Source organism: Strix uralensis, chromosome 11 (genome assembly GCF_047716275.1).
Source record: "Strix uralensis isolate ZFMK-TIS-50842 chromosome 11, bStrUra1, whole genome shotgun sequence".
NCBI classification, from domain to species: Eukaryota; Metazoa; Chordata; class Aves; order Strigiformes; family Strigidae; genus Strix; species Strix uralensis.
Genome location: NC_133982.1, coordinates 24,443,816 through 24,732,173, shown reverse-complemented (window position 1 = coordinate 24,732,173; position 288,358 = coordinate 24,443,816). Strand labels below are relative to the sequence as shown.

The window sequence follows — 288,358 nt, the reverse complement described above, 5'->3', positions numbered from 1 at the left end:
TTTTTTTATATTTAGAATTTGCCAGGTCATTCACTATGTTTTCTCTTTCTAAATCTTTAGGGAACAGACAAGTTCTAGACATGGCTACCTGAATGCGTCAGACATCATGGTTAGGATTTTGCTTTTACAAGAAGCGAGATAGACAACATTATAAAAAAATAAACAGACACACACAAAAGAACTGCAAAGGGATTAAATTCTGTCAAAACAGATCTCAACGGATGGGCATCTGCTGCTCTTAACAAGCCAGGAATATCACCTTGAATGCTCTTTGTTCATGAGAACTGTGACTTGGAAGTGAGTGGTGCTGTTGTCTTAAATGCTTGAGCACAGTTAATCATAGATGCAAGAAAGTGTTCATTGGTATGGAGTTTTATGAATCGCTTACCTTTTTAGAATTCTGACATCCTAAATACAGCATGCTGTTTCCATTCCCACACGTTACATGCAATAGCTGAGTGGTGAGTAGACAGCTACAAATCAGCAGACCTGAATTTTATTCCTGACTGCTTGCCTCAGTAATTTCATTTAAGTTGCTCAGCTTTTCTAAGTCCTCTCTAAAATGGTCTACCTGATCCCAAGGAGTACATTCCCTCTTTTCCAACTTTTCTATGCATAGTAAGGGACTTAGCCCAGCAATTCATTTTATCTTGGAAGCCTACAGAACATTTTTTGTGTCATTCCAATCTTACTTTCTTAGCTGTGAAACAAAGTTCATTACCTTCTTCCTTTCCATCTTTTTTTGATAGGTTTGTGTCACTGATTGGGGCCTCTAGGGCCAGGTTCAGTCATGAGACAGTTTTACTGGTTGCTGTAGAAGTCAGATGGGACTGTTAATGTGTGTGCCTGATAGAAATCAGTATAATACAAATTGGACACGGTGCCGTTCAGAAATAATTCTGTTGGTCTGACTCCAAACACCTGACTAGGAATAAAGAAGCTCCCATGCAAACAAGTAGTTGACTGTTGTTTTACTAGGTGAATGCCTAGAGTGTGGGACATCTTACTTATTTGTGCTTCTTCTGCTGAAGTTAAATAATTGGAAATTCTAGTAGTTCTTATATCTAGTAACACTGTATTCTATATGATTTTTCCCTTAGGCCATGTTTCAGAAACTCTCTCTGCTTATGTAATTTGGAAATCCTAATAGACCAGCGTAAGTCTAGTAAGCAACCAAATTTAACACTGAAATCTCTATTTATTTTCACTAGGGATACAGGACAGAAGAGCTGAAATAGTTCTAAATTATTCACTGAGGATATGTGAACATGTGTGTTTTGTGATTCCAAGGTCACAGACTTTATGATTTATAGCATGAAATGTAATCCAATATTTTAAAATGTAATTTAAAACTTTTTTCCTTAGCCCTTAAGCTTGTGAAGGATGTATCTCAGCCAAGTATAAATGCCTTAAAGAAGTGGTCTTATTCAGTCTGCAGACAAGCAAAGCAGATGAATAAAAGGTGAGACAGATTTCTGCTATTCTAAATCCAGTTTTAATTCTGAAACTTGGGTTAATCAAAATCAAAACTGGCAACTCTTTAGCTTGTTGGTCACAGCAGCATTTGATTTCATCTCACTGTCCAAAAATCACTCTTACTACCTGACAACCCTGAAGGTTTTTAAGCTGAAGTTGCTGATGATCAGAATCTTTCTGGCATATTGAAAATTCAGAGAAAGGCAAATTCAGCATTCAAATAAAGAATATATGGATTGCTCTACTAACTATATCATGTATTTTCACAAATAATTCTAAAATTCCTCATTTTCTCTTTAAAACAAAACAAAGGCCCCATTAATTGGTGTCAGAAAACATTAGACGATTATGAGGGAGAATAAAGCCCTTGGCTGAAATCAGATTTGTTTGGCCTGTGTTTTAGAAATTTGATCTGGTTGAGCCATTGCAGCCTGAAGGAAACAAGTATCTTTCTTGAAAACTTGATGATGGGATCCCAGATAATCAGTAACCTAGGGCGTACTTCTAAGGATGCAGAAAATGCAGTCGGAAAAGCTTTCATTTCTTGGACGATAAAAACTTGAAATGAGTCTCGACGTCCGGTCATTAGTATTCAGAGCCCTATCCAGTCACGGAAATGTCTTTTTGCTCTTCTTTCCTCAGTGTTATATTTATTAGATAGTAAGAATTTGATACAGAAGCCAGAACCTGAAGGTGTTCAGTGTATTGTGATTTAGCTGCCTGGCAAAAGATCTTGCTTTGGCAGTTCCCAGACTGATCTTGTGAAGTATTCCTGAGGGAAGGAGATTTCTTTCCAGAATTGTCCTCCTTTGGTGCAACCATCTGTCTCTATACAGTCATTTGGGCAAAAATATAAATTACAAACAGGAAATTGCCACATTGCCAGATTAGCTGCAGAATATGCACTGATGGTCTACTCATGAGGATTTAGTACCAGGATTGTTTGCTAGGGATAAAACACTATATCATATTTTCCCTTCCTGTTGGCATTGGATTATAAACTAAATCCTGCTCGTTTTACTTTCAGAAGTAGACCCAAAGGATTTTGGTGGGATTAATTGCATATGAAAGCAAGCAGGATTTGGCATTCTATGTTCTTTGAAAATGAAATATAGGTAAACATTATCAAAAGCTTGAACTTACTGATGCTATTTCAGCTTGTCTTGTGATCTGAATCTTTCCTGCTGAATACTTATTTAAAGATGCTCATGTAACTTTAGAAAAATCACTTAAAGTTCTGAAATGGAAAAGGAGAAAAATCTGTGTGTGTAGGACCTAAATTCAGCAAAGACTTGAAATAACTGCTCAAGTCCCTCTTCCTCCCTGAAGTTAAGCACATACTTAGGTGCTTTGTTGAATTGGGGATTTAACAAAGAACTCTTCTCCTTTGTGTCATCAGATACACGTTTATTTTTTTTCTGTAGTTTTTCCTCTGTAATATTCTAAAGCTTCTGCTGGGGAGAGGATGCCAAACACCTTTATGATACATTGGGGATAATTCCCTGAAAAAACTTTTGTTCTATGGATTTAGAGTTTAGAAATTTTAATTCTGGCGATAGTGTGGGTCGATGTAGGGATGAAGAGCTCCAAGAAGTAAAAGTCAATACCTGATGAACTTCAGATGGCTATAGCATCAACTGTCCTAGATTTTATGCAGTGGGGGAGTAGAAGAAGTTCTGTCAAAACAGACTGAAACTCTCTTTTTTTAAAATTTTTTTTTAACTCCTCTTGTGGTTTAATTCCAGCCAGCAATTAAGAACCACACAGCTGCTTCTCACTCCCCCCACCCAGTGGGATGGGGGAGGGAATCAGGAAAAAAAGGTAACTGATGGGTTACAATGAAGACAGTTTAATAAGATAGAAAAGGACGGGGGGGGGGGGGCGGAATTAGAATATACAAAATAAGTGATGCAGAATACAATTGCTCATCATCTGCTGACCGATGCCCAGCCAATCCCCGAGCCGTGGTGTCTCCTGGTCAGCTCCTCCCAGTTTATATACTGGCCATGCCATCATTTTGTATGGAATACCCCTTTGGCTTGTTTGGGTCAGCTGTCCTTGCTGTGTGCACTCCCAGCCTCTGCTGACAGGGCAGTACGAGAAGCTAAAAAGTCCTTGACTTAGTATAAATGCTGCTTAGCAACAACTGAACATCAGTGTGGTAGCAACATTATTCTCATCTTAAATCCGAAACACAGCACTATACCAGCTACTAGGAAGAAAATTAACTTTATTCCAGCCAAAACCAGGACACCCTCTAATCTTTTGTAATCCATTTTCATGGCTTTTCAGTGAGGCTATTTCACCTACCTCAGTCTTTGACCTTTTTGAGGTTGCCAATTTGTAATTAAGGATTGATTTTTGAATGCTGTGTGGAACCTGTTTCAATTACTTGCTCTGCAGTTTGAGTTTACAGTACTCTAGAAGAATCCTTTGGGGAAGGTTGGCTTTCTGGGGGAGGCAACAGAAGGAATCTGGGTGTCCAAGTGCCCTGGGAGCACAGAGCACACAGGAGCAGGGAGATCAGGGAAGATATAATGTAAATTACCCAAATCCTTCAGAGTGCATGGCCCTAAAATGAGAGCCAGAGTGGCCAGGTTAATTCCAGTACCTCAGGCTCAACCATCTGTTTTCAGAAACTAATTTAAAGATCCTGATGATCAGTAGTAATGTTGGTGGAATTAGTGGGCTTATGTGGCGGCTGAGCCATGGAGTGGGGAGGAGGCACTGTTTGATGCCTTGAGCACTGGAGCTGCTGGGTTTCTATGCAATAGGGGTTCCTTGCTGCTGTTATTTTTCTATCTGTAAAGTTAAAGCTAAATATTTTGCAAGGATGACATCCAGTTTATCTTGGATGTGTTGTGCCTTGGGCTAGAAAGAAACAAACTGTATCTGAGGGCACGCGTTATTCGAGACAGACTGCCTCTGCAGCAGCTTTCGTGTAGGCTGTGTAACAGCTAGAGCAACAGCTTTCAATAAACAAGTTTCTCTTGTAGTTTCTTTCTGCCCTGCAGCTGTTTGCTCCAGCCATCACCATTGCCCTTCACAGCTTCCCCTGCAGCTCCCTCCATACCTGTCCTCTGTCTCCTTGCATGGTGGTGTCTGATCCTTTCTTAGTCCATAGGCACTGTTATGATAAACATGTCTTGGGAAATAATAACACATAATCAATATTTCAGCTGCATTTTGAAAGCTCCATATAAGAAGTGTTCAAGTTAAACCCAAGTCCGTGATTCCTGACCTGAATTTTTTGTCCAATGAAGCATATTAACTCCCTGAATGGACTAAAATGACCTAAAATGGCATGATGTAGCTTTCCCTTAGGGCAAGGACACAGTGCTCTACTTGTCTGTATCTCTACATTTACTGTCTTCCTTGGTTACCTTGCATATATTGGCAGCCCAGAAGTCTTTATTGGGGCATAGGTAATAAATCCTACATGATAACTTTCTTACTGTTGTTGCATGATCTGCATGATTTAATGCCACTCTCAGATGGTGACAGCAGCAGAAAACACTAGGCCCCAAGAGCTAGATGTGAAATAATTGCTGTGGTGCTCTTTGCCTCTAATTCCAGACAGAGGAGGGACCTGATACATGGTCTAAGTGCTGAAATATGTAAGGTATTTTTAGTGTTTTTGTGGGAATCTTTCACATTGTGTTTAGGCATTTGTCCATCATGATATACTAGTTGTTTATCAAAAAGCTCAAGAACCAAAGGCATAATTTCATGTAGGTTGATATGAAGGAAGTACCATCAGTGTTTGTGAGATGCTTGAATTTTAAACACTTTTGACTAAAAGTTAACAAACTCATAAGAGAAGAAATTCTTGATGTTGTTTTTCACATCCATTTTTGAGCATTTCTTTTGATTTATCCTGATTTGATCTCATATATTCCCTTTGTTTCAGCCTGTTTTTCCTGAATACTGATAGTGATGAAGACAGAAGATCTTATTACTTAATCTTCTTACACATGCTTTCACTTTTAGCAAAGCATCAAGGTGCAAAATCAGAGATGTTTAAAACAGTTTCAGTTATCATTTGTAGTTGTGGTACATTACCTCTATAAGAGCCAGCTGATGAAACATACAGCATAACTACTTGAATGAAATCTATGTACACCTTTTAATTCTCAGTCCCTCACTGTTTCGTATGAAGAGCTATTTTCTGGTTAATATTGCTTTGCAGCATCATTAGTAGGGAAATGAGAAACATAAAGAGGTTCTACAGGTATTGCAACATATCACAGAAGCAAGCTTGTTATTTTTATCCTTCAACAAATTACACCCACTCCCTACTGTATGAGATGCATTTATTTTTTCATCTATGTCTTATTGATCCCACAGTCATCATGCTTTTCATTTTGTTTGTTAGCAAATCTGCCCCAGTCTGATCTTGTGGCATCACATTTAGATTTTGAACTGCGTCATTGTCTTGCCATCTGTTAAAGCCCTATGTCTACTGAGCACTGTTGTGAGAGAGCTGCCAATTGCTAGCCAAATCAGAGAAGGTAACAGATTTTTAATTATGCAGACAGGATGGGAGTGGTGGGGGATTGAACAGTGAGTGATTATTGCTCGGACAGTGGTTCTGTCTCTCAAACAGCCTGCTAACAGCATGCAGTCTACTAGAAATGGCTAATGTGCATGTGTAACTGCTCTTTGGAGATAAGCTGAGGGAAGTAGACTTCCTGGGGGGGGGGGGCTGTGATTGATGGGTGCCCAGCTGTGTGAGAAAAGTGGGCACAGAATTAATCGAATCACAAGTTTGGTAGCTGGAAGAAGCTGAAAGCTGCCTGTAATCTGCCTTCTGACTTAATGCATGCTGAACCTAGAGCTTCTTGCTTTGATAAATGAGAAGGCCCATATAAGTAATTGTTTCCTCTATTTTCCATTGATTAGTATTAGGATAGGCCACTTTGGAACTGAAAATGAAGAGATTAGGCGTACATAACCTCTGCCTGTTGGATGCATACAATCTTCAGACCATTTTGTACCAACAGGTTGCTGGGTGTTTGCTCAGCCAGTCTCCACATGCAGATCTCCATTTCATCAAAGGAGACAGGAGGGAAGAGGCCCCAGCAGCTCAAAACAGGTCTGCTATTTGGTTGGGACAAAAATCCCCTAAGCTTATAACAGGAATTTGTTCTGCTTTATTCTCCTTTCGTGGCTTTATGAGTGTACTCGGAAAGAAAAAGGGATTAAGGACCTCTATGACAGCACTAAACTGAAGATCAAAGACCAGAGCCTGTTTGCAGGGGTTGTGACTGCATAATTAAAGGCTATTCTGGAGGTGGACTATGGGGGATTTACTTAGAATTACTGTGGGCAAACTGAGTGTCGAATTAATTTATTTAGGATATAAGAAGGAGGGGATGCCATCTTTAGGCAACAAGGCTGCCTGCAAGCAGTCAACACTGGGTCTGTGTCCTCTGAGAGCACTGCTAACGCTGCCTGTTGTCAGGACCCCAGGACTGGGGGCCTTAAATTGCAAGAAGGTGATACATCCCCACCACCATACACTGCGACTGGGGAAGAGGGATTGCTCTGCTTTTGGAGCATGACTATTACTCAGTTGGGGCTGCCAGTACAGCAAGAAATTAGATGTATGGGCTGGAGCCTTTCACAAGGCCTAAACTGTCCTTGCTAGTGTTTTTCATTTCAGCCCTGGCTCCCCTAACTGGAGTGTTTTTAACCAGGGGTTTCTTTTCCTAAAGAATTTACACTTGTACCCTGATATCATGGAAGAACTTTAAAAAATGGCAAGAAAGTCTGAGTTTGTGTTTCCCTTTCATCTCAGTTCTGCCTTTCTGCCACCTCTGGTACTGTATGAAGCTGTAAATTAACTTTCTCTGCTGCCGGGGCTGTGGGATGGCTGCAGGTGCTCTCTGCACGCCTGGTGGGTGCTGTCTGCCTTGGGCCTCCCCCAAAGAGGAGGGAGAAGCCTGGTTTCTCACACATTGAGACAACTGCTGGAGGTGTGGGGATAGGCCCCGGTCCCAAAGCATGATCGATGCCCTGTTTTGTCAGTGCAACCTGAAAAGGGCTTGTATGCTGCCCACAGGTTGGCTTCTGTGTTGTGGGACTTCCAGCTCAATGGCAGTTCCTGTGTGTGCACCCAATGCAAAATACTTCATCCCAGAAGTTTTTACCAGGAATGCTGTTGACTTGCTGATCAATCAAATGACTGGTTAAAATAAGGGAAATAGTATGCTATTAACTTGATTTCCCCTCTTCTGTGTGCTTCATTAGACTACACTAATCCATGTTACGACTTCTGAGACCTTGTCTTCTGTTGATGTAAATATGGTCAGTGAAATCAAAACCTTATGGAAATTTAATTTGCTGAGTCATCAGATGTCTAATCTTGCTTGATTACAGCCCTGTTGCCAGAGGCAGGCTTCATGTGCTTCCGATTTCCAGATCATTACTGAATCATCTAGTGTGTAGCTGAGCAACGTTTTTGAGATAAAAATTTATTTGCTAATTCTCAGTGAAAGCACCATTCTTGGCTGATCCAAGGGTAGCTTGTTGGAGAAACTTCAATATAATTAGGGGGGTTGATTATTTGGGGGCGCTTTTTTTTGTTTTTGATGCAGGACAGATATGTTTTTCAGCATGGTACCACTTGGAAAGGCATTGCAAATGCAAGCTTCTGAGTCAGCAAAGAGCCATCCAGGTTAGGAATTAGAATGAACAGTACAAATTGTTTTGACAAAAACAAATGAATCTATAAATGTACCCGTTTAAGCTAATAAATCTTTTCATAAGTATTCATGCCACGTCCTGGTGTGATGCAAGTAAATACCTTTGTTGTTGAAGAAAAAATAGAGGAGAATTTGTGCAGCTACTAGTGATGCACAGTATAAACACTTTAGGTTAAATGAGGGTGATGGAGGAGAATTTAAAGGTGTTTTGAAATAATTTGTAATTCTGATGAATTGTGACTTGTAGCCAAAATCAGTGGTGTACTTGTAGAAGTGGGGAAGTATAAATGTCATGGGATAATATGCAGGTATCGACAGCCTTGTCTGTACTTTCATCTGTGTTGCTAATGTAAATAGGTTTCAAATGATCTGTCTTCAAGAGATTTCACTCTCTTGTACTGTGGCCTGTACACGATGATACTAGGGCTTAGACATTTGTGTGTTCATAACTAATTAGAACCTTCTCAGTGAGAGCTCAGGTGGGCAAGAAATTCAATTATCTCTTAAGTTCCCCAGGCCAATACTGAGGGAAGATTGTGTGCAAAGCAGAAAATGGTGCTTGTTAGTATTTGCTGACTCAAACCTGTAATGAATGTAACTTGGTTATTTTAATGTATTACTGTTATGTTCCCTTGTATATGAAAGGCCAGCATATGGTCAATGTTTTCTTGCCAGGAATCTCTGATTTAAAAATTGAAGAAAAATGCTCAATCCCCTCCCTGGATATATCCAGTATTAATATTACTGTCACAGCATACTCATCCGAGCTATGAACATACTAACGATATACTTTTATATATCAGTAAAACTTGTCTATGTTTGTATGTGTGTTCCCTATGAACCTCACTAATTCTTGCTATGGAATCTTGAGCTTTGTATCCCAAACTTCTAGAATACACACAGAATTACAGCTTTCAGCTCATGTTGGCACATTGTTAAACCACAACTGGTAGTGAGTTGCTACAAAAGCAGACCATCCACTTACATAAAGCTTTTTTCCCTGGAAGATCAGATGCCTCTGTTCATTAGGTACGTGTGTGAATAGCTGCTGGCCTGCCCGCCCCTCCGGGGCCATCCCAGTGTAGGGGCCAACCCCAGCTGGGTTCCCTGGAGGGCTGCTTTTACCTGCCCTGCTGTGTGATGCCTGGCAGGTTTGCTCAGTACCAAGCTCTTCAGAGCTGCCTTCAGATGTTAAAATGCTGAAGTGCAAAGTTTACCAAAGGGATAGGCAAACAAAGCAAGCGTGGCAGAAAGGGCATTGATGGATGGTGCTGGTGGATGGGGAGAAATGATGCATTTCTTTTGGCTGACGCAGCAGGGACAACTTGGATGAAAGTCATGGTCACTGAAAGTAATGAGGTGATTTTTTTTGTTGGGATCCTGTATATCCCCATGACAGTGACAGAAAGAAGATCACAAAATCTTTATAATCAAGAGGAGCTTGTAGGAGAAGAAAAATACAGTTTGTATAGAATTTTAATTAGTCAAGGGTAATAACAACCTTTAAGAAAAAAGCTTAAGATGTGAACACATTTCTAGAGCTAAGCCAGGATTCATTTATTTTTTTTTTTAACAACATCTTTTTAATTTGTTGAGCAGCCAGAAGCTATTTTGGAGCAAATCCAAGGAAATAAACCTTGTACAATAAATAAGTAGGTGTTATAAAACATCAGCATTCTAGTGACTGCAAAAATATCATTAGTATTGAATCATGTGACAGTGTAATAAAGGAGGTCTTTTTTAAAAAAAAAATTTCCGAACATATGGTCTCTCACTGCTTACAAACTGAATTTTAAAGTTGAAATATTTAATATATAATTGTAGAGATAATGACTATGCTTGTCCTCATTAATGTCCTTATTTGAAAAAATAAGAGTGGATAATAAGTGTAAGTAGGTATCTAGACAGCAGGGTCAGTAATAAGACTAACGATAGCCATCTGGTAATGACTGGGAGCTATACTTACAGAAGGAGAAATTAAACAGAGAAGCAATGGCTTCTAATTACACAGCTAAAAAAAGCCCTGGCTGGTTGTTTACAATACACTGCTGAAAGTATATTGTAGCTAGGGCATGAGAAGAGATAACCAGTCCTCTGATAGATAGGAACTGGGAGTGTGCAATAAAGAAATACCACTCATACTGATATTTTGTCTTTAGTGATGCCTGGTTTCATACGCTCTGTAAAATCTTCCATTGACCCTGGGAATTCTGCCCACATAAGAAGTGATTTTACCTGCCAAGGAGGCAAGCAGCTAGAGAAAAAAGCAATTTCTCCTGTGTCTTGAGAGAAAATATTGATGTAACTTGATGGTAAATATGGAAAATGTGAGCGAGTAGTCTTTGGGAGCTTAATCCTGCTGGCCAAAACTGTTCAGTGCTACCCCCTCATGACTATATTGGTGGGTGATTTGCTTGTCTAAAGGTGAGACGTAGCAAAGTTTCTTTAGTTTTAATATTGCTGCAGCTGCAAATGAGGCCTAAAAATGTTGACACCATGTCTCTGAGTTTTGAGGGGGGAAAAATAGTATTTTTAGCTTTGAGCATTATATTTCTAAGGACTAGGGAGTAGACCGTATGATTAATATTCAGAAAAGGTACTGGCTTGTGTCAAGTTGTCAGTTACAAGCATATCAGCCAAAATCAGCTGCAGGGAAAACCTTGATAAAAATAATAGAAAGAGGTTTATCAAAGAAAAGTGCAATTTCACTAGAAACACACATTGGTTGACTGGTGATTTTGATTAAAAAGGTAGTGTGATTGCTGGTGGACCTTCTCTAGGACAGAGCAATCCTTCTCATTTATCTTGCCTTAGAAAAAGATGCCAATAGTCTTGTTGAAGGAAGAGTAAAATTAAAAGCACAACCAGAAGAATATAAAGGGAGAGGAATGAGCATTTTCATGGAGGGGGTTTGAAAGTGATGGAAACTGCAGTTCTGTAGGAAATTTCATGTACAAACTGGCTTATTCTCATGTATAGCTGAGATACAGTTTTAAAGCAAGTTTGATTGCAGAGCAGAACTTAGTATTGCCATGTATTTAGGAAGATGGTTGCATCTTTTGTGCAGTGATGCAGCTCTGTTGAAGCAAATACATATTTCATCACATGCTTTTGTTTTGCTTTTCCCTGGGTTAAAGTTAAGATACTTTCTAGCAGAATTCCTTTACTGATTTGAAAATCTCATTAGAGCAAGAGGATAAATGCCAGCAGTAGGAAAAATTGAAAGATTGGCCTTGATGCCAAGAGACAGCTGCTTGTCTGCACTCAACTTGTTTGTGACAGAAAAAGTCAGGCAGGTGAAATCTCCAGTGAGGCACCTACATCTCACTTCACAAATTAATTCCTGGATATCTCCCCAAGGATTCGCACCCTAACCCTGTACAAACACCCCAACAGAAGCGAAAAAATGCACTAGACTTAATTCCACTGTCTCCAGACTATGCCTATAGACTCATACCATTCCCCATTTCTCATGTAGACTTCTACAAGATGAATGTTCCCCAAGTTTCCCTGCTTTTCATGTTCTCAGCAGTTATTAGAACAAGTGGCTCTCAATGATTAGTGTGCCTGTCGTCCGCCTTTTGATGGATCACATGCCTGGTGTTATTGTTAGCACGTTTGGTGGTGACACTCACAAGAGTTAACTGGTGTAAACTAGATTTGAAACAAAGGGACCCATACTAATCAACACCAGAAAGGATATGTTCCATTATCTCTAGATTTGTAATGATTTTGTTGTAGTTCCCCAGCTGATGTAAACTGTATTTTACGGAATGCCTTATTTCTGTTAATTGGCTCATATTATAAGCTATTAGCAGCTAGTAATTTGGAGAAAAAATTGCTTGTTTTTATTGTGAGTGAAATTTGTAGCCTTTGTTTTGAAAGTGACATTTACTGTTTCCCATGTTATCTACCACAGTGGCAACCATTCTGATATTGCCCCTTGTTATTGTGTCTTAATCCAACTCGCTGTTTCACCTGCATGTCTGTTACATCATCTGACACTAGCAAATTCTTCTCAGCCAGCACTGCAATAAGAGAGCTGGGGGCCCTGGAAAAACTTGCTCCCAAAGGTGTGTGCTGCTTTTGCAGGGCGTGCAGCTCTTACTCCTCTGTAGGGTGGCTCCTGCCATGGTTGATCACTCAGCACTTCTGATGTGTTCGGTCTTCTTTCTTCTTGTTCCTCCCTTTCTTCATCACACTCCTGGTTTCCTGCTCCAACAAAATGAAAAACCTCTCTGGTCTGTGTGCTTGGCAGTTGGATTTTTTTCATTCCTGGAATTTTTCCTTCTTCTGTTTGAAAGCTTGGTGTGCTTGTCTCTGGCTGTCATGATTAGAGTGTGAATGTCTCAAACAATCTTGAATGGGTTCTTGCAGAGCTTGTAGTGTGCAGGTGATGAATTGAGGTACAGAGGAGAGTGACAAGGTCACAGAGGATTAATTAGCAGAACTAGGAACTAAGTTGTGTGTTAGCCATGAGGCCATTTTGCTCACTACATCAAAGAATAAATTCTTAATTTTCATAGTAATATTTTTTAAAATTTTTTTGAATGATTTTTGGAGTTTGACCTGAATTCAGAGGTATGTGTCCATTTCTTTTGACAGCAGCGATGATTTTGAGGGTAGGTTTGTTCTCTGGGCCTGTTCCACAACAGGGATTTCACTGATCACTGTCACAAAAGACCAGGAGAGGGAACCTGGGATAGGGATGAGCAACAGCCAGAATGGAAATGGTGGTAGAAGCTGCTTATGCTAGAGCTGCCACTGAAAGAAATGTAATCATGTTCAGCACCTATGCAGTAACAGGACCTTCCCTTTTGTTCCTTTTAAAATAATAATTAATCTCCTAAACTCTTTGCAAAAGAAACTTTTGTTTTCTGAATTTTGAGACCTCTTAATACAGCTTTCTTCCTGAAAAAAAAATTGCCTTGTTCTCCAGCCATTGCAAAGGTTCTCTTCCCACTACACACAGGAACGAGGGAAATTTGTGTGTGTGTGTGTGTGTGTGTAACTCTGTCGAATGAAGGAGTCTCAGCTCCCATTTTGCAATTCTCCCTCAGCTTGTTTCAATAACATGCAAAGTTTCCTGTTCCCTTTGCCACCTGTGATGCCTGCAATCTTGGGCTATGAAACTGCCAAAACCAGTTCAGCTTTGTAAGCAATTATTCTGCAAATAAACTGGCTGCAAATGAAATCAGGAACCTTTTCTGACTCATCCTCCTTGCTTATAAAGTCACTTTTCTTTCTTTTCAGTCCCCTATCCTTGTCTTCCATGTTCTTTTCTTTGCTACTCTTTTATTGCTTCCCTTCCCTTAATTTTCCCCCCATTATTATTTGTACAAGTTCCAATTTTCCTGTTTCCTTTCCACATTCTTCCCCTATTTATTCACTTTTCTCCTCCATCACTGGAGTGCTATCTCCTTTCTATCCAGGATACCTTCTACTGATCTGTCCCTACCAAGTGGCAGACTGTTTGTGACTTTTGTTATGGCCAGGAACTACGTGTGGCATATAGTTAGTCTCACCTTCCTTTCTGTCTCCTCTTTTGCCTCTGATGGTTTAGTTCCTGCAGCATAGCTGTTTACTGAACACAATGTGGCTGAGAGGATGGCTCTTCTCCTAGACTGAAAGATGCATCAGGCAAATGTCACACCAGATGGCTGTTGCCAGAGGGACATATAGGTACACACCACTGTTTCAACACCCTGATGCATTATGGCATTATTGTCAATTGAAACAGCTCCTAAAGGATTTCAAAATCTGGCATGCAGACTGCAGCTTGTATAGTGTATCATCTGTATTTGTGAAAGTGCAAATGGCAGACAGTGATGGTTACAGCATAAGAACATAACAGATAACTGTGTTACACTTCCAGGGTCTAGCAGAATTGGGCTGCAGTGAGAAGGTCTCCTTCCAGCTGAGCTGTGCTGCTCTTGCATTTCCAGTGTGGAAGGGGGGACGTGGAAGATGTGCCTGCTGGCACCCACCTCAAACCTTTCTGGCTACTACCCTGTGGGGCTGGCTACTGTCCAGAGACAGCCATCTTGCAAAATCAATACTTGATTAGAAAGAAATTTATTATTGTAACCTACACCAGGTTTGGTTGTTTTTTTTTTTTTTTTTTTTTTCCTGTTGATAAACCAACAAAGAAATGAACCAATGGCCAAGTACCAGAGGAACTACAGAATAGGACTGGTTTTGATTTTGTCACTGTAGCAGCCCAGGGTGAGTATGAGACATTAGTGCGATGGAATCCTGTATACAGAGATGTTTCTGGAGGGGCATACAACTGACTCTCTGTTATTCATGGGTGAATAGCCTCAGCTGCAGGTGGATGGGGTCACGCTGTTGGAGATGCCTGGCTTAACACTGCATGGATCCAGTTTGGCTCTGGTGGGATCTGTCAGCTGTGGCCCTGCCTTGCTGGGATTTGGCTGTACAGCTCCTGTGGCAGGTTTGAGCTGAGTGAACTGGTCAGATGTGAGTGATTTAGTTTTATGCCCAGTGTCAGCCCTGCTGGATACAGGCTGGCTCAGTGCCCAGCTGGTGCTGGATGGATGCATTAGTATGGGGGGGATGCTCTAACAGCACAGAGTGCCAGCAGGGGCCGGCTGATGTCAATGCTGGGGCTGTGCTGCGGGAGGTCTGCAGAGCTAGTGGGGCCCCACGTGTGGGATGTTCACCTGCTTCTCTTGTGCTGCCCAAACATCGCACAGGCTGGTACTACACTGCTGCTGGTGCTTCTCCTCTCACCCTGGGTGAGGGCTAGCAACTCTTAGGGCCATTGCTCAAGGCCCTGTAAGTCTGTAACAGCGCAAGGGTTTATGTAACGGCCCTTTTGGTGCAGACTGGAGCAGGTGCAGAAGGAATTGCAAGGCTCATCAGGGAAGAGAGAATATATATGGTGAGGAAGCTTTCGTTGGCTCAGGAAAGCAAAGCCTGAGAACGGATGTGTTACTACATAAATATGCCTAAAGAACACACTCCAGGGAAAGAGTTTTGCAAGATAAATGTTGGCACAAGTAACGGGCATAAACTGGCAGTGAATACATTTGGATTGGAAGTAAAGTTCCTAACTGTCAGCAGAATAGAACTCTTGGACAATGTATATATAGCAGAAGCAAAAGGGGAGTTCAAGAGTAGCACTTCTAGTTTAAGAAAGGATTATCTGAAGTGGGCATGGTAGCAACAGTTGATATCAGGAACCACCTTAGTCCTGTGCACTTTATTTGCAAACTGTCCAGGTTCATTTTTGTGAGCTCAGACTGGATAAATGTAATAATACTAGAGAGAGAAGGAAGCAACAAGTAACCATGAAACAACAATTTGTACTGTTAGTGTAATGATTTTTCTTTGTGATGTAGTGAATATAGAAAAAATCCAGGGAGAATAATTAAACACCTTCTTAAAGATGAACTTCAAAATTAGAGTATCATTCAAAAATATAGAAACACTTTCAATTTTCTGTTCTGAATTTGTGATGCTTTGTGAGGCTGTGTGAAGGTCAGTTATTCAAGTCATCTGGATTATATGATGATTGTGCAGAATGTCTTGGAAAAATACAGGTGATCTGATCTGGCTGAACAGCTGAGCAATAACATAACAGAGCTGAGAAAAAGTTCTTCTTTGGATGGTGTTTGGTTATGCTGCAAACCATGACTGGCGAAAGCCTTTTCCAACCAAGGGGCACCTGTACTCCTGTGTTCCCTGGGGGTGTGTCACTGTTATGACCATTCTTAATAAAGAAGCAACATTAAAATACCGTTGCCACAGCAGCTAAAATTGCTCGAGCAAGGAGGGAAGACATTTTGCTATGATTACTTTTATAACAGCCTGCTGGTGACATTCTTGCAATTAATGGTAGAAAATAGATACTCTGTAAGTTGTCTATGGGAAAGTCTTTTGTTTTCTCATAACCAAACAATAGAATCAAGCATGTGAGGCTACTGCAGACCATTGCCACTGTACTAATACCTAACTCTTCTCACTTGTGTCACTCCTGGTTTTAGTCATTTGATGAATTCTCTATCTTGCAAATTTTAATTTTCTTGTTTCTTTGTCAAATCAAGAGTTTATTTTCCTCTCACAAATTTCTTGCTGATGTTTATTAAATACTCAGTGGATACCAGAGCTTAAGCTACTACCTACCTTTAACTTGGTATTCAGAAATTCAAGCTTCCTTAATTTCTGATAACTTTTAATATATTGTGGAAATGACTACATATGGAACTAAAGTGACAGGAATAACACAGGAACTAAAGCCATTTTCTACTGAAAGCTGAATAAAATATGCAAGAGTCCCATCAAATTCTGACTGTTGTCACCACAAGAGACAACATTATGATGCAAGACTTAGGCTCTTCAAGATTTAAGCTCTCCTATTTTGTAAAATGCAAACTTTGAAGTTGTTATTGTTGTCTGGAAGCTATTAACAATTAATATATGTCTATCCCTTCTTTCTAGTTAGTACATTAGAAATCTGCAGAGGGAATTACTTGCCTGATTAAAATATGGTGTTTTTGTTTTTTTTTTTTTAAATTTGGAGGAGAATGTGCAATTTTCATTAGCCCTTTTTCACTGGCTGGTGAGAGACCTGCTTTTTAATCTGTTGAAAGACCTTGAAGATTAACTGTGGCATTTAAAATTAAATGAAAAAAATAAAATGTTTTCAGTTAGATGTAAAGTCTTGATGTAGACTTAGGTATTTTCATCTAAGAAGTATTCAAATCTGGATTTTGTGGCTGTCTTCTGTTCAAAGAGCTAGAAGCCTGCATACTGGCTGAGCTCTGGTTTTGTTGCTTTTTTTCTCTTTGGTGTTGCAGCAGAGTTTTGTCCATGATAACACCCTAAAGAGTGTTTTATTTAAATTCTAAAAACTGTTCTCATTAAGTCAGGAGACTATGTTAATTGGTACACATTACACCAAAAATCAAGGGTTTATGAACCAACTTTTCACAAGTAGAGTATAAATTGTGTTCAACTGCCTGGGGAAGACAGGCTAGTGGCTTTTCTCTGTGCTAGTGATCTTACTCTTAAAAATAGATTTGCCTTTGCTTACAACTTGGGTTTAACTTGTAATTAGAGCTGCAGAAGGAAATCTGTTTTTTTAGATTAAATAAAGTTTTGTAAGACAATATTGGGAGTTTCTGAAAAAAGATATTTAAAGTGCTCATGACTCTACTGACCTTCAGGCCTCAGGTAGGATAAATAACACTTGACTGTAAACCATTCGTGATCCTTTAAAGCATTTCTAAAACTATAGTTAGTATGAAATTGCTACATTTGCTAAAATAATTGGAGTAAATTATTACCCTAAGTATGGCCTTTATAGGCCTGCCTATATATAAACTTGCTTTAATTTATTTCATTTAGTTGAAACTCCTTTGTTTGATACTCTCATTTTAAGTTTAGTATAAGCATATTTCTAACTGACTTCTAAAATCAAATTGCACCTGAATTAAACTCAACTCTTTTAAACCTTCTATACTGCAATAATTAACTTGGTTTAAAAATAATTACTTTAGAATAATGTGACTCATTTTGTGGAGAAGCCATTAGCCTAAATAATCAGTCATATTTAGGTTCAGAGATGGTTACTGGTGAACAGTACATGCAAAATATTACTTTGTGCCAGGGCAAAACAGATTTTTCATCAATAACTATAAAAATAGTGTTTCTCAAGAGGGCACTTGGATTTGCTTTCCTGTCAGTGGATGCTGTCAGCATCCAACTGCAAAGTCAGGCTACAAAAGCTGGTCTTTAGTGTATCCAGAAGAAAACATAAACATAGACTTCTAAGAAGAGTCCACTGGTTTTGGTTGGAAACTGCAGCAGCTGCTTTATGCTGGCATTTGTGGGATTCCTCTATTTCAAGTACTGAGTGCCTGGAGACATTCATCTCTTGGCTCCTTGAGGCACAGAAGTGTTATGAATAATTGTGGCATATGAGAGCCCAGAATGGCAGGACAGGATTCCGGGAGTGAGTTATCTATTTTCTGTCCCCTTAGAGCTGTAGACACAAGCAAGCTGTCACTTATTTCGTCTCGCTTTTCTGAGTTACTGTGATTTGCTTTTTGTATTTGCATGTCAACTGCTGCCTGACTGCCTGTTGCATTCTGGCACAGAGAAGAAACTGTGATTCAATTTGCCAAAAGTGTAATTTCAGAGATCAGCTTTTTATGGTTGTCCCTATCCACATCCAGATTCAACAGGCACATGTGAGGCACCAAATCCCCATATACACAAAAAAATTGCAAAAGTTCCAGACTTCAGCCTGGATTTTCCTTCACTTGGGAAATTGTAGAAGTGAGATCCAGCTCTGCCTTAGAGTAGTGTAGATTATAGGATCATTATTCCTGTAAATATTGAGTTTAACTAAGGTTCCATAATGTCTATGTTCACTAGTGGATAAGATGCAGCTGCCATCCTTTGCTGCTGTGCTGCTTTGTGGTCATTAGTTTGGTGGATTTTAATAACTGTGGTGCAGTTTGTGTGTCCCTGCTGTATTCCTTGCAGAGGCTGCTCACCAAAGCTCACTGTGCTCAAGCATATTGCAAGAATCTTCTCCTTCTCCCTACTTAATATTTCTATAATCTCCAGACCAAAGTCTCCATACTCCCCTTCCCTCTGATACCATAATTTCCTTTACTCTTCTTGATTTAATCTCCTCGTAATAGCTACCTCTGCCCTTCCCATTCTAGGCATGCCCCTCACTCTATCTAGTGAACATATTTGCTCCCTTCCAGCATGATACCAATTTCACTTATTAGCTGGCTTACTACCAGGGTCCTCTCCTTTTTTTTTTTTTTTTTTTTTTAATTGTAAACTATGATGGCATATTTAGTTGGATAATTTGGAGAGGGCTGGGGATGACAGGGGAAAGTGGGGGCATTTAAGTACATGGGATTGTCATAGCATGAGTATTGCTTCGACAATAATCATCTCTTAGGTAAACTCTGATTTCCAATTATGTCCATTGCATTTTCTGTATTTTTGTAACATGTATATAAAAAAAAAAAGGTTGAAATTAGTTTTTGCCCAAGTAAAAATGTGCTTGTAGCTGTGAAGGCTGCAGACTATCCATTGAAGCAGACTTGCTGCTATGATTAAAGCTTGGTGGCTTCATTCTTATGGGGGTCATTTGGGCAAACATCTGAGCTCCAGTGGAGTCCTGATGACTTCACTGAGACCTCGTGTGTATTCAGAGGACAGCTAATGGATCAGGAAATAGTTTTAAATCAGCTACAAAAGTCCGTGAAGTATTGCCTTTTATTTCCAGGTGCTTTGCGTATTTTCTGGTTTTGGACTGTTTCATATTCACAATATTCTTTTTTTACTTGAAAAGTTATTTGTTGTGATGGGGGAAAGGATCTCTGAAAATAACTATGTCATGTAAAAGATAGGCTTTATAGAAAATACTGTGATTGCACAGAACTTCAGGGTGAAAACTGGGAGAAATCTTTTTGCTTTCAATCTTTCTGATGCTTCTTGCATTACAGCAACACTGGAGTAAAAAACCTGGATATATGAGTTAGAGATGTGGGTCTCTAGCACCAAGACTAAATGGTTGGCTTCTCAAGTCCTATATAACATGTTAATTGAACTCTTTAACTAGTACATGCATGATGCATGTATGCAGGTTTTGCATAATGCACAGCTGTATGCTGTCTGTGTCCCTGTAAAGTCAAAGAATGGTGCCGTAAACAAAGCACTTCCAGCAACTGTCTGGTATGTAATTGGGTTAAGTTATAAAGCCAGTAAGGAGAATACAGGCAGCTGTAACTGAAGGCTTTTTTTAATGTGTCTTCTTTATTTTAATTTTTTAAAAAAAATTATTTTTAATGAGTTACATCTACACACAACAATGGATCAGCTCATTACGTTCTCTTTGAAAGCTGATCTTAAATTTATGATCACATTCTTGGCATGACTTATCATATACTTAATGCTGGTGGGCACTCAGAACTCATGTCAACAGGCCATATGGCTTTTCTAATGAGCACCTTTTTCATCCTAAATTTTGGAGGAAAACCATGTAATCTGTGTGCTTAAAGTTGGTGTGATATTGGGGGCGGGGTGGGGGGGTGGGGGAGAGGGGGAGAGAAGGTAAGTGGAATGGAGAAAACTTAAAACCAAAACAGACAAGAGAAACAAATAGAGCCCTAGGGAGGCTTTGAACAGAATTGTGGTGGTGTGTGTGATGCCCAGACTGTATTATTGATAGGATCACTTGTCATCATGCCCATGAGGTTTTCAGCAACTGTAGAGCAGTCCTGGGATCTCTTCCTGGCATGCTGCTATTCTCTGGGTGCTCAGTGCTGGTGGAAAGTCATCTTCTGTTTCCCTGTTACGTGGGAATGGTAATACTCATCTTGCTCTCAAGGAGACACAAGTGGATTTTTTGGTATGTCAGGATGCCTCAGTGAAAACTGGCCTTACTGTGATAAAAGAGCTTGTGTTAAACATGTGACATAGGTGTGTGAATGCTGACTGTTGTGTTCCTCTGTCAGGCCCTGCTTGTTTTGAGAAAGTGTTCAGCTCTCGTCTATTGTGAGGAGGAGAAAGGAGAAGGGCGATGCTGGGGGATACGCACAAAGTCAGCGCTATGACACACAGTGCTACGCAGCTCACCTGGCTTCACCCAGGGTCTGTGTGCAGAGCGCGGCCCACGGGAAACAGGAACATCTCTGTCATATCTGTAGCAGCAGCACGGAGGCTGTGCATCTCTGTGCTCAAGTAACAATGCACAAATCATCAAAGATGTGTACAAAAAATTATATAAATCTGCAGTTCCACCAGAATACTGGATATTTCACTGATTATCAGGGGTGAAAGTATGCGTTTCATTTCCAAATGGATTTGGGTCTGTTTTCTAACACATGGCTAATTCCTGGTCAACTTCTCTACTTGGAAACCAAATAACTGTAATTTTTTGGCTGCTGCCTGATCACCCATTTTGGAATTCCTCCTGTGACCAGGGACTTGGCTGGGAATATTAGTCGGCTGCAATGGAGTAATTGACTTCGAGAGGTTCACTTGGTACATTACAGGCTGTGCTCCTAATTATAGACACACACTTGTGGGAACATCATCATACAATTCCCTGAGGTATATCTGGATTGCTGTGGCCAGATTTTGCAAGCTAGAGGGTAAGATATTGGGTTTTCTTTAACATTAAATTATGCAGTGAAAGCCAGGGACCTGAGGCCACATGGCTCAATACATGCTGTGCCAACAAAATAATGAAAGCCTGCTTTGAAGTAAAGCAGGAAAATCTGCCTTCCCTATAAACATCAACCTGGGCATCAGAACAGTTGTTGAATTCTTGAATCTTACTCCTTGTTACAGGGCAAGAGTCCCTGGAGGATATCACCCCGGCAGTAAACTGTAACCACAGAAGACAGCTACTACCCTGAAATAACCTGGTGAAGGCTCCCATTGCCAGGAAGCAGCAATGGCAACACAGAAGGAAAGCTGAACTGTGTCAGTGTTTCCTTTATGTAATGGATAACCTGCTGCTTAATGAATATCTGAAATCAAAACATGCCATTTCATATGGATGGGTTTTGGGTGAAACATCACTCATTTTTCTACTGTAATGCAGCGTGTAAGCCTGCTCCTCAGCAGCAGCATTGCAGACATGTCACTCTGTAACCTGTTTGTTTTGCCGTTGGAGCTGAATCCTCTTCGAGCTGCAGTCAAGGAGCAGGTCTTTGCTGCAGCCCCCTCTCAAGGGGACACACCACATGACCAGTGTATCCTCTCACATGAGCTAGCGATTTGCTTCTCATTCCTTGCTTCCTGACATAATTTTATCCAGTGGGACAATGAGGCTGATTCTGCTTTTTCTCAACACATTTTCTTTTTTTTTTTTTTCCTGGCTTTGTGTAGCAGAGTGCTATTACCCCTCTGATTTAATCTTGGGGGAGATGGCAGTCATGGGCATGACTTACCCTTCTCATGCTGACACTGGCTGTGTGAGGACAGCTGTCAGAAGAGTGTTACAGTTCTCACAACCCACTCTTGAGTGGTTGTCTGTCCTCTTAAAAGACAATGAATAGTCAGATTGTAGCTTCCGTAGTAGTGATCGGGGTAACCTTCGTGTATCTCAGGGTCTTGGGGCATTGACATCTTTTAGACTCTTATGCTCAGTGCAGTTTGCAGCACCCAGCTGGTGATGAGATCTACTGGGGTAACAACAAATATCCAGTCTCTTGCCTTTAAGATTTCTTGCATGTTCTTCCCATCACATTAGCAAAGGCAAGAGAAAGAAACCATGGGTTGCTAGAGACCCAGGATTGCTGGGGGCATTAAGCATTTTGTGAAAAGGTAGAAAAATCATAAATTTTCTGTTAGGAGAAAGAACTATTGCATATTAGGAAAAAAATCTAGATGGATAAAATATTAATGGAATGTTGCTCCTATTAGTTTGAAACTGTCTAAAGGCTGCATATTAATAAAGGACAGTATTTCCTTTAATCTTGTCTGCAAAGACAGAGTCTGCTGGTATTCTTGGGAGGTTATAAACAGATTCACCGGGTTTGCTTTTGGAGCACTGCCACTTGTGTTATTAACTCCATTTTGTTCTGCGGCTTGTCAGGGTGCCTTTGTTTTGTTTGTGGTTACATCTGATGAGCTAGCAGATACTTGCTGTGCATTAGCAGACTTTTCTTGAGAATATATGCTTAAGTAGCAGTTACATATTTTCTATGCTTTCATTTAATTTCATCACTTAAGTGGCAAATAATTTAAAACTGCATATTATCTATTATAATTCCAAGGTTTTTAGATAAATTAACAGCATTATTATTACTTTTAAAAGAGACTATTTCTTTTTAGTTTATCTTCATTTCAGATTACAGTACTTACAGTGTTAGTTCAAAGATTAGCAGTCAGAACTTTACGATAAAAATTCAATTTATTTTTCAATCGTGAAGATACTGCAACACATCTACTTCCTGGAGTTGTAATATAAGATGAAAACCTGAAGAGGGCACTGTATTGTCTTAGATGAATTCGAAAGACTTCAGACTGAATAAGGATGTAGGATTTTCAGGCTTCTGCATTTTGGTAAAATCAGAAAATATTTTTTTATATATGTAGTGAAAGGTTGGACCAAGTGATACTTGAGGTCCCTTCCAATCTGGTATTATATGATTCTATGATAAATGGAGTTACAGATTGGACGTAAGGGTGACAATCTCTGTTTCTTATCTCTTTGAGATGAAAGGGCATAAACCAGAAATAGCATGCCATGTTTTCACTGTAATTCTTGCCCTCATTTTCCTTTCTTCATCAATGATTGTCTGTACATTTCAACTGTGCAAGTGCTAGGGAAATTAATATTGTAATTTAATAGGGTAAATCCTGAAACTGCAATGTGTCAGTACAGATCTGAAAAACACTAATAAAAAGTGTGCAAAATTCACTTCCATCCATCTAAAGTAGGGCTCAGATTTCAGATATGAGCTCTCCCTCCCCATCAGGAGGATAGTACAATACAGCTCTTCTGTAGAAAGTGATTTATGAATGGAAATTTCTGTTGATTGTGGTCTTCTAGAGGATAAAAATTGCTCAACTCTGTTTATACAGACTTGTCTTCCACTGTGTGCTTCCAAAGTGGATTTAAGTTAAGTTTTATTGATTTTAAAATGCAGACCACAAGTTACAGCATATCTTTTCAAGTCTTCTTGACATCTTTGTTTAGATTAAGGGTTTCTCTGTGAGCCAGCTGATGCCCCAGCATTGCAACAGTCTGTCTTGTTTTTCTTCTGTGGATAATTTTAATAGAATTTGCTTTCATTTTCACTATTGTTTAGATTTGTGTCTGAAATACAGTCATGACTTTTGGGTATTATTGCATGCTCAAACTGGTTTCAGTCCCTTCACATGCACCATTTACAAAAGGGCTTGTTGTTTTGAAATTATTTCTTTCTTGTTTTGAGAGCTGAGCTACAAAACAGACCTCAGAATTGGCCCTTGTTACAAAGTGATGCCTTATAGAGAACAGTGAACAACGACAGACTTCCACAGCTTGTGAAGTGCTCAGCTAAAAAGATACAGATGATATTTATCCTGAGTCTTCTACTTTTTCATATTTTGAACAATCTTCTAGTTCTGTAATTGGGCGATATTTTGTGACAATGTGAGATAGGTATTCCAAAGGGTCTGTATCTGGCCACCTAGTATTTCCACTGCAGTTTAGCAGTTTTTTCTACCTGTAAAATCAGGCAGAGGTAGTGCCCTACAGAAGAAAAAAAAAAAAAAGAAAAAGATACAGAGAAGAACTAAGTAATCTTGATTCAGATCTTGCTTTAGAAGAGATTACAAACGATCTTCACCTTTCAGGCTTGTGGCCAGACTTTCATCTTTCGTTTCTTAGCCCCAATCTGACAACCCCTCCTTGTGTGCAGGAGAAAAGCTACTTGCCATGTGATCAAGACCTTCCTGCAACTCAGCATTTAAAAAACACTTCTGTCCTTATGCATTTCTGTCAAGGGGACTCAAGACAGGTGAACAGATTCCTGTTCCTTGATAAAGTAGAATTATGCAGACGTCAAGGAAATTTATTTGGCAGAGGATAGCTCCTGTTTGTCTTCTGAGGTTCACTGGGCTGGCACTTCCTGGTGAAGGGTGGTTTGCTTTTCTGACTGGAGCTGCAAGTTGGTGCCTGAAAATTGTATTAGAAAACATGTTGATCAATGTATGGCAGAGATACGGGAGCCACCTGTATCTGAATGTGTTTACTGAATAGCAAGGAGACTCAATACCAAATCTGTAGTTTGGTTCTCTGCTTCCATGCCCACTGGTACTTGTATTGGGACTTTAGTGTTTTCCTTAGTACCACATGGCTAGACCTCTCAGAAGAGGGGGTAATTGTCACAGAAATCAGATTTGAAAAACTGAAAAATCAGTTTTTGCCTGTGATGTAAAATGATGTTAGCTATCTGTTCTTGATCTGTAGAATTAATTTAGAGCAGGGTAAGCTGTAAAGTCATGGAAAAGGCTAAAAGTCCTGGCAGTACCCAAACATTCTATTGGCATTGCAGAGGGAGCAGGTATGACAGCAAAGAAAATGCAAAAAATCCTGTATTTGTTTGTTCCTGCCTGTGAAGCTTGTCTCCTTGATGCCTGCCTTACGTTTCCAAGTTCCTGCTAGGTATTGTAAGAGGGAAAGGTATTAGCAGCTCTGCAGAATGGTGACTAAGAACTCTGCACAGCTTTATATTTCCCCTGCAAAAGAGCACATTTAATTCACATCCCGTAGAAGGTAAGGCAATACTAAAGCCCTTGGAGAAGATAGATTTGTTCAGATCACTCAGAAGACGACCCAGAGCTTTCAATAGCCCTTTCTTGAAAGCCACTACTGACTATTGCCTGAAAGTAATTATTCTCTGAGAGCTGAATGGCAATAATGTGTATTTGGTTTTGCCTTGTGCAAAGTCTGGAGCGTATGTCACCCTGATACTAGGGTGAGTGGGGAATTGGGGGAAAAAAAAAAAAAAAAAAAAAAAATCAGTTGCTGTGGTTTGCTATCCTGGCTGAAAAAGGTAGCACAGATATTAAAGATTAAATTAACTGGAAACTACACTGCTCTTGGCCCTCTCAAGTCAAGGTTCAGGTGTGCTCCTATTTATGAACGTTCTTTCCCTTGAACTGGGAACTGTGCATATACACTGTGATTAAAGTGGAGACACACAGGCAAGTTTTAAGAGCATCAGATTCACTTAGAAAGTACTTGCATTTTTTCTAAAACTGCTCTTGCACACTTTCTAATTAACCTTTCCTACACCAAATAAACAGGGATATAGGTAGCCTATGCCAGTGCCCCAGATCTAGCATCACTTGAGGACTCCTTTAAACCTTAGCACAAGTCTCTGCCTACCTATCTCTTCCCTGAGGCTGTACTCCAGGTGAAGGGCAGTTAGCTGCCCTGTGGTATGGACAGCCTCCATCTGCAGTGTTCTTGTCTGAATGTAGAAACAGAAAAGGACAGAGCTATTTGCCATAGGTCTTTCTAAAAATAATCACATATAAAAATAATTTAACTTGCTAATGAGCAGCTGTCTCTGGAGTCCACCACAGTGGTGTATTAATAAAGTCCAGAATACTATAGATTGGATTACATCAAGGATGAGCTCTTTGTCTAAATGAAACTGTCCAGAAAGATTGTACGAGCAGGATATAATCTCTTTGCTCAGAACTAGGGCATGTCACAGTCATGAACACCTCTTAACCATAATAAAACATGCCACAGAATCTGTAATGATCACAAATACTCTGGATTGCTGATCTTGTCTGAGACACCAAAGTTGGTAAAGTCGGAACACTCTGAGCTGTTCCCATGCTGTTTCTGTTTTGCATCTGATATGGGAATTATGAAACAAGATTATTTCCCCTTCCTCCTTTTTTTTTTTAATATTTATTTTCAGCCCCTAAAAACCACATCTGAAACTTTTTATGCTGTGTTGCAGCCTGAAAAGAATTTCTGTCATGTAGTTATAAACCTCTGTAAATAGGTTTCTCTACTGAACTAGCTGACATATTCATAACTGTAGCACTGCAAATAGTGCTCCTACTAAGTAGGAATGGGGCTGCTGTGCATTCATCGTTATGTATATGTTAAAGTAAAAAGTAAAGTTGTTGTCTGTTTGGGTGTATTGATTTATGTAGCTGACTACATGGCAATTTAAAGCAGATTAGAGGAAGGCGAACATGTTTGTGTCTGCTGATTCATGTGGGAGACTGTCTCAGCAAACAGTGATTATTATTTCACTGAAAAGGCTTTTAATATAGTAAATTTTACCTAGTGACAATATAATGTGGGTCTCTGAAATAGCAAACTGTATAGAAACCTGCTGGGAATATCGACAGCATAGCACCAAATTAGAGGTGTATGCAGTAGTCTGTCAACTATTTTTCTGCTAACTGACATATGAAGAAATGCAGAGCAACCAAATTCTTTAAGACTGGTTTTCTGCATTTCGTTTGTATCTTCCTCACATTGCCCTTAAACCAGTAACTGGGGATCACATTTTCTTCTAGCAACGGGAAAAAATATTGAGCTTGTTACAAAGTGCTTTAAATATTATTTTATCTCCCTGAGCTTTGGCTCATTGAGTCTTGTCTGAGGCCATAATCACAAATTAGAAATCTTTATCTTTAAATGCACTCTTCTGACTCCCTCCTTGTGCGTTCGCTTGTTCTGTCACTCCAAATGTTCTGACTGGTCATCATATCTGGACAGCATAGAAAGAAACTATGTTTATCGAATATTTTCATGTAGTTCAGTTAAGACTGATTCAACAAAAATATTCACAATTTTAGTGAATATTTTCAAGTTGATATGATGAAGTGTCCCTTTCAGTCCTTCCATGGATTCTGTGATTTATAGTGTGGTTTATAAAACACTGTGTGTAGGCTGATGCTGGCATGGATGGTGCTGGTATGACCGTTGAGACAAAACTAGGAGGAACTGGAACTTCACTTTCAGCTAGAAAAATAGAACCAAGAAAAACTTCATTTTCAGAAGTCACTGTTTTAAAACAAGCATTTTATTAAGGATTTTTGTTCTAGTCATGTGTCTTGGAAATTTCCTTATAACTGCAATAGCTGACATCTCAATTACCCCTTTTCATTTTTTGAGGAAAGTGCCTCAGTTTGAAGATTGGAAATCATCTCAAATAGTAAAACTATTCAAAGCCATTTACATTGTGGCTGCATTGTTTCTAGGGACTAAACTGGACACAGTCTGATCAACGATGCACAAGTATCTTGGACTATATATATAAACAAAACCCTCAATGGTGGTACTTAAACATTACCAATGTGTTGTAAATGGGGATTAAAGGAAGAAAACATTCTAGTTTTAAGTAGTTTAGTCATTTGTGCGTGTTGACAAAGAGTATCAGAAAATGACTATTTAAACTGTTCTGTTGTAATGGCCTGCATCTCTGGTCTGGTTTTCGCTCACCTCTATTTATTTCTTTCAAAGCTGACATAAGATAACCTTTGAGGCTGTGGAGGCTTGTTGGTCCTTATCTTGGGGAGGAGGGGCCTTTAGAGACTGCAGAGCAGGTGAAGTTGGCACAGTAGGGAGCTGGGTGTCTGCACCTAGTGCAAAGAACCTGTGAGGAAGAGCAGGAAGCAACCTGCCAGGTCTAGGACAAGGCCAGGCAGAACTGCCTGGGGACCAAAGGGAACTGGGCAGAGTTTGCTGGAGCTCAGAAACTGGTGAAGTGAAAAGCTTGGAAACAAACACCACTTGCCTGGGTAGGGGACAACAGCAGTCTTGTCTGTAAATCTTGTCTCTGTCTTCTCTTCAGAGCTGAGTTCCATCTGTTAGTATAAGGGTCTTCGGGGTTTTTATTTTCCTTTTTTGAAGGTCTAACGAGATCCAGAAGAAAGGTCTGTCCAGCTTGATCTCTTCTCAGACTTCTATTGCCAGATGCCCAGCACAGATTGTTACTGCTGCATTTACAAAGCAGAGACAATCTGGCAGGACTGGTAACTGGTGCATCTGACATGTTTTACTGTGGAGAAGAAGAAGTTTCTACATTCTATTTTCTAGTGTGTGACATCCTTGAGATTTTATATCCATAAAATATAGAAAAGGAAAACCTCTGTCTTGGAGTCTTGTAGCTTTGTGGTTTGTTTAATTTTATTTTTTTTAAACCCTTAAGAGGTGAAAAGCAGCAGATACTTTTGCATATAATTTTCTATCTCCTCTCAATACAAGTTCCAAATTTTTTCTTGTATCAATCTTAATGCTATTATACTGAAGTTTTCTTCAGTGTTCTGTAAAGTTCAATGTCTTTTATTCTGAAAGGTATTGAATTGAAAGTCCAATCAGCTGGACAGTGTCAGAGTCTTTGAAAGACTCAGTTGTCTAACATAATTTAATCTATGGTGGTATATGTAATTCTTAAATTTTACTGTACCTTGTGCAAAACAGTTTCTCTCAGGGTAGATAGAATCTGTGTGTAGTTTATTGCGAATATTATTACATTTCCCAATGCTTATAAGTCTTTTCATTGGAGAGGAAAGAATTTTGTCCTACATTGAAATTCATGTTGAAAAAAGAATTTACAATGGTGATCTTGGGAAGCGCACCAAGAGTAGCCTTATAAAGAGGTATTTGAGGATGGAAACAACTGTAAGAAATGATCTACCGAGAATGGACTTCTTTACTGATATCTGCTGTCCCAAATCCCATGCTAGGGAGATGTCAGCTTTTTGGAGAAGACAAAAGGGCTGGCATTTTATGCATTACAGCTATATTAATAGTTACCTAATTAGTATTTTTCTCTATATTGTAATATAAAGGAATGCATTCAGGGCTGTAGTTTGGTTTTGCACTTCTGTTGTGCAAATGAGCAACTTTTCAAAGTTTGGCTACTGTCTGGTGCAGGCTGGCTCATGTTATTAGAAGAAATCTCTTCACTGTAGACTGAGTGTGACTTGGTAGGTGTAGGAAAAAACTTCTACTCGCTCATACCAAAACTTTTCAAAACCACACAAAATGTTAGGCTATTTGCTTACCTTCCTTCTCCCCTTCCTTTCTGTGGCTGCGTTTTAAAAGATTCAAGGTGTTTCTGAGGTCTATATATTCATCACTTGGGTTTCCACAGTAAACCCAAAATTATTCAAGACTGACAGCATTCATATGCATCTCCAGTAATCTTTCCACCTCCAGGAAAGATTAAAGACGGTAACAGGCCTTCGGATTCAGGAGGAAAGCTTTTCTGAAACCATATAGGTCTTATCTGAAGAGAATAAAGCTTATATCTCTATTTTATTTTTAAAATAATATATAATGGGGAATGACTAGGGCAAACATTAAACCCCAGAGTTTTATGGACAGTGAGATCTGCCTAAATAACCTTCTGTTTTTTCAGTGTTTCTGTTATGATATTAAAAGCAAGTTCAGAGGCTGTGCTGCACATTCTTAGAAGTTCCTGACATTTTCTCAAGTGTACTTCTATTTTTTCAATTTTATGCATAGAAAAGTCATTAAATACTTTTTCCAATATCTGCTTTTTAGATCAGTTTATAATCAGAGTAAGGAAGCTAACACCATATAATCTATAATTTCTCAGTAGACACCAGCAAGTTCTCTACAGTCTGGCACTTCTTTCTAGCCCAGTGGTTGGGAAACTCTTTTTCACCTTGCTCAAAGTGCATTTGAGAAAAATTCCACATAAAACATAATACAAGCATAGAAAGTTGGCATGCCAATCACCTCAGTCTTTTTTGTTCACTTCCCAGTAAAGTACAATTGCTTTCTGTGTAACAATTTTTAGGGACAATGTTCAACTCAACTGAAGTTTTCTCTCAATTTTATGCCATGCTCCTACTTATAACCTTTGGTTCCCTCTAAATAATGTCTTCATTCCACTGTTACTCTAATGGATTGAAGTAATGAGTCATGGCAGAAAAGAGCCTAAACTGGTTCTGGAATTCATTTGGCCTATGAAAAATGGGGATTTGGCCAGTGGTGCAGTAATTATAACATCTCCTCGAGCTTTTGAATAGCTGCAGACAGACATGTTTTATATTGCCTGGAAGGCAGGCAATCAGTGAATCAGTCTTCTGATGAAGCAAGCATTGGAAATAAGTATTGACTAATACTCAGTTTTTCTTAGGTGCTTTTTCTCCAGCTGGGCATTGTATGCATGAAAGTGAGATTAGTCTGGTTGGATAAACATCCTCACTGATTGAAGTATTTTGCACTTTATGTTAGTAACAGTGTATTATAGTCTGCGCCTATGTAAATAGCTATAGCAGTCCAGCAGTCTAACTAAAGGAGAGACAGAGACACTCAAACCAGTTTATAAAATTTTTCCTTTGGTCTTCTGTAGTTTCAATGTGTTGTGACATGTTTGTTCACATTTTGTTAAATGCTGAAGTCTTAAACCTTGAGCTCTTTCTAGATCTCTCCCTCTCCATCCTCCCCCCCCCCCCCCCCCCCGCCTTTGCAAAAGAGGAAACTTTATGCTAGGCAAGGAAGTTTTATATTTTCCCTTAAAAACAGAGGTTTGGGGTGTTTTTGTTTTTTGTTTTGTTTTGTTTTGGGTTTGTTTTTTTTTTTTTTTGCGAGATGTCCTTTATTCTGTAGCTGTTCTGAGCTCCAATGAAAATAAGTTTTCTACTCCAGAAAAAGTGTTTTATCACAAACACTCTTTGCTTAATTTGCACTCCAAGGAGTTCCTAATGCTCAGTCACAATACAAATTGCACTTATTAGTTTGCAATTTTGCCAGATTACTTCAGTTACAAATAATCTGACTTTAAGCAATCTTGTGGGACTCCATAACCCAAACAAATAAAACCAGTTAGGAATTTGAAATTATTTTTCTGGTGAAGCAGAAGATAAAAGTAAATGGAACCAAAGAAGATGTTATATGTTTTGGATTAATTGGATGACAGACAAGAGAGAGCTTTTTTCCCCACCCCAAACACTTCAAATTTAAATTCTGAAACAATGCTCTACAGAATTTTTCAAGCTTATGAGTGTCTCTAGTAGGGCTAAAATGTAGCTAGTGACAGTTATTAATGCACAGTATTAATGCTGTGTACTCTGCTATGATTTGTGCTTTAAAGAAGATGAAACTCAGCTTTGGCAGGGGGGGTGATATTGAATGAAAGATTCCAGAAAGTCATAATTTAAAAAATATTAAATATCTGACGTTATTCTTGTCTCAATATACAGATCCTTGCTGACAACTGTAAGCTGATATAAAAACTCGTTCAGGGAAAAGTCAGTGTTTGTGACAGATCCCCGGTCAATATTTTAGTGTCATTTTCTGAATGCTCAGAGCAGCTGCTGTGATTGTAATTCACACAGCCCTGGTCTTCAACTCCCAAACAGCAGTAATAGGAGAAAGAGTGGGTGCTCACAGCATGTAACAATTAGCAGAGTGGCTCTGGGCCAGGCTAACTTAAACAAATCCAATAGTTTTCCGTGACCTACTGCAGCACTGAGTTCTCTTTCAGTAATTTGCCTTGTTTTCTGACTTCCATCAATATCACCTTACAGCAGTAAGGCCAATTCCTTTATGTATACCCTGTTAGTCTGACTGTCATCTTCCATCTAACTCTTTTTCTGGCTGCAAACTATTCTCACCAGTTTGTAACTGGCACACTAAAAGGCTATATTTTGGGAGAGTAAGGGTCAAGAAGAACGAACTTTGTTAGGAACAAATAACAATTAAAAATGGATATATCGACAAACTTGATCTTTGGATTCAGATATAAAGTACAGAGAAATGCAGTAAATTTCATCCTCCTTATTTGTTATAATTTAATAGCTATTAAAAACCAGAGTTTAAATTATATTTAATTACTGCAAGTGAGAGAAGCCTAATAATAAAATAGAAAAGTCTTCTTTTATGCTCAAGCAACAGTGCTTGCAAATAAACTGGTGTTTAATCAAGTGATCTGTCTTAGACCTCAACCCTTTCTGTCGTACTTCTGACATTTTTGATGAATTCGTAGTGCGTGTTTCTGAGATGATAATGAGATTTAATTTATAGAAGTATTGGGAAAATACTAAGCTTTGTAAACTGATTTCTCTCCATCAGATGAAAAACTAGCTAAGTGAAAATTTATGCCATAAAGCTTCAAGTGGCTGGATTCAGAGAATGGTTAACATGTATTTGCAATTAAGCTGGGAGTTATTTTCATGGAACTGCTATTGGGTAATTGATGGCTCTTCCATGAGAAGTAAGATGACAGCGTAGGTGCTCTATAAATCACTAAAATTAATGTTTGTCTTGCACTATTATAATAGCACTGTTCTTGATTAAATCATCTGGGCTCTGCTCTCGTTCCTAGAGAAATCTTGGTGCTGATGTTGGTGAGGCTGTCAGCATCTCATTCACAGAACAAACAACCTGGCTGCTCTCAAAGGGTTTGCAGTTCTTACAATGAAAATAGCCCTTTCAACATAAATCAATATCCCAAAGTCATGGAAAGTCTGTAGCAAGGCAAATAAATAGTTGCACTAGAATATCCTTGGGTCCTCTTTATACATTTTGCACAATCACTGAAGCACTATAAACATTAGCAGCTACAGAAATAAATGAGATAGTAAGTGGCTCAGTTAATGTAGTTATCTAATTAGGTTGGGTATAAAAGCATGCTTTAATCTCCCTAATCACCTACCTATTGGAGGAAGAACAGTTAATAAAATGGTGGTTTTTTCAGGAAGAATACCAATGCAAGACCCTCCTTTCCTGGAAAAATCTTTCTTGGGAAAGCAACTCCTCAGCTGTGTGGGTGTGGAGCAAACTTAGTATTCAAAGGGCAACTTATGCAAACTGGGATAATTGCATTTGCATGAAAGTACGCATGTTCATGCTGGAATAGCTGTTCTTTAATTATTTTTGTTTGATCTTTGTTTTTCCCCTGTTTCTGGCATTTTAGGGGGCTTCATCCTTGTTTTATGTGTCAATGTGATTTAAAGTAAGTTAGTATCTCAGAAAAAAAAAAGCACATTGATGTTAGCCCTGCTTTAAGCAAAAAAGTAAAGTAGACCTACAGAGCTTCCTTCTGAAATACATTCTTTTTTTTGTAACAAAAAAATAGATTCCCAAAGGTTTTTCCTGCTTGAATTTAACAGGAACTGAATATTATTAGGGCTTATGTTTGCAGGGAGGTATTTAAATATTCTTCAGTTTAGATTTTTTGCAAGATATACAGGAGTCCAGAATACCAGCTGTCAGTGTATCTCATCAGTGCAGGAAGACATATACTGAGTCTGAAGAACTGAATGAAAGCAACTATTTGTGCCTGTGATGAGCAGGGTAACAACGAAATCCAGTGAAAGAGGGACTCACTCTAATAGTAAATTCATTTAGAAATCTCTTCTGTTACACATTTAAAGTACTCTTCTTTTAATCAGCCAGTCACTCCTGAAAATGATTTAGGAATTCTATAAGCTGCTGCAGCCATCCTGCATACTCTCTTCTGGTTGCATTGCATCCTGATTCCCTGCTCTTACAAGAGGCACAGTCAGATTCTTAATTTCCTATAGCTAGTCAGAATCTTACTTAAAGTAGACTGAAGTTAACATATACATTGTATGTGCAGTAAACCATGCCCTAAATCTTGTGACAGTAATAAAGCATGTTTATTTATGGGGGAAAAGCTCTAATTTCTTTCTCTGAATTAAATCCTCTCCTCTCCCTTCCTCTTCTCTCAGTTGTTTTTCCCTCTCATGTTACTGGAAGAGAGTCTCTCTCCCATGAAATAAAATATTTAGAAATCACTATACGAAACATCAGCACTTCTAATTTTCTCTGGTTGCTTTTGACAGTGATTAATGAAGTCCTGACAGTAGCTAATTAGGCTGTAAACATGTATTCTAATTGTAAACATGTGTCTAGTTGAGGCCATGAATGATATTCTTGAGATGACCCCTTCCCTTGGCTGCTTATGTTGGAGCTCTGGGCTTTAACATAATGAGAGATAGAAGCATTACTGAAGACACCTGGATACTCACCATGATCTTCAGTGGCTCTTCTGAATGTATATTTCTATTAAAATAACAACAACAACAATAATAATAATAAAAGATGGGGACCCCCTGATGGCTGCCCTTCTTGCAGGGATGATTCAGGGTGGCACTTCCAGGTTGCCAGTTTTATTGCAGGAAACTGGGAAATGCTCTGAAGAGCTGGGACAGATGGGATGGCAAGGAGGCAGGCACGTGGGCAGGAAGCCAGAAAGCTTCAGTCATTAGAGCTGACTAAACTGACTTGTCCTTGCAGAATTTTGTTGGATTGACATTTTTCTGATGGAAAATTTTTGTCTATGTCTGTTGGGGAACAGTACTGCTTTTGAACAAAGAACACCTTCCTTGCCAGGCTGGATTTGTCACCTCGCTCTCCGTGCTCCTTGGAGTAAGGTTGCAGAGCCAGGGTAGGTCGCTTCAGTGGGGCAACATGGTGGTCTCTGACATGGACTCTACAGCAAAGGGTCTTTGCTGAGACCCTGGGAGTCCACTCCAGGAAACTGGAGTAGTCACAGTATTTCCTGACTATAAAATCTAGAACTACTCTCACTCAGTTCTTAGCTAGACTAGACTAGAGACAGACTAGTCTATTGGTCCGTTTTCTTGAGCTCATGTTTTCTGATTCCACTCTGAAAATGCCTGAATTAAATGACCAGATTTTAAGGAACTAAAAATTTTTTACTGAAGTCTCACAGTGCCCTGTGAGATTTCTGCAGTGTGTACATTTAAAGATCCTTAAAAACACCCATCTTGTTTTTGTTTTGCAAGTATCCAAAAGGAATTGTATCTACTGTTACTCTCTGTGACACTGTTGCCAGCATTAATGAAGCCACCTCTTGCTCTGTGGGGACTTGTATCCCATTTCTCAGAAAAGTTTCTTCTATTTATTTATCTATTTATTTATTTATTTTTAGCAGATCTAGTTATAGCAGCTGTCTTGCTTCCTTTGCCTTGCCTTTTAAGCATGGAATTTCGATTACATCCTTGTCACCTCTGAAGTATGAAAAGTCATTTACAGTATTGTTGACATGTCAGTTATAATGCCTTCCCTTCTGCTCTTCAGAAAGACTACCAAAGGGGATTGTATTTGAGGGAAACCAAGTTTTTTTGATGATCACCTTTAATATAGGCAGATGAACAGAATTTTAAAATGAACTTTACTGTTTGACCCCAGGGAAAAAAAGAACAATATATACCACAATGATTGAATGTAACCAAACTTCATATACTTTGTTGTTGATTTTGTCTCTCTCTCCTTAATTTAATAAGAGCTTTGCATATTCATGTGAGGAAACTTACTGACAATATATTGATTTCTGCAAATTTTCCAGTGAAAATTATTTTTTGTGTCATGGTTTACCTCAGGCCATTTTCCAAGTTTTCTAATTAAATTGTGTTATTAACCAGATGAAAATATTTTTATATGTTTTCTAACTTCTTTGGCAGTGCTTACTAACTGATAGATCAAACTAACAGAAAAATAAGATTTAAAGCTTTGCTTGAACAAAGCAGAAGGCAGCTAGCATGTTAGGAAAGTCTCCTCTGCTCATTTCTCAACCATTTGTGCTCCAAACACCACAACAGGCTGTACAACCCACTGGCATGCCAAAGTGGGCAGCTCATCCATATGGGCCCAGCTAGCAAACGCAGTATGTATCAGAAACATTGGATTTACTGCCCATGCACAGATCACCTGTGCCACATAGTCACAGCAGGTTCCTGGGTCAGATTCTATTCTGGGGGATATGCAAATGGCTGAGTTTGGACATGAGGTGCAACTCTGAAGTTTATAGAGTTTTAAGCCTTTTTAATAATGAAGATTTTCTGCTCCAGTCCATCTGAGATTTGATTTATAACTTAGTTATGTCTTAATCACTGGACAGAAAATCTGCAATATTTGCTTTCACATATGTTGTGACTGCTGCAGAGCCTGAAATAACGGAAAAGGAAATCTACCTAAGTAGTAAAATGGAAAACTTTGGAGAATGTTTGGTGCTAATACAAGTAGTGTTACAGTAGAATGAGGCATTTGCTGCCTTCCAAATAATAGGAAAAAGTCAAATGAACAGTGATTATCAGTAGACAATTCTCTGCTTGTTTTCATTTGGAAAGATTGGCTCTCTTCTGATGGATCAAAGAAAAAATCCAGTATCTTCACACTAACAGCTAATAGAAAACAAGGAAGCAACAGAAAATAAAGTTGCCAAACTTTATGTCCCTTTGGAATCAAGGATCATTGACTCATGCAAAGAGACATTGAAGCAGCAGAATGCAGAAGTTCTCTAGTGGAAAAATAAAACCACGGAGATTTACTTTTCTCCCATTCGCAAGGTCAACACACCACTCTCCTTTGCTGCTTCAGGATAATCTATCCATGAGAGCTGCTTGGTGAGGTACAGTGAAACAAAGCAGCATTAACTGCAGTGCTATGAAAATATTTTTGCTTATGGGAACATGCATTTGTTGTGAGTAAATGTAATGTTGTCATGATTTGAGCCCAGAGGGTAACCAAGCGCCACCTCCACACAGCTGTTCACTCATCCCTCCCCCCCCCCACCAGTGCTGGGAAGGAGAAAAATGAATCAAAAGGCTCAGGAATGGAGATAAGGATGGGGAGGGGTCATTCACCCATTAACAGTCACAGACAAAAGACAGGTTCATTAGGGGAAGGCAAAAGGATGTCACTTTAATTCAAAACACTAATGATAATGACAACAAACAGAATGGGACAGTGAAAAGCGTTACCATATCTTAAAAACACCTCCCCCCACCCCTCCCTTCTTCCTGGGCTCAATTTTGTTCCTGATATCTCTACCTCCTTCACCAGTGGCACTGGGGCAGGGGATGGGGGATGCAGTCAGTGTGCTGCTTCTTCCTCCAAGGTGGGGGGGAAGCATTCTTCTGCATTCTTTCCCCTGCTCCACGTGACATCCCTCTCACAGGAGACAGGCCTCCACAAACTCTCTCTGCCGTGAGTCCTCTCCATGGCAGGAATTCTTCTTGATATGCTCCGGCGTGGGTCCCCTCCACGTGTTGCAGTCCTCCCAGCACCCAACTGCAGCAGCGGGGGCTTCTTCCCACAGAGTCCCTGGGGTCCTCCACAGGCCACAGGTGAATCTCTGCTCCTCTGGTGACCTCCATGGGTGGCAGGGGGGTGGCCTTGCCATCTCACCACGGGATACAGGGTGGGGGTCTCTGCTCTGGTGCACCTGCCCCCCTTTCTCCTCCTTCCTTCCACTGACCTTGGTGTTTGCATAGGTGTCCTTCTTGCAACTGTCCTCAAAATCCCCCCACTCACTCTCAGGTTTCTCAAATACGTTATCGCAGAGGTGTGGCCACCATTGCCAATCGGCTCAGCCTTGGCGGGAGGTGGGTCTGACTTGGAACCAGGGGAGCTTTGAGAAGCTTCTCACAGGGGCTACCACTGTAGCCCCCTCTCCCATCACCAAAAAACCCTGCCACACAAACGCAGCACAAATGTAAATTGGCATAGCAGAATGATGACTGTTGTAATTGAGACTGGAGGCTGTATTGCTTTCCATGCAAGAATGCCTTTTATACAGCTTTTGTTAATTCTTCTATAAAAATGTGGTCTGTACAGAAATGGGTGTTGTACTCTTTCTTTTTCACTATGGCATGTTTTCATCTGGCCTTGCAGGTCTGGTCTCTTCCCTGGGCTACAGCTGTGAGAGGTGCAGAGAGTAAATTCAGCATTTCTAGTGGCATTTTAGCAGGGAGAGATGGCACCTTCACTGGGTGACTTGGGAATATGCTGGTTCACAAAGGGCTATAGAGCCAGAAATAATATTTTGTAGGTGCGAGGATGTCAGAACTGCATTTATGGTGTGGTACTTTGTTTTGCTCAGGCAGCTTCAGCCAGATGGTGGGGGGAAGGCAATCTGTCAGCCCTGTCATGGACCCTTGCTGAAGGGTGAGTGGAGACTGAGTTTATGCAGGGCAGTTGGGCAAGCAGCCTTGGTGAGAGGCACTGGAAACCTGCAGCAGGAGAGCAGCCCAAAGTCAGTCCTATGGCTGAGAGAGAGGATAGCTCCACAGGGGCTGTTTATGGGCCTGAGGAGTTAGTTGTAAATCAGGAAGAACTGAAAATTGCTGTATTAGAAAGTGATGAGCAGTGGGAAGAAGCACTATGCAAGGACATGGTAGGAAAGGAAAAAGAGCTTTGTTGTCAGGTCATTTAATTTTAATCTGTCCATCCCAGCAGGTCTGTATTTTCTTGCTTTAAAAGGTTACCTTGGTCTAGTTTTCCATATGTTTCATTTTAATGAAACCTGTCTTTGCAGATTGGCAGCCTTTGGTGCCTTTTGGCTTTGAAGTGGTGAAGCAGTTCCACCCTGAGGTACTGGCCAGTTCAGGTCTTCTAATATATAGCAATCAGAGGAGAATAATATATATTCTAACATGTCCAGCAATTTAGAAATTCACTCTTGAAAAAGGAAGGATAAAGAAGAAAAGCAGCCTCTGGTAAAAAGCCCCAAACAGCCAAAATATCTAACACCTTTCTAATTTTGTTCTTCTGGCATAAACTGGTAGGAGTATCGAAGACAGTCTTATTGATCTAGTTCAGAGAAATAAATAGTAGCACAATGTAAGAGATCTCAGGGGTGAAAAAAATCATAGAAACAGCTTTGGCATATGTGATTTTCTTTTTTGAAAGTTAAATATGTCTAAACACTATAACTGAGATAGTCAGTGAACACAGACTGTCAGATTACAGGAATGTTTTCCTGTAATCCTCCTATCCCAGGTAAAATAAGCAGGCCCAGCATACAGTTTACATGTTTCCCTCCTCCAGAGCAGATTCCTCACTTCCTTCTTGGGCTTCATAAATATGCAAGGCTGTGAATCGAAACAGAGAAGCACTGTGTCTGCAGAAAATATATGGGTTTTTTTTCAAGCTATGGCTATGATCCTCAGGGCATTGTCAGTGTCACAGGATTTGGGTTTGTGCTGAGATTACTTGGCTGTTTTGTTTTCATGTTCTCATTCCATTTCATAAGAAACTCAAATGTCTTTCAAAATAGTTCTCTTCACAGCTGTGTGATTTTAATTTGGAACTGAAAAGCAAAGTAACTGTTGGGTGTGATGCTGGCATCAGATTCACCAGATACTTCAATTCTACCTCCATGCACCCATATTTTAAACTTACAACATTTCCGCCTGGATAATACACGTTAACTTCCATGGTCTTCTGGTTAAGACCAAAGATAAATTTATCTCCTTCATATCAGAATTGTTTTGACTAGTTATGTTACCCATGGACATATATTTAACCTCTTAGTATGGCATGAAAAGGCATGCCAATTACTTTTTCTAAATACCTACTTTATTTTTCTTGAGTGCCTGTTAGAGCCTACAGCTTTGCTTTGCATTTGAATAAATGTTATAAAAGTGGGAAGAATGTTGATGACATCGAACATTTTAGCTCCAGGGTTTGACACTCTAAATCTGGCTAAAATCTAAACTCTTTAATGTTTCTTTATCCATACTGACAAAAAAAGTAGTGTGAAATTCCAAATGCTCACTGAAATGCAGCAGCACAATGATTTCCTTGCTTTAGCTATGATCCTTTGTGTTTCCCAGGCTGTTTAACTAAAAGAATTTTTGTCTCTCCTATAGCATTTTTCAGGCTAGTGATTGAGAACCTGTTGGAGAAACTGTGTAACGCAACAGGAGGTTATTCAGATCCTATCTTTACTATATTTTTTAAGTTCTATGGTTACAATTAATGACAGGTTTGGGGAAGGCTGGTAGCTGCTTTGTAGTTTTTCCTTCTAGCAAGACCTGCAGTGTCAAGCACCACATGCCACTATCCTAATCACAGGGGCGCGCTGCTGCAGAGCTGTTCTTATCATGTTTTCCTCCAGAGCTCCCATTCTAATAAGGAAAGTGCCAAGTGCCAGATTTCTCTATTGTAAACTAATGATTTCTGATTTGACAAGCAGAGATGAAAGTCAAATGTTTTTTAGGCAGCAAGGGAGTTTGATACCCTGCTTGTTTGACATTACTGGTCATGTTTCTGCATATTAACTAGTCTAATGTGAAGAGGTTTGGTGAAAATCTAGAGAAACATTTGTTTGTTTAGCCCTGGGTCTTGGGCTAGTCATGGGGGTGCCTGGCCCACCTGGGAAATGGGGATAATTATGCTCAGCCCTAGAGAAGAGAAGTGCTCCGAGTTCTTTGGGTGGAAAGTGTTGTGGTTAATACAAAGCTCAGCACTAGTCCCACCGAGGAATACTCTTGCACAAAACATATTGAGTCTTGATCAGCACATGTCTCTGCAAGCTGATAACCAGGTGTTTTGTGGTATCAATCCTTTCTTATTATTGGTCAGGTATATTGAATTTACTAGGTAAAACCAGGTGGTTTTAAACTAAAAAATGGAATTCAGAATGGTGAAATCTACATTCTTCTTTATGCAAACTGTAGCTTTTACCTGTAATAGGTATAGGGTAAAGACAGATGGATAGAGAGCACAGATTTTCATAGCATAGAGCTTGGTAGTAATAAACACTTTAAATACATTAACAGTATTACGGTGCAGGGCTTTTTAAAATGGAAGTTGTTGTCACATAAGCCTCTGGTGTTTTATGGCAACAAATTTGAAGAAAATTATAATAAACCAAGTCCTTATAAAAATTGAAAGTGCTAGCAGAACTTAATTACGGGCAGAGGGCAGCAGGAAGAAAACTGACTGTCAGATGAATAGCTCCCCTAAAGGTTTTAATTTTTAATTATAGATTAAAGAAAGCCTTTGCTGAGTTGCCTAAGATCAATATGAAATACAGATCATCCATCCACACTGCAGTGCACTAGTGGCATAGTTATAAATATTCAAAAAGAAAAAGAAAGTAATATAAACAGCCCTATTTTCCAAGGACATTTACTTCAACTTATAATACTTTTATATGCTGTGGCATACTGCAGACTGTTCAAAAACAGTGGCCATGTTTCAAAGGTCTGGAAGTATGCAACAGAAAAAATATGTAATTAGCGATTGCGTATATTCATCATGACTGAATTTTCCCCAACGGTTCCTTCTGGTGGATTTTTGCCCGGCAGGTGAGCGAGCTGCATCGTTATATAATGACGTTTTCGGAATGCAGAGTGTCTGGCGCAGCGCTGGGAGTGCAGTTCGTGTCACTGCAAGAGTCATACTCTTAGTCTGAACTATGGCACTTTATTGCTTTGCTTAATTTTTGCTCAAATTTAGTTGCTAAATTACTGACCTTTATCCCCTCTGAGACTGTTATTCTGAATTTATTAAATTAATAATTAATGTATTGAATTATGATGTTTAACATAGCCAACCACCATGCTATTCTGTATGAAAGAATGAAATCAGATTTAATGAACTGTTGATACTTTTTGTGTTCTGAATAATGCTGAAACAGATATGTTTATTTTAGTTTCATACTTAGGTAGGCGTATTGCTTTTCTTTTTTTTTTTTAGATACCCTTTGTTTTGACAAGTGAGGTAGAGTTACCTCCATTGACAATTTTCAGAAATAAACCAACTGTAATCAAGGGAGACACCCTGGTGAGCTGGCTGCATGGCTGACGTGAGCTCTGCTTACACTGTCTCCAGGAAGATTTGCTCTTAACTCCTAGTGCTGCAAGGTAGCTTGCTTTGTTATTCACATAGATGCTCACATGATAACTTTTTTTTTATGAAAGCCAGAAGGATGTAAAGTTACAGAGATGGGAATGAAGAACATGTACTGCAGGAGCTGTTTGCTGCAGATGCCAAAGATAATTAAGGGGCCTTCACTGAACCTGGTTGTGGAGGTATCTAGTTCACTATGTAATTGATTAGTTGCAATTATCTTTATAAGTCAAATTAACAAGAATACACCAATGTTCTTTTAGTTGCTCATCCCTCTGTCAGTACTGTTGGTCAGTGCCATGGAAATATTGTCTTTCATTCTCTTTTGCACAGCAGAATGCAATGTCAAAGACAGAAACAAACTGATGACTGAGGCAGACTGTACCTTTTAATAGTATTTCAGTTGAAAGAAACTCATCACCTGTGTAAGGTAGCAGAAGAAAATAGCTTCTGGTGACAAAGTCCTTGAGTGAGACTGTCTTAAAATATGCAAAAAGTCATGTTCTGATGTGTGGGAATGGGGTGGATGGTACTGTCTTCAGTTTGTGGAGTCAGCAGGGAGAACAGGACATGAAATCACGTGAACAGCACACCCAGAACTGCTGAGGTTACAGGTAGGTAATTAATTCTCTCAGGTGCTCCTTTTTGGTGACCTCCCCTCCCCCAGATCTCTTATTAAAGAAGGTAGATACTAGAAATCCAGTGAAAGATAACAGTTGTACCCCTTTCCATATGGCAGCCCAGGGAGAAATGTTGAGTAATGTTCCTTGTGTTTTACTGTGTAGCAACTTCAGGCTTCAAAAATGTGAAAGCTTCTTTGCACTCACTACCAACACATGGAGCTGTGAAGAGCGGGACTTTCTCTGCAAAAATGGTTTAAGACAGCTATTTTGACAGGTTTCTTGGTGTTGCTCTTTAGCTATTAATATTCTCTGAGAGAGAATGTCCAGAATCCTTCATCTTTCAACAATGGGAATAAAAAAACTTTGCACAATAATTCTGGTTTAGCAGCCACATGTTGTTTGTGAGCTCTTTCCCTCTTGCCTGCAGTTAGCAGAAGCAAGTATCTGGGTTGTTACGATTCTGCCTGCAGTGTTATTCACTTGATGTTGCTGTCTAAGAGCACCAAAGGTGGGGGGGCTGTGGGACATATTTAACCCAGGCAGGAAGTTTCAAGAAATCCCCAGATTATTTCAGCACTGGTTGTCATAGAAAAACTTTGTTTGAGGTTATTGGTGCAGTGAAAGAAGTGAAGTTAAAAGGTGAAAAGCTAAGATGCCAACAGTGGATGCAGCTGGCAGAAGCATCCTGGTCACCAGCCAAAGCATCAGACTGCAGTAGATACAGACTGACATTTCAAGGGAAACGTACTGTCTCTAGCATTAGATAGCCCCAAAGTGTGTATTCAAGAAGGAACATAAAAAAATTATTTAAGGATTTTTCTTTGTAACTGTTTGTAACTGTATACATCTGAGAAAATAGTAAGTCCATGAGGACACTTCAAAAATAATGTGTGACTATATAGAGACTCCTGAGCTGTGGATTGCAAACACCGTCTCTGTGAATGTGTGTGTGTTTCCCAGGCTTCTGGGAGGGTGCACAGACCCCTGCTGTATGCTGTGCAGGTCTGGAGTTCACTGCCTTTGGTCAAATGGCCTTGCCAGAACACTCTGGTATTAAAATAACTGTGACACAAAGCTACTTGTTGTTAAGCAGTATTATTGCTTCTAACTCCAGTGCCCCCTACGAATGGCCTTTCTGTCTTCTCGTTATGACTCACATTTTGTATGCATACTATTGTAGAATATACATTATCCCAAATATTTTAGAAATTAATGTACTGTATCAATATTTTAAAGAGCTCTGAAGACTTTGAATGTCATAGTGAGAAGAGGCACAGTTTGAAAATTAAGGCTTAGGAGGCAGGAGTTGGAAGAGGTTTGGGCTGTCTGCCCATTTTGGTCACAGATGTGCTGTATGACCTTGGCCAGCCGTGTAGAACCGCCTCAAGCTCAGACTTTCTTGTGCTGGGTGTAGTTCTGATGACTGCAGAGGAGAGACTACATATTGCGAGATACTGTACAAAGCAGTAGAGTGTGATCTTTATATTTTTACCATATTTTTGTCTGTAAAACCTTTATTTCCTTCACAGAGGAGCTATAGATTAACTGAACATCTCCTATTCCTAAGTGTAAGGGTGTTACAGCAAAGTGGGTTACTGCTGTGTGGAGAAGGTGACTTCCAGATCTCAGCAGAACTGTTTCAGGAGTAAAGTGTTTTTCATTAAATCTAAGCAACTCCAAATTTCCCATCTGCAAATTAAAATCTTACAGTGAAATCCAGCAGCACATGGGGATTTTCCAGGCCCCGTCTGTAGTGGGGCCAAAGGGCAAAGCAGAATTCCATGGTAAGTCCTGGAGTTCTCTTTCTGCTTGCAGGATCTTGTGTGGCAAATATTATTTTATTAAATTTAGTATTAAAAACCAATCAAAACCACAACTGTGATGAATATAATTGTGTCCAAACTTGCATGTATTTTTGTTGCAGTTATGTCTGGAAGAGTTTTGATTCCAAAGCTCTCTGTACCGGTAATGAGGACAGTCTCTGTACCTGGATTTTTAAAGCAACTGTATGGAGGCTGGAAGGATGGACAGAGCAAATACAAATCTGAAAACAGTGATAGGAAGGCATAAGACTTCAAGAAAAAACCTGCTCTGTAACTACTATATTTGCAGTTCACAGCCTATAACCAGCCTCCTTAGGTTACATTTGTAAACTGTTACTCGTAATTTGAGTTCACCTATTAACATTGATTAAAAGATTACTTTCTTATCTACGATCCCATTGAAAACATCATGGACAGGAACTGAACTGAAGCTTGATCCTTTCTCCCTCTGCTTTGGAGCCCATCTCCTCAAGTCCTTCTTCCTATGTCTTCCTGCTCTGGGAATTAAGCTTCAAAGATTTCAGATGCTTTGTTTTCCTTATGGCTTCTTTCATCAGCAATTTCAAGTCCTGCTTCCCTGGACTGAACTATTAGGAGTAAATTTAACCCATTGCTTTAATGGAGATCACTTGAGGGTGACTGAGAACACGTTTTGGTTTCACTGGCACTCCATGGGCCGTCCTTTAGTGAAAAACCAGAGCAGGTTATGCATCAACAGACATTATGGCCTTTCAACTAGTGAGAGCGATACAAAGCAATAAAGCTTATTTTTGATCTTGAAGTCAAGGTATAGAAGTCTGAACCTCCACAGAAAGCAAAGATACTGAACAAAGAAAAAGTGGTAGGGATTTTGGACAAAGAACAGGAAGATGTTTCAAAGTCAAAGGGGAATTTAAGCTGTCGGAGAGTAAGTGCAAAAATTGGAGCTGGGCCAGTGTGCAAGGACTGGTGTCCCTGGCTTTTCAAATGGCTCTATGAAATCTTAATGATGAGAAAATGTCAAGACCTCAGGCTTTACTCCTTGGGCAGAATGTCATCTCTTGTATGTATTCCCTGAGGTCTTGTTGAGCTGTTTACTCTCCCAATAAAAGGAACTTTTTCTGTGAATCACTAGCATAAACCCACGTAACACCTCTGGTTTTGTGGAAGGGCTCCCATTCAGGTTATTTCTCTACTTGAAATCAGATATTTCAAAAAATTGTACAATAAACATATGTGAATTTAAAAGCCTTGCAAAATTGAAGAAATATAGGAATTGCCTTCATTTTAAAGTAGCCTTAAAACATTTTTGCAGAAAGCTTAAATCCTTGTGGTGTTCTCTAGAGTGACTGTGGGTCTGTAAACTGCCATGCTGCTATATTTGTTCATCAGCTGAGAGAGGAAGCCAGATCTGAATTTTCTATTGTATCTTCTACTAATAGACTTGATATGCAGTCTTAGTGTAAAAAAGGTCATCATCCATCAGTCTGTATGGTCCTAGGGGGAAAAACTTGCTTTCTGAAGAATGCTAGAAACAATCTTTAAAGAATTTCAGAGTGTATAGATTTTTATTTACCTCAGGGATTTGGAGATGTAAAATTAAACTACAGAACATCTCAAACATTTGCAGTAACTTTTGTCAAGATTAAGCTGTCTGTTACAGTTTTGTCCAGAGCTTTAAGAGAAAATATAGATCTTATTTACTTTCTGTAACTTTTAAAATTTTTTTTACGAAGAAGCATGGCAAGTGTTGTAACTCCCTCAGGTATTCAACCTGCAGAGCACATACAAATTTAAATAAAAGTAATAGAGGTTAGGATGTGGCTGATGTTGTTTGAACTGCTTAATACATATTGACAGAGAATCAGGACAGTTTTACAGGCAAATTCTGATCTATCATCTCCTCACAGACTACTGTCATAATATTAATGGAAAAAGTGCAATGTTATATTTGGTGAACTGTGATCCACATCATAAGTCTTGCCTGATGTATCGGTGACTTCTAACCTTTATCCACTTTTGGACCACTTACGTTTTTAAAGTGAAAGTTTAGTTTCTTGTGTTGCAGGTTTAAACCTACTGATAACAGGCTTTCTGCTCTTACTTACATATTTCAGACCTTTTATAAGTACTGCAGAGCCCCTGCCAGGGGTCTACAGACCACAGGATTAAAACCTTAGGTTTACAGAGACCTCTGTTAGATGGATGCCATCCTTGGTTGAATGGACATGAATGTTTAACAGCTGTTTGTGTGAGTGAGTGCAGCATTAATGGATTCATAAAAGAATGAGGGAATCAGTAAATAAATCCTCACTCAACTTTTTCAAGCTAAATCCGTAAGCTTCCTCATCCTCATATCAGTTCTCTCCACCCAGTACCATCTACAGTGCATATTTCTGACTTCTGCTCCCAGACTGTTCCCAACATTTGCAATTGATGTCTCCTTCGTGCTTCAAATGTTGAATAAGCTTTCCACTAAAAAAGATGACTGCATGAGGAGTATAGTTTTATAGTAGGGATGTGTTTTGATGGTTAACTTTGCAAGAGTTACACTTTATAGCTCTGTGCATAAACATTTGGAAATAACTTTACTCCTCTGTCTTTAAGCTCTTATTCAAGAATATTGCATTGTTACTTTTTATTGTGCTGAAGTCAGAAAACAGATCAGGCAGTGCTTGCAGTAGAAAACACTGGTTATTTCAAGGTTTTATATGTACCAAATTTTTTAAAGTAGTACACTTCCAATTGTAAGCTATGGCTTCAGGTCTTTTTCTCACTCAAGATCCTCTTGCAAGAGCTGGAGGGATAGTGATTTTCACTAATTTCTCTATGCACTTCAGGATCTGTGCACTTGTATGTTTAACTCTAAAATATTTTTTTCTTAGAAAACAAAGTAGGGGATATTTTAAACAAATCTGTGTACACTAATAATCGTTAATGAATAGAAAATTTAAAATATTACAAGAGAGTCTTGAATTTCTTTCTGACCATACCAAACAGGGTCAGAAAGATAGGATATAAATTGTGTAGCAGGGTAGAAAAAGAGCAAAGAAGAACTGTATGAGGCTGTGTACAGTAGGTATATATGTAAGCTATAATTTGGAAGCTGCATGTGGAGCACTAGTTATTGATGAACAAAAGGAAGATGTAGAATTTAACTGGAAAGTTTTACTGAGATTTTTTGCATAGGTAAAAAAAAGAAGAATGTAAATGAGAGAAGAGAGTACATCCAAAAAACTACAGACAAAATTGTCATTTGGCTGCCCTGAGAGGGAACATTGGCAAGAATGAGAGACAGAAAGGTCAGAGAAAGAATAGTTGGAAATGGCTATTTATAGCCACTACTGCATGCCTCCTAGGTGTTTCAGCATATGAAAACTAAACCAGGAGATGTTAATGCAGGTAAGAAAGGTCAGGGAGATAGTAATTGCTGAATGGCATTATCTGGATCTTTGTTGAATTGTTGGGGTGGGAAAACCATTTCTATGTGTGGAGCAAATAGCTGTAGGAAACAGAAAATATTCAGTTAAAGACATTATATACTTTTAATAATATTAGTTTTGGCTCCTGCATGAAAATGTTTTGAATATGTAGGAGGAAAGTGTTGTAGGTCCATATGCTGTTTGCAGAGCAGAACTACTGAAAACTCTGCGCTCCCAATGGAGGTTGTTAATGAAAATATGGAAGTGAAAATGACTCTGACGAAATCTCAATTTTATGCTTTGGGTTAAGGGCATGAAACCTATAGTGATTATAAACGAAAGATCTTCACTGAAGGTATTACTAAAAGTTATACATTAATGAACAAAGCAAAGACAACTTCCAGTTATTCTCAGAAGAAAATAAAGTTGATTTACAAATCTCAGTAAAGCTTGGCCAGAGATCTAATACAGCCCCTCTGCGGGAAAGACTGCTGCCCTTAGCTAGCTCTAGGCCACTTGGCACAGCAATTACCTTGTCCAGGTGGGTGAGCTAAAAGAGGTTCTGAACTTTGAGAGGTTGTCTAGGCATGCTTGAATTGGACCATCTTTCTTTGTTATTGTGGTGATTCCACATTGTTTTGATCATTGCTCAGAGTCACTGAACTTTAAAATAGCATTGCTTTGCTGAGCTCTTCTGACTAATGAGCTTGTCTGTCTGTAGGAGGTACCAAACTCATTGCTATTCATTGCAACAAAAAGCTTATTTAAGCTCTCCCCTACCTGCCCGCCCCCATGATAGTACTATGGCAGTCTTAAAAGCAGAATTTGAGTCCTCACACTGGACTTTTCTGTTAGAACTGCAAGTACCATCAAAGACTCATTGTCAGGTACTTTTTGAAAGGAATAGTACTGTACCCATTATTGTGGACTTTTGATATCCTAATTACCTGCAAGCAATTTGGGTCAAAGACCTTGTGTTTGAGTTTTCTCTTTTGAATTGATCTCTTAGAGTTTAAGAACAGTAATAAGAGCTGAGCTGGAAAATCTCACTAAAACTTAGAAATAATGGTTGAAGGCATTCAATCTTTTAATGACCATTGGTTAGGATTTCCATTTGTGTCCACACTGTCTGACTGTGATCACACTACTGACAGAAATGTGAAAAAAAAAGCAGAGAAGAGACAAACATTTGTTCTTTAGCTTTCCATTTCATGGGTGTGGAGTTTGGAGAGTCAATAAACCAAACTGTTGAACTGAAAAAAGCAGTTTGTATCATTGGTGATATGGCACATAAGGAAATTTTTTAACTGATACATAGAAGCTGCAAAATAACCTTTGAACACCCCCCCATCCCCACAAATTTGCTAGAGGTAAGCATCTGAGGCAATTGCAGAGGGGCCTCTGTCTGCCCAGCACCTAGCAGTCTGGGATAACTATAATTGCAGCAGATTCTGCCCATTTGAATGTTTGTGTCTTTTTCATGGTGATTTTTTCAGGTAGATTTTTTTTTCCCTCTAAATTATGGGAGAAGAATAGATTAGTTTATATCTTCATGATCAGTCTTTGACTGAAAAAATTATTAATTTTGCTAATATCTTTTCAGTTATACTTTAAAGTTTTTCAGAATCATAACCTTACATTTTTTTTCTGTGTGAATTAATTTGAGTAATCCAAGAATTATCAGTCTGTGTAGTACTATGTGCATAAAATCTATTTTATAAATTCAGAAAATCTATGAATTCAAATGATCTTCCTTGAATTTTCTTTTGCTTTGTTTCATTGATATGCACTTTTTAAGTGAAAGAACAAAGTTATGAGCTGTCATCTGTTGGTATCACATGAATTTCTTTTTAGTATACTCCGAAGAACCCCACTGTAAGTTTATTGAATTCTCTCTTTAATAATGTTTGATTTATGAAAAAAGACAAGGCTGAAGTGATAAAGCCTTTGAGCAAATTAAGATTAGTTTAACTAATTGGCTTCGATGAAGTTAGATTAGCAGCTAATATAAGGCACTTTTAATTTCATCTATGCCACTGGCATTAGCTTCCAGTTCTGGAGACAGTAAGGAAACTAGAAGTCAAACACATAATTGCAAGTGTTTATCTGGAGTTTCCAGACTACCTTTAGTTGTTTTTCCAACTTCCTGGTTCAGGAATCTTGTGCCAATAACCAGTGAACCAGAATTTTCAGCTGCATGAAATGTTACCAATTTGTTGATTCATCAAAACCAATTCAGTACAATTTCTGTTTATCTTGCTGTGATTGGCAAATATGGACATGGATTTTTACATGCGTCTTGATATCTGACTGCTGTAATAGTTCCTGTCTGGGAATCATGAATAACAATAATGAGAACCATAGACCACATGAGAGAAATTCATGATGCATATGCATACATTTTTTGGACCATTTTCTTCTACAGTAAAACTCAGAAAGTCTAAGTAGTGTGACATAATGGTATAGGAGGTATGGCAGGGACAGGCTCTGAAATGTGCTGCTTTATACAAAGTTTCTTGTCAAGGGTGCAGTACTACTGAAATAGATGTTATTTACGTTTCATATTTATATTTTAGGTTTTTATTGTCAGGTTGTGTACAAAAAGCAGTTTTGTCTTTCCAAATAGATTTTGCTTTTTGTACTTTGCTAGTTTTTCCTTGAACTGGCTTTTGTTTCTGTGTTGGAAATGATAGAATAAAAATGTTTGCATGGAGCAAGTCATTTTAAGAGACATAAACTGTACTAAAATTAAATTTAATTCAAGCTCCGTCTGATGAACCACTGAAAGTCTAGGACGTTAGGTGATGCTGGAATATTTAGGAGAAAAACTGCAGTCCATGTGGGAACCTTTAACACTAGCAAAGAACACTGAATTACAGAACGGCAACCGAGAGGCTGGAAGACAGAGAGTTCTGCAGTGTTTTCCTATTTATATTTTTGATTTATATGGGTTGAGATGAGCAAATCTAAATGTCTTCTGGTGAATTTAATTAAATATGAGAATTGTCTCAAAACTTAGTGGCAGAAATGTCCCAAGGAAAAGATCAGATATTGAACTATGTGATCTTCCCAAAAGTATTTTGCACAGGCTCATAAGAGCTAATGAGGACACAGGAAAGCATGACTGCAAGCAACTGAAAAACTTGTCATCTCCATTTATTAGTGTGGTGATAACTTTGAGTGTCTAGTTCACACTGAGAAAATGTTGAAGTATGGCCTATTAACTATATAGAAGACATGTCTTCTAAACAACAAAGCTGTTTCTTGTGCAGAACTACATGGTATCATTGTTTATCCATTTATAAAGGAAAGTGCGTTTGGTGTCACCTTAGCCATGTCCAACACAGATTTGTTTGTCTTCTGCTATGTGAAAATTTCTGTCCTTATGTTATACTTTGTGTGCCTCCAAATTTCTTCTTCTGGCTGATGACCTCTGCTCTTATAAATGAATTTGTTGGGTAGAACAGCACCGGATGCTTTCCAGAGATTCTGCTGCTTTTCTCTTGTGGCTTTTTACTTACCACTTCAGTAGTGAAGTGGAAAAAAATTAGGCCATAATCTTCCTTCTGAGACCCAGTTTTAATCTACCTAATATATTTCAACTTTGTGATCTTTTGTTACTTTAGTGTTTCCAATATATTACTTGCTATCAGGTTTGGTCACTCAGTTGGCCATCTCAGAGTTTATTATGGTTATTCTGTGTTACTCAATTTTCTTCTTTCCCTTTCAGGATTGGCTAATGCACCAATAATGACCTGCATTCTTGATGACTTGCTGAACTTAATTATACCATACAAATAGTTTTGATCAATATGATTCTGTCATAAAACGCTTGGTGCACTGAATAACATTTAAAAATATTTTCTCACTCTCTATCATTGAATAAAACGCTCATGTCTCTCTGCCATTTAACATCTAATGACAAAGTGGATAACTAAACTCCTTTAAAGCAGAGTATATTTTGACATTGGGTGACACTGGTTATGAAAATCAAATATTAAACAGGCTCTGGAAAGCATTGAAACAAAGGCAGGAATGGCCATAATTCATTCTTCAGTGACAATATTTTGGATCTTGTTCTTCTAAAACATTGGAGATCTATTGAATTATCAAGATCTAGATAACAAAACAAATGGAACACTGTCAAATGAGTGAAAAGTATTTTCACTCTCATTCACTGGAACATGATAACTGATGTAGTTAAAAGGAGAAATTGACATTCCTACCAGTAGCTGAACATAAAGATATGTATTTTGTTCTCCTGTTCTAGCCTCTACAAATGAAGAACCCAATGGCAGGAAAAAGCCTCTTCCTTGTAGGGGCTAAATTAAAATACAGAAAATAAATTGTCTTTGAAGATGTTCTGATCATGAATCATTGAATATTTAAGTCATAGAAAGGCTAAGACAAAGCTATAGCTTTTATCTGTTGAAAAATGTCATGTTAAAGGCAAAGCAATTTGAGGAATGATTGTTGGTGTTAGTATTTTTACTTCAGGATGGACCTTCACAAGGTGAGAAATTGGAAGACAGAGAAAGAGGAGAACAAACCTAACAGCTGCATTAAACCAAATAGTATCTTCAAGGTGGTGTGATAATATACAGTGTGTTGTGATATTTTTCTCTTTGTGCAACAACGTTTTAAAGACTTTTTTTTTCAGTGTGAAATCAGCTTCTTTATTGCTATGTTCCTGACAGCACCACAGTAGAAAGGTATGTTGTCTCATTTAGCCAAATAGCCTAATTCATGAGTAATTCTCTTCAGGTTAGAATTCTGTCACTTATAGATATTGAAAACATAAAATGTTTTATTTCTTTGTATATGGAAGCTTGTGATTCCCATAACTCTGCTAAGGGCAAAGAAAGGATCACCATGTATTTGAGGTAAGATAAAATTTTTAGCAATTTACAATAGCAATTTGAAAACAATTTTTTTCTCTTTAAAGAAGACTGTCTAGACAGAAATTCTCTCTGCCCTATTCCTGCTTTTTCTATTGCTATATGTTTATGCAGTGTTAAAATCATGTGAATCATCTGCAGATAAGGTCTCCTGGCTGTGCATGGGACCCAGCGGTTCCCACACCTGTGAACTTCCCGAGAAAAAAACACCTTCCCTTTGGGGCACTCCTGTGCTCAATGGGAAAAGCACCACTTTGTGCCTTTTTGTGAGAACACCATGTGTGGGTGTTGTTGATGGTCTACCCAGTCCAGGGTTTGTTCTATGTCAGTGGTAGCAGGAGATGTGGTTTAGGGAGACATCGATGGATTTGTTACTATGGAGAGAGAAAACCAAACCCAACAATGCTGAGAGAATAGTGGATATTATGAAATGCAGTTCTTGTCAAAACTGATTTAGGAAAAGCAGACAATAATTGAGATAAATGACTATGCTCCATTGCACCTCTTCCTCTTCCCCTTCCCCCCCAGCACTACAGGAATATATGAATGTGCTTTTGCTTTTTTTAGTGTTGGCTCTTTGTCAAGGTTACCATTACTTGACTTTCTGATGCTATGTTGTAAAGCTCTAGTCAAATTCCTTTGATGTCGTGTCTTGAATACAAGGCATGGCTTCTAGGGCTTCTCTAAGAAACATGCACTAACTGACTGGAAGTAGCCACATGCATTTCAATAAATGCAGTCATCTGAGTGGTCTCAAGTTCATGTGATTATAATGAGAAATAAATATCTGCAATGTGCTGGTTTTGGCTGAAAGAGAGTTAATTTTCTTCAGAGTAGCTAGCATGGGGCTATGTTTTGGATTTGTGCTGGAAACGGTGTTGATAACCCAGGGATGTGTGAGTTCCTGCTGAGCAGGGCTTACACAGCGTCAAGGCCTTTGCTGCTGCTCACACCTCCCCACCAGCGAGGAGGCTGGGGGTGCACGAGGAGCTGGGAGGGGACACAGCCGGGACAGCTGCCCCCAGCTGACCCCAGGGATGTTCCAGACCATATGGCGTCATGCTCAGCATAGAGAGCTGGGGGAAGAAGGAGGAAGGGGGGGATGTTGGGAGTGACGGCGTTTGTCTGCCCAAGTCACCGTTACGTGTGATGGAGCCCTGCTGTCCTGGAGGTGGCTGGACACCTGCCTGCCCATAGGAAGTGCCCAATGAATTCCTTGGTTTGCTCTGCTTGTGTGTGCGGCTTTTGCTTTACCTCTTAAACTGTCTTTATCTCAACCCATGAGTTTTCTCACTTTTACTCTTCTGATTCTCTCCCCCATCCCACTGCAGGGGGGAGTGAGTGAGCAGCTGCCTGGTGCTTAGTTGCCAGCTGGGGTTAAACCATGACATGCAGGTAGCAACCAGAGACTCTCTATAGCAAGTGGGAATGCAGGGAAAGTTTGTATTGAAGAATATAACTTTTTCTTGCATAAGTTTCAAGTGGGTTTGTTTTCTATAAAGGATCTCCTTCAATGTCAGTTCATTAATGTTATGAGACTTGGCTTAGAAACGTCTGAGCAAAACCAGGAAATTATAACTGCTGGCATCAGAGGAGCCATCCCTTAATGTAGTCTTCAGGCTGGTTACAGTGGTCAGTTTGTGCCCCAGGGGTGTGAAGGCAGATGGGACTGAGCTTCCCATGATGCTGATTTCCTGGAGTGGGATGCCCTTGACAGAGATGAAGTCAGTGTTACAGGCAACTCCCTGGAGTGGGAGAGGTAGCTCTGAGATGGTTCTGTGAATATGTACCTGTTCAGAATTCTGAGCACTTGTTTGAATAGCTAAGAAACCCAAAAGTGTCTGATAGAAACACAGCTAAATTTCAGAAGAGGAACTTTTTAGATTCTTCTTCAAGGAGATGGTTGTAAAGATTTATCTACCAAAATGCAAATTCAATTGACTTCTCAACAATGCCAGATTTGGGCTCTGATTCAGCAATGCTTATGTGAGTAACTTCCATAGGGCCAGTTACTGAAGTATGTTTTAAGAACTGGACCCTTGGAAATGGAAGTCCATCACTTAAATGCAAAAATAAACGCATCATAGTCTTCTAAAATAACTTGGAAAAGCAACAGGTTGATTTTGATATGTAATACTGGCAGGGCACAAGGGGAAACTATCTGTTACTATTTCTGAGCATCCTAAAGAAGTTGAGTCAGTCCTGGAAGGAAATGCATACTTGCAGCTGGAAAATGGTCCTTGTAGCTGGGCTCCTTTGAATGTGGGATCCTGCCTACTGGTGCTTCCCTTCCCCTTTAGCTTGCAGTGTAGACCTGTGGTTTCTCCAGTTTGTGGATCCTTTGCGAAGAGAGCAGAAGAAATGTTCCTGGGTGCTGCAGAAGGCAAGTGACCAAAGGTGAAGTCTGGAGGCTGTAGGCATGTATCCTTCCTGGCTGACCATGCACTCATGATCTGTAGCTCCCGCCATACAGCCCAGCTTGGGTCCTTCCCCTGGGCACTGGGGCTGCGAGCAGAGGGCTGTTCAGTAGTGCTCGGCCTCTTTGGAGGCCGGTGTGGCTTGTGAGCTGTGCATTGGCCACTGCTGCACTGCACTTCTCCCCAGCACGTTATCCAGAGAGGGGTTTGTCCTTCAGATCTGGAAATAATACCTGGTTTCAATCCATCCTTATTGCTAAATCACTTTAGCAGCAAAGTTTATTTATATTTCATAATTACCTTAAAGTCTCCTTACAGCAGACACATGGTACTTGCAGTCACATTTAAGGTTGCAAAGCAGTTTCCATAGCAACAGCTGTCTCTGCACACCATAATTTTGTAGAGCGTTTCACTATTGGCTAAAAAATAATCCACAATTGCTTTTTGTCCAAGGTTTCATTTTTCCATCAATCAATTCTGAATTAATTTGAGGTGAAAGAATAAATTATTTCTTATTAGGAAAAAAAATCCTCCCTCTCATTTTCTTCTGGGAGAAACTGTTACAAAAATAGGCAGGCTGGGGACTACTAGCATTGTTTGGGCTGAGAAAAAAGGTTGGCTTTAATTAAAGGAAAATAATACTGTGGGTGTATGTGGCGGTGATTTGGTTTTGACCATTTAATTATAATATTGTGTGTCTGTCCTTTTACTTGACTTGTTTGCCATTTTTAAATACTTAAATATTTAAAAAAAGTAATAGTTATCGATCTTAAAGATTAGCTTTTTTTGGCACTTACTGTAGTTTGAATTTTAGCTATCGAAATAGTAAAAATGACCCAGTGTTTTAAGACTACATCCCTTTCATATTAATGTACAGTAACATCGTTAGAATCAGTCAAAGCTAAAGCCATGCTGGGAAGATCTGGAACCTCTGGCTTTGAATTTATCCATTCTGACTTGAATCTGACCCAGGACTTGCTGCTTTAAATGTTTTTATCTTAAAATTACCAAACTGATTTTCTTCAGACTTAGCCTTGTACTGACTCCTGAAGAAACCTACAAAGCAAATCTAATTTGAAGAAAAATACCATTTTAGTTCTAAAGTTATTTGCATTTAACAAAATGAATTGTAAACTGATACAATCTTAGTAATGCAGTTTCAGATCTCATTCTATCCATGTTAACCATTGCCTCTTAATTTTATCATTCTTGGATTTCTTCAGTTTCTCAAGATTTATGAAAACTCTTTGTATTTTCTTTTTGGAATGTTCTGCATGGTCTGCTTTGTTCAGTTTGGTAGATTTTACTAAATATAAATCCTTTTTAGAGCATTTGAAGGATTTCAATTGTGGGCATGTATAAAGACACAAATTTGAGGGAGACCAAAATGTATTAGGAGTCCAGAGGTATTTATGTTCCTTTTAACAATATATATTAAACTGGAAATGCATGGTCAGCTCTCAGATCTGTTGAGAGTTTCCTGTGTATCACTTTTGTGTCCACAGCAGCTGCAACAGAATTACAGGCCTCCCATTGCACTTTCTCGTTCTGTGCATGGTACTTCAAATGCACAGCTTCCAGCTTGACCCCAACTGCCCTCTCATCCAACAAATTACAGCCCAGAAATACTCTTTTTTCTTGAAAAATGGAGTGCAGGTTAATTGCACATTTACATCTTGAAAGACAAGGAAATGATGATATTAAGTTCAAATTACTTTTATTTTTTGTGTATATATGTTACAACACTCTTCAGTAATCTCTGAATATCAGTTTTATTGATACAATGAAATAATTTCCCATTCAAACTAGATATATATGTATCAGTTTTTATACTACAACACTTTTTGTGTGAGGGAATGAGTTGATGGCAATTACTTAGGTATAAGTAGAAAATTCAGTGCATTGTATTACATACTGAAAGTGTGTTATTAAAAAAACAGTGGAAAAAGTCTGAATACTAAAGCTGGTAATGTTAATGTGATGTGACCATATATTTTTCATTTAACATTAAAATTTATAGCATTGCAATTTGAATGTATTCAAAATAATAGGCTGTAGAACTTGAGCTGCAAGTCTGAGATGGATTCAATGCATTTGAAAGCTGTTAAAATAATGATAGAGGTTTTTGGAAGGAAGTATCTTTTCCAACATTCTTGTCATCTGGGAACAAATTTGCTCCTAAGAGCGCCAAAACACATACTGGCTTTTAAAAAGACAAATGGTCCATATCTTATTTGAATAAATATCAACTTGCCATTATCATGTTGTAATGAGATGAATGAATGGTATCTTTTAGACAGTTACGTTACAGAGGAAATACCTATTTTCCCTATTTGCATTAATATATGTTCTAAAGTATCACAGACATATACTTAGTTCTATTAAAATTCAATCCTTTCCACAAATTTGAACTATACCCCTTTAAATTGGTAGTTCAGCTGCAGATTAGCAGAAAAAGGCTAATTTACATCCAGTTTTTCACCCTTCTTTGCATCTTCATCCATCAAGTTCAGACCTTCTGGGTTTTTATCACAATTTTTACTGAAATGTTAATGTATAATATGAGGGTGCAAAAAGATTAAGAAAATGTGGAGGGAGAAAACTCACAGGCATCTAAAATAACATTTAGCGTAACTGAAAAGGGTACATGGATCTTTTGCTGCTTAGGTTCAGATGCTGGCTTTTAGCAGTTGATAATATTCCTAAACATCTGCTGAATGTGGTTATTTCTTGAGCCTGGTGGGTTATAATTTTTCCATTATAGCTGAGTTCCTGGCCTGCTCTATAACAGTGACATAGTCTGATGCTGCAAATTATGTGGCAATATTAAACTATCTTTACTCTTGGTGTTTGAATAACACAAGCAGGTCAATAAAACAGATGAAAGTTGAGGTTTACAAAGACAGATTGGCTAGAAAGGCAGAAAGATCTGTGTTTCATATTCAGCAATAGGCAAAGTGTTCCTTTGAATATGCATATCCAGGGATGCCTTTGTTAATGAGAGTGGATGTCAAATTAAGTGGCAAACCAACACATTTTTCCTGCAAAAGAAGTAATTTTCCTGGGTGTGTAGTCAGCTTCTGCAATTTCCTTTAGTGTTTTATCATTACTATATTTTTGTGTAGTGTGTTTCCAAATACTTTTTATAACATGATTTCTCTTGGAATGACTGTCTATTAATGTTTGGGATTTGATGTTAGTGTTTGATGTAGTGGTACCATCTTCTGACAAAAGCTTTTTGAGGAGTGAGAATGACTTCTGTATTTTTGGGGGGCCTTTTTGTTGTTGTTGGTTTTGGGTTTTTTTGTTTTTTTTTTTTTTTAAATAACATTTCTCATATGGTCAGAAAAAGAACACATTCTCTTGATTTTAAAGCCAGTCAACATGCTGACCTGAGCATTTGCTATCTACATATAGCTCACTTGAGTATTTTGGAGTCCTTGTGTGGTCCTAAAGAGCTGGATAACTGCTGGAGATAGGCAGAAGGAGTCTTCCCACTTTGGGACAGATCTGTGGCAGGGGCATAGCTAATACAGCCACCTCAATGCTACTTTCTTTTATGTTCTTGATATATTGGGTTTTGTTTTGTTTTTGAGTGCCTGCCATGGTATGGGAAGAGGAGATGTTGTGAAGTTTATTCACCTTATGTTTTGTTGGCAAAAGCCATTCAAAGACTGATGTGAAGCTAGTGCATATCTGAAACAGCCTTGGAATTGCTCTAATTTACACTTAGAGCAGGAACAAGCCAAACTGAGCTTCTCCAGGATTGAGAAGAATGAAAATGGCTGTAATAATATTATTCCTAACTCCCTTAAATCTTCTGATGAACATTTGAGGACCTTGCTTTAGGCTGCTAGAGACTGGATTACAGTAGATTACATTGTTATATTTGTTAAGTGCAATTTAGATCCACAGAAGAAAAAAAAACCCAAGAAAAAAAGTTTTCAGTCAGGGGACTGTCATTTTTTCGTCAGTAGAAAAGTGAGTTGACATACAAAGCATTTTGCCATGGAACTCACTATAGCAATTGAAGAAATATTATTTTCATTTCACACTGTCCTATGGAAAGCTTTGGATCTTTTCTTATATCTCTATTAGAAACACTGTAGAATTTTTGGCAGTGACTGCATAGAGTCACTATTCAGTCCCTGAATAGAGGTTGTCTGAAGAAAGGAGGCAGGCCACCTGCTCAATCACTATAGGATTTAGAGTTGGGTTTTATGCCAGTATGACATGCTGTGAGCTACACTGGTGGTCTGCCCTTACCTATACACTGGGAGATCTCTTAAGCAAGTTTTAAAAATATGAAATATATTCTTTTCAATACTCCACATGGAAGCTTTACAATTTAAGTCAAGTACCTTGAAGAAGCCCAAGTGGACTGTGCTGACACAGCTGTCTTTATCAAACTGCTATGCACCTTTCTAAAAAGAGAACAGATTGTTTTCACAGGACCAACTTGCTAGGAAAACATCAATCATTATATTTAGACTGTTGCCTGGCATTGATGATATTTGAATCTGTCTTGCCAGTTACAAGTTACTTGTTCTAGGCTTTGCATAAGGCTGACCAGTTTCCAGTTCCCCAGACACCACTTTTACTGCTTGCAGACACTGGGAACTTTTTCTACTTGAGGATTTCCTTAGATTTTTAGGTTTGTTAAAAAATTGTCAATAGTTCAGAGAGCTCTTCAGCTAATGACCTGGGCCTGTTGATTCAAAACTTAAATTTTTCCAGATGCTGCCTTACAGCTTTTATTACAGGTTCTGCAATTCTGTTTTGTTCACATTCAGGTAAGATGAATATATATTTTATATTTTAGTGCTCTGTTTTAAAGATAGCACAAAGAATTAAGAAACATGCCTTCCTTTTATGAATAGATATTTGGTTGTACTACCTGTATACACTGAGTGTATGCCTTGCTTAGTTCTTTTTTTCAGAATTTGTATTTAAGAGTATGTTCTTGATGTCTGTGACCCCACTAGCTCTTTGATTGATTCCTTCAGTGTCTATTATCAGCCACTTGCATTATATCTTGTAGTATGGATGTTAACCTTTTGCTTTGTACCTTTCTTTTTATACTAGTATAAGTATTTTTATACTTGTATAATTATTGATGTTTAAACTGCAATTCTGTTTTGTTACCCTTGTTTTTAAATATGCTGCATTTTTCAGGTTTGTGAAAGTGTGGGTTGCTGGTGTCCAGTAGGATTTTTGCCAGTATTTTCAATTTGAAATGTAGTATTCTTAGCAGGGATGTTTTTGCTGTTACACATGGATGCTATTACACATTTACATAGGATGTAAAAGAAGAAAAAGACTTTGGAAGATGGATACTTTATAATTCTTGTTCTCTTTTTTTTCTAAAGCAAGAAGTTACAAAGTACATTGGATATAGCATTAAATAAAAATAATACAAAGAGAGACAAAACCAAATAGAGACAACTTCCATATTAAAAAAATCTCTGAAAAATGGGCTGATTATACAAAAAAGGTTTTATTTGGAAGGAAAAGAGTAAAGTCAAGATTCTTTTTCTTTATTTTTTATTTTAAGTTTCAACTTCTAAGCTGAGCACAGAAGTCATGCAAATGAGGGAAAGGTGAAGCAATTGAGTCCTTTGAAAGTGAAACAGTATGTCTCAGAATCAGGGGGGAATTCAACGAACTATTTAATTTAGACTCTCTTTCAAGTTTATTAAATAGGGTTTCTCAGTTTCTGAACTTGCGTGTTTCATTGCTGAGAGTTGCTGTTTCAAAATATGCTTATAAAGACTCAAATGAAAATAAACCTGTTCAGTAGAAACTTTCCAAATGTAATATTCTTCAATAACTTAACAGTAATAGAATGGCATGTTTGCAATCGGCTCATGAAAATATTTTTTTTTTTTTTGAATGCTAGTGTGGGATAGCTGAAATAAGGAGAACTTGGGCTGTTTGTTTGGAGTAGATATTATCTTTGAGAAATAAAAGCATAAGGAATGCCATCTGGCCCATGAAAATATGCCACTGAAATGATTATGGTATTAAAGAAAATAGTCTACTAACATTTAGAAGTGTAATGAATATCATTGCTAGCACTTTAAATAGGATGGCAAACCTGAGGATTCTCCACTGGGAGAAGAATAAAATTCTTCGATGTCATTTATGGCCCCTGGTCACCAATTTAAATAAACTCCTCAGCTGATGCAAGACTGTTAGCAATGCAAAGCTGGTGCTGAATTACCATTCCAGCTTTCCTTGTGATGGAAATGTGTGTCTGCAGCTGCAAATGTAAAACCTCCTACAGATTTTCAGTGCTCTGTTCCTTAGATAGCTGGTGTTTCTCTTGGCACTTAAAGAACCGTGTATTCATCTCTGGAGATACCAAAATATTGACTGTGACAGCAATGCATATATCACAAGCTGTACAAAATGAATTTGTGTCACGTCACATGTAGAGCCTGATAACCATACTGATCATTTCCAGCCGTGGGAAAGCTTTTATGCTCTAATGTGAACAAGAAATGCCTGGATGCTTTGGAAGAGATTAGAAAATAGTTATTGTTTTACAATGCAAGGTTGGTAGCTTTTAACCATTCTTCTCTGCCATTTACATTACTGACAAAGTAATTTCAGCTGTGCATACAGAAAATATGGGAAACAAACAAAACTATTCTCTCTTATTAATTTAATACTGGACAGTGGGCAAATGAGTGAAGTTCCTGTTTTCAAATATGACCTTCATTTTTAGGTCCTCCACACTTTACAGGTATCTAATATTAGCCATTTGCTTTTTCTGAATTCAAGAGTATTGAACGCCTGCTTCTTCTATTAACTACTACTTAAAGGACACTCTAGATTTGTAGAAAAAAACACGCTTGGAAAATCAAGTCATGAAATTTGAGACATTTTTGAAATATGAGTTTTAATTTCTTGCACTTTAATGTCCCCATCTGTACAATGGCCATCTCAGTTGGGTGGTGAGGAAGCTTACAGCTTAGCAGTAAGCTGGAAGGAAGTCATTAGTACTTTTCTGAGATTGCACTACAGAAACTCAGGAGAGGAAAAGTCCATGGTAATTCCATTTCCCCATTGGATCTCTATCAGGGGAAAGACTGAATTTCTGTTGCCCTTCAACAGACTCGCCTCTAAATCCCACTGATACTGGGCCCTGTGCAGAAGCTCTGAATCTCCGTGGCAGTTATGTGCCACCAGTGACTATGTAAATCTTGTCAGCACAACCTTAAGGGGTCTGTACTGTCCACTAAAGGATCCAGTGGAAACGATGAATGTCTGCTCACAATGTACTTGTCTATTGGTTTATGCCCATCCATCGGCATGTCTGCAGAAAGTGAGGAATATGTTTTAGTAGAGTGGCCTCTGCTCAAATACACATAATTGGGGCTCTCTGTGGGGAGCTTTTGTAGGCCCATATCTATCCCCTACAAAATGGTTGTGATGTTAGCCACTTAATGTCTACCGAATATACAAAAAGTCCTACTGTGAACTTGCTGGGCTGGCTGTAAAATACATTAAACTCTTCTATTTGGAACGCTTGCATTGAATAGTAAAATAGTGGGTCTATATTTACCTTTGCAGTGTCTAATTAACTCCCTGTGAGGTTGGTCATTCAGGCCTCAGGTTTCTAGGACCTACGAACCAATCCTTGATTCTCTGTTAAATGCACTGAGTTCTCATTTTAAAAGTTATCTTTTGTATGTTGAAATTTAAACAATTTGAACATGAAATAGGCATTGAATTTTACATAATTTTCTCCTTGAGCTTTGATAAAGCAGTGAGCCTGCACAAAAGGTGAAATTGTTTAGCTGACCATCGTGAGCAAGCCTGTTTTTGAATAAAACTTTCTCTTTGCTCACCAGTTAAAACTTTGTGGAGATTTTGCTTATAAGTATGAAAGGCATCTTGTCTGCACACCAGAGCAGCTCACAAGCATTTGCTGGGAACTGCAGACTGAGGCAGATTGTTGTGTAATACTGGACAGCTTCCAATGCATTTCCTTCAGTGCACCTGTGCTGCAGGTAGAAGTGACCCATTCTTTTATGGAGTTGTTTTAATCTATATGAAACTCCATTTATGAAAGATTAGGTTTTCAAACCCTTGATTGATCAGTCTCAGATCTCTCAGAAGTATTATGTTCTTGGTAATGTATCTGCTCAAAGTCTCACAATAATATTTACAGCGCTTTCTGTCTTTAATAGTTTCTCATTGACAGGTTTGAATTTTTCATGGATAAAATAGTCTTGATTTCAAATTTCTGAACTTTACAAGCTATGTTAGGAAACCATGCAGGGAAAATTTTCCACTTCTAAACCAGGATTAAGTTAGAAAAGGTAAAACAAACCTAAAAACAATTTGATTTTTTTTTTCTAAGTAATGTTCCGACTAATTTATTTATCTCATTCTATTTGAAAGATGACTCTGATAAATAGAAAAAAAAATGAATTTAACAGTAAAACCAGTTGTATTCCTTTATATTGCCTGTTTGACCCTGTGTTATTGCCTGGAAAATCATAGCAATAACAGAGCAATACCAGGGGCAGTTTTGCACATGTTTACCCTCTTATGTACAGTATCAAGTACATTTATGTTTAGTATATCTATACCTTGGGCTTATGTAAGATAACCTCCCTCCTCCCCATAAAACACTTGCAGGTGACTGTGATAGTTCTTCCTCACAAAACTCCTTGCTTAGTCATCATTAGTGGGGTTGTTTATTAATTTCCTACTAAAATTCGTGAACCTAGCACTGTTGAGAACAGATGTGCTGCAACTGGGATACAAATGGAAAGATTATCTGCTTGATCCTGCTTATGCATGTTGGGGTAAATGAGCTCTAGCGGGGTGGTGGAGCTGTACTTGCCAAGTCTGACTGTATCTGGAGATGCAAACCAGATAATTAGAGACATGAGAATTAGAGATGTGTAAACCCCTCCAGCAGAGGGACACAATTAAGTGGTTGTGCCTTTGGGCTCTCAATAAGGAAACTGTGCTCGTTGAAAGAGCACTGTGTTTTAATAACATCTGATTTCATAAAACCAAAAAAAGCTATTTGCCCGTCATGGAATAGAATGCTATAATTCCTATTCTGGGGAAGACAATGCTGAACTTCAGCTATGTGTTTGGATCAGAATCTAGTACCATCTATTCCATCTTAAAGCTTGGTTAGCATACCCAGAGTACCAGCAGCAAATCTACTGATATTACAGCAGTTACTCATTTTTTATGTTTCCATGATATTAGAGTTATTTCAGGAACAATATAATGTGGAAACAGAGACACTGTAAGTGGTCCAAGGTCATAATGGTGGAACCAGTTAGTAAAAACAGTCAGATTTTTTAATATTGCATTTTATAGGCAGTTAAAGATGCTCCCAAACAGTTTCACTCATAAATATGATTCTCTTTTTTAATAACCTATGGGCCTCTGAAAAACAATGACAACAGTGTGATTGTTCTGCAAGTGTATTTCTAGGGCAAAGTATAATGACATAGTCATACAGCATTTTTGTAACACAGAAACAACAACACTATGTTCTGATTTGCTTCTGAGCTGTTCTTCCCCCAGATCAGATGTGAATGGAGGAAACAAAAACACCACCATTTTTAACGTATTATTTCTGGTTTGGATGAGCAAAAAACGTTTTTCTTTAAAATTTTAGGACTGTAGTTCAAAGGTAATGACTAATTAAAGAAATGAGTTATGACAGCTCAGTGTCTGGTTTATTCCCTCTGTGATTATCAGCATATAGAGAAGTCATTCTGAGTTCAGGCAGGAAATTTTGTATCCAGTGACATCTGCATGGAGCTTTGCATTTTATAAGTCGAAAAAAACCAAACCAAAAGCAAGTATAGACTAAGAGCATCTTCATACAAGAAATCTGTTCCAAGGAGAGATCTCTGTTGCCAAGTAAGGTGGTGAAAGTATGACACCAGTTGCAACTTAAGTAATTACTAAGAAACTATTACAAATGACAGAAACTATTGAACATGACCTTCTACTTAGACTGCCAGTCAAATTTGTCTAACAGTACCAAAAATGGGAGAAAGAAGGCCTGAATTAAAGGGATGGCATTAGCGAGCAATTGCAGTAGTCCGTTATCTTATATGAAACAGGTACTGTAGGGGGATAAAGACCTACAAAAGAGTGAATACTTGCAGGCTATTTTGATGCTTTAGAAACATCTTTTCTTTTTTCTTCTTTTGCACATCTTTCTCAACCAAATCTTAGTCAAAAAAGATATTTTCTAGATGTTTTTCTTCATTTCTGCCTGGCATGAAACTCTAAATATTTACATGAAAGATACATTGCATATAAATATTTAGATGTTAGAGGAAAGATGTTCTGAAACAGAGAGATTCCTTTGCAGTAGTAAGGTAAACCTTGTCTCTATTTTGCAGACAAAATTAACTGAAATTGTTTGCCTAGAAGATTCAGATCTGGAAAAAACTCAAAGATTCTTTCTGTGTAAATAGTGTGCTGACTGTGGTGTATCTGTTATCGTATGAATAATTTATATATATCTGGAGACCTGCTGTATGTTTTAATGTCTTTGAGGCAAATGTATTCATTTTACAAATAGACAAATCAGTCAGTTAAAAATCTGTTTTACTTTCTGGCTTAAATCACTCTGAATGGTGATAAAATCCAAGTTATGGCCCTTGACACCACTGTCTTGATGCAGAGTTTGCATTTCATCTGTGCTGCCTCATTGCCTTGAGATTTTGCCTGGCAGTTGTAACTGAAAGGTGCTGGAGACCAAACCTGGTTACTGATTGTACATGATAAGCAGGGTAGAAAGAGGCTTTCACTCTGTGTGGCACTAGGTCTGTGAGCCAGTGAGAATAAAAACTAACTATATAGTTTGAGCCACCCTTGTCTTCAGCAGTACCCTGGAGATCACTGAATATTCAAAACAATTATACTGGATTTATAGTCTTAGATTCCAAGTTTTTCTTTTAAGTACTTTTTCACAGAAATGCCACTAATAGAACACAAAAAATTCACATTTCCAAATGGGAACAGTTTACATAAGAAGGTCCTTCAGGGCACTGTCTTACATGCCTGCAAACCATTGTGGACAAAGAGGTTTCCCTGTTAATGACAACTCAGGGGAACTCTCATGGGTTAGTTCAACCCTGGAGCGGCATAGTACTTACAAACGGGGGAAATTCAAAATTGCATTGCCTGTCTTGTTGCACTCATTACTATTGGCAAACTGCATGTTTTGCATGAGAAGCAAAAAAAAAAAAGCAGAAGAAACCTGGCGGTGGTGTAAGGAAGGCAGACCAAGCCACTGGCCATACCCCCCCCCCCCCCATTTTTCCCTCTGAAGCAGCGTGGAGGATCCAAAATGCAGCCCTTAAACTTGGTGCAGTCCATCCCAGTATGACAATGCAGTGGGCTGTACTGATTTACATGACATTGTTCCCAGAGGTGCAATCTTTTGAAGTAACTACTCTTTTCCAGAATATTAAAACCACTAAATAAGTATCAAATGGCATTATTATTCAGTGTATGAAGGACAGTTAAGGAAGTGGATCCTTATGCACACAACTTTGATTTTTATATCACTATATATAAAGCTCATGAATCTTTACCAAACTGCTTCATTCACTGAAATCCATAATTGATTTTTTTTCACCATGAGACTTTGGCTGAACAAATCCAGTCTTAGCATCTGTCTGAAAGCAGAGGTCATAAATCACCTATTTTACTACAAACTCTTGGAATTTCAGTAGCAGGTTTTTAAAGCCTGTTGGACTAATTTTACATGAGCGTTGTATCTACTTACTCTGCTGTAAAATGTTCTTCTCTAGTAAAATCTATGTGTACAGCTATGAGAGGTTTTACTTGTTCCGTTATTTTGTTTTAGCTCAAGACATTTACTGACTTTTCTTAAAATGAAAAACAGTGGAAAAATACATTGAGCTTAATAGTTTATCTGGATTTTTTTTGTTTATTTTTATATAGTGTTCTGTAAAGTTCTTAATGAAATTTAGCATTTATCTTGCGTTTCTTTAATCAGTTACTTAGTTTGTATTCCATTTACTCTGAAATACCTTGCTTGGAGTCAAAGCCCTACTATCTTAGATGCTCTGGAAATGTTTTCCCTACTAACTTATTACCTCTACTGTGGCTCAAAGACCTCAGATAAAGTAAATCCAGAATATAGGAACATAACATACACAGCCAAATTTCCATAAGCTAAATCATTCCTCTGAGAAAGAATATGAGTATATGATTTGAGCAGAATCAAGACTCTAGGATAAAATCATTCTTCTCTAAAAATTGATGAAGAGATAAAATAAAGTGAGAATGCACACTTCACAACAAAATAATCTTTGCAATTTTGGAAATGTTTCAAGCACTGTTCTATATAATCACTTTACCAATTATTGTTATTTAAAACTTCTGTGCTCCCCTGTAATCTTTTTCTATAGTTCTCACTTGCAGGCTATAACCAAAAAATGCTGAAATAAATAATAAACTTTGTATTTTACTTCCTTCCAGCCAAGGAATTCTAGGAGATGAATTTTTAATGCATTACTTTAGATTCATAACAACTCTACAGTTTCTCTTTATGCAGCTTCAAATATACCAGCTAGAGATTAACAGAAATGTGAAGGAAGAGGACAATCTGGTTTTACCATCTGCTACTTGGTCTTGTGAATTCACATTTATGTGGCTCATTTTATGCAGCACATACAGTTCCTGTCATATTAAAGTAATATTTGCCATATATTAACTGAACACATGTAAGTCCTTGCCTAAAGTTTCAGGGCTACAAGTGCTGCTTGAATAGTTCTTGGTAAGAGACTGTTCTCAGTGTAAGGTGGTGTGTGGGGGTGTGTGTGTGTGTGTTTGTGTCTGTAAGAAAGAGTTTCAGGTTAAAACACATTTTGGGAATGAATAAAAGAAATGACAAGTACAGTGTCTATGAATATAGGCTAGCTTCTTGTACAGCTGGTTAGTTTCTTTTCAAAGTCATGAACTATAAAGAACAGATTGTATAAGAACTACTTACCGCAGAATTACCTAGGCCAGAATTACCTACGCCGTATTAGCTGCCTTCCCATGGGTGTTGTGGCACGAGTGTCTCTCCATACAGTTCTGCCACTGACCCAGTAAGCAACCTTCATTAGCATGCTTGCAGTTGTGTTTCAAGGTGTCAGTGCTGCACACCCTTGCTTTTTTGCTGTCTAAATTGGGATGGTAGTATCTTAATTTGATGTGTCATTTGTCAGTGAAACCGAGCAGACTTAGAGGATTTTGTATAATTGTGAAAGATGCAAGTTGCCCATGCTCTGGAATTGGAGAAGAGAGGTTTCCTTGTCTTCTGGTTCGGCTTCTGTATCCACAAATTGGAGATTATACTTAACCTTGCTTTGTGCAAGACTTGTAACTCCTCAGCTGATGTAATTCCCTAGGGTTATCTTCTTCTTTCATTTTATAGGTTGTTATTTTATTTTATCCAGGCTCCTAATAAAACAAAGTTTTACTTTTAATAGAGTTCAAGTTACACAGTGTCATTGTTTTGAGTGGGATTGAGCTAATTTTTTGTCTTAGTAGCTAGAATAGTGCTGCATTTTGGATTCAGTATGGGATATGGTATGGGAAAAATGTTGATAATACCCTGATTTTTTTAGTTGTTGCTAAGAAATCAAGGACTTTTCAACTTCCCATGTCCTGCTAGTGTGCAGGTGCACAAGAAGCTGTGAGGAAGCATAGGCAGAGCAATGGACCCAAATTGAACTATGAAATTTTCTATATCGTATAACATCATGCTCAGTATATAGATGAGAGTTAGCCGGGAAGCTGGGTCTCCTGTTCTGGGATTGTGGTTTGGGGATTTGTCTCTTCTCTGGGGTCGCTAGCTGGGAATTGGCTGGGCATTGGTCAGCAAGTGGTGAGCAATCGCGTTATGCATTGCTTGTTTGTATATTCTATTATTACTATCATTATTATTATTATTATTTTAATTTTATTTTATTTCAATTATTAAGTTGTTTTTATCTCAGCCTATGAGTCTTCTAACCTTTACCCCTCCAATTCTGTCCCCCATCCCATGGGCAGAGGAGGGTGAGTGAGTGGCTATGTGGTGTGTTTGGCTGCTGGCTGGGTTTAAACCATGACACACAGCAAATCCTTAATACGGATATCAAAAGTTAATTATGCAAATAATTCAAGTACTCCACTGAGACCTTAGGGGAGTCACACTCAATTAATCAGTAATAATTGAAACCTTTTAGTGCTTATTGTGTTTGTTTTTTTATTTGGGAAAATAATTTCTGAATGAAAATGACAATTATTTAATATTTTGTTTCTAATTCCTCTACAAACCATAATGTATCCAGCTAGGAACTTGCAGGCTGTGAATAAGCAAAACCAACTATGAACTTCACAAGTCTTAAAACTGAATGGCTTACATATTCATGAAGCTTTATGATTGTCACTGATGGATAACACTGCCCATTTTATGTATTTCCTACCTCTCTCTATGAGTCTCCAAAGTCAAATCTCTTGTGATTTGCTCTATGGGATGCAGTGAATGCTTGTCAGGCACATTGAAGAGCAGAATAATAATAACTAGCCCTTTATTTATTTGTCCCACTGCAATGTCTTTCCTGTGGGCTTATACATGTTAGTGATTTACCAGCTACGTTAACACATTTGCTTTCTGAGGATTAAGCTTAACAGTGGGAAAACATATTTTCTGAGTAGTTCACAGCGTGTAACCTAAAATTTCAGACCCTACACTGATTATAGAGAAGAATTACCTTAAACCCCTTGGAATAGACAGCATCAGCTAAAAAAAGCACCACTTTTCTGTCAGTATTAAGCATCATTGTTATTTAATGCAAACCATGTATGCTCCAGAAAGGGGTTAATGAATGAAGCTGACTACAGCCACCACTAGCTACAGTGGGCTAGGGAGGGTTCAGGTTTGAAAGTGGAACAGAGATTATTTGTAGCTGAATAGAAGGGAAAGCAACCTGTCAGCAACCTTGTGTTTCATGATGGCAGTGGGAAGAGAGGGAGGCCTGGGGATTTAGGAATGTTTGTCAGGGTGCAAGGAAGACTGGCTGATCCCTAAGGTCAGGGAGCAATTCCACAGCTGGCAGGGCAGCAGTCTCTCCAGCCTTTTTTTGGCCTACACAACTTGATTATAATATTGATTATAATGGAAATTGTGATGGCATTGAAGCCACTCAGATTTAAAACCTAATGTGATGGACATGTAAAGTTACATCTTAAAAATCTGACTCATTAGTATTTTCATATTTAGTAATTGCACTTATCACACTGGATGTATTTTATTACAGTTTTAGGTTTTCTGTAGTGATTGTGAGCTGAAAATATAATCATGGTCTTTAAGCTTAATATTATTAATTTCTATTTGCTTGGAAAAACTACTATTATAAAAAAAAAAAAAAAAGAAAGGTATGTCCTGAGGCTCTTTTTCATATTGAGGAGTGTTTGTGATAAGACATCCCTGGATATATCAAGCCTGTTTTGTACAGAGTAGCTTTTTCCTGTATAAGAAGTAGCACTAGATTAGACACGCTATCTTGGATTTATAACACAGATGTATTTAAAACCGTCCTTGATTCAAACTTCACCCAGGTAGCTACAAATAGTATCACATTTAAAACACTTTATTTCCTTCCGTGTTTTGTACCCATGCTTTCAGAAACTTGTCCTTTCAAGAAAAAGAATAAAATATTCTGTTGGGACCAAATTCTGCACTTGTGTTAATTGAACAATATAGTTCAGGGCAGTTGTGTGACTTTAACCAAAGACACAATTTGATGCAATTTTCTGAGGACAGCTGCATGTCAAGATAATAATAGAGTTACTGACATCTATAGGGTTTGAAATCATTGTTCTTATTTTATTATCCTATTCTATTTATTTAAAACACTTCCTAGCAGGTAGACACTTGAAATACCATCTCTCCCATCAGCCTTTGTGTATACAAGTGATCAAGTAAAAATGGTAATTATGTCTAATAAATAATGACCAGATAAAAATCAATCTGGACATCAAATTTCAGTGGCAGACATACCATATGGCATCAGGGCTATAGCTGACTGGATGTGTAAGTTGATTGAGAAAATAGAAGTTGTTCAAAATTCTACCGATTTTACCTAAATGTTCTTTGGGTTTTAGTTGATTTTAAAATCAATCCTATTTTCTCCTCTGTTTCCAAGCTCTTTTTTCAATCTCTCAGCAAAATGTCTGAGACTTTTCTCTGCAGGCCTCCAAACTGTCCGATACGCTTTGGATTTGGATCTGTCCCACAGGTGCATTTACAAACTTTGTCAGCATTTTCAAAAGTGGGCACCCAAGAACTGAGCACTTTAATTCTCTTGAAAGCACCCAGGTAGAACTAGCCTGAGTTTCACATTAGCTGAATTTCCTGGAATTACTCCAGCCCTTTTCAAAAGAATGTATTTTTATCTTAAGGGTTAAACTGAAGCCTTGTTATTTTTTATTGCATAACTGAAAATAAATCTTTGAAGAGTTAACTTTTAGAAGCTTTGGGCAACAAATGCTGGCCAAAATGTTGTCTATCTGGCTACTATTTGGACAGTTTAGCTGCATTCTGGGCTCATCACAAGGAACTAACACATTAATTTCAATTAACTTACTGGTGTCTTTAATTTTAGGTTTTAGTATGTTTTATTTAGGTCCAGGATTGAAATTCAGTTAGTATCAGGTTTTAAAATACCTCTCCAAACACACTCTGTAAGTAGCTACCAAAGAATGTAGAATTTGAAACATGAATTTAAGAGCAAAGCAAGGGAAAATTTAGTCTCACTTGGTGACTAAATGCTGTAAGAATTAATTGCATACCTATCTCACCTGGAACTGAACTACGTTTAAGACTGAACTCCACGTCTGAGATGCAGAAATGTCTCTGTTTTTCATTTCCCCGTGCCATTCCACAGGATAGAAAAATGCTCTGGTTTTATTCCCATTTTAGCTTCTTTAACTCTTTACATCTAATGAGCAGTTTGTATCTAGAACTCTCCCTCCTCGCTAGTTGTTTCTGAATGTAAAAGTATGTTGTGATTAATTTGACTAACTACTGACCAGCCTTCTGTCACACTGACACTTGTGCATTCAAATCACATAGAAATTGGTGCTGTTTAATTAAACAAAAGATGTGTAAGCACATGTAAGTGTAAACACATAAATTAGACTGTAATACAAGCTGCATTATGTTATGAGGCATGTTAATTTTATGTTATAAAATAACCAAACACACTTTATTACCTAAATAAAAAATGAAGGCTAAATTGCAAAAACCTGTAATGATGCTGCAAACTGTTTTTGATTTAGAACCATGTCTGAGACTTCCCCTTGTAACAGGGTGACAGTGGCTTTTCCTGGTAGCTATGTTAAAATATAAAATGTAAATGGCTGTGCAATGCTGTATGAAATCAGTAAGTATTATGATGATAATCTGCCCACCAACTCTATCTTTAAAACCTGATGTTAAGTTTCTAGATTCAGATGTAGTAATGTAGATTTTACTATTATTATTTTTATTTCTATAGTGCAAAATCTCTAGACCTAGATCTGCAAAAGGCTGATGGGTATGTTGTAATTTTGGCTTCATTGTCATTAGCTAGTTGAATCCCTGTACCTTTGCAAAAATCCTGGCCATGACAGTAAAAGTTGAAAAGCTTCATATTTGAACTATTGATAAAAAAGTATAACAAGTAGAAGACTTGTAGCTTGTAGAATGAGCTGTTTGCATCCATAATCTAACATATTTTGCTTTTGTAGTGATTTTTTCCCACTCGTTATTATAGACAATGTAATATAAGTTTTCAGTGTATAATGTCATTGATATCCATTACCTTCTAAAGTACATGTAACATATGGAGGTTCTTTAAACTGTAAAATAACATTTGTGTCCATATACTATTCTAGGTACACCTGATGGCACAGCAGAGCCCTTTTTGGTTTTTTGTGGGTTTTTTTTTTTTCCTTTCATTATTTTCCTCAAAAAGCTAAATTCCCTCTACTTATTCTTTAATATTCCAGACAGTGGCTGTTCATCTATTACAGTCTATAGCAGTAACCAGAGCAGTACTGTTGGGTTGTAGTTTTCTCTTTCATGTGTCTTCCTCAGCTCAGTGTGTGGACTTGATACTGGTGTGTGGGCTCTCACCTGTGGGATGCTCAGTGCATTCCTCCATGTTGGCTGTTCAATGGACGTAGGATCGAGCCCAGGATAAATACATGAGCTGGGCTCTTCAAAAGAAGAAATCACAATGAGTTCATGGGGGAACTGATGATTCACTGCTTTGAGAACACTAGCCTAGAGAGTTGTGGGTCTGTAGTAAATACAGTGCCCAGAATTTAAAAAATGCTCCTATTCATTTCCTTAAGTGAGAAAAACTGTATAAATTAGCAGTTCCCACTTAGGGCAAGGCTGTCCAGTCTGAGAAATTTGTATTGTGGATTCATGGTCAGACTCTGTATCAGACTAGGAGTACCATAAGTGCTCTTTGCATTAGAGCGATGGATGGAAATCTGTGGGTGAAAGAAGACAGCCTGCTTTAGGCAAGGAGAAGGGAAGATTTTCTGTTAAAAATGTAAATGTTCAGGTAAAAAGGTGAATTGGGGAGCTGAGTTTCTAACCCAGGTATAGTTTTAATGTTACAAAAGTAATAAAAACATAATGTTAACATTGATTAATACTGTAGCCATTGATCATGGTAATACGTTGCTTTGATCACAGATAGATCTGCACATCCAAACATGCTTTATTGATTTTCTTTGTTTTTTTTCTTTTTAAAGTTGTATTACTCTTTATACTGAACATTTTTTTTTAAGAAATATATATTTCTTCCTAAATCTTATCTTCATTATTATATGTGAAAAACAACAAAGAATCAAATATGTTTAAAGCACTTTTTAAAAGTCTCCTTTTAAATAATTCAAGCAATTTTACAGTGTCAGTGACTGAAAATCATAACATTAAACAGTTTTCTCTTGGAAATCATTAAGAACATGCCAGTTGCAGTCTAATCATTTTACAATCTGTTCTGCAATACATTGAGATTTAATATAATCTAATTTAGGACACTGAGATTTAATAAAATCTAAGTTACTGAATGTTTCATCTTTTGGAAAGAATTTTCAGACTTTTCTGGGACTTGCTTGAAATATTTAGTGTTCCTCAGACATAATTTTGTAATTTTGAGCAACAACATGAGATGTGAAAATAAATATATTTTCTGTAGATACAGGAACTCTATGCTCTTCTTCAAATTGTGTAAATGAAAGAGCATCTATTTGTAGTTCTACAATGAGAGTCATGCAATACTACAAGACTAGTTTATGTCCACTTCATATATCAGAAAATGCATTGTAATTTTACGATGTAATATAAAATTGAAGGACATGAAACCCTTAATATTATGGTTATGAAAGGTTTATAACATTCTTCATCAATAAAATGGGGATTAAATATATTCCTAATTATGATATGCCACGATATTTTTCAATGAAATGCTCTAATTTAAAGAAACTAATGTGCATAAAGGAAGAAATATGACCTTACATCTGAAAACTACCTTCAGTATAAGAGTTACATCATACTTAATAAAGGTCTGATTGATAGCCTAACCAATTTGAAAAGAAAGTTGGGATAAAAACATTTACTGAAATTGAAAGGGATTGCAGGAACATATAGTGAAAAGTAGCCTTTGTGATATATTGTTTTCTCGATAGAGGTTTTTTATTCTAGAAAATATTTTATACAGGGATGGATAATAAAGTACAGTATTGTAGAATTACTGTCTTACAACTTTTTAAGTAGAACTATTGTGTCCTTGGTTCTGATTTTTCAACCCATCTCAGTAGGATAGGTACACAGGTATCAAGTTCCATTAAGAAAATTGTGTTTAAAATCATGCAAATGTGTATAACTGCTGTATTTAAGCCCCAAATTGAGAAATTATATTTAAAATTTAAAAAGCATTGGACCCATGTCTGGTGTTTTAATCCTCTGTATTTCTGCCTTGGCAGGGTACATACAGAGCTCAGTATTTCATAAAGCAAGAAAAGTATTTTCTCATCTGAGCCACCTGAATACTTTAAATATAGAGAATGTAAGAGGAATTTAGTACAATTCTAGTCTTCAGCATTAAACCAAGAACATGCCCATCATTTTTAAAGTACAGATTCAAGCTGGAAAGTTGTCTCATCTCATCTCATCTCCCTCTGGCACAAAGTTGTTCCTAATCAGACATTTTTAATGCATTGTAGTGAGAAGTAGTCAATGTGACACTGTTCAAAAAAGAGTGATGGTGATATGATCTCGTTGCCTAAGAGGCTTCACTATACAAAAAAATCCAAAAATTCTTGTCATCTTTTCACCTGAATATTTCCTTATCTAAACCCTACTGTGCATATCTCAGTTTAATTTCCTCAGAATATTTCAGCTTTCAGTCCTCTACCTTACTATGTATCTGTATCATAAGTGTTGATGATCCATATCTTTTAGGTAAAATTATAGAATATTTACTGCTTCAGTTCAACTTTCCATGACCATCAGCATTAATCTATTTAGATGTTGAAAGCAATATATTGGAGCATACATTGCAAACAAAATGTAGACTATAACGAATGTGTGTATATATGTGTTGCATACAGCATAAATAATGACAGTAATTTGCAGTATCTATGAAGGGTTGACATTAATTTAGAACATTTTTATGATGCAGATGTAAAACTTGCTGCTGATGGATGTTAATGCTGTAGATAAGACCCCAAACCAATAAAGGGATTATTTGCTGCAGAAATAACACTGGATTTCATGGTTAAGTATACATACAAAGAAGATGAAGTGAATGGAATGTAAAGGGAGACTTTGTTATTTTTTTTTATTTTCAATTTTTTTTAGTGTAGAAACATGATGGTGTCCAGACATATAGGGCATGCATTTCACACGAGTATTCTGTTTGTTAACTGATACAAAGGATCTCTTCCTTCTATAGTTACGGTTAATTGTTAGAAATACTTTCTTGCTAATGGATGATTCCTGATTATTTTGAGAGTCTTTGACCAAAAAGACATCTTCTGAAGCTGAGTGTGCTCCAGAATAATTATCACATCACTTGCTGTCTCTTGGGTCAGTGTTCAGGCCTTTGAAACTTGACCTCTGGAAGACACACTGAAGTTGTTCCTAAGAAAATAATTTGAGGAAAAATTCCCTTTCCATTTCAACTGAAGTGGACTAGTTAGAAACCTTCACAGACCAGACAAAAAAATTTAGTCTGTTTTCATAGGACAGGTTAACAGAAACCAATAAAAAGAGTACAGATCTTTTGTCTTAAGAGAAATACATATTTTTGATGTACTTTAAAGTTTAAAAATACATAGGAAGCTTTTATTTTTAGGTAATCTCTTGTACAATCTGTCTTTCACAGATTTATGTGCACCATGTAAATTGATTCCTACTGAAATGAGAGGATAGGAAGAGAAAACATTTTTATTCTGACAGCTCAGTGTAACAACCAAGAGAATAACTGTTTAGTGGGCCCAGTAATTCTTCCAGGTGACATTCCAACTGACATCCTCTGTTGTGTTTTCAGACTCCAAGAAGCAGATTAAGGCCAAGGGAAAGACCTTGGTAGACTCTTCCTGATTAATTTAAAATGTTTTGGAAATGTATGATTAAGTTCAACTTGTTTTCTACTGATTAGAGAAAACAAAAAATTCAAATTATGATTTGATTTCCATGAACTTTTTTATGCAAACAAAGTGGTATTTTGTTTTTGTTTTCCTTTCCTCTGTTTGTCTTTGCCTAAAGCATTTTAGATGTGGGAGTATATATGTCACCCCATAGAAATGCAAAAGATAGATTCTCGAATGATGTGGTATACCAAAACATAGTCATAGGCAGCAGTTTAGATGAAGCTTTATTTCATTTAAAATATAAATATAATAAAGACTTGGGCAACAGTAGGAAATTGTTATTGATTTCCATGCATGATGCACCACTGGGTTCTGACAAAAAGCTGATTACAGATATCCTCTGCTCAAGAAAATATCCAAATGTTCTGCCTGGGGCAGCCTCATAGATGGTGTTCAGCTGTGTGACAGCCTTTGTGTGAGTACCCAGACGGAGCTAATGAAGGGTACATGCGCTGCCATGGCTTGGACAGTCTGTGCATTAACTAGAAGTGCTGCAGCTGCTTGCAGTCACAGAGTTGTTTTTCTTTGAATTTACCTACTGCTCGAGAAGTAATTGGCAACAAGAGTTGGTAGGAAATTTTCTGATGAAATGAAATACTCAGCAGATATTGAAAGTTAGTAATTTCCTTTGCTGGATGAGACTAGTGGGTCAGTCCCATTCATGGACAATAAAAACTCTGGGTCATGGCCCATAGGGTTTCCCATGACAAATTTGCTCCAGAGATGTGGGCCCTGAATGTGTTGAATTCATCCCTCAAGGCATGAAGTGGACAAGTGGACTCTGTCCTGAATCCTGCCACTGCACTTCAGAGTGAAATTGTGTTAAGGTTAGAGCTGTGAGGTTCCTGGCTCCTTGAAGTCCTGGGGTTCAGCTTGTGTGAGGCATGCTTGCTCTGCCATGGAGCAGTGTGGGAGACCTGCCCTGCTCTCAGGGTCTTCTGTGCTTCACTGGTCCTATGAGCAAATTGTTGAGTTAATTTGACATGACTCTAGGATATTTTGTTTCAGGAATACTCCAGTGTTTTTAGGGCAAAATTTTCTCAGAATTTCTGTTTCATTGAAAATTAAGAGAAAGACTGATGCCAAATCAGAATTAAATTGATGTTTCTATGAAACACCTATCCAGCCTTTGAAGCCAGGTCTACTGACCACAGGGAAGATTCAGCTCCTAGAATTCTATAACTCAATTGTAGATGGTTATAGTATTTGTAGTGTGAAGTACAGTTGAAAAAAAGTCAAAAGGAAAACTGATTTTTTACTGTATATATTCCTTACTAGATAGGTTTTCTTTTAATTGATTATCAGGTGAGCTGTTTTGGTGATTTCCTCTATCCTTATTTACTAGTATTAAGATGATCTATAAATGCAAGCAAATATTCATGTCAAGTCTCATAATGCATTAGACTAATTATTGTATTCCATTTTTAGTCTGAAACTCAATTAGCTGAAGATGTAGCAGGAAGACAGCAATGTATGGTATGGAAGAGAACTAGAAAGTACTTACAAAATCCCTGCCAAAGAGGATACACATTTATAGTGTGGTGGTTTGGTTTTTGTTTTTTTTTTTTTTTTTTAAAAAAAACTTGTAACTTAGTTTTGTTCACAGATATAGTTGGAGTCCTGAAACACATTTAATAAGCTTCTGAATTTGAAGCATTTTAGTGGCTTTAATAGCTAAGATTGAGGTGCTTTTGGCAGTCACAGATATGGTTGCTTGGGATGGTTTGTCAACCCAAACTGTTCATCATGCTTAGTCTGGGGAATAAGAAATGTCAAAGTTATTTGAGAAAGCTCAGCAGGAGAGTGGAAGGTCCAGCAATTGCCATTAAAATGTTATGGATGCGGTTCCAAATGACAAGGGGACAACCTTGCCAAAGAAATCCAGACAGAACAGGAAAACCTTTCCAAAAAGACTGTAATTATTTTGACAGAAGATATTATATGCCAAATTTAAAAAATAAAGGCCAGCTCTCAAATTGTCATAACTAGTGTCGAGAGATTTTAGAGTTCTTGGTTGGTGGCATTTCTCATGGTAGGGGCGACAGAAGTGATGTGGGTCTCTCTGAGACAGAGACAGAGAACAGAATACAGTAGTTGAGAAAACTTTATGGTATCTTGCTTTACACTTGCAGGTTGATCCAAAAGGATTTCAGTATCTTGCTGAACATGTTCATTATTTTGTAAAGCTGTAACAAAAATCACAAAAAGTCTAGTGAGCCAAATTCTGTAGCTTTGCACATTTATGTTTATGCCAATGTATGTACTAATTTCCTTTACTTTTAGGATGGTGCAAAAGCCATTTTAATTTTATCTTAGTTTTTCCTCCTAGAAATGAGGACATAGTAAAGAGACATTTCCTCTAAAAGATAATACTTGAAATACTTTTTCTTTAAAATACCACTACTAGCACTTCAAAATAAAACCATAGTTTATTATTCTGTGGAACTCTTCTAGCAATGAAGATGATGAACCTTCTCTTCTCTAAAAAAGCATAATTTTTTAGGCTACCTACTAACTAAGAATTTCAGTGTAGGAATATGTGCTTGAATTATGCAATATTCTGAATTTGTGAGAATAAATAAAAACTCACAAAGTAATAATGTACACTTTGTAGAGAGTTTCTTACGTTTGATTTTACTCTTTTTCTGTTGCTGACTCTTATGGACAGTATTTGTTTCCTTTTATGTTTTTTTCTACTTGTAATGGCATCAAGTTTCTCTAAGAAGTTTGGGTGGAATTGAGCCTGCCTGGAGAGGAGGTTATGAAGACTGCACTGGCAGTGAGTGAGAAGGCTTGAATTGAGAGTAGCCATCCTGGCCTTAGAGGGGGTGGAAGGAACTTCCTAAGGACCAGAGGAGACTGGGTAGATTTTTCTGCAGCTCAGAAAATTAATGAACTGTGTAAAATCAACTCTAGAATCAAATATGTGCCAGCATGGACAGTAGGCTGGGAAGAATTGTGTATATTTTTATTGTGTTCTGCTTTCATTTTCCTTTTGTGCCTTCTCTGTTTAAGAAGGCAACCTTTTTACTTTAATTCCAATGAAACTTGTCTCTTTGGACTTTAAAAGCCTTTCAGTATACTTTAGGGAGCTTGCTACAGGTGAAGGTCTCTGCTGATGCAAAGCCGTGGACACCTCAGAGCCACTGTTTCTGTTAACCTCTGAAATAATTATTCTAGACCTTGCATCCTGCATGTTCTTTTCTTCTATATGGCTTTTTTAGACTGCATGAACAGCAATGGCATTGTAGCTTACTCTACAGCGGTTTTATTGCTCATCTAGGGAAGCTTTAAACTCTATAGCTCTCTTCCAAACAACTTTTGGTATATATATATTTTTTTATATTGTAAAATATAAGCTTCATAATCAATTGTCAAACGTTGATGTGATTGTAGATCACAACAATATTTGAATTCAATTGTTTTGCTTATGGTTAATGTTGTGAACATTAACCAGTGCTCGATTTTCTAGCTATTTCTCTGAATATTAAGTCCCAAATATATGGGCTCATCCTGTGAGATCATGCTCATTCTAAGACGTTAAGCCAAATGTTTTCCAAGAACTGTATTCTTTGTAAAAACATAAACATATCCATTGTAAACAGGATGAGCTATGCAGGTGTTCAATCACAAGCCCATTTTGGAAAACAGTCGTTTTTTGCCCTGAAGGCATGATTTCCTTGCAGTGTGGTGAAACATCCCTGGGTTAGTTCAGTAGAAGCTACTTTGAAACTGAAGCTCTGCTCAAGGGAGTTAATTTAGGGTGTTCAGTTAATCTCGTTCTACTGTTTCTTGAACTTGAACTTGTGTTGTGTCTCTCTGTGATCCTATGTGGTCTCCTCCACATCTGTCTGCAGTCTCATTCACTTCTGCTAGGTCTTGCCGTACTCAGAGAAAAGAGGGATCATCAGATAGGTTTGTATTCCATTTGACCCCAGTGTTTATGTGTTTCTGTTCCTCGGGGAAGAGGAAAAAGTTCTGTGGTGCTTTTAAATGTACAAACAAAATACTTGGTCATAATGATGCTTGCCATAGTGTGAAAGTTTTTCACCCTGCAATGATAATGTCATCATTGTTGTTTTCTTTGTTGTTTGACTTATTTCACTGAGGTTTCGTGTTTCTGTAGGAAAATTCAAGGGATGTTTTCTCAGATACTAGGAACTGCTGCAGAAAATGTTTTACAGCTCTCCTGAGAGATTTCAGTGTATTCTGCAAAGTGAAGGTATGAATCTGAATGAAGTGGTATTGTTTTGAAGTTCTGAACAGGAATGTCCAGAGGACCCTGCCGTATGTTGTGGCACCTGAATTCTACTCTCCTCTACTTTCCTTACTGACAGCAGAGAAAACTCTTCAATTTTCAGTAAGATACAGCAAATTTGACAACTGTAACATCACCTTGCTTCAAGTTTTATCCAGGAAAACTCAAAATGATTGGGGTTTTATGGTGCTTAAAACACACCCTTCCACATTGAGAAAGCTCATTGTTTTCCTGTACCACCCTATATGTGTCTATCTGATGTATTTTGCTATATATTTGTATTGTAATTCCTTTAATGGAAGGAATGTCTTATTATTATAAATACTAGTACTTATTTGTTAGATCAACATGCATAGCTAGGTATGTGAGGAGGGAAGAAACAATTTTTAAATATTCCCAAAATATTTCCTACACATTTTTGTTATCAAGAATTCGTTCCCTATCTTTAAGACAACATTACTCAATTGGAGAATAAAAATTGTCATTTATATAACTGAGTAGCAAATCATAAGCACAAATAGTGATCAGTTCTCAATGGTTCATAAACTGCAAGTAGTTACCAGGAAATAATTCATAGTACCATTGAAGAGTGGGGAAAAAATAAATTTCCAATTTTTTTTTTTTTACAGTAATGGAGATGGAAGCAGGGATGTTTTTCTACAAAGGTATTCATTGTGCATTGTTAGCCTAATTCTCAATTCTTCAGTGTTTTGAAGGCAGATAAACTTCTGGCTAATGTTGTGTTCAGGAGCGAAATTTTAATAGGTGAGAATGAATGCTCACTAGATGTGAGGTTGACATGTAATATCAATTTTTGCTCTGTTTGAAAAAACTCCAGATTTTTGAACATTGATTTTTTTCCACTGTTTAAAGTAATGGAAAATAAAGAGTTTTTAAGGAAACTAATCTCCCACCTTCAGAGCAAGGTAGAGGCTGGGTAATGGTTAAATAGCTGTAAGCTGCATTAGTCTTGGGCAGTATTTCTAATGCTGATGTTGTCAAAGACTACTTTTTTGTTAATCTACATGTTACCCATATTAAAGAGAAAGTTATTTTTTCTACTAAGAAAATGGTCATTGCTGGCAGAAATAGCTGTATTATTTGGGATGCTGTTCTCATTACTTCTAAGAGCAATAGATGCATATTCACACAAAACTGGCAAACTTCCAAGGGTTTCCCCGAGCAGGAGGACTAATGCAGTCTTTTAGAATTATTTTTTATTTATGTTGATTTCTTTTTCACAAACATAACACAAAGCTTCTAGTAGATTATCAGCACATAATATGACTTCCCAGTACAATAATTAGAGGACCTTCTCATCACCCCAGAGCTTAATGCACCTGCTTAATATGTCCCTGGTATCCTTCAGTTTGCCTTTAGCCTCCTCCCATGTCACTTACACGTCTGACTGGCCAAGAGACAGAATATTTGCTGTGGCAGATATAGAGCTGTGCACATGCTGTTTGCCCAACTGGCTGTCCTTGCTTCACACAATACTGACTTCTACTTTCCTTTCCTACAGTGGGAAACTGGCTCTTTATTGGTCACTGCTTCTCATAAAAAACTGTCTTTGAAATATACACAGGTTAATAGAGTTTAATGGCTTAATGTGCTTTTTTTTTTTTTTTTTTTTAAGGAAATCAAGGTAGTGGGTATGAACTTCTTTTTAGGGTAATTGCTGTCCATAGCAAGTGAAAAAAGAACATCTTAATTTTCACATAATGATTAGTGGAAGCAGAGCTCATACTGAATAGACTAGATCCTTCTCATTTCTGTTAATCTCTAGCTGGTATATTTGAAGCTGCATAAAGATACACTGTAGAGTTGTTATGAATCTAAAGTAATGCATTAATAATTCATCTCCTAGAATTCCTTGGCTGGAAGGAAGTGAAATACAAAGTTTATTATTTATTTCAGCATTTTTTGGTTATAGCCTGCAAGTGAGAACTATAGAAAAAGATTACAGGGGAGCACAGAAGTTTTAAATAACAATAATTAGTAAAGTGATTATATAGAACAGTGCTTGAAACATTTCCAAAATTGCAAAGATTATTTTGTTGTGAAGTGTGCATTCTCACTTTATTTTATCTCTTCATCAATTTTTAGAGAAGAATGATTTTATCCTAGAGTCTTGATTCTGCTCAAATCATATACTCATATTCTTTCTCAGAGGAATGATTTAGCTTATGGAAATTTGGCTGTGTATATTATGTTCCTATATTCTGGATTTACTTTATCTGAGGTCTTTGAGCCACAGTAGAGGTAATAATTTAGTAGGAAAAACATAAACACTGAAAATAATGTCTCTGCACTAGAAGAGATATCACCGTGTTGGGGGTTAATCAAGCAAGATATTGTAAATAACGTTTTCTGAGTGGTTTTAATAACCAGTTGTATGAATTCACTTTACTATACAAAACCATGGTAATAGTATTATGTTATATTAAGTATATTACTATATATATAACCAATTACATAACAATATAATTATACATGATGTATTATGTATTATGTTACTCATAATTGTATATTTATTGACAACTACTAGTTAAAATAATATAGTAATTATTATTAATATAATATCTGCAGAAATGCAGATTATATAGTTATTAGAACTGTGGTAGTACTAGCCTTCCTCATTTTTAGTAAAATCATATGAGTACCAACATTAAAAAAAAAAGTCCTCAAATGTGCTGGGCAATTTGTTTCAGAAGCTGTGAAAAACTATTGGAGCAGCCATTTTAGACTGGCTTCTGATTAATAGGGGGGAACTACAAAGCTAAGTTGAAAGCACAAGGTAAAAAAAAATCATAAAAGATAGAACTCACTTTTCAATGAAAAGAAGATATTGGAGCAGCAGAATAATACATTTCAGCGAAACAGACTTCCACAAATTCAGGGAATTGATTTGTAGGATTTCTTGGGAAGATAAGCTAAAGGATAAAAAAGTGCAGCTGCTGAGGGAGATTGAGAGTTTGCTTTTGTACATGTTATACACTGTGGAGGTGAAATAGGAGTGATAGAAACAGACCCTAATGCCTGTATAAGGAGCTCTTCACTGACTTGAAGATCAAATAGAAATCATACAAAATGGGGAAGAAGAACATATAACTAAGGGTAAATACAAAGGAATAGAACAAATCTGAAGGGATAAAATTGGATAGGAATTCCAATTAAGACAGGACATGCAAGGTAGCTGGCAACAAGGCTAGAATCAAGAGGAAACAAAGTATATTTTCACTTCTAAACATAAAAAGCATAAATTCTCTGATTCAGAGAAGGCTAAAGTGTCCTATAACTTTTCTCCAAAAATGCTTAGTGTCTCAGTATTTACAAAGATTCATGTTAACAAAGAAATAGAAGTTTAGGTCCATTTACCTAAACCAAATATTTTGGGATACTTCAGGGACAAATGTACAAGTTGGCAGGATCTGACTAAATTCTCCTTCCAATACTTTGCAAAACGGAGCTGAAGTCACTTTTGAACTTTATCTTTTTGAACGAACGCAGCCAGCTGCTCTGCAGGGGTGTCAGTACAACTATGCTGGTTGATCTGGCCTATTCATCCTGGGGAACAATCACCTTCCCTAGCTCCAAGGGAAGTCCTAATTCAATGATCTTTCATATTGGGGGTTTTCAAATACACAGTTCCAGTCTTGCTTTGGACTTTCCTCTAGTTTAAATGTGGTTCACGGAGTTTTGATTAAGGCCTAAATCTGTTTATGAGGGACAGTGGTTGATTTGCAGCAAATAACAGAGAGCCCTTGCTTCCCTCATACTTTCTAGCTAATGATGTTTGCTATGCTACTTTTGATAGTATGGCTATTAGCCAACTTTATCTCTTTATCATTCTCTCTCTTTATTTTGTTTGTGGTTTGGTGGGGGTTTTTTTAAGAAGTGGAAATATTTCTTCTAGCAATGAGCAATATTGCAAGTGTGTTAAGATTTTTACATTAAGATGAACTGGGGGATAAGTAAAATGAAGTGTCCAGGTTTATAATAAGGGCAGATGCAGGAATCTTTGCGTGCTCCTGAAGATGAATAAATTCACTGGCTCCTAAAACAATAAAGTACCAACTAGAGCAGAATCTTAGTTTCATGTAAAAGTGTCCTTTTACACAGTAAAGGTGAAGTCAAATTGGAAATTAAATATAAAGCTCAAGAGTGAGATGGAAAGTGGAACATAGTCCAGCAGATGTTTTTAAGGTATATATTTGAGATTAGAAACAGAGGAGGATCCAATGACCAAGGATAGGGACCGAGAGAGAAAGCAGCAGGAGTTGGAGTAGAGTAGTGGTACAACTAAGCATGCACTCAGTTTCTGCTGATGCCTGTTTTTGTAAATTGAATGCACCATGAGTTTCTAACTGCATCACAGCACAACCTCATCTTGATCTCAGCACAATTGAAGGACTGTGTGTTAAGTAAATCTTAAGAGAGAAGGAATTGAGCTAAAAAGGGCCAAAACAAGACTGCCTTGCAGCTTATGGAGAACCTGATCTTACAGTGAGCTATTATCCCTCTGTAACAATTTAGCACTAATTGACATACTTTTCTGTGTATTTCTGCCACATGTGTGTATGCTTATTATTTCTCTTTCACATAAATGTTAACTGACATATAGCTAGTGTACTGAGCTGTGGAAATGGTTGGATCAAAGCATTGATTTTTTTTCTTTTGTATTGAGTGTTAACTCTTATTAAATTACTTTAAAGCAATTGAATAACTCACTTGAAGTTGTTCTGATTGATTTTTCAGGCAAGGCTAAGGTTAAAGAAGGAACATATCACTGTCCACTTTTTCCAGTACAATCTTACTATATAGATAATGTATAAACTTTTTCCCTGGACTAAAACATAAACACATAGTGATTTTTTTTTTTTTCATTTTGTTGCTAAGAGTTTACATGCTTCTCAGGATGGAAAGTCATGTAAGTCCTACAAGTGGAGAAGGATGTAAATAGCCAGGAAAATACTGATACACTTCTGTTACCAGAATGAGCTTATTAGAACTTGACTGGATAGTTCTGCATGCCACTTGTCCAGTCATCCAGTTTTTCTTCTGAGACCTCTCTGACATTTGCTCTAGTACGGCTGCTTCTGGCTCTGTAAAGTGTAATGGCTAGCTTTAGATTTTTCTGTTTTCTTCTGACAATACAATATATGGTGGTAGAACTGCTGTTTATTAACCTCTTCCTCTTCTGAGAGGTGGTGATGGTGACAGATTACCATTAATCACATACACTTGTAAACATTTCAACTAGAAGTAACCAGAAGAGTAGAACAATTATTCCTGCTAACTTTCTCCATATGATTCTTTGACATTATAGGCAGGTCAGCATGAAAATACTTTCATTCTTCATTTGAGCAAAAGTTGATGCAGTTCTGTGTTAGGACTCCATCATGACCGATTTCCTTTGCAGTCAGTTTATACATCTTTTCTTTTTCATTTATTTCTTAGTGTTCTATGTAAAATACGAATGTTCTTCCAATGCTGCACATAGTGTGAAATCCTCTTTGTTTTTACAAAGTGTCAAGTTTTTGTGCCCTGCATTTGCACTTATTAAAGTGAATGTCAGTCGTCACATTCCAAACTTGTTATCTTTCTCTTTCACAAAATGTGTGTGGAATTTTCCCATGAGAGAGTGACTGTTGTTAACTGGGCTCTTTGGCAAGTATTTTTATGCTGAGGAACCAGATGGATGGGCATCAGAGTATTATACCTTCTTGTTTAAAATTGCATGAACTGGAGACCATTTCTTGTTAATTGAATTAGTGAGGTCAGTGAGATCTTTCTATTAAGAGTAATTTTGGCCTTTGCATAATTTTGCATTCTTATAAGCATTTATTCTGAATTTAAGAGCAGTGTAATAATTCCTGGCTAAGAACTTCAGAGATTTAAATGTTGAAATGAGTATTTGCGATGATACAGCAAGTCTTTCTAGAATTCACAGTTTTTGCAAAAACTTAATTATTTTAGATTCACAGGCGAACTATATCCTGGATTTTAACTTTGTGTTTCACAGGTGTTATTTCATAAAAAATAAACAAATACCCCAACTCCTTTCCTCAAACCAAACCCCAATTTCTCTCTCTCCTCATTCTGACATCCCAAAAAGCTAGTATAGTACTAAGAAGTTTGGCTGGTATTTATCCCATGAACAGGGATTTGGAAAAAATGCATGGGATGCTTTTTTCTCTTCTCATTTTGTATAGTATGTTGTTTTGTTCTCCTCTCAGACCTAACTTCTATTTTATGTGTTTACCTTATATCTTACTTGTGGTAAGGGTTTTAGCATTATATGTGCTTAAGTAATGGCATTTGCCCCCCAAAGATGATTGTTTTCAGGACAGACCAAAAAAGCAAACCAAAACTAAATTGACAATGTCTTTAATGAAACAACTTTTGAGGTAGAAGATAAATTATGGTGAGATCTTGGAAATGCTACTTGATGTGGAGAGAACCTGACCAGAAGTAGACATGTAATAGATTTTTAACTGTTTTCTATTGAGGTAGCCTATGAAATGGGGAATTATGGAGTAATGCAGTGCATCTATAAGAATAGTTCTCATTTTTAAGGGTGCTGTTACAAGAAGAGTTATTTTATCTCTTGGAGAAATCACTGTAATTGCTTAATGAGCCTGACAGAGGTTTTCCACACAAGCTGCATTTCTGCTATGTTTCTAAGATGGACCTGTGAGAATTCAGTGCTGTTCAGTCTGTTGCCACTGAGCCGCAGGGTCACCTTCAGGCAGTGCAAATGTAAAGCTGGAAAAAACCGCTACGATTCGGAAAGAAAACCAAAGCCCTTTATAATTATCTGCTTTAAATTGTCCAGACTTTGCAGGAAAACTCATAGGGTGTGGGTATGATGACTCCATAAAGGTCACCTAGTGGGATTTCAATGTAAATTATTTCGTAGAGGAATTTGCTCCAATCCTCCAGTGCGAAAAAGAATGTGTAGAATCCAGGCTCTAGAGTACTTACTGTTCTTTCATAGCACAATTCAAACTGAAAGAGTTCCGCAGAGTGAGTGGGAAACCACACCGTTTCTGGGTACTACACCATTCTGTTACTACAGAATACCATGCAAAAAGCTTGGTGGTTGTTTCAGATAACCTAAATTTTTTATCTGATCAACAGCTGCAATTTTAACATTATTTGACATGCTGCGCATATATTACCTTAGCTGCTGTTTAGAAGCAGCCCATGAAGACAGCTTACTGTGAATTTTGAATACTTTTTTTTTTAAATGTTGATTATTATTCTTTCCTTGGTTATTTCTGGCTTCCTTAAGAGCTAGAAGCAACCTGAGAATTGGTGTTTCTTGGCATGTCAAAACCTTTGTGTCAGACTAATCCCAAAGTAGAAATTAAAAAGAGATATTTGAATGGACATTCATATCCTTTGATTCCTAAGGCAGGCTGCTTAGGGTGAAGGCACCGGAAATGAGAAGGTCATTTTTAGATTAAAACAGTCTGTTCTGTTTCTGCCAACAATAGGAGTTATTTTTCATAGCTGCTGAAAGTCAAGAACCCTTGCAAAGTGGTTTACTTTGGGAATTCTATTGAAATCAAACCTGCAGGGGAAACTGTAAGCTGAGAAGAAGTAAGTGAAACCATCTCCTGCACATCCAGGTGCAGAACAGAATGCATTTGCCTTACTTTTAACAAGTGGCATGTTGTAAGTCTTCCCTGTGGGTGGTGAGAACAGCTCAAAACGAACCTGAACCTAGGTGCAGGTCAGTAAATACTAGCAATGTAATTTGCATTTTGGATGTAGTCTATAAATTTTCTCACTCTAGAGCCTGTTGCTCCCTCAACACTGCTGGGTCTTTGATTATTAAAGGGTTATTTGCTGGTGGAAAAAACCTGACAGGCAATTACTTGCTTATAGTGACTATCATGTAGGTGCCTGAATGGTCCATAGGGTTTTTAAAACTGATTTTAAAGTTCCCAGGTGCCAAAAATGCTTTTGTTTTTAAAAGCTGTGCTTTCTAATTCTAGAATATAAACAATATAATCTTGCAAGTTACATAATAAGATCAGTGTTATTTGATAATATGCATATATATTCTTCATATAAATTTCTGTATTATCTGAGGGCCTTTGTTTTCAGTGTTTTGTTTGTCTTCATATACTGAGCTTTTACAATTGCATTGTATTATCTTTCCTTTCCTTATCATTTCCAGACTTAAAAAAAAAAGGTAAAAAAAGAGTAATCCCCCAAATGATGTGGCTAACTAGAAATGATCTTTTTCACATGCCAGGGGAGAAAATATGAATCAGAACAAGGAGACATAGTTTATATTGGAAACAAGATCTATTATTTTAGGCTAAAGAAATACAAGTGATTAATTATCTTTGTGATATTCATACAGCATAATTACATCATAACAAAGCAGTAAAGAGTATTATTGAGCTTGCTAATTCTGAGTGAAAAAACCCAAACCCCATAATTCTCTGCTCCAAACCAAATATATCTGGATTCTCTCCCTTCAACTCTGAACATGAAGTTGTGATAAATATGTGCAGGTCAGACAGTGAGGGTGGATAGTCTAATTACTGTCCACAGCTGGGCAAAAATTAGGGAAAAGATGGGAAACAGCTGTGCCCACAGGGCTGGGGAGGGGCACTGGGGTGAGCCCTGTGCTACCAGTCAGAGGCTGCAGCTGCTGTGGGGAGCCCCGCCGAGGGGTGCAGAGGTGAGGGGAGATCCACCAAGGGGTGGCAGGTGAGAGTGGGTGGAGGGCTGAGGGGAGCCTCCCTGGGCAGGGCAGCACCTGAGAGAAGGTTCTGGAGCCAGCAGGGTGCAGCTGGGGACAGGTGGTTGTGGTGGCAGCAGCTGGAACTTCAGGGTTGCAGGTCAGTTCCTGGGCTGCTGTTAGTAAAACTTAGGAGTCCTCTCTCTAGTTCCTCTGAGTCTTCTCAGCTTAAAATATGAAATATTTTCTGACTTATTAGGGACTTGATGCAGGAGAAGGTGTCAGCAGGTCTACCACCAAACTCGGCCTGGCTTGGGGTGTCCAATAAAACAGGGATGTATCCAGCAGAACTGGGACTTGCCCTGAGAGGGGCAGAAAATGGCGTCGGGGAGGAACTGCCAGCAGGAATATGGCGGTCAGCTGAGGAAGATGGTGCCAGAGGGGAAAAGGCAACTGTCTGCTCTGTATCTTTTGGACTATGGTAAGCCAAAGATTTCCATGTTTCCATTTTCCATGCAGAAGAGGAGAGGAGAGTTCTAGGAGATAAAGGAAATGGGACCTGATTTTGTGGTGTGAGTCATCCTCTGCTGTGTTAAACTGGTGGGAGTGAGCCCCCTTATCCCCAGGGAGAGGGGGTGCCATGAAACAAAATGAATCCCATACCCACCAAAATGTATGTGTTACTGTACAAATTAAACCTCTTGAGGGAATTGGTTGAGATTCTGTAGTTTATTTATGGAATTACTTATCTAGAGAGCTACATTTTCTAGCTCAAGTCCCAGCTTGTGACACAAAATACCATAAGCGCTTGTGAACTGAGGGATGTCAAGGAATAGAAGTCTCACCAGACTCATCAGAGTAACTTTTTTAGTTCTGAATTCTGATCTAGAAATAAATTTGGCAAAGATAGTGATAAATCCTTAAGTTCATTATAATGTCTAACCATTGTGATTAGTCTGGGACAAGCATTTATGAAATATTTTTCTGTTATCAAAAGTAGACATTTGTTTTGGCACCTGTTGATTGAATCAACTATTTTCTTGAAATTTCCTGGACATATTTGAAAATGTGGAATTATTTAACCTAAACAAGATGAGATGTAACTTTGTAAGCAGAAACAGCTAACAGTAGAAAAATGTAACTGTCGGCTTAATTTTTCAGATAATGTGCTAATTTATTCATTTCAGTGGAAAACTAAAGCCACCACTTCTCACTCTAATGGCTCTGTTCAGCAGTAAACATTCAGTACTCATAATATAATTTGGAAATATCACCACTTTCCAACTTTTTCTTCCCAAAAGAAGTAAAACTTAGCTTCTACCCTCTCGACCTTTCTCATCTGAATTCTTTCAATGAGGCTTTTAATAGGATTTCTTTATTATAATTTATGCTGGGTTCATGCCTGCTTTGTGCTGCATGCTGGCTATATTTTCCATTTGCCAAGGAAAGAAATGAAAGGATACTGAAAGAATGAAGGTTGTTATGGTCTATTGGGAGAGCATCAACCTTAGATGCTTGTGATGAGAATCATCCCCCCCTTAGTTCTTAGCAGATCTTAACTTTCATTTCTAAAAAATGAATTTTCTTTTTTTTTCCCTGGAAGTCTCAAGTGGCTTCTGGGATTGAAAACTATTATTATCTTCCTCACCTTCTGCTCCTAAGATGCTCTCCCTCATTGATGTCACTCTGATGAGTAACTGAAATACTAAGTATGTAATTCCTATGTTAGGTTCCAGTTGTATGGCTGTGCTGTATGGTTAATGGTATTGCAAGAGTGTCAGGGTGAAAGAATAATGTGAAACAGCATTTGATCAAAAAAACCAAACCCCAAAACAGTAATGATGGGAAATTTTGGTTGCTTTTTTGATTCTGTAAGTGGCAACTACAAAAAATCCATTTGCATCCACCTCTGACAGTTTTAAAAGTTATTTATGAGTTGTTGTCTGTCAGTGCAGTCAGGCAAACATCATGGAATCTGTGCAGAGTGTATTTACAGATTCATACAATTCAAATCAGTAGTTAGGCTGTCAAGTGTCTGGCAAGATAGAGAGGTGTTATCTTGCAGGCATTAACATTATGTGAATGACAGCTTGTACTGTCATTCTTAAAAGGAATGTGTGCTTCTCAAATTAAGGAAAGGTGGGGGGGCTCAGCATGCCTGTGTTGAAGGATGAAGAATGTGATGTACTAACTCTTTCTTTCACTCAGGGCAGCCTACATTAAAAAAAACCCCAAACTTGTGCAAGGCCAAGACACAAAACTTGCACTCAAATACTGCATCTGCACTTAAGCTGTATTTAGGTTCTTGGGTAGTTAGATCCTAGTGCAGCCATCATCTGGTATGTAACTTGCAACTAGTCAGATCAATACATTTTCACTTCTGAGATGGATCATATGCTTCTTAATTTGAGGTTGTATTTTCACTCCTCAGAAATCTCTTGCTTCAATATTTCTTGATTTTGTTGTGACAAATCACTCTTAGGAGTAGAAATGATGATCTTGTCTGGTAGGTTTCAAATATATTTGAAGATAAAATAAATTGAGCATTAAATATAAATAATTTGTATTCTTAAAAGTACAGAAGATAGATGTTTATATTTTAATCACATCATTTTACATCCTTTATATTATAGTAGTTTTATTTATTATAGATATACATCATGCCGGTTCAACATGTTTTTTATTCTGCAAGTAAGCTTAATTAGTCTGTCAACAAAATTATAGGAGAATGAATGATGGCTTTAAATATGACTTTATGCTTAGTTTTGTTTCTGTCATCTTCTAGCTTTCTTTTCTCTTTGGACTGCTTAAAGTAATGCTGTCTAGAGGCAGAATTACTTTCTAACATCCAGTTTTAGAAGTGAGCTATATTTTTATTGCTCTGAGCTAACAGAAAAGCACGATTTCCCTAGAGGCTGTTCCAAACAACTTTGTAAGAAAAGAGACAGAAATATTTCAGGAAACAGATTATCCCTGACAAATATATACAGCTGTCTAATAGAGCAACCTCCTCAGACCCCATCCATGTCATAGGATTTTTTTTTTCGGTCTCGGTAATCTTCTTACTTTTACAGAATCCAGTTTTTTATTCCATTAGTATGCATGTGTATATTCTAATAGACTATAAAAATGCTGCATGACCTACTTACTGAGAACCTGGTTTTACATCCCATTAGCGGGCATGTATTTTCACAGTAATAGACTTTTAAAAACACTGTGTGACCCATTTATTCTGCTTCATCAGTAACTCCCTATATAGTGTGTATCTATATATGTGTGTATATATATATATTTCCTTTTTCGTTGTTTGAGAAAATATGAGAAAACCTTCCAGTGCTGAACAAGAGTTCTGTGCTGTTTGAACTACTTAGACACTAATACGATACTTATTCTGCATAAAATAATTTGTGATACTTCAAGGCATTTGCAATAGAAGAAACTAGAATGTAGATAAAGCAATCTGTACTTGTAGGAGGATTAATATTGCAATGTAACCTGACCTATTTGAAAAGGAATCCTTCTTATTTTACTCATTTTTGATTCCCAGTTGAACTCACTCACACCTTATTTGACTCGGTTTTCTCTGATATTTACTCAAGACATTGAACAAAAAGGAATTCCTATAAATGAAGAAAGCACCTGTTTTTTCTTCCTTAGTGTAATTCTTGAAAATTGTGAAGGACCACATCTTTGGTTTAGAACCTGTCATCTATCTGTGTCATTTGGTGTGCTTTATTTTCCATGACACCCTCGATTTTTATAGACTTCTATCAAAATTCTCCTTTGTTCTTAAAGACTGAGGAGTCCATGTTGATTCTGATACAAAGCTATTTGATAGCTTTGCTCATCTTTGTCAGTCCTCTTTGTACTTTGCATTGTTCTATTTTATTCTCTTTGAGGACTGGGAGACCAAAAGTTGATGGTGTTTAAGATATCAATCCACCATGAACTGCATAATGATGTTTTTGGTCTTTGTTTCTTTCTTAATACTGCTTAAGATTCAATTTACTTTTTTGACTGCCATTGAACAGTACTCTGGTAGCTTCATGAAATCAACTATTATAACGCCAGGTCTGAAATCCAAGTGAAGGAACCCTCAGCTGAGAATTTATTGTATATACAAAGTGACCACTTCCCTGTTTGTATCATGGAATGTTATTTAAATTTAGCCTGATCTGCCATGGAGGGTACTTTGGCGGATCTTTAGTTCTTTTACCCAATATGTTTTCAAGGAGATAGTGTGTTGTGGCATAGTGCCATCCTTGGAGTGTCCCCAGTGCGCTATGGGTTTATATAATCTGTGCAGAGGTCCATCTGCTTTCAGGCATACCCTAGAGCATTTTATATCCTGAATCAGAAGAGTATGGTAGTGGTTTTATAATATCACTCTCTTTGTATCACCCATACTGGTGAGGAGCCTATGCACTGTATGAGGTAGGAGACTTGAAAACTTAAGGTTATACCTTGGGGTTCTCATCTGCTTGTGGGATAGAGTTATCCTAGGAACAGCTGTGCCACTTAAACCTATAGAGTTGGTCTGGCCCTGGATTGACTGACTTATTGTCCTTCCCTACATGCACCCGATAGTCACTGGTTTATAGCCACAATGCAACTCAGAGATGAGTCCCAGAATTCAAACAGAAGATACAGATATTCTAGTGCCAAGAATAAATGGGCATAGCACAGAGGAGGACAGAGTGATCGAGTTCAAAGGATTTTTAAAACTATGTGAACACTAGTAAGAGAGGGTATTGTAGTGTCTGGGAGTATTAATGTGTCATTGGTGTGAAGTTAATCCACTGAATTAATCGTATTTAATTTGGGGGGTTTTAATTTGTACTTCTGAGGCAGAAGCAACTGCATGGAGGAATTAAACAAATGCATATGAGCAGGTTGCTTTATTGTACTACATCAGCACATAAATGTTTCCCCTTCTGTTTTATTACCGGGGCTTATCTCTTTATTTATTTTAAACATTATATCTAGGTTTATTAATTGCAGTATTGGTTTTCTTAGTGTAACAGGAGAAGTTCTTCTATTGAGTGGCATTATAAGATCAATGTTGTAGCTAACTCCTGATGCAGTTAACATAATTGATCTGCAGTTAATCACCACATACTAGTAGGGAATATTACCATATTAAATAGTTTTTCTACCAACAATATGTGACCTACAAGCTAATGTTTAGAAGATGGCCATTTTATTTTGGCTTTTCCGTTTGGGAACTTGGAGTGTGAAGAACTCAAAATAATTGATTTCATTTGGAAGCTTTACATTAAAGTCTTGATGAAGCCTGACCTTAATGCCAGGAAAGTTAATGGAGCAGATCATCTTCAGTGCCATCACATGACATGTACAGGACAACCAGGTGATCAGGCCCAGTCAGCATGGGTTTATGAAAGGCGGGTCCTGCTTGACTAACCTGATCTCCTTCTATGACAAGGTGATCCTCTTAGTGGATGAAGGAAAGGCTGTGAATGTTTACCTAGACTTTAGTAAAGCATTTGACACCACTTTTTGAACCAACTTTTTGTTGGGTAAAAAACTGGCCAGATAGTTGAGCCCAAAGAGTGGCGGTGAATGGAGCTAAATCCAGTTGGTGGCCGGCCACAGGTGGTGTTCTGCAGGGCTCAGTACTGGGGCCAGTTCTCTTTAATATCAATGATTTGGATGAGGGGATTGAGAGCACTCAGTAAGTTTGCAGATGACACTAGGTTGGGCAGGACTGTTGATCTGCTTGAGGGTAGGAAGGCCCTACAGAGGGATCTGAGCAGACTGGATTGATGGGCTGAGGCCACCTGTATGAGATTCAGCAAGGCTCAGTGCTGGGTCCTACACTTGGGTCACAACAACCCCATGTGACACTACAGGCTTGGGGCAGAGTGACTGGAAAGCTGCCCAGTGGAAAAGGACCTGGCAGTGTTGGTCAGATGGCTGAATGTCAGCAGTGTGCCCAGGTGGCTAAGAAGGCTAACAGCATCCTGGCTTGTATCAGAAATAGTGTGGCCAGCAGGACTAGGGAAGTGATTGCCCCCCTGTACTTGGCGCTGGTGAGGCTGCACCTTGAATACTGCATTCAGTTTTGGTCCTCTCACTATAAGAAAGTCATTGAGGGGCTGGAACATGTCCAAAGAAGGGCAACGAAACTGGTGAACAGTCTAGAGCACTGGTTCTCAAGCTGTGGTCTGTGGACCCGTGGGGGGCTGCAATGTCATCACAGGGGGTCTGCAAAGGCTTAAAGCAGGGCTGGGGAATATCCAGCCCAGAAACTTTTGGTCTAGCCTGTGGCAAGCACTGTGCCTCCTTTTCCTACAGCCTCCTCCCCTCACTGCTCCTCTCATACTCAAGCCCATCTTCCCCCCTGCCTGCCCTGACACGCTAGTGTATTTGGTGCTAGTGTTGTTGGTGGGACACACTTTAACTAGGCAGTTTTTCTCTTAAATACATTTTCTTAACCCAATGGCCCTCTTAGGGCCACAACAGGACAGGAGTCTGTTCCTCCAAGTGGTGGCCCTGGACCTGTAAACAAGAATATATGGTGACTGAACACAGACAAACAAGGGGGGAGGTGAGAAGAATTGTAAAAACTTTTCATCAAATTTTAATGTAAAAATTGACATCAAATTTGGAATTAGCGAGTTAAAATACCCTTTCCCAGTAAATACCTCAGACATGGTTAGTAATATGACATAGAAAAATATTACATTAAAATCTACCACTAGTTTTGTTTTGTAGCTGAGCTAAATTGATTTACTGCTTTGATTTGTCTCATGTGGGATCACATGATCTCTTCATTTTAAGTAGTAAATCTTTGTTTATATAACTTCTTGAGAATGTCCATCTGATTATTTGGCCAGTACTGTCGACATTCCTCCATTTGAGAGCAATCAGATTAGAGAATTGATAGGAATCTATCACTGATTCATCTGGCATTGGTTTAGATTAAGCTACTGTACCCAGTAGTTACTGAAACCGATTTCTTGGAAGTGAAGAATGAGGGGATTTCAGAAATTAAAACTTTAAGGTGAAGTGTTACAAGTATAGCATGCTAACATAGTTTTGCAAATACGAACTTCTGTTGCTTCTAGCAACAACAGTGATAGCCTTTTGGTATCGTATTTCATTGTTTACTCAAAATACAGTGGTGTAAAATATCCTGAGTACATCATTTACAATCTCCTCCATCTGTGAGTACACTGAAACAGTCTTGTTCTCCATCTGTCCCTTTTTTCCATCATATGGTTGATTCAGTAAAACCTATGGTTGTTTTCTTTGGAAGAGTCTCAAACAGAAAGTGAGTGAACACAACTAAGTGAAATCTTTAAGCATATTGCTATTTTAATAAACTGTATTCCTAATTTTAGCACTAGTGCTTTAGATTTTAGTAGTTCTGAATCAAATCCTGAGTATAAATTGACATGAGTTCTTTTTTCAGGGCTTTTAAAAATTTTTTATTTCATATGCTATAAAAAGACATTGGATCATGCTGTATTTATATGTCTGAGTGCTTTGAATCTAAAGCAGCTGCACAGGTACTGGGGATGCCAGTTAATTCTTTTAGCAATAGTGGGGATGATGTGTTCTATAGAGAAGTAAGAAAAGAGAAAACAGCTCAGTTTAAGATGTAATCATTTTAAAAAAAAAAATTAATGTGGTTTGTCTGTAGACAACTGATTTTTGTCTGTGAAGGGAACTTACTCCTACACTACACGTGTCTAGAAAACACTGCAAACCTTGGGGTCACTTATTCATGTAGAATTCTTTGTGTGATTCTAGCTTATCTCTTTATTTGTCCTTTGTCCTTGTTTTTTGTGTGTGTATTTCTACTGAAATAAGGCATGACTGATAACTCTGGAGGCTCATGTAACATTCAAGTTAGTGCCAGATGTAAGTCCTGTGAATGAAATTAGAAAATGAGATTCTAGGTTTTTTGGCTATTTATCTGGCATTACTTGTTTTAGTGCAGACAGTTCTAATTATCAATGGAATGACTGGGAAGATAATTTTTCCCACATCCCTCTTCTTTGTAATGTTTTCATGTGTAACTTTTTTTTAAACAACAGTACGTTCAAAGGCAGGTCTTTAAAGATGTATAGGTTAGCATCCTGCTATTCCTTTTAGTGCAATGCTACTTCTCTGCTGGTTCCATACTAATACAAGATGTTAAACATTGTTTAACACCTGAGGAAATAGGGTTGTATTATGCTGGAAAATGTAGCACTTAAAAGCATAAATACATTAACTGATCACTTTTCATGAACCACATTTAGTCTACAGATTATTTTGGTATACTAAATATAATAATTGCATTTAAAATTTGAAATCCAATTCTCCAATTCAAAGCTTTTTAGTCTTTCCTTTGGTTGTCTCTAGTCTGTCTCTACATTTTACCTAATATGAATTGGAAACACCATCTTTATTGAACATGTTGTCAGAATTATATAAGATATGCCAAAACTGCATTATTGTCTTGTACATTTGCATTAATACATCAGTATGTCTCCTAGAGATGGTTGACCTCTCCTTTCTAATCTTCCTGCTGTGCAGATGTCATCTGTTTTCTCTTATCACCTTACAATCGTCCTCTTAAGAGCTGGTTTAGGCTTTTCAAAACTGAATTTTGCTGTCTCAGGGTGCTGAGCCATTTTTGGTATACAAAGAGAGTGAATTGAACTGGGAAAAAATGTGGGGGAAGCAACTGGAGAGTCAGATGAGGACAGCAAGTGCTGTGTTGTTGAGGGAGGAGAGGAAAAACTGAGCGTTTTCATAGAAACGTAGAATATCCTGAGTCAGAAGGGACTATGAGGATCAATGCTTCCAACTCCTGACTCCACACAGGGCAATCTAAGAGTTAAACCATATATTGTCCCTCCATTAGCAGTTGCTCCCAATAATCCAGCCCCTACTGTGTCACCAGTGGAGTCTATTTTATCAGGCAGTGCGTTTAGACACTTGCCTGGGCAGGTGTCTATATTGCTATCTTTGACTTCATAGTCATTCAGTGACTACTACTCCTTCTATGCTGCTTTGCCAGTCACTTTTTTCTTCTGCCTCTTTGATTATCTAGTGTTATCAGAATTGTTTCTCAACTGTATTTCTGCTTCTGTTGTTGCTTCTTTTCCCTGTGCTCTGTCCTTGTTGACATCACTGTCATCTTCAATGGATGCCTGCCAAGGTTTCAGCTCAGCTACTTGCTGGTAATTTTGGCTATAAATATACCCCCCCCTCTTTTGACAAGCTCATAATAACTGAGAGAAACTATTATTCACACAAATCTGAAATTTTAACATGGGTGTTGTACAGTAGGGGTTTAGAAACATAAAATCCCACTTTGAAAAATACATCTGAAGAGCTGCTCCATGCAAAAACTGTAGAAGTGCCTTTATTTTGCTAGTCATTGGTAAGTAATGGCTGGTGCTTCTGTGTTCTATATAAATCTTTAGAGACGCTGTCTGTCATGTTTGTTGTATTTGCAGGAAGTCTAGCACAGCAAAGCCTCAAACTTGTTGACCTCTAGGTGCTGTCTCTGTAAATGGTAAATAACAGGGGTATGGTAGGTGTCAACAGATGGTACTATTACATGCAGTCTTTCAAGTAGGTTTTTTCCTTAGCCTATGAGCATATGTTCAGTCTTGGGAAGACATGCTGTGTTGCTGTTAGCTTTGGTTATGCAAGTTTCAGTATAGTGACAGGTCTTTTGGAGAGGGCATGTGAGAGCAGCAGGAGAATTTGCTCTCTACCCAGGTTTCTGATTAAATTCAGTTCTTGAGGTAGAGCTGCTCTTTGAGAACTACCCACTGCTGTTGGGCTTATTATTGAAAGAAGAGATCGCCTAGAGGCAATCTGATAACTTCTGTTGCAAGCCTTGAACAGAGGTCCTGCATAAATAGAACAAGTTACACTTAAATTATACCCAGATTTGATCTCACTTGTTTCTCCACCATTAGAAAGCTAACCCACAAACCCCCAAACATCTGCCATCATTTGAAGAGCAGTGTCAGAATGAATGCTGCTGCAGGAAGAAAGAGAAACAAGGAAAAAATATTTCACAATATCATATACATTGTGTATGGTATTTCATTTAAGTGATCTGTTTGACAAATTCCATGGACTCTATCAAGGGAGAAAGGGAAGGAAAAATAAGCAACTGAATATACGTGTGTTCTGGCAAGCAAATTTAATTTCATCATCAGCCATAGATGTAGGACGTCTTGGCAATACAGATAATTACATTCTTTGGTTAAGAGATGTAGATATTAGTGAAGGAAGAAAATGTGTTTTGATGTTTAAAGTACATGGAAATCGTGCTCCGTCTTCACCTGTACTTGTGCAGCCTAACAATGGTCCTTTTGTTAGTCATAGCCGTAGTTCTGTCATGCCCGTTGTTCTGCTATTAGAAATTAAAGATGAAAATTAAATTTTTTTGGTAAGAAATACTGTTATTCCACAGGTTTTATTTGGGGAAAGCCTGATAAGTGTATATATCTGTTAATATATGAATTTCAGTTTAATTTATGATGTTGTTATTGTCTTTCTCTTTGTAACATACCACAACTGTTGGAGAGAGAAAAACTTGGTCTTTGATAGTCTTTTCCTGGATAAGAAAAGGGTATTAAGAATGATCACCAGTTGACCAACTGGAGCGGCTGTGAAAAGTGCTGATGTCCTCATGTCTCACACTGGCTGCTACTCTGTGCATGAGTCACCCCCCCAGCTCTCCTTATGAAAAACAAGAGTTCTGCGTGTGGATGCCACATGATCTTTCACTTTGGTGGACTTGATGGGTAAAACCATGCTCACAAATGTAAGACATGCTAAGAACATAAAGCCTGAGCCAGGGGCTGGATTGGAAAATCAGCCTGGGAAGAAGGGAAGGTAATGCGGGAGGATGCTGAGACAAGTGGATGAAACATATATATATATATGCCCCCTTTTTTTAAAAATATTTTTTATTTTGAGCAATGCTAGTATATGAATTTTCCCTGCACTTGGTTCTTTCTTCAACCTTATGCCATCTCCTTGTTTATGCTAATACAGCAAACTAATTGAGGTTACAAACAACCTTTATCTGGAGCACATACAGGCTGAAAACCACTGAGAAAAGAGTGAGAGTGTATCGAAGTTTGCCTAGCTCCTCAGGCTAAATTCCAAAGTTTGCAGGAGAATAAAACTCAGGAAGGAAAGCTTGCAGGGTTGGTAACAGGTCTCTGGGGAGATTAGATGAATGTTAACAGGTGCTGTGAGGGAAAAGTTTGAACAGCACCATCTTATAATTCAGAATTGTGTGAAGTGAGAGAAAAATACTCGTTCATCTATTATGCTGAAAACAAGAGAAAAGCTTTTTTGAAAAAAACAATGTTCCTTTCAGCTCTGCAGTTCTCTTTTTGGTGATGGATTCTAGGGAGCCCCAGAACAGGCAGCCATCAGTAGCAAATACTTTCATCATCACATTCTGATGAAGGAGGCTTTACTAAAGCCGGTAGAGATAATTACTTCTTAGGGATATATTTTTTTTTTTTTTTTAAACTATAGTCTTGGAAGTTCTATTCAGATTTTTAAAGTGTAAATTATCCTGTTGTATAGTTTAGGTGTATGAACAAATGAAATAATTTTGGATGTGCTTGTTTACACAAAGTTACATGTACAGCAATGATTAAATCTGCCTCTGCTGAGTTACTACACTCAACATTGCAAGGGTTTTCTTGAGAGGATGTTGGCAAATCGCAAAGCAAATCAGAGAGAATAAAAAGAGATGAATAGGTATGTATGGAAATGGAAGTAGAAAGAAGAGGGTTTCAAATGCCACCTTTTGTGGAGAAAGTGTATACAAATATGCCTGAATGATACAGATGCCACCAGATACACAAGTGGTTCCTGGGATGTTATCTTATATGTACAATGATGCAAATCTTGTATGTGTCTGGCTCACACAGATGAAATCTCCACACATTTGTGTGTGTGTGCAGAGAAATAGGCCTTTTAAGAATATTTAATACTCAGCTTTATGTTGTCTGTATCTACAGCAGATGTTAGTAGCATTAAATTGAATAGATTGCCTCATCATCAATATGTAGGGCTCTGTTTATCAGAAATACTTACTTTCATTATTCCCTCTGCACCCCTGGAACAGGCTTTGAACTTGGAGTCAATAGGTTCCAGAGTATTAAAGTTGCCTCTTCTATTTCTGTAACTATTTATGGTGAATTTTCACATCTTTCCAGGCAGTATTTAAAGTCTGTTTGCACACATCTAATCTTTTGAAATGTACATTGATCAGATGAACTTTAATATGTATAGGTGAATGGAAGTTCAAATGAAGGTATATTTTGGAAAAAAAAAAAGAAAAAACACTTCTGCTGCTTCTGGTATAGATACGTTTTCAGGCTATACACTGTATTACAATAGTTATGTATCATCCTCTTCATATTTCAACTCTTGTTTATCTATATCAACATATTTGGATGCTCAAAAACTTGTTCATTTTTATAATAGCCAATCAGCCTGCAGGAGGACTAAACCGTGCAATTTGGGAGTTGCTCATCAGCTGTATAATGAAGACAAATGGCATGTTAAATCTTGTTATCTAATTATGCAAAAAAAGCTTTTTATGACAGCAATGGCTTTGCTTTGCAGTCTGTAGAAAGCCATGCACTGTGCATGGTTAATCACACAAAATAAGGTTGAAAGAAAGGAGCTGGGGCGGCGGGGGGGAGGTGCTGTGTATTCTGTGTCTCTTCCAAGAAGGTGGCTTAACCTGGTTCTAAAAATCTTGTTCTTTGTGGACAGACTTCAAGGCTTAAAGAATATCAAGTGAGAGTGAAGTTCTCAAATTGTAGTGAGTCTAATTAAGAACTGGTTCTATTACTGTAATTTTTAAGAACACCTAATATAATCTCTAATGGCAAATATTTGCCAGGATTGGTTAGATCATAAATCAAATAACAAAAAAGACAAGCAGAGACAATCCTAAACTCCTGATCCTTTGGCTTCCCTGTGGGATCTCATTATAAAGCAAATTTGTTAATGATATCTTTGTTAATATGTTTCTGCATCCAAATGAATCCAGCTTTTATTTGTCTTGGCTGGGAGGTGTATGGCTTGGGACTGTTTCTACCAGAAGCCAGGGCTTTTTTTTTGTGTGTGTGTGTTTGTTTTGTTTTGTTTTGTTTTGTTTTTTTTTAGTTGGAGAATGCACAATAAAACTTCTTGCATAAGTTTCCATTGACATCTACAAATACTGTAATGAGAAATCTTGAATGGCACAAGATGGCTGATTTTGCTGTTCCTGACCCGCTGTTTAAACAAGGAGAATCACAAATCTCGGAAGACTTGCAGGTGTCTTCTCAGGAGATTTTCAGATTGATGCAGTTCAGAACTCCTCCTTCTGAAAATGAATGTTCTCTTATCACAGCACATTGGGTCTGTGGAGGATAAGGTTTGTTTATTGTCACAGCAGTAAGTGACAGATTGTCTATACTGTCTGTATAGTAAATGGCGGAGCTGTTTTTTAGGGCACAGAGTACTGTATCAGAAAGCAAGGAGTCAGATAATATGAGTCTGTCTTCCACTCATCCTCAGATTTTCTGTGAACATCGGGGCAATTATACACCAATGAATGGTGATGAAAGCAGACTGTTATCATGCAGCAGCATAAAAACCCAAACCCAAGCACTTGATGTGAAAGCCAGAAGATAGCTTGCTTTTTGCAGGGATTTTTGTGTCTCAAAGCAGTATTTTCTGGATATTACTTTTGTTACTAACATTGCAGCTATTCTCATCAGTGATGTCCATCAGCTCTGCATTATTCCTTGTGTGTAACTCCACAGTATTTCTAGTGTGCTACAGGAGAAATGTGACCTAATTTTCTAGAAATAGGGCCTGGTTGAGGTTAGGAAGCTAAGGTAATGACTGCACGTTCATTTTAAGGTGGTTGATTGAACCTAGAAGCATTGTGCAGCATTTCAGGGCTGCTCTGTAGTGATATGGTAGGGACTGATCATGAAAAGACAAGATGGGACTAAATGGGCTCACAATGTATACAAGTGGCTTCTTGAAAGACAGACACCCATGCTTTCTCTCCTTATTCACACAGCCTCTTCCTTTCCCGACTAAGAACTCCACAACAGCGTTAACAGTGAAGAATTTGTAATGTGAAATTGTGGTGTCAGAATGTGTTTTAATCTCAGGGCTGAGATTCAGTGTTTCCTAATGGGAACTTCAGCAACACACAGGGAGAGATTCAAGGAGAGATAGCTGAAAAATGTCTTAGAATTAATTCAATAAAACAAAGATCACTGCTTTCAAACCTATATGAGATCCTTTCATCTTCATACGGTTTAATTACTTGCACTCAGGTTTCTATTCTCTTTCTAACTATGTTGTTGTAGACAGAATGTGACGTTGATTTCTGGCAGTATTTAGACTATGCCATGTTTTCATCTGAAGGATGCACCCAGTTTGCAGGATGATCAAGGGTACTGTAACCATGCTCTTTTTGGCTTAGCCTATGTCATTGTTCCCCGATGAATGCATTTGCCTTCCAGGGTCATGGGAATGAAGCAGTACCAGTGCAAGTTGCAATAAGGAAGCAACAGTGCTGGGTAAGAAATTTACTTGTTCAAAATGCAATAAACAGGACATGTCTTTGGCAGATTTGCTGACAGCTGGCTGCTGAAGTTAAAGTTGGAAAAGCACCTTTGCCTTATGACAACAGTGTGGTGTGGATATAATTCTCTGTTGCTTTGCACTGTATACTGCAAAAGAGATGTAAAAATTTGTTAAAGATTCTCTTATATGTCCTTCATACTGGTGTTAGAGTTCAGAATGGGGAAGAATCAGCTCTTGATAAGTGTTGGATGTCTAGACACAGACTGACAATGTCAGTGATCCAGCAGACAGGAGAGAACATGTGATGACAAGGATCATAATTTTGTTTTAGAGTGTCTGAATGGAAGAGTTGGTTTCTTATGTGCCCTAAAACTCAGTGCAAGATGCTGATGCACCTTTTGGATCAGTTTTTCTCTGTAAATAGCTGTTCTCTCTGAGGGCTCCACTATGCAGAGATTGCCTTTATAGAAGTGCTAAAAGCATTGAGGAGAAGTACTGAGAACTCATTCTCCATCGTGTGGTTTTAATTGAATACCATTCACTGCATCCTCAGTCAGGAAATAGGAGAAAGAGAAAGGTGACAGTCTCTGTATTTTTTATCTTATCTGTATCATCTTTCCCTCTTCTGCTTGATGAAAAAATCATCTGTCTTTATAATTTAAACAAATTCCCTTAATTTCATAAATGTTTAGTTTTTTCCCTTGGGAAATGTTTATCTGGGTAACTGTTTTTCCTGGAGTGGAGACGTTAAAGGCAAACAAATAAAATATAAATGAAAAAAATCTTCCTGAAAAAGATTGTTATGTGTTACTAGCAACAGGTAAGGCTCTGTATATTTAAAAAATTCTATCTGTATGGTCTTCTTCCTAACCAGATGGAGACGGTAACATCCAGTCAACCTTCACTAAGCAATTGCCATGAACATTTAGTATCTGAGAACGAGAGCTTTTCTGCGCTCCTCAGAGATTTGGCATGCAGTTTCAGAACAACCTCTCAATGGTGTATAAATATTTCTTCCTCAGGTGATTTTTTTTTTTTTATCTGAACTTGATTGTGACCTGTAAACTTCATACATAGGTGTTTCTTTTCATGTTTACTTGCTACAGGTGTAAAAACTCAAATTAAGTGTCTTGATTCTGAATATGTTTGCATTTTGTATGCACATTTTTCAGTGAAATCTGTTCTGGAAAGTGTGAATTCAGAACATAACTGCATAATAGCACTTCATATATGCCTGCTGTATACTTGGAAATACAAAATCTGCCTATTGATATCAAAGTCATCAGAGGTGAAAGTGTGTCAGGAGTAGTGAGATAATTATGAATGTGTTTCCTAGTGTAGATGGGGTCTTGGTTAGCACTGCTAAGCTCCATAGATTCCAACTGTTAACAGAATGACATGCACAATTACTTATGAGACTGACAGTCTGTATTGACTCATTTATAGTTTTTAAGTGTATATAAAGTGCTTTTGTGCAGCTGAGCCAGAATTAAAAACCCTTGTGAAAACATGGAAATGCTCTGTTGTTCTGATTAAAGGAAACTGATGCATGACATAATGGAAGCTTAGCTAATAAGAAGAAATGATGAACCATTTCTTTTACTAAGCTAAAATCCAACAAAAGGAGAACTTCATGGCTAGAGGCTATAGTGGTTGATGTGTGGTTTAGGTATTTTCTAAACAATGAGGAAGTAAATGTCTGTATTGCTGGATATTTTGAAAGGATCAGGGAGATTAAAACATGGTTTTCCATAGTAAAATTAATTAAATGTAATATTTGCTGAAGAAAAATATATCACCTTATATTTAGAGCATCTTTCATTTTATAAGTAATTTGAAGAAGAGTTGCTCATTTGAACATTATAGGCTAATAGAGATTTTTTGTTGTTTTTTTTGTTTTCCCTTTGAATTAGTATTATTAAAATCGGGTAGCATACTTAGCAAATATCTATCTCTATATTGATATGTAATATATATAAAAATATAAAAATAAGAATTATTAAATGCCCATCAAGGCAGTGAGAGTGTTGGTTGGGTTTTTTTGAACTTTTTCATGTGTTTCTGACAACTTTGTTGTTGCTTTTTGTTGTTTGTTTCCTAAAATGTTTGCATGAATTCATTTTATCTGATCTTAGTTTTCAGAATGTGTATTTCTGTGTGCATATGATGGTGGCCTTGATTTTCCAAGTCCGATAGCTGTGTTCAGGAATGCATGCAATTATATACTCTTAATTACTTTGGTTTTATATGTAACAGTACTGTAGGCTCAACTGTTAGGAATGTTCACCAGTGTTGTCTGCCAGATTGCACGAGCAATTGTGAATGGACGTATGAGACGGGCTTTATCAAACAATGGAACCTAGCACTTGTGATCCTCATTCCAATCAGATGAGATCTGTTAGATTTACGATTTGTGTGATAATGTCGCATGCATGATCTGGTAGGAGCACTTTTCCATGTGTTTCTGACTCTTGATAAGTTTGTGAAGGAGAGGTATAATTTGTACACGTTCAAAACAAAGCACTCATTTCAGACTACTAACTTCCAGAGGAAAAACTCTTATTTGTGGAGGTGGAGAGTTCCTTAAGGTATATTCTTGAGCATGTTTTGAAACAGTATCCCTAAGTAATTGTTCTGAATTATCATTTAGAAAAAATTGAGGTGTAGTTAAGACTTAAAAGCTTACTATACACTAAATAATTAAGCATCTTTGGAAATAAGGTATCTTTAATGAATGTGTTCTGTATAGTAACTTTGCTAACAAGCTTCACATTGAACTTTCTTTGTTTCTAGCTCTTTTTTTCTTTATCAAGTCCTTGGATTGACATTTACTTAAAACTTATTTCTGGTCCGAGTTTTTAATCTAAAAGAACTGTACATGGACACTACATTATACATGCATTCTTCTTGAAATGGACTTGATCCACTCTGTGTAAAGACTGACAAATTATACTTCAAATATAATTAGCGAGAAAAGCCAAACTACTTAAATAGTAGTTGTGTCAGTTTTTCAAGTGTAGAAGTTTACTTCTTAGTTTTTGTTAAAAGGAAGTTAAAGGTCAAATACACCTCTTTTTAAAAAGGTGTGTTTTTTGTGCTGTGTAACTCTTGCCAGCTGATGGAATAACCTTGACATTGTGTAGGTGTTAGCCTTTGCTTCTTTCTCATACATATTTATTCTGCTATCCTAGGACCATCCAATGGGAATTAATTACTTCAGCAATGACTGAAGAAATCTTTTTTTTAAATCTAAGCTATTTTCTGTGAGGTTTAATTCATAACATAAAAGCAGCTCCTGGCTAATAACTAAAAATGATATATTTTTAATGAAACAGAATTGCCTTGAATCCTCAGTGTCCAGCAGACATGCCTGCCTCTCTCCAACAATCCTAGCAGATCTTTGCCATATAATGTTTAATACTTCCTTATCTTTTAATTACTGGGCAAATTCAAGATTAATAATAAAAATTGTCTTGACTGAACTAAGGGGGTTTAGAGATATAGGGGAGACTGGTTTCCAGTTTGGTTCTCTTACATCAAGAAATATGAAATCGGTTTGGGAAGAGCTCAGACTAGTAAGACTTATAGTCCCTATTTTTCCAGCTTGAGCGCAGTCACAAATTTATCAAATAGCTATATGATTGTTTGTGTGGGCTGGTAGAAATGTTCATAGTGATATTTCCAAATGGCCCTCAGTTCTCTGCCTTTTTATGTTTCTGATTAATTATTAGCAGCATCATAGTTACAGTTCACAGATAGTATGGTCGCATGCCGATGAAGCAAAAACCGTAATCTCTTGAGTTCCTGAGTTAGTCAGAATAATGCTGCAGAATAACTAACTGTGAAGTGCATAACCTGCAGAGAGATGGCCGAATTGGCATTCAGAAGCCTGGCTCTGGTCCTTGTTCTGGCATGGATTTACTGTATGACCATAGGCACCTGGGTCTGCTTCTGTTTCCCTTTATTCTAGTGTGCCTTAGCTATTTTGAGAATCCCTTTGCAGCAAAAATATCTACTTCTGCTTGCATTTTTACAGCTAATAGGTGGCGTATATAAAGTGTATCTGTACCAGATATGCTATAAAACATGTTCTACTAAAACACAAATGTAAGCAGATAAATCTTCCTTCACTGCTTTTTCCTAGAGGAAAGTATTTTACATAGCTGTCTAACTTAATTTAAAGTTCAGTATAATCATAGATCAGACAACATGGTAAGTTTGAATTCAAAACTTGATGGCTTTGAATTTTAAATTTGGATCTAATTTGCCCTTGTAGCTTAATGAATTTAAGTAGTTCCTTAAATTTGAAGAATACTCAGCCTTTTGGGATATATGAATTTTTTCTTTGTACTTGCCTTTTTGATACATAGTGATAGCAAATATATAAGTATTAGAATTTTGCCAAATGAAGTAATATCTGAAAATGACCTAAAACCCTGTAGGTTTTTTTGGTATTATTCCATATTTTATTTGTGAACTATTTTGCTTCTGGGAACAACTCCCAGTTCCTATGGTGTCATGAGATTTTGTTTTTGCTGTACTGTTTCAGCTAAGCACCTTTAAAATAGCTAGGGAAATCACTGTAGAACTATGTGACTCTATAACTTCTAGGTGAAGTGTACAGCAAAAACTTAAAAAATACTGTGGCATGTGTATAGATTTACTTCTTTTTTTAATAGGGGAATTTTTAAATGTATTAGTGGGGCTGTGAATTAAGTACTTGTGTAATCTTGTTATTTGCAGTTTAGCAGAAAAATTGCTAATTGTCTTGTGGGAATTATTGATGGCTGTTGGTGCCTGCAACTTCTTTTAGTTCCTAGCAGTAACTCCTGCATTTCTAGCTGGGAAAGGGCATTAAATTATTGAATAACCTCTTTCAAAAAAAAGTTATCTCTCTTTGAGTTGTGTGAGAGAAATTAAAATAATTGCAGATGATGTGATGTATTTTTCATACGGAATAAAAATTTAGTATTTGAGAAGACATAAAGGATGTCTGCTTTTAGTGGTGAAAACTCAAGTTTTTGTATTACGGTCAAATCTCAGGCAGCTCTACCAACTGATAAGAAAGAAAATTTCAATAATGATAATTGTCTGTGGGTATATGGCATCCTAGCTTTAGTTTTTAAGTGAAACCTACTAGCTTTCTCTTAGCAAAGGTATGTGGTAGTTGTAGAAGGCTCTGAACTGAAACAGAGAGGTTCAGATTTTACTTCTCTAATTCATCTGCCTGTTCAGTTGCGTGGTTTCCCCAGATTTTTCTTTTCCATTAAGAGCCCCTAGGTTGAGCTGCGTATTTATGTTCCATTTCAATAGTCTGTGTAAACAGTGTTCTCAAGTGCTTCGTGCTTTTGCTCCCATAATTAGCATCCAATAAGTTATATTTATTACATTTACCATTTGTCCATATCACACAGAAAGGGTTAATAGAAATTTGTCTTAAGGTGTTTGTTAGTTGTACAGTATAGCTGTAGCTGATTGTGATCTCTTTAGCTCTTCAAACTTTTTTTAAAAGCAAATATTGAATATATAGGTAAAGAAGCATTATGAAGTATTCTCCAGTGATGACTTTTAAATTGTGAATTAATGATTTCTTTGCCTCTGAATATTGCTACACTCACCACAGTGAAAATGGACTTACTTCTCATATTGAGATCTCTCTCTAGAAATTTCAAGGAGTTGGGTTATTTGTGGGCTTTTTTTTTTACTTACTACCTACAATTACCCAGAGGGCAGGTTTACTTTTCAAGCAAAAAGTTGAAGTCTTCCTACTTGGTCTAATAAAATAATTGAAGCATATCAAACAGTAAACACCCATAATTATAAGCAGAGATAGTGACATACCCCATATCGTGCCTCAGACAAAAAACAAGGTGCGATGGTTAGAGAGTAAATTTGGAAGCTAAGGCTGCCTGAATTTCAATTCAGATTCTGTCACTGGCCCTCTATAGCTTAAACAAAGAATTTAATCCTCGGTTTCTCTGTGTGTGAATAATTATGATGGGACATTGCTTCCCTCAGAAGGATATGATTGTGGATAGGTTAGCAGCACAGGATGAATGCTGAGAGCTGCTCACTGTTCTTGAAATCCTGACTCGTGACCTTTGGCTCACTGATGGCCTAATCAGAAGTCTGTTCTTATAATACCACCAAGAATATGAATTAAAAAATGAGGCTGCATGTTAGAGCAATGTATATATCTGTAGCGGAGACTCTAAGTCAATTAATCTACACATGGGACAGCACATGATCTTGTTTTCTGAATACACCTGCTTTTATACAAACATAATTGCACATCATGTTTGGCACATCTCTTTCTTAGTGAGAATTCATTGAATTCAACAGGAAAAGCTTGTTTTCAGTGGGATATGAATCAGGCCTCAGGGAAAAAAAAAGTTAAGTTCTGAAATCTGGTGGCTTTCAAAGGAGAAAATTATTTCACTGAAGTTGTATTACCTTCTATGTACTGAGTCTGTTGGGTATCAATGTAATTTTACTCAATGTAAAAAAATTTCTAATGATATTTCTTTAAAAAAATCAGAATAGCTTTAATTTTCATAACTATAATGTTCCTTCTTTGGCAAAATAAAATAGAATTTACTTTTAAATAAAAAGTTGACACAAAAATGTGTTACAAAAATGATTTAAAACAGTCTGGTAGGATAGTGGCCAAAGGTGACTTTGACCCTTCAAGTTTTATGGATTCTGATTCCTCCTTTTGAATCTTTTAGCATCCAGTCATGCCCTTATCTTAATAATGGTTTCACAGAGCTCATTCCTCTATTGTACAGGTTATAAATCTCAATGAGAATCCTTTCTTCCTGTAAATCATATCTGTGAATGAAATTATTCTGGTGACAAAGACCATATTCATACTTTATTTCATCAAGCTTTTTTTTTTTTTCTTTTGTTTTAATGGTTCTGATTTTGCAGAATGTAAATCTGCTGTTACTAGACTGGTTTGAAAAACGTTTGTAGTCAGGTTTTGGTACAAGGTCAATATTACTACTATTAAGATATGCCTTTTTTGATGGTGTTTTAAATAATATAGAATTACTTACATGGTAACTTTCAGCTGTAATGACAAAAAATGGACAAATAACATTACTAGAGGTGTAATCCTGAACAACTTCCCTAGATTTCTTTTAAATGTTGTAGTATTGAGATGATTGTCTTTCTGAGTGTGAGTTTATGCATCCATTTAGATGTTCCTTTGGAATACAAGTTCTGGTTCAGGTAGTTTTTTTGTTCACAGTGCTTATGGAAGTGGTTACCTGATCATGATTGCTCCATGGGTACTACTGAAGTATTGTGGATATTATCATAAACTGTTGAAGTTTTGACATCGGAGAGAAATTGCACTCCCTTAACTTGCCTTTCTCTAATGTAGATGGATGGGCTAAATACAAAGAGTTAATTTTGGGTTTGAGACAAAGTATCCACCAGTAAGCTCCTGGACTGCCATACTACACTGGTTACTACTCAGATCTTTGGGCCCCTACAAAGCCCTGCTGTGCAGTGAATTGTTGCTAGCCTCAACAGCTAGACCATTTTCTGTGTTTTAATATGGGAAAGATAACATAAATTAAGAACTCTGCCTCAAGCAGGCCCAGAAGCAGGGGCATAATCATTTGGATTCCCAGGTTGAATAGTCACATAAACTCAAAACTTTGCAGCAGCACTGGGTCACTAATTATGTAGTCTTTAACAGGTCTCTTCACTCACACTGTATGATTTTAGCTCTGACTGGACAGTCCAACTCCTATTAATGTTTTTTTATGGTCTCCCACCCTCCGCAATTTAGCTTATTTTTCTGATATTATGGCACTGACTATAATTTTACATAGTAAAAGATGCTGTGCCATTCTGTGTTTGTTACCACTGAGTTCAATAGCCATTTTAAATTTCTATTCAAATAGCGTTCTAAAAACAAACTTTTCATGGCAGAAAGAATGGGAAAACCCTTTTGTACCACTTCCCTACCTTATATTAACCAAAGAAACACTGGAAGTATATACGGTACTTGATATAAATCTAATAAATTTTGTTCTTATTATGGAATCTCAAATGGTATCTGGAACTTTATTCCTCCTGCTAGACCTCCTTCACAATATGGTCTGAAGAGTTTTTGGTTTCTTTTTCTTATGGTTTGTCACAGTCATGTTGGTATGTAGATACCTGCTACTTATCCTCTGTCAATCAGTTGTCTAATAATTTACAGTGTAAAAGTCTCAAAGGACTCTAGCTGATAGGTCTGATCTAGAATTGTGCAGTCTTTGTTGTGCGGAAGGGCTCTTCTCTTTTAATTCTGCCCGCCCTTCTCTGTTTTATTGCAATGTATCTTGTTTTGGGCGTAATCTTTTTTTTTTTTTTTTTCAGTGATATTTTATTTGATACTGTCACCCAGATGCAAACTGCTACTGTAAATAATGATCTTCCAAGCTTTCCTCCTCTGGCAAGTTATGTTTTCTAATGTGCTCACTTTGCTCTCTGCATAAAGACAGATGTTATTCTCTCTAAGTATTCTGATTAGTTGCATTTGCTAATAGAAGCGATGCATGAAGCGCTGGATTTTGCACCAGTTCTGTGTTTCAATAAGCTGATTCTAGCCATTGCATTCAGCCAAATAGGACTCTCTTAGTTGGCCCTAGCCTCAATAGCTGACTTGGAGAATTCAACAAAGATTTAACCCCTTCTCACAGATTTAGCCACCCAGTCTAAATAATAGCATTTGCCAAAATTCCCAGCTGTTTATAAACACTTTATAAATAGAAAAGAGTGTCAATTCATGCAATAAATTTTGCGTATAGCCTTTTCTTACTGTCTGTGTGACAGTGAAGGGTACACATTCAGAGTTATATTCTTCATTGTTTTCATCTAACAAAATTTGCAGTAAGCAAATGTTAAATGTAAACAGTATTCCTGGTTTCTATTTTTTTTTTTTGCCGTGGAATTTCTACCTGATCAGAAATTAAATTCTCTACAGTAGAGAGATGTGCTGCAATTGAATATTATAAAGCATATTTGATAGGAGGGAAGTTCACTGCTGCTACTGACTCCAGCTCACTTTAGGGGCTTCTGCAATGTTTTGTCTCTAATGTCAAGCTGAGTAGGGGAGAATGAGGAACTTGACCTAATTTCATAGTGGTCATTGTGCTGAGGAAGCTCAGTCTGGCTTCTTTGAGTTTCTCACAAATTACAGAGGAAAAGAGGATAGCATTTTAAGCGCTGAGTGATTTAATATTGTCACCTAGGTGCAAATTAGCATGTTGATACATTGATGTTCATTAGATTGCTATTGTTTCTCAAGCTCCTTAAGAGAATATTCCACCTAGTTAATGCTGTTGTGTCTTGGGTACATATTATTCAGGGAAATAATCTCTGCAGACTTTTTAGCTTGAATTTATTTGTGATAGCCTCCAGGCTGGGAATATGTTTATCTTTTTGTAACATAAGATAGTTAAATGCAGAACCCATGTATTCAGACTCCACTTAGTACAAAAGGAGTGGGGAGACCCTCTTGGGGATTGAATTGTGTCTCGTACTTGCACTGAAGTCACAATTAACAGAAGTAACTCTTGGACTAGACTAGAACATGACAAAAATACAGAGACAGATCTAACTTTCTGTGTCTGTTCTATCGGTCACACCTAGTATCTTCTGGTTCTGCTATGAGTTAAGGAATGCAATCGGAGGCCGGACTGCCTGCCAGCCCCGCTCCATGTCCATCCCTCTCCATCTTTTTCTCTGAGTGTCTCCCCATACCATTGGAAAAAATACAGTGAAGGAGACTATATAATAAAGTTACTTCACTGGCTATGTTATGAAGATGATGATTTTTCCCTTATCTCTTAAAATATCCCAATACTCATGCCATTTTACTCTTCACCTGTGATGCAGTCTTCTCTTCCTGCCACCCCTGCTGAGATTCCTCTCTCTTAGCAACTACCTCCATGTCTTCCAGGGTCTTTTCTTCTACCCCAAGAGCAACGATCGCAGCGATTCATTCAAAGCTCCTGTACTTTGTCACTTCAATTGTAAAAGCAAGGCAAGGTCACGGTTTGCTTTTCTGTTTCTTTTTGTATATATGGTTCTAATACTAAAATTTTGCTCACTAAGAATTTTGAAACATAACAGTGCAGCAATTTTGTGTACCCAGTTTAGTTGTGTGTAGTGCTTTTTATGTATGACTGCTCTGTAATGCATATAAACTCTCTGTGGTTTTTATGGACAAAGCCCTACCATGTGCTGTAAACTAAAATCAAGCTAGCAGGCATTGTGTTATGTACAGTGCCCTCTCTACTCAAAGAAGTCTTGGAGATTGATATCTAGGGGAGGGGAGTGCATTCACTACGCTGGTTTTCCATTAGTGTTCTACTGTTCAGTGCATATTTTGGCAATTCTTTTCATTTTTTTGATTCTGCTCGTCAGTAATTGACATTTGTTTTCTTAGTGGTGTGACCTGGCCTGGGGGCTTAACTGACATTGTAGTCAACTGCCATCACTCAGCAACAAAAAACTTCCTGCTTAAATGGGGAAACATTATTGAACAAAATGTGTGAGGCCTCTTAGGCTTCAAAGGAATTAAAGTTAGAGCTGCCTCAGTAACTATCAGAGGAACTGCAGTGAACCAAGAGCAGTAATTGTCAGCAAGCTCTTGTATATCTAGGGCAAGTGAAGATGGATGTCTCTGTTTTCTGCCTGGGTATGCTCTGTTACAGGTCTAGTAAAAGCAATATTTTATCCATTATGTAGATAGTTAAACAACAGTATATGTCTGGTTTGCAGACCAGAGCTGTGAACCACTTGGTAAACTGATTCTGTGACCCATAGTGCTCTCTGGGTGGTCCACCTAATACTGTTCTGAAAAACTTCAGAAATAGGGGGTAACTTACGTGAGACCTTAAGTCAATGCAGATTGGATCCTGGGACTGTGCTGTAGTGTACTACTGTACTGTCAGTACTGTAGTAGAAATAACAAAAATATTAAAGAGCAGGCTTCTCTTTCTTCCTTGGATTAACTTTTCTGTTTGTCTTTTATTTAGTAGAAGATTAATCTATGACAATTCAATGGCTTTTGCTACAAAGTCGACAGTATGCTTATTTGTTATTTCATATTCTGCAGTGATTAATTTATTTAGCTAAATTCATAGGGAAGGCTTTCAGCTTTGATTGCTGCAGTCTTTGAAATCTGAACCTGAATTCTCATAGCAAAATGGTCATGGGGCATGAGTCTTAGGAGCAGTTTGTTCAGGTAAGCTGATTTTCAGCTATAGATTCTGTTTGAAAAGATCCTTTTGTTCATTTTCTTCTCAATTGAGTTTGTCTCCAAATTAGGTTTTGTAGATTCATCATTTACAAATTGATTTATACTCTGTAGTGTGTATAGGCGTTCACTCAGAGTAGCACACACAAGAGAAGCAGATATTCTCCAGATACGTGCTTTAATTTTTCTTTATTTCAACAAATACTTATAGTAACACATTTTTGTACTATCCCAGCTCTGCTCATCAGTCACAGTCTAATGTTTGTCTCCCGTTTCTTGATTATAATTTCTAAAATAATTCAGAATTTGTTTCCTGAAAATTCATTTCTATGAATTTTTGATAGTACAAGTCAATCACGTAAATGTGATGCCAAAAGGCAAACACAAATGATATGAAAATACCATCAAAATAAGCATGTGTAAACAACTGAATACTTTCCAACACTTTCCCAGCTGTATTTTAGAAATAATACTGAATCCATTTATGTAAATTTTATGTCTGCTAGCTGAATTTAATTTAATACAATAATTTAATATTTTCTGCTTATTTGTTCAACTCTTTTCTTTAGTTTTCAAGGGATTTGTAAGAAATGGGTATTTAATTCAGACTAATGCGGTAATGGTAAATTATTCTTCTGTTTTCAGTATTTGCCTACAAATTTGATTTCTACAGTCCCTAGCATGAGAATATCACTGAAAACTAGTAAAATAGATTAAACAATTAAACTTATTTTCTGTTTGTAAGCTTCTCAAGTAATTCTGTGGATAATCCGTTGGAGTTACTCTTTCCTGGTTGACACTAGTAGGCGTGTTTTCCACACTAATTGACAGGATGGTTTTTCATATGAAGTTGTCCTGTATGTACAGTGTATATGTGGTCCAGAGACTCTTGTTGATGTTGACTATACATTTCAAGTCAGATTTCTCTTGCTCGGGGAAAATATGTCTTTTCTTGGTTTAAATATACTGGATTATCATCTACCAAAATCTGCAGTTTCAAATATCCAGATTTTATTCTCCTATTGTGCACATTTGAGATGTAACTTTTTTTTCTCAATTTGGATGAGACAAGAACTTAGACATAGGTCTTTCTTTTAAATACATTAATGCAATAACTTTCCAGTTGATTACATCTTGCAAATCAGCATGCATTTAATCAGAGTGCAAAGGGTATGCAGAAAGGATGAAATGTCTCTACAAGCAAATTCTGTGCAGTCTCTTTCTTACCATAAAATAGTAAGTGTTAGAAATTAGATGTACCATTTACAGCTGCCTTTGGACAGCTGTGAATTAATAGAGAGCTTAAAACCAAAATAATAATTATATTCTTGATTAGCATTAACTGTAGTGATTAAACCCATAAACTCAGCCATGTTCTAATTTTGTTACATCTTGTTTTCATAATGAAAGACCTTTATATAGAGACCCTGTACGGATTTTGTAATTATCACTATTAAAAGGCAGTGATGATAGTTTTGTTAGAGGCCCACTCAACTTCAAGTTAGCCATGGAAGATCCTGTTTATAAGTAGTTTGCTACATGTCACAGCTCTGATTGAGCTATTAGACTTGTCTTAGTCTATCATCCTAATGGCATCTATCTCAAGGTGCGAAACCTGAAGGTACATCTCGTTTTGCAGTTCTCCACGGTAACAGCCTGTTTTTGTTGGTCCAGCTTTGAGAGTGAGGTGGACCAGATGCTGTCCAGAGGTCCCTTCCAACCTAAGTCATTCTGTGATTCTAGGGTACGCATTTGGCACCTTAATCCCTTCTCTTGTGTAAACCTGTACTAGTGATGGAAACAGTCTTTGACAAGGCAACATGTTTATTGAAACGCATCCAGCACTCAAGAGGAGTTTAACTCTCCTCCGACGCGTATTTCTGATTAAGCCTGTTGTAACTATTAATGAGTTTCAAAGTTCCATTCAGCCTATGAACTGGAAAACCATATCCTGAGCAATTACAGTAACTCAAGATAAACTGCTCAGCTTGAATGAAGCAACTGAAGAGCAGCCATTGGACAAAACTCCCACTGACTTCACAGAACAGATTCCCATCCTCCAGTGTGTCCTCTTCTGGAAATAACAGTGATAGTAAAATAAAGCAATTTACCTTCTCCTTCAAACATGAGATTTATAGTGGCCAACAATTCCTTATTAACAACTCACATAAATAAGTTGTGTAAATAACTTCTTTAAATTCATAGGGGAAACAAATAGAACTTATGAAGCTTCTTGGAATTAACTCTCCTTTCAAGTGTGGAATACTTGTATTAAGTAAGCTTGTATAAATGATCTCTTTTTAAATGAAAATGCCTGTGAAGAAGTTGCACAAAGAAAATAGTAGTTATGAATGTGCTAAAACGTGTATGGGGAATATCGCTAGAGTGATAACTAAGCCAAATGGTGGCATTTACAGATGCACACACATTTCTTGAATGCTTTATAAAGGATCTTTTGATTATTCCAGGGTAGAGACAAACTTTTTACAATTACTTACAATCCAGTAAAATGTGATTTAGGGGGATTTTCAGTGATGGAACATACGTGACATAAGAGGAGATTGAAATCTTACTGAAGTCTAGATTTACTTGTTTAGAAAAATTTATGGATATCAGCCAATAAGGATGAAATAAATTGAAAAATGTTTTCTTAGTTTGTTGCTGGGACTTGTTGACTCTCTTGGTGATGGCCCAACACCTGTGTATTTATTATTTTGATGCAAATTTAACTCCTCAAAATAGATAAAGTGTATGAAGAACCATGCAGATCTAGTTCCATCTCACAGATGTTTCCACTGGTATTTTAGCAGTTTCCTGGGTAAAGAGTCCCATATGAAAAGACTAAAGGCCAGTTCCAGTGCTGTGTTCTTAATGCAGGTGTCATTTAAATATGGCATTAGACAAAATAAAATTATTTTATGAGGTGGTTTAGATTTCAGAATCTCTGCTAGAAATAGCTTCTTATATTTATGTATTTAATTCACACTTTACTAATTCCTTTTTTTGTCAGATAGCAGCTATGAAGCACATAAAGGAAAATTTAATTCAATTCCCTGTATTTGGTTATTACATTTCCATCCTAGAAAACAAATATAAAGGACGAAAATCTGGCTCTTAACCCTTGTTGAATGAGTTATATAAAAGTGTCAGTTCTAAGTATACTGGTTAATTTGAAGTGCTGTCATGTCATAAATGTATTTGGTTTCTCCACATCAAATTGTTTCCATGTAGTTAACTGTTCCTTGGAGAATGGAAAATTTGTTCTCAAGTTAATTTTGCTATTCTCCTCTTTCTTCTGTGTTATTTCCCTAAGTGTATGTATTTATATTCGCTATCTTAACAAACCAATACAAATGGAATTCCAACTGGAATTTTGATTACATCAGTTGTCACTGAGAAGTGAAACTGCAGAAACAGCTGTCAGTTCACTAAGGTTAGCTCAGCTGAATTAAGAAAACTTTCTCATAAATTGAAATTCAGTATTTTAATGGAATATTTACTTTCCTAAAAGCTAATATAACCGCTTTTAAAATAGCACTGAAACCTTTTCCATATCAATCATGTTTGCTACATGAAACGTTTGAGTTCAACCTGCTTGTGCTACACAATTGCATATACTTGCATTTTGATTCACAACAATGTTTAAAACAGCCCATGATGTAGAGTTCACATATTTTCCTCTTGTCTTCCACATGACAATTTTGATGCAGAAAGTAAATATTTTTCTGTTAAAAATAGTGAAACATTGAAGTGTACTGTTTAAAGCTGTAGATTATAAGGCTTTGCTTTACCAGATTGTCTGATTACTTCTAGTTTGTGCAACTGAGGGAGACCACTAAGAGCAGTAGTTGGCTGCCTTGACAAGTTCAGTTGTTATTCCTTTATAGGTGAATCTCAGGGATAAATAGTTAAAAGGGTGGTGAATATATTATGCACCAAAATGCATGCCATTTTACAGTAGAATAAACAGCTACAGAAAAATATGATTGAAGTACTCCAGGTAAAAAACCAAAAGCTGTCTACCCCAGCCTTTCTGTTTTAATTTACAGAGCCACAAATGATTTATTGTAGAATTGTCTTTGCATTTTATCCACAATAATCTATATTGCAGGAACCACCTCATCTCTTGATTATTCCCCTTTTTCATTTGAGACTGAGTTTGCTGATGTTTTTCTTACATTAAATCTTGTAACTGATAATAGAGTCTGTGTTTTAAGTGTCATCCACTGTAGACACTTTGGGCTATACCTTGCAGAAATACAGTGAGGAAGCAGTATGACTTTCACATACAAATGGAAATTTCTCTGGAGGCAGTATTATACAGACTCAGATAAAATCCTCTTTAATTGTGTTAAAGTTACTGGACCTACACCTGGATTTTACTTTTAAGTATATCACAACACACAAAATACATCTGAAAGATAAAAGGTTTCAAGACTGATTTTCTGTCTCTAAATACTTGGGAGAGTTTTGCAAGTATTTGCAATTACATGCAACCGCTATTTAGTAGGTATTATTAAGGTTACATTCTCAGAATTGTTTAAGGAGTCACTTAATGTCTAAATTTTGAAATGTGTCTTTAGAATTAACGTCTAAATTGAAATGTGAAATTTTCAGCATAAATTTTCACATGGAGAAAGGACTTTCTGAAGTGATGAGTTAAAAAATGTACCCATCAAAATCTCCCTCTGCCATAATGTATTCTGCAATGCATAACTATCAGCAGGATATATACTAATAACTCAGGCCCCATCCCCCCTGCTGTGATCTTAGTGAAGTATTGTTAACTCTCTAAAGACGATGCAGATCTTCTTTAATTGTCTAAATATACTTATGGCAAATCTACTTTTTAGTATTCAAGCAAGAGGATTGATGGTGTTGAAAGACATCCTTAAAATCTCATCTAAATATAGAATTACAGAATCATAGAATGGTTTGGGGTTTGGGTTGGAAGGGACCTTAAAGATATCTCACAAAAGGATATCCTGGAAAGAATCTGGTTTACCTGTGTGGAATCACGTACTAGATTTTTAAGACTGGCATCAACATACTAGCTATATGTCCTCCCTTCCTCTTATTTATTTTTTCCCCAAGCAAACTGAAAACTTCAGCCTGTGTTATTAGAAACACTTGTAACCAAAACCAATGACAAATGTGTATTATTACAGAATGTTACATTACATATATGTCTACTGCATTTATTATAGTTTTTTAGAACACTGACATATCAAACCTTACACTTACCAAAGAGCCAGATGCTAGACACTGAAAATCATATTTTGATACATTCTAAAGCTGTATTGTAAGCCCACTGCATGGGCTTCATGTGACATAAAATCTTTGGGTACATAAATAATATCAAATGACAAAACTAGAAAGCAGTTTCTTCATACTTTATTTTACAATTTCTCACTAAATATATTTACAGGACACAGAGTTTGCTTTAGTGCAATACATAGTAATGTTGCATAAGTACAAACTGTTGAACTTTTCTAAAAAAAATAAAGAAATAAAGCACTTAACTGATGTTACAGCTAAGTATGTAAAGCAACATTAGTAACTCTGAGTGAAAATGCTAACAGCATCTTTTCTTTTCATAAACAATTTCTAGAAACAAACCACAAACCAGCATTACGTAGTCCAAACTACTAACCCTTGTACAGTACCATATCATTTAAAAAATGATTTTTTTTAAAAGCACATATACTGTACTGTATGGCAGTCTTTTTCTACAGATACTGACTTACTCTTTTAATACAAATATGATATTACCTTGGCAGTTTTGAAGAACAAAGTTATCTCAAGATATCAAACATCAGTAACAAACTCTGATAAGCACAGCTTCTTGAGAACTTGCTTTAACAGCATTTCTTCACAGTGATATTTATGAAAGGTTGGAAAAAGATTAGCATAAAATATTTCCATCCTTTTTCAGTTTTTATGCAAAAATCATTACTTTATATTGGTAATTATAAAATTACAAACACTTTCTATAAGTAACTGCATCTGTAGTAATGATAGAAAAAGTTATCAGTAAGGTACCTAAAATGAAGCTTGCATAAAATGATAGTTTGACGAAAACTAGGTACATCTTTTTTAAAGTAATAATAAGGGAGGTAACTTAATTTAGAATAAGCAACACACCAGTTTAACAGAGACAACCTATTAATAAATTAAAAATGCTAATTATTTATTAATAAATGTTAAAAAATAAAGGAATTGTGATGAGGTGAAATCAACATTTAAAAAGATATGATGAAACATTTACTCTTAATCTTAGTTTTGGCACTTCATTGGAACAATTACTTTACCAAAGACCAAAATATGTATAAAAGATAAACAGCTCCTTGACATACCTTGCAAATATAGTACATAAGTACTGGCAAACACTGAAAACATAGTTAGTTAAACATTCCCACAGATTTGCACATGCATGCAGTATTCGGACAACAGCATTGTATCTATGTTCTTGGCGAGGACAATCTTGCATTACTTGGCTGTTTTAGGCCATTTCTTCAGCAGATCTTGTTTCTGATTTAAGTCTTACAAATTCTTTAGCAACTTCATCGTTGGTCCTCTGAGAAAGTATTCTGAGAATTGTTAACCCAGTTTCATCTACAGAGATGTTTCTCAACAAGGGGTACCAAGATGCACAGCTACCTTTCTCTGCTATGTTTTGCAGCTGAATAACTGCCATTCCTATAATGCGATCTTCCCTAGCAAAGCAGTAATCTTTCACTGAGAGGTGAAGTTCGTAGGCTCCTGGCTTATCTTCATTACTCAAAATGCTGCATGGATTAAAAATATGAATTTAGAACAAAAAGTTCAGTTTATTTCCCCTAAGAAATGAACATCCTCTAGAAATCTTGTAAAAATTGAAGTGATAGTGATAGTTTAATTTTTGTAGTTCCATTTTGTTGCAACAGAGTATCATTTGGTTACAAACCTACGCAGTTAACCTTTCAGATGCTACTGATGACGTAGCCTCTGTTCCCACTGATCTGAACAGAAACAGAGAATTCATCATTCCCTCAATATCTGAAATAAACAGTTACCTTTCCCTAGAAAGTACCTAAAATGTTCAACTAGTTCCACAACTCTTATAACCACATCTTTAAATCAACTGCAAAAAATGCAGAAAATCGCTGGCAGCAAGCCTCAAAAGGAGCTTTGTGATCAGGCACTGACAAAGTAAACTCTGTCCTAGTCAGGGTTGGGGGGCTAAGGGGAGGAAAATGCCTTGTTCTCGGTTATGAAAGGGGAGGAGGAGTAAACAGGTGAGAGGTGCTGTGAGAAGTACTAAATTTAAAACTCCATGTTAGGTGAAGTTTCTTATTGCTTTAAGGATTAAATAATAGAGATAAGTAATACAACTAACACATGCACAACCCATTACATGTTTAGATATCTTAACAGTCATAAAGGTCCAGATATCCAGCAGTAATAATTAATGCTTCAGTTCAGATAACTACCTAGGCAAATGGATTCCTAGGTATATAAATAGTTATTCCTCTGTAGGAATGAATTGTACATTTTAACCAGCTTTTGTGAGCCTGAAAGCTTAGTGTTTGTCATTCATCTTCCTATAAAACAAAGATACAAGTTACTAAATAATTTTGAAGTGGTGTCTATTTCTATGGACTTTGATGTATACAGCAGCCTTAGGATGGTTTTCTATGTTCTTACCGGTTTAACTGCAAGAAATTCTAACAAAATTTGCACAAAATATGCAATTAACAGACAGAAAAAACTTACAATTGGAAAGTTTCATTGTATTTTGGTGACCACGTGTTGCTCTTTGTCTTCGTTCCATGTTTTCTTTTCTTGTCACTTAGGTTAGGTCCTAATATGCAAACTTCCACAAATGGTCGGAACATAGCTGTTGTTTGCCAGTTTAGATTATTAATTGCTACAACTATAAAGAAAGAAAATAAGTCAAATAAAATTCCCTTGGAAGAGCTCCAACTAATTACCTAGTATGACTGTATAGCCAATGAAAGGTGATCTGAGAGTTTTCCTATAGGATACCAAAACCTGGCAAGCCTAGGAGGAGCTTCGTCTATTCTTTGCCAAGTCTGACCACTTTCAGTTACAACAGTAGCAAATAGAAACATATATTTTACAAATGCTTTATATTAACAGCTCTTTTGTCTGCTACCTTCACTGTAATTAAAAAATCAGCTTATACTAATCTAAATGATACTGGGTTTCCTCTGGAATTCAGGCTGTGCAGAACAAAGGCATTTTGTTAAAAATGAACTTTTAATCTTGGTGCAGTCATTCACCACCCAGCTTTGCTTCAACTTTTGGAAAAATATATGCAAGAAAATCAGAAGTGTGATTTGGCACTTTTGAATTTATAATTCCCTATCTTCATGTAATAAATTTTACCTGTCTACACAGAGAAGCATAGACAGTGCTTACCTGCATAATCTTTACTTCTGCTGATGTTGAGGAAGGGAAAAGTACAATCCTAATCACCTGAAGCATACTTATAGCTTTACAAGTACTGTAATACTTAACATTTGTTATTTCATTATTGGTATGTTTTACTTAGGATGTGGTGCTTGGGGTTTTTGGACTTTGTTATTGGTTTTTTTTTTAAAAGAAAATTTGAAACTTACCTTTTACAGTGACTTTATGCTCACCAGTTCCAGGATGTGTAGAGATATTCACCTGTATAGATATCTCACCCACTGAATTGTTAGTGGTTTGATCTGAAACAATAATAGTAGGTCTCAATACATCAAGAGAAATAGACAGTGAAAAAAGGTGAACGGTATTTTCTGTGAGAAACACTTAGAAATTTCTGACATATATTTTACATTTAAGTGGGAATCAGTTACAGATTCATAAGTGATTTTGCCACAGAAGTAGCTAGCACTTGCAAAACGTCTATGTAAAATGACTCAGTAAAAAAGATGTATTTGCATCTTGAAATGCAAAAGTTGGTGGTTTTGTCAAACTTTGTTTGCATGTGCACCCCAAAAATCTTATTGCAAGTATGCATTTGGAAAGTTATTTCTGTATGGTTATTGATGAATCCTTTGCTAGGGGTTATGTCTAAGCACATTAGACATAATTTATTAGACATAAATTACAAGTTCTGCACTAGCACAGACACAGGGGCTTAAAGAAAAAAGGGAAGGTTGTAAGGATGGTAGAGGAGCCAGCAACTTCATTTTGAAAGGTTTTTACTTTTGAGCACCAGCGCAGGTTCAAAGACAATTTGCACGTAATGATTCCTTAAAAGGACTCTCAGTATGTATTGAAAGGTCCTTTCATCTATCAGATTATAATAGTACAATATAAACAAAATTGGATATGTTTACTTGTTCTTTAATAGGATGATTGTGAATGTTGAACTCTGAACAGTGCCCTTGCTCCCCAGTTTAATCTCTGTGAACCATATATTAAAGCAAATTATTACCCCTTTATAACTGGCTACTATTTCTGTGGGTTAGCAGAGCAAAGTTCCTATCTTCTTTCTATTTATAAAGGAAATCCTTACTGGTTCCCCATCCATCTATATGTGAGGAGAAGCAAACATTCCTTTACTTTAGCACTGCAGAGGATGATTGCACTTTTCTTCCTTTGGTAATGTAATATAACTCATTAGAAGCTTAACAAATTTACAGATAATTCTACTTTATGTTTGAAAACCTTATGGTTGCTTAACTGTTTCCACTCTAAACTCTGCTTTAGATTTTATTTGTTAGCTTATTTATACGAATCAAAATACAGAATTCTCTCATAGGTGGGTTTTAAAGTGATCACCTGCATTTAAACTGCAGCCATTCTACTGCAGTAAACAAACTGTAAAGGAGAAAAAAAAATTCCTCTGGCCAAAGATGCTTGCTCCTCAGTGGACAAAAAGTCCAAAAACTCAAGCTTTGATTCCTTCCTTATTTAGCACCTGGAATGTCATTAATGCGATAGATGTTATAGCCCTAATGATCTTGACAGAAGACAGCCATTTGGACTGAGGACCTAGTCAAATGTTTCTTAGTCATGAAGTAATATTGGCTACATATGCACACAGGAACTAATTCTTCTGCCTTCTATTCCTTAGTAGGTACCTTTGGAGAAGTGTGAACTTGTGGACTCTACTAAAGAAAATAGCAAAAAATACAAGTGCAAAAATGAGTCATGTATATTTTGTAAAAATAAAACAGAAACTCCCTATATTCTCTAGAATAATATTCCTGATAAAGGCAAGAAACTCCTACAGAATCAGTCTGTGATTGTGCACAAAAGTACATTCTGTGAAAGGTCTTTTGTCCTGCTTGATGCTTTAGCAGCAAAAAGTTTTAAAAAAGTTTGGTAACACTTCTAGGTTTGCACGAAAAAGGAGCCCAGCAGAAATAAATTAGATTCACAGAAAATGAGCTAGCATAAAATTTAAGAATAGAATTTAAGACCTTGAAACAGCAGGAGCAGTACCTCTGATGGAGTGTACTTTTCAGCTGCTCTGGAAGTTGGGGCATGGAAACTGAGATGCTTTCATAGTTTCTTGAAGGAAAAAAAAAAAAAGGAAAACATTGAATAGTTTGTTTTGGGGGCTACTAGGAGCATTGGTATGCAGCATGGACCTCAATGAGAGTGGCAAAACACATCTGAGAAGCTGAGCTAATCATTTGACTGTTCATAGGTCTTGGCTCTGACTCTTCAACTACCACAGTTATGCTGCTATGAGTATTTAAGATAGCAGAGTTTGTGTACATCATTACTAAAACAAGCACTGTAGCTATGCCTAAAGCTTGCACTACTTATATATTCTAATATAAACATAAGAAAGTTTACATAATTATGCAAATTCTCATACAGACACATTTATGGAAGATAAAATTGCTCTGTCTGAAAAGGTATTGCCTGACCTGTCTGTTAACAAAGTTAGTTTTTATCTAGTATTGTATTTAGACAAGTATTATTATCAATCTTGCAATCTCTTCTATTCACAGTTCTGTATTGCAAAATTTGGTAGCTATAAGAAAGTGAAACAAGGCAGCCTTGAAAACTGAGCAGTGAAAAAAAAACAATAACGTGATGGTGTTTTTTTACACTATTCTGTTGGACAGAAATACATAGTACTGAACCCTAAGAGAAAAATCTGTCCCACACTCACCTATATGAGCTTTCTCTTATCTGCTCTGTGCCTGTAGTACAGAGTTTGAAAATGGTTGTATAATCCTAGGTTAACAGATCATTTCATGACATGGAACATCAACTATCTTATAGTCTACCTTACAACAGCAATTCTTTGTTTTGAAACTGCTTTAAGATCTTTTGGTATTCATCATATCTTCCTGCTGATAGTTTCATGTAAAATCCTTAAATCTGGAAGAGGCTTTGTTTGTGTTTCTCACAACATAAAGAATAAAAGATAATAGCAAATTGTGTGTCAGAGAGAGAGAGATATTAAGGGCATGCTTGTAAACAAGGGTTCATTTTATGCTGCAAAGTCATCTAGTAGCAAAAGAGAAGAATAATGGAATGTTTTTATTGTCATGTTTTTATTGTTTATATTCTTCAGCTAGGGATGTATTTTTCTAGTTTCATCCAGTAACAATTACAGCTTTCAATAACAACAGATTTGATTATTTTCTCTTGTCTTTTTAATTTTTTTTACTGTTGAAATCCAGAAGCATTATTTCCAGAGAGAAACACATTTCTCTTCTTCCAGTTGGCATGGTTCTACAATCAACTTTAGATTATTCACATTGTTCCTTTCTGCTCTATTTGAGCTCTCCGATTTTGCCAACTTCCATACCAAATGGAAGTCATTCTTTCTTACCAAGTTTTTTCAGCCTTTCCCTTTACTTTATACTTACTTGATTGAGTCTCTCTCTCTGTATGTCTACACTGCCTCCTTCTAATATCTAAGGTTCTTACATTTTTATAGTTCTGGGACTAGATGCTCTTTTAAAGACTGTCTTCTTCCTGGACTTTTGTAGCTTCTTGGCTTTCTCCTCCTCTCATCCAGGCATTCATAAAGTTGTTGCAAGTGGTGACTTTTGCAGTATTTTTGCCCCAAAGTAGTCAAAGATAATAAGCTAAGCTCTGAATCTTTATAGCTGCATTAAATCTAAATCTATTGAGGTTTATATTTTTTTTACTCTTTTTTTTTTTTTTTTACTCTGGCTTTTAGGATTCAGGATTTCAAGACCTTGTCTACCTCTCTAAGGATTAGAAATCTAGTTTAAAAGCAAAACAACTGCCTGCAAACTAATCATCATGCATGACATGATTTTAGTACCTGAGACTTAGAAAAGCTCACTAAGCACTGTGAGCCAGGCAATAAAACCAGCTGAACTGGCAATGTTGCCCTGTGGTAACCCTATTCTATCCCATTTGCTAGCTAGCTGCTTCAGCATAAATCTGACCATTTATTTAAATACTGGACTGATGCTTTGACCTTATTTTCTATATAGGACATAAGAATGAAAAAGTTGAAGAAATATTTAAGCTTTCACAGCGCCCAATGCTCCAGGAATTACACAAGCTATGAAATCAACATTTTATTTCAGAGAAATGTGTCATTTTCTGATTAATGATACCAATAAAATACATATAATTGTCCGAGGTTCAACTGCTAATTTATTAGAAGACAAAAGATCAGGGTGACCAATCAAGTTTTTACAGGATTCTGAGGCTCTATAATTTAGAGGAAAATCCCGAGTGCATGTTTTAACATTTTCATTTATGCAAAGAGTAAGTTAAAGCTGAATTGTTAAGACCTGGATGTAGTAAGCTAAATGATCTCTTCTGTATGTGCGTTAGAGAAAAGGAAGGCAAGCCCATAAATCTACTTCTAGTAGTGATAACCACGCTAACTGCAATGCATGCTTTGCTTTAAGAAGTTGCTACACAAACTGTTGATAATTGTTTGTTCTGGAGGATTCTGAGAACCAAGTTCAGTTACTTGATGTCTGACTTTCAGCAACTGCCAGGCTGCCATGAAAAGATTGAAAAGATTTAGGTTTGTATTTGATTAGCAAATATAAATCGTTTATCTTAAGGATCTCTTGGTGTGAAGATACTAAGGTTGACAGAAGATTCTGCAGCATCTGTAAGCCTCTCAGTTGTACAAAGCCACACTATCAAAACACATTCTCTCCTTTTGAATTTCTGTAATGTCAGACAGTGATGTGAGGAATTCAGACAGCATAATATAAAAGCAGAGTTTTTAAAAGCTATGGTTTGAGTAGAAAGTACTGGTTTGAGTGTCAGGGTGAAATTCCCAGTCAAGGCCTTCCCCTTTGTCTCTGCTCAGTGTAAGCCATGCTTCAAGTGTCGAGGGCTGGCAGTTGAACAACCCCATTGTGACCCTCCGCTATCTGTAGCCGCTTGTATGTCTGTGTGGTGAGAAACCAGGGATAAGCCAGCTTTGATCTGGGAGGGGAGTATCCAGTTAGCATCATCCATTCATATATATGTCCAGCATTTTAACCAGGCAACATATATAGGCAAGTATAGCCTCTCAAGAGGTTTATATATATAGTGAATGCTCCACTGATACCATTAAGAAGTTGTTATTTTTTAAAACTGATACATAACTGATGGGTACCAGTAGCTTGTATTCATTTTCTTGAAGAGTTAAGAGAAACTGTAATATACAACTCATTTCTAATTTAGGTGTTTTACTGTTTCATTTGAGGAGTAACCAAGGAAATTTTCTACTGTGACAGCCTCTTAAGTGAATGTTCTGTAAAAATCTTATGCTTCACCAGCAGTCTGGTTTCTTTGTATGTGAACTTTTAAAATATTATTTTTCAGTTACTATTCTAAATGAATTTATTTTGATATTAGCATATGCTAGAATACTTCTATTGTAATTCTGCAAGTTTCTTCACTGTTCTTAAGTTTTCTGTTGTTCATTACTATACATTCCTTGCAATTGTATGCTGATTTCTGCAGCTTATAATGCAGGTCTGTTTCTTTTTCTTTCATGAAATAAAGTTGTGCAACACGCGATTGTGACCTCAGTTTGAAACTGCAGTGGATGAAGCAGGGATTATTTCTTGAGTTAAATTCTGTCTGAAGTACAGGTTATGAGAGAACTAGAAATGCTCTGTGAGACTTAAAGTTCATGATAGAATACAGGTATAGCTTTCAAAATATGACAGTTAATAATACAACAATTTTGACATGCAAGAGAGCAGAAAAAGATCTTTCTTTTTTGACTTAGAAGAGCTGCTAAACGATTTTTATTTTCTGTAGTCTGATGCAAACTAAAAAATATACTGCAGTCCTGCCACTCTGGATTGTTATGTTGTATACCTTACAATAACAGTAGTGTTCTTTAATAAGGTTATATAAAACTAAGCTGCTGTAAATTTATAAGAAAAAATATTTCTCTATTTCCAGTAAGTAACCATTTTAGATGCAACAGTGGCTTTTACTTTGGAGAAATTACCTGTAATGAGAGCAAATTCGGGACACTGTAATGTTTGAGGTGCTGTCTTTTTATGTAGTTTGCTAAAAATGAAATCATATTTGTCCAAATGTGATTAGAGTTGATGCTAACCAAATGTAAACATTTACAACACAGGCTATAGTTTATGAAATTACTGAACATTTAAGACTGTTGCTAAACTGAACTACAGTCATAAATCTCCTTTAAATTTTGATACACTTTAAATTAAGTAGTCTAAAAGGTGGAGGTATAACTTAATTCAATAAAAAGGTGACTGCCAGGCTGAAAACTCTCTCTTTTTTTTTTTTTTAGGAACAAATTTTGAGAAGCGTTACCAGGACTGGTCTGAGCTTTGAGTAAGTCAAATATACCATAGAGTAGGAAAGTTTGTACAGTAGGCCAATAGATATGGATGTGGTTTTACTTCAGTGTTCTGAGTCTGTTCCTTCTCTTCTGAAATACAGAAATACAGTGAGAGTTTGTCCTTTGGTTTTTATAGTTTTGACTTGATTGTGAAAATGTGGTTGAATTTAGCTCAAGTTCAGTTAAAATTAGCTTGTCCTGCCTGAACTGCAACTTGACCGTTTTGTCCAGAGTTGGAGGTTGACAACTAGTATAAATACATCAATGTACAAATACACGGTCTTTTGCAGGAACTTCTGAGCTTTCCTTGATGATATTCTGTGCTGGCTTGCTGGCTGCCATCCAGCTGTTAGCCAGCCATGGTGTGTTTTAGCCATACAACACCAAACCCCTGAGTCCCTGCAACTGAGCTGGGTTTTATAGGTCAGGCTTGGCACTGTGCTACTATTTTACAACTGATTCATGCTTGGCATGTTTGATCACAAAAGATGTTGAAAACAATCCATACTGTAGTTTGAATTTATGCAAAAATGTTATCATGGAGCTGAATTTAGAGGAGAAAAAAAAATAACTTTTACAGTATGAGCTCATGTATAGTATTACTAGTGCCCAATCTAAAAGTGACAATTTGTAGCTGACAAAAGTCTAAAGGAAACAGAATCAGAGATCTGAACCTCAGGGGATCTGCTTGGTAATGGTGTACTGATGCTACGAGATTCTCACTTGGCTGCGTTTTATATGAGTCTTTGCAGAGGTACCAATAACCATATAGTGTGTAAGATACTAGTCAGGCTTTGAAAAGCAGTTCTCTACTAAACTGCCTTCAGGTTTTTCAAAATCCTTTAGGTCTTTATCAAAGTCCATTTTAGAGACTCTAAAAGTGACCTGCTCCACAAAATGGTTCTTGGTAGTGCCTCTCTTCTCCTGGGCCAAGCAGAAAGACAGGTGTTTAATATGGTAGCATATGACAGAATTTAAGCTATGTCACTATGTATGCTAATCTGATATTCGTATTATCTAATAAATAAAGTTGATACAGAAACACTTTTATCTTTCATTTTCATAGTATGGTTACAGATTTGTTTTCACAACGCTGAGTAAGAATTGAATTTACAACTTTCATCATCATATTCCTTTTAAATGGCAAATTGTTATATGGAGAAAAAAAAGCAGCAATGTTGTCAGTTACTCAAAAAGTTACTGCTGTTTTATGCTCAGCATTGTCATTTACTTATTCAAACAGTTGTTTGTTTTGAAAACAGTCTTGAGAGTCTGTAGCCGTGCTTTGAAAAAGAAAAATCATCAGAGTAACATTATGGCAATTAACTTCATTAGTACTGACTGTGTAATTTGCTTTTAAAGCATACGTCCATAACAGTAACCTCTCCCAGTGTATTTGCAAATGGCGGTAAGAGTTTAGCTTTCAAGTGTTTAGTGTATTGAAATCACCACATGAAAAACTATGAATCCCTGAGATTAAGTCATAATTTTAAAAGTTAGGAATGTTTTTATTAATATTGCCTATGCAAATTTGTTTGTTTCCAGGAAGCTCTTTAGGAATGTGTAGGCACTGTGCTGGGTTTGTGTGTGTGGCAGGGTTCTGGTAGCAGGGGAGGGACTGCAGCAGTGGCCCTTGAAGCTCCCCCAGATCCAAATCGGACCCGCCTCTGGCCAAGGCCGAGCTATTAGTGATGGTGGCTGCACCTCTGTGATGATGTATTTAAGAAGGGGAACCTGGAAGGAGGAGATGGAGTGGTGAGCAGGAGTTGCAAGGAGGACATCTATGCAAACATTGAGGTCAGTGTAAGAAAGGAGGAGGGGCAAGTGAACCAGAGCAGAGACCCCCTGCAGCCCGTGGGGAGAGGGCAGCTGTCCCCTGCAGCCCAGGGAGGTCACTGGGGGAGCAGATGCCCACCTGCAGCCCGTGGAAGACCCTGTACTGGAGCAGGGGGCTGAGCCTGGAGGAGGTCTGGAGTCTGTGGGAAGAAGCCCCTCCTATTGTAGTTTAGTGTTGGGAGGATTGCAACATATGGGATGGATCCATGCCAGGGCACCTCAGGAAGGGCTGTGGCCTGTGGGGAGGACTCACATCGGAGAAAATTTCTGGAGGGCTGTCTCCCATGAGAGGGACACCATGCTGGAGCAGGGGAAGAATGCTAGGAGTCCTCCCTCCAGTGAGGAAGGAGTGGCAGAGATAACGGGTGAAGAACTGACCATAACCCCATTCCCTGCCCCTTGCGCTGCTGCGGAAAGGTGGTAGAGATATCAGGAGCAAAGCTGAGCCTGGGAAGATGGGAGGGGTGGGGGGAAGGTGTTTTTAAGATGTGGTAATGCTTCTCACAGTCCTACTCTGTTAAGTGTTGTTGTTAGTGTCTGAATTAAACTGATGGTCTTTTTCTTACCCTCCTAAGTCATGTCTTTTGCCTGTGACCACAATGGGTGCATCATCCCTCCCTGACCTTACCTCGATTCCTGAGCCTTGCTTTATTTCTCCTTCCTGTTCCTGAGGGGGAAGGGGCGAGTGAGCGGCTTCATGGTGCTCAGTTTCCCTCTGGGCTTAAACCATGACAGGCACAAAGGCTGGGAATCTAAACTCTGGTTTAAGCAATCATCCTTGTTTAGAAATGGTGCAAAAGCATGTTCTTGGATAATCTGGTTATCCCTACTGAACTTGACTCTGCCTGTACATGAATACAGGAAGTATCAAGGTCCATAACACACACTTTTACATAGCTACTACACTTTCTAGGGGGAAAAAGTGACTCTGCCTCCTCACACCAATCAAACAAATTTTTTCCTTTCAGTTTCTTAGAAAGACTGCAGTTTCACTGTGGCAAATGAAAAAGCATCTTCACCTGTGGTTAAAAGTAAGCCTGATTATTGTCTGATTCTACTAGTCATTACAGGAAAACTGAGCATCCACTGCTACCTACAGTCATAGTTATTATTCAATACACTATTTTATTTAGATTTAAAGTACTTTTTTTTTTTTTTTTTTTTTCCCCTATCGCTTTGAGTTTATTAAATCCAACTGTATAGTGATTATGGATTGCTTATGTGCACAAATATGAAGGCAGGCAGATATAAACCTAATTATACTTTAGAGAAAGTTTCTGATTTGCAAACAGGACCATTTTAACTAAATACTAATGATACATCTACAGTTGTGAGGCTGGAGGTTGTAATAGATGAGTTTTTGAGTTCTTTTAAATGAGACATTAAAGGATGATGAAAAGCTATGAGTCACTTTTCCTTAAGTTTCCTTCCCAGTGGCTAGACTTCTGATAATACTGGTGTGCAAATACAGGCATGCTAATCTGTGCACAGAAATGAACACAGACCTCAGGCTGAAATCATGATGAAAATCAGAAAATTCAAGTTTGTGTTTCAGGCTTTATAAAAGATCTCTGCTTATGGCTACAACGTGGATAATTTTTTCTGCTGAAGTTCGATGAAAGTATGCATGAGGAAAAGCAAAATACACTAGTAATTAATATTTTTTTGCCTAAATCCATATTGTTAATTTTTTTTGAGGGGGGGAAAAAAGAATCTATGCCTTATATTTTAGAGTTCTATAGCAATTTTCTCACTTGTAATGTATGAAATATTAACAGAGATCCTTAGTCTAATATGGAAGCTGCTTAGAAAATAATTTCTTAAAATTAATTTTGGGGCAAGCTGCAAAACTAATGTTTCATGCTTTTTATGCTGTAAGTAACATATTGGACTTCAGAGGTAAAAGCAATTGATTTTCAGCTTAACTGTCCAATTAAAACTTTTCTGATTCTCGTGAGTGGGAGCAGGGTAATTCTTTACAGACAAGCAAATTGTGTTCCTTCCAAAGATATCAAGTGGCAGACAGGCCATTTTGATAAATGCCCATTACATTCAAAAGACATTTAGTAAAGATTACTATTATGCAAAAATTTGCACTTTCTAGAATGAAGAAACCATTCAGCTTTGAACATTACCTATATAAAAGCAGCTCCTGTATGTACTGTGGAAGTATGAAAACACTGCCCTAGACTGATAAGAAAAATGGTAAGAAATAGCTTTTTTTTGAAAATAAAAGGAATCTTTGCCTAAAAGTATAACCATGAACTCTTGCCCTCTTACTGAAACCACAGAAAGTCCTCTTCTGAAATACACCAATAATGAACGGTATATACATTTTAAATGAAGAGGACTTTGTGTTTCAATTTTTTGGTGCACTACACCAAAATTCTAGAGCAGGAAAAAGTGGCTGCAGTGTTGCTGATGTTCAAAGTACCCATAATATCATATTCTTGCGTGTTCTCTGCCATGGTTTGCTTTTGGGAAAGTATCAACATTTTGAATTTTGATAAGCAGGCATAAAAAATGTGACATTTTCAGCAGGATGGTTTTGAACCTGAATTTTGAAATGCACAAATGAAAAAAATAATGCTGTATTTTAGCCTACAGAAACCTTCTATTCCTTTTGAATTCACAGACAACTGGCTAGGAGAAGTGTGGGTTCTGTAATGTGGAGTCACTGTGCTACATTTAAGCACACGTTGCTCACAATTTATTGTTCTTAATCTGAAAAGGAAACCTTACGGGATATGTCATGCTTTTTGCAGTTATTTGTGATTAGTAATTAATATCCCCCATCTCCGAAAGTATCTACTGCTGCCAATGTACTCTACGAATTTACTTAGTTTCTGCAATTATAATATGCATTCTGGTACGGCCTCTACAACCCTGTTTGTTTGTGGAGTGCTCCTATAAAGAACCCCGATATTCAGTGTTCATAGAGAGCTGTGGGACCATCCAACATGTAAAGTGACAAGCTGATAAACGCACTGCCCTCAGATAAGCTCCATTGACTGACCATTGCAGCTGATAGAGGATAACATCACACGGGCAAATCTGTGACAATAAACTCAAAAATACCACGGTGTTTGTGGAATGTGATTTAAAACATTTAAAATATTATTTGATGTACTTATATCTCTCTTACAGATCACTTACTTTGAGACGTTTGACTGTCTATAAACTTCTTTATCAAGGTGTCAGTAGTTTGTGTGTAAAGGCTAAGAGCGTATCTCAGGGACTGTAGGTCTGGGCTCTTCTCCAGGAAATTCTTTTTCAGCCCACTTCCTCCAGCATGGAAGTATTGCTAAAATGAAAAAACAAATATGGTTGTTCAGAGAGGCAAATTGTCTGAGAGAGACATCAGTTACAGACATACAAATTTAAGCAAAATTCTTACACAAACTTTTAAAAATAACACATGGCATGTGTATTATGATTATAGCAGTTGAGATAACTGTCATCATCTCTACTACAGAGCTCCTTCCAAAGGTAAAAATTTAAGCCTTGGGGAGAAAAAAAATATACAAAATTTTAATTTTGGTCTTCATGATCTCAAGTATTTATATGTCAAAACTGGAGATATATTTTTGCAGGGTTCTTTCAGGTTGTGGAGAGTGGTATAGTTTTTAATTCTTGATCTAAACAAAACCTTTAAAATCAAGGCAGGGTTTACAGCGTAAGTAAAGAATGTATTCTTTCTGAGGGAAACGGGAATTTTGTTAAAATTTTAGAAGATCCTAGAATATGAAGTTTTGGATTAGCATTGCATTGGAATTGTGCCTGAAATTATGATTATATTTTGGGAAATTATTAGAAATTCCATGGAAACTTCCATGGTGATCATCTTTTTGGATTCCAATTTTGACCTGTTTTACTGTAGATATGCAGAAAATGTGTGTGTCATCCTTGAGTGACCGGATTAGGGTTTCCTGGACTGTGAAAGGAAGAGAATGGAAGAGAAAAGGAGCTCAATGGTTGATACTGCCCTTGAAGATGGGAAGTAAATTTCATCCTCCAAAAGAGGATTTCCTTTGGGGCAGAACAGCTGTACCCACAGCTCTCTTTATGCACTCCTATGAATGATGCAGCAGTAAACCCCTACACCAGCTGCGCTTCCTGCAAACCCAGATGGGGCAGATCCTCACTCCGCAAGCAGTTGTGCCAGTGGAGAGATTACTGCCAGCTGGGCATCAAGGCCTGCTTACAAGACAGCACCCCTCCACTCGCTGTCTGTTTTACACTGATAATTTGAGTGTTCCCTTCCTTCTTTCATTTAAAAAAAAAAAATTAAAAAGCTAAATTAGCATAAATACCTTAAACAAAAGATGACTTCTCATCTACTGGCACAGCTATATGTGGAACAAATCCCCTTTGATGCTACATGCTGACTGTGTAAACTATTGCAAGTATTATGTTTCAAATCCCAAAGCTGAGTTCAGAAAAACTAGAACAGATTCTTTCCTTCTTCCTCCCCAAATGAAGACTTTTCACTAGAAGACTTTTCACTAAAATTTTAGAGAAGACAGTGGTTGATGAACTAATGCTATAACTTAAACTATAAAGAAAAGATATATTTGCTATACAAGTTTACAACCAGTGCTTTGTTCAAACACTTTGCAAAGCATTTTGCAATCTACATTATAGTTCTAGATCTCAAGATTGATGTATAAAGCTCTTGTTAATGGCTAATTAGTAAAAGCAAACAATATTTTTCAGGAAAACACCATGACTTCTTGATAACACACAATATTCGTCCACTCAATACAGTGAGTGTTGGAAACTCTAAGTAGAAGCTATTCTCTCTGCATTTTTGGAGTGTTGCCAAAGGGATATATGCAATATGTACATTTCAATTCACATATATAGATATATAATAAATGCTTTGCCCTAAGCATATCTCTGACAAAGCAGACCTACAGTCCATGCATGTCCATTGCTTGTTAGTCTACACATTTCACCTTCCAGTTTCAAGATTTTTGCAGGAGATGAAACATAAGTGTACTTTTTTTAACAAAGTAATTATTTACGTTTCTGTGTGGATGGCTACTGGTTGTTATAGGGGAGAAATATCTGTAGGAGCAAAACAAAGGATCTGAAATCATCAGGTCAAAAAGTTTTATATTGTTTTAATCCTATGTGGGCAGTTAATGCCAATTTAAGAGGTTCTGACTAAATCACCTTTATCTTCTCATCATTGCATACTTACAGGAACTTTGTATCTTTCCAAGTGAATTATTTCATACTATATATTCCAAAGAAATCTCTATTGTCTTAATTGTTTAAAAGTGTATTCATGATTTCACCAAGGATCTTAATCAATTTATAAGCAAGTGCTAAAATCTGTTAATATTTCCTGCTAGTATGATTAATGGGATTTTTTTTTTTGTGGGTGGTTTTTTTTTTAGTTGTGTCTCCCAGTACAATACTATCTGCAGCAGCAGCTACAAAGGACTAAAAGCTCCACGAAAGCTAACAAACTTTTAAGAAGCAAGGACACCTGTCCCTAATTGTTCTGAATTTTTAAATTTATTTTGCTTTTGCCTATAAATGGTGACTTTTGCATGCAAAACCACTAATATGAAGATATTATTATTGTATGATACCATTCAATACAGGTACCAATGCCATTTTTACCATTCTTCTATTTTTATTTGGGCAGCCAAATTTTTTGCTTTTAAAAAAACCATATTTACCTAGTATTACAAAAAAATTGCACATTTTGATCGTTAAACTTATGAACTGCATTTCTAAATCAACATGGCAGGTTTTTTTCCTTGAGTTAACTCACAAGCTTTGTATTTGTTCACTTCCTAATAGCGTAAGACTGTATGATCAAGGCTATTTACTTAATATTTTGGAAAAAAAAAAGATTTTGCCGATATCATGTACCAAGTACAGTAAGCAGGTTACAATGCCATGTCATTGCCTTACAATTTGAAAATAGGTTTTTCAGAGAGCATTGCTTTGCTCAGTTCATGAATGTAGTACACAGAGATAAGAATGCTGAATTAATAAAGGATTTTCCCTATTTCTAGCCCTTTTCCTCCAGTTCTAGACTTTTGTTTAGTAAAATGATTAATATCTATGACTTTTAAGAGTTTAAGCTCCAGAAATTCAGGCAAGGCTAGAATTTACTTTTTCCCCAACTTTTATTTATTTAGAACAAATGCTTTGAAAGGAAAACAATTAGATTCACATGCTGAACTGAGGACTCCACAGGACTCAATTTGGGAGCACACAGTATTTCAGCATTTTGTTCCATTTCTGTTTCCACAATATCAGTAATCCCCAAATATTATTTTTATTTCTGAAAGAAATGCCAATTCCATTACAAAAAACGACAAAAAAAGAAAATTGGGAGCCCTCTCTGATACTTCTTTCTTGTCTTTTGAGACTGTTTTGTTGCATAAGACTTGATCATGAATATGTCCTCTTATTTATATCCAATTTTTACTTAAGTAGGTGCCTCCTTACTTTCCTGATGTGCTGTCTCTTCAACAGCAGACATGAAAATATGCTGTTATTCTATAAACTGATGGCTTTCAAGTTATTTACACCAAGTAAAGATCCAGGCCAATGTGAAAAAAACTGGTAAGTACATTAAATAGTATTCTGTAATGGTTTCTTTTGACTTCAGAAACTTTGTTAATCTCTTTACTTTTACATTTAGGAGCATAATGCAATAACTGTAAATAAGTGGAAGTGCAAACAAAGTTTTCAGAACATTTCATCTGGCCTATGGCCTGATCCTTTCATTCTTTCAGAGAGGCCAAATCCTAGAGTTACTTTATCAATTAAATTTGTATTTCTAGTAATGAAATTAGCACCAGGTAAGGTCAGATGGCTTGTGTCTAATATGGCTCCTTAAAAATCTAATGTAAACCATTTACTGCAATGCTAAGATTTTTCGAAAGTAGGTTTATGCATTACCAACAGCTGCATCAACAAGATGTTGGTAGTGCATGAATATTAATTTATTCAGAAGTGTTTTCAACAGGTGTGTGATGAATATGATTTTTTGTTTTCACTGAAAAGGGACCAAGGCATAGAATAATTAAATGTCATCTTTAAATTATATCAAATTATTTAGGAGTGACAGTATATTAGGTGGTGAATTCCAAACTATAAAAAGTTGAAAAATTCAACTGGTCATTGAATTTAAAATAGTGCACAGTAATGCATGGTATTACAAGCCTTGTTTTCTGATGTGCTATAAAAAACATGTGTCATACATGTTTGCAGGAGAGTGCAGCTCGGAATAACCACACTTTTCAGGCTCAGTGCCTCCTTTGTGGGAGAAGAGGCGGCTATGCTGCAACATAATAAGGATTTAGCTCGGCTGCTTCAGCTGCACTAACTCTAAAGGAAGACAAGAATCAGATAAGCTTTGGCCACCAGTTCCTTTAAGGGAATATGTTCTGTCTGCAACTGGTAATTTTTATAACTTTTCTGCAAGCAGACTATTAGACGTTTGCTTTCAAGTCAATACAAGGAGTTTAGGATCAAATGGTTCTTGACATATTAAAGGGAGCTTTATGATTCTAAGGGACCATTCTATACTAGAATCTGTTGTTTATGTCAATCATGTTCTTGGTCATTCCAGAACAGAACAAAAAAACCAAGTAAAGCTGTACCTTTATAGTAGCTAGTGCTACTTCCATTATTGCACACTGCCTCAGGGTCAGGCTTCTGGCTTCCTCTCGAATCACATGGTCCTGCAAAACAAGTTAAGCCTGCAGTTGATTTTGAAAGCAAGACAGTATTTTGGCCTGTCTATTCTTGAAAAAACAAACAAACCTGCCAAATGCCCCCAAGCCCCTATGATTAACAGGGATTAAATCAACTTCAGACTTTTACAACAAATTATAACCTAGAGCAATCATGTTGTTTCTTGAAAACAGATTGTAGGGAAGAAGAACCAATGTTTAATACTGAGCATCTGTGTACCTTTATTTCTTTACAAACAGTTTAACTGTTTGTTAATGTCCCATGTTTAAAAAAAAAGATGTTTCTTATTAGAACAAAAGTTAAATACAGTCATAAAGTGAACTATACACTTGTAAAATCTGAAATAAGCATCCTGTGATTTACTTAGGCAACATTTTAACTCCTCTAGCAAATTGTGGAATTATTCATAGAAGCACAAATTACCACATTTCTGTGAAAATCTGAAACCCCAAAATTGGCAAAATTGATTGGTAAACAACTGACATCAGTATCAGATGTCTGAGGTCTCCATCAAGTGTATTATGGACTTCAGTAATGTAGTGCTGATGTAGAGGTATTGTAGAGGTGCATGCTGTGTTTCAATACCTACCATAAATAATATGCAGAAAATAATTACGGGTATTCCCCCCTTAGAGTTTTTTCAGAACTGGTTCCAGAAAGGAACACAAAGATCTCAGAATTTATTTTTTTATGATGTTTTATGCTTATAAGACCTAGTTGTGCAGTGTGGTAATAATATCTTGATCCATCTAGTGATCACTTCACCATATAAGCATGCAGTCTTTTATTCTTAATTTGGTTTTGATGAGACTGTAAAATCATTACTCATCTATGAATAGTTACTGCCATATTCAGTCTTACTATAGTAAATAAGCACAAGAACATGGCAGGAGGCTTGGCCTCACAGTCACTAAATATTTCATCTATTTCTTTCATTAGAGCAAGCCATTCACAGCTTCATTTGGCTCCATTACCTTGAGTTTTGACAGTTGTCCAAGATCTTTGGCTGCGCTGAATATCATCTGGGGCCCCTGTAATCACATTGAAAATTCAGGAAACAGACACTACAGAGTGTTTGGTTTTTATGTCAACATGATCTTATTTTTTGCTAGGATATTAGCCAAAGTCACTGTTTTGCAAAGCTAAATAAAAATTTCAGTTACACACGAGACACATTTTCATTCAGTTGATAAGGCCAAGTAGTTGAATGCCTGCAGCATGATTCCCTCCAGTATCCCATACTTGATACAAATATTGCATATTCTGTTGAGAGTGGTTTCATGTGCTCCTGTCTGCTATCTCATTTTGTATTTAATATTTTTAAGCTAAGGCTGGGATTGTTCTTATACAGTGTGTCAATGAGATATTTGTCCATAATCACAGCTGTCAGGTGCTATGCTAATATTATCATCATAGGAAGTGAGCAGCCCTAAGCAAAAGTTTAGCTGTCTGCAGTGAAATCCTCCGTTGAGTAACACACAGCATAATGGCATACTGTTAAGCTGAAGCCATTTTTTTTTGAGAAAAGATACCAAAGTGTTATGAAGTTAAACCAGTATTTTACAATAGCCAAATCTGGCATGATACCAAAGGCCAATGCCTACATGTTTGTCTTAGACAAATGGAATCCTACTATAATTCCATGCTCACATTTTTTTATCACAGTTACTCCAAGAAATATAATTACTAGTACAGTTACTTGACAGTGCAGCAAGACATAGTTCTGAATATCAGGGAAAAAAAAAAAGTCAGTCCAACTTACATAGCACAATACAGAACAATCTTTCATTAGTCTTTCTGTTCCAAAAGGTTTTAGTTTCCAGAAATAATTTTGCTTCTGTATGGTTCAATTGCAGAAGATGTTATAGAGAACTGCAGCTTAAGTTTTCATTATTCATTAGTAGTGAGAAAGGAAAAATTAATATAACAATTAAAAAAATAAACCCTGTTTCCAAATGTCTGTGCCTCTCACCCTCAGAGACAAATATTCAAGGGTACAAAAGGGAAACACCTCTCTTACAGTATCCTACTTTTCATTGATTTTGTTTAACTGTGTGTTCAGTAGTAAATAGAAGTAGCAAAATAAATGCAACTAGCTATACACCTTTCACCATGCCTGCCAAATGGGACACTTTATATAGAGGCTACCACTGGTAAAACCCAAGAGCTGGTGCCGTGTAGCATACACATGTGATACTGCAAGCACTCTGAAAGCCTAATCCTGTAATCTTTGTTTTTCATGTTCCCTAGTCATTACAGACAATATATTGTAAGATATTGTATCTTCTACTATACAAATGTTGAGCAAAATTTGGAAAAAATATGCTACAGACAATTTTCTAGTCAGAGGCTCATGTTTCTTAAGAGTGTGTGGACAAGCAAGGGTCCTTTCAGTTTTATGAAGAATGGGGGCTAAGGACTTGTGGACATCCCAGCTGACCATTTAAAATGATCTTGAAAAGTCTTGAATGATAGGCGCAGTCTCTGCCTTTAATCAGTAACTGGCTGATAAACAGAAGCTTTCCTACCTTTGGCCACTAACTAATCTAATGTCTATCCAGAAGACTCTTCATTTGAGGTGAGGGGGGAGGAGGGCTCCTTGTCTCTGCTTCTTCACCACCCTTTTTGTGTTCTGCCTGAAATGCGGAAGTTTTGCATTCCAGGTGTACACCCATAACTTAATGAAGTATCAATGAAGTGCTAAACTAATGACTGGAATAAGCTTTTTTGAAATGGGCTATAACATCAGTGTCACAGCCTATTGCTTGGTGTGATTTCTGAGCATCAGTAAGGGGCACAGAGGTGCTTGCAGATTCAGGCAGATGAACTGAAATCTGTGTTCCGTTGGCAGGCAAAGGTTATTTTCACTGTGGTTGAAAGACTAAAATAATTGTATTGTTTTTAAAATAAAGGTCTACATTTAAACTCTTGGGGGGAAATGTTTGAAATGATGTTTTACTAGTCTACCTAACTGAAACGTGCTATTGTCCAAGTGGGCTTACTAAATCTTTGACAGGTAATTCTGTATTCTTGGCAACCAATTAAAAAAAGCAATAGAGAACCCACTTAATTTTGAATCATGCTGTTCTAGGAATCAGAGTGTAACAACAGATCCTGCATGAAGCTAATAAATGCTCGTAACGCCTGATGGGAAATGCAGTTATCCAATTTAAATGCTACTTATGTATTTGCAGATAAAATTTGCACCAAAATGTTTGAAAAGCAAATTAAAAATTTCGGACATATAAGTGACACAGTCACTCACTGAAAGAGAGGCTGTTCCTAATTATGCATAGTAAACAAGAGCATTATAGTAAATATTAACAAATTCAGTGAATTCAGGAGTTCTGGCTACGATCTTGTGATTAGTCTAGAATTTTCAGTAGCTCAGGTTATTTCATTCGTACCTTACCAACCATTCATACATGTTCTATTAGATTTCCTCTTACCTTTCCAGCAATATTCTTTCATATATCTTTACTATATTATAGTATGATTTAATGATATGTCTTTAACATATGGATACTGACCAATAGATTTTTAGCAGCTTAACTGATATCATAGGATGTATACAGTAAAGTTGCCCAGAGGCACACTATGGCATTGTCATCATTAGCTTGTCATAAAATGGTGAATTTACGCTACACAAGATTGAAAATGAGAAGAATTAACATTTCTGTTATGTTATCTCTCAAAAAAGCAAAAAGCAACTGAAAAAAGGCACTGCAAGCCAGGCTCTTTCATCCTTAGACAGAATCAGATTTCACTGGTGCCCTCAGCTCTGTCACCACTCAGGGTTCATGTCAGGCCATCACCCACACTCCTCTTGCGTGTAGCAGCACTACCTTCTGTGTTTACTTACAGCTTCTTTCCCTCTTCTTGTCAGGCTCTAAATGCAGTCCTGCCCAAAGAGGACCTCCTATCAAGTCTGCTATTAAAATACCCCAAAAATTTAGAGCTAAATTTGGCTTAAGCTTCCTGATGGTACCTGCTGCCTCAAGATGAGGAATGGCACAGCAGGCAGGACTGGAGAATGGAATGTGGCATTCCTGGTTTTCTGGGAGCTGCAAAAATGGAAGCGATTGAATTTCTGGTGCAACTGGGAAGGGCAAGGAACACTCTTGGTGTTACTGTGCATGATGAAGGCAAGAGAAACCAAACTTAAAAGCCCTTATATGAAAGCACGCTACAAAGCCAGTGATTCGGCTTCTTTTATGCTGCATTCATAAAAACTGCTCCAAGCTGGGGCAGGCAGTATATGAAAGAGCAAGGTCTTCCTCACCAGCTATGTAAGAGCAACCTAGCTACACTACACTTTGAAACATTAGAGAGCAACACACTGCATACAGTCAATATATTACACCGTCTGGTCAAGGTACAACAAAAGATAGTATCAGACCTCTTGGCAAACACCTGATTACACATTATTACAATCCTTTATAACGTGTGTGAACTACTCCTGGGACACTTACGGTTTGATCCGTCAGTGGTGGAAGCACAATTTTTTTTTCTATTTTGTTCAAGACTAACTTCCATAGCTCTTTCAAAACCCGTTTCAGAACTGTCTTCTCACAGATTTTCGCAGAGACAGTTAAACTGGAATAAAACAAAACACAAACCAGTCTCCAAAACTAGCATTAAGACTTCAGAAGTGCTGTATCACTCTATGCTCAGATTAATGGCCATTATGGTTTAGCTTTTCTCTACCAATAAGGATTTCTCAATGGCTTACTTATTTTGCAATATTATCAGTAAATCTTTTTGGTAGAAAGAAAGACTTGCAGATTATAAAATCATGTAAATCTTCACTATCCAATTTATTGCTTAATATATTACTGATACATATTTATCAAAAATGCCAAATGACGATCAGCTATAAAGTGTGATGGATGATACAATTTAGCACTCCCAAGCCCCTAATTTAAAGTTTGGGTATATAATTTGTTTGTGTCTTAAAAATAAACCCCAAACATTTCCCTTGTTTTATATTTCTATTGTGATGTAGAACTAGGTGTTGATAGCTAATGCAAATTCAGGGCTCCCATTTGGAAGCATTCATTTCTGTATACTGGCATGTCTGTGCAATCATACTATCTCTTACCAATGGTAAAATTACATTTTTGGAGGATCTATATACTTAGATTTTTTTAAAATTTAAGAGTATATTCATAAACCATCTTGTACGTATTGCATGAATAAGTAGCGTCATGAATAAAGTGCTGTGGTTCTCAGGCACAGGAAAAAATATTTTAAAATGATATCATGTGGGGAATTTTACAGAATTATGTCTAGTCTATTAATGTAAAAAAAGATTACTGTAAAGTCATTATACATATCACATCATAAATATGACAATTCATATTTCTAGCATCTTACTACTCTTAGTAAGCACATAAATAAAAGCATAATTAAGAAATAACCAAAACCCAACCCATATTAATATGATACATTTATAATCCTAATACATTTGTAAGAAAGGTGACATTCCCTAGCAGGTTTGTTTGTTTTTTTTTCTTCTTTTAAATTTCACATCTTTGTTTTCTGTGCATGGGTTTAGCATCTGTTAAAATTCCATTTAACATTCCTGTGGTGAGGAATATTTTTTATTCATACAGTAGTTTTAAACCCATTTTTGTTTCCACTACGTCATTATTCAATTAAATTTCTAAGAAACTGTGAAGACGGCTTGGAGAAATGGCAACTTGAAATTGAACCTGACAGGCAAAAGTCAGCTTACCCAGTTTTTTAAACAATGAGCTTAGGATAGGCACATTGAAGTGTATAAAGGGCTATTCTTGAAGACTTGTGCTAGGTCTTAACTCAAAGATAATAAAATTTAAAACCACATTGCTTGAAAGCAACACATACCCCTCTTGTAGCTTAATATATAGGACTAGGCAGATTGCTAAAAATAGAAGGCTGACATATAGATAAAGCAGCTAAAATTTTTTTCCAGTCGGAGTCCAGGCACTGCACTTGACAGTGTTGCAAAAACAGTCAAATCTTATCAAGCACATTAAATAAGCATTTGCCCATTGCCAGCTGTCATTCATGTAATTGTCAAAGCCCTCAAAAAATGAATCCTAGAAAAATCAACCCCCCAAAGAAAAACCAAAACCTCCTTCAATTCCCTCACCCACCCTTTATGCCAGTGACTTTAGGCTTTGACTATGCATATGTACAGTTGGGACATGTGATTCTAGTTGTGTTTCTAATATAGCAAGCCCATCAGTCCCCTTTTGAGAAACAATATGAATGTGAAGTAATGCTCTGGAGAAAGGAAAGTCAGTTATAAATCAATTCTTTAAATCAGCCTTTGACTTGGCTCTTACTAGTCCCAACATCAGAAGCCCAGAGAAGTATTCTGCACCTCTAGTCACTAACTTCAAAATAGAGTCTTACTGATCATAGATGCACAGCACTTTGTCAAAATCATAAAACCAAACCTTCATGGGGATCCATGACTCTGAAGAAGTTTCATTTGGGACCGCAGGCCACCACCAGTAACACCAGATAACCATATAGTGAAGTGTGGAGTAATGTGATTTGTACTTTACAATGCAGAAGGCAAAGAAAAGCTCCTTGGCACTCCCCAGAGTATGTTCTGTTTAATGGGAAAATAATCTGTGGGGGTTGGTCAGGGCTGAAAATATTTGTCCAGGGATGAGAAAGAGGGCAGAGCTGGGAGGAAACAGACCCCAGAGGTTGCTGAAAAAACTGAACCTATTCTGCTGCCTCTTAAACTCTCCAGACAGATGCTTTTCAAGACAGGCACAGCAGGCATCCTGCAAAGGCTCTGCATCAAACATACTGGCTTCTGGAAGCTACAGGCTTCCCTGAGCCTGCTCTCTGCCCAGCTCAGTCCCTTCCTCATATCTTCTCAGCACAGTTCCAGCCTTCACCCCAGTCCTGCCCAGCCACTTCCTCCTGGTTATGCTTCTTGTTCTGCTTCAAGCCAGATTCTCCCTCAGCACACCTTTTCCACCTTCACTTTGAAAATGTCTGGCTAGGAGAAATATGCATAAGGAACCAAAAGGTTTAAGGGTATGTAACTCATGTATGCGTGACTGGGGACCTGTAGTGCGGGATCAGTGTCATGCTGCTTGTTCTCACAGTCACTTCCAGCAAAAAGTGTTTCACAAGTACCAGTAATGACGTGACGAAGGACAGTGAGGTGGTGCTTGTAGACGTGCCTGTGCTGCACGTGGCCTTTCAGAACAGCTGATCCTGTCACTGCTGGATGATGAGAAGATAAGATACCCTTACTTTCAGGGCCCAGAGTGAGATTGCAGGACTATTTAAAAATTTAGCTTTTTAACAACTGATAAAAATCAAGCTACTCTGTAAATCTTTAAATGATTTAAATGACCAGGTTTTTGGGGACACTGGCTGCCAGCCTAGAACAAATGCCAGACAATTTCAGTATAGGGAATTTACTTTTGTTCAGTATGATCTTCTTTATACGACGGCTTGTGGAGGAGAGACTGTACACTAGCTCCTTTGTAATGACTCAAAATGACAAGAACTAGAAAGGCAAATACGTAGAAATAGCTTAGTATAAGTAAAGAGATTAAGCATAGTATTCTGCACATACGTGAATGCTACAAATATTAAAAATACTGCAGAGTGTTTCTAGGTATTAACAATGCTTCAGGGTAAAACCAAGCCTGTCTGTAGCATCCAGCTCCTAACCTGCCACACAAACCACTCTGCCACACTTACGTTTTGTCCAGGAAATCCATGAGAGGCCGAAGCACAATCTCAGCATCAATGGCCGCACTGTTCTTATTGGCTGCCGCATTCCCATTTCCTCTCATTTGATTCAGTTCATTGCTCATTTGTCTTACACAATCTTCAATAATAAATTGGAAACTACAGGATGGAAAAAAAAAAAAGCGAATGAAAGAATTCTGGGATAGAAAACAACATTTACCATTTTGCATCAGGTTCTTCAACAAGTTTTAAATCTTTTCTGCGATGATGGAAAGTTCACAAACACAAGATACTGCAGGTGCTACAGACTGAAAATAACTCCTCCTAAGGATTATGGGTCACATAACTAATTCATGTACTGTTTTGAGTTTTTTGCCCCCTTGTTTCTGTTCTGTCATTATGCTTTTCATGCCCTTGTAGGGGTGCCAAGTAATTATTTTCTGAAAGCAACAGATGTATCAGAATCTATAATTTAGGGTATGATTGACTACCAGCCAGCAACAACTTCTCAAGATTTTATTTTTGGTGTGAAAGGACAACAGAAACAGGCGACTATAAATTATTTTTCTCTTGATGATTAATGTGAGCCAAGCTTTGATATTCTTCTTGAGGACAACTAGAAAATTTCTACTGATTTTGCCCAGTTTGGCTCAGTTTGACTTTTTCCTGGGTTTCAGACAGAGTCAGTGCCATCAGAAGCTTTGCTTACTTCTTTGCAATTAGACAGAGCTAAAACATTTGGACTGTTTAAAATATTCTTTCGCAAAAAAACCCCACTGAGAAGTAGTTAGACTCTTCCTCCTGGAAGGAATCTTTTCCACTTCAAGGTGAGTGTGAACAAATTCTTGCTCCTCAAGTTGTATTTGTTCATCTTTTCTGAAAACTGTTCTGTTTCCTAATTGATGTGGTCAAGCAACGTGTCTGACAGTCTTCTAGTGTCATTGAAGTGATACTGTCTTTGGTCAATATATTTAAACAATGCAGAACAGCAGTTAATCAGAGTCAACAGTTCAGAGGCAGAGTAAGGCTCTGCACACACGGTAATTTGGTTTATGAATTGATTTATGATGAATTGAATTGGTTTAGGATTAGTTTATGAACAGAAATGCAAAACAGAGGCCATAAATATACCAGGTCTATTGATGTGAAAAGATAAATGGCAAAGATCAACTTGAGGAAAGTGAAAGAGAATTTACTGTGAGAGAAAAGAAGCATTATAATTAGAGAGTAAACTGTTCCAGCTACATGGCTAACCATAAAAAGAGAACGCAAATCTCCATGTGAAAACACTGGAAAAACTGGAAACTTTTCCAGGTACACTTGGATGTGTACTTACCTACACACTGCAAAGCCGTAGATAAAATCAACATGAAGCTGCTATTGAAGCTGCTCATGTAAATCCTTGGGACTGGTCCCTCCAATAAAAGCCAAAATAATGCATTGCCTTGTCTTGACATTAGCCATCTTTCTAACATTGTTAACCTCACACATCCCAGCAATGAACTGACACATGAGGAATGTCCTAACTATCTGGAGCATATCCTAGATTGAGCTACTCCTCTGCAGAAACCTAGTTGGCTCATTCAGGAAGAAGCCCTGGAAAGAAACAATATTTGTGCACTGCCAATGATTGGAGAACTAAGGCCTGGGAGCAAAAATAAAGCAAAACAATATGACAAACTAAGCACACTCAGAAAAAGTGAACACTGTCCACCCAGATGGTTCATCAATGGATTAAATAAGCAACTAGAGACTTTACTTAATGAATATCACTACAGCACTAATCCTTCTTTCTTAGATTCCTTTCTAATTTGAAGCAAAAATAACTTGCAGCTTCTTATAGCACAGGCACTGCTGGCACAGCACCATATTCATTCAAGACTGCAGTGTGCACTCTGATTAAGAAAAGATTTTGAGGGGAAGGCTCAGTAGACAATTTTTGCAGAGCCACAAGCAAGCAAATGACCCAAGAAGGCCATTCACAGTGACCATTTGAAGCAGGCTAAACATAGGCAGACATCCCTGGTTGAATCAGGCCACTTGGAAAAAGCTGTCAGTCCAGGAACTAACATAAACATGGTCAGAGAAAAAAGTTTAACATAACATCAGGCAAGAAGAAACCAGCAATTTTTGATTTCCAAAAAGCAGAACAGAAGTCATCAGTCTCACTTCTGTAACACATTCATGCCCACAGACGATTTTCAGTTTTCTTTACAGTGAGGTTACTGCTGCATGTTTCAGAGTCTAAATGCACACACACACATCACTTCATCAGGGCAGAAGCAAGCTGTACCTCAGGCCATCCAAACCACCACCCAGACTTAAGCCGAGGTAGGTTTTTGAACAGGAATATTTCTCTAAGGTTTGCAGTAAAATGGGTTTGTTACCTTGTAGTGTATGTTATGCTGAGTTCATCCAATACATTGCTAAGTTTCACCTGAAGTTCTTTTAGAACAACACTAGCTTCAGGATCCAACTGCAGAGAGATAAGTAATGTTATATTTTACATATACATTATGTTTTGGGGTTTTCCATTACAATTAATGAATTAGTGAATTAGGAATTATATGCAACGATACACTGCACTGTGGAAAACCCAAATGTGGAAACACCTGTTACAACACAGGATTGCTTTAGTAGGCCTAAAAATCCAATTACCATTTAAAGGAAAATAGTTAATCGTAATAGTGAAGAATTATATTGTTAGAAATCAAAACTGTGCCATTCAACAACTTTCTATGGGATGGTAGAAATTGTGTTGGCAGTCACAAGGCTAGAACTACCATTATTCAGGCAAATGGTATTCACAAGGCATACCAAGAGAAGGATGCATGACAAGTTAGTGCTGGTGTTCATAATACTGCAGATGTTTTTATCTTTTAATTATTTTTGTACATTTCACCAATGTTGGTAATTTTTTTGTGATTTGTGTAGAAGATGTTTCCATATTTCGATTAATGCAGTGTAAAAGTAGAACAGCCAACACTGGAAAAGATGGCTTGAAGTCTATCCATGCTGCTTCTACCGATACAGTATGAGGGAAGTGAATCTACTGAATTTCAGTACTTCTGTTTCTAAAAGCAATTAAGACATACATAATTCAAGCACAGAGCAACACATTCTGATGCACAGGGAGAACAACTCCTGTACCTCTGGTACAGGTTTTCTAAACATAGGAGAAAGAGAATGCAGGGGAGAAATAGAGATTTACATTTACAGGGATAGTGATCCATGCATAGATATTTAATCAAAAAGGTCCTCAGTTGATATTGATCAGCAGCTTGTTTATTTGCTATGCATTCTTTTTCAAATTAAAAAAAAATTGACCTTTTGTCTCCTTGAGCTTTAGCATTTAGGAAAAACAGTTACAGTTCATTGTGGGGTATGATTGATGATCATCAGGATCAACAGCTGAACGTGCATTAATAGCTGATATTCCAGGTCTTTCAGCTATCTACATCGCAACGTTAAGGGATTATTTTCAATGACAATCCTCAATTTCTGGGTTCTGTTCTGCAGTAAGGTCAGATACAGATATTCTGAGAATTTCAAATGAAATTGTGCGTTTAGAATACATAATCAGGCCTGTCTATTTGCATTTTCATACCTTTCAACGGCATGAATAGTGTTTCATGTTTATTCTTTCTCTGATGCTTCGGAGTATTATGACGCAGTAGGTCAGGTCTTTTAATCATACTTTAGAGACAAGGGGAAGCTGTGTCACAGCACATTGGGTAACTTACATGAGACTAGACAGGAATTCTAAGGCAAAGTAAAGAAAAAACAAACTCTGAAACACCCCCAAAGATCTACTGTGTTCTAATCTTAGACCATCCTTTCTCTCCTTAGAGGTTATATGTGGTGCAAAAGCATAGAAAATCCAAAATTTTCATTACAGTTTTTGACAAAAAACTGAAATACGTGACAAGGGGGATTGTCACACATCCTTTAGAAGATACTCAGTGATGTGTAGCACTTTTCTAATCTGAGAAGCTCGTATTTTAACACCGTGACTACTTACTGATTTAGTTTTTAATTAGTTTGCATTGGGAGAAGTTCTGTTGCTTCTCCACTTCATGTCTTAATAGTTACCCTGGCAGATACGCTCTGACAGTTCATATACTTAAGGTGATTGTTTTCCTTCATATGAAAAGCAGAGATAAAAAAGCTAATTTTACTAAAAAAAGCAGCTAGAGTTTACTAACAAAGGCAAAGATTTTTCCAGGAAATGCATTTCACTAGGGAATTATATTGCCTTCTTTGGTGGGATACATACAGAACACAAATTTAAGACAAGTAGAATATTACCTTTTAACAAATACCGAACACACAAGCATTCACGCCGAACATGGTACACATCAGAGAAAGCACAAAATACCAGGCAGGCAGAAGACTCAAAATTTCTTACCAGATCATGCACAAGCTACAGAATCATCTTGTTACTGGGACTACAAAGGCCAGTGTAGTTACTTTCTATCAGAGGTGGTTGTGATAACCAGAAAACACAGTATGTTTGCTCAATTCACCCGGAATTGGACTTAGTCTGGCCAAAATTGGATTAAATACTAAGATCAGATTGTGGACATAACACACATTATAGAAAGGTGCATGCAAGTGCTAGATGTTTTAGAGGGCTTTGTGCTCACAAATTGCATGAACAAGTTTGTGTGTGCACAGCTGGAGGCATCTGGCAGGACATCCAGCCTTGTGTATACACATGCTCATGCTCATTAATGCAGTGTCATAGGGAGGAGTGGAATGTAAAGAGGTATGCGGGCTGAAGACCCAGGTGCTAGACACCTGGTGATCTTGTGATGACTAAGAATATGTTAGCAAGACTTTTCAATGCTATTGTTATTTTTGTTTAACTACTGGAAAATATGGTAATTTGAGTGTCTCACCAGGAGTAAAATGTGCACTTTTCATTTATTTTACCATGTGCCCTCTATGTGCCAGCAAGTTCCCAGGGCAGATCAGAGGATCCTCAGGCATCAGTGCTTGACTGGCATCATCTAAATACACCATAGCCATGACCCGCTTTTTCTTTCTGATATGGTAGAGCTCAGATGGGAACTATTATGATGGTTCTATACTGTGAAGTTCTGGGGGGACTTCACAACTGGTAAAGATGTTTTTAGGATGGCCTTGTGCAGTGGAGATAGGTGAGGCAGCTTTAGGTACCTCTGCACATCATACACACTATTGTGGATTATCTTCTGTACATCTTATCTTTCATGCATAAATAAATCAATTGATTTTTTAGTATGAAAAATATGTTCCGCTATGATGCCTTACTTAAAAAACAAAATATTTGGGGGAAAAAAAATTCAGTGGAAGCAGGAAGGGTTATTCTCTCCCTCTTAGATATTCTAAAAGGCTGTAGTTCACAACATGACGACACTGTGCAAAAACATTACAGTTTTGCAAGAACAAGCTCAAAAAGGGATCTTATTTGTGCTTTAGAAGGATCTATTATTTCAGCAATGGTTTGAACAACTGCTGCTAACACATTTTATACCAGGTTTTCTTATTCTCAGGAAAGCAGTGTGGGAAATGCACTATAGCACTGTGCAAATGGTTTGGCTTAACAAAGTTGACAAGCTGCAAGACTTATGCAGGTTGACATCACAACACTCACTGCCTGAGACAGTGACACATAGCTCTCAAAACCACTACGTAAAAGAGGTAAGTTTGATCCATATCAGTGATGAAAAGACTAATTCATTTATCTAAGACTTTCCAGTGACCAAGAGAAGTCCTCAGCGTCCTTGACTTGGCTGACATTGCTTACTAGCAAGGGAGTAACGACAAAAACAACCATCTCTGTTTCATGAGCCAATCTGTTTCTGGATAGTGCAGAGTTATCATAGAAGGGAAGTGTATAAGAACTCAGGTAAATGCAATCTGTAATTCTTCATACTAGTTGCTACTAGTATCAGTTTAAGTAAATAGATACAAACATGCTCAGCTGCAGAAATCTCATCCACCAAGATGTGGTTAAATGATGAATTATAGGGCTAATCTAGCCCTAATGTTACCCTACTCCACAATCAACCAGAAGGAAAGGATGAAAGTGAGACAAAAGGCAATGTTGATCAGCATCAGTGAAGATGTCATATAGGGATATACAGAAATTAAAATGAAATATCTACAGTATTGGGGACTTCTCTTTTTCTCCTCAAGTCTCATCTGCTCCATAGAGTTTGATGAAGAAGGAAAAAAACCCCATGCCTGAATAATTCTTCAGGAAAATAAAAGAAAAAAAGCCCTAACTGAGCAGATTATTATTGGGGGAAAAAAGATGAGTGCCATAATGTGCTGTATCTAATTTAAGCATCGAAAGAGAGAAAAGACTATTTATCCTTTAGCTTCTTGGGTTCTATTGACATATTTAAGAAGGGGAACCTGGGAGCAGTGGTGTGAATTGTGAGAACATCCATGTGAACACCAAGGGCAGTGGAAGAACAGAGGAGGAAGTGGGAGAGGTGTGCCAGAGCAGAGACTCCCCTATACCCCGTGGTGAGATGGCAGGGCTGCCCCCTCTGCCACCTGTGGAGCAGATACCAATTTGTGGCGGGGGGGGGGGGGGGGGGGGGGCGGGGCCACACCAGGACAGGTGACCGCACCCGAAGAAGGCCGGGACCCTGTGGGAAGAAGGCCCCGCTGCTGTAGTTCAGCACTGTGAGGATCGCAACACATGGGGGTGACCCACACACCTGTGGGAGTGACTCATGTCGGGGTTGGTTTGTGGAGTTCTGCCTCCTGTGAGAGGGGGCTGCGCTGGGACAGGGGAGGAATGCCAGGTGTTCCCCCACCGAGGTGGAAGAAGCATCAGGACTGACTGCACCCCCATTCCCTGCCCCCTGCACTGCTGGGGGGAAGGAGGTAGAGATATCAGGAGCAAAGCTGAGCCTGGGAAGAGGGGAGGGGTGGGAGAAGGTGTTTTGAGGATGTAGTAATGCTTCTCACAGTCCTACTCTGTCTGTTAACTGTTGTTGTTAGTGTCTGTATTAAATTTATGTTTTTCTTGCCCTAACAAGTCTGTCTTTTGCTTGTGCCATAACGGATGAGATCATCCTCCCTGTCCTTATTCTCAGTTTCCTGGTTCTTTTGCTTTATTTTCTCCTTCCAAGGGCTGGGGAAAAGGGGGGAGCGAGTAGTGCCTTTGCTTTATTTCCTCCTTCTCAGCACTGGGGAGAAGGGGGGAGTGAGCAGCTGCGTGGTGCTTAGTTGCCCTCTGAGCTCAAACCACAACAGTTGCTCAGGCATCAAAATCTGAATTTTTTTGAACAGAAAACTTATTTCGGTAGTGGAAATGTTATTAACCTGTTAACATGTAAATCATACTTTTCTACCAATTCTTATTTTGCTTGACTTAGGTTTGTAAATATTTGTTATTTTACCATCTTAAATAATAGAGTTAATTTTTACTCACAGCAGAACATACTCATAAATTTGTTGGCACACTTCATAAGATCTGTTAATTATAGATTATTAAACAGATAATCAGAAGTTTGACTTTTTCTGAATGCTAAATAAAAGCAGAGAATAAGAAATATTTGAACATCACTGATTCCAAATGCTGCCTGTCTAAAACTGTGAAATTTTTTATACATACAAGACTTGGAAAAGAATTAAAGATCTGATGAATTTCGCTGCTTTTGACTTAATATGTTAGATTCATCTTTTCCATGCTGTAATTAATGTGTGCTAGCAGGGACATAATCTTGTTAATTGCAAATTTGGTAATGTTTCTATAGGAAACTACAGAGATGTAAATTACTTTTGCATGAGCTAAATGGAACCTCTCTAATCTGAATTCCATTTATCTGCAATTTCACAGGTCTAATTGCTTATAGTTTCCTAATGGGACCACCTGGTTACTTCCATTCAGAAAATAGTTTTACATATTGTATGTACATCTAGTGAAGATACAGGTATTTATCAGGTCTGTCACTTTAATGGTTCTTTTTGTCTCTGATAGATATCACCCTTTCTCCACCCCCTCACCCAACTCTCTAGGTGCAGGGAATTCCATTTTGAGATATTTGGCTGCCACTTCTACAAATACTTAGGCCTCTGACTTTACAGATTTAAAGATGGATACTTCAGAATTATTCTGCTTAAGTCTGGGCCTCTGTCATCCCATCAAAGTCTTTAGGACCACATGTAGATTCTTATAGGAATTCCTAAGCATTACACATAAAGTTGGAACTGAGCTTACCGGAGTGGAAATATGGTTTACCCACAGTCAATGTAATACTGTTGTACATAAACAATCATCTTTTGCTTTCCACCTTTTTTTTGATCCTAATTGCTGTAACTCATTTGTGCCGTGTTCTGCCATCTGGTGAACAGCAACACAAGCATTAACTTTTTTTCTTTCCCTTTTATCAGTTTCCAACTTGTCAGACATCAGAAAATGATTTAGTGCAAACATATGCACTCCTTTTGGACAAAAACAAACGGGAGCTAAATCAGAATTCTACATTAAGATGATCTGTTCCCATGATTTTGGACTTAATTTTTGAAAAAAAATATGCTGGGTTGGATCCCACTTTACTACTTTCACTTTATTATGACAGACTGGTCTCATTTATATAATTTTTTAAGTACCCTTCCTGCTTGGCTACAGCAGAAAAGAAGAGTTAATAAAGAAACTCATATTGTTCAGACTATTTTATTTTAATGGCAGGGGAGCCAAGAGCCCAGGTTTTTCTCTATTTATAGAGCTCCCTGCCTGGCAATATGCAATAGGCCTGCTCGGAGCACAGGGACTGCTGCTTGATTGTGGTGTTTTGACTGCATAGTTTGAAAGACATACTGCTCACAACGTGACACCGAGGAGATTAACAGCATTTAATTTTTCTTAGAATTAGTTTTGCTTCAACTGGAATAGGTCTCATTATTCTGCTGAAAATCATCTGACTTTTTATGCCCTCCACTAGCAAAATATTAAACTATTTTCTCCCTGCAAAGAAACTGCTTACAGATTTTATTGCTGGCTTTGTTTCTTATAATTACCAGTTCAATAAGGCAAATTGGCCATTAGCGTTTATGCTCTTGAAATAGCTAGGGCAATAAGTATTCCAATCTGCGGACAAACATTTTAGGGGCACTTAGATATATGGGTGACAAGAAATTGAGCATGAATGTCCTTTTCTTCAAGAAATTCCCCTAATAATAAACAAACAAAACTTTGAATGTTATTTTTTAGATCTTTTTTCTTAGACCATGAATCAGAGATGCACTTAAGGTACCTAACATAGGGATTTTAGAAAACTATCTCTGAAATCTCTCCAACGGTTGCATGTTGCACCATGGTTGTAGGAAATGTTGCTTTGATATTGTAACACCCTTAATAATCCATCCTCATTAACATCAAAAGGGAAAGCAGAAAGGATGAGAAGCGATGAGAGATTTTGAAAGAAAACTGCTATGAAAAACCCTAATTATTTTTTGACTATATTTTTTATTATATAAGCTATTGGGAGCAAAAGAAAAACCAATATTTTCTTGAGGAAAATGGAACATTTTGGAGATTTAAGAAAATATTCTGATTTGAAAGTAATTTGATAGATAGAGACGTAAAGTGTTACTCAGCTTTCCTCTGCCCTTGTCTTCATCAGGATTTATCGACACTTAGCTGGTTTTATGATTCATGACATTCAACGTGTAGGATTGGATCCAAAACTTAATACAAAAAGTACTTTGCACAGAACATAACAGCAAGGAAGACAAGATTATTTGTAATATTCGGAGAGTGAAAGGGGATTAATAAGAATCACAAAAAACATAGCTACGTCTGGATGATAAATATCTATTTTCAAAGTTTGATACAAAAATTTTAATGATGACAGGGCTACAGAATTTTATTTCATGTTCTCTGGGGTAGGAAGTATTTTTGCCATGGCAGCTTCAAGAAGCTATTGCTAGCTCAACAAAACCTCCACACCATGGAGTTAATCTGTAGGTTCATCTGAAAGGTGATATTCATTGCGTGACACAGGGGACTATCTTACCCCTGCAATGTCCCACTGAGGATGTGAAAATATGAAGTAATGTATTGTCCAAGTCTCTCTATAATGTGCTCACATTAGATCAAAGTTTTGTGAAACTATCAAACGACAGTCTCAACAAGAAAAAGCTGATGTACGTGTAACTTCGTTTTTAAAGCCAGCTACTGATAATAAGGATATTATATTCATGATCTAAACATTGCTTTTAATAAGAAGACAGGATACTATATCTTGAAAAGATGTTAATTTCTTCATTAGCTTTCAAAACAGTCAAAGACTACAGTCAAAAAAGTATTGAAGCACATGTTTGTGTCCTTTTACTGTTGACAGGAATTCAAGCATTTTTAAGTCTTCTGAAATATAAAAAGAGATAAAGCTAAGCATGTTCTGGACTGTTGAGTAGCAGCTCTTGGTGAAATGGTGCCAAATCTTGAATGCAGGCCCTCAGATACTGAAAAGTGCACTTAAAAAATGTTTTATAGATTTTTTAGAAACTCTGAAAGTCTTTACACTATCTGCCTAGTCAAACCTTTAAATTTAGAGTGTCAACTGAATGCCCAAGCATAGCTCTTTTTGATTTTTAGATCATAGGGAATTACACAAATGCATCAATGGAAATTAGTAGGAAATGTGACTGTTCTTAGCCTTAGAAAATGTGGTCAGGAATAATAAAAGATGCTTACTATCACAAACCTCATAAGAGAATCTCTCTCCTTCTTTCTTCTGTTTAGTGGATTGCAAGTCAAAGGCATTAGACAAAGACATGACACATTACAGACAAAGCACAAAGCACATATTCTACAAAATTTTCAGATACAGGCAAAACGTACCAATACATAAAAAAGCAAAGTATAGTCCAATACAAACATTAAAATAAAGCTGGCGCTACAGATTGCAACACAAAACACCCAGTGCTCGTTGAACTTTACAGATCATTAGCATGTTAATGTGAAATAGTGTTAGGTCTTTCTAGTATTGTCAGGACATTAAATAGTTCTTGTACACTTTTTTTTCTTTTTTTTAAACATTTTGATTTTCTTGAAAACATGGTGCTAATGATCTCTAAGGAACTTTGAATGCACCAGGAAACAAATATGACTCACCTCCTTTCCTCCCATCGACTCAAACATTTTCTCAAGCTGGACTCTTAATTGTTGAATGTTGTTCATCAAGATACAGGGCTATAAAGAGAACACTAAATGTGAGAATGTGCATGTTGTGTTCCTTTTATGTATGAATATGTGTATTCACAGCCTCTGGGCTGAAGACCAGTTCTTCAGCAGCCCTACATTCACGCTATTGTGTTTTTTAGAGGAGGATCTCAGGATCCTAACCACTGCTGCCTTCCCTTCCTTCTTTCATTCACACTCCTCTTTGCCCAGGCAGCAAACCCACTCAGCCAGTGCCTGCCCATTATGCCCTTAAGACCGTGTTGCCCCACAGGAAACTGAACACCTTCTTCCAACCAGCTGGGCAGTTTTCAGATCCCAGTATTTCACGTCCTGGACCTTACATCCCGTGTAGTTGCTAGTCATACTTAATACAATTACATTGGGTGGATTAATGCAAGTAGTACATTATCATCTCTTGGCGAGTAGACACAATAATGATCAAAGTACTTTAGGAGTGAAGATAGACTGAGGGAAAGGGATTGACAAATTGCTTTTTATACCCAGTCCTTGCAGAAAACTGACAGCACTGTAACCCAGATAATGGCTGATGCTTAAGTGTTTGAATCACAGAATCATCTACGTTGGAAAAGACCTTGAAGATCATCCAGTCCAACTGTTAACGTAACACTGACCGTTCTCAACTCCACCAGATCGCTAAGAGCTATGTCAACCTGACTGTTAAACACCTCCAGGGTAACTGGCCGCCAACTGCATTTAACTCAGTGAATAAATCACCAGGCAGTTTTGTTAATAGCAAGATAATATTTCAGAAATGTAGATTTTGCATTGCTTGAAAAATTGGTGAATTAATTAGGCAATAGAATTTTGTAAACATACTATTTTAGTCTAAAAAATTGATGTTTAAGCTCATTGTTTTTAAGGCAGAATACAGAGCCACACTGTAAAAAACAGCAATTGCTGGATAAACGTAAGGTAAAAAGTAAAACATGGATAAAATTAAGCAGCTTATGACAAAATTATGGAAGAAAGGATCTATTACTAGAACTTTGTGTACTCAGATGACATTATATGCTAGTTTGGTATGGTGCAGGGGAAGCAATAAACAATACTTGCTAGAAGAGTTCTGGTTGGCCAAGGTCAGTGTGTTCTAGTGCATGATTAGATTAATTTAGACACTGAAATAATGCATTTCAATAAAACACATATACTTTTATCAGACAGCAAAAAGGTGATGGAATGATTACAGTGATTGACACTCATTTGTACCTTTCTACCTAATAGCATGTTCCAATGTAGTGCTGAAACATGGTGTGATTAGACTTTGGTATTCAGAAGGTCAATAATATGATTTAGTTTTAATTCTACATTACTCTCAAAGGAATTTGGTGTCAGAGTCCTTCTCAACTGAAGGAAAAAAAAGAAATTTGATCTAACTTCTTAATACTTACATTACTGCTCCCCAGTAAAGCCTGCTATTTGTCCTCCTGCAAAAGACAGCTGGCTCTGTATAATGGTTGAAATATCACCTGTCTTCCTGTTTCCTGAAAAATCCACAAACCCCACTTCTATTTGTTTATCTACCTTCTATTAATTTATGATCGCTAAGACTGTCCTCCTCTCCTGTGCTATGTCTTCTCTTCTGACATATTCATTATTCTGGAAACTATCTGCAGTATCACAGATCAATGATTATGATTTCTGATGGGGCAATAAGTAGCTGAATATAACATCTTGGTTCTTTTGTTCAAAACAAGTGCAAATGCCTTAGGCAATATACTGAATCTATGAGGTAAGTACTTCATACGGAGGCAATTTTCAGAGTTTCCTCTGAGGCTAGCTAAGGTTGCTCTTTCAGAGCCTAAGCCTACCTTGGCTCAATGGAAAATTTTCTGTTGCTGTCAGTAAATAACAGAACCAGAACTTAAAAACATTCTCATCTTACTGTTTCATTCTTATCCTGCCCTTCAGAATACTTTTTGCAGCAATTTACAGGAATCAGACAGCCAGACACAACAACAGGTAAAAGTGAGTGGCAAGTACAATACATAAAACCAGGTTTGTTTGTAAACTCTGACAGGAGGTGGAAGATAAGAGGATGTTTTTACATTAGATACATGTCTTTCTGAAAAGCACCTTTGGTATGCTTTTATTGGAACAGTTTATATGCACATTTTATAGTGTTTAATAAAAATAGTATAAGTATTGACTTGAAAAAGACTGCCAAAATCTAACTTTAATCATAAAAAGTATTTGTTTTAATCTTTTCTATCAATTCTAATTCAGGAGATGGACTTTTAATATAGTTGAGATCACCAGATCAAATGGTCTTTATAAAACTAAACATATGTATTTCAAGAAGGTAGCTTCTGTTAGAAATGTTATGTCCCCCAAAGGCATTTGATATAACACTTTATACCAGATGAATTCTATCTAAAGCCTTAGTAGAGATTGGCATACCAGCGTGACTTCAGAAATTCCAACAATCAAAACAATCCATTGGACAGGCCAAAAGACTACACAAACAGTTTGACTCAATGACTCAACACTATGTAACAAAACTAATTTCTTCTAGAAAGCAGTAAGCTTTATTTAATATTAGCATTGAAATGAATAGAGAAAAATATTTCATTCTTTTTTACATTAATTTTTGAGAACAGTTATGGCTTATATTGGGTCAAATACAGAGACAGATTATTTTAGATAAAACTTGTTTTGGACTGATTAACATTAAAGTAGAAGACATGCAATGTATTTACTTCTCCATACCGGAGAGAGAGTGTTGTGTTCTTTTCAGATCTGTATTTGCCCTGGAGATTTGTAAAGTTAAACTTTGTTAAGTTAAAAATGCTTGGAGATTTACATCCTGCTAGATTACAGGGAAAAAAACTGGCAAGATGTGTGCTGGTCTATCGTACATCAACTGGTAACCAGTGACAGGACGTGTAGGAATGGTTCATAGTTACATCAGGGGAAGTTCAGGCTTGACATTAGGAAGCATTTCTTTCCTGAGAGGAGGGTCAAACACTAGAACAGGCTTCCTAGAGCACTGGTCAATGCCCCAAGCCTGTCAGTGTTTAAGGGGCATTTGGACAATGCCCTTAATAACATGCTTTAACTTGGTCAGCCCTGAATTGGTAGGACAGTAGGACTAGATGATCATTGAAGGTCCCTTCCAACTGAACTATTCTATTCTATTTCTATTCTATTCTATTTCTATTCTATTTCTATTCTATTTCTATTCTATTTCTATTCTATTCTATTCTATTCTATTCTATTCTATTCTATTCTATTCTATTCTATTCTATTCTATTCTATTCTATTCTATTCTATTCCATCCCATTCCATTCCATCCCATCCCATCCCATCCCATCCCATCCCATTCCATTCCATCCCATCCCATTCCATTCCATTCCATTCCATCCCATTCCATTCCTGGCATATTTCCTAGTGTTTCTACACCTATAAAACTGATTCTCTTTACATAATGATTGCCAAACTTGGTCTGGTGCTTTTACGCTTCTCAAATGCTGAAAAGATTCAGTACCACCAGAAGAAAGATATGTGGTTATCTACTGAAGTGAGTTTTTTCAATGTGTTTACTGCAGAGGGATTCAAGGTTGAAAATACCTGAAGTGGGAAGTTAACTCTGAGACATGACATGTCTATATACATAGAAGTCACTCCTCTGCAAAAAATTGTATACAAAACTTCTACTTAAAGTTACAAGAACAATTTTCCTTTGTCATGTTAAGCTACTGATAATGATTTGCTTAACCACATCTTTAGTGTGCATATCTCTTTCATTTCTGAGTCCATGGCAATCTGGTCCTTCACTAAGGAGTCCCTTGTAAGCAGTGAGGCACAAAATAGCAGATGATTTTCATCTCACTGCTGCATGGATAAAGATGCAGAGAGTGAGTGGCAGTAGCAGAAAAGTCTGCACACACTCCTTGCATTATAAGAATGATCTTATAAATTCTTTAGTGAATAAATTGATAAAAAGAAGCAAGCCAATGCAAAATGAAAACTCAAACAAAAATACTTTCTTCTGTTTGGAAAAAAGGATGAAGATACATTCACCATTGTATAAGGCTGTTATCCAGGGAGAATTTCTGACCGTCTTGTAATTTTTTTTTCTACTTTAATACTGAAATTATTAACTAGGATTCTTAACTAATTCCACCTATTCCAGCTTTTCACAGCAATGTAAACAGCTATGAAAACATGCTGACGTATGAAAACATGCTGACCTTATTAAAAAATAAAGCAAAACAAAAATCCCTTCCTCCATTCATGCTTTTTCTCAAACACAAAAGTGATTACATTTTCAAAAAGTACAGTAAATCATTTAAACGTAGTCTCTGAGGCAGAAATAAAACACAGCTTTTTTACTCACCACATTTTCTTTATCACAATATGAGCTGAAGTAATTTGAAATAATTACAGCATACTGAAGAAGCACTTTGTTGATAGTCTAGGAGAGGAGAATAATATTTTAAATGGTAAATTTAATCATGTAAAACAAAAATAATAAAAAAACAAAAAAGGTTTATATAAGTTATAGATTTTACAGGTGCTTACATGTTTAGTATGTAGTATTTTTTCAGATATAAGCAATCCTGTGTGCATATTTTCAAATCCCTGCACAACAGATGGTGGTTTATTCTTAATGGAATGTAATCTTCAATAGCAGAGATACTTTAATTTTAGTCATACTGGTTTTGAGAAGCATTGAGAGCTCTACTCCTTTCAACGTGCTACATACTTCATGAAATAGTAGCAAGCTCAAAAAATCCTCTAGGGTGACAATGCACAGATTAAAATATAATGGAAAAACAAGACCAAGGGAGCACTATTCAAAGCCTGGCAATATGAGCTTACCTTACAATAATCATGTAAATAGGAAATTTGTTTGCAAATGGAAAAGTGTTGCAATGGAAGAACAGGAATAAATGTAAATGCAAACTTTTCTAAAGCCAACAGGACTGTAATGGAAATCTAAAACTTGTGAGGAAATATAATCCAAATGGAAAGCTGGCCTGACAAATTTGAGTTTATCAAACAGCAGATGAATAAGAACTACCATCTCAGGGCTTCAACCAACAATACTTTATTGCCATACCTTGGATTTTTCCTTCCCTCGCATTGACTAATTAGATAATTGCATTTCACTGAATTGCTCCATTAATGGAATTGTAATCAGTGCTTATCAAGAATAATAATTGATTCCATAACATATATGTATATGAAATCTCAGAGAGGATATAACTTCTCAAACTGGTAAATGATTTTGACAAAGTAGATGAAAAACAGTCTTAAGGCACAGACAGCATGTCTTTCTAAGGATCCCAGTCAGAGATAGAAGAGATTGATTCTAAACAACATTGGAATTACTTTAGTTTTTAAGTACATGGTAAAACAATGTCACTCTCTCTGAAGCTTAGTTGAGATGCACTGGTTTTAATTTACCTTTGCAAATCTTCTCATTAAATGAGATAGTGCTTCTGGATTAGGACACTCCAGTTTCCTAATAATCTCAAAGCTTTGATTGAGCTGTGTGAAGACATCAACCACAGAACAAGAGAAGAGGGCATGATCTGATGTTTGCTGAAACTAAGAACATTCAAACAAGTTAATGTTTGTTCAGAGATCAAAACTGTATTAAATGATTTTCTTACACTTGAAATTCTTCCTAGAGTCATAAAAAGTAATAAATAAAAACAAATTTTAAAGCAAGTCTCACTGATAATACTGAGAAATGTTGCTTTCACATTTCTATTATTTTCAAACCTCTTATAAACAAAATTCTCTTTCATGAAATCAGTATCACATCAGGGTTTAGTGAAACCATAAATTGAAGTCTATGGGGAATTCAGGCAGATGAAATTAGGGCAGGAATTTTTCCATAGGGTTGTCTTCCAAGAACCATTACTGACTGAGGTGTAACAAGGATACTGTGGGACCAAATGTACTTCTGGTTTTGCAGCACTAAATAACCGTCTTTAATACTTTCTCTATTATTTTATTTGAAAAATAAAGGCTCACCCCATCTTTTTTGTCTCTTTCTAGTGCTCCGTGAAGAAATTCCATTGAGACATCCTCATTTTCATCCAGCCACTGAATGACAAATGGTTCAAACCACCTGAAACCAATTTTGTAAAGTAAAGTAAGTATATTTCATAAAGATCCTGAAAGGAAGGATGCTGTACCACCCAGCAGTTTGGCATCTTCTGTCATCACATCTGTTCTAGTTGCTAAGTCTATCATCCTAGAAAAATTTTTGTCACCAAAGACATTGTGGCTACCAAAAGGTCTTTCAGGCTTCAGTTTCACAATACTCTAACTGGTCTACCTTACTGATGGAAAATTAGCAGTAGCCACCAGAGAAACATGTCCATGTTTTGCAGAGGATCATATCCTGTACATTTTCTAAAATTTTAGAATGTATCTTTTATCAGTATTGGTTCTTTGTTAACATTTATTTTTTAATTGTATGTGAAATAACTTGGATAAAACTTTGCTTTAATAAAACATCAACTGTGTTTTATTTTTCTTTAGTTTATTTTTAAAAATTTTAATGCAATAACAGACCTGAAACCATCTTGGCAAATCAGCAGACTTGCAGAAGATTAAGGAATGACATTATGGATAGCTCATGTAAAAGGACAGGACTGAATGCATTGCAGGAGGAAAGGCGAAAATGAAAGCAGCAGCTGAATACTAACTCAATGCAGTAAGAATAATTTCAGTGGTATATCCCATTAGCATTGTATCTTTATCCAAATTTGGGTATGAAACAAATGCAGGGGCCTATAACTAATACTGCTGCTGTTCCCACATTTCATACCTTCCTCAGGCATTTTCTGGCCAATATATTTTGTCATCTATGCAGACCTGCAGTTACAACAGTTGGATGAAGTGTTCTATGAAATAGCTAATCACGCTTCTAACGCTTGGGCTATTTAATGTGATAGAATGAAGAATTTTGTCAGTGCTAGGCACCTTGAGATCTTGCACAAACTTGAGCATAAATATTTGACCAAAATAAACCTTGCACCAAACCCAAACCCATGGGACACTTCCCTATACACTACTTACAGAGAGTATTCAGGCACTGCATCCTTGAAAGCAGAGAGTTCTCGCACATACTCATTATAAAACCATTTCACTTTGAAGTGCAAATTCATATAGTCTGTGCTTTTGCATAACCGCTGCGTTTCATGTTCTGTAAATAGGAGTTGAAATAAAAGCATTTAACGGCATTCTAACAGTAAATAATATTTTTGTGTTTCAGTGCGCTAGAGACGTAATAATACAGTACTTGCATTTTAGAGCACAATTGGTTTGATTTTTTTAGAAGTAGTAGTACCCACAGTTTCAATCTTCAGGTTCTGAGTACCCTCAGGAAAAACAAACTAAAACGAAGACCAGACCACACCACAAGTTAGGCTTTTCAACTGTCTTCACTGCAGTGAGGAAAACCCACAAATTAGCTGACTTCCTGTTCTTTAGATTCTTCTTTGTTTGTTACAAAATGGTTAAGAAGCTGTGTCAGGTGTCAAGTTAGAAGACAACTATAGCTGTGTAGTAGCCAAATGAAGTAACAACTATAAATGCCAGTCCTATATGAATCGATGAAACCTGCATTAGTAAACAGGCTGCATTTATCACATACAGTTAAGAAAAAGAAAGAGCAGGCAGCTCTACAGCCATCTGATTTATACATGGCACAAGTAGAAAGCTGGTTTAGTAAAGTGTTTTTGAAGTTTTTCAAATGGGCTTCACCTTCTTCATGTCCTCCTGTTTTCAACATACTGGATATGCAGATGTTCATGGATGGCAGGAGTCATGGAGCCACCTGTAACCACTTTCTGCGTTTTTAAAGTCTGATTTAATTGCTTTGAACAAATGTCTATCTTTCTTCCAGGATTATGATTCTTATTTTATCTTATCCACTGTGCTCTGCAGTCTTTCCCGTCCCGCCACTTTGGAGCCAGGACAGCTCCATTCTCTCCACTGACTAACGGGCACTTGAACGTTGCTCAAATCTTTCATTTCCTTCTCCCACAGCAGGAAACCATGGATCCACAAATCTTGGACAGAGTAATCCTTCCTTCACTTACTGCTCACAGCTTCCTAAAATCTCCACAGATGTCATCTGTGTCATGTCGCCTGCACATTCTTCCTTAAGCAAAAGACTAATCTCTTCCCAGCTCCCTTAAAAAGTGATCTAATACAGATGCTTGGCAGGAATGACATTCTTGTGTAAATAGTATGCATTAAGAACTTACCTCTTTCAAACCTCCTTTTTGCTCCTTACTTTTGCTTGCATCACAACATAGTATTACATAAATTTTTCACATGTATTTGGACGTGAACTGATTTTATATAACAATGAGAGCATGCCATCCTCTGTCATACACACACCTGAAAATACCACTCAGTTCTCTGTCAGTGCAAACGCACTGTGAAATACACATTCTGTGTTCCTCAGGTCTGACTAGGTACAGTAACAGGAAATTTTTAGTTTTATTATTGTGCCAAATCAGCACTCCAGTAATATCACCGTGCCGTACAAGAAATAAGTGTTTCTGAAGCATATTAGTATGCAGTGAATTACTAAGTTTTGTGGGAATCAGCTTATGAAGTGCCCCCGTGGGCTCTTATTGCCTTTTTAGCATTGTGTTAGCATTTTCACCTTCAGTGCCTTTTCATCACACTCCAGGATAAATCAGTAAATCAGTTTCGGTCTAAATATTGCATTTGTTCATGCCCAATCACTACTTGAGAGTATTACAAATTCGCCCTAGCATAACATCATTGGTTACTAGCCTTAAACAAAGCCACAGCAAGAGAGATATATGCCTACTGTCATGGTTCTTACTTTCTACAAACCTGAAGAATGTTATTTTTTTATTCTGGTAGGAGTTTTTCCACAATCTGTTATTGAGACCAGCCTTTGACTGAGAACAATTATCTTATTGCTATCAAATTCACTGCACATCTACTGCTTAAAATCTGTCTTATACTGCATGCCAAAAGAGTAGAAATGTGAAATGAATAGCATTTTTTCATTCAAGCATGGATGGAATATTAGGTTATACAATGCAACTTAAGAATGTTTGCTATAGTATCACAAGCCAAGCAAATGCTTATTTCAATTTGAGAAATGAGCTGCTGCCGATGATGGGCAAACTTGTCCAGGAGAGTATGACTTCTACAATACCATTCATTGATATTTTCTTTTTAAAGTGAAGGTCTAAATTATTACACATTAGAAACGAGCACAAAAGTCATTCATGAATAATTGAGGTTTTTTCTCCAGGCTGTTATACCTTGAAAAGAATATTTAAAAAGAGTCTCCTAGGATATTACTTGTAGCTACATGTAAGTGAAAATCATCCTCAATTCCTAATATCAACCTATGAGAACATCAGAAAATACTTCAACATGATCTACAAAGTCATTTTGTATCCATGCATAGTACCTCTTCAGTTTATATAAACCAAAGAACAGAGAAAGCAGGTGCCCATATGAGTCAGCTCACGACAAATTTAACTGGATAATATTAGATGTGTTTATCCACATGGATTTCAGTTAGAAAGCACAGGAACATGACTGTAGGCATTCTGAATTTAGATTAGGACCCGCAGATTGCTTTCCTAATTTCTGAAAAACTTGCACAATTTAATGTAAATGTGTGACAACACAGGATATAAGTATGCAGTTTGGAGATCTGTGTCTTTTTTCCTGGAAGGAAAGCTGGTTTCCTATATGGATATATCCATTTTGGACTTTCTGGAAGACAGATGTAGTAGCTGCACAATACAACTCTTTCTAAAAAAGTTCACTCTTGCTTTGCAAAATTATTGTAATACTGAGTCAGTCTTGAACTAAACCTGCCAATTGTATGCTGTGCAAATGTGCTCAGCAGAGATTATGATAGAAATACCAGACCCTTCTCATAATTGATTCTAGATAAATGGAATCTCCACTATAGAAAATTTGGTATTATTAATCTTTTTTTTGGTGTTGCTACTTTTATGAAAAGTTCCTTGTAGTGCTGCATATTTTTATAAGCATCTATTAATCTACTGAGTTTCATAACAAGGATATCTGCAGTTCCCATTAGTGATAATGGCACATTATTCTATATTACTGTCTCATGAATCAATGAAAAAACCACTAATAAGATTTCTGTAAACTGTAAAATCTGTAAACTGTAATCTGTGTGTATGGGGCACTTTAGCTGCTTTTATCTATCGCAGTTCCAGCAAGACTATCGTTTTTACAGTATTGATTACACAGTGGGGTTTTTTTATTATCTCCCCAGGGGTAATGCTGTGATGCACATCTGCTTTCCACAGGTTTGCAGTAATTGACATTGTAACTGCAACTACAACGAAAACGGTATCAACAGTTTCATCTGAGCTGTTCAAATTACAATTACAGCAACAACTTCAAGAAGACTTTCAGTAAGCAACAGGACTGAGACAAAAGAAATAAAATCTGCTGTTCAGGTGCTGTTTGTGTAACCAAGAAAGAGACTTTTTTTAAAAAAATGTATGGCATTAATATAGGCAAATGTGTTTGGTGCGTGATGAAATCAGCCATGGACCTGGTGACACTGTATCTAGCAAATAATCTAACTGCAGGCAATTGTTCTTTTACAGAAAAATGTATAAAGAGACATTGTAGGAAGGATTATAACCTAAGGTACTTTCCTCACAGGCCTGTGACCAAACAGCAATACTTTGGAATCATGTTTTATTTCTTGCTCATTTTTCCAGCAATTGCTAAAGAAAGCCAAGGAGATTTTCATAAGGCAGCAAACAAAGAGAAAGTGCAATACAACTAGTGAGTTTTGGTCTGATTTGTAGTCTGGTTTGTAGCATCATAGTATTTCGTCAATAAAGTCATAATGATGACTTATTAAGCAGAAACATCTCCATGATGCTAAGGATGTAATGCCATTTAACAAACTGGAATAGAACCTCCTTCACTGTAGAATCCTTTTTCCTTTTTAACCTTGAGGTAATAACATCGCTCTGAGTATCCATGTAATTTTTGATACGCATTAGTTGCTAAAAAGGGAAAAAAGGGTAGTCTACCAACCTTCATAAAAGATGAACATTTTGAATATTCAGGTAATCAAGTCTAATTGTCCCTTATTTGGATACAAAAGCTAAGAGCAATTTTTTTTTTTTTCTACAGCAGTTTCCTAGCCACTGTTCTTTGTAACAACATCCAGTTAAACTGCTTGAAGGATTCTAATGAGGTAGTTTTACAGTGTGTTTCAAATCCTTATGAACAAGAACTGCAAGAAGGAAATTTGTCTGTAAAAACTAGATGTACATAAATATATAGGAATATCTAACAAAAAAGCTCGTCCAGTTTCCAGGCTTTAAAGATAATGTTTCAGAGATTAATAACTACTACAAAGAATATTTATGTGTAGCAAATTAATTATATCACAATCAGTTGGCTTGACTGTTACATACATGCTATTGCACCACTGTTTATTAAAACAAATGATTGAGACTAAACATAATGGAATTGTGTTTGGATTAACTGCAAAATTTCCCATCAAAAATCAGATGCTATTTTCAACCATTGTGACATAACTCCATATTATTTGCAATAATTACTTACCAGTCATTCTAGAGACTACCAGCTGCATATTTTATCTATTTCTTTCAGAACTGCTGTTTCAGAAAACCTGCTATTTACAAACTTTCAGTCATAGAATTGGGAAGTATATGCATGGCACAAGCTGAGTATGGCTAATGGAAGAAGAGCTCTTAAGGAAGTCCTACGAGGAATGATATTGACTGAGCAAGAACTGGTATTACTCCCTCTGAACCACTGTGGAAACATCACGTCAGTGTGATGCACCTATGTTTTGGATAAAAGTAGAAGTTAATGTTTTCGGTACTTGATCCCAATGCAATTTCCCTACACTACAAGAGTTGCTGTGCCACTGCCTCTTTTAATGTGGGTCTTATGCTTATAGTGCTCTAGACTTAATCCCTGTGCTGCTGAAATGAACTGGAAGACTCTCTTTGAATGTAACATAGTGGATCAGGCCACAAATGAAGAAAAATAGAAACTCAAAGTTTGTTACTGATTTAGAAGGAAACATTAGATTCTACTAGACATCTCATCCCAGAGTTCTTGTACTTAGCTCAAAGGCAATGGAAGTCACTGGTTTTTAGCTGAAATACAGAGCAGGATGCAACTAATTGATAATTATATATAATTTACATTGATTTTGATAACATGAAATACTACTGGCCTTTCTGAAAGCTCTCTTTGTGTCAAGATAAATATAATAAACCAAAAACTGAAAAACTTGTGTCATTACCTCCTTTTTTGGATTGCACTTACAACTGATTTACAACTAAAAGTACCCTCTAATTCTCCTTTAAAAAATATATTGTCTTTCATAAGAGACTTCTACATATTCAATCTTTTCTCTGCATTTACTTGGAAATTTTCATTAAAATATCTTTGACCTCTTCACAGACATAATGGTTTACACCTTGAACATCTCTATGAGGTGATTAAGCTGTGCTATTACATTTTACAAATTAGAAACTGAGCTATAGGGAGACCAAGTGAATTTACTAAGGGAACATGCATAAATTATGAAAGGCAGTGTAGATCTTCTTCAAAGATTTCTTAACCACAGAGTCATATTTCCTCGCTGAACAGAGCCCAGGGAGGGAAGGCAGACTGTCTCTTTCTGAATTGTGAGAAAAAATGGATTTACTGTTCTTTTTTGTCTTCTCGCCTGCAGTGGAAGTGGGCTAATCAATCCTTGACTTAATGCAGTGCACTTTAAAAGCTGATATGACATTGCCTTTTAGATTCAAGGAGGAGCTCTCAAAGCGAGAGGCCATTTGCTCAGAGTGCTCTGCTTTGCTTCACATTTCACAGCAGGTACAATGACTTCAGGGACACCTGCTTAACATCTGAAAAGGCAGAGCTGTGCATTGCTTTCTGGAAGAGGTAAACTGCTTATGGGAACTTCAAGGACATCAAATACCAATGTTACATACTATCTGAGAGATGCAACATGCAACACCATGAAGGATGTGTGAATCTGCTGCAAACAGCCCTATTTTCTACACAAAACATTGCATTTGCCATTTTTTAGCTACTGTCTTATTCTGCCTAATCATTTCAAATTACTTTAGGCAAATTAACTTTGATATCTTCTTAGCATTACTTAGTTGGGTTTTTTTACTCCTTATTGAAAATTTAGCCAGAAAAGTTCCAGAAAAGTGGATGGATATATCACCGACAGGGCAACTCAAGATGCAAGATACGTAGCTTGATTAAGCACAAACTTGCTCTGTCCTGCTTGCAACTAAGTGTTGCAGATGAGTGACTTAAATCACTTAAGGTAGGGGGCGGGTGGGGAGGGCTGAGTGCATCCATCACACTAAGACAAAGAAAAATGCCAGTACAGCAAATAATTTAATAACATCAACATCAGTATAACTTTTATCCTTCAATATCACATCAGAGTGAAATTTGTACAATGAAAGCTGAACAGATCAATAATATTCAAAGAACAAACACTCAGAGACAACATTCTGTCTTTGGATATACACGGCTACTATTGATTATAGAAGGAAATAAGCAGTTGCTTCCAAGGACTGAAATCATCTAAATTGTGCTTTTTTGCTGTTAGTGGAATTCTTGCTTTGTGCATGAATTGCCCATGGAAAGCCTAAGGAAATGCAAGCTATGAATGGAGCAGAAGAAGTGGTCCATCCTATCTGATACAAGAACTATGATGAAGATTAAAGCCCTGGTACTGAAGAACATGATGGAAGTTTCAAATACTTTGTACGGAAGTTTCAGCATTTATTCCAAGTAATCACATAATCAGAAATTAATAAAAGAGGAAAAGTAATGCTGGTGTAGGAATCCAATTTACATTGATTAGGCTTTCATAAACTTCTAATATGTATAAAAATTGCAAAATAAAGAGAGAATATACATGCTTCTTGGAAACCACTGCTTCTCGGGAAATGTTATCACATAATTTAATGCTACATTATAATGCTTGAATCTGGGAGGAAAAAAGAGAATAAATGTAATAAAGGCAGCCTTAATTGTATTGGGTCTTAACTCTGAATACACAGCTGCATCTTCATTGTAACTTTTATGACAGGCTACTTTCATTTATTTCTTATTTCATTTTAGAAAAATGTATCTTTCCACAAAGGAAACATTTAGACTTGATTCTCTGCTCTTTGGCTCGTCACAAGAGTGCAAAGTGAGCATAAAATATTACCAAATAGGCATGGTAGCATTTTATAAGTGATTAACAGAATGAAGTACAAACCAGTAAGAATCAGGCAGCAGGATAAATGTGAGGTTGAGCTTTAATAAGTACCCGTGTTGTATCCAGCTCTGCCTGTAAAGCAGAAGCAAAGGCAACACAGAGGTGTTCTCTAATTGTTACCCAGCAAATTGCACTTAAGACTTATTAAAAGATAATGTGGAAAAAAGCAGTTTTAATGGATTTATCCTATTCTTGTAGGGGTGCTGGAACCAGTATCAAATATTTAATTTAGAACTAATGCACTTGCCTGTAAGAGGAACATTGCCTGTGCACATATAGGAGAAAAAAGGCACCAGTGAATCTCCATTTGTGGAAAAGTCCTGAAAGTAAAAGACTGAGTCTTCAACTTAACAACACAGAGGCTGGGAGAAGAACAGTTGTTTGCTGTATGAGCAAAGCTTTTACAAAGTGTCCTAATAGACAGGATTAAAAATAGCATTGAGGTTGCTTGTTATTTTAAATTCTCTTTTACTCAAATGTTTTATTCGAGTTGATAAAGAAAAATATTTTGTATTAAGCAAGCTGTCATTGGTTACTGTTTCTAAATGGAAAGAAGTCCAAAACGTGAATGGATTCACAGGGTGAATCCACAGAACTCAAGCAGAGGTGCAGCAGCTAGGTTCTACTCCCCCTGTGGAAATAGAGCCGGGAAGTTTAAGCCCTAGCTGCTGGACTGCCCGACTGCATTAGGGGCACGTCCTGTAGGAGGAAAAGGATGAACGCTTTCTCCATCCAGCAGATGCAGAACTGCACTAAACAGCGCAGGTCCTTTAAGTGAATTTCTGTGGGGACAAAGTCACAATTTTGCTTGATTTTTCTTTTCTTCCCCCCAGTCATAAAATTATATCAGGCAAAAGACATAACTCTAGTTTTTGTAAAAATGTGAGTTGCAATGAAGTTGTATCATCTTACTGGTGAAGAACAGTAATTAAGGACAAGAGGAAAGAAGAGGCAAATTATTCTTCTGGGCTGAGATACCTAATAAACTACAGAGGAGTTCTTGACTGACCCTTGGTATAAGACAGAACTCTCCTCCTGATCCTATAGGTGATGTACAGCCCCTTCAGCTGAACAGAATCCTTCTCCCTTACTTGCTTACTGAACTCATTGGTTTGTGGCAAGGACAGAACCATGTGAGCTATAAATAACCCACAATTATTCATCAATGCAGGGTTCATTTAAAGCATCATTCACAGTCTAACCTATCTAGCATGGTAGTACTAGTATATGTTGACTAGCAAAATTGTCTTTCTCACAATTAGGCAACACTCAGGAAAAGTTTATACACAAATATTTGACAATCAGTGGCTGCCTGAGTAAGAGCTAATAACAATGTTTCAGAATGAGATTTAATATTCAGTGGTTAAAAGAAGATTAAATAAGGACAGAGCTTTCATTATTAAATATATGGGGCAATATACACTGCTGTTATTGGGTGACAACTTTAAATAATGAAGTCAGGCATTCACTGATGCACTACATTTTTTTTTCTAGTAACATCTGGCACCATGAATACACCTACAATCAGACATAAAGAAGCTTTAACTTATTAAGATTACTGTAGACTTGTACCGCAGTATAAACACTCACTAGTACTTATTATTCTGATTATGGTTCAGTATGTAAAATCAAAGAAAATGGGTTAGGGAATAACCAAATGATATAGTGGGCATGTCCCCAAGTACAAGGTTGCGCCATACTGGAGATGTCTGAGGTAGTTCCAAGTAAGAAGACACACTGATACAGCACAACACAATGCCATGAAGAAATATTAATTTAGCTCCTGGGAAAAGTTCTGTCCACTTTATCTGTCTTAATTAGTGGGTCTAATTAACTTCAATGAAATAGTGCCATTTGGTATGGCTACAGTGCTTTTTAGGCAAGCCTGGGGATCTGTCTTGCACATGATGGGTACTTAACTGTATTCTCATACTCACTAAGCTCAGCCCTCCAGTACCTACAGTATGTAGCTGTTAACATTGTCTGATGTGCTGACCAAAGAACATTTCTAACCCCCTCTTCCTCCAATCATGTCACATTCAATCTTATTGACTATCTGCCAAAGTTTATTACGAACCCCAACTGGAATCTCCTTGTCTTTGTCTTTATAGTCTCTGAATTCCCCATGAGACTACATATGACTCTTTATTCCTCAGGTCTCTGGAAAAACAAGGATGTAATACATTTGTTGAAATGTGTGAATGCAGAATGAGATTCATTAGAATAAAAAGGTTTCATATTTTGATACCCTGATGAAACCCTGCATTCTGGTGGATGCTGCCCTGTTCTCCCTTCCGTAACCTCAGCCCCACCTTCCCAAATCTGCTCTGTGGTTTCTTTCTAAGCCAAGACTACATTCTGTCTTAAGGGAAACATTTGTAAATTGTAAGGTTGGAGTGAAAATAGACTTGAAATCTGCCACCAAATGGTGTGACCTTTCTCTGGGCAGCATTAGCCTTTTTTTTTTTTTTTTTCTTTCTATGCTCTTTGTGGTCAGCATCACTCACAGACCTGCCTCTTTGAAATCACTTTATCAGTTACTGTCATGAAAGAGGAATCTGTCAGAGAAACAGGAAGATATTATCTGCTTATACATTGAGGATAACAGCAAACTTAAAAAGCAAACTTACATTAAATGCATAAAATGGTATAATGACTTTTTTGTTCTTCTCCTGTTTTTATAAGGCCTGACACTTCAGAACGTTAGCTTTGCAGGATTGAGACTGTCTACTGCTGTATTTACACAGCAGCTAATTCATTTCTGGCATGATCCTGGTCTTGACTTCTGGCCACTACCAGAATTAGATTATCATAATAACAACAATTAGAATGTTCTCTTTTTAACAGACTGGATAGCCCCAGACATTTGATCTGACCTATTCAAAAGTTAAGAGATACGAAAGATCTGAAAAAGACATTTCTGAGGACATAGAATAAAAACACTTTTGTAATTGCACATCTAATTTCAGCTCATTCCTCTCTCGTCATCTTTTAACCTTCGCATCTTCATACTTGGCAAGAAAAAGATTTCTTACCACATGAAATCAGTAACAAATCACTTGCACTGCTGGTGAAATTCTCTCTCTGTTCTCATTTACAGAATAATTTGAGGACCAGACAGTACAAAAATATTACATCCTGTAAGCTCAGATATGCTTGTGTAAACTAAATGTCAAACAACAATATATAATCTATCATGCAAATCACTGTTAATCTATGAATAACCTGCAAAGAAGTAAAAAAAAAATAATCTACTGAAGTCAGTTCTCAAAGAGAAAAATCACAGAATCATCAAGGTTGGAAAAGACCTTGAAGATCACCTAGTCCAACCATTAACCTAACATTGACAGTTCCCAACTACACCAGATCCCTCAAATATCATACCTTCTCCATGAAAAAATCTATACATAAAAGTAATCCCAAGCTCCTTAGGTCAGAAAAAAATTAAAACTGGTATGGAGTTGAATTGTTAAAGTTTGCATAAAACTTTTAATACTACGCAAAGGCTGAACATTGTTACTAATTTAAAATGGAAGAAAATCTAGAATGAAATGATGAACTCAATACCAGATTTTAGTACAGTTTTGTCTGCAAGGCATGTCAGCTTGGCACGGTGTAGCCCTGATCCCAGCAGCTGTGGAGACCTGAACGGTGCTTTGGGATGCCCTTTCCTCCCTCAGCCCAAAAGCGAGCTGTGTCCCCTGGCCGCAGCCATCCACCCTGTCACGTGCAAATGCGCTGCCTTGGTATTCAGAGACATGCAGCTGCTATACGCTTCTCTAGCAAGAAGCCACTCCTATGGAAGCTGCTGTTCCTTCTGTCTTCTCCATGCGACAACAGGAGCCTCCTAGCTAGACTGTCCTGGGCAAGAATCAAGGGAGAACACAAGGCAGAGAGGTGTAATGGCTGCTGGTGCCCGGCTCAGGGGGCTGTCGGCTCCTACTGCCAAGGAGGTAGGGGCAGTCCTGCTGAGAAGCAGCAATTCTGCCCAGCAGCAGCTGCAGCTCCATCCATCCCCCGAGCAGGAACAGGAGGCATTCATCTCTACAGCAAGAGGACGTAGCCTCAACAGCCATTCTGATCTGCTCTCAGGAAAAAGGAATGTAAACTGGATGCTCCAATACTGGGCTTCTGTTAGAGAATGGAGTTACGACACACTCATTTCCTGAATTTAAGCTGATGGGAGTGTCTGGATATATCTGGGAATATATAAGGTGGGAGAAATCAGAAACAGGATCTTGGATGGGCTAGTTTAATCTTTTTGATCACATCATCAATCCTTTTGCAAACAATGTTGGACTATTTCATTGCTTCTTAATTGGATGCAGAAAGGAATCAACTTGATAACACAAAATATGCTGCTTCAGGAGATTAATACTAAATTGAATCAGGCAAAGATTGCAATCACAGCCCTGGACACTACATATGAACAGATGGTAGCCTATGTCAATAACTTGGAAGGCAAGACTGACATAGCAGAATGCAAAGCATTTTAACAAACTCCATTAAATCCATGAGGATCGAGTGTGACCATATTTAAAGGCTCGCTCGTTATCTTGTAGAATTTGGAGAAAAAAAAATTTATTGCCATTAACAACTGGAAAATCAAATTCAGTCTGTAGAATATCCATGGAAATAATTAGTGATTTAAAAAACTGCAAAGCTGGAGAGAGAAACAGCATGCTGATTATATTTTGTGACTAGATTTACTGAGGTTCCTGTTTAGGAATGAAACCATAGAAACTATCAGTTTTTATTCTGCAAAAATAAATACTAGTTAAGGAGAGTTTGATGAACTTAATTTCAAGAGTCATGATTATAATAGTGATCTAAAAGTTCATGTGAATACACGTACATGAGCTGGCAATATTTCTATCACTAATCAAGACTATTTCCTTCATTCCTTCTCTTCAGTATTTTTAAAAAAGTTTCATGCAGGTATTTTTCCTTGGTTTTCTGCAATGGCCATATATTAACGAGTGGGTTTGAAACCATTAGTTGGAGATTATCTGCTATAGAAAAGAGAAAGTATGTTTTATTTATGGTTAACCACAGTACTATCTTAAAGGATAAGAGAAAACTGCATTTGATTCTGTTGGAAATACAATGAGTACAACCTGCCTTTTGAACACAAAAAGTTTAATTGTCTGTGTGTTTTTTCTCCATAACTTCATTCTGTAAATGTTTCTTACCGGCAAAGTGAGCCATTTTCAGCTAGTAACAAAATATGGAATGCTTATAATGCTCTCTAGCAAGCATATTTGCGGTTCTTTGGACATTGATGATTTTGTCACTTTTAGGTAATAAGTAGCAGCATTTCCAGTTTCAGTTCTTTTGTCTCCTCCTTCCACAGACAACTTCATACAGTCACAGCGCAATGATTTTCTTCCTTTACAACACTTCATTTTCACTAACCTATGAAACATCTTAAACAAGTATGCCAGAAAGCTCTTACCACACACAGAAATCTGATGCCAGGTGTCATTTGCAGTGGAAATCAGTCTTGGTGAACTCTCTAGTGTAACTAATAGTTTGTTCTAATTACCTTCCAGAGCATATTTCATGTCCTGGGCAAACAGAGTCCACATGATTTCAGCGCTGATTTTTCCCATGTTCAGCTCTTGAGGAAACCTGCAATCAATCACATCACACCAGTTCACCTGCTGCTAGAAATTATGCTTACAGCTGCACAGCAGAAAAGCAAATATTTCCACAAAATAATTCCCCTAGTATGCACTTACTATATTTTGTGTTTTCTACAATTATATAAACCATCCAATCTTCAAATAAAAACTTCCCTTAGTCTAATGTCAGGGGCCCAAGTAATTTGTTGAACATTGCACAAATTCCCTCACATGACCTTTCAAATCAAGAAACATCTATGTTGCAGATAACTCCTCAACTTTAGATAAATCAGATGGCTTACGAAAAACCTGAAACAGTTGGCTCAGGTGTTTAGCAGCTACAGGTTTGTCTCTTCTTAAGGTCCTTAAATTGCTAAAATGGTAGCTGAGCTTTTCACAGTACCATGTTTTGATTAACATTCCTCCGCTGCATGAAATTTGTTTTAGTAACAAATGTCATGGTTATGAGAGCTACTTTATCAAAGCCTGAAAAGAGGCTATTTAAAACACCCCTGGAATTAAAAAAAGAATATTTGAGATATTCATAGATTAAAAAAAAAAAAGAAATCCAAATGACCTCCTAATTCCTTACTCAAATCAAACAATCTCTTGAATATTTTAAATATAAACCCAAGGGAAATCCATTGAAACAAGCATGTTAAAACATGTCATATTATCCACAAAAGTCTCAATTATCCACTTCATTTCCATTTGACAGAGTTCTTATGGAAGTGTGGGCATACTAAAATAGATCTCAAGAAAATAAGTTAAAGCCTTGTAGAATTTCAAATAGGCATAAAGGTAGCATATCAGAAACAGAAGCTTCCTTCCACGCTTCTCCCCAATGTGTCAGAAGGGAGGTTCTTCATCCAGTTAAAACCCACAGTATCTATCAGTGAAGTTTGTTCAACTTCACTAATTGTAGCAGAGGTGGCACCTTTCAAGCAGACAGTGTTTTAGGTATTTCTTCTGCCACATCCCAGACCTCGTGTTGATGGGCATGGAACAAAAGTGCATTGACCTCCAAGCTGCTGTTAACGCAAGATATCTTGCTTTTTCAGCTACATTTAGTTAGAACTTAACGCGCATGCCAGTGATAGTAAATCTCATTAGACACCATGATCTGCATCTTCTGCACTGTGTCACACAGATAATGACTTTGCAGATCTCGTTTAGAGGAGAAGAGTTACTGATTCCAACACAGGTGTGATGAGAGCAGGCTGACTTAGACTGTGCTTGAAATCTAAGGTCAAATATACCCCAGCATCTCTGTGGTAAGTATAAATGCCGATACAAATCAGTCCTACCAAAGCAAGCAGAGAAACCAACTGAAAAATTATAAGCTTGAAAGGAATGTTCCATTTAACTCCAACCAGCAGGACTGTTCGTGTGAACAACATGGGAAATGTCTGTATTATTTCAATGAATATTATGTTCATTTTTGTTGATTTGATTGTTATGAAGCAATCTGTCACAGTGACAAGCTGGTTAACACCTGCAGGACTTTTTTCCAGTCTTTATTCTTCTAGGAGAGAATCAAGAATACCTCTAGTGGCTTACCATCTGCCAGGAGCTACTGGACAATACTGGCAATTTTCACAGTATACTTTTAGTCTCTAGAACTTGCTGTGTGGTTTGTACCTTATCTAAGGGAAGGGCTAAAATTGTGTCATGTCTACTTCACAATTTATACTAACATGTCTGTTTTTAATCTCCCTAACTGTTACTATGTATTTTAAACGATCTACCCCATTGTTATAATACCGTTGTACATTCGATTAAGAATATAAAGGCATATGCACTACTTGAGATGGTAGAATACTGATGAAGGCTTAATGTGAATGTGTATATGTGCTATATACAAGTGCAAGCCTTTTTTCCTGTGGGGAAGTGTAATTGGTATGGCTATGGTATGCACCACTCCTGCCACAATTTTCCTCAAGAGATGGCTTTATATATTAGTAGTTATGTTTACTTTAATTTGGTTACTCATATTCCTAAGATTACTCATGTAACAATAATAATATATACTTTTATTATTTGGATTACAGTAGCACTTAGAGGCTTCTGGTAGGTTTAAGAAATTACTATCCAGGAACTTTAAAATACGTAATAAGAGACAATCACTGCCCTTCAAAACTCACAGTTTAAAAAGACAAGACAGTGAATGGGGAAGAAGACAAAGTAGAAGTGGCTTGCTCAAGATTCTATGACAGGTGAATGTCAGTCAGCACGAGAACTTAAGCTTTTACATCTTCCTTTTGAGCCCTCTTCCCAACCAGGACAAGGTTCTAGTTTACTTTAATATACATACATATATAAAAATCTGTATGTACACACTATTACATGACTATTCAGAGAAAATGTGAAATAAATAAGAATAGAAAATTACAGGTGATTAATTAACATTTGATATTTATCTACAAGTACATGACTCCCAAAAAGCTTTCTCTTTCCTTGTTCCCAGGTTGCACTTTGTCAGAGATGCATTTAGTATTCTGTCACACATATTTCACTGTCTGACTGACAGGCTGAATTATCAGCATTATGAAAAATGCTCATATTAGGAACACACACAATAAACAGCGATGTAAACTGCAGAGCAGAACATGACTGAGATTTTATTATGCCTATTATTCTTCAGTATTAATCTGTTCAGATGGTTTTGCTTCTATTATGTAGATTTAATATTTTCAACATCCTCTTAATTTTCTAATTCTAACATCTATAAATCTACAGATAAAGAAGAAAGAAAGAGCTTAGGCTTGAAATTTGTGGCCACCGTTAAAACTGCCTGGAGGACCCTAAAAATATCTTGTAAAAAGGAAGACACCTTCTTATAAATTCCATGTTATATTACATTCCTTCCTGACATCATGTTATAATGCTAAAATCATACTTGACAACTGTAAGTACAACTTTCAGTTTGTGCTATAGATAGTTCTGGCACATCCTGAGTTTGGCTCCAAATGTCAGAAGTAACAGTAATGTTTTTTCAACTGTAATATATCTTTCTGGCTAAGAATAATGACAGAAGCAGCAATATAATTGTATTTGTTTTCCTTAAAAGTGACCTTCACATGGAATACTCAGACATTGCTCAACAAAGTTATATGTCACAGTTCACAGCAGTCACCACTGACTTATCTGCATTTGGGGACACAACTGAAGGCAAATACCGACATATATAAAAATACAAGCACAATTGAAAGCAAAAATTAATCAACATTAAAATATAAAGAAACAAGTCCCCAGGAATAGTCTTTTAAATTCACCATATCAAAAAAATTCACAGTCAAATTCTTCACAGACCCAGGTAGTTAGATTAACGCAGAAGTTCTCTGGTTCTCTGACAAAATACACAGAGTCACATGCAGGGCTGATTCTCCATTACGTACTAAGGTTTGATGTAAGAGAAACTTCATCTACAGATGAATGAGCTCAGTGAGAAACCATCCCTCGCTACAAGACTGAAAATATTAAATTCCAAACAAGTTGCAGATAGCTCAAGGATTTCTTAGCATGATTTATAGCTGTGAACAAGATGTTCATGGATGCTAAAGCTGGGGCTTGGCTTCAAAAACTAATCCAAATAAAGCCAAAGGGTATGCCAAGCACTGCAACAAGCTCAAGAGAAAGAGATCAAGTCTCCTCATACTGTAAAAAGAGATGGACTTCGTAAGAAACTAGTCAAATGGTTAGTCAGAAATACATTGGAGAGTCTAGGGTTTATTTTTGCAAATCAAGGACTGAGATATCATCTCCAAGTTGTGTGAGCTGCACACAGAAAAAGCTTAAAGTACTTTTAAAACGGACAGTAACAGAAATGGAAGACAAGGGGCATACTGGGTGCCATACTTTGGTGCAATGGCTCATCTGGTCATTCTGAGCAAGGAGACGTGCAGTATTTCTGCTGTAATAAAGGAACCAAGAATCTAGGTGCATCTTTATGTAAATAAGCACTGACTCCTATCACATATTTCTTACTCTAATGAAAACAGCATTTCAGTTGAAGATTTTGTTCTTGATTTGTTGTTCCTTTTAATTGAACAGATATTTTATTTTGATATCAATTTCTGCTGTCCTGCAGTGTGTACAATGCAATTCGACAAGTGTCAGAAAGTCCTAGATGTGAATCAGGTTCTAATCACCTTGTGAATCAGGTTCTAATCACAACTTACATTGTTTTAACTAGTAGAATGAGAATTTTACAGCTTAAATACCAGATTTCATGTTTTTCCTTCAAACTTGTCAAATTTCTTATGTCATATAAGAACTGAAGGTTGCTCACACAACTCCTGTTGAATGGTCTGATATGGTCTTTCAGCTGCTGCAATGTTTGGTGAAGCAATCATGTCATGTTTCATCTGGATTCATAATCTGACACAGTTCAAACTGCTCTATCACACCATCTTTTTTGATATAAAAATAGGGTTTCCAAAACTAGTTGAGGAAAAAAAAATTCTGAACAATATTATACCACTGTGAAAACTCCTATCAGAATGCTTGGAGCTCTCCTGGGGATGTTCAGTAACCTCATTTCTACAAAGGATTCAAATGGACATAGGCTTGAATATTCCACTGAGACACGGCATGGCCATATATTTTTGATAAGGAGTCATAGGTTTGCAATATTCTTATGCATTCAACTTATATTTTCTTATCATCCATTTTCTTTTCTGGGGTAATCAAGGGGGAAGAGGCTGTCTGTCATTTTTCTCAACAGTTTTTACATGCTGTTTTTGTGTTAGAAGAAGCTTTTCTTTTAAAAAAAGACATCCAAAGCAACTCTGAACAATTTTTCGAGTTTTGCCTCCCACAGCCTCTTCATTTCTTGCTCCTGATGTCTCCTATTTCTTGAAGACACTTTATTCCTTGTGTTCACCCTTCCACTTCCAAAACTACAGTGAAAATGGGAGAGAAGTCACACAAGCAAACTCTCTCTCTTACTCTGTCCCAACTTCAATCCACTGCTGATTATCTTTTCACATTTTACACAATCACTCAGCTGTAGTTTTGGGAACCTCCTAATCCCCCCAGAGGAAAGCTGTTCTTTATCCTTTTCCTTTCTCCCTCATGTTTGCCTAAGAATATAACTAGAACAATTTTTAGGATAATTAACTCCCAATTACTCTTGATTAATTTAAATGGAGAGACTGAAATGAAATACATGTATGTATTTGTTCCAGTTAGATGTTTTATAATAAGTATATTTGTTACACAGTCAGACAAAGAACTGAGCTTTCATTAACAGTCAAATTTCATACTACGTTGTATAAATGGAGTAAACAGGAAAAGAGTTTTCTTTCCTCTGTAGGGTAAGAACTTGTTCCTTAGTAAGGTCAATGCAAGAAATGATTGAACAAAGAGATGTTTATTATCCAGGACTGAAACAATCCTTCATATATTTAAAGGAAAGGAAGAAATCAAAAGGCAATGAAATCTCTTCCAACTTCTAGTTATCACCAGGATGTTTCTTTGGTAATTGTACTGTGGGTCCATAAAAAGTATGGTACCTATTATCAAGAGACAAGCACATCTCCATGTACAGAGAGCCTTTCAGTATCTACCCTATTTTGGCTGAAAGAAACAGACTTGTTCTTGCTCCCCTTCAGACCATTCAATTAAATGCCACTGCAGACACTTCTATTAATAATTGTTTAGCTATAATACAGATATAAGCTTCAATTTCAACTTTTGCATAAGTCATCACAGCTAGACTATGCCCATATTTTCTAGAATCTTTCTGTAAAATAGCTCCAAAAAGCTAAAAGAGCTAAAACTTTTCCCTAGGCCCTCATCCGGTCTCATTTCAATTACTGCGACATCTGTTTCTCCAGCCTTAATATGTGAAGCGTGTGCCTTTGCACTACATCTGTGTATTTCATTTTCAAAACCCAGCACTCTATCTCCTCCTTCTGTGTTTATCGATTGTCTCTCTCTTCTCTACTAGTGTATCAACCATAAGATATTCAACTTGTCTTGGTTATTGATTGTACCTCCCGCATCTGTTACATCTTCAATTCTGAGAAGTCAGCTTCCATCTCTGGTAAGTCCAGGATATTGCTCTCCATTTTATAAATTTTCTAGTCAGCTTGGCTAGGCTTTCTCTCTCGCCAACCATAAATTTGGAGAGGGTCTTTTTCTGAAGTTCATTATTCTTTCACAAACACATCCCTAAACTCTATTGTAACGCCTAAGAAAGTCTCAGCATGATTTGAACACTTTGTGTGCCAATCTTAACATTAACACCATCATATTGTTTTACTTCACTTTCCCTTCTGTCTATCCACTTAGCTCTCTCGCATATTTGGCTACTTAACCTTTTGGGATGGTTCATATACCACGTCTTTAGTGTTCCTAAAACAAAAGGTTCTCTTTCCATGATCAGAGCACTAAGCCTTTATCAGAGCATGTCAATGTTATATTCTGCATTTTCAAAAACCTCTAGCTAGATTACATTTAAAACACAACTATTGATTCAGATGTATTTCCTGTCCTTATTTTAATAAATCCATGATTTTTAATTTTTATGGGGAAAGTAATTACTTACTGGTTCAAGACAGGTGTATATGCTGTTTTATCTTCATCTATGATGGTGACCATCAGAGTAATAAGCTGTGCCCAGAAATCCAAATTCTTTGTTGTTGGCCCCTGTTCTTCTTTAGGAACTTCTTGTTTCTTACCCTGTTCAAACAAGATTGAATTTATTTTATATTAGAGAAAGTAGAGAAAATATTATGGGATATCCACTACAGATTACTACTTGGTTGGAAAGAGTGACATATGACGAATCTTCAGCTATTTTGGACAAAGACTGTCTATCCAACTTAAAGTAGATTGTTTGACAGACTGTACCTGGCTGCGGACATATATCAAAAAACATATGGAGTGCAAAGACAGCCAGGTCAGCAAAGAAGATCAATAGAGACTTGATTTTTAGTGCATGTCCACACTTTAATTAAATACATTCTTAAATTCTTTGTTGTGTTGAAACTGAGTGCAGGTAAAATTGTCTGCTGAGGCAGAACTTTTATACTCTACATAATAAATACTGAACAAGTCAATGATAAGGAACATTTCTTGTTTTGTTTTGCATTATAAACTGAACTTATTGGGCCTAGCAGCTGCTATGCTGTTTGTTTTAAATGAAGAAGCGGTTAGATTTCCCTTTTTTTTAATAGCCAAAATAACAAAAGCTATTGCCCAAAGTATTCTGCACAGAGATTTTCCAGGGACTCATAGATTAACTGGCAGAACCACAAACTGTGCATTTATGAGAGGCAGAGCAAAACACCACAAAGTAGGAGGGGAAAAAAAAAATAAAATGCCTGGACTCATAAAAATACTAGGAAAAGGTACATAGGAATATCCAAAAGAGAGGCTTGTGAAGGTATTGCCTTGTCTAAATCTGTGAGCAAAATCAATCTGTTATTTGATTCTTTTATCCAAGGAAATGGGATTCTTGTATACTCCTTGCAAATGGAGAGGACTGCAACCAGTTTCACATCCAAAGCACAGAACCTGAGATGCCCCCTTACATTTTTGTAGTAATCTCGAGGAAGGACATGACACACTGATATATCAGGTGGATTACCAACATGACTCTCCAGTTATTTAAAAGTTGGTAAGTAAAGCAGTGGTTTTTTTATTCCTCTTGACTAAAAGCCTGCTTTTTGCACCTTTTTATGTAGTTATAAGTATGTATTAATATTCCCCACTTACAAACTTTTATTGAGAATTTTAGACTTTTTAATCTTACTAAAATATGCCTTTACAGCTAGATTTTGTTGCTATAGTTTTGATTTATGAATTCTTAGTCTACAGTTTCCTGGACAAAAGTATTTTTCAGCTCTTCGCTTGACAGAAGGATCAGATTCCTTATCATTGCCCAATAAATAACTGAATTGCAGAGAACCAAATAGGAAAAGAAATATTTTTATCTCCGTATGGACACACACACATACATACACACATAATTTCTGCCACACAGAGGTACGTCTGCACATGCTCTTCTACACAGCTATCAGAGATACAAAGGGGTCTTTTCACTCAATTAGTAAGTCAAAAAATAAACATGCCTATTATCCTGCAAGTTTAAATGTATATTCCCTGTACTTCTCATTTTTAGTCCAAACATGACCACTTCAATGGACCCTGTATCTCTTTGAATAGATATGACACTATGTTAGTGTCATAGTGAATTAATTAAATGTTATCTTAACCTCAATTAACTTTTATCTATTAACAGCATTTAGAATGGCAGAAAGGGAATTTCAACAACACTTAATTGAAATTGGTTTTGTGGTCACTGTGGAATATTTTAGAAAAGTATCATTAATCACACTGCTACTTACTCAGCTGGTCTACAAATGTTACAGCTTCAGTGTCTAAAGCAACTGAAATCAAGGTGAGGTTCAGAAGCAGTTACAATAGATAGTGTGACTAGTATCACTGACAATTAACCACCACACATGCAAATGAGAGCGCTTTCAAAACAGAAATGAATACTGGAGCATTAATATCACTCACAAGGGCCTTCCTTGGTGTACATTATGCTTTTATTACAAGACCTTGTTTCTATATCAAAGATTTATTTTTAATATATCATTTTTTTCTCAGAAGCTTGTGCATGTTTAAGCCAAACCAACTGAAAGGCAGTTGTAGAAGACAAAGCCAGTTCACATTTAGTCCAGCATCTTATCCGAGAACTGTATTTCACATAAAAAACCTGCAATGGCATGTAGCTGAGACAGCTTTTGTGATTGTGAATGTGAATCACAGAATGTGAAATTCTGTTCTTTAATACAGATAGCAAAACTTAATTAATTTACAAAGTAATAGTTGCACAAGGAGGTGCTTTCTACGAAAACTCTCTGGCACAGAAATATTTTAAAAATCAAGATGATATTTTCAAAATCCCCAGAGAACGTATTTTTTAAATAGTTTCACATTAACAGATGTAGTTTTATGCTCTGAAATGAAAGTGTACACTCTGCCCATGCCCAGTTATAATTTCCATTCTTTATCCTAAAATCTAACTTAGAAATGCTCGGAATCATTCAAGTTGTTTTAACACTAATTGTTATTATTGTTGGCATTATTATTTATGTGGTTTCTGACAACAGGTGCCTTCAGAGAAGCATTATAATGAGGTAAAACACTGTTAGCAGTTTGACTACATTGATTAGTTGCAAACCTGCAAAACTGACAGAAGAAAGTTCCATCTTGGAACAAAAATTAACTTGAAACAGAGCTATTTTTGTATCCAAAAAATTTCAGTGATACAATTTGTTTGGCTTGAAAATGTTTCTATTAGCATAACTGAGAGGCATAGTAAACTGCGTAAGCGTAGGTAAAGTGAGCAGGAGGACAGCATCATACAATTATATTTTAACGTTTTCTTAATGAAATGAAACACCTTTTTAGAGGTACTGAAGTTTATTTTCTATACTGCTTTGCTGAAGTCTGCTTTGGTGATGGGGGTTCACCATCAGTCTGTTGTGAACAGTCAGTAAGAATGCCCTCTTATTAAATGACAAAACAAGTTAAGTTTTTCCTTCTCTGTGGTCTCAAAAAAATTTATCTGCTCTAATTTTGTAACTGTGATGATAATAGCTCATGTCTCAGTCCTGTGATTTGATCCTGTATCCAACCAGTATGCATCCTTCTACTTTAGGAAATAATACATATGCACTTACATGGTACAGTGTATTTATGGTCTATGCAGAAGTTGTGTAAGGGCCCTTTAAAATGTCAATATTAGATTAGTTTGTACATAACAAAGTATATGCTTACAACAATTGATACACACAGAACTTCTGGAGTATAAATATGGTTAACTATATAGTCTATTAAGTGAAAAAAGCTTATCTTGATATTAGTAACTTCATTTTCTCACTCAATTATATCCGTTAAAAAGAAACTGCCAGTATAAAAATAAGAACTAAACACCTGATATACCCAATTAGTGCCACATTGGCACAAATACAGTGACAAGATATACAGGCCACTGAATACTCCTTATCATTATAGAGGATAATACCAATACTGAGATTCTAAAAAAATACATGTGAAAAGGTCAAGAGGAACATAAATTCTCAATATATCAAGGTGAAAAAATCACTAGTTAACAGATACCATTCATGATTCATGACTTTTTAAAAGAATGACTTTCTGAAGTTGCCTGTATTTCATTTTTGGTGGATACATAATTCACTGAACAAGCTAAAATCACAGATTGGTCTTATAGTAACCAAGAGAGCTACTACCAGGAAGATACTATAGTAAATCCTATACTCAAAAGATCAATAACTATCTGGCCAAAGGCAGAATAGTGATATTCCTAAAAGGCATCTGCTGGTAGATCAAACAAAGAATAATACCAGATGATGTCTTATCATGAAGAGGTGACAATACAGTTTTTTATATACTCACATTAATTGATTTGGCTACTTCTTATCTTTAGGATGACTCTAAAGTTGTAGTACACCACACATCCTTTACCATACAGAAATGTCAAGCAACAACATGGGAGTGGCAAACTTAAATAATGAAATATTTTAGAAAAATGGACTCTGTGAAACAAGCATGATGAGTAAATGTGATTGCTTGGGTACTAATGAATATAGCTGTTTGCCTGATTCTGCTTTTAAAAATGATACATTCTCATTGCGTTTCTCCAAGATGACACAGCTCAGCACTGCCAGCAAGGGAAATTTTTGATCATTACACTGAAGTTCACCATTATTAATTTCCTATCACTTAGAAAAGTTTACAAAGCAATCTGTTTCAATTACAGACATTACCTTTAGATTAGGAATGTATTGCTAAGGATTCTAGATTCCAAATGTTCCTTTAATTAAAATCTCTTCAGTTATATGTGTTATATAAAATCTCTGGTTTTGATCTCAGCCGATGCAATACAGAAGCTATGTCCAGTGAATTTACTCAGTGGATCATAAATATGATTGTCAGGCAGTAGATTTCATGATGCATTCCTAAATCGTGTGTCTTTTTATTAAATCTTTGTCACAGGGAATGCTGTCTTTTCTGCTAATAGACAGTTCTAGGTAGACACATAAAACAGTATATTAACACTAGTGAAATACATGTGAAAACTTATTTGGAACACATGAAGTAGGGTAAAATCCAAACAGCAGCTAATGCCAAGAATGACACTGGCTTCAGCAGTGATACCACTGTTGGAAAAGAAAATCCTAAAGAGCATCATAGGACTAATGTAAAATAAAATTAGTTCCTCACTTTGTATCAAGTGTACTAAGCTGTTTTAGATAAAATTTCAGTCAGTTTCAGACAAAAGAAGTTCCAATTATTTTGTAGAGCTACAGTAAGTTAGATGTGCTTGCCTCAGCAAAGCCATCTTAATTCAGTTTTGGCCATTTTAGGAATCCAGCTGAGAGATAACCTAATGGATGTTTCTTCATGTATTCTGCAATATATTTTGTTACAGGTTATTTAATTTTATTGAGAGCATTGTAATTTGGAAAACTAGATAACTGAAAACACCTTAGAAGTAAACTATCTCTAAAAAGAAGTCATATTATTCACTTAAGACTTTTTTTAATGCAAGATCCAAACTAGGTGATTTATAACTGTTTGTCTTTTGCCACAGAATACTTCAAAATCAGAAAATGGAAGTAAGAGCAATTTTTCATATGGTATGTATCAAAATAAATCCTTTACTTGCACTGAATCATGTTTTTCTCAATTCTCTTTTACTATCAACTTCCTAGTCACCTGAGTTTATATGCAAACAATGGATCATATGGCACAGAGGCACCAAAACCAGTTGCTGAAAACAAAAGCAAATGCAGAAGACAGTTAACATGAGTTACACACAGAGATAGTATATGTAACATGCAGGAACCTACCACTTCTGGCCAGATGGAAATACTACTGTTTACGTAGACTGTCTAGGTTCCACTTTTTCCTATCATCATACACAATATGATTCAGGCAAGAAATGAACCATGGTAACACCCTGAGCCTGCAGTGGGCCTCGGCAGGACAGCAGCTGCCAGTCTTTCCCCTGAGTGAGAGCAGGTGGTGACCTACATATGAACCATTTCTTGTTGCTTTGGGGTTCATCGATTTCAGTTCTCACTCCTCACAGCTCAAATCTCAGCTGTGCAGCTAAATCATGAACCTCCTGTGCTGCATCACCATGCTAGGATGAACTCTTCTCCTCCCTCTGAGAGGAGGAAGCCTCAACTCATGGGGAGGTAAGCAGAGATAAGAGAATGGTTAATGAAGAAGGCTTAAGGGTGGAATCTGGTGTAATCAGACTAAGGGGTTTGGACACAAAGCTAATGAAATGTTAATTACACTACTGGTTACTGCCTCGTTACTGTAACAGTGATACCACAAGCCAGTCTGCAGTGTGCCTGGATTCACTGGAAAACCTCCAGAGCTATAGGTTCCAACAAGCTGTATAGTTAGGTCTTCCTAAAACTAAATGCACGTGCAGATATATTGGTAGCAAACTATAAGAAGATAATGCAGAAGGCAGTTTCCTTGTACAACTCTACAGCTGATGCAGAATTTAGGCAGAAATTTGAATTACTTTACTCATCTCTCTATTAAAGCTAGATTAGTTAGATTTTACTTCTCAGAATTGCCTCCCACCTGCTGTGAAACAGAAAGTTTTGTTATCTGTTACTAAGATTATATACGACTATGTCCGATTACTGTTGGTGAGGAGTTATTTTGAATATGGTCTATTTATCTTAAATTTTCCTTTTTGCACATTTTCACTAAGATTTTTTCTACTTGCTAGTGATTATAACTCTACAGACACTTGTCTGCTTAAAGTTTCTACATACAAACACTCACTTGCTGGAAAGCCTGTTGAAAGAGAATAGAAGAGGCATATAAACACAGTGAAATGCAGTTAATTCAGTTTTCCAGCTGAGTGAATATTTGTAGATTTTTATTTTTACTTTTTACATTTTCTATTTCAGGACTTCATATTGCTTTCATTAAGTAGAGTTGCGTAAGAGAAAAGTAATATAATGACATTGCCCATCCTGCTCAAAAAAAAAGTTAATTTGGAGAGAGGCATCACTTTAAACTTGTTTTATATTCTCTAGCAAACAGAAAGGCTATATTATCCCTGCATTTTTGAATCATCTACTAAAATAGACAACCTAAAGTATTTTATGAATTTACAGAAAAAAAGTAGTGAAAAATTTTAAATATAGATAAGCTTTTGCAGGTATCACAATGCTTTGCAGAAGTAAGATTATTTCACTTTTTACTGTTTACTAAAACGGCTACCATCTGCTGATAGACTCTGCAGACTTATGCGATACCCACTCCAGCAACAGCTTATATTTAGCAGACAAGATCAAATTGCTGCAGAGTAAGTGTTAGTGAGAAAACATAGCAGTTTATAGATGTGATGTCTGAAGCTGCTCCTTCTACTAATTTATACTGCTACTCATTTTAAAATATAATCTGTTGGAGAATAAACATGCACATGAGCACTCAAGAGTGTGGTGTGCCTATGGGTGCTGGTGAGAAATTCTTATGTCCAAAGCTTGGAGGCCAGAGATAAATTTTCTCACGTAACAGGAATCCAACATTAGAAAATAAATTCTCATTTCAGAAAAGTTGAATATATAGCACATACTGCCTCTCCTGAAATACAGGAATTCATATTTTGGATTCAAGTGAAATGTGCTTTCAGATAAAACTTGGTATCACGCAGTATGACTACTCTTATCTACTATATACTACACTGCAACTGTGCTTTTGCTGAACAACTTAATTCATCCTTTTCAAGGCAGGAATAGTCACTGAAATAGCATTTTTCCAGTGTACCACCCAGAAGGCAAAAGTAAGGAACAAAGGGTAATGTGATAAAGCAGTGATGTTCCTTTTACACAGTTGTATAATTATGCAGCTACAAATGTCCTAATTTTAACATTACTTATAGAATAAACTCTGGCCATATTATAGGAAACAAAAGCATTCTCAAGGCTTTTGCATGGCATTTGGAATACTACAAATGCTGTAATTATTTTGCATTGACAGTTCAGCCTGACTGACTAACATCAAGAAACGTTGTAGAATTATTCTCTGCTTTCTTGAAGCAGTTACTAAAGCTTGGATCCAAGCATGCATCATAGGTGTTAAAATATAAGGTTGGAAAGACAGTATATAATTTTCAGCAATTTATAATGCTTCTTTTCTAAAGCTACTGAAGTAAAATATTAGATTTTTTTAAAATTATTTTTCAATTATGGATCTTAAATGAACAGTAATCAATCTAATGTCATCTCCCGTAAAGCCACTGGACAATTTTACAGTCATGTCCAATGTGATGACTAAGTTATGAGTTAACATGTTCATTTTGAAACATCTTATTAAACATTTTAGAGTTCATAGCCATCTGTGGGTTTATTTATGATATATTGCTCCTTCTCACATAAATAAAATTAAAATAACCCGAGTGCTTTGATATGAAGGAATACTGGGATGCTTTTTATTTACTTATGGTAAACTAACCATAATGAATGAGCAATAGCATGAAACAAGTTCATATTGGCCTTACCTGATCCACTAACTGGGAGTAGAGATCATAGCAATTGTCAAAAATGTATTTATAAGTTGAGTCCAGGCAGGCTCTTACACAGTCTTTCACCACAGTACTGGCTCGAGGTGGGCTCTGTAATTCAAGGACCTACGAAAATATTACATAAATGGTAGAATGTCAGAATTAGATTGAACATAAAAAAATCCAAGTGTTGCAATGAATAGTTCTGTAACACAGGATGGAAAGCGTTGAAATATAATAATGATAAAAATATTTTAAAGTGTTGACTTAAGGTGATCTTAAAGATGCATTAAAACACATACTTGAGTTAAGCAAGTAGATTGCACCACTGTTTTATTTGAATGAAATTATTCATATGATGAAAGAGACCTATGTACCCAAGTTTTCCCCTAAAGGTAGAAAAACCTAAATATTTTTCCATTATTTAGGAAATTATTAAACCATATAATTATATGCTTTCAATTGAGTATCAGCCACAGCTCTTCATTTTTTTAAAGCAAGAGTTTCAGCTTTTTACTCCACTTTAGGATACATTAATTTGAACTTCAACTTAAAGGATTATTTTAATTCTCTTTATGTAGTGCCTAACACAGTGAAATCACATGCTGTTGTGACAAATGTTGCTTTGTGTTACTGTATTTTCATCCAGTAATATTAATGTGTACTGTTCCATTCTAAAAATATTTCAGAACTTGACCACCTAGATATCAACAACTGGAGTGACTAAGGCAAGTAGAGTTATCAGACCTATTTTGTTATTTGACATGTGATATTATGATACTACTAGAAAAACATTATGTTCCTAAGGAGTTCAACTGAGTTTGCTTTATGTGACTTGACTTTAATCTAATTAAAAAGGTAAATTTTTTGTTTCCTTCAGGAGATGTAAAAATAATTATTAAAAAAGGAAAAGATAGTTGTTTATTTTTCAAAGATAATGGCTTTTACCACACTGGTAATACAAAGTACGAACTTTACTTTAATGATCTTCAGTAAGTTAAGAGATTTAATTTAAAACTGAAGGCAATGAATTGATTAAGAGTATTAACTACAGTATGATTTCCTGGAAAATAAAAGGCAACAGCACTTTTTTTAAAGTCATTGTGCAAATAAAAGACAGTACCTTCATTCGAAAAAAAGTAATGCTGGTAAGCAGGTCCACCGTTGATTTCAGATCTTGGAGTCTTTCAGAATTGCTGGCAGGAAAATTATCCTGGTGAGTCAGGAAGAGAGGAATCATGTGAAACTGGAGTTAGCAGGTAAGATCCTTGAACAGCTAGGAAAAAAACCCTCTAGGAAAACAAAGATGCTGCTTGGAAGGATTAGAAATGTTCACGTTACCTGAGTTCCACCTGTGAGAAAGTGATGAGTATCTCTGACATCTGATAATGCTCCTGTATTTGTAACAGGAATTATTTAAAATATTGTGATATTTCCAAAACATTAATGGAGTAAAAAGTATTACAAAAAGACCGGAAAATGTTGGTAATGAAAATCATTTATGGGTTCTCCATGGTACACAAATTGTTTGTAGGCCTAAATGCAGTAATAAGCTTAATGAAGAAATAATACACTAAATTTTTGCTATCATCTCTAGGTTAACAGGAAGACTGATGGGAGGTAGTATTATTTAAATGGCTTCATACAAATGAAACATCAACCAAATATCCTCATGCTCCAATATCATGTGGATAACATTCTTCAAAACTAAGAGATCCTAGGATGAATATATCCACTACATGAAGGATATGGTCTTAAAAACTGAGTAGTAAAAATTAATGCCTTGAGTTTCTTTTAAATATTTCCTTTCTCCTTCAGTTTTAGAAAGCAGGCCACATGAACAGAGAAATCCTTGAGTTGGAGGCTGCCATTCCTAGAAGCTGAGAGGAGAGCCACAGCTGATGGAGCCCTAATTGCTTATGTATCATTCAAATGTTTCATGATCCAGTGAAATGGAAAAGGAGAGGGAGTTCAAAACAGTATGAAAACTGGCAGGTATCCAGTGCATGCTTCTTTCCTAAAAGGCTGGGTTTGGAGCATACCTCAGTGGAAAGAGCTTTCATGAGGCAGAAGTTATATTGGAATTCCTATCATGAGGAATCAAATGAGGAGTCAAATCTCTTTCAACATTCCAAGGATCTTAGCAGGGAAGCTGTAGCAAAGATTTCAGTCTCTCAGGATAAATACAGCAGTAACTGCAGTTTGCACTACATGAGTTAGTGAAGGTAATGCCCAGATGAACTAACTTAATCAAATTATGGATTAATTTAACCAAAGTTGAATCCTACTGTTTCTTGAATGTCTGTCCTACTCTTTCTTGAATGTCTGCTCATCCCTTGATCCATTCTTAGCTTTTGGAAAGAAAAGAATAACTTTTTCAAATTGGAAAAATGTTGTTGTTAAACTGCTTAAATCCTGTAAGGTTTGTTTCAAAGGATTTGGGGTGTCACGTCAGCACCCAATATTTTCAGCTTCTATGCCCCAAGAGGGATTAATCTCTGAAACATCTTCAAGCAGATGAAGCCCACAGGGTTATTTACACAAAAAACCATTTGAGTTGTCCTCTAGATAAAATATGTTGCACATACCCTGTATTTAGATAAATCAATCCTCAGAGAATTGTGCAATTGATCCAGCAGTTTTATGAACTTTTCCCTCTGTAAAAAGAAAACAAGAATATGTTGCATGAGAATTTGGAGGTTCCTGTAATTGATGGGTTTTTAGAACACAGCTTTCTATTCTTATTTGAAAAGTAGATTGTTTTCCATCGTTTCGTATGAAAAGTGCTGGTCTGAGATATCTGTGTTTCAAGGTCAGGCAATGTATCTTTTATCACTTTACTGTCCCTTCCTATATTGTGATTTACCTGGTATGCATTCAATACTATGCAGCTGTGCCAGACATTAGTGAGGTGACATAGACTTTCCTATGCAGCGTTTTCCTTTCTTAATGACTGATGCATTGTCAAATAACTCAAAATATCTAGAAATTGAAAAGCATTGCCTGATGTCTCTGACCAAAAATGCAATAACAGCATCACTTCAGTATAAAGTCCAAAGTTTTAAGTTATGTTAGCAAGCCTTATTAAAACAGATAAGATCGTTATATTTTTATATTTGCCTTGTAATTGCTTATGCTCTTGAAAAAAGCACTTCCCTCTCCCTTTAATGTGTAAGAAATGATGCTCATTTACATCAGAATTTGGTGTAAGATTGAAAATTATACTTCAGAAACAGTGGCTTTTGTAGGAATAGGTTAAGTAATACTATGCAGTTATATTTTTCCCTTTAAAATGTGGAGATTAAATTGTCATCTTGATAGATGAAGGTGCATTGAAAGTATTTTGCTGTGAGATACCCAGCTGAGTTGTGCCATTCTCAAGAAATACTAATAAGAGTTTCTAATTACCAATCTTCAATGTTAGAACATATTCTACAGCCCACTCCACAAAACTGTGCAGAGATCCTTGCCAGTCTGTGTGAAAGAAGCAGGCTTGTGAAAGGAGCAAGATCTGATAGTTCTCAGAACGCATGATTGTATCCACACCATTCCTGAAACATCATCGGCACTAATAGGAAAATAAAATTCTTTGTGCACTGTCTCTCATCAGTAGAGCACTAATCTACACCAAAAGCCACTAATTTTGCCCAGTTCCCTTAAAGAATCAATCAAAAGGGAACTTTTTCGTCATGTCATCTGTAGTGAAATATTCAGTCAGCCAAATCGTTCCCAGCTGTAGCCTAAGGACTTGTATTTGGATGTTCTTTTTGATGAATGATGTGCAGCTATCCAATAACAAATGCCTTTTGACCCAAGAGAGAATAATAATCTAATATTTTGCCTATAAGTCAATTGTTTTAAAAAAGAGCTCCAAATCTCTATTAGTGATGCTTACTACTGTCTGAACTCTGAATTGGATTGGAATTTACGTCAAAGGTAAACTGGCACCAACATCAGAGAGAGGACTTAATCTCTGTGTAATCTGAGGATAAAAGTAGTTCTGATCATTAGAAAAATGGAAAAAAAAGAATAGAAAATCCAGCAAAAACATTCTAAATTTCAAAAGCTGGATCAAACTCAAAAGTCTAACAGAGCTTGAGTATTGAAAGAGAAGCTGTGTTTCAACAAAGACATAGAGTCATTCCAGTATAAACAATTGATTATCTTATAAAAGAAACCTGAATAACAATAGAGCAATATTGTGCTGTCACGGTAATACAATAATTAAATCATAAATATTCTGATAGTGCTTTTTGTCTATAAAACTTTTTACTTTACAGTAATGGAGCAATGTTAATATTTCCTCTTTCAAAGCAAACGTCTAACAGCAGGAGATAAAAGTTCCAGTTCAAGAACATGCTTTCTCCAAACTAAAGACCCAGCCCTAGGTATATTTATATGTGAGTACTTCCACCAGACCTAACATTTAAAAGAAAAATAAATTTATATTTAGAGTAAATATTTCTCTAAAAAAATTATGGAATGGACCTGAAAATGACAACTTAATGATTTTTAATTTTTTTTTTTTTTTTTTTTTTTTTTTACAGACTTATGACATCCCTTAAATTTGAAAATACATTAATGTTAGTACTACTTTAGGACTATTTAGAACTAACTGTTGACTATGGCTGTAAGCAGTAGCATCAGATCCTAAGAACATTCAGGATTCAGCAAAAATAAGAAAAATCAATCTTTGATATTATTACTACACAAAGTGAGTTTTAGAGCTATAAGTTCTATCTCAAAGGAACTTGTGCATGAAATGCAAACTAACATTTAGTTTCAACTATTTGAGGCCCTGTATGAAAAAAATATGCAGGAATGCTGTACTTAATATACTGCTACAAATCAGAATTTGATTTAGCATCCAGAGCAAATTTTCTTTACAAAAATAAATATTTGCAATTTTTTTCAGGCATGGATTGAACCACTTTACTGAGCATAGTCTGATAATTGTGTTTCTGACTTCTGATGGGAAGACAAAAGCAAAGCCAGAATTAAGTCTTTCTTGGTTTACTAGTTTAAATGTATAATTTTATAGTGTCCTGAAAATCTTGAAATTCGTAATGTTTCTATTATTCTTAATACTGGAGAAGAGCGTTAGTACGTCTAATGCCACTACAAACAACTATAATTTGTATTTAATAGAGTTTAATTTTGTTCGATATTTTGTCATATCAATAAATGGTATTTTAGAAAATGTTATCATGTTTTCATAGCTGCTGTTAAATGAAAAATAGCTTTGATATCAGCCATACAAATAACAGCCATACAAAAGAAAGAGGAAGTAATGAATGCATTTTTCAGCATCAAATTGCGTTTATCTCTGACTATAGCACGTGTAATAGTAGAGGTATGAAAGCAACCTCTTTGAATTATTGCTCTCCCTTCCTGCTCTCATCTCTGCAGTGAGGGTATGTGAACAAATTAGAATACAGAGTGAACGTATCTTTATTTTTTTATCATGTTCAAAGACTAAGAAGTCTGCACTGTGAGATACTTATCCATGGAGGGAAAGTTAGCAACAACAAAAGAAGTACTACCACACCCTGAGATGCTGGTATTCCTCCTCAAAATTTCCGATACCTAAATCCAGGACTTGGACAATGCAGCATTCTTTCAGCAAAAAGAAGAGTCCATTGTTATAGGATCTTGTGAGAAGAACAACAGTATTTATGGCTAGATCCATTACATTTACATGAGTTCATGGGTGACACAGCCCAAGAAAGCAATTGCAACTGATACTCGGTCTAGTGCAGTTAGTAGTTTGCAAGCCTCACTGCAATAAAAGCAAGACCTGATTGTTGAAGATTTTAGGACTATGCATGTGTGCCAGTGCTTTCTACCCTATATGCCTTGGAACTGAACAGTATCTTCTTTAGCTTTTATAGTCATTGATTGTAAAGACTCAGGGTAAAATTTTCAAAAACTAACAGCCACTTCTATTCTTTAAAATGACCAACTTTTTACAAATTTTCCAATTAGTTAATATGGTATTATATATTAGGAAAAAAAGGATGATTAGTATTCTATTAAAAAAGTCTACTTACCCCAAAGTTAGTAGCAGCAAACCGATCTGAGGCAGATACATTTGTTGCTGCTGTAGTATGAGCATAGAAAGCATTTATATTGGCCAACAGCGTACTCATAACTGCTGGAACACCAGGGCACATGTATTTAGAAGATAGACAGGAAAAGTGCCTACAATTCAAACAAACTGTCAGTTATTAAAGATGGCAAAGATTCTGCTCTTTCTCTCACCACAATTTCTTCTCAGCTTCAATGATGTAACTTTCAAGCTACCTCATGGACAATTGTGCAGATACATATAAGAAAAATCCAGACATGTCTGATGTAATTGCCACTTGCTGCACGCTGGTATTTTCAAATTGAACACATCAGATTCACATTTGCTTCTCACTCTCTGAATCCTAAATACAGAAATAGGATTTAACTATCTTAATTGTTATTAAGCAAAACATTAATTGTCAAACACAAACTTAAAATCAAACATGAACTTATAGAAGGCCACAAGAGATCTACACTCTAGTGGAGGAGGATTTAATTGATGTCAACAAAAACCACTCAAACCAGCATTTTACGGTGGCTTCTATTTTAGGATACATTATTAATGAAAGGTGAGGCATCGAGCAATTTCTGGGTTCACCTTCATTTGATTTAGGCCATAACTGAAACTGTTCCACTTTGATTTAGGCCAGTGAAGTTTAGGTAATCAGTCTGTTAAACCTGAATCAGCCAAAACCAGAGTTGCAATGTAGCAGCACCATTTATTTGTTTAAAACATCAGGAGATGCCTGCTTATAATGTACAAAGAGTTTATAACATAAGAGACAAAGAGGCAAAGAGACTGGAAAAGAAGGGATCCAGCTGGGGATGGGAGGCAAGAGAGGCAGGCTCATATTAAAGAGTCTAGGACTCCAGTCTTTGTATGGGGGGACCCTCTGTATTCGTAGTCTTCCCAGGCCAAGCCAGGAGACCTGTGGGCTTTCTCTAGCATTAGACTCTCCTTAAAGTATTTTCAAGCTGGGTTTATCTATCATGTAGTCTTGCACCAACGTGATGATATATACTGATACTTAAAACTTGTATCATGGTAGTCACGTTCAAAGTGCTTTGCAAATATTTCTCAGCATTCTTGTAAGGTAGATCATTAAGTGCTATTATCTCCATTTTACAAAATTGAGAGAAACTGCTCAAATCTACACAGCAATTCAATCACACGGGCCAGGACTAGAACTCACCATTCCCGGCTAGGTGGCTTACAGGGATAATATTACCAAACCTTTCATTCATTGCCAGTATTTTTCAGAAATGATTTTTAAATACCGCAATGTGAATCTGACAAAAGCGCAACACAGCTACCTACTCCTCAGAAAAGTCTTTCATTGTATGTCACATGTTACCCATCAACTAGAACAATAATTTCCTTTATATAAAATACAATAGTGATGTCAGGTGATTTTCACCAGTTTCAGGTAATCTTTAAAGTTAATAGAAATCTCACCTGATCTATTCATCACATGCAGTTTGAGAAATACATGTAGAGGTGATTAGAACTATTCTTTAAAAAATTGACACCAAAATAATTAACATATATTTTCACTGTTGACCTTTAAAAGTTCCAAAAATCTTCTAGTGAACCTTAAGACCCTTAGTGCATGAGGAACACCAAACTGGAGATAAGAAGGCACTAGTAACCCCATTGGCCTTAGAATCGTACCTATAATGTATGCTCTGCTGAGGGGAGGAGGCAGACAAAAGGGGCAGGCAGCAGCAGTCACTATGTGAGAAGCCATTGAGATTGTATCAGTTGCCTGCAGGGAACATGACAGACCATGGAAAAATAGTATGGGTCAACATTTTACGTTCAGCAAGGTGTCTTCTGCAGGTTCTTCTATGATTTCACATTGAGCTACCCAAGGCCTGGACTGAGCTCTTATCTTGAAAATAGACCCAAATTGTACTAATCTGTTGTAAGGAAAATTTAAACCTATTGATGTAATTTATTTATGTCCTTATTATATTACTACAGTGTTCCACCTGTAATTTGGTTAGTGAAACTGATGAGAAAGCATCTGTGTCAAGTGACAGGTTACGTGAATTTTTGCCCTCCCCTTCATTTAATTAAAATTTGTAAAGTTCACAGAACCTATTAAGTTTATCACATGCAATATGGGTCATGACTCAGAGTGCTGATAACCCAGGTGAGAAAACTGCAAGCCACCCGGCTTCCTCCTTCTTCCTAAAATAAATCAATCAAAGAGGAAACTTCCTTCCTTGTTTTTTGTAGGTCTCTGAAAACAGCAGCCAATAGCATGAATTATTAACAATTTCTAATAGGCACATGATGTCACAGCAACCATTGCTAAGTCTCACGCATTTTAGAGTAATATTGCACTGTTTAAGCTAGAATCACATGTCTAAAACCAGGCCTGCTTGTGCCAACTTTCTTACTATGCAATTTCCTGACCAACATACAGTACAGGTGATTCTTCCAATGTTTTTGCTAGCATGAATCGGCAAAGAAAGAAGGCTAATTAATACGTTGTACTCAGTAAGCAAATGCCATCAATGAAAATTACTTTAATGGGTGATTTGTGTGCTTTTTGCAATGCAGCCACATTAACTGAAGACTAGAAGGAGAGCAATGGCATAGCTAATGCCCATTAACCTGCTGGAATGAGAACTATGTCACTGATTTAGAAGCATTAGGTTCTACTTGTGGTGACTCTTGCTAGTAAGAAGTGAAGATCTTAATAGAGCTTTTATTGCACTTGACTCCACTACATGGTAAATCTAGGATGCTGACGTTATGTATAATTTTGGCGTCTAGTCAAACACTGTTTCAATACATGCTCTGCTTTTTGCCTTCTAAAGAGAAATAAATTATGTTGAAAGATGAATGAAAGGAAGAAAATTTTTTTTTCTTGGTGGTGGAGAGGTAGTTTAATATATGTATGTAAATAAACTTTCAGTACGATTCCTTCAAGACATGGAATTTACAGCATAAATCACCATCCATCACTGCAGTCATCAAAATAAAGGCCAGCTGGATCACTGAGCTGTTCTTCTGCTTTTGTTAATCTGTTTTCTGTCATATCTGTTTTCTTTCCTATTCTCTCACACATATGTGCTTTAACTTCTGGGAGTATATGCATATCATTTGCGTACCTAACAGTGTCTATTTGGCTGTTATCCATCACAAAAAAAAAAATCTCTTCTGACTCATCTGAAAATGGCTGTAATTGTCTTTCATTTCTTTTCCCAATATGGAATTCCACGAGGAGTGGATGAATATGATAACAGTAAGAAAGAAGAGTGGATTATGGAATCTATACAGTCAAAACTTTTCCAAGAGCTGCAGTTACTGCAGCACAAGCAGTCTTTTTGTTGTATTTTGGGTTTGGGTGAATGGTTTATTTTCTATTCACATGAATTACACATCTGGCAACTTAACAGCAGACTTCCCTGCTTAGAAACTGGGCAGTTGGAATTTGTATCTTGAGAGTAAGTCACCCCTTCTAAATGGGCATCCTTTAGGGAAGAACTGTCTATATTTAGTCTCATAAAAATGTGGATGTGTCCGTCTCCAACAACAGGTGCAATCACACTTGAATTCTTTCTAAGTTTAATGAAAAAGGTCTCATTGGACACAATGACTAAAGCAGGTAAATAACCACCTATGCAATATCTTTTGGGTTGATCCACATTCAGTAAGTCTTTGGTGGTGCACAGGTAATCTCCTTCTGATCTAGAATAAAACACTGATTCACACATGACATGTTTTAAATCGCTGAAAATGCAGAATTTCTTGTTTATCTTTGCTGAGCTGCCACAATAGTTGTTGATGAGTATACATAGTGTATTTGGAAAATAAAGGCTACTCTTTCAAAATATTATTTCTGTGCTCTAAAGGAATAAATATAAATAAATATTAATTTGAGCGCCAGAAACAAATCATCAGGGTTTACTAAGAGGATCATAGATGAGAAAGCCACCAGCATGAACCTGAAATGATAGACGAGTAGGGTTGTTTATTACCATAGCAGAACAGGATGCCAAATTGGTGTAGGGAGTGGTACTTCAGGGAGGCTTCCTCCAGCATGTGCTGTCTACCCATACCTAAAAGGGTAGGGTACTGCCTACCATTAAGTGGCACTGAAACTTTATATAATAGGTAATTTAAAAAATGCAAACAAATATGAATTTTAAAAATTACATTCAGACAAAAAGAGCACCTCATTAGCAACACCCTAAAACTCACTTGAGCCTGATACAGTGCATAAGAAGCATGCAGGGGCCCTCTGGGGTCTGGATCATGGGCTATTAAAGCATAGTCAGTTTTGCATTTACAAATGCAAACATTTTCATTTACAATATTATCATGAGACATGCGATAGAAATATTCTGCAACTAGATTCTTGAGCAGAAAATGCTTATACAATATTCCTTTGGACCAAGTGATTACAGTCAAATTCTCTCTCTGTTGTATGTAGAAAATTGCTTTTGTTTTAGTAGGAGCACATCGTTACCAAATGGAATCTGATCATTCTAATTTCCAAATCAAGAAGCTGTATATTTTCTCCCAGCCATTAAAGTTGTTCCAGGTGAAAAAGGTGATCTCAAACACAGATAAAAACAACAGATAATAGTCCAAAAAAAGATTCCCCGTGATAGATCTAGTGTCTTCACCATTCTCTCAAATTCTGAATGCTGACACATGTCTGCATATGAACCAACAAAACAGTGCATATGAATAAATATTCTCCAAGTATTATTTGGGATTACATTAAGTATTGATTTTATTCCTCATTTAAACAGGATATGGCCTTAACCAGTATGTGGCCTACCTCACATATAGGGATTGCTCATTATTAACATGCAACATTTTAAAATGTAAATGGACATGGGTATGGGGGCAATGAAATCTTAGCTTTTATTTCCGCTGTAAAGTACCTGTGACTAACAATATTGAATTTACTTTCTTATACACCTGCCTTCAAATGCCTGGTTTGCAGCCATCAACAACAAGGAAATTTGTGGAAAAGGTACAGAAGCAAGCAAGAACAAAAAATAGGTCATTTAACTTAAAATGGCTTGTAAGGATTCCTGAAAAATGTGTTGCAGTACTTGTCCAGCTCCATGTTAGATGTTCAGACTAAATACTTCCCTTTCATGAATGTTCATGTATGTTACATTATTTACTGATATAAAACCAAAGCATCTTCTTTACATGAAAATATAACCTGTCCATTTCTAACACTTGTTAAATGAAAAAGCTTTTTAAATACTCACATGTCAATTATATTGCTATTTTTCTAATGCTTTTTCTACATTTGAATTTCTAAAATCAGTTTCAAACTTTCTCTGGAAAATTTCAGAGTGCTGGCATTCATCAAGAAATGAAGGAAAAGAAACTTCAAAATAAGTTTTCTGTTGACTTTGTCCATCAAAAATACATCCATGTTGTATTAAGATATCTAACTACTGGGGCTATAGTTAAGAGGAAACACTAATGCTAAATCAGTCTGCTTTATTTCTTTCCTAAGCAAAACAGTAATAACAGGCCTCCCTTGGTGTTAATCATTCTTGAGAATTCATCTCATAAAACATTGAATTCATTTTGATACGTACAGCAGGAACTCCTCTATCATTTTAGAGATATTTGGTAAAAATGGTGTACTACTTTAAATCAAGTCATAAAACTATAATACTATGCTACTTAGTAACAACTTAATCAAGATGTAAAGACATACATGGCTAAAGAGAAGCTAAACATAAAACCCCAAATATTCATGAAACTCAATGCACGAGTTCTCCCATATGTAGTATAGATATACAATACCACGGGGAACTGTCAAGCTTAATTAATTATTCTGTGCAATGTTGTTTAAGGTTCTTGAAGGAAGAGCATTAAAATATATATATAATACAAATACATCTCCCTTTCTACTAGATGTACAGTACAATAATTCACAATGAGCGACATAAAGTCAAACACAAGTTCATTACAATAGCAGATGGTGTCATTATATCCTGCAATAAAAAAACTTCACATTTATGTGCCTTTATACTTACTGTAAAATATATTTTTTTAGGATATACTGTAAAGCGATGGAGGGAACGAGATACATGTTCTGATTAAAAATTCCATAATATTAGCTTTCTATAGGAAAAAATGTCTGTATTTCTTCTTTAGAGTACTCATTTGGAGTCCTCTGCTGCAGTAGGAGCAGAATATAGTCCTTTAACTGGACAAATTAAGAATACATGATGGAACTCTTGTATCCCCAGGCCTCTAAGCCCAGTGGTGCTGTGTCCTAAAGTCATTGGACAGCTACTTTAGTATGGACAATGTAGTAACAGGTTCTAATACCACTAAAAGTGGTTTGCATGAACTATTTACATATACTGTAGAAGGTTACTATAGCCATTGCTGGCGTTCTGCGATTATTTCTGTATGCCTGGAAAGCAGTACAGAGCTTGTGAAGCCCTGTTCTAGCATCCAAATCCCATCTGGAACAGTGGAAGCCTTTCTGATCCTTGCCACATATCAGTATCATAAGGATTAAGAAATGCATTATGGTAATATCTGTAACAGCTTATAAAATGCTTATAATATATCTTAACTCCATTGCAGATGAGAAGCACCTTAATGAGAATCTGATGGACAAAACTGATAACAAGAATTTTAAATAAGGAACAGGAGTGAAATGGAGAATGAAAGCATGAGGTCTTGGAACTCATCACTTCCCTCAAACACATACTCGACAGTAGAGTAGAAAACCAGACATGATAATACTTACGTCATAGCTTGATAAATATATTCAATTCCATAGCGCATTGCAAATTCATCTACAATTTCTTGTGCAGCATCATCAAAGTACACCTTCCAGGCTTCATCACCTCTCACTTCAGGGATTGTTACAACACCATTAGATTTAACTTCCGTCAAGTAATGGAATAGATTCTAAATGTAGGAAATGTTTCAAATAGGAATTTTTGGCTTTTAAGTGGCATTCTGAAAGTGTATCCTATATAATAGTTATCAATATGTTCATTGTTAGGTTGTTGGTTTTTTTTTTTTTTTTTTATTTTTCTGAAGACTGGCACTAACTAGTCATCATTTGGCAAACAAAAAACCTCCAAAACTCTACACATTTTTTTTGTAATGGAACTCTGGTTGTGCAGGCTTGTGATTCAGCATATTGATCTATCTCCTTGATTTAAGATCACATCAGTTAACTGGCACACAGAGACTGCAACACAGAATTGTGCAGGAACTTTCTCTTCTCTATCATATACCCTTCCTATATACCCAGTTGTGATGTTATAATGCTCACTACATAGTGCTTCAACTTTATTCGGATCTGAGACCAATAAATTTCAAATTCATATTTAAGAATTGTAAGTTACAGAAAACCTAGCAGAAATATTGCAGAAGCCTCTCAAGCAGTTAAAGCCATGCAATAAGGGTTAGCAACCTTAGGACCAAAGCTAGTATTTAATTTGACGTGAATGTCATAGAATGCTTCTCAGATTACCTAGCTCCATATGTATCCACAAACTGAGCAGCAGATTTGATATCCTATTTTGACTGACCAAAAAACCCACCAAACCTGTGAAACAATTTTGATTTTGCTAATTAGCCTGTAACTGTCTTGTGGATTATTTTAAAGCAACAGAAGTTTGCCATTCACTTCACAGGTCAAAATGTTTGCAATATCAGGCCAAAAACTAAGAGCACAAATGCCCTGAACATTCAATTTTACAAATGGTGAACAGTGAGATTTTGTGGATACATACAAGTGCTGAACTTTCAGCCATATATTATCTATCAGCTTTCAGAAAGTACTTGTATTTTTGGAACGAAACTTCAGTGTGGATCACTGAGGGAAGAAGAATCAAATACAGTTTTTCGAAAGACACTGGTTTGTCAGTGATTAGTTTTCAATGTTGACAAAAGCAATCTAGATGATAGGAGAACAAAATTTTATATTGTCTGTGCTGCTTCTGCTCTTTCTTGTTCTCTCCAAAAAATGAATTAATGTAGCAGGAAAGAAGTCCTTTACAGTGAATAGCTATATTTCTGTAATACACAGAAATGGTTGCATCTTCCTGATGTTAGCAAGCATGTATAGAGCATCAAAATTCTAAACCAAAATATGGTACAGGGAAAACTTAGCTGACTCCACCTCGTCTTTTTTCTAACTCCTACCATCAGGAATGATCCGTTGGTGTTACATTGTTCTGCCTTTGACTCTAAACCTGATATGTCATCAGCAATAGAAAGTGGGAAATCAAAAATAAACTTGTCCTGAGGTGTACACAGTTATTTGTTTCAGTGTTCTAATGTTCTGTAGCCTTTTTTCCTTATCTGTGCAACAACCGAATAGTAATTTCTGTCTAGTCTGCTTTCTTTAACTTCTCCAACATACCTCATGTAGACAGGTGTACTGCACATGGTAGGGAGCAACCTTCTCCTCTCCTTTTATTTCAACATTGATTTTCAATCTAATGGCACCAGAGACAGCTGATTTATCTGTTCGCTTTTCTGAGGAGCAGAAAAATAATATATTAGTAACTGCCAAGAATACATATATGTCATGTGAAACGTTTTCATAAATCATTCTAGCCTAACAAGAATGTTTTTTAAAGCCAGAAAGTCCTTCTGTTGAGAACAAGAGAATTTTTTTTTAATACCTCACATATGGTTCAGGCCATGAAGCAGAATATAAATGTATGAAGTAAAGAAACTTTCTTAATTTATCTGCCAAATTCAAATCAGGCTGCACATCACTTTATTTAACAATTTTCCCTTTTCAATAGAAATTATTTTCATTTTTTTATCTGGTACTATATTATTATTTTAATTACTGACATTTTCCTTTGGTTATGAAGACTTTAGTAACAACATGAATGACCATGTCCAAGAGAAACTCAAAATGTTCTTAGCAGAACTCAATTACAGAGATAAGCTGAATCTTACAAAAGAAATGAAGAAGTTTGTTTACTCTAGCTGTACTAGTCCATTTCGTTGCTGTCACTCATTGTGAAGGTTAACTGATCATCTTCGACTCAAATTTTCACTTTTCCACTCCTATCTAGCAGTATAACTGAATCAATAGGTATTACAATTTTTATGATTCTTTCACAAAGTGCTGTGATGTGAGTGATGATGAACAGTACAGTTAATAAGAATTGGTATTCCACAAATCCAATTGTTTTGAGTATTTCACTCCTCTTTCCTCTGTATGATGCGACATACTGCAATTGTGTCAATGTGCGTATGTATCAGAATAAAATATGCTATTCTTTTTAGAATATTAGAATTATCATGAGCCATTTACCAATATTTCTTTTTGGATGCTGATTGAAAGGTTTTCATTCTAGATTCTTCTTTTTGCAGAGCACATAGATTTTCAATGTTATTATTAGGCTGCTTCCAATCAAAACAGTTCAGGAAGATTTGTTTTAAAAATCCGTTTCATAATAACTTATATTAGTACTTATATCAGTTTAAGTCACTGAAATTTTTGAAGGAGTAAAATTCAGAATTCATAATGACCCTTTTATTTTACCTTAAAAAAAAATCTCATTATAAATAGGAAATAAGGCAAGGTTTTCTTTTCATTGTCAGTAAGAAATCAAACAGTTCCCTGACACATCTATATATGTCACTGGAAAAGGAAACACTAGACAAGGAAACAAGAACTGTTGATTAGGAAACGAATGCTTTACAATTTCAGAAAATTATGTCACATAATTCACTCGAAGTTTTCAAAGAGGAAACAACCTACATAAAAATGTTACTATCACATTTTTATTATCAAATATAGGAGCTTAGCTTTTAAAGGGCTACTCCAGAACATTTCGTGCACACAAAGAGATTTTTAGAATTAAAGAACAGTTGTATGCTTAGATTTAGATAAAGGAAATAGATTCTGAGACACACTTCCATTGATTTATTTCTGGTTTAAAGAATGATACTTCTTAAGTCCTGTCCAGACAAGAAAGTGCATTCATTAAGGACAACAGAGAGCATTTTGAGCTTCAGCAGGCTGTCTTCAGTTTATAACTCTGTATGTAAACACATTTGACATGGACAGGACAGAAAACTCTAGTAAACAAGTTTCATGAAAAACAAAAATTATTAGGCCCAGAATGGTACATAAATAATTTTTTAAAATATGTGATAAAATGAATGTGGACAACAGGCAAATATTTACCAGATTTTTCTATGTATCTTTGTAGAAGTATTTCCTACAGAATGCTACTGTGAATGGACTAGTCTGAAATGTTGGCTTTTCTTACATATTTTCAATTTTGTATTAAAATTAAATATTTTTCTTTGATATTGTTGTGATTGGTCTGCTCTCTGTCATAACTCTGGAACAAACCCAAGAAACTATCTTTCATTTTCAAATCAACCTGTAATATTTAAGATTTTAAAAGTTGTATGTTGGTACCAAAGCTATATACTTTGAAGTCCCAAATCTACAGATGCTGAGATTCTACCTAGATTTGTTTTAAAAAATCAGTAAGAATCATACCTAAATTATACCATACGTCCATTTCTCCACTCAGTGTTCTTACTTCAATGATTGTTTGACCGAGGAAGTCATCCGATTCCTTTTTGAAATGTTGTTTTACTCTAGATTTGATGTCATCATCTTCATCCCATACTCTCACTTTTATTCTATCTGTAGAGTTATGGCATTCACTGTAAAAATAATAATAAAATATAAAATGTGCGTGATACATAAGGTACATGCATTTGTACTGCTGTCTAATTCACTGTCCTTGATTTCTGTACACTTGCTCAGCTGCATGAAGTGACAGAATACAAACAACCAGCAACATTCAGTGGAATAAAAGGCCATGGCCGGGGACAAAACTACAGTTACTATTATAAAAGAGAAATTAAAGAGATTAACTTGACTGAATTATTTATATATATGTGGGTTGTATTTAGGAATATCATAAACTCCTCATTAAAATTATTAAGTAATTTACAATGTGTCCTTCCCAATGCTATTATTTAAGAAATATCTTTGGAAAGATACAGTTAGATCAGGTTTATTCACTTAGGAATGCTATGTAGTACATACAGTAGACCACTAAACTAGTAGCCTAGAATGTTATAATATAAAAAGTGAGAAAACCTTAAAGAATATTTCCAGTACATTTCAGGAAGTTTTTGAAAAAAACCCCAAGTATGCACAAACATCACAGCAAGACAAGACAGGCAATCAGAAAAACCTAGTAGCTTCCTTCTTTAAAAGATATATTGCTTTTCTCTAAGACCTCCATTCCTGGTAAAGCGAAGGAGTAGGGATTAGACTGCCATATAGTAAAAAATTCCTTGCAAATTTAAGTGGCTTACTAACCCCTCATGAGTTGAGTGGATTTGAGAAACTACTGAATGTATGAGAGAGGGAGGTGGCTTCACTTGCAATCTGCAGAGTTCACAGTGGACACAAATAGTCACTCTCAGCTCCATCCTGCGTATATTTGCACAGAAATGGAAAAGGAATTCTACTGCTGCTTATTCCTATAAGCCACAATGAGGACTGTTTATTATTGGTCAGCATTGGGTTTTGATGGCTTCAGTAGAATATCCTACCATTGACTGCAGAAGTCTGTGGAATGAAAAATTTTCTGATGATGTTTAATGGCTAGTACAGACCTGGCATCAATTATAAGCCACGTCATACTCATGTATCCGTACTAACCAGGGTTTTTTTATATCCATTCAGTAATGCTGCAAAAATATTTTAAATATTACGAATCTTTGGTTACCTTTAAAAATAGCTTTAAAGTGTAGGAGCAAGTTTTCATTTTCAGCAAGGTCTTAGCTTGACACTAGATTAAGAGTTCTTACTTGAATTCTATTCCAAGCACTATCACTGCTCAGTGATCTATCTCAGTGTTTCCAGCATTAAAACAGTAATACTATAAGTTATCTCCCAACTGGCACCCCTCAGGGGTGTTCTAAGAATTAATTAGTGATGGTAATGGGCTTTGGAAGCATAAAGTGCTTTAAATGGTATTATTACTGTCAAGGCCAATCAGTCACTAAAAATGGCATGCACAGCTTTTACTCTGCCTCACTGCGAAATCATTCAGTATCACAGAAAAATGCTTGTGCCTGCCTGTATTCGATATTTTAACACTGCAGATATCGCTGGTAATTAAAAACCACATTGTTCTATGATTAACAAAACTAATGAAGTCCAATTTCCTTTTGTCTTATGACTGACTGGCTTCCTTGACATCTAACAAAGTGCAATCACCTATTGAATCTTCTCCCATAATCAGGATTTTCATAAATTACTGCTTCATAGGGACTCCCCGGTGTCTATTATGGGGCGAGTTCATACTGAGGATGCTGTTAGATCTCACCTCTGTCTGACCACCTATTTTCATAGAACATGATAGATGTAGTGTTAGGCAATCTGTGAAATTTCTCTGTCTAATCACAAAATTCAAAAGCTATTGGCAAGGACATATAAAATATAGAAAGACACAGATGGATGAAATAAACGTCTTTGCCTTAAGAAACTAGGTTAAACACAGAAACCATTTAATTTTCCTAAAATATATCCCTGAATTATCACTTAACATTGCTAGAGTCCTGAACTGCATTTAGCTATGCACCCAATGGAAACATTCAACAGGGGATTTCTACAGTGGAATAGGGAGATCTATACTGGTGAGGTATTTATGTGACTCTCATCACCGTATCTGTGCTATTACTAGAAATCTTGTTCCTGCTTTGCTTCTCAAGGAGGTGCTGCATATAAAAAGTCATTAAATGGTACTTCAGTAAAACAACATTTTTATTCTCTGAGACACCACCAATTTCCCTCTGATGTACACTTAGCTGATCAAGGAGTATTTATCAGGTGGTCAGGACGACAGCACTTTTCCTTGATAACCTCATTTGTCTCTCCCACATCTTCTTCTCCTTTAATCTTAGGTTAGTGAAACATGGCAAGACCTATCACAAGCTCACAAGGTTTATGCACATGATCATCTTTGTGTCTAAACATTTAGCACTGAGTCAGCTCTGATACATGTTTGTAATGTTCCTGTGCAAGACCTCAAAACTAGAATAGATTTGTGATGCAAAAATGGAAGGGTGGATGAACATCTATTTCTATAGGCCTACCCTGTGGCAGTGAGGCTGCAGGAAGATTTACTATTAAAGTTACAGAGCTGTCTCTGCATGATTCTATTTACGTGCCTAGCCTCTCAGGAACAGCACTATATAAAATGGGATGCTCATTTCGCTTTAGTCACTGGTAACAGCTGTGCAGCAGCTCTGTGGTTTTGCAAAAAACATTGGGTGGGATTCCTACTTCTGCTTATACTGTCCAGAAAGTCAGCTCAGGGACTTCAAGGCAAAGAAAACATCTGCTATTTCCAGTGTTCCTCATCTAGCCATTCCACTTTATATACTCAGTAAAAGTACTCATTAAGTACATAAGACACAGGAAGGTGAGAAGTGAATCGTTCTTCAGCACACAGAGAATGAAGATACTGATGCTTTTGAAAGGTGGAAAAACTGCAGTATATTCAGAGATGCTAGATAGAAGGGATAGTTTTAATAATTTATCAACAATCTGGTGATGCTACATTACTTCTGCATTTACAGAATGACGCACAGACACGAAATAATCCTCACAGCATTCCTGCTTATTCTAGTGGCTATAGTAATAAAAAAATGCAATAATAAACTATCTTTACTGTAGTAGATAAGAGATCTGCACCCAGTGTTAAAATAACAACTAATTGATCCATGCTACTTTCAGCAAAGAAATAAATGCAAATGAATGAAGAAGCTGGTAAAGAATGTAGGAGACTCATTTCCCACTCTGTCAAAATGAAATGCATTCATCATAACAGCATTCTTTCCACGTAGTCTTCAGTATAGTCTCCAGCAAAAACTCTTATGTCCACTGACAAATTTGTACACCCTCAATAGTTAGTCTAGGTGGAGAGTTTTTTTTCCCCCCTATTCTAAAGAAGTGTTAGTTCTAAAAGAAAATAATTTTTCCAATAAAATACACTATTTCAGTGAAATTCTGTAAGCAATCAGCAAACAAATTAAGCTATGTCTGAGATGTAGAAAATGAACTTGACTGACAAGCCTTTGCCTGATTGCTTCCAGTTTTACACATTTTTTCTAAATCAACTTTAATCAATCACTTCACAAATGAATAGTCTAAAAATCAAACATACACTACTTTTTATCAGAGCTCCAAAGAAGTGGAGAAAAATCTTTCCTGTCATAATATGATAGATAATCTGTTTAGAACTGGTCTTGTATTCCCTGAGCACTCAGCAAACTAGTTCAAGAGTAGACAGGTAGTGGTAGAAAAGCTTTGACGAACTTGTACGCTAATAGGAAACTTTTCAATGCCACAGATAATGACCAAGTTCTTTTTAAAAGTATCTGCAAAAACAGAGAACAGAGACATGTAAAAAGGGGAAGCACTGACAGAACAAAGACATGTAAAAAGGGGAAGCATTATATTATTCTTACTCCAATCTTACAGCTGGGATAATGATTCACAGACAGATTAAATCACTCTACAAGTATCTTCCTTACTTCTCTCTCATACTGCCCATTCCTCCTTTTCAAAACGTATTTAGCCTTTTGTTTCTCCTGAAGCAAGACATGCATTTTTATTCCCAACAGTAGTTACAAAAAAAATAGCAAAGTGGGATAAAGTTTCTCCGATAAATATACTCTGCCCTCCAATGAGGATTTCCAAGATGCAAGTAATATTCACCTACATAACTTTCCAGAAATGTCAAATCCAGAGTCATCCAGAGCTATTTATGGTGGCCTAGTGACAGTCAAAATAGAAAGAAGTAATGTAACATAATCATCCAGTTACATGAAAGACTTCTGTATTATACAACTATATCTGAGGTGTTAATGAGCAGTCAAAGGAAACATGATACCTGCAAAGTCTGCAAGGCAATTTGGAGACGTGTGCTTGCTAGAGAACACTGACAGAAGCAGCACATTTCCGTATTTCAGCAATCAACCGTTGAAAATAGTCAAGAAAAGAATGAGAGCGAAGAAGAGTTTTATTGTAGTATATAGATCTAAAAGTTTGTACAAAGCTGAAAACCATACAGCCAAAATATCCCTTCCTTGTAACTAAAAAATAAAAATGCAGTCCCTTTTCCCATATCAGATGCCACACTCAACCAGAAGAGGGAAGGTGACAGATAGCTGCAAGACTCTTCCTTTGCTCTGGCATTGAAAAAACTCTCGTATCACTGATGTTTTACTGAAAAAATAAAAACTGCTCTGTTATCTCCTTTCTAATAACACCAACAGAAAGGATCAACGCCTTTACCACCTATATTACAGTCATTACCGGAGCATCTGCTGGCCTATTTACTTCTCTCTCTTGTGTACAAAAAATCACACATTTCAAGAAAAGATGTATTCTTCCTCTGGTAGTCTTGGTTTTTCACTGAGATGCCTGCAACCATACGTAAGCTCTACTTGAGTTATGGTTTATGGGTTCCCATATTAAATTCTATGTTGGTGTCCCATGGTCATTTAGCAGAGGGTTACACTATGTTTTCTTAGAAAGATTCAGTCTCTGCTTACCATACAATTATATCAGGGTTATGGGTGATTCCGCAAACTAGAACACTGCCCTCACTCTATCTGCTATGACAGAGCAAATGCACAGTGGAGAGCCAATGTTTTTTCCAAGTCTTTGTTTTGGAACAGATGGGGGTATTTAAATGAATGTTTTGGCATTATGAGCAAATACTATTTTATTTCTGCAATTTATCATTTAGGAGTTATAATGATGATTAGTATTTGATTTTAAATAGAACTATGAAATATCACTAGTAGTGCCTAATCCAAATGAAACTTCCTGTGTCAATGAAATAGTTATATTGATCTACTTTTGATTTAATCTTGTGGTTAAACATTTATAGTTTGTTTAATACACTTTAGAAATTCTCATAGACTTTCAATTGAAATTCAATGCATTAAATAAGTCAGGGAGATAACTTTATTTTAGAAAGTACAAGTGCTATAAAAATGATTGAAAGTAAAAGTGCTATAACAATGACTGAACATGTATTCAGTTTAAAGCAGTTACTCAGGAGATTTATGCTATAGTAAGGTTTGGGTTTTTTTTAATTAATGGTATTGCTAGAGTAGCAGATGACAGTAATACTTAGTGCTAGGTGAAAAAAAAAATATAATATTTTCAAGTTTCCAAGGATTTAATGGTAGCCCTCATATCATTGAGAAATACATTTAAAACTTCGTACCAAATTTGCTGAATTGCTCATCCAACTTTTGACACTATCCAACTCATACAATTAAATGCAAGAAAGTAATTAATCTCCTACCTTTGGTTACTTACAGTCATTCAGTGAGGTATGACACTTCAACTGTTACTGGAGTAACACAAATAACTTGAAAAGAAAACATGATCTGTATAGGGGAAGCCTGCAAAAAGTTTCTGAGTGTGTGTTTTCTCTGAATCAACTATTCATTTCTAGTACTGGCCTTTGAATCTGTGAAAGGAATGGGCATACACTGTTTACTATATTTGGATTACCTAGTACCTTTTCCAGACAGATAGAAGCAGCATCTTGGGTCATATCTCTTTCAAACTCACTCGTGAAACGATAACCTTCTCAACAGTAAGGTAGCAGATTTTAGTCAAAATGCAGGGAAGAGAAAATAGCTCTTGTGTTACGTGATAAGAAGGTAACTTCTCGTGCTATGACATTGCATCTGCTTGAAGAAAACAGCTCTATTTCAAATTTCTGAGCCCTAACAGAGATTTTTTCCATGGTTTATTAAGATAGGAATAATGCTAACTGATGTCTTCATTACAGGAGGAAAGGAATGTAAGAAGAAACTAAACAGTGTTATAGCCTGAAGACAATTATTTTACATTGTGGTGAGCGGTTATTTTGAAATTGTCTGTTGCACACAGTGACTAACTAGAGATTCTGAATCTTGACCAGGCAGTCTGAAGGATCCTAAGCTGTTCTGCTCTTGCTTCATAAATTCAGAGTTGCTTTAAAAAAATGACACACCATTTTTATCATCACTCACTGATACAAGATTTCATCAAGTTGTGTCAAATTAACATCCAGTTTTCAATAGCACTATTAGGCATAAACATATTAGACTTTTATAATGTAGTACCAAAAGGTTAGACTATTATGTGTCAATAGTTTACATATATTCTCATTAAAAATGCAAACAAGTGTTGTATTTAACAAACATTGAAATTGTATATTCTTTTTTATTATTATAATTTCTTCTTTTCATAATTCACTATACTAGTGTTTTTACACAGCTTCCATAGAATACCTACTAATTTCATATGATAATACTGTGGTAGGTGCTTTCAGGGTAGACTGGAACAATTTAAAATATCTGCCTAAATAAACAGTTCTCTTCCACTTAAAATTTTCCAAAGAAAATCTAGGGTTTATATTAGCCTTTCAGAATCCTTAATTGACTTTAACAATAGTAGTTAAATGTGCTGCATATACTGCAGCACATGGTAATCAAGCTGAGAAAAGAACAAATACTGAAATACTTTTGCTACATGTAGAGGAATAATACTGAACAAATTGATACTATTATCAGGTTGGTCACATTCTCAGTCAGGAATGTGTCATATCCTAAGGCAATATTTTCTGGAAAGGAACAGTATAGTATGTGTGAATTAGAATTTTCTGTACCGAAATGTGTCTTTCTGGAAGAAGTCCTCGGAACATTGCCAGAACTAGAACTGACATGAAATCATATTCAAACCTTAGTCAGCGTATTACAGACCAAAACATCTGCCTTGCAGTCAGGGTTGAACTTACTGTGATATGCTGACAACAAACCATACCAGAGGCTGTGGCCAAAGAAAGGAGACCGGAGTATTGTACCATACTCTCCCCATCAGACTTCTGGACAACACTCAGTCTTGGAAAGGACAGACATTACAAACAGCCCAGCCCAGAGTCTGAAGCATATCAGTTACTATCAAATTCCACTGTTTCACCTTGGAGAATCATAACGTTGAATAAAAATGCATTTAACTTGCATGGTCATTATCTGAGACACAAGAAGGCATTTATAATGCCAACATTAAGCACCCTAAAAAATCAGAATAGACAGAGACCACCAATAGATCGCCCAAAAGACATAATTATGAGCTGTATGACTACTATATGATAAAGTCACAAAAAAAATCAATGCTCTCTCCATTCAGAACTTGCTAATTTATTAACGTTATGAATATGCATAGTATAGACAACAAATATTTTCAAGCAATTATTTCATTTGGTAGCATTATATTATCTAAACGTAAATTAAAAAAGCAAGAAACAACAGTATCTTCTATACTTACAAATAGAATTTTTCATCCCATACTGGATTCAAGTTTCCGAAAATAGTCTTTGTTCTCCGCTTGGTTTTGCCAACTTGCACAGTAACATATGGGTCACTTGAGCCAGTTTTGTCCTTAGCCTGTAAGCCCTGAGCACAAAGAACTGCAACAAAAGGAGAGAAATGTGCTTTAGCCCTCATATCCTTCTCTGTCAAGAAATAAATGAGACAGTGACAACAGCAACAGGAAACAAGGCCCTCAACCTGAGGGCTCCTGAAACAAAGCTTTCTGGGTGAATTTTCCCAGCATCTGTTACTCTGGAGATAGACAAGGCTTGTCTAACTACCATTCCAGACTGTATATAAAGTTTACAAATATGATTTAATAGAGAAATAAATGTAAAGATTCACACTACAGACACAAAGCAAATACTTTTCTTGCCATGCATAATTCAGACACTCTTCTCAAACTTTGGTTTAATCAGCATGGCAACTAGTATAATGTTGTATAACTTGGCTTGAGTTTAATAATTCCCTAAGATTTCCATTTGCCCCCCAGTAAATAAATACATAAACATTTCCAAAATTTCTCCAAAGATCCAAACTAAAATTTCCAAATTAAAACCTCCAGTTTTCAAAAATCTGCACTGTGGATTATGAAATTAAACATGAGGGGTATGGTTATGGCTTTATCATTTGTTTTCCTCATGAGAGATGAGCCATGAGGATTTTCATAATACTTCCTATTCTATCACAGACAGAGTGACAGTTCAGATCAATTATCATTAACTGTTAATGTATTTGTCAGCCTTTCTGACAGTTAATGTGGGTGTATAGCTAATGTATGTGCATTTTGTTGCATATATAAATACACACAATTTGATTTTCCATCATAATTCATAAAACTGGAAATCTCAGGAGAAAGCAGCCCACCAAACCCAGAGAGCTGCAGCTAAAACACTTGCCATAACTCTTAGCATCAGCAGAGCTTGGTTTTATTATTTTGTACATATTATTTAAACCATCTCAGTGGTAATATTTAGTTAACATTGTCTAATGTCAATCATTTTGGATAATGAAGCTCCCTCAGTGTGCTCAGAAAAACGATTACACAAAAATGTCACCTTCTTACTCAGCAGATCAGCTCCCGGTTGTGAGTTCAGTCATATCTGCTGACTTCAGTGAAAAAAGTAAGTTTCTGTTAACTTCCCCCCCCCATCTTATTCCTGAAAAGACTCTTAGGAACAAACTAGAACATATTTTGTCTTCCCCATTCACTGTAAATTGAAAGGGAAATTTTTAGAAGGCAAGCAAGTATCTCTCTCCTATTTATACAGGAGAATTAAGTGCCACTTTAGAAACGTCTTCCGGAATTGTTAACTGTTATGCTGGCCTGAATACAAGGCAACCTTGAGTATCCTTCAGACGTAGAACTAAAAGTAAGAATATGAATTAAATATTTTCCCTGACATAGCTCTCCATGTCCCCAGTGCTTGGTGACAGTCCCAAAATTCAACAACTATTCTTTTGAGTTTCATGCACTGTCCCACAACTTTCAGAATGGCCTCTCTTTTTCCTAATCCATCTGACTGACAATCTCAGATTTTCCTTAGATTTCTTCTGGCACATATCTGCTATTCTTCAGCTTCATGTACAGTCTAAGTACTGCCCCAATTCTAGGATTCCATGAAGCCGGACTCTTCTCAAAGGCACTCAGTGAAATAATAATGTGTAGCAGCTGCAACCTGCAGCAAGAGAAATCCCAGCTGGATATAAGGAAACCAGTTTTATGTGAGTGGTTAATAACTGAAACAGATTGTCCAGTAAGCAGGACAGGTTTTCCAGAGACAATAAAGAATCTCCATCCTGAAGAGTTTCAAATCTAGTCTGGACAAAGCTCTGAGCAAGATAATCTAACTTTGAAGTATCTCCGCTCTTAACAGAAGATTTGAATATACTTCAGAAATCCCTTCCAACATCACTTCCTAAATTATTCTACGATTCGTTTATTAGGTCATGATTCTGCAGGACTCAAGTCAGTATGAGTTTTACTTCTAAAAGAGAAGAACCAAGCCATTCAGCAATATGAGTTCTGTATCAACACTAGTGAAGTGATGTTTACCCAGCAGATAGAGAGTCTGAAAACATTTGCACATTTACTGAGTAACTTGATAAAATAATGCCATCCATCTGCTCAGGGTATCCTGTTCACTTGTTCCATAAAGAAAAGAGTAGTAAAGGACACTTCATTATTCTTTTAACAGTGTGTATGTGTTTGATCTTAGAGAGGATATATAGAAAATATCTAGTAAAATACGTTAGGAAAATTACTATATGTACAGGCGTGAAACACCAGGCACCAAGAACTGACTTAAACAAGTTACTGTTAAGTAGTGAGAGAAACGTGTGTGTTACTTAAGTATACACTATTGTTGATTTTTAAAATATAGCTTTTGTTTCACTTATTTTCAGCAAAACTGACTAGTAAAAGCTGAAAATAAGTTCCTAAAGCTTATCTCTTTATCCCCCATAACAGGAATAATGCAAATCCTGGAGAAAGAGAAATTATTTAATTTACTTTTAATATCAGAAGAGGGCTTATTATTTTTCATGACATTAAAATGAAATCAAGGTTAATTTAGATGTGAAATCTAATCAGAGCCCTTTAATGGTTCATATCTCTGCCTTTCAGTTCTTCAGTCTTTAGTTTAATTTCTAGTTATCTCTAATCCAGTATCCCATAAAGTTAGGTTGACCTGTGTAGTCATCTGAGCTTTTATAAAGATTTGCTGTGCTGAGGTTTTCAAAATCTGAAATGTCAAAATCACAGGATCTGGAAATCTTTATGAGCATCCAGGCTAATGCAGTTGGAAGCAATCTTTAGCATGTTCTGGGCACACAGTTTCCCTGGCTCATCGTCACTAAACTGGAACACACCATTAGTCAAGCAACAAGAATTGATGATGAGTTTCAAACTAATGGGGTCTGGAATTGCAAGCTGCAGTGTTCTTAGCATTACAGTCATTAAAAACCCATAAACACAATTGTGAACTTTAACTCTTTCAACTGGTGGCAAAAAGTTCAGCACTAGAACAGGAGATATTGGTAAGGTAGAGGAGAAACAACAAGACCATTTACTTATCTTCCTTCCTAGAGCAGTGGATTTATAAAGTAGTTTTGCCAACAGCTGTAATTTAAAACTCTTCCAGTTAGCATGCTATAAATTCATCCGTTTATAGATGCACCATGTATGCCATTGAACACACTGTTCCAGCTCTAATTATAATAAATCTTATTCCCAAACCATGGGACTAGGAAAGAAAAAGCTCTTAGAGTAAAGAGTTCAGAAGAAAACTTACCTGTGATGGTTACTTTTGCCGACCATTTGGATGTTCCATCCAAAACACATTGTTTTGCTGCTTTTGTATATTGTACAAAATCTTCTTTGGAAATATTAAACATTTGCTGGATCACTTCAAACACCTCTGGTCTATTTTTCTCTCTAATTTTCATTCTTTCCTTCATAGCACTAATAATATTCTGTGTTTTATCTTCTGCTCCATGTTTGGAACTTTTCTCAGCAGCTCCTGAAATGAGAGAAAAGGTCAATACTTTTATTGAAAAGTCGTTCTCAGTTCTTTTTCTCCTCTAGAGTCTCCAGCCAATTCTTGGTATTGCAGTACTCAAAGGAGATGTGTGTTTCATCTGGATAATATCAAACCTCTTATATTTATTCTTTGTGATACCTAAAATTATCAGTTGATTTAGTATAACATGACAGGTTAATATGCAACTTCAATCAGGTATGTGTTATAGCTAGAAGTATTTATTGAATCAGTACTGATCAGTACTGTGAAAACATCTGAACACATGAGTAACTTTTCTTACATAATTAGGCAAACTGATTCTTCCAGAAAGGTGTGTAGAAGTGTGCAGTATCTGGGTCTGTCTGCTCTGTACTTTGCCTGATACTAGCTAAACTTCAATAATTCTTCAAATAATTTCTTAACTTTTTTTTCTAAGTCAGCATGATATAATAATATTTTCATTCTTTTGTCTCTCTTCTTTTGGAGTAGGATGGTACAAGAAACCATACTTGGTTCATTAGGACAAAAACTTTGAATAGAAACAGTATTTAAATCAGGTAATGTTTCCACCTCATTTTTCAGAGAATTTTCAGTTTGACAGGAAGGACATTAATCTAGACACCTGCTATGCTCTCCCACAACGTAAATCTAATGAACAGTAGAAAGAAATAGGCATAGCAGCTTCAGACACATTCTTGACTGCTTCCAGATACAGCTCAGTATTTGTTGATGCTGCCTGCACTCATGGAAAGTTTTTCATTCCTTCCTGGAACAGTGTTCATTAAAAAAAATGTTAATTATCACATAAATCCATTTAACAAAGCATTCAGAATCTACTGAATGCAAACATTCACTGGATTTAAGCATTTAGATTAGTTTGGGACTACCCTAGCTGTCAAACATTTCTGTAACGCTGACGTGACATCCTCACTCCGGATCAGTAGTGCGCTCTATCCCTTCTTTAAACATCATGGAGTACTTCACAAAGCTCAATGTTAACAGCAGAATCTTCTGATGGCTATTTAAGCCACTGTTTCATGCTCTATCTCCCAAAGTGTAGACATGACATTATACTCAGGTTGCAGCTGAACAGATTAAAGGGAATGCTTTTCCATGAATTCTAACACTGGAACCACCCGGGAAATTTCTGCAAGGAATACTATGTCTAGGAGACACAAAGAAGGTTCTGGAAAGAGTGAGATGGGGATAGAGAATCTTATGAAATCTAATTTTGCAAATTCATCGTACTAAGAGTGATGTGAACCTGCATCATCCTGCTCTTAAGAGCTGCAGGCCAGGGATAGGATTCAAGGGAGACTATAATAGTCTCCTTCCTCTTATGAAACAGAAAGATGCAGATGTATTAACAGATGTAAACATCATGGCAGTAGAAAGTAGAGAACCTTCTAACTAAAACCAATATATTTTCAAGAAAGAAAAGTATTGCTTTGTTACAAAGGCTTGTGTCATTCAGATGGTAACCTAATGACAGAACACAGCTATTGCAGGATCAGTTCTGAGATGAAGCAACACTTGCTCTCTTTTGCCAATACATTGGAAATGATCCGTAACCCAGAGTGCAACATGACAACACACTTTGTTGGACTCTAATGGCTGGACTCTGTGATCTTCAAGGTCTTTTCCAACCTAAACGATTCTATAATTCTGTTTTTACAGTACTACCAAATGCCAGTGTGTAAAAAAAAAAAAAAAAAAAAGAAAGAAAAGGAAGATAGCTGAGCAGTAGGCACTAAATTGTGATGTTAAAACTCAATCATTAGACGCCACACCTGTGCTTGTGTGGTATTAAACTTCAGGGGCTTTTGGAAAACTCTTCTTGAGTGACCACCCAAGAAAATAATATATCACAGGTATGGAACAGACATGTTTCTCTCTCCAGTAAAATTGTCATTATTGATAATCGATAATAATAGTGAGAATAACTAGACTGTATTAACCTGTGGTCATATGTCAGGTCTATCCTACAAAATAAGTATGGAAAACAAAGAAAATACTCAGGTGATTTGTTGATTTGTCTAGAACATCAAAACCACTACAGCTTTTACTGGTTAAAAAAACCACCCAAACCAAACAAAAAAAGAGTACAAGGAGGCCATGCTCTTACAGGTTTTATTCACAGTTCTTCCCAGGAGAGCTCTGGAGAGATCTCTCTCTCTAAAAATCATAGCTGATTTCAGAGGCCCTTTCAAAGCCAAAAGGGAAGTTCTCTTTATAAAATGTACTTTTTCTGTCAGAGTAAAGTGTTTCTGATCAATGTCTGTACAATACATATTGTATTGGAATAACCTAAGTGTACTCTTGAAAAAAACCCAAATGTCCATCTTGCAGTTGCGTGTGAAGAAAGAAGCATCAGACTTGTGTGGTCAGAATGGTATTACAAATGTTGGAAGCAAAAATTTAAACTCCTGCAGTGCTAAACAGGTTATTTCAGCTCTTGATGAGACTGATCTATAAAGCAAGATGCAAGAATACTACAAATTTTATAATCAGTGACACATTACCACTTGCTATATATATTGCTTAATTTTAGCTCATGTTGCTAAACAGTACTCAAGGGTTCACGGCAGTGAGTGTGACAATCATCATCATTATCACTAGCAGCAATAAGTTCTTTACCCTTCCAAAAGGTTGTGAAAACATCATCCAGCTAGCCATCCTCAACTCCTGGGAGGATCAAAGTATTATTGTTCCCTTTAAATGGATAGTAAAATTAAGACAAAATTATGTTGAATAGCTTGCTATGCAATCAGAATTCAGATATTTCAATCTTGAAGAGGAACATAGTTCCTTCTCTATGATACCATCAAACACTATTATGTTCTTTTGATGGCATTTTTTTTTGAGGCACTCTCAGCCTGAAATGTCTAAAGAAGAGATTATCAACACATCTAGAGAGCTGGAAAGGGTCATCTTTCAGCATAAGATCTCAGTGAAGTCCTACAAAACAAATAATTTATGCTTTGGTTCCTTTACTGTTTTCATTGTATCTGAATGTTTCTTAGCACATTGGAGGATGTAAAAGAAAGAGAGCTATATATAGTAAAGTAGGAGGACATAATATAAGATTGGAAAAGTCTGGGATGAGACACCAGATACCAGTGATTCCAGATTGTCAAAAAGCCGGATTATGTGGCTTCTTCAGGGTGTTTTCCATAGCTACTAAATCATGAAAAATCCTGAAAACCTTGGTCTGAGTACCTAATTTTTTTGAATGCGGAAGACTAAAGTTCTAGTGATTAAGGATTTTCCACACTGAAAAATTAGGAATTAGTAGAAAAAGAAGCAAATGCTATCATGAAACCAAATACCAGTTGAAGAATTCTCTAGTGATTTTATAACAAAAAAGGTGATTGCTGAGCTGCCTGGCAAGTGTGACAGGTGGTTCTTGCAAGATGCAGGAAAGCAAAATTTTTCATTTTCTCTTTATTTTCTGCCCTTCCTCAAAAAGTACAGATAGAACATCATAACCAAATGATAAACTATGGACACAGTCTGAATGGCAATAATGTATTCCTGTTGAAAACCTTACTGATTTTTGAGACAGTACAAATAAAATTGGAACATGTGTTAAAAGGCGACTTTAAATTTTACTGAAAAATCAACATAGCCTTCTATTTATACTAAACTATTAATTGTAGCTATTTTGACATCCTCTATTGCTGACAATCTATCAACAGCTATTTTCATGCAGTATTGATCAGACTAATTAAGACAATATCGTAACTTACATTGCACAGTAAGTTAACAAGCCCCTTTTACCCCAGGGAGTGATACAAACTCAACATGATTGAAATCAATTCTGATTTAATATTGCACCTACTACTAAAGAGGGATATCTTGTTGAAGATGAGAGGTCTAATGAAAGTACTACTGATTTTTTTTAAACCTAATTGGGAACAAGCTTAGATATTGACCTTAAAGAGCTTGAGATGTTAATTCATTTCTACAGTTTACATTAGAAATCGTTACATATTTAAAAAAAAAAAAAAATCACAGAAGCTTGGAGGCCAATATATCCTAGTGATTATGAGATGGCCAAAAGGATGACTGTGATAAAAATAACCAGAGTGAACCACATTCATTTCACTTTATGATACTGTTAGATTCAGTCAGATTTCTCAGAAATAGAGATTTAACCAACTGCATTGTTCAATTCATTTTTCCAATGGAATGTTAAATATTTTTAACATAAATTAAAGTACATGAACCTCATTTAAAAGTAGTATAATATTCAAACTCGCTGAACAATTAATCTGTTGCAAAAAAATATGACAAGTTTACTCTTTCAACACTCAGTTGTTCAATGTTACCAAACTGTTTACACCACAGATGACTGCCAATCCTATTGATTTTTTGAAGGCTCTCTCTCAACCTTATCATTTATGTATTTGTAAAAATATGCTAAAAATATTCTAACAGCTCTTAGAAAGTTCCCAGCAGCTTATTTCCTTGACAGTGGAAAAGGTGGAACAGGAAGAAGTGTGGTCAGCATGTAGATATCTTGTGAAGGTGTTTCAACGCACAGCGAAAGGATTACCAATTTTGAGTGGCAATGGCAGCCCAGCCCCTCCATGGAGGCGTGGCAACATACACTCTTGCTCAGAAGGGAGTGAACTACGACCAGATGCAAACAGAAATACAAAGGTATTACATTTGGACTTAGCTGGTTTGAATGTTGTTTTCCAGTGTGTACAGTGACAGGAAATTTCATCACTTTTAAGAAGCCTCAGAAGTTAGAATCTCTCTAACCATTCTCTATTATGAGAAATCACAGACTAGATAAGGATTCCAAGAAACTCTTAACACTGATGTTGTCAGGGACATGGTCTTGGATCTTGCTTTTCTCACAATACTTTTATAACTGAGCAGAAATAGCTTTAGTAACAATGCCTGTTTAAACTGTGATTCTCTCAAACAGCAAAAATAGATTAAAATGCTATACTTTATATATGCCAGCTTCCATAGGCATCTCAGGGAGTTTTCATTTATCACTCTGCAAACTTCTGCAGGAATGAGAAGACAAAGACTTAACTGCTGTTTTCTCTGATAAAAATGAATCCAAATCTTAAAGGTCAGATCTAAATATCTTTAAAATCAGGGGTGACTGGATGTGAGTTATCTCTTTAGAATGTGTCATTGATCTGTGTTGTGCTGTATTTAGGAGAGTGCACTACAGGACAGATGATCCATGAGACAGAAATAAATGCCCTTGCCATATCAAACTTCCAATACAAAAAACCTCCCAACTCCCTCAAATGTAATTCAAAAAGGGACAGAATGGCATGCAGTAACTAGGTTGGGAAACCTGGTGGAACAGAGGAGGGTTTTCACAGATATTTGGTGAGACAAGAACTCAACTAACAGCAACAGAAAGGTTCCTCCAAACAGAAAGGCATGGTTACAATGTTCATAACCATTTGATCTTTGCAATACTTCATTACACTACTGTTAAATCAAGATGTCAAGCATTTTCAGGGAGCCACAAATGAGTCCTAGCAGTTGCTCCAAATCCAGCAATGTCCATCGAGTAAGCTTCAATTACATCCACTACGATCCAGACAGATATGTTTTGAGGCCCTCCTATAAGATGAATCCCACATTTCATTTTGAGAATATCAGAATCAATTCAGTGCTCCTCCTCCATGTTTTCATCCTCCTGTACATAAATAGTGCTAAACAACATGTGCATAAGGGGAGAGACTAAGTTTAGGAAAGCTATTTCTACTACCTACTTCCTCCATCAACTTAATGAGCAGTTAGTTGGCAAGCGACTTGCACATATCCTGTTGCCAGCAGAAGTATAAGCTCATCATTCTTTTAACTCATTTTCATGCCTCTAAGTCCAGGTAATATAAGCCAAGTGATTCCCAGGAGAACTAGGGTGTCAAATGACTACCTAAAACAGAGACATCAACGGGCTGATGTGCAATTAATTATTTTTTGCTAGTCTTAAAATGTACCTAGAATGAAATGGCATAAGTACTCAGTAAGAATGAACAGGAACTGACATTACGAAAGCATATGTTCTTTTGTCACTCTCCAGGTAACAGAAGTTATTTGCACTTATTGAAGAAGCTATTCACTAGTATCTTCTTTATACACTTTTGAAAACTCACCACCAACTATCGTATTAACGCTGCACAATATACTTTTATAATATTTGATTTTCAATGCAAACTTTCTTTTCTCACTTGTGAAATAATGTCAAAAGCTTAGCTGTCAAACACAGCCCAGTTTCAACCATAGTGTAGAATCACAATTAAGCACAGTTAAGCAGTTTGATTTCGAAATTTGTCATTGATTTATGCTCCATGGGGTCTGTTGCTCTGGGAAATTGTGATTAGTTTCTGAACAATATGGATCTTGAGAATCCATCCCTTGTGACAGCTCCTCACATAGAGAACACAGTGGGAAGAAAGAAGACCTGACTTGAATATCTATGTATTTTTCCTACATGTAGAAGCTAGGTAAAACCTCAGGAACATATCAACAGTGAAAAACATGAAATAAATCCAGAGATCTAAAAGCCCCTTCCATTCCAAAATCAGAATATCAGAAAGTTTGCAGGTCTTGATTTTCTATTGTTTAGAATCTTGTGCAGTAATTGTGTCATAATTTAAGTATGGTTTAAATGGACCTTAGATATTTTTGGAGGAGAATGTGTGGTGGCTGGAATCAATTTGGCCAACGAAAAACCAAAGAAAAAGGTTCTTTCACCTTAATTCTAGTCTCAAAGGACTTCCTGACTAATATTTTTTTCCCCTTACTCATACCTGGTTTGGTATTTTGAAGGGACAAGACCCTATTTACTGTTCCATGTTTTTGTCTATCCTATGGCACACTAATATGACTACAATAAGTATTAGGACTATTTTTTTTATCTTTGCTTTGACATTTCTGATGTCCTGAGTTAAATAACACAAAGCGGGTTTACATCATGTAACAAATTGATCTGGGTGGTGCCATAGGCAGTGGAAAGTAAATGATATACCGATGCTACCAAACATTATTTTGTAACTGACCAGCAACATACAGCAAGTTCCAAGGACAACAGAAAATTAACAGTAGGTATTTCATAAAGTTTCTGGCTAGCTGCTCAGCCAATGAACATCAACATGTCTTCACTGATTTCTGATGATCTGGCCCTTCATTTCAGGAAATATCTGAGTGTACACACAAAATCAAAAGGTGTGAAGTATTGCAAAGCTTTAGCTGTCAGGAAATACTCACTCTGCAAACAGTCAGCATTTAGGAGGTCTTGGCACTTCTCATGGCATTTGACACCACATTCGGTGCATCTCATGCCTTGTCTGGCTATGCCCCAAAGTAGACCTTCACATTCATAACAGTATGTGGGAGTTGTAGCTGTCCAAACTTCAAAGTTATGAGGTGTGGTTGATGATATTGGATAGATCAAAGCCTGCAATGTCTTCTTGAAGACATGTATTTTCTGTTGGGTAAGAAAAAAAATAAAAATCAAGACTTCAAGTATTGTTTAATACAAGTGAACTGGAGCTAAAGTATATGTCATTATACTTACAGTGTCACAAAATATCAGAATATACATAGAAGTATGAACTAATTTGCAAAATACTGATTATACTGATTTCTTAATTTTGCCTTCCTCTTTAAAGACGAAAGAATCCTGGATGACCATTTCAGGTCTGATTAGAAAAACTGATTAGAAAAACAGGAGAGTTAATTTGGAATCACGTCAGTCAATTAACACAGAGTCCTGCATATTTTTTATATTTTGAGACAGAAATATAAAAAATCATTAGCTTTACATTCATTGATGCATTTTCAGTCTACCTAACATTACTTCTGAATATTTAAATACTTCCTACTGGAACTGAGACACACTGCACAAAATGGACTTGGATTATATACAATGTTATCCTTTAATACTTACTGTTTATATAATCTCCTCATCAAATAAAAGTGGGTCAATTTTATAGTTCCATCTTGTCTGATCTCCTGTAATAGCATACTTACTACCTCCTTTTAATCACCAAGATGCTTTTTACCTATAAATAAGAATGATCCATACTCTCAAAAATCCACACCCATTTCTTGGACTGTTTTGGCTTAGGACCAGCTCTAGTAGAAGAACAAAACAATTATCAGCCATTCACTGATTAGTACTGCAAACAACTGCAATCTCAGCTCCTTAGTGCTTAATAAGAGGAAAACAAAGCAATCCCTGAAGTTTTGTGTATAAAACATAGGCTTAAGTGGCCACAATGACCTGGCTTGTTTATTCCAGCTTTGTTTTCAGGCATCCACATCTTCTAAATCCAGATGATATATTTGGAATAAGAAAAACAGCACTGGGCGCCACAAAAAAATATGACTTCATTTTTTTCTCTTTTACTAAATGCACATGTGGCTGCCATGAATGTATTAGAAGTTCTAGACCTGTTCACCTATAAATGAATAAATTCCTTCTTTTAGACAGAAGAAACCATATTAGAAGAGGTAGCACTGCAGGAAGTGGGATATTTCTGAAAGTCTGTCCTACCATCTCTTCATCTTGTGTGGATATGTAATGTATATAATGCAATGTATCTAATATAATGTAATGCTGGCTGTGTAGCTGTAAGCAAACTGGGGAACAAGATTTTGGAATTTGTATGCTTTGTCCATAGGAGCTTTAACATCAGTGCCACAGTTCTGACAATATAGAAAACAAGGCTACCTCATTAAATTAAGCATTTGTTAACACTCCCATAATTTTACTATTTAGCTGTGGTAAGTATATGACAAATGCAAGATATTAGTCTGTCTAACAACACACTGACATGCTCTTGTTTTTATGTATCTGCATCTCCACTCAAACATGTGAGATATTCTGCTAATAATAGATTGTCTGATAAAAATATTTTTCTTTGTGTGCATATTTGCATAATGTTGCAGAGAATCATCAATTAAAGGACTTTTGCTACCATGAGAAAACCATTACCATGTAGCCATAAATCTACTGACTCAAGCACTACAAAAACAAATGTTAAGTAGCTTAGGCTGCAACAGCCCTTACTGGAGTTCACAGTTACATGCTAAAAACAACATCCATCCTGTGAAGCCTGTCCAAACAAATGTGGTCAGACATTTCATGGGCATTTGATCCTGGCACCTCTGAGAACACTGTAGAACTGAACTAAGAAAAGAAGCTGATATAGCAGGAAAGAGTAAAACAAATACTGAATTGATGTCCAGGGTGCTTTCTTAGTCTATTCTAGACAATTAGCCACCTAGTAACTCCCCTGAAAGCAAACAAAGGTCTGCAGTGGTTTGATTTGGCAGACCCTAAGATGGACTGGGCTAGTCACGGCCACGTAACTCGGCAAACTTCATCTTTGTGTATTTCTCCCCCCTCTGCCTCCTATGTCACAGCTTACCAGCTACAGGGATCAGACAGAACATTCAAAAACAAGCTAAAGCAAATTTATGTAGCTTGTTGAGGTATCATGTTTCCCAGAAACCAGCAGATCTTTGAAGATTTCTTTGCAGATTATACTCTCACCCTCCTGAACTCTAGTAGTATCTGCACAAATCCTGCCCTTTCACTCTGTTCAGCTTCACTGTTTTTTCACAGTATAAATAATTTTAGAATTTTGCCAGTAACCTTTACCTATTTCTGAAATGGCAGTAAGTAATGAAATGTCACAGCTCAACAGGCCTTGAAATAAACATTTGAGGGTAAATGAAGTTTTCAGCTGAAAAGACACAACTTGTAGATTGGTTTTGCTGCTGAATATGATCTTTCCCTTGCTGTTAATAAAGCAACTACAATTATAAAGGAAAAGTTTATTTATATTATGAAGAGGCTTTCATTCCTACTACTTTTCTCTGTTTAAATGTATCTATTATGTACATTCACTCTGGGCATGGCAACATTTAGCACTTAACATATAGGAGGATCACTTAGTTATCCGCTTATCCTCTGAAGTGTAGTTCATTTCTGTTATGTACTACTTGAGATAACTTTTGCAATGTCATTGAGGTATTATTTTCACATACTTGCAGCTCTGTCTCTTTGTTCAGCAAAGCAATTAAATGATTCCTTGACTGAAAGCATACGTTTGTCACTGAAGTTAATACTGTGACACCGCTTAAAATACCTTTGGAACAGTTCAGGAGAACATACAAACTCACTGTGTCATGAATGTGTTACACCAGAAGGATAGCAATGTTGGGTGGCAAAGCTCAAAGTATTTAACCTCAGGTTTTAATTTTTTGAATAAGTGCTGTTTGATTTGTAATACAAGGCAGTAGTTCAAAGAATCTCCATACTGAATCTAATCAGCCAAATAACCTGCTTCCCATCAGAGTCATTAGTATTCCCTCCAGAAGAAGTTGAGGGAGAGTAAAGACCAGAAAAGCCTTAATCAGAGGAATAACTTGCCCAAAGGGAATCTTCTTCCTTAACTCTCATTGGCGACTGCACTTCATCTGGTTTTGTGGAGAGTATCTGGAGAGTTCTTTTCTGCCTGAAAATGTCTGTTCTTTTTGTTTTCAAATCTTGCTCTACTCAGTTTTAATGATGCCTTAGGGCATTAAGTTCTGCTGGCTACTTACAGACCAAGTAGAAAAGTATTACCTTTCACTTGTTGTAAACATCTTGCAAGTGGTTTTACTGGCTGTACGACTACATTTATCCTTGAAAGAGTACCCACTACCTTTTAGAACATTTAGTGAGGGCTGGCATAAAACAAAATTCTCTTATTGACCTCTTCTCTGAATTATTTTTTTTTACAGTTTCTAAATTATATTTGTTGTCTCCCTTTGGACTTACATTTTTATGTAAAGATTTTAAAAGAAATATTTATTTGTAGTACACTATTTTTTTATGTGGCCTGGTTCAAATGGAGGCCAAAGAGTATAATGGCATAAAGATACATTCAACTTATTTTTCCCTTTCCATTTCTCCTGAATCATAGGTCAGTCATTTCTCCTGACTGACAGCAAGCACTGGAGAAATGTTTGCATTGATCTGTTCACTGGGATTTGCTGCCTTCTTTTTTCCTCCTCAACAGTATTACTTAAGTCAGAATCTATAAGTGCAGTCCAAAATATTCTTTCTTGTCCTGCATTTGTTGGCAATTATCTCCAGAACTTGCACCTTTAGCTCTCCAAAGTCAAAGCCTGGAAGTTTTTGCATGAGGGGAGGCATGTAAATTAATAGTTGAACCTGTGTTTATTGTTGTAAAAGGTAGCAATACTTATAAATGTGTTTGCTTGGTAGTAAAGCGTATGGAAAAATCTTAGGGTCTTTTACTGAACTTAAGATATTTTTGTAGCAGCTATAACAATTTTTATTTTGCACCACTTGCGTGGCATAAGTTTGTTCTCTGTAATTTTCCCTCAGCCTTTAACTTCTTTTTAAGATTCCACAGTTCTTCATTCTATCAACCTTTGTCGCTATTTTGAGATAACAGAACAAAATAACTACTGCTCCTACTGAAAGATCATTTCAAAAGCCAGCTGTTTCCTACCTCATCAATCCATCCCTGAACACTACCAAATTGTTCCTTTATGATTACCATATAAGCACAGAAAGTTCACAATAAATCAGAGAAGAGTGATGGATGTGTGTATACTTGTGCTATGGGTTTCAGTTCCCAGAATATCTGTCAACATATTCTGCTCTTCCATTCTTCTACTATGAAGCTTAACAACAGTTTAAGAAAAATTCAGCACTTCATTTTTTTTTCACTGTGGGATATATTCTAGAAGGCTATGTTTGCACTAGAAATTTAAGGAACACAAAAGGGGCCTTTATTCTTCCAAATTAGTGCTTTTGCTTACTTCATACATGTAAGTCTGCTTGCATCACACTTCAAGTATTCATGAAGAAAATGGCACTCGTATTTTTGTTTAAAATAAATTTCTTTTGCAAAATGTTAAGGCAATAATGGAAAATGACAACATACAGGTTTTACTAGCTATGAGAATATGATTTTTCAAAAGATTCTCCTGGTCACTTCTTGTATGAATTAAATATTTCTTCATCTAGAATCACATGTGTTATTAGCAGGAATTACATTTACAAAATCAAATAATGTCTCAGCAACCAAATGGGAAAAAAATAATAATCACACAGGAACCTTCTTGCAGAGTCCTGTCATTCTAATTGTACTCATGGCGTGATGAAGAGGGACAGATGCTGAAAGACTGCAGGTAAAGCATGGTGCAGCTGGACAATTTAAAATAAAAGGTTTCCCCAAGTAATTATTTTGTAAAACAAAGGTTTCTTGCTTAGTCTGTTCTGACTGTCATGGATCTGAGTCAGCAGGAGCAACCCTTGTCTTGTCACTCTAGATCAGGCAGCAAATTCTGCTCAAGATCCTTGAAAGTTCCTACACAACAAATAGAATGTGTATATACTCAGTTTTATCCAGTTTGGAGTGTCTAAGGCTGAAATAATTTCTAAAGAGCTTTGAACAAAAATTTCTCCATTATTTAAATGACTGAAACTTGCCATTGAAAACACTTACCATTTCATCATCGTTTATGGAGGTCCGGATGAGCATGGCCATGGAAATACCAGACTTTCGAGCTGCCAGTGTCTGTTTAAAGGAAATGCAAAGATGTTAAAAATTATACTAGTAAATGCAGTTGTTGAATCTAATGGAAGACAACTAGGACTTGATGATGCTATTGGATTTAAGCAAAACTGCAGGATTTACAAAACCTTTTAGTTAATGTTCGCAGCATGCAACTTTTAAAGTTTCAGTACATAATGCAAGCACAATTTCCATCATCATTGCTGTTTCTTTCAGCAGTGCCTAGCTGAACTGCCATTTCTAATATAAAACCTGTTATTCAGAGGTTTATGACTCAGGTTTTTTTAAACCACAGCCTGTCACTGTTTTTCTGCTTTGCCAACCAAATTAATATGGTACAAGGATAGGCATCCTGCCCTAATCTGGAAGCTGTCTCTGTCTGCAGCAACATCAGAGATTATTTTACAATAGTATTATGGTTCAAGTTGTCAGTCCAGATAATTTTTTGTAACTCACTGAGCATTTTTAAACTGTGTGTATGTATACGAAATGCTACTTGTCTTCAATAAAAAGTCTTTGGGAAATCTTAACATATTTTTTGCCTTAAAGACAATATTCATTCAATACTATAAAGAGCTATACGGACAGATATTCTGGTTCTTGGAAGGAGGAAAAAAGGCTGGAACTCTGTCTCAATCTGTCCTCTATTGCCCACATGGTGTTGTGGGTATATGAACACCTCCCAGTTCTGAAAACTACACCACTGGTTGTAGAGACAATCTCATTTGCTCTAGTATAGTATGTACAAAGGCACTCAAAAGAAAGTATTTTTAATATACAATGAACAAGGAAATTTCATCTTCCTTACTGCAATATCCCTGTAACTTAAATGGGTCCTTCAGAATTAATTAGAGAGTATAATGATCATAAGGAAAAAGACCCTGGCAAGAGGAGTTCTGTGTGTTTTCAAAATAGTATTTCAACTCTGAATATCACTTCTGCTATCAGTAGCCCTTCTGGCCTGACAGAAACAGATAAGATTTATTCCACTGTACAAAATATTAACCATAATACTGCTATATTACTGTATTTTATGTGCAAAATTGGGCTCATACATCCTTCCCCCATTCTAAATCATTCCAAGTGTGCCTGTATGCTTGTGCTTTATCTCTGTTCTTCTGTAAACCAGCATCTGCTTTGTCATACATTGCTGCCCTCATAGATTAGCAGTGTGAGGGTGATCAATTATACCACCCCCTAACCATAAGTCTATTGTTGCCTTTGTGTGATGATACAGATTTTCACTTAACTGTGAATGGAGTCTCTGTAGTCCACCATTACAGAGTTACTACAGCAAAATTTTCAATGATATTTTGCATATGACATTCTTATTTTTGTGAAATACATATTGGGTCAGAAACAATTTAGGTTTACATCAGTAGAACTGCATCATTAATCTTTGGATGGAGAGATAATTCCAATTTCTTCCTTATATTTTTAAGCACTGAGATAATTTAAATGGATTTCTTTTTTATTTAGAGATATTATGACTGTTAATTTTAATTTTAAACGTTCACTTTCCCCTGAGAACATACCCGTTCAATTTTCAATAAGTTTCCCTTGGTAATAATTAAACTTGCTGATAGACACAAATTTATTAATCTTGTAAAACCAATTATAGGGTAAGAAGACAACCTTGGCACAGAAATACTTGATGTGATTCATCACTGTCCTATTACAGTTAATATTAGATGCAAGGAAACCCCCCCCGTCTTTTTTTCTTTTTTTCTTTTAAACTCTCAGAGGTTTACCAAGCCTATGCCATTAATTTGCTATCAGTTTTCGCACTCTGTTATAAATAAGAAAATAATTCTGTTTGCTTCTCTGTGACAATCTTTTCCTTCTAGTGGTATGCACCAGTGAGATTGACAAAGTGACAGGAAAGATTAAACAGAGCCCACACCTTGCTTTTTCAAACCTTTTGTGACAAAACCTAATTCTACAGGACCCACTGTAAGTAACTGAAGGAATTAATGCCTCAAACATTCATCGACACAGAAAATCTCAAGGACAAGCTGTGACCTTTGTGATTAGTCTAAGGAATGCCACCACAGGAAGTGTGGAGTGTATCAAAGGATGCACATCGTCACTCCCTTTGGTTGCATTGTCAAATAAGAGAGATAAATTTCAAAGGGGGGAATTGTAGCCTGTACAAATGTTTCTCATCAAGTACAAGGACCACTAATCACTGGCTCCATTGTGTAAGCTGAAGAGATTATAAGGATTGATAGGAGGTGAGCATCCTGCCTCAGAAGCTGGATGATTGCTCAAGAAGCATGAAGTCAGCAAAAATCTGTGGGAACTGGGGGAGAAGTAAAGGCAGCAAGGTGAGCATGACCACTGAGGGGGTTGGTGCACCCCATTCCCCCTCAATGCACATGCAGAACCCATGCTCCACCTTTTTCCTCGTCTCTCGTGGAAATGAGTTCATGGAATACTTGTCTCTTTTGGACTAGTATGCTAATCAGCTGATAAAATGAACTTAAAGGCGACAGAAAACTTTTCTGTGTGTGCACCCTCCACCCAAGATAACACTGGAACCTGGGGAGGCGATCCAGATTTGACTCTCTTCCTCTCCTTTCTTTTTATTTTCTTTTCTTTCTCTTCTTTCTTATAGATTTATAAGAGACCACATTGCTTATTATCCTTTTCCAAGTTTAAGCTGTTTCTACTGCAAGTAAAATATTTTAACTGGTCGTCTGGTGTCCTTTCACCTTAATTTAACCCAAGGGGATCAGAGAACCTTCATGACACTCTGGGCTCCCAAGTCCAGGTTGGGTCGTAACAGCCACACATCAAAGTGAGAAATGGCAAGCAAAAATGTGTTGGGAAAGAAACAATTTTCATAATCAGTAGAGTTTTAGGTTTAAAGAGATTCATTTTAAAAGCACCCATCTTCTGATCCCTCTTGAAGCATAGGTTTCTTCTACTTGGAAAGTAGCCATTTACATTTACTTGCCTACAGTATATTAGTTTTATAGTCTTGACCTCTAGTCTTCGTGTCCCTTATACTTAGAAAAAGATTTGATCATTTAGGTCTAAAATACACAATCCTAGCCATTCCAGGCTATAGAGCAATGTGGACTACTTGTCAGGGCAGGAATACAAAGGGCATAATAATAACATTAACCTTGAATATAGGGTAGTGAATGCTACTGTGTTCTGTCCTCCAGCAATAAGTCAAAGTACATGAGCCAGCAGGAGAACTGCAGTTCATGCTATCAGTATAAGTCAATACACAGATACTATTTCCTGTGAGCAAAAGGACAGTAGGTAAGCAATTTTGACCCTGTCATGTGTCCTTGAGGCCCAGTTCTCCCAAGGACTACTCCTGGAATCATGCAGCTTCACCGTTTTGCTCCTTAATCAGAAATGCGTCTAAAATCATAGTACAGTGTCCTATATAAAATAACAAAGCCTAAGAGGAAACAGATAATTAGGCTGCTCTTAATAAAGTGTTTGTCATGTTGGAAGGACAATAGAAGAAAGTGATATCTAGAGAGATTTGTGATAAACCAGTAAAGTTAACAGTCATTACAGATTAAATCTACAGGGATTTTAGTGAAAAAAAACCCTCACAAGGATTATTTCCATTTATGTATCACTGTCAGAATAAACCGCACCTTCAAGAGAAATCCCATAAATAAAATGTTTCTGTTCTGAAACATTCTGTAGTTGGTGATAATTCAACAGCTTGATGTGCTGAACAGTCCCTGAGCAGTGTCTGCTCTTAAGGAATGAGCAAGGAGGAATGAGTATTTTGGCAAAAGAAAGGGAAAAATCCTGCTAGACTCATTTATGGGCAACAAGGTGACAGGTTAGAAGAAAACTTTCCCCCTTATTGCCCTTCTGTTTTTAAATAGGACCAAGGAAGAAAAGTGAGTGCAGCTAATCATCTGGAGCCTCCTGGAAGGAAGTCCAAATTGCCAGAGCATCAAAAGGACAGGGTGAGCAACAGGAACCTGAAGCCTTTCACTACTCTCCTTTAACAGGACACAAGACTTGTTAAGCAGTTTACACTTGCTTACCCTCTCAAACTGATGTTCAGATACTACCTCATGTCTTTCCTTAAATGAGAATTTGACCTGCAGAGCATAAAGATCTCTACGTAGATACTATTGCATCATGAACATATGGACAAATTTATTTTAAAAAAAACCAAACTAAAAATCCCTAAGAGAAAATGATAAAGCAAAACATAATCTATTTAAATTTTTAATGTTTTTCCAAATCCTTGATACAGGATTTAAAATAACTTAGCCTCCTTTGTGCTAAAGTCTTTTTAGGCCCCCTAATAACTCGTATCTACACTGTTTCATGTATTACCTTCAAATTTGCCGTAGCAGCTTAAATAAATAAATTAACGTAATTAGAAGTCATTCTAGCAAAAACTGAAAAGTGGTAACCATGAGTAAAAGCGAATTAGACTCAAGCGACAATTAAATGTTAAATGAAAAATTGTGTGGGTGAAAAAAAAGAGCCACCTGCCATGATGAAATAAAAAAAAAAAAGCTGTGTTTTGAGCAGCTAAAGTAGCAGGGAGGGAGAAGCAGTCAAGCTAACGTTTTGCAACTGTTCATGAATGCTGGCTGTGCCATGCCATACTCATTCCTCTGTTTTTACAGAGGGTTTCAGCTTTCCTGATCATCTTTTCGTTCACATTTTTTTTCTTTCAAAGAATCCACAGACTTCTATCACCAGGGAAAAAAAAAAAGATGAAGACAAAATATTTGTTACCACTTTACAAATACTGTTATATTTTTAATGCATTGTAAAAGTTACCCACTAGAGGTGCATCTGACAAAAAAATACTGCTTTCAGCATTTAAAAGCTGCACAACTTCAGAAATGTTTCTTTTTGAGCAACTACAGGTAATTTATCACTCCAGGGATCTCAACTTTATTATTTTGAAAGACAGATTGTACTCTGTTGCTTGGAGGTGTGGGAGGGGGGCAGGAAGGAGGAAGAAAACACTCGAAAGGAAAAAAGCTGTTGTCCAAAATTACTTACCCCCTTCCCGTAATTTTTCTATTAAAAAAGTTGATGTCTGATCCTGAAATGTTCAACAGAACTGCAGTATTAAGCCCAGAAAACAGATTTAGAAAGGAAATGGCACCTCAGCTTAACTACACAATCATTACTGGACACCACTCTAATGCCATTTACTACTTTGTATTTGTTTTCATAGCACAGACACAACAGCATGCCCTGTCCAGCTTCTAAGATCATCCTGAATATTAAGATTAGTCAGAAATGGCATGGAAAACAACAAAACCAAACAAGTTCATCAATAATGTCTTCATTTCCCCACAAATAATTCTTAATTGCTGGAACACACAGGTGTGAAACAAAGCAGTGCAATCATATTATTATGATTTCCAGTTAGTAGAATTAAAAAAACCCTGCAAATATACAAATACTGTTTGATTATTTTTATGATTTATCTATTTAATGTATGAATATTAAAATATTGAATCCAATTTGTCTATTAATGATTGCAGGAATTAAGAAAACGGACTGCAGGAGCAGATTTAATGTAAAATAGTCCAGATACTTAGCTTTTATCTAATGATAACTCTGACAATGTACAAAAGCTGAGAATAAGGCAGCTGCAATTTATATGAATGTCTTCAATCTTAAAAGAGTTTAAACTACCATAATCGAGTTCTAGCCTCTATAAATACTTTTGTTGTGGAGACACTTACATAAAAAGAAGTATCAGTGCATTACTGTTATAGCCGAAGTGGGCAACTGTTTCATCTGCTGTGTTCACTCCAACAGTATGAACCCAGCAGACTGTTTTACAACAGCAGCAAGGATTCACAAATTATTCTCGTGTTCTTATAATCAAATGATAAAGCTAAGTAATAATACATTCTTGAATGATTAAAAGAAGAAATTTGTTTGATTACAGTGATTGTACAGAATAAAGTCACCTTTAAATCAAATGAAACCAGGAATTTCCTAGAGTTTTCATCACATTTGAAATGACGACCTGCATTAACAGAAGCAAAGGCTAAAGCATAGCGAGACAGAAAAATAGAGCTAGCTGCCTTTGTCTATGACTGGGCAGACCAGCACAGCTATTTGGCCATTGTGAGTTAAGTACTTCTAACCTTCACTGTAATTATTGCTATTCTGCTCCCTGGTTGTAGTCGCACCTCAAATAAAAGCTCTAACTAGTACAAAAAGAGAGAACATTTTTGTTTAAAAGTAGAATTTACAGTGATTACATCAGCAAATGCACTCGACTCTTTTCTGGCTTCACATTAAACAGAGGTCTGTTCAAGCTCTCTATATTGTCATTCAAACAACTCTCTGTATTGTTACTCCACTTGAACAACCATTTCTCCTTTCATTGTCTTTCCCCTCTATACCAGATATATTCTACTAGAACTCTCTCTAATAACGACCCATAGTGAAACTCATGACTGCAGCAAGGAGAACTCTTCCTGTAGATGGATTTTGACTGTCTTACCCTCCCTAAGGACTCAATCCAAAACAAGCAGGGAACTCAGAGTCCCACAGCATTAGTGAAAAAAAAATTATCTCGAAGATTTAGCAGAGAACTAGTAAGGCTGCTGTTGAAAACTGGATTCTTCAAAAGGTGATTTTATGGAAACAAATGGGAGTCAAACATATCATTTTAAGAATATGTACATAATTTTGATAAACCTTATATTGAGCTACCATGCTGAAAGCATGCAGAGAAACTGGAAGGGCAGAGGAACTAAGAAAACAAGGAGGGACCTTTACAAGTGCCAAAGTTGGTGGAAAAAGAAAATATTTCCATGAGTCATTAATTTAGTTATCAGAAAATATTACAACATAGTACCTAGGAGTTTTTATTTGTTTTGGGAAATTCACCTTTTACAAGGGAGATCAAAGTATTTAGTTGATTGATACAAGAGGATTTAAAGTAGGGAACACTTTCAACTTCTCTTTATCTCGTGATCTAAACCTATTTAGTTCCACAGGGGAAGCATCACGATTGGGTCCTAAACAATCTGCTTGTATCATTAGAAAGGATATTTGGAACATAGATAACTTTTTAACATAAATTTTTTCTAATTATTTTGGCATATATGATGCAGAGGATGAGACATTCACATAAAGCACAACTTCACTTAGGATTAAATTCTTGGTCATAAAATAGTTTTTCTATTTTCCATTAAAAGATCATCATAAAATATGACATTCATAAAATCCCTAAGAGTTATTAGGAACATTTTAGAACATTTATCAGTATAAAAGCACTTACCATAGCCTGAAAAATCCAGCCAAGAGAGGAAAGAAATTATAAAGAATATTAATAATTTGTCAGATTTATTTCAACAAAAAAGATATCAAATGATATCTATTTCAGTCAGTGTCAAAAGAGTCTAGCACTCATTTCTAGCAATATTATATCTATTTTTCAGAAATAGTCATATAAGTAAACAAGGACTTGAGAATTAAGTGACTGCTTTAAATGAGGTATTTTGGAATCAACCTATTACAAGCTCAGAGCTCACAGGAGATTGCTTAAAACGCACATACCTTCAAATAAAAATAATCTTTCAAAGATGAAGATGATCTACACTAAGTCTGAAATATGTTCTTCAAGTTGGTAAAATTGTTTTAGGTTTACAGCTGCAGAACTGAACTGTAATTTACTATTTTAAAGAAGTTTATAGTTAAAGAGCATATAGTCAAGAGCTATACTGTAAGTCCATAATGATTAAATTCCAGAATAAATTTCAATTTTAAAACTCTACAACTTACACTTAAAGGTAGAATTCCTTCAAGAGAAGTTATCCTTCAATAACTGAACAGTAAATTAGTAATCATTGACATATTAGAATAATAAAAAGAAAGTTTTATTTCACCAATCAAAAAGTGAATTTTCTTCTTTGTTTCACTTTAATAATTATTATGTTTTTCAAAGTGAACAGTTAATATTAAGATTCTGATGTCTTAGCTCCTTCTGAGCTATACCTGCCTGTAAACAGTTCTAACAACTAAGAAAAAAGCAAGTGCTATTTAACATGCATAAAACTGTCATATCGTGGCTGTGTGTATACTCCTGTGTAATACAATTTACAGTGGAGTGGCTACTGTCAAAAAGATTGTTTCAGTGAATGCAGGCTCTACTATGTCATAAGTTGCAACTTTTCAGTGATTTCAGAAGCAATTCTACTCTAAAATGGTTGCTGTGCTTTCTCTTTGTGGCCATTCAGATATATGGTATATCACTGTAAAGTAACTGAACAAAGTAGCTGAGAATATATTGAACAATAATTTGGCTAAGATTGATCTTTTAAAGACAACTATAGTAATAATTTACTTTGGCTGACTCCCCGTCATTTCTTTACAGTGAGAAATTGGTTTGAGGCTCACCACCACCAGAGACTAAATATGTATTATATTGAATTATGAATTCCATACTTCAGGAAAAGAGAAGTGTGAATGGCACTTGAAATTCTTCAGAGCAGAGAGATTCTACTTAATCTTGTTTAGACTGAAAGTCAGAATAAATCTCAAAGGAACTGCCATTCTTTTCACCTTTCTGATACCTATTTGCCTAGATTACTATTGTCTACACTGACTGCTAAAATAACATACCTCATCTTGTACCAAAATCATACCTTAATCTTTAAAACATTCGTACTGAAACAGGGTTGCTTTTTAAAAGGAACTTTCTTCCTCTGTCAGTATTATAATAAATCAAGTCAATCGTTATCCCAAGCACTCAATAAGAGCTGTCTTTGTAAGCTAATTCAACACGAAAATGAGTAGTTCATTATTGCATGAAATGCAGATTGTTTGATTCCACAAGTAATATCTAAATATTCAATGAGATATTCAGGCTTATCTAGTACATTATAACAATTGCACCATTGACTTTTACTGGCCTCAAACCATTCTTTTTTCCATAAAACAATTGTTGACAAACTATAATTCACAAGTATAATAGTAATTACAAGAAATATATAGACAACTGACAAAGGAATCAACAGTTTCACAACATCAGAAGTTACTTACCACATCTCGAACAATGGGAAGAGATTTCTTTCTACGCAGGTCTGGCATGCTATCAATTCCATACAGCCCACGGCCAGCACTGTAGGAGGTGAAAAGGCAAAGAAGAAAATAAAAACCTGGGGCTTACAAGTTTGCATCCTTAAGAACTGCTTATAATATCTATATTTACAGTTAAAATAAAAATTAGCAGTTACCAGCTAAAGAAGGTAAGTGTTCTAATTCTTATGAAAATTAACGAGAGCGTTCTTGTTGTGGCTGACTCTTTCTCCTGGCATTCACCCAAAGCAAAGAGGAGCTGAGAGGTTGCTTAATACTTCGTATAACTTTTTACCATGGATTTAGAAGTTATAACAGTAGCTTTCCATCAAAAGAACTCGTACATCTGGGAGTTGAGATGGAGCCCAACATTGTACAGGATATCATTGTTGTCATAAATTTGATACAAAGAGTAAAATATCTAATTAAATACATAATCACATCTTCTCATATGAGTCCAAGTGAACGTGGAAAACCGAACTTGTCACATTTAAAAATAATGCCATGGTGACCATCATTATTTTCTCTTGCCTGGTTTAAGTTTTTTCATTAAGCACACACTTAAACCCCATATTAGATCTCGCATACAACTTGGAAACAACAGCAAAGAACAACTTGGAGAAAAAAAAAAAAAGGCAAAAAAAAAAAAAGCGCCAAATCCCTCCATAGAAGAAAACCTGTTATCCTGGCCAATTCAAGAAGCTGTCAGAAAATTTTGGAGTAGACTAAGCTATACTAAAGGAATCTATCCACTCAAATTTTGACGGACTGTGTGCTCAAATGAGCATGCATATCAATGCCATGAAAATTTTGAAATTATGTTTGTTAATCATATTTTTATTGTAAAGATATTAGTGAATCACACATTAGGATATATTGACAGATGCTCAGATTCTGGCTGAGGCAGCAAAACAGACTTTGTGACTACAGCTTTGAGCCTCCCCCTGCCTTCTGATCACAAATGTGTTGAATATTTCATCCCCAGGTACAAGCCAAAGCAGACCAACAAATATTCTAAATTGTGCTAACAGGTCTCTGGAGCCATCTCAGCTTTTGGAAAAACAAGGTTGCTTGGAAAGAAATTCTGACCTCATTTCTTTTTCCCATCATGCTTCTTGTCACATTACAGGGAGCCGATGCTAGTCGACTAAACCGACTTTATGCTAGTCTTGGGTGATGTGGCCTCAAAGCACCACCATCTCAACTTGTAAACTTTTTTCCTATACTTTATTTTTTTCAGTATTTTGGAAAAAACAAACAAAAAACACACACTCCCCCCCAAAACACTAAAATTATTTACTAAGGCCCAAACTAGAAAAAGTTATCAAATACCAAGCATCAGCAAAACAGCATTAAAACTATGTTTGCTGATATTCTTGACCCTTACACCAGCACAAATCAGTAGTAACACTGATGAAGACAGAGTATTCACAGTTCTGCAAAAACTGTCTAGAAGAAAATCTGGTCTCAACATTTACAGGGAAGAGAAGGATGTTCAGATTTTTCTCAAAATTAACACTCCCTTAGCAGAACTGTGGCAATACTGTAAAACCAAGGACTCATTCTGAATTCCCTTTACTATCCTTCAAGTCTATGTAAATGGTTTCCTCAGTATCAACATGGCCATAATGAAAAGAGACCAACAAGGGAAAGAAAAAAACCAATTTGCATAAAGATTGTGAGACTTTATAAGGTGGAGATAGGAAGTTCGACAAGACAAATTCATTTGCAAAAACAGGGTGGAAACCTTCCTAGAACCAGATGAGGTAATAACATGCTATGGTTAGTTTACCTTTTGACAATAAGCATCTCTGTGGTTATCATTATCATAAGATCATAGCATCTAATCAAAGTAAGAATAGACCTCCTGGAGCACAAAGAGATAAACTGATTAAAAACAATACTGAAACACCAGTGACGCCCTGATGAAGGTGGTGAGACTATCTTACAATCCCCTCCCGCTCCCAAACCTTAATTTATCTTTTAAATTCAGGTATTTGTGAAGCTGTGAGCTTTCAGTATGCTTGTATCATCATGGAATCATGGTCAAACAGCTTTACCACCTATCTACCTATGATTAACGAATAATTTCTGCAGATGTGACATCACAGGGATTTAGAAATATATAACTGACTGTTCCCAGCCTATGTATGTTTGAGTCTGGGTAGCATCCAAATTAAAACTTCTCAAATGGCAGTCAAGACAATTTATTTCTGCACCACACACTGGATCAGAAATTCTTTCATAAGACAGTTAAACATAAAACAAGGAGAGTTAAGCCAATATGAAAAGTGCAGAAAAGACTTGGAATCTGGGAAGCTGAGTTCCTTATGGGTGTGGATGACAACTAGAACACACTTCATCTGAGAGGTAAGAGGAAGGATAAAATAGAATAAGTAGAGAAATCAGCAAAAGAGACAGAAGATCTGAAACAAGAGAAACAAGAACAAAAACTTGAAATTCAGAGGACAACTTTAATTGGACTTGGTAGTGGCTAGTAAGCAGGTGAAAAGTCTTGAGTCAGCAAATCTAGACACATCATTCTTGACTGGAAAATTTCAAACAGATTCTTGAAAAGCTAAGCAAGGAGCAAGCAGTTCTACTAACTTCAAGTTATTGCTGAAGTTTGACAGATATACAAGAAGAGGTAAGCGTCTAGTTCATGCTGTAATTTGGACGTTTTTTTAAAAAGCATAATCTTCAGAATTTTCATCTAGTTCTTCTAATGCATCAAGTCCATATTGACACAACTTTTTTCACAGAAAACTCCCAAATTAAAATCCTCAAAGGAGTCTCTCTGTTTCTGTTTGTAGAGTTCCTTCTACTTACAAGAGAAAAATATAGTAATTCCTTTCATATCTTAGTTGAGTGAGTGAAACACTTACCTAGAGTATAGGAGAGTTTATTTTAAGCCTTAAGAGCATTACCACTTTCCAAGCACTATCCTAACCCTTATCCTCTAAATTTAGGAGATAGTCTGTTTCTCCCATACCTCCTTCTGATGCACCTGCACCATTCTGTAAGAAAGGGAAAGGGATTCATAGTCTATTTATGCATTTCCTTTATATTTTCACATAAACAGTTTTTGGTGTAGGGTTTTGATATTAGAACTTTCTTTTCAAGAACATAAAGATCAACCTAGGCCCAAACTGCAACTTCCAGACATATCTACAAATCTCAGCAAAAGCATGATAGAAATAAAATAACATTTCTGTGGTTGTGACAAGAAAATGTGTAAAGACCAAGAGATAAACTCAGAAACTTGGATTGTCAGGGCTCTTTGTTACTCAGGAGCAGTTCCATCAGCAGTGAATAAAACTCATTGCATGTATAATGCATTCTTATGCCACAAAGGGCTACTTCTGACAAGCAATGTCTATAAAATCACTTCCATCTATTATTCTTCTGTATAACACCAAATATGACTAAAATTGAGGTTCTTATTGGACTCTTTCTACTGATCACTGAGGAGCAGCATATAGCAAGGAAAGAAAAAACAAATTCAAGAATGACTAATAGTCTTTTCCTGGGGGAAAAAATTGTGTCTGAATTAAGAATGCTGATGATGTTACCAAAGAAAGAAAAGGACATGGCCTTTGAGGGAACAGCAAGAATGACAGAATCTAGACAGAGGAGTACATAATATAAAGACATAAATTTTATTATGACATTAGTGGTGTAATTTATGCTCAGTCAGTAATTTGCCATAACTCACACCTCTGTCTCTTTAATAGCTTAGTTTTCTACTCAATCTCTACTTTCCTCTGTAATATTTTCATTATGATTTCCAGCTCAAGTTCAGCTTAGCAGAAAATCTAGATCTGTTTTTTTCTCTGTGCATCTGTCCAATATCACAAATATTTGCTTAAAAGTTATAGATGGTCAAGAGGTGATCATTTTGCTATTTAAAAAAAAAAGTATTACTAAAACTCATTCCAATTATCATCTGCAAAATATTAATGACATGAAATATTTCAGTTTTAAATGAGTTTCACCATCTCTTCTGACAATACTAGGGCAGTACTGTAGCTACTATTGAGAAGTTTATGTATTCTACCAGCTGGTTCTGCAATTTGTCTGCAACTTTTTTAATTGCTGAACTACGGCAATGTCAGAGACTTCTTACACATATTCACCTGAATACTTTTAAGAGATTAAAGAATCTAACCAGACTTCAGGGAAAAACTGCCATTTTGAAACTGCAGTATATAAAGGAAACTATCTCCTTCCTTTTGTGCAACGAATCAATGACCAGGTGAACTCATATAAGACAATAGTAGTGCCTGCCTCTTTGCCCAGCATTCAATCAGTGCATAGTAAAGGTCATAGAAAAAAAATGGAGAGTCTAAGGACTTCTTATGCCTTTACTGGATCAGTTCCCACCATGGAAAAGAAGATTGTTTACTTCATAGCTGTTACCTGTTACAGTGTATTTTAAACTTGATTATACTGGGAATTTATACTAATTCCACTAAAGTATCTTGTTGGTCTTTAGTTGCCTGTAACTGGGACAAAATGCCAATGTAAACAAAGTCTAAGTTTCACCTCCTTTATGTATTTAAGGCAGCTCTATTGCATACTGAAGAAAAGCAGGTAACTTTTACCTCAAACACACAGTTAATCAGGGCTAAGTCCTTCACTGAATCATTCCAGAATGTTTTTTCTTTATTGTCAAAGGTAAGCATACTTTTCTTTATTATTATCATGAGTCATTTTAATGAAAAATGTCTAGTAATGTCAGTATACAAACTGCTGGAAAGTGAGATGTGATTTCCCTACTCATACGCTGTCAGATGAAGTACAAAACACTTGAGCAGGGAATGGAAAAGCAGCCATGCAATCTAGCAGAAAACTGTACTAAAGCAATTCATTTTGCTGTTTGAAAAAATTAAATTCCAGCTGAACTAGACAAGAACTCTTACCTGGACTGAAAAAATGGGAGGAAAACTAAACATGAATACCATATAGAGGTATATTGGTGATTATCTGTTGAAGCGTTACCAAAAAGAAAGAAACAAACCCCAAAGTTGTTACTCCTAGTCTTTAGCTATCTTGAAACACAAATAACACATTTATTAAAATCTTTGCTGAAACAAGAGAAGTTCCAAGGATCAGAGATATGTTGACTCAGTGAAGTTTGAAGCCAGGCTAAGACTAGTTAATGGCTAATGTTTCAATTGCAAAAAGCTAGGAATAAATTAGTATCTGAATGCACTCTCTCACTTCAGTAATACTGATAGAGTACATACTCTGTAGACAAGTAAGACAACTGTGGAAAAACTGCTAGCTAGGGTCTGGTGTCCAGAGCATTTCTAGTTAGCTATGTTCTAAAAATCCCTTTATATCGTTTTCACTCAGAATCCACAAGTTTAACAGCAATTCTAGGTTAGTATGCTTCAAAACCCACTTCCAATTGCCTTTTGGTTACCAGTAGATATTTTAACAGAGCAGCTTATAAATGATAGAGGAAGAAACCACAAAGCAAGATGTTTCCAGTTGCTTTCATCATAAAGCACCTTCTCTGTAAGAATCTAGTGAAATTATAATACATCCCATTTTCTGCATGAGAGATTAACGTGTTCCTTATGGCAATAGCCAACTAGAATCCAAGGAATTATCTGAAGCAGAGCAGTTGCTTTACCTGCAGGACACTGAGGCTTGTATTGTTTAGTAGTCAGTGTTCTGTATTTTGACATGAATGAACATGTTCTTGAACTATCTTTCTAGGAGAAAAACTACACTCGCCTCCTACTTCTTCAGTACCTTATGTGGACCCTGGAGCATTGTTAATTGCTCTCCTTGTATTTCTGATGTGATTAAGCTTAATTACAGGCAAAACAGTTCTCAACAAGAAAGAAAAAGAAAAAGGAAAAAAAAAAACCCAGCAAAACTACCAACAAAAAACCTGAAACATCCAACTCCCTCCTAAAACCTCAAATCCATGTTTAAATTTTTTTGAGGGAAAGAATATTTCTTTCCACAATTGCAGCACTGCTTTCATTTTTCATAATTGTTCTCCAGTTACACTTCACTAAGGCTATATAAATTCTCACCTTTTGAGGGACTTGTGAACCTTTTATCAAACTTTGATTTCATCTGGGTCCAGCAGCTGCCTCTTTGCATAATTTGGGATAAACAGTGATTCTTCCTTTCTTTTTAAAGATTAAAGGGAAACAGGGAGAAAAGCAGTTTTGGCAAAGGTTTGGTTGGAGCAGGTAGCAGTGGCTTTGCAGTGGTTTGAGATGTCAGGATTGCTGAGGTGTGGGGTTCAAAGGAAGAGAACGACAACAACAACAAAGGTCATATTTTTAAACTTGGGAGAAGCTAATAGTATGAAAGGTTGGAATGAAGAGGCTTGGAGCAGATATGAGCCTGTGTATCTATGTTTTGGGTTTGGTGGGAAGACAGAAGGAAAGTGCATAAGCAAGGTAATATGCTAAAGAAGGGCTACATCACTAATTCTGATCACTGTCATTTAGGCTGAAGACTGGTAGTCTGTGGATAGAGGCATATATATATAGAAGGATAAAGGTAATAGTCACTGGATTCCTACATATATGGGGAGAGGAAGCAATTGAGGGGGGTCTGTATGCAAGTTATTTCCACATTAATCCTGGTAGTAGAGCAGATATAGCATTTTATATTATTTAACTTTTAAAAATGCTGTTAATTAGGTTTTTTTTCCCAATATAAATATTTAATTGAAGCACTATATAGAGGGAAAAAAGTACAGAACTTATTAAAACAAAAAATAATTTCAAGTACACAGACAAAACTAAAAGGTAACAGCATAAAAGGGGATTGGTGCACAATAAGGTCCAGCAGAGACCCGGAAAGGCTGACCCACCAAACTCTCATATCTCACAGATAGAGAAACAATAAATGTACACCTGCCTGGGAAGACACATTGCAGTTTTAAGTGGGGAGTGAGAGAATTCACTGGGAGACCCAGTGGGAAAATACAGTTCCACTAATATATATATGTGCTGAAAACACACATCTCAATCTTATTCTTGGAGAACTGCATATTTTGTATTTTTTCTTGCACCTTTACTGAAACAGCCCCAACTCTGGGGATATGAACTAGAAATTCTCCTACGCAAAAATTCTCTGTACAAGAAGAAATTCAATCTTTCTAATAACATTTAAGAGGACCATAAGTAGGCAAAGATTGTTGGCTATCAGCTGGAAGTAAAGATTAATACACTGATCTGGATTGTGAGATCAAATTTTGTTGAAAAGCAGGGGAATAGTGACACTACCAGAACCAATGAACTGGGCAATGCTGTATTAACAGTGAAATATTAGTCTTTGTGGATAGTCTTTGGAACATTAAACGCTACAGCCATGGACAAACTGTTCATGCTATGTAGGTTATATATTAAATTTTCTACTCCCCTCCCTACCTCCAATAACAGCCACCCAACAACATCCTGACATAGAAGATGATGAAGTTGAAGGCACATAAGTTATCATTCAAGGCAAGAAAAAAACCTGTAATGTTGACTATTTTTTCTGTGCTTCTGAAGATATTCTGCATAACAGTCATCTGTTTGAATCTGTCAGAGAATCCAAGAAAAATAAATTTGTTTTACCATTGAGAACATGCCACTGAAGGAAAGGAGTAATTGTCTGCATGCAGCACCATCTGTGTACCATTAGCAAATTTCAGAATGGATTAGGCCATGTGGTAAACCTATCAGTCTCTGACATCACTGCTGTCAGGCAAGTGGTGATGTAATACAGAACAAGTCTTTGGAAAAAGTAAACCAGTACTACCCTAGATTCAAGCACATGATGAAAATCCCAGCTGGTCTCCACGTTCTTTTCAAAAATGCTGGAAGGATGGATTCTAAAGTGTCTCATCTTCAATAAAATGAAGAAGAAAAAATAAAATGAAGAAGAAAAAAATAAAACTCAGAAGAAAAAATAAAAGAAGAAAAAATAAAACTCAGAAGAAAAATAAAATTATAATGGCATGGAAAGAACAGGAAAGGTGGAGCTTTTGCCTTTTAACAAAGAATTAACATGAGAAGCCCCAGGAAAACTGTGTTTGGTCTTTGCCTTTTCTTTCTAGTCCTGGCTTTTCTCTCATTTCATGCAGCCAAGTGGAGATCATTGCAGAGAATGAAGAGTTGCAATCTGTGCCATAGACTTGGCATGTGCTGGTGCATGTAAGGTGTGTTGACAGCATTGTGCTATGAGAGAGATGGAAGAATACGGCAGAAAAGAGGCAAATGACATATTTCTATATAGATAAAGCAAGGTATCAAGGGTTATGAGGGAAAGAACCTCCCCCTTCAAATGGCAATGCCTTTGGAAAGAGTAAGAGGGAAAGGAGTCATAGCTAAGGCTGCAGCCAGTGATGCTGGCAGTGAAGAGACTGAGGGATCCTAGAATTTAGGATTAGTTTTTGCATGCAGCAAAAGTAGAGTAGAAAGTGTGATTAAGCCAGAGGCACAACAGTCTTTTAGATGTCAGGGTTCTTCAGCTGAAGGAAAAGTTAAATGAAAACAGAATCACTGTTTTCAGGGAGGCCTAGCGAAACAGAGGCTTGCACAAAGATATTGCAGACAGCAACGGGAGTAGAGGCCTGGTCTAAACTTTCTCAGCAAAAGAAGTCAGGTTTAATCTAAAAACATGAGCTAGTATTGCGCTACTGTCAGTCATATGAAGTAGTCCTATGCAGTGGTTACAGGATGCCTGCATGAGGGATTGGCACAGCTTAGTCTGAGAGGATTCAATATTTGAATTTATTCACTTGTAAATGGAAGAGAGGGCATGAAAAGAGCAACTTCTGTCTGCGTAGTCCTTGTCAGTGGCAAAAGGTCTCCTTACATCTATGAGATTGGTTTTTGTGTGCAACCATGAAAAATGAGAATTCTATACACTCCTGTACAGTACTTTTCTGAGTCCTAACCCTATTAGGAAACTGTAATTAAGTAATTTGCTATGGAAAGTACTGCATACAACAAAACTGTATGGTCATATACAGCTTCCTGCATACATAGATACCAATACTGGATTGTCAGTACCTACACTCAGAGTCTGCTTACAAAATGCTATTCCTAAACTACATAATAACTAGATGTTAAACTGTTTCTTTTCTGGTTTTGCAGATTGCAAGCAATATGGCTTGCTCTTATTAAACTAACTCATATGTGGGGCAAACAGCAAAAGGTAACAGAGCAACAAGAAGTAGGTTACTTAAAGAACAGGAAGTAAGGGAAAAAGGAAAAATCATATGAAATTGAAAATTTTCCTTAAGATCTTGGTTACGTTAAGAAATAATTCTCTAGGATAAGCAATGAAAGCCCGACCACATCCAGTGATCAAAATTTGGTGATAAATCCAAGACAGTTTTGGACTAGCTTTATTTTCAGTCCAAATTTCTGGTTTTTCTACAGAAAAAACCCCATTTCTTCTCATTCTAGGAATACAGCATTGAATGTAATATACAATTCTGCACTGAACGAGCACTGATAAAAATATCTAAGAATGTCAGTTCCTACACTGCATTTCAAGAATTTGAACTCATTTTGAAGTTAAATGCTGTTCTCTTACTAGTTCTGAAAACTATACAATGACCTATACACTAAAATTCTCAAAAGTAGTTGTTGAATGGTACGTACAGCTTGCTTTTTTTTTTAAATACACAAACCACAAAGTTTTGTGCCAGGCTTACACACTAATGCTTATGACTATGATCATCCTTAGTTTCAGTAAACCACAGCTTACTGTGTAGTTTTTAAGATGTCAGATTCCTGCCTCTCAGGGGTGAGGTACATTACTATTAGCGATGCATCAAATCCAAATTACTCAAATCTGAGGCCATCAAAATCTATGATGAAAAATGAATTGGCATTGCATACCACAAAAGAGAAAAGAAGGATATACCTTCTTTGTCAATATGATAAAGACAATTTGATTCAAATATCAGAAACTGCCTCAATGATGCCTTCTGGTTCTGATATGCATTATCTTTTTCAACCAAATATAAATTGTCATACATCAAGTCAAATGGTTATTGTCATAATTTTCTAGCGCAGTTGCAATGGATCTGATGCAAACCTTCCATGTTTCCATTAAAAGAATAATGTGAATATGAGCATAGAGAGTTTTAGTAAATGTTTTTGTGGCTAATAAATTGCTGAAAAAGTATTCTGATCAGTAATCTAATCAAGAGAAACAAAGTTGCTTCAGATGTGCTACTTTCATGTTGACAAACAGTGTAATTCAAACACATACTATCATTTTGCTTTTGGAAGTCAGGAAAGAAAATTCACAGCACTTCTATTTTTAAAATGTAGATACAGTCCTTATAAAACCCCATTCAAAAAAGGACTAGTTATTTTTGCATAGTAAGAAATAGTGCTGATCAATATACAATGATAAAGTTTTTATCATTTTAGTACTGAGATACTTTGGACCTTTTTGAACTTATGAGAAAACTGCAACTGGTCAAAGTGAAAGCAACGTGAGGTTTGCAAGCCAAGAGAAGTATACTGTAATTTTATTCTAATGCCAAAGAGCACGCCAATAAAAATTCCACATCAATTATCTCTTACAGTATTTAAAATGTTTCATGTTGCATTCAACAACTAATTCTGCACAATGTCACACTTTTACAGCAAAACCCCTGAAGTTTCCATGATCTGGAAAACGAAGAAATACAACACTTCGAGGTATGACAGACTATACAGAAACTACCTAAGCCACTGAAAAGCTGGAGAGTACTCTTAAATTTGGTCAAGGTTTAGCAATAAGTACAAATGTTACCCTAACTATACCTTCCACAGCAGCATGTGATTTATATTAAGCAAATTAGTAAAAGACCAATAGTAACTTTAAGGGGAAAAAACCCTAAAACATTGGAACTTAAATGGGAAAACTTCACAGTGTCTAGACTGTTATATGGCCTTTAAGATGTACAAATGAGAAAGCAGAAGATAAATTAGATAATTTGATCTCATCACCCTGTCTTTGTAACAAAGCATAACTATAGCAAACAGCACTCACACAGTGCACAAACAAGAGGATAATATCCCTTTTAAATAGTTAACTGATATAACTGATAAATTTTACCAATGTTTTTTATGTTTTTTCCTTTCCAAACTGAATAATAAAAAGGCGTTCAAAATAGGAAGGAAAGTTTTTCCTGAAATAATGGAATACCTAGAACTGGATGTAAGATAAGTCCATCCGGAGACAACCAAACAACATGTACAGGTTTCTGTCACATTCACTTTCAGCAACTGGAAGATCTTTTTTCCTTGACCTTTTAGATTTCAAATACTAGACTGATATTATTATATTACTAAACATTTACTAAAATGAAGGCAAAATCAAACTACAGCTTCAAAGGGCATTTATTTTGTATGCAGAGAGGTAATTTTGTCATCCAGTTGACTTGTGCAACTGAATTGCTGTATTGATTTCTTAAAAATTAAGCACTTAAAAAAATTAAAAGGATAAGACATACACAATGAAACCAACTATCTTCCCTTTAAAATAATTCAATTTCTTGTAAAAACAAAACTTAGAAAAAATACTGTAACACTGTGAGACTAATTTGCAGACATAGATAATAAAATTCACAGTCATATTGGTACTTACCCACTAAATGCCTGGACTGCATAAAGCCTGGAAGTATCCAAGGAACTTCCACTTACTATCCGAGCCTTTAATAAAGATCAGGAAAAGTACAGTTACTCAGTTGCTCTTAGTAAGTCTTTGCCAGAATTTAACTGCATCAAACATATAACACCTAATATGAAATGTTTAGCAGGGTCAGCTCCAGGCCAAAGCTAGAGTAGCTATTGCTTTGGAATACATTTTGGTAGCATTCAGCATTAGGGAAAGACACTGGAAGAACCCATGGGAAGATAAGACATTGCTTCCCAAATGTTGTTGTCCTTTAAGTCCTACAGTGTATGCAGCGTAGATGATAACTAGAGGCAAAAATCCCAAATATCATGTTTGACAGTAGCAGACCCCTGTGTTGGCAATTATGATAAGCACAACAGTGAGGGTTATCCTGTTTATAAATGCAACACATTTGCAATACACTCAAAGGAGAACAAAAGAGTGGAAAGCTGGGAAAAACATGCAGATCTCACAAATAAAATGAAGGAACCAAACAGGTCAAATAAGTCACAAACAACAACAAAATACATGATCCCTATAGCAAATACATGATTTTAAACCTTTTCATCCACAGAACCGCTATCTGAAAGAGAATTGGGAAGAAGGGGAATACAGGTTAGACAAAACGGTCTCTGAGAAAATATGATACAAAAAACTGTCATGGTTTTAACCTGCTAATGCAGAGCAGAATCTAAGTAACACCCGTGCTTAGCTGTATCACTGCGGCAAGACTACTGTCACTACATTTTAAACAAACAAAAAGATGTTTTCAGTAGATAAGAATCCCTACTACTTACGCAGAACTGTGTGGATACCATATAATTTATATACTCTATCCCACCTCCACATGATTTTCAGTTTTTTTATTAAAAAATATATTAAAACCCCAAAATATTAATGAATATATATTTAATATAGTTGCAGTGTTCAAAATAATAATGTTCTATTTTCAAGGAAAATGAAAGTGTTTGTACTAGAATACTTAAAAAACCCCCAAACTCTTGAACTGTAACTGTAATTCTATTCTATCACAGCTATATCATGATAGAAATTACCCCCCAAATGCCATAGGAGAACTACCATTGTGAAAGTGTAAGATATGAGAGATATATATATAAAACACTGTAAATTGCTTAATGCAAAACTGTGACATGTTCATATTTACTATCAGACAGAAAAATATTTGCTGACAGGAAAAGCTACCCTTATTTTATTGTCTTGTCAATTTAAAAATACAAGTACATTTACATTTTTTTTATATACTATACTTATATACACATATACTATAAGCGTGTCTCTTTTTTTTAACAATTTATAGCACAGTGCATACATGAAACTGCATTGTTTTAATTGTCACCTTACTGATCTTTCCATTTTTCCTCCCCAAACAGAGTACACATTCTACAGGCTCTTTAAATAGTTCAGGTATTTTTAAGATGTTTGGAGATATCCCACATTACATACATTACAAAATCATCATTTACACCTTAAACACGTGCCATGTTTCATTTTTAAACCAGTTTATCTACAAGAAAATATCATATTCAAACATATATGAAGAATATATTAGCAAATGTAAAGGTGCATACAGTATAGTAGCAACAATTCAGGGAACTAAAAGGCTCTTTTGTGCCACTAATTTTAGAGGTTACTTATGTAATCAAAGCAAAGCACGTGCACGAGAAGAGACAGAATAGAAACCATAGAAATAGAAATGCATTTGTCTGACAACATCAGATATGATTGGCCACTCTTACTCCACAGCATATAAAGAAGATTTGGGTGACCATATGATCCTACTTTCCCACTACAAAATTATTACAGCATTTTCATAAGCAGGGTACGAGCAGAGCCAGGAGTAACTAGATGACTGTAAGCTGGGCTGCCCATGGAAACAAAATGGGATATGCTTTTACGAGGGCTAAAGGCGATAAGAGGAGTAGTTAAAACCAAAGTGCTGGAGCAGCATCTGGAGAGATGAATGTAAGGAAAGTCAAGAGAAGATATACCAACAGGACTCTAAGTAGGAGAGACCGTGAGTGAATTAATTCTCAAACTTGTAAAAAAGGTACAGTCCAAAAGGTGAAGAGAAATTTGGGGACTGAGGGAAGTTTTAGGCAGTACACCACTTGTCAGAAGCCTCACCATAATCTGTTTGTGCAACCTACACCTTCTTTCTAGAATATCTAATCATAACAAATTTTGTAATACTGCCATTTAAAAATACGTAATAAATCCCAGTATTACTTATGTGGAATGCAATTTTTACATAGTTTTCAGGTACTTTGCTACCAGCTGCCTAGAGAATCATATACATTTAGTTCAGTTGTTTGGAAAGTTATATTAAAAAATACAAAATTGTTGAGACTTGTCTTCCACATTAAATGGAATTTTGTTTTGCAGAATATGAGAGATGGACATATGAAATTTTCTTTACCTCTCTTGGGTTTCAGCCAGCTTCATCTAATTTCACTACACTTCCTTTACTGGAACCTACTTTTGCCTAAATTTAGGAAGGAGAGCAACAATCAAAAATTAGTAAGGGAAAAAAGGTTTTACGTTTTTGGTTTAACTTGTTTTTCTTTGCAGTTGCTACTTAAAAACCCCCTAAATGCAGTGGTCTAATGGCCTCTTTTCTCACTAGAAATTGCATAAAACAGATGACTGACATGAATTTCCCCAAATGAGATTTTGAGAGCATCTCTTTTTTTGAAACAAATAGCTGCATCTTCAGAGACAAAATTAGTTTGAGAACTTCAGTGTTTATTGCTACTTCTGAACTCACCATGAGAGAAATAAGCTGAACTGTGGAAGTGTTCTTTGTGTGTATGAGAACACCAAATCGGGAAGTGTACAGTCACCAAGCAATTCACTTTAGTAGTCATTAGGCTACCAGAATAGACAGCAACTTTCCTTGATGTAGATGAGAAGTGAACTGTGATTATGTAAGAGACTACTGAATGTATTTTCAAATCAGGGATACAAGGCTAGACATCTCAGACTATAGTGCTGAATGACAATGATTTACTTAAAAGAGCTTATTTTCAGATAACACTTTTCTGTCATCCACACATTCTATGGCAAGCAACTAATCTAAAAAAGTTATGAATGTACTAAGAACAGTGTAAACGCTGGTTCATTTAGTTAACCCCATGGGATGCTTCTTTATTTCAGTTTCTCCTTAGATTTTTAAGTGAAAATTCACTACATTACAAAAAACCCAGTATAGTCTTCAATGTTATGACCCTATACCTTATGCTATTTTAGATAACCAGAGGGTCTTTTACAAGGATCTGTGGAGTGATATTGCTCCATAACTCTTGCTGTTTCAGCTCAGTGCACTCCATATATACACCCATGTAGTGGAATGATGAAGAGTAGGATGATCATCTAGCTGCTTGTTACTGAAAATTATATTTACAAATGTCAAATATTGAAGGCAAAAGTAAAATACCCCCCACTCTTTTTAGGCAGTCTGATAATTTTAAACTCAATTATATTTAAAAAGGTAACTGGTAAAAAGAGGAAAAAAATGTTTTAACTTAGTTAAGGATACTGTAGTGGTACAAGGTTTCTGTTCATTTAAATTTATATAATCATAATAACTAATACAAAGAAGAAGAAAAGGTAGTATATAATTAATTACAGGAAGGAAAGCATTATGATCAACTATCATATCACACTTCTCCAAATAAGCTCATTTTCTATGCAGAATTCTTGAGCTAATGATAGAACAAAAAATTTAAAGAGAGGACAACCTTAAGGAATATTTAGCAAACCATATTTTAAAATGCTCCTGCTTAGCTAGAAAGTCCTTTCCAGCTCCATACCATTCTTTACCATTTCTCTCTAATCCTCCTCCTAAGCCTCCCATAAACAGACATAAGCCTTTAGGTAAATATGAAATTAAAAGTATTCACTTTAAAATTAGTCTTTAAGGTTCCACTAATAAGAAGTTCCATATACTAAAAGGCTGTATAACATTCAATGTACCCACTAAAATCCTGGCTTCTGTTGAAAATGGTTTGCAAGTATCTACTGAGGTAAGTTAGTCCCCAATTGGCAGGGGAGTTGGGGGTGGAGTGAGGGAGGCTTATTTGGCCTTCTTTCATCCCCCTCAAGTCCCCAAGTCATTTTCTGTCCACATATCAGTTTAAAGGTTTTGAGAAACCTAAGTAAAATTTTCAACAAGTGTTTATTAATGCTGCATAATTACTATTCAAACTCAGTCTGAAAACTAATAGATCTTACAAAAGCTGAACCTTACACTGATATCAACTCTTTTCAAATTATCACACGGTCTGATTTATCCGATATCTGATTGCTATTTTTAATACCAATATCGTCACCTATAATTTACCACACAACACAGGAATTCATCATACAAGATAACTAGTTTCTATACCCAAAAGTCCTAGGAAAAAAATCTCTAGAGGATGCTGAAAAGACAGATTCTTCCAGCATGAAAGATAAACTAGCAAGGAAGATACAGAAGCGAAGACAGACTTTTGCTTTTGTAGCTTATGATACCATCAGAAATACAACTGGACAATAGTCTTATCAGTCAGCAGAGATATTTATATATCAAAGAGGTTCAGAAGATTCTCCCCCAAGTCATAAGCATCCTTCAAGTCTTGTGTCATTATTTCACTTCTGCATTTTTTCTGAGCAGCAGAGCATTATCCTAATACACTTGTCTTTCTCTAATGATTGCAAAAATTTAGTTCACCATCCCCCCGCCAGAGCATAACTCTAATAAGGTCGTAAAAATCTAAACTGTTAGGAAACCCTAGGATTAAAATGCTATTACGTATAGTACCTTGATTTTCCACTGTTGTACATGTGCATAATTGTATAACACCAAATTGGAAAAAGATTTGAAGTTCATTATTCTCTCAAAGTACCATTTTAATCTTTAATTCTGGAAAACGGTTGCAAGAGCGTCAAACTGACTGATAATTACGTCATTCCTGGAAGCAAACCCTTTGGACATAATACTTGCTGGAATTAGATAACAATACAGCTGTTCCAGGGAAATAACATGTGTAAAGTACGTATAGTCAGAAGTAGTTTGTAGTCTGAGCTGGACATTGTAATTAGTATGTATTGCTAAGAAAGGGAAATAAAGGATGAAAACCAGGGTCAAATAAAAGCAGCACATGCTAAAATAATAAATGCTGACCCAGTAGCTAACATTATCACTACAGAACAGAATATTACAGTATGTAAGCCTAGAGGATGTTGTCTTGCTGAAGCATATTCTAGGAAGATATACTGTATAACGCTTGAAAGATAATATTAAAGCTAGCACATCTTAAGAGATGAGTGATGCTTGTCTGACAAAGAGAAGGTCAAACTTGACTAAAGCTTGGTTGACAGGAGAAATAGAAAAATTGCTGCTAGCACTTTACTAGCAGTGATGTAGAAATATTACTAGCAGATACATTGACAGCCAAAACAAGAGGTCAGCTTGGTAAAGATAAAAACTGCATTTGTGTCTTTATTAATAAACTGGTCTACAAATCTGAAACAAGAGGACATGGATTAAAAACATCTCTGGTGTTTAGAAATTGAGTCCCATTAGACTTCTAATGGCTCTTGTTTTCTACTTTCTTTCAACAGCTATTAGATACTTCTAGCAACTTCTGAAACTTACCCCTAAAAGAATGAATTATTGACTATCAAGAGAACTATTTGATTACAGAATGTGGTATGACACTAATGCTTCTTAATTTTTGGTGGTCTCAAAAATAGAGTGCATTTTAAGCACTCTATTCTGACCCCAGCACACATAAGAATGGTAAAGCATAGGTTATCCATAAGGGATAAAGAGGCATATTTTATCTCGATATAAATGACAAAAATAAATGGCACCAAGTAATTAATTACAGCCTATGAAAGAAAACAGATAATTGATTATTGCAAGCCTTTCCATATCACACAGCCAGCATCACCACAAAACATTTGACTTGGGACCACTGTATCATGGTCTTGCAAGCTGAAGACCCATCGTGTTTCTTCCAAAGAAATCCAAGTAAACAGCCACTTGATTTGACACAAGCTGTTAGACTAGTCCCTCAGGACTCTAACGAACAAAAGCATGTTCCTTGGTGCTTCTTACACTGAATATGAGAGTTTCACCGAGACATGCAAGTTGGTTTGAGGTAACAGCATAGACAGAAGTGACAGTAGGGCAGGAATGTTAAATGGTTGCCTGGGACATAGGAGCAAGATGCCAACCATCTTGGGCAACAGAGTATGCATGCAATAGCTGATAGTTTAGTGCCAAGAGAGCAGATCAGAAGTTCAAAGCAGTTGGTGCTGAAGACCCAAGTTTCCATCCACACCACAAATGTTTTGGAGGCATTTACTTCATACCAGTTCTATTTTTGGCCCTGTAGACTGAAAGCCCATTAGGTTCTTGGCACATCAGGTGTGATATTGGAGAGCAACATCTGGCTTGGCTGCATCTAAATCACACTGAGACATTCCAGTGGTCAAACTAGATGTGGCGAGTTGGGAACACTGAGAGATTTACTTTAAAATTGTACCCCTGTTCTAAAATAAAAGGCTAATGGTGGCAAACCTGTAAGTCATATGAATATCCTACTGTTAAAGATGAAGAACAATATATGTACACCTAAGATCAAGAGCAAAGAAGCAGAACATAACGTCTGGGAAACAGTCATGTATTTCACAGACTATGATGTTCGTAGCTGCTGTTGGTATTGTTTCTTCTCCTATGGAGTTGTATCCATTTCCTAGCTAAGATTTAAAGAACTACCTAAAATAGTTTCAAATACTTTAAAAATTATCTTCAAAAAACCCAAACTAGGAGGCTACAAAATTTGTATAAGCCAGACTAATTTAAAGATTTACGGTAGTGGAAGAAAAAACAAGTCAATGTATAATCACATACAGAATAAAAAGATGGCATCAGCCAGCATTGCTTACTGAGATAAGACAAAGAAATTGTATTTTCTTCTGTTGATAAGTGGCTTCACAGATACAAGAGAAGGAAAAGACTTAAAATACCACAATGATAATATGATTTTTGAAAATTGTTTTTCAGGACATTCCCTATGTAAGCAAAATAAATACAATAAAGGTGAAATTGGTAGAAAATAGCGTGCAGTTGTATTGTGATATTTGGGAGTAATTCTTTTGGCAGAAGTATCATGTGGGGTATCAACAAATATCATACAGGGAAATTTCAGCCAATGTTCTCAGCAAGTTTGGATGAGCAGAATTTCATAGAGCCTGCAGAAGACACCAATCTGGAATGGGTTGCAAGTATGTGAAAGGATGGAGCTAGAATTCAAAATGTTATTTACATATTACTGAATTCACTTCACTGCCTTTGCACTACTGTAAAAACTAGTTCTATGTTTGGAAGAAAAAAATGAAAAATGGCAAAAAAGTGATTAGATAGCAGTACAAAGCATATAGCATATTTGAAATGGAAAGCACTGTTGATGTAATATTAGTAATATTACACAGACTACTGTCATTCTGGAAAGTATTAGTATGCAGCATGTCAGACAGAGATGACTCAGCTTTATGAACACCTGTTAACTTCAGCTGAAGTTGTCTTTCCAATTTTTGGCATCACGCTAAAAGCAAACAAATTGAATAGAAAGAAGATGACAAAAGCCAGAACAAGCAGAGATTAATAAAATAATCTGTGAGGATAGACTGAAAGAATATCGTTTGTTTTGTCTTATTGAGAGATAAAACTAAGGAGGAAGGTGGTGACAGTACTTCAAATTCATTAGAGAGTGTAACAGAGTAATTTTTTTTTCTCCGTGGCTAATGATGTTAGTTACATATTAGATGTCAAAAAAAGGCAAGAACATATGCTTACTCACAATTACAAAATATACAAGTAGCATTCATGTAGCAAATACTGTAAAGTTCAGCATATTTTGTTCTGTAATATAATTACCTTTTTTTTTTTTTTTTAACTGAAGCAACTCAAAAAAGTCTCAAGATAATTCTCATGAAAGCAAAGAGATTGCCCTTCTTAACATTGAAAAATGGTTATTTTCCCCACTGTTAGCTTTTATGCTATAGGTAGAAACAAAATCAAATTACACAGTTTCAGCTCTGCAAACACCAGAGACACACAGATGTTAAGAGCGATAGACTGGTACACTGGAATTCAAAGCATGACTTTTGGTTCTACAGGACTTTTTCTGCCCGATAGGACATGCATAAATCCTTCTGAATTCCAGTCCCTTTTTACAGTTATTAGGAAAAGGCATGTCTCCTTGTCCTCTGCTTTTTTTGTAAAAGAAAATTTCAATCAACATGCCTTTTAAATTTCCCAAACAAAATTCCCAAACAAGATATTTGCAGTATCTTCCCAGCCTTATGGATGCAGAGAAGCATCAGCTCTATCTTGTTTGTGCTAAATGGAACAGAAAGACCTACAGGTTAAGATTAAAACTGCTTTTTCTCTTACTCATCCATTTTACACATATTCCTCTCTCCTGGTTTACTTTACATTTGATAATAAATTCATTATATCTCTCTCTCATTTTTCCATCTTGGTATATATGCAGCTGCTGGACAAGAGTTCCTCTGGTGAGGCTGCAATTACACTGGTGATACCTAGAGCTATGCAGAGTTTATGAATCTGTGATAGCACTGACAAATCACTGGCTGCTGTTTGGCCTCTGATCAAGAAACCTAATTTCTCAAAAAGAAGAATCAGAGAGAAAAAGATGTTTTGCCACATCACACCTCTGAGATTCCTTAAACAAGTCCAACTAGTTTCAGTAGTCAACTCCAGAGAAGCTACTAGCACATCAGTCAGCAGTTTGCTCTTTACCACAACTTTAGTGAAAGCAGATTACAGTCTTTTCTGTGTTCAACAAGGCTTTAACTTTTTTCTAGTTAACTTGTATCTTTTTACACATCATATTCTTTATCATAGTATCAAGGACATTTTTAAACAGCTCTACCAGCAACACAATCAGAAGACATGGGCTACCTGGAAAACCTTCTCTTTATATAGGTTTTAACTGAAAATAAGTAAAATTTTCAGTGGAGTGAGTAAGAGTTTTACCTGAGGCAAGTGCAGAAGAAAACTCTCACAAAAATGGAATGCATTAAACAATATAAGAGTGCAGGTGTCTGTATGTATGTTTTGTTCTTTGCTATGATTATTTATATATCAATCAATCATGTCTTTATTTTCAGGTTTACCAAAACTTCCAATCATGCAAGCTACCTTAAGAATACTCTCCACTGATCAAGGAGGCAAATATCATGGTTAACAAAGTTTCATCAGTTTCAACAACAATTTTACATCAGCAGGAACTGGAGAGGGGTCCTACAGGAAGGATGGTGAGGGGCTCTTTATCAGGGAGTTGGTGATAGCACATGGGGTAACGGTTTTAAACTGACAGAGGGTAGATTCAGATTAGCTGTAAGGAAGAAATTCTTTCCTGTGAGGGTGGTGAGGCCCTGGCACAGGTTGCCCAGAGAAGCTGTGGCTGCCCCCTCCCTGGCAGGGTTCAAGGCCAGGTTGGACGGGGCTTTGAGCAACCTGGGCTAGTGGAAGGTGTCCCTGCCCATGGCAGGGGGGTTGGAGCTAGATGGTCTTTAAGGTCCTTTCCAACCCAAACCATTCCATGATGCTACGATATTTTCTTCTATTTAGAGTTCCAGGGAGACACAACTGTGTAGATGCTCCACTGATCACCTGGAAAACATGCTTAAAGAAAAAGTCTGGCACCTGTCCCATGAAAGTAGTCAGAATTTCACTTTGGCAACAACACAGAATCTCCTTGGTTTCACACTTTATTGTAATATCCTACTTCTCCAATAGATCAGAGGAAGATTTGAGCATAATTATGAACTCATGTTTTCCAAGTCATTACATTTTTTAAACGCATGTCTAGATATTTTTTCAGCCAGTTGCTTTAACAAGATTCCTTTTACCCTGAAGCTGCATTATAAAATGATACACTGTTATTTCGGCTTCTAAAATATGATCTAAAGAAAAGGCTTAAATGTTTTAGAAATAAAATTAGAAAATATTTCTTAATCTTGGTGGTAAAATACCGATTCATGTTCATTCCCACAGCAGAACGAGTATAAATAAGCCCTTGGAACTGACATTCACGCTCAGGTTTTCTCTTAGCTCTAGCAAATTTATTTTAAATCTGTTTAAACACAGAAAGGGCAAGCAAATTGCATGAATATTAATCAATATACATTAATTCTAAAGACAGTGAAAATAGTGTTAAATAGTTTTCTGTTCTTGTAAATGAGTAGAGTAGTAGAGACTTTCTTCTTTTATGAGGGAAACTGGCAGTTTTAATGAATTACTTTTCCTAAAACAGGAAGTCATTCTCTAAACACAAATGGTTTGGGGTGGTTTGTTTTGCTGGGTTTTTGTTTCTTTGCTTTTAATAAACAGCCAAAATTTGGATGATTTCTGCTAAACCTTACTGATTAAGGATGTAGGGGTTTTTGTGTTTTGGGAATTTTTTTTGGCTTTGGTTTGTTTGGGGTTTTTTAAAAGTTTTTTTTTTTTTTATTTTTTTAAAATTATTAAAGAATAAGTATAGCTATTCCAGCAAAAGGGCATCTGATAACAATAGAGGTTTTTGGATTCCCAGACTGTTACGCAAGTGATTTGTGACACACGTTTTCCTGATGTAATGCACACTGATTCAGTAAGAGTTACTATGCTAAACTGCTGATTTTCAATTTATTTGGATACTACCCTTTTTTCAAAGAGATGCAGTATTACAATCTAAGATTTTCTGATAAACATGAAGCCTGTAACTGCAGAATTAGAATACAATCAGCCATAAGAACACTATTATGTTTTCTGAAAGACATATTAAACCATTTTTTAAAGAATTCTTTCACTTAAGGTTTCTAAACCTCGGATTATCTTTGTAACAGATCTTGGAAAAAACATAACTTCTTGTTAATAGGGGTTTGCTTTTACTTGAATGGTAAGAATCTCTAAAATGATGATCACTACTCTCAGTATAATTTTCCTTACTCTAATACGTTTTTTGAAGATTGAACATGTAGTAGCAGCAAGCAACTGATGCGGATCATCCTTTCATGAAGGTGGTGAATGTAACTACTTGCTCTTTCTCCATGGACAAAATATGGATGTATCATCTTTATCATTAACTGATTAGATTTCCTCACGTAATTTTTCTAAAGCAACCTTTGTACAATTCTATTCATCTCAAGCTGAATGGACAGCCATTTACTGTTTTAATTTTCTGATATTCCTTTTCCCCATGAAAGGACAGACAAGAAGCAGGAAGGGAAGGGTACAAAGACTTATGCCTGACTCTAGAGCAAAACCAGCGGCGAGAAAAAAAATGCATAGACTCTTGTGTGCATGAAACACAAGCATATGCAAGACAGACTCATTCAAATCATTATATATTGGTTCATCTGCAACATCTTGGCTGAATTCATGGAGTTAATAATGTTATAGAACGCTATTTTACTTCCTGTAATATTACTGGAAGATTTCCAGAGTGTACATATATATATATAGGAAAAAGGATTTTCTAGAATTTTAGCTAAGCAGATTGCATGCAGGAATATATCGTATTTCTCAATTCCCACCTATATCATCTGAAAATGTATTCAGTTTGCTCCCACTTCAGCTTCTTATCCCCCGCCCTCGCTCCCTCAAAGTTAAAGATATCCATCATTGTCTTTACCTGACCAAAAGGCATGCACAAACATGAAATTAGGAAAGAAAAAAAAAGACAGTTGGAAAAACTAGATTATTAAATTCTGTAGTTCATAGTCATCCCAATACAGCACAAAACCAGAATTTTTAACTTGCAATAAGTCTTGTTTTCCTCAGTACCACACATCTATTCAAGTGCATAGCAAGGGTACCCATTTCTTCCTCAGCCTGTTTACACAATACATCTGTTCCATTGTCACCATATTCTAATGTGAATATGGAATTTACACTGATTAAAAGTCTCTGTAATCTACCTGTTTAAATTATTAACATATGAAGAGAAAAGCAATAGATGAAGCAACTTCAGTCCAAAAGTATTATGTCCCCAAATCCAGCTCTTTATACCTCATATATTAGGCGTTTTTGTTTTTTTTTTTTTAAACATTGCAGATCAACTATATCAGCCACACAGGATACACAATCAGCCCTAATATTAATGAAGTCTTTTGTCACTCCAGGTTAAAAAAAACCCCAAACCCCATTTATTAAGGATATGGTAGAACACAAACAAAACCTTGTATCACTGAATACTGTGGTTTCAATATTTTGAAACAGAACAGAACATTTGGGGGCTTGGTTTTGCTGTTAACTATTATTAACTAATATTGTTCCTGTCTGAGTTATTCTTCTACAATGATGCAAGGACTATTTGCAGTATACTCATCCGTTAACTATTTTTTTTTTCCTGTTAGAATATGCTCGAGATGAGAAAGATGAGTAATGCCATTGGGCTAAGTGAAGGAAAAGCATCTCAAAGAGATCACATTAAAAAAAAGTTTAATTATTTTGTACAAGGTGATGCTGAACTCAAAGGAAACTTAAAGTGTAGCCACAACTCTGCTGCATACCTTCTGGTGAATGTTTACAGTGAAGTACACCTAAAGTCATATAAAGTATGTCCAAACTAAATCAACTTAAAGCTGCATGAGTTCAAGACAGCTTGTTTAGATTTAATTACAGCTAAGCTTTCAATAGTGCCACAACACCATTATTCACTAAAGGATAAGTATAAATTTCAGTTTGTATTTAATTTTTTAACAGCAAAATACTTGAAGAAATGAGGTGGTAATGACAACGGAGGGGTCTTATAGATTTTGAAGAATTTCTGCAAGATGATAAACTGTTACTTTTGTTATGGCAATGGTAGACTGATTAAAAAAAAGAAGGATGACTTATCAACAACCTCTTTTATAGTGTGGTATGAACAACACTGACTGGCATCAGCTGTTACTACTGGTCAATGAAGGAATTAGTAGCTCAGTTTGGCATAATACATGCAAATATACATGTTCTATTTTTATTAATTGCTGTAGTATTTTATACACTAAACTAGAATTCTGCCATCTGACTAGACAGCCTTCCCTTACCCAATCTGCACCAGCAGCCTAAGAAGGAGCCTTATTTTTAACCCTGCAAACCCAAACACAATTCACAATATTTCAATCAGTCAACATAGTTACCTCAAGCAATTAAGGAATAAGATGGAATATACATCTACTTTTCATTTCTCTTTCTACAGTGGTCCTTTCTTAAAGCCCGCTTCTCAACACAGCTGATGTAGATTGAGTGTAGGAGAACTCTTAATCTATCATTAAAAGCAATTTATCTTCTAACAGGCTTATTTCCCCATTACAGTCACCAGCAACCAATATGCAATTGCTGTGACCAAGGTAATGGTTTTATTTATCCTGTTTCCACCTGAATGGCTATAAAATCACTGATTAATTTACTGAACAATACCAGATCAATTGATTTTCATCTGGGCCACAGCAATGATCTTTTCAAGTCCAAATCCAAGACATATTCACATAATAGAACTGGTACAATACTATTAACTATAGTTGTTAGTTACTAGTAATTGTGCACCTATACAAGTGTATTAAACCCAGACATGATGGAGGTAAACCATAAAGGAAACAGAAGACTGAGTACCACAAGACAATGTTAGATTAACTTCTGAGGCCTATACTCTTTGGGAAAATACAGTTAACTCGGGCAGTTCCAGCAAATAGTTATTATAAAAAGGCTAGAAAAGCTGTCAAAATAAGAAAATATACACTTGTTCAAAAGAGCATAATTTGAACAGAGTTTGAAATATGCATTAGTAATATACTTATTTGCTGACAGCTTTTCTTAATGTGGAACCAAATGACCACACTGCAAGGGGAGTGTGGTAATACTCCCTTTGTTTTCAAATGTCAGCATCACATTTCCTCCTTCAAGCATATACAAAGCAAGGCTGTACTGATACTGATCTCTAAGTTCTGTTCTTCAGTCAGACACCACTAAATGTAGTACAAATCCTTCCTATAAAAAAATAGAAACCCCACTTTCATGCACTGTTAAAGAGGCAACCCCATCCCTGGCCCCTGTAATCTGACTTGCCACTGTATAATGTATAGATTAAGATGAGTTCACCCATCTTGACATCACAAACAATCTACAGGTTACTCTGTGGTAGAAAATTCAGACCAAAGGCTTCTTAAAATCTGATCAGTCACCAAACAATCAGCAAGATCTTCATCAACTAGATCAGGAAGCTATTGCACATAAACTACTACTCATAGAAAGAGTCTATGTTATCATCAAAAGCAACTCAGAAGAGTGCATGCAACTCTGGAAGCTTATCCAAAGTGATAGTTTCATCAGGAGAGAGAATGATGCTTATTCTAAGGCATCTGTAAAAGATAACAAGATAGGGATGGAATGAAGGAAGCCACTGGGGGAAAAAAGCTAGAAAGTAACAAGTGAGGACTGGAACTATAACTAAAAGGGTAAGAGTTATTCTCAATTATAGCGTACAAAGAAACAAACCACTGCCTAACATTTCTCTGTTTTTTTTTTTTTTTAAAAAAGCCATCAATCCCTCCATTAATGTACATGCATCATCACAATGCCTCTAATGTCCTTACAAAACTTTAAATTCGAGGATCACTCATGTACCGCTCACATCTCCTCTCAACCATATACCCTATTGCTTTCATTCCAGTATGTCTCCAAAACCACGTTGTAATAAATAATACATAAGCAATCAGCCCATAGTGTATTTTTTCTCTCCAGCTACAGACTGAGAATAGGTCTATCAGATGGGGCTCTTGTGCACTAATAAATTATTTATGTACCAAAGTTTCAATGACCTTACTTCACGTGCTACTAGAATTAAAATAATAGCATTCTAAACCTTTCTTTTGTACTAAATTGGAGAAATAATACTACTGTATTATCTGATTATAGCTCTGACTGGTCAGATTGCTGTCTACCCATTCCTGCCTACATGGACAGATGAAACTCATTGAACAATAGGTTATGTTTTGGTTATATAATGAAAATTAATTGAAGGAACTTGATCTGAAACTAGTACTTTTCCATCTGCAAATAAGAAATCAGAAGTTGACTGTGAATCAGTTACAGGCGTAAGAGTTCAAAAACCCAACAAACCCATTCATAAAAGTAATGTAAACCCTAAATCAGCTATTAGTTGCTTTTCTTTAAAGCTATTACTGCTCCTGCAAATATTAAAAGGAAGATATAATAAACCAAACTACTATTTGCTTAAATGATAAACTAAGTATTCTCTGGACATGCATGAATCCACACATAAAGAAGAGGGGGCAAGTTGTGAAAACTCAGAGGCTACAAACCATACATTTTGTGTATTTTGTAGAACTCCTTTAAGAACTTATTTACAAAATGTTGTCTCCTCTACTAAATCAAAATTGCTGTGCAATTCAAGTAATAAACAGAAGTTAAATATGTCTTGTCTTGGAGGACAAACTGACATTAAGAAGACATCCTTCTTCAAAGGTTGCATTCAAAATATTCAAAAAATGTATTTCCTTATCACAGAACAGTTGATGCTGGAAGGAACCTCTGGAGGCCATCTAGTCTAACAACCCTGCTCAGGGAGGGTCACCTAGTGCACACTGCCCAGGACCATGTCCAGATGGCTTTTGAATATCTCCAAGGACAGAAATTTCATCTGTGGATTCCATTACCTGTGAATAGACTGTCTATAATATCAGTCATCAAGCTCACTGAAAGTAAAATCAAGAAAGATTTGACTCTAATGTCACTCAGCAGCAGAAATTTTTCAGGTAATGTATTCCTTGAGTAGACTATTGCAGCTAGGAAATATATTCTGAAAAATTGTTAGGTGTTCTGCAGACATAAAAAGGTAAAATATCATATTCATCCATTAGATATAAAACATGAAAGACTGCTTTTTTAATAAGTCTTGCCAGGTATGCAACAGGACCTGAAGATATATTTGTAACAAACCAGTGACTGCTGAGGCAGAATCCCTGATTGTAACAAATGTCCTCCTCGTTGGGGTAGAAAACAAAGTGTGAAGAGAAAACAGAACTGCTACTCAAGTCAATGCATACTGTTTTAAGAATCTGAGAAGCAGTGTTGTTGTAGCAGTTAATCTGTAAATTCCCTTTAACCTGTTGCTGTATTCCCTTCTCCTTTATTTCAGTGGAAACAAAAATGGAGGCCCTAATATGACCTCTTATAACCATGCAGACACTTTATGCCCCATAGACTACAACCAATAACACATTTTCATAAACTGGCCTTAGTGTCAGTTGGCTTCTCTGTAAACACAGTATAATAAATGCTTCAGTAATTCAGAAGAAAAAAATGTCAATAGACTAAGAGACTCAAAGAGGTCTTTCACCTGCTGGGTTAAAAGAACAAATATATTTAATTCATAGAACTGATTGCATGAAATGTAACATCATATGTTATCTAATAATACATATAAATGCACAGACTTTAAATAATGGAACCAATCTGGGTTTCACTATTTTGGGTCTTCCCTGTGTGCTTTCTTTAATTAGATCCTCAGACCTTTATATTCCCATCATACAACAATGACTAGGTAAAAAGACTGTGGTCCCCTCTCCCATGCCTCATAAAATCATGAAAATATCACAAAAATACTAGCTACTGCTAGCTGTTTCTTCATACATGCACCATCTAGTATCTAACACAGTACTGTAGAAAAACACCTGCAAAATGCAAATCTACAATCTAGTGTCATTATTTGAATGTAAAAACAGACTTTAAAATAAACTTTCATATTAGCAATATTTAATTGCTTGTGTAACATACTTTCAACTTAACTATATTTTTATCGTAAAAGTAGTTGACCATGTACAAAAAACCTTTATGGTAGTTCAAGCTTTGGATGCTCATTACTACCAAATACAGTCTTTGGCTAAAGGCACAATTCTTCATCTTTAAAATGAACGTATCAGGTTATTATTTTTTCAAGGCAGATAAAGAAAGCAAAGATTCAGTCAAGGTGACAATTACCATCTGGTTAGCTACAGTAATTATGTGCTCCCAATTAAATGCACATTCAATATTATGATGTTAGCAATACAGTGTATGTTAATATTGAAAAATCACCATATCTGTGTATTACTAGAGGTATTAAAGTTATGTATATGACTGTCTGCTTTGAAGTCTGTTAACACAGAAGATAAGTGATCTTTTATATATATATACACATATAGATATCTCAAGAATAAATCTGTGTCAACGCCCTCTGTGAGTTAAGTTCCTTTCCACTATGTCTTCACACATGGATGCTACCATTTATTCTTCTCTTTCCTCCACACCCTTCTCTTCCCTTTTTTGGGGACTGGTTACTTGATTGAGGGGGTACTGGTAGTACGACTAAGGACAGTTAGACAGTTTAGACTTGCACTCTCACAAGTACATAACAAGTTATAGGTTGCATACAGGATGCAAAACACTGCTGATCTGTATGAATATAGAACCAACCACGCCTTGAAAACTGTTAAAGAAAGTACTGTAATATCTGAACGCTCTGGATTACTCCTGTGAATACATTTATAAAGCTATAAGAAAACCAAGAACCACATACTGTTTAGTTCTTTTTATAAGATTTAAATCTTGTGAAATTTAATTTTCAAGTTGCTGAAATTTAAAGCAATACAATTGCTTACAAACATGTTTGACTAAACATTCAGAAAATTCCTTCAAAACAAACTGGTAATATTTTAGCCTTTTGACATCCATGGGACTATTTCATAGTGTGAACAAAAGCAGACATAGCAGGATTTTTGTCACCAAATCCAATGAAAGCAGGATCAGGTACCATACAGAAGCTAATGTCCAATCTAGTAAGAACAATGTTTTACTTAAAAGACAATAATAAAATACTATTACCTCCAGCAAGGATCTTCTCCTCCAAATCGCTCATTTGTTTCTTGTATGCTTTTAAAGCAGCTTCTTTAAATGATGGTCGAATTCTTTTTTTCTTTGGAGTTTCAGTAAGCATCTCCGGGATGTTCTGATTTTCATCTTCCCTTACTTCCATGTCAGCAGCCATGTCAGTTTCAACTTCCAATATCTCTTCACTGACCACACTGTCCAACTGTGTGGCATATTGCTCCTCTGGTAGTATTGCATATGAAGTTTCATACAAAGGCTGCCCCAATTCACATTCTTGGACCTGCTCACTAGTTTCACTACTATTAGTTCTATTTTCTAGTTTAGCGAGGACTTGTTCCATTACTTCTACATAGTCTGTTTCATTCTCACCATGTGGTTCAATTAAGTCTTCCTCATACTCTGCTTTGTAGCAATAAGGTTCAGCATAAACATCAGAATCGAGCGTTGTACTCGATTCATTTGCAGTAGACTGAGATAAAGTTCTAAACCTTCCCATGAAAGATGAACCACTGTCTTCATACCCACTTAAACTCTGTGTACTTTTATTCCAGACTACTTCTAAAGCTGATTTAGCGCGTTGAAGTGTAGATCCAAATTTAGGAAAGCTGAAAGTCTTATCAGAAAGGTCTATGCTTAATCGGCTATGCCATGATTTAGGGGCTGTTTCTTCTGAGTCATCGCTTGGTAGTTCACTCTGACTTCGGTACATCATAGGCAATCTGTTTTGATTCTGATAAGGGGAAAGAGAATTTGTTTCCTGATAATCATCATATTGACCGGTCCACTGACTTTGTGATTCGCTATCAAGTCCTGGACATGATGGAGAAGTACCATCAAGGGTAAAATCGTAGCTTTCAGTATCATACTGGAAATCAGAACTTTGGCACTTTCCAAAATCTGTCTGTTGATCTGAAGGGCTGCTCATATCATACACAAAAACTTCCTGTGCGGATGAGTCTAGGCCCAAATCTGCCCCTTGTTCCAACTGATTCCAGTCTTTCCATGGGGAAAGATCATCATGCAAAGAAAGCTGAGAATCACTATAGTGGCTTCTGTCTCCAGATGCACATATTATTCCATTGCTTACTCCACTATCAATGGTTTCTGTATTCTCCACTTCGTTTTGCTCTGGATACTGTTGCATATCTTGGACAACCGCCTGTTCCTGGGAACTGCCATACCAGTCTGTAGAATCGTCTTGCCTGCGCTGCCAAAGTTCTCGATCAGAGGAAGACAATAGTGAACTGCCATTTGTTCTGCAAAAATACTGGTTTTCAGAAAAATCCTCAGAGTAAGACTGACACAATTTTGAGAAATCTGACTCTGAACGGCTAAGCTTCGGTGTTGCAAAGTCATTCTGTAAATGCCATAGAGGAGTCATGTCTGAATAATAGGTCTTCGATTGTTTTTCCACGGTGTCAAACTCTGGTGACTGATTGCCATAATTTCTTCTATTTGAATAGGTGCTAATGTCAGCAGTTCTGTTAAGGTCTTTAGTATCTGGGGACTCGATACTCCCCTTTGTAGTGCTTGTTTTTATTTGAAGTGCTGATTTAGATATCTTTGCATAACTGTTCTTATTTATATCTGATTCCAAATCTTTATCGCTGTCAGGTGACTCCCAGTCATGTATTTTAGTTTTTGCCTCTACAGTTAAAAGCTTCATATCCATACTCTCATATGTCTGAGAGGAAGGTAGTCCTCTTTCTCTTTTGTCTTTTATGTCATGGGAAAATATATCCGTAGAAATCCCAATGCCAGTTCCCTTAAGCTTATATGACTTTTTTAAAATCAAATCTCTCTGCTGTGATGACTCAAAGTAAACAAGAATGGGCCTTGGCTTTGCATTTGGACAGTCTCTTTGTTGCCCCAGTCTTTGGGCAAACTCAATTTTAATAGTGCTTTGTGCCTCTGAGAACCCCATTTTATCTATTAGTATCTTGTAAACTATGCTTCCAGTTTTTTCAAGCCTCTCTTCAGGCACATTTAGAAATCTAAGACTTGCTTTGTTTCCTGGATGGCCTATCTGCTTAATGTAGTCATGTATGTCCCGAGTTTCTCTTCTGGACTGTACAAATCCAGTTCGCAATTGTTCAATTTCATTTTGTACAACTTCTACACTACTAGAAATTTCATCAATTGATTGTTTCAGAGCATTAACATGCCCTCTTAATTCAGAGAGTTCTGTTTCAATTTGACTTATTCCCTGAAGCTCTTTAAAGATCATTTCCATAACATCATGGGTTTGACTAATACAACCTGTCGAACTAAAGCCAGGTTCAAGAGTATTTGATTTCTGGTGACGGCCAGTTCTGTCCAGAGATTTACTTCTTAAGCCCCATGTTTTCTTCCATGTACTTAGTTCTGAGTCTGACGAGACACATTCTTGGCTCTTCTTCCATTTCCTTAGTTTTCGTAAAGCTCCCAGCTTCAGTGTGTGTAAAGTGCGTTCTCCATCTGAGCTTCCATCAGATGGTGCAAGGCTGCTTAAGCTTTTTCTGTTGCGTCTCACAGGCATTGTGTGTGATAAGTATTCGTTTTTCTTGCTATTACTTTTTACTTCACTTAATGACTCAGAATATGAACTATCATTTGAAGATAGATCTTGAACTATATCTTCATTATTACTATTTTTTGTTACAAAAATATGCTTTTGCAGTCCATTGGCAATAGCAACTCTGTAACTGAATGTTGGAGAGAGTGAAAATTCTCTATTACTTTCCTCTTCTTCAGTTGATAAGTTGCGAGCAGATGGGCACTTGGCAATCTTTTTAACAGTGCTTTTTAAAGTATTTGAAAATTTTGGATTCTTTGTTTGTCCAATCTGAGTTAAGTCTTGTTCCTTTTTGCTCTGACAACTCTCTTTCCTTTTTGTATTATTTCCCGATTTCTTTGTAAACATTCCTTTGCAAATCTTATATATGTAAGAGGAGATCAGGCTCTTTAAAAGGGCAGAAACCATGGAGTGTAATTATATTAAGCTGTTTCCACAAAACACAATTTTTGATCCAGACAAGTATTTGTATCTCCAACAGGATCATCAGCATATGTTTCATCAGAGACTATAGATATATAAACTGCTGATGCTCTGGTATCATTGACAGAAAAAAAAATTAAAAAAAAAAAAAAAAAAATCACACATCTGCTTGTTGGAAACCAAATCCTGAAGGAGTTTTGTATGTCTTGCAAAATCTCACTCTGTTGCGCATGGCTTCTTGAAGTGTCTAAAAAGGAGGGAATGACATTACAATGGCTGCCAAACAAACTTATTATTCAATAATATTGATGTTGTTTTAACTGGGTTACAATAGAAACACAGAGGAGTTAAGTATTTATTTATGCTTTCCCCTTAATTGTCCAAGTAGAATTTTCCATGAACAATTGAAGTTGAAAGCAGCTCTAGGCAACTATTTTTAACATAAATGAATAAGATACACTTATTTACAGGCTTCTTTGTCCCGTTTAATTCCCTGACTTTAACTGAGATATTTGGTATTAATGCTGTCCGCTTTTTTCCAGAGTAATGACATTTCAATTTAGATCCATATGATATACTGCAGTAGTCAAAAAAATGACAGGGGAACAAATTGTTACTAGCTAGTAAAACAGAAGCAGAAAGGTCTCTCTCAGTTCATCTTTCAGAGCAAGGTAGGATTTTGCACAACAAATCAGTATTGTATCAATGAAGTACTGTTTCATCTTGAGATTGAATCATGCACATGACTATGGTTTGAGAAATAGGTGCTTTTTTTTTTTTTTTTTTTTTATACCAGACTGTAACACATGGTACGGTAAGCCAGGACTTAAAGTGGGCATACCTTCTTGATTTCTCTTCTTTAAGAAGAAAAAAAACCTACAGAAAACAACAGAAGATCATAATGACAACTGATGGACATTCTCATCCAGGTTACTAAGTTTTACATTGTTCTGGTCACAGAAAAAAAAAAACAACAAAACCACCCTACACAAAATGAAAGGAAGAGAAAGAAACAAATATTATTTATAAGTCTCAGGACAAAGCCAGCTTCCATTACAACAGGAAAACAATTTGATCTAAAATATGGAAGAGTAAGAAAAGATTTCATGGGGTACCTGGAAGATTCTATTCCATAAAACAAAAGCTTGTATTCCATAGATATGTAGTCAATGCATTTTAAACATATAAATGTACTTTTTTATACAGCATATCATTCACCTCAGTCTCATAGCTGCAGAATAAAACCAAGTCAAATAGCTCAAAAAATCCAACAAAGAAGTAGTTCTTAAAATGACAAGTTCCATTTCTAAACCAGCTAAAAATTCTTTGGCAGAATAAGAAGTTGATTTAGCTACAGGGTATATGAAGGGTTAAAATTTGCTCTGTGGTGTCTTGAGAGGAATAAAGGACATGAACTGTCCTCTTTGTCTGCAAACAGCATGGCACTGTGTGAAAAAATACGGTCTGTTCACACACCTCGAAACCTGGTCTTTTCATTGCAGAGTTTGTCTTCACCGACCTTACTATTATACTCCTGTTATGATCAATAATAAACACTAACTACTGATTCATACTGCATCAGGAAAATCCACTATGCTGAATAGAGCCCAAGCAAAGCTGGTAAAAACCTGGTTGGCTTCTGGCATCCTGGAACAGAGGATGTAAACAGACTTTTCTTTTCCACTTATAACAAAATTGGGATGCAGCCTAAGAGCAAGCAGAACAAGAATAGGCAACGTTCTTCATCCTTCTCAAAGTTGCTGCCTATTATTTTATAAAAGGTGAAATATTTGTGGAACATTAATCATATTTTTAACACATATGCATCAGCATAGCTCTTGTGACTTCTTTTACTTCCAGGCTTATGCCTGAAGTCAGAGTGTTGAGAGTGAATTAAGAGCAAGCAATGTTTGCAAGCAAAAGAATGCTCAATGAGACTGCATGCAATTTTCAAGGCATGCAAATAGCATCTCAGAATATTACAAAGCTCTTGCTAGAGCCAAGGCTGCCTTGTTTTCACATATTATTAAGTAGAGGAAGGAACCATCCTGGGACACTTTTCAATATCAAAGGCATGTTTCTAGACGTAGAAACACTTGTTACCATTCAGCTCTTACACTGAATATCTGTAACCATTTATTTAACAAGATTGAAGTGTGACTGCCTGCCTTCTCTGCCCACACAACCACAGCTTTTTAAGTGCCCTCTTACAGAAACTTCATTCAGATGACTTGGACATTCTTCTCATTGAACAGCCTTCAAACCAACAATGTATAAACGAGCTAGAAGGCTTGTTTACTGGCTCAGCCTACAAAACATCAAGAAATAATGAAATTATCATTGGAATCTGGAACATTTTCATTCAATTTAAATAAGGTTTAATTCTCTGTAGAAGAATCTTGATCTCATAGCCAGCCATATATATGTTTTATCCAATGCCTAACCCATGCTTTTTATCGGAGATAATTGAAAGGATTATAAATAGCTGCAAACGCAGAACTCAATTTATTTGAACCCAGTTTCTGACAACGCCATAGTAAATTAAAAGCTGTGTTGTTACAAACACACAAAGATCTGCTAAATGGAGCAGATTTATGTTCTCTCATGCGAGTTCCATTCCATTGCAGCTATATAGTCATATGATCTGTTCATCAGTTTACAGTCTACCATTTCTCTGTCAAATACTCATTTTCTAAAATGGTATTTCTACACATGGAATCAATTTTAAGTCATTATAGGTCTCATCCATTTATTTTTGTAAAGATTCACATAGGGTTGTTCTTACAGTTTTAAATTGGTGTAGGTTAAAACTCTAGGAAATAAGGAACTGTTTTTTGAGAAGCACATAGGAATAAGTCAATTATTTGAAGGAGCTACAAGATGTCATTCAGCGATTTTCCTGGTTTTATCCAGTTCTCCCAATAAACCATCATGACCCCATTTTTTATTTTCACTCTGCTTGTTTATTGACTTAAATAAATTTACATGATAAAGTTGAACACAGATGGGTTAACCCATTCTAACCCATTCTAAGCATAAGGAATACAGTTGAAATGTTTCAGCACTAAAGTACAGACTATATGCTAGATGGTTATAGAGCAGGAAGCTGGAAAGTGTTATGGATTGTGAGAGAAGAAATAAAAGAAATTGTTGAGGGGTTCCTTCTGTAAAGAAAGAACACAATGACACTTCCTTCAACTTCTTACCCATAGCAAGTCTGAATACAGACTTTTGTCAATCCACTTGATGGTGAACAGGTAATTTGGATTGATTTCAAGGATGCTGTTGACAACAAAGCATTGTCAAAATAAAACTTGTCAGTTGCCAGCATCATGTATAAAACTAATGTGTCACGTAGGTGGGGGGCGGATTGGGCTGGGTTAAGAATGATAGCTTTTTAAATAATACAAGCAGTGTATTTTAGTTACATGTCTGAACAGCAGATCCTTACAGATTCCTTTTTTTTTTTTTTATTTTATCAAATCCAGCATTCTGTTTTGATAAAGAAAGAAAATTGAATCATCTTAAAAAAAGAATTCAGTATTTAAAAAGAATAGCTAGATCACTGTTGACCTCCTGTTCAGATCCCAGTAAATGAAGCTGTAGAGCAGCAGCCCTCTCCATTCAGAGGTAGCTTTGTGGATGCAGACTGTCCCCTCAAAAAAGCAAGAAACAGGCAGAACCATAGCCCTGCTTAACCTTTACACTATTAATCAACTACAGGGGCCTGTGTGTATTGGAAGGGGACAGGGAAGAAGATGAGACTAAAGTGCAGTCTCCCTCTATAAAAAGGCATACGGCAGCTGTGCATTCATGACACCAAGACAGTAGGGGAAAGCAAAACAAAACCAAAACGTCTTTTTCTGCAGCAATACCATTCCGTATTCCTGCCAAAGTCACTACTGGCTACAGGCAGAAACATCTATTTGTGATACGCACAATACTTCACAGAAATTTAATTAATCACACATACAAACAAAATGTAAACAATCCACTTTGCAGCCTCAGAAACTAAGGCTAAGAGAGATTCTCTTACTACCAAGAACCTAAGCAATCAACAACAGAATAACTAGAATTCAGATCTACAGATTTCTCAATAATGGTCTTTCACTAGTCTCATAGTCACCTGGGAACAAGGTTATCCTGACATAACTGTACTTACCATCAGTGTTTGTCTGTTGGGCAAAACCTATGCTACCTTACTTTAGACAAGCATAACTGCGTATACTCCAGATTGCTTCATTAGTTTGCTGTAACGGTAGCATTATACTGACAATCTCAGATGACCTAATTCAGGAGAACTTAATTTGAAACAATTATCTGCTCCTTTATATTATTAAATTTTCCTAGTATTCTTAAATACTGCCATTTTTATTCTGTGTTATTGGCGAGTCTTTCAAGGTAAAGTGGTTCTCATCTACACAGATGAGCTGCCTGCAGACCCTGACAAAGACAGGGACAACAGCAAGGAGGTAGTTCTGCTGTCTCTTTTGGATACTCTTTGTTCCAGGAGTTCCTCAGGTCTTCACCTGCAGAGTTCTGCTCTATCCTATCACCCCCCTCAATATTCACATGACAGCATGAAGAGCTATCAGCACTCTCTCCTTTTGGCTAGAATGCTATTCCTATTGTCCATCAATATACTTTGGAAACTTCACTATATATGCTTATTTATCTGGTGATATTTCTTTACAGATCCTGCTAGTAATGTATCTAACCACCAGTAAACATGTTGTCTTTCTATTTATGGGGAATGTTACCAATACAACTAACCACCAAACTGCTGTTTCAAACCCCAGTCTAAAGAGACTACAATCTGCTTATTTTTTTAACCCACAAGGCATACTGCTGTCCTGAAGAGCTTGCACGTATACTCATCACGTACACTATGGAATCCAATCTAAAACTTTAACAGTCATAATGCAAGACTGGTCATTCATAGCTGTTACTTGACTCGTTTGTTCTTTCAGCATACAACTTCAGCGAGTTTAAGGATAACAACAGATGCAAGCTGCACATGCTTAAAACTGACTTTGGCTCATTGTGATTTAGAACAGCATCTGAAACAGAAACCACATATAGAACTTTGTATATTAGTGATTTAACTCTGTGATTTAACAGTTATTTGCAATTAAACTACTCTAATGTACAGACGCATATTGTCTTCAGGACCGCTTAGAAGAAAATGTAAATTCCCAGCTAGCTAGGATGAGTTCTAGAGAGAAAAGTAGTCTTAACTGCTCCCCTACTGCTATGGCACTGTGAGAAAAGAGGATTTTTTTGCAGTCAAAGATTTTTTTCCTCAGTTACTGTTGAAGACAGACATGAGTTGAAAAAAAATAAACGTTTATCCTGCAATAATTTTTCTCACTTTTTTAGTTACACATAAAGGTGTGGAGAATAGTGTATTTGTAACATTTGTGTTTCTCTGAGAAGTCTTGTTACAGCAACTGTGAGGATAAAGTTGCCAATCAATTATTGATGAACTACTAAAAATTGTTGAAGACATTTAGAACACTATTTATTTCTTTAGAAACAAATGTGTAGCACGGTATTTATATTAAAAATATTGAAGCCATTATCCTTAAAGGACAATGGCCTTGACTAGAACTAAAAATAAAAGGAAGAGATTTGCCAAATATAGTAGATTAATACTTAAATGTAAAAAGCTATTGAACAGATTCCTAAAGTTAAAATGTGCTCCATTTAGAGAGCTTAGTATAGTGTATTTGAATATATTAATGCACACAATGGTTAAGAGACTGCAGATGATTTGGAACACAGCTTCAATATTATTTGGCTAAATGTAGTAACCTTTTTTTCCTTATTGTTTCTATTTATTTCCTCAACTTTTTAAAGAAAAAGAAGAAAAAGAAGAGAATGTAGTGTATAAAGAAGGTGGCAATAGTGAACCCAAGAGTCCTTCTCCCTCCTTTTATAGCTGTATATATGATGTATGTTGTCCTACATAAACTTATTTTCAGTCAACATTCTCACTTCAAAAGCTGCTAAGATTTGGAGATAATTCCACTTAATAGTCCATTCCTATTTAAATGCAGGCTACAAAAAGAATGGAAAACCCAGAGAGGGAACAGTTATTTGCTGACAATATGGGGATAATTTAATTACTAAGACAGTACCAGGCATATTAGCTTCTAAGTATGAGTTAGACTATTACATGCATGCTATTATGTCAGATTACCACAAATATACAAAAGATTTACTGTACAGAGTACTGAAGAATCAGAACCTATTTAATGCCTTTAAAAAATAGAAAGAATCAACATGCATTTGACCACATCTCAGCTCTGTCCTGAATTTTGTCTTTTTGTTTTTCATAAGGAGTTTTCTTTAGAGCATTATACCTTGAGAGCCCAAGTGATTTAATTTACACTGAAGCATAACACATATGCAGAAGATACATTTACAGTATACTAAGTGTACATTCAAAGTCCTATATAACCTTTCAAATTTTTCAGCAACTTTAAACCAACTAAATCCATCAGAAGATACATAAAAATCCCTCAATTTTCTTCCAGGTATAGAATTTTAATCATCTCATTGTACCGGCCTGAGCCTTGGGATGGGCAATTCTCTGCCCTGAATTAGATCTCTTCTGGACAGAAACCACCATGGAGTTTGTGACCATGTGTGCAATACATCACTCTACATAACACAGAGATACAGAGATAATAGAGAGCTGTGACTTCTTTGTTTGTTTTTTGGGGTGACTTTGTTTTTTACCTACATACAAAAATTCTCTGTGAAATATTTAGATTAAGGCACCAAATTTAAATGGGCAAAATGTTACTTGTAAGCTCTCTGGATTCCATCCTTCCCCCACAAAGAGGTTTAAAATATCTTCTAAAACGTAGTTTAATAATTCCCTTAAATTTTTAGAACACAAAAGTATGAAATAGACAGGTTTTGATAAAGAGGTCTTTCATTTGATAAATGGTAGCAATCATCTGTGACATTTACATTTGAAAAATGCCACAAGCACAAACCACTACAACTACTGTTGACAGCAACATACACTAGGATGAGTAGGCACACACAGCTAGGAGCTGTGTTTGCTAAACATCTGAAATGACATTCATTGATAAGAATAGAAGATGTTAAACATAATTCTAAACATGACGCAAAAATTTTATAAGCAAAAATTCTCTGCTTTCTTCGCTTCAATATACTGACAACTATGGAGTGATACTTAGATTTGCACCTGAAAGTAAGAAAATCTGCTTCAGAGCTATCAACCTAATTGAATGACACAGATGAGAAAAACAAAACCTGTACAAGAACCTTCTTAGATGCCAAAGAATTTTTATGCTTCAGAGCTTCTGTTTTACTTTAATGGTCTCACAAGACAGAATCTAGTATACTACTTCATTCTTCCTAGATTTTCACAACACTACAGTTAAAAGAAAATTTGGAATTTTCAATCCTCCTTGACACTTCAATGAATTGAGAGATATTCTGAGCTATCAGTTTTCTCCTCCTTGATAATACTCTGGAATCCCAGCACTTCACCTGTGATTTCCTAAGTGTTTCCACAGTAATATGTAGTTATTATGATAATGTTGAGCTGACATCACTGCAGGATCAAGCAAATGGTATAGTGACAGAAAACCTTTATACAACTCTCTTCAGGTTGTGTAAATTCCACTGAAAAAACCCTCATTTATATTGCATCATGACTTCTTTCTACATTAAAGGTCTTTGAGATGATGGTTAAGCATAATTTCTATCATAATATCATTTATAAAAGTAATTTATGATGAATAAAAGATGGTTTAGCCTTAAATACTACTTTTTGCTCTTAGTGCTTTTAGACTTAGCAGCATTCTCTCAACACTTTTCTCAGTATGCTGATTTATATGGTAAGAAGTAGCACTGTTTTTTAGAACACTCAAATATGTCAAGTAACCTTAAATTTTCAATTGCCAAATCATATTTGTGTATTACACTAAAGGCATCTATTTTATATAATCACTAACAGCTTTGTTCGGGAAACAAGATTACATCACTGACTGTGAAAAATATGTACAACTTCATGATCAGAGTTTAATTTCACATCAGAAAACAATTAAATAACGTTATACCAATGAATGCTTTTAAGGCACAAGAATTCCTGTCAGCCAAGGGTTAACGTCAGTATTAAGATACTGGAACTGATATTAACCCTTTTTGTATCAACGTGTTATAAAAAAAAAAAAAAAATCTTACTTAAAACTGGGCTGCATTCAAATTAGAAATGCAACAGAATGTTTTAAGAGATTTCAGGACTACTGAATAATCAGATGAGAATTATTTTTAATGTCTTAAATGTTTTAAGTCTATTTTTTACAAGACATGCCCACTGTAAGACAACTATTTGTGTCCTTAGTTTAAGGGCACATAGCTTTATGTTCTATTTAACTTATTACATAAAATCAGTAGTCAGCTGAAAGAAAATATTATTAATAAGACAAAAAAGGCAATAGGACCCAGATGCCTAAAGAAAGTTGGGGGTTAACACATACAGTCAGATTTTTATATCTGCATAATAATTCTTCTTAAAGCAAAATGAACCATCAATCTCATAGTAAGAAATTAGTTTCAGCTACTATCACTTGGCCTCTGCAATTGCAGAAGGCAAAATACTAATGTTATCTCCTTGAGCCTAAAAGGATGGACAAAAAAGTAATAAATAGCTATGGGGGTTTCTTCGGTTGTGGACTGGGGGAGGTACATGAGAGAGGGTATTCTTACACATAGGTTTAGCTGTGGAACAGAATCAAGCATGTATTCTAGGCAAGCTGCCTCTTCAAAAGAAGGCTACAGGGTGTTCATCTTGAAGATTAATCAAGACCCAGAAATACACAAGCATCCATAAAGCTCAATTTATTACTAATCCTATCATGAACTAGGAAAAAAGTACTGGCAGATAGAAGCAAAACATACTATATTTCCCCCCTGTATTCATATATCTAAATGATTTTATTTACCTTTTTATACTGATTAAAATGTTCCAACTCATTGTGAAATCAAATACTATACCATCTTACTCAACTTACATTGTGAACTTACCAACATTACAAAATAAAACCCCCACTTTTCAATGAAGTGTTGATTCTTAAGTCCACGAGCTCAGACAGTTTCATCAACATTATAGCATTAGAAAGCAAATCAGTTACAAATCAATGCATTGCATTAGCTAGAACAGTGGGAGGTACATTCAGAATGAAAATAAGGAAAGGAAACAAAGGAAACCGAAAAATGTACATAGACTAGATACAAAAATACAAAGAGGATACGTACCTGGATTATATTCTTCTTAAAAATAAAATAGAAATTACATACCACCATCTTTATATTATTTTCCATTTATGCAGAAATACTGTACACAACTCCATTACTATTTTGCTGTTCTTCCTTCAGCCTTAAAAATGGTACAATACAACATGAGGCTGCTTCTCAGTAATTCAACTCAAGTGCAATCAGGCACGCTGTTAGTCCGCAACGGTATCTGTTCTAAATTCCACCGTATTCCCTAGGCAGCATTAAACGTTGTTTTTTTTTTTTCTCCCTCTCCCGTTTTTTTTCCCCCCTCCTACAACTTGTGCTAACAGCTAAGAGTAATCATGTTGTTAGCTACTAATTCATTCTGCAGCTCAGCTTTATTTCTCCTCTGTAATAGCGTAACGGGAGCCAGCGTCCTACTCATGCTCAAATACAATATCAACATGAGAGAACAGTAATCATCCTGGTGTTTTATGTGCTGGTAACTTCACCCGTTGCTGTTTTCTCCTGTCACTGCTTCTGAATGCAGTATTCGCTGCAATAGCCACAGCCCTCCTGCGTAGAAGGCAGCCCCTCTGCTTCACAGAGAGAGTAAAATAGGCTTATTGAGAAACCTTGCTCACAGAAACAGCACATGCAGTGCATCGTGAGAGCTAGCAGGTGCATCAGTGGCCACAAGGATAACAGTGTGAGATAGTGTCTGTTGCTTGCTAGGGCCATGTTTCACCTAACCTTTTATTTATCAGTCTGACATGACCCAAACAATTGTATAGCTATTTCTTTCAGCATTGCTTTCATCAACAGCTGATGGTTTTTAGTAATGAATCTGCTAAATAGATTCATAATTATTATAATTCCATGATTGTTTAAGGATGCTCCAGATAATAAGAAGCATATCAGTCTGTTTTCCATTAAAAGTATTTTGTATGTTCCCCATTAATACCTAGACAGTAGGACTCAGTCGTTTGTTTACTGGGATTCAAATAAGAGAATGGATTATTATTGTGCATGCAATGAGTAAATTATCCTGTACAGAATACAAAGGGTGTTTCTTAAAATGTTAACTGATGAAATAGTGTAAGGCCATGTTCAGCGTTACATATATTGAAGATATATTTAAAACTCTGACACATGAAGAACTACAGAAATACATCCAGAATGATCCTATATAAAACCATTCCACATACAAAGTATACACATAACCTCAATGTAAAAGTTTCACAAAATGTGTACATGCCTAAAACCACAGGTATACCATTATTCCCCTTCATCTTGGGAGACAGCAGCACTGAAATGCCATATAAAATACAAAGTTTTCAGCTAGTAAATTACATATGCTTCCTGCATAAAAATAAACACAATTTTGTATTTTCTGGTAATAGCTGACACATTTGTAACACAGAAGCTTGTAATTCAGTTATTTACTTCAAAAATATATTAAGGATACCTTGAATAAAAGGCAGCACTTAAAAGAATTTAACAATTTCTAGTGATACTTATTTAAAGCTTATTGGTTGTAGCTTTCACTTTATGCAACCCTTGTATTATTGTTAGTGATGTGATCTTGGGATACAGTGGTTTTTAAGTACAATTTATAAATGGAACAGTTCTAGAAGCAAATATCTTACAGTGGTAAAATTAATATTTTGGATTTTTTTGGTATATCATCGTAAAAATAATTACAGACCATCATATTTATTATGTCCTGCTGAAATGAATGCAACCTAGAAATACTCCATTAATTAGATTTATAGTCAAGAACCAGATGAATGAATGCTTTATTATTCAAATGCTATTGTAGTTATTAGCCTGTGGCAATTACTTAATATTCTATCTAAACTTAAACAAACTGATGCTTCAAATCTGCCCCGTTGCATGCCAACAAAAAATACAATAAAACTTTTATATAAGTGCAAAATAGGAAATATTCCACTGATATCAGTACTCACTGATATAGTCCTAATTACAGGAGATGTAATAGTAATGCCTCTCAAGATCAACAGGACTGCTCATGTAAGGATTAAAAAAAAGAAAAATCAGGCAGCCTAATGAAGCATGGCCACCCACAGTAGATATGCACTTAGAACAGAAATAAATTGGGTTTTTAAGATTAAGCAGATGGTCTTGAGAGTACAGACAGTAAAAACAGTAAATATTGGGAATGTTTTGCAAAAAAAAAAAAGTTTTGTCTCTTAATAAAAAACTGTTTGCAGGTAACGTTTACTCATAACACTTACATTAATGTTGTTACCTTGAAGCAAGTTCCTAAGTACTCACCCTGTTTATACTAATCTGTTACATTACCAGATGTTGAATGTTTCTATTTGAAGCCACTTATTTGATAGGTCAGCACAAGCATGGAATTTTTCTCTGCCAAATGTATCATTCGGTTGATATTTAAGAAGGAAGACCAAACCAAACCAAAAATTAATCCAAAGACCTTCAGAACTAATTATGATTTATCTACCCTGGAATTACAATTCCATGCAGAACTTGCCCAAGCCAGCAAAATGCTGACTTTGCTCATAATGATACTGGCCAATCAAGAATCTAGTTTCATGTATAAATACATACTTGCAACTGGAGCTACCCAAATTCATCTTCACAACAAATTTATGTTGCATCTCTGTTCACATGATCCCCACATAGATATGATGATGAGAACTTTCGATAGTAAATATATGAGCAAAGGTTTTCATCTGTATAGTAGGTAAAATCCTCACAGTTCTGGTAACCCAGAGATACTTGTAAGCCAATGACGAGTGAAACTACTGTGCATCTTGGAAAGGCAACCATGTCAGCCTTCAATAAACTAGCACAAAGGACCAGTTTGCACACATGGGCCACTTGCATTTTTGTGGTTACTCGCCAGTAACCTCACATGTTGATGAAGCTGCCATTAAAGCACCACACCTTTAAGGGTTCACACTGATTTACTACTGTACTTCACAAACACAGTGGTGAAGATATAACCCCCACATGTAGAAGGAAAAGGAAAAATACAGACCATGTCCAGAGATGTTACAATTTGTTAGAGAATTCTA

The 288,358-nt window shown here is 36.5% G+C and overlaps 1 protein-coding gene across 3 annotated transcripts; it reads right to left on the bottom strand.

Moving 5' to 3' along the window:
- Positions 1–121,413: 121,413 nt before the first annotated feature.
- UNC13C (unc-13 homolog C) lies at positions 121,414–285,887 on the bottom strand. 3 transcript variants are annotated; one of them, XM_074879935.1, is made up of 34 exons: positions 285,333–285,887; positions 276,874–276,908; positions 273,050–276,279; positions 255,666–255,688; positions 255,076–255,140; positions 243,424–243,502; positions 234,331–234,402; positions 229,064–229,283; positions 221,585–221,812; positions 218,248–218,389; positions 210,382–210,551; positions 208,267–208,382; positions 206,635–206,798; positions 199,858–200,008; positions 196,396–196,464; positions 194,931–195,020; positions 193,805–193,933; positions 185,780–185,913; positions 179,148–179,233; positions 166,342–166,468; positions 165,289–165,385; positions 164,713–164,856; positions 163,640–163,717; positions 159,214–159,291; positions 158,804–158,833; positions 150,479–150,567; positions 148,101–148,250; positions 144,851–144,974; positions 141,353–141,409; positions 140,285–140,365; positions 135,807–135,954; positions 124,660–124,752; positions 123,791–123,950; positions 121,414–122,823 (listed from the first exon to the last, which is right to left on the bottom strand). In XM_074879935.1, the coding sequence occupies exons 3-34, from the start codon at positions 276,015–276,017 to the stop codon at positions 122,538–122,540; spliced, it is 6,648 nt and encodes a 2,215-aa protein (XP_074736036.1). In that variant the 5' UTR covers positions 276,018–276,279; positions 276,874–276,908; positions 285,333–285,887; the 3' UTR covers positions 121,414–122,537. The 3 variants fall into 3 exon arrangements, with proteins under 3 accessions (XP_074736036.1, XP_074736038.1, XP_074736039.1); XM_074879937.1 differs by lacking the exon at positions 276,874–276,908; XM_074879938.1 differs by lacking the exon at positions 158,804–158,833 and having other exon boundaries at positions 285,333–285,886.
- Positions 285,888–288,358: the final 2,471 nt, after the last annotated feature.

Coding starts and splice junctions, on each gene's coding strand:
- UNC13C (XM_074879935.1), bottom strand. CDS start 276,017: ATGGTTTCTGCCCTTTTAAAGAGCCTGATCTCCTCTTACATATATAAG. Junction 208,383..210,381: donor GGACGTATGGTATAATTTAG/GTATGATTCTTA, acceptor TCTGCTCCTCAG/AAAAGCGAACAGATAAATCA. Junction 163,718..164,712: donor TAATGAGAAGATTTGCAAAG/GTAAATTAAAAC, acceptor CTCCTCTCCTAG/ACTATCAACAAAGTGCTTCT.